Genomic DNA, 251,945 nt, shown 5'->3' on the forward strand with positions numbered 1-251,945 from the left:
TCAAAAGGCTATGAAGGAGTTACTTTCAGTGGGAGTGGGGCACCTGGCTTTGAAATTCCCCAGGTAAAAGACGAACACAATCAGCTCCGTGCAAGGAGAAGCTTCGTACAGGTTGGATTGCAGTGTTTTTTGCACTTCAGTAGTATTTCTCATTTCCTTCTAAATTCATCAGTGTTGTGTGGGGTAGATCTAGTGGCCTTGTCTGAAATCCAATATGTTGTAATTTGTATAAATTCCCTAGCTATATGACTGCTACTGGTACCCACTAGTAGCAGGTGCCCATTTTGCTCCAGGTAATTCTTTTCTTCCTGCCTGATTCTGTTCACGTAGACCATTCATTACAGGCTAATAAACTTGGTTTGATTTACTTGACAGTTTTAGCTGAACTTTTTCCTACACTGAAGAGACGACCATCTGAGAGAGAAGTTTACTACCCAGCATTTGGGGAGTTTATTTAAAACCAATGTAGAAACGATACCTAGGGGCATACTCCAACCCCAGATGAGTTACTGCTGGTGCCTCAGATGCATCTCCTAACAGAGATTCCAGTCCTTTTTCAGAATGAGAGAGTTTTAGTTCTTAGACACTTCCCGACCATGTGCAAATTATTTCTACTATCACCTAAGTCACAGTTTGTAATGAGAAACCCAAAGTACCTTTTGTTTGGAACAGGTTGCACATAAAAAATCATGTTTCTCTTCCCTATTAGCAAGTTGTTGATGGATGGTTGCTGTCTCCAGTGTACCTATAGCCATAGCTTCTGATAGGAAGCATCCTCATACTTCTCTTTTTCCATGACTTCTTCAGCTCCTTGCTTTATAGTTATTGATTACTTCTAAATGGTTATCTTCTTGTTTGCTTCGTGCTGTCACAGCTGCAGCTTTCCTTGTTTCAGTATAGTTACCATTTAAGTTAGACCTACTCAGGCCATTCTTACTTTGTTTCTTTTCCATCCAGATGATTCTTTAATTCTTTCCTACAATTTTATATTAATTATTTTTACATACAGATATAGATGAAGAGGGGGCATAGAAGCTCACAGGATGAAGCACCCAGAGAAAGCTCTGGGATGGTAGAAGTAGTCCTCTAAAGTAAAAGGGGAGGAGACTATGGACATTGGCATTGAAAATTGTTTTTCCCTTTTATTTGTAAACAAATGTACAACATTTTCATCACCTGGGCAGAAGCCTATTTTAACACCTTCATCATGGACTATGCACTGGGTCAATGCTTCCAGCAGAATGGGTAGGGTTGTATGCATTATTGTGAAGCACCTCTTCTTCCCCATTAGATTGCTATCAGTCTTAGAATTTGGCTATTATACTGTAAAGAATTATACATAAAAATCTGGGACCTGTATGGCTTGTTTAGTCCTCTTATACTGACCAGAATTCTAGCACCCTAACACTAGATGCATTAATTCATCCTGAAAGGTTGATGCATTTTTTTTCCTGAATATGTGACTTGCAGCCTGACTAACAAGGAGTTGTTGTATTTTATGCTGTAACTACAAAATTATGCAGAACTCTTTAAAGAATACAAATGCTTAATGTGTTTGCTGTGCTAAGTGTGAAGAGGGCAAAATGTTTTGCATATGCTTGTATCCTAAGGGGAAACAGAAATTTCATGTCCCAACACACAGAAAAACACATAAAATCTGTTTCTTCCAGAACAACATCATTGGATATAACATCCATTTTCAGGATGTGCCTCTAGTAAAGACAGGGAAAGTAGCCTAACACTTTTGTATCTGTACTTACTTCCTCTGGCATAATTCAAACAATTACACTTAGTCTTCTGTTCAATCAACATGATGTATTGAAAGCATATTATTTTCTACAAATTTCAGCCAACTGAAATTTATTTTCTCAGCTTCAGTTACCACAAATTAAATCGTAGAATGGCTGTGATCTTCTAAGTGTCTTATTAGTGACTTTCTTACAACATGAACAACTTTAGCAACTTGTTCATGAGTGTGGTATGTTTCACTATTTGCAAAGGCAATATTTTTGATGTGTAAAGGTAATCAGGTAGGTAGCTGTCTGTGTTTCTCTGGCTGTTTTCTTGGGGATTCATTTAGAAAACAGTCCATTGACTTTTGGACCAGGAAGCTTTAATGTCGTGCACACTTATTTACTGTTAGCACTAGAAATTTCATACAGCTCTCACGTTTACAGCATCATATTCACAAGATGATATATCTTACCAGTCTGAATCTTTTCTTCTTCCTCACAGCATATTTTTCTTACTTCCACAAACTCTGAGGAGAAATCCCAGAGAGAATTTTAGTCAAGACATCCTAAGAGCTAAAGCAACCTTGTTAGTGCATTCATACAGAAGTGGGTCCAAATCAAAACCTGTGGTCTGTGATTCCTCTTCTGGAATTGCAGGAGCATCATACTAACGGTTTCTCATTGTCTACAGTGATCTAAATCTGTGCAAACTGGAATTGAAACACCACCACCTGGTTTTGATTACATGAAATGTTCTTTCACTTTTATTTTGTTCAATTACATATCAGTCTGCAAAAAATCATTGCTCCATCTCAGATTTGTTAGGAAAGTTAATCCTTTTTGCCCAGATAAAGACTTAATCATAACAATCCATGTGCTTGCCACCTTCAGATAAACAGCTGTGATACATCATGCCCAAATTTGCTCATGATGGCTACCCACAGAAGCTGGACAATGCTGGAGAAGGGGCTGCACTGATAGGAGCCCATAGTGAGCTTTCTACAGTGTCTCATTGTATATCAATAAGGTCTGATGCATAGAATGATTGATTCTCCCATCTCCAGAAAGGTGTAATAGCAGCAGCTGCAGATTATAAAGAAAAGCAGAAAGGATGGACACAGGGAAAGAACATTTCCCATGGAGGAATGACTAAATAAACAAAATCTCTTTGGTTTCGAAGAGGATATGGCAGAGGTCTGTAAAATGGCAGCAAAAAGAAGAGGAATCTGTTCTTCATTGTCTGCTGGAGGACAAGAGCCTGTGGACCTCAAGGGGTAGTAAGAGGAGACAGGTCCCTGGCAAACAGAGGGAGACCAGTCTTTACACAAGGGAACACAGGTAAGTTGTGGATCTTCTGGTTCCCAGAAACTGAAAAGTTTTAGATTTTACATGGGTTTATGGGCTACCTTGTGATAGAGAATTCCACTGAGGGCTACAAAAATATTTAAAAACAGGCCTTCTATATTAGGAAATCGTTGGGCTAGTAAGAGCTGGAGTCTGGGACAGTACATATACTTTCCTATTTTCTCCAGGCAGCCACTTTAGTCCACTGTAGTGCTTGTCTTCACAATTCCTAGAAACATTTAATATTTGGGGGATTTTTTTCCCCTGCTAATCCCCTCATGATGGTGTATGCCTATAACCATTTCACACAGAGGTAAAGATGTTCTTGTTTACAAATCAAAGATAAAATAAATAAATTAATAAATAGAAGAGGTTAAGAATGTTTGTTTTCACATCCAACAGTGTCTTTCTTTCTTAGTCCAACTGAGGAAGTGTCCAACCCCATCTGGATTCACATCTTATTTCTATACATAAAATCCTTTTGACATTATTAGGGCAGGCTCCATATTTTGGTGCTTTTAGCAGTCGTGCCTTTGCCATAAAGAAAGAGAGTAAAATATTGCAACATGGATTGATATGTCCTGTTGCATCACAAAAAGGTACTAACCAAATATATGCAGCTCAGCATTTGAAAATATCACTGTGACCTAGTGGAAGATTTACTTTTTTTGTCTTTCGCTACTGTCTGCCCTTTCAGGTTGGAGAAACGAGACCATACCAAGCCAAAGTAATCTTCAAGTAAAAAACTGGTTTGAACTGGCAGAACTCCCTGTTCTACCCCCAGCTTGCAAACGGTTAAAAACAGAATATTAATTATAACAATAACAAACAAATCAGTGGGTAAATGCACTAATTATATTTTCATCATAGACAATCTGTGTTACATCCACTATCACTTTGTTTCAAAGAAAATATTTTGATATTTTCTGGCTAGTTTTTGTCAGGTTGAAGTAGAGGTTTTGCGATAGCCACATATAGAGCTTCTGTAGGCTTTTATATTTCTGCATTTTAAGTGCTTTCCTGTGTTTTTTAATTATTGGCTGGATAACGAAGTAGATAACAGGGGAAAGAGGGGAGATGTTTAAGGATCCACTAGGTGTTGACAGCATAAAACCTTAAAAGTACAAGTAGTTGCAGCTACAGACTTTTCCTAAAATAGCGTAATTGTTATTTCCCTTCTTCACAAAAGCATTGTGAGAATTCAGATGCTTTTTCTTTGTACAGCACATGAAAGGTAAAGAATGCCAAACAATTATACTTACTCATTTTGTAATGTATGGCAGGAGTTTTTATTGGCATATCCTTGTTAAAAATGATAGGTAATATCATTAAGTAATATCATTAACTGTCTGGTCCTACACAAATAATCTATTGTATCGATCACCCCATAGAAATAAAATGCTGTAGCAATTATCTAGTTGAATGAACCAGTAAAGGCTAATTTCCTTTGAATGCTTTAGAATTCATTTCAAACCTTGTAACTGATCATAATATCATTTCGGTATGGAGACAACTGCCAATGAAGGCATCATATTATGGTGTTCCTGTTTATAAATAGAACTGAATCCTAGTTGATTTTGCCCTTTAGACTCTATTTTCTCCCCAACCCCCATCCCCTGAACCCTGCCCCACCCTTTTGCTTTCAGCCAAGTGCCTGGGATCACTATAAATCAGATTATGAAAAAACCTTCTTCTGAGAAATGTAAAGCTGTTTTAAAGTTGAAATGCATTGAAACAGGAACAAGTAAAACTGTTGCTATTTATGATATTGTCAGGGAAATCTCAGCTACTGTCTCTGCTGCAATGAAAAGAAACAATGTCATTGGGAATATGTTTTCAAAATTCAGCTCAACATATATAAAAAAAAAAAAGTTACTATATTAAAGGTTAAACTGATCCTTAAGCTAAGCCACTAAAATAAGTGGAATTATAGTAGGGATAAATATGGCCCATTAGGTCAAATTCTGTTTTGGTTTACACTAATGGAAATTGGAACAATCTGAGTGATTGAAAAAAAAAATTTTTTTTAAATAATATATATATATATATATATACATAAAAGGTATAAAAAAAGGCAGCGTATGCCTCTGTATAGAAATATGATGTTTTATATACTGTGACAACATGTTGACAACATAATCTCATGGTAGCAAAACATTCAAACCTTATTAAAACAAAATAGTAAATCTGCAATACTTAGTAGAACCGCATGTTTTCCACACATTGAGAAAGGTTTTTCACAGTTTATCATGGAATTCATATTGGGAAAAACTCTGAAAACTCAGAAATTCAGTTGAATCAAAGCTAGAAGAAGGAAATCATGATAAGTATTTTTTGTTGTTTGTGCAAAGATGATAATTTGGATGTAATTATTTATTTACTTGTTTACTTGGTTTTGACTCAAATATTTCAGTGGAAAACACGAACTATCTCTTCATATACAATTGTATGAACTGGTAGTTCTTTGACATTAAAAAGAATTATGGTGTTATGGATTTTATCATGATTCAGAAATCTTAAAAAAAAAAAAAAAAGTATTAGAAAGGATAATTTGATAAAACTTCTTACTACTTTTCTCCAGGGTAAGGTTATTATGTCAGTTATGAAGAAGAGAGGCACAGTCTGCAGTGCATTGCTCTCCTCACATTATATAGCAATTAAAGGAAATCACATCTCAGAAGTTATTGAATATGTTCTTTACTGTTGCAGGCTGGAGTTTTTTCTTCCATTTCTCTCGTACACCCTGTTTTCACTCCACTGTATCACCAAGAACACAAATAGCTCTTTATAACTCAAGGACAGTAACCCATCCCCCTGGGGGTGCCAGCTGTGCTTGCCACTGTCAGATGTTCTGTCCCTCCATCAGACCCAGTGTCCTGTCCACTCCCATGTAAGGCAGCAGCCATCTCCTTCTTCAGGTCCCTCTGAGTTGTACTAGGCTCTCTTATCTGCTTCTGTTTTTTATCTCTAGCTAGTCTCAGTCACAGATTCAAAATCAGCTGCAATCTCTGTGACAGCAACTCAGAAAACAGTGCTTTTCTTTTTCTTGCAACAAGCATTTAGGTTTAAAAAGTATTCTCTCTTCAAATAGTTCTGTCAGTCAGTCTGGAATGAAAAAATAAGTTGTAATCTAAAAATCCCTGAAAATAGATGACCAATGCCAACTCAGTGTTTTCTTTAACCTGCCTAGAATACAGTCTGGTATCCTTGGGACTTAAAAATGTAGAACATCCAGTTCTTTAGGTTGGAGTTTTCTGCATCCTGTTTCATCCCCTCCTTTTTGCCTAGAATGATGGGTACTCTTCAGTGGGGACCACAAATAATTCAGTAAAATCTGATGCCTATTACAGCAGTGTGCAACAACACCCCTTTGTTAGAAGACTACTCAAAAGATATAAAAAACTTCAAAGAACATTAGCATGTTTAGGCACAATAACCTTTTACTAAATGCATGTTTTGCTAACATACAATTAAAATGTCATGTGCTTTTGTGCATTTCCTCTTCCATTACTTGTGATGTTCACCACTAAGATATATTAAGTTTCCTTTTGTTTAATCAGCTCATTCATCTTCATCAGCTATTTTAGGTATTCAAGAACCTGAAATTGTTCAAGATATTGTTATAAAAATATGACACATTAGAAATCTGTAATATTTCCTTGTCAAAATCTGAAAGGAACTTTGTAAACATTAATAAGTTTCAGATCATACTAACATCCCAATGATCTGGGAGAATGTATTCCAATTTAATACATGGATTTAAAAGGTTAAAGTCTTGTCCTAAAGTCAAATATTCACTTTCAGTGCCAGCAGTCAACACCAGCCTTCCTGATTTACTGCCATCTGGACTGTTTTAAGAATTTTCCAATGTAATGTTACAACTCATTGTGTATCCAGTTGAGATCAATTATGAGAGAATCTCCACATGTTCAGAAGCTCGAGGCTCCATTAAAAAGATCCATAAGGGGTCTTTTTATATCTATAGAACAATTTATACCAAGTCAGGACCTGACTCCAGTTCCTTACCCAAACTGCTGTGAATGTTCCAAATTTCCGACTGAGTTGGACTCTCTTATCCACTCCTCTAGGATGAAAGTTGGCGAAAATGTCAGAAAAATAATCAGAAATATGTTTTTGCAGAGTGGCAGCAGCTTTGGGCCTTTGGCCATTAAACTGTATGCAGAGTTTATGAAGCAACAGAAATGAACAAGAGATTGTAACTATAATACCATATCTAGGGATCCAACCCTGAAAAGAAAAAAAGGCTGCAATATTTGTCCACTGCATGACCCGCATTTGCAGGGTCATCTGAAGGCTTCCTGGAACATGAAGGGGGAATATTTTCCTAAAAAGTCATCAGGAGTTTTTAGCTGATATGGAGACATCGAAGTTGTTTAAAAATGCCATCATGGCCACATCGACAACAAAGTCAGAGCTGACTTTTCTTGAAGGAGTAACCTCTACATGAAGCTCAGTTATTTATCTATACTGATGCAGATCTACTGGTGTTGAATAGTCCAGAAATGGTACACTCATACACTATTGTATGTCTGCATAGGAAGTCCCTTACAGTCTGGATGTATAAGAACTACAGCTTCTCTGGGCATGCAGAGTTGTTCTGCATGGGCACTGCTGCCTTTGCCTGGGACTTCCAGATGCCCAACAGGGCACTGCCCCATGCAGCACAGGGTGTATGTGCCACTGGAAGCAGTAGTTTGGTTCAGTGATATAATAATCTTTATAGAGATATAACAGTGTGTCAAAAAAATGTCTTCTGTTTCATGGTATTCTGTAACTGGAGATTTAACTACCATTAGTCCAAATTCTAGATTTTGGCACCTTCCAAAAAAAACAGTGACATATTATTTTCTATCTCTTCCACTCCATCCTGTAACGTAGACTAACCAGACAACTCTGTGACCATTTAACAATTTCCTTGTCAAAATATTAATTTGCAAACAGAAGCACACACTTCTATTTATTCAGAAAAGTTTGACAGTATAATGTGCTGAGTCAAATCAAGTACTTAGCTCTGCCTAATGTGTTAGATATACAGCAGACAAATCCAGAAATTTGCAGAGGTCTTAATTGTATGTATGAAGTTATTTTACTTATTGGAAAAGTAATAAGAAATATCAGACAGCAAAATAGGCAGTCAGGGACTACAGAATGCCAAAATCCCATCCAGAACTCCAGAATCAAAGTCTTTGAAATTTCTTTTGGAAAATTGTATGGAATTTAAGTGATCTGACTTAGAAAGATAAAAGGCCTGTGCTCACTTTGCCAGCACTTGATTCTATAGTTTTAGAGGGTTCAAAGCTGTCATCACTCTACCTTACATTCCAGCATTTTATTTTCACATAAAGTTATCTTTCATATAGCAACAAATAGTTTTTTACTTCAACACAGCTTGAAAACAAAATATTTCTCCATCCCAAATTATCCCATATAGCTGTTCTGAACTATTAAAATGACCTTTAAAATGGATTATTTATTCATTCAGTTCCTTGTCTTATTTGTTCACATTTAATTTCAGTATTAATAGTGCAGTCCACTGCACAATTTCATTTTAATGGAGATTTTTTTTTTCATAAGTCATATTTAATACATAGTTTTAGCCTTAGGAGACAGCTCCCATTTTCCTTTATGGCATATGTAAAGGTCTGTTTCTGTTCAATATTGTCTAGACTTGCCTTTTTAATATCATGCTTAAAATAGATATTCATGTAAAATATTCAGTTTCTGGATGTCAGAAAATGCTGGTTTATTTTCTACATGCTGAAAGGTAACCCAAGATGGCAACCAAGGGGATCACAGCCTGATTTAAATCCTCTTGTCATGAATTTCAGCGTGCTGCAGATCATAACCTAGAGAATTAGAATATGAATGTCTGATGCTGTTTACAATTACTGTTTTTTCTGTAATGTGACTGGAATCTGGTCAGGTTGAATCAAGTGGAATCTGTTCAAAGGAAGTAAAATTACAAGCTGGTTATGGAAAACTTAGCAAAATCAACCCCCATACCTATGTGTACTGCCTTGTTTGGATTCTCCCATGTCTGACCATGAAGAAAACATAAAAAAAAAAAAAAAGTATCCTGCATATCAGCATTCCCTAAATCCCGTCAGTGGCCTGAGATGTCCTGAGAACTTCATGAAGATCCCACCTACCCCCTGGCTGCACTGGGGATCATGGATGTACCCAGTTACTCTGACACACCAGTAGCTATCCTTAGCATTAAGCTTGTGCTGCTCACCAGCTGGCTTGTGTTTGCTGGCTTTGGGTTTTGAACAGTGAAAAATGAATTTTTGAAAACAATGTTTTCATTATACTGTAGGGGAAATGCTGAGCTTATTTAGCACCACATTCTGAATGCTAACCCTGCCCAAAAAGCAGCTTTGCAGAAAAACCAGAACAGGCTTAGGTTCAAATGATTAGTTCTAACATTTCAGGGCTACAAATGCAAAAACATTCCTCAGTACGTGGCTATGAGATCACTCCTACCATTTTAAAACACTGAATGTATAGTATTTATATCTATCATCTACAGCAGTGAATTTTACAATATTGAATTTGAACATGAGGCGACTGTTCTTGGACAAGGATTTAGTCTGGATTCTGATGATACCAAACTTTCAAGTCATAATTTTCCAGGCTTGCTATCGTAGGAAAACAGCCTTTGAATTGCTTTGCAATGTACAACAGCAACAATAACAATAACAAAATTGTTGTCAGAACTAGTGAGTTAACTCTATGGCTTTTGAGCTTAACCTGGTTTTGATGGTTCTTCATAATTCCTGTCTTTGTACATACATAGCCCAATTGAATTTAAATTAAAAATAAAACATAGTCTTTTTTTTCTCTTTTTTTTTGCAACCGCATATAACTCAGACAAACACATGACATTGTCATAAAAATAATGATAAATAGTGATCATTGTGAAGGAATTTCAGTCACATATTTCTAACATTTCTAAAATTTCCAGTATCATTTTTCTGAGAATGAAAGAAAAATAATGAATGACTATCTCAGGAACAGAAATCTGTCTGAAAATTATTTCTGCCAGATTACATGGAAATAAACTGACTAGTTCATTAAGAAATCAGATGTCATCATGAAACCATACTGAATATATGACAATGCTGCTTCTAAGTGGTAGAGCTAAAATTCATGAAATTGGATGAATACTATTGTCATTGTCAATACATCAGATCAGACAGGAAAAAAAAAATAAAGAACACACTTTAAAAAAAAAAAAAAGTCATAAAAAAATAAGTTCCTTAACAACAAATTAGTTAAATACATTTATCACTTTGAACAACTCTCATCATAATACACCTATTTGTATAGCAGATCTAATTGTACAAAATATAATCTCTCCAATCCCAGCAGTATTCCTAGCAAGGCAAAAATTAAAGGTAATTGCCTCAGTAGGTAAACCTGGATCTAATCTGAAAATTGTAGTGACCAGCGGAAGTATTTAATGTGTCAAGGATGGCAGACAGGATGTAATTAACTCTCTCATAGTTTCCTCTGATCGTTGTTTCCAACTGTGACAATTCAGGGGTATAAATACACTTGGGACAGCAAAAAGATTAACTCACAATCAAGAGAAATGCTTTAACAATGTATATTGAAGCATTTAAGACTCCTTTGAAAGACTTTAGAAGATTCATTGTTTGTCTTCAACAAACAAACAAATAAATAAATCACATTGCTAAATTATCCTTTCCATAATTATACACTGATATCAGTATGTGTATTTATTATAGTCACATGTCGTTTCTGACCCTTATATAAGAAGAAATGCAATCACAGACATGCACTGACATTCAAAGGAGAAGTATTTTTGGAGGATATGCACATGCAGTAGTTTATTCAGGATGTAAAGCTCTACTGCCCTGAGCCAGCCACAAAAGCTCTGGGTTTCCATGATAGCCTGGGTTCACCTGACAGCCTGGGCTTCATGGCCCAAGGGGTACACTGTCACAAACTGAAAACAAGTTAGGAACAGTAGAATTAAATATGTGTATAAGTAAAAAAGGGTATAATTGCTCTAGGCAGTCCCAAGTGGAGGTTCAAAATGTAATATTGCTAAGAACAGAGCAGGAAAACACTCATACTATGCTGTGCTATTCGATGACTATTGAAGTGGGTTACCCTGGTGTCAAAGAGAGTTACGAAGCACTGGTACCACTGATCCCTTTTAAATTGTATGTCTCATGTTCTGCCACATTACCAAAGCATTTATGGCTAAGTTCGCAATGTAGGTGAAGAGTAAATCAGATTTACTTTGGAGAAGTACATGTAGCAGTCTGTGCCTGACCTTGCCAGAACCATATTTGCATGTTTTCACTTGATTGTTTTCATACTTCAAGTCAGGGACCTTGAGTTTCCCTCCATAAAAATCTGCACTTGAAGTCATCTCAGTATACAAATCTCTAAGAGAAGTATATATATCATTAAGAGTGGTACAGAGACAGTAGAAGATGTTGAAATCTACTCATGAACACCCCACAGTCAAAATTTACTTCCAGACAATCTATCAAATCATTTGATACATACTATTACAACTTAGCTAAAAAACTGAGGTTTTTATCCACCAAAAAAAAAATATATTTTTTTTTCTTAGTGCTTACTTTTATAACTGGCTATTCTTGCTGCCTGTGTAGCTATCTACTACCTTTTAAGCTTGCCACATCTTTGGTTTCAGTAGTGCTTCAGTTGTTGTTTAAAAATGTGGGCTTTAGAAAAGATAAAATGAACTGATGTATGTGTGTAAGTCTCATGTACTGGGGGCATGAAATGAAGTACTAACTAACAAATTTCCATAAACTGATTGTAAGTGTTAACATTCTCGTCTTGCATCTTAAGATGCCCTGTCTTCAAAATTGCTATGCCTGAGAAGCTATAATTACAGAGAGAATCCAAAGAAAATCTTACATTTAATTTTCAGTGCTCTTAACAGCCTTCCAAAAACTATGATTAGCAGGGAACAGAAGCACTGACCTAGGATAATTATTTCTCCTGTATGTCTCATTTATCCAAAAGACAATGCAAAGATGGAAGAAAGTGTTTCTTTTGTCAGATAAATGTCCATGTTTTTTTTCTGTTGTACAGTAAGATCACAGCTTAAGTGACAATAGTTAGAGGAGTACTCAGAAATGAACCACAACAGAAACTGCCTGAGAAGTTAGTAAATAATTCCTTTGCTAATACTTTCTGCTGTCTCCTCAACTGCTGCAAGCTCAATGCCATAAACATCCAGCAAGCCTCTCATTAATGCTCACTACTGGCTAGGATTTCTCATGACCTCAGCTGAAATACAGCTCAGAGAGAAATCAGCAAGGCATCAGCTCTCTCTGCAGCCCATAATGAAATGACTCCTTTAGTTTTTGACTTCAAAAGACTATCAGTAATTTTTGGTAGTAGTAACCTGATACTAAGTGAAAATTAGACAAGTATCTCTTTTGGCAAGATTATTCAGATTCTTTGATTCCTACTTTTCTTCCTCATATATATGCACATACACACATACCCTTACACATGCATGTAGGCATGCACCCAGCTCTGCTAATGCTTAAAATTTGTCAGATTCTTTTCCCTTTATAGTTAGACATTAAAAATTACCTCTCGTAAACTTCTCACAGAAGATACTCAACCCTTCAGAAGACAGGACAGTACATATATGATAATAATGGCAAGCACTGACTTATTTAATTAGTAGGTATTTTAAAAATCACATTTTTATATCTTCATTTCTGCTGTTTATGAGCTCTTTGTTTTTCTCTCTCTTTTTTTGTTTTTCTTTTTCCCTTGGTCCCTTACTCTCCCTTCACTTTAGATCATTAAAATTAAGAAAATTATTTTAACGCTGTAGTCATTTTAGGTTTCCTGCTGGCAGCTCCATAATGCTTGGTTGCAATACTGCAGAAAAGTGTTTTTTTTTTCTTCAAAGCCACATTATTCTGTAGGAATGTAGAAATACCTTTTTGTTTCTTTAACTATACATGTATATACATAAGATACTTGTGTATACAGAACATACATGTATATATATATACACATGCTTGTTTATATATATAAATACAAAACATTTAAATATACATATATATGAATGTGTGTGTCTATCTGTATGTGATTGCATGTTTTCATGTACAGAATCTCAGTGCTAAGCCTGTTTTGAATGGAGAGTGTCCACTGGTTAAAGGAATGAGCTATTTTTCCAATGGATTAGCAAGCTTATTAGAGTCCTCGGGCTCTAAGTGGTAGATCCATTTCAAACTTTAGAGTATACCACTGTGTCTATAACATGAGTCGTAGTGAGAGACAGACTGAGATGAGAAAGTGAGGTAATTCGCGTGCCATTTTGCAACATCATACCACATTTTCCTTTTTTGGCTTGTTTTTAAGGACATGCAGGCATTCCCTGTCAATCTCATGTAAATAACTCCAATGCATACATACATGAGCAATAATCTTGCTATTTTTGTCACTCGAGTAATGCCATCAATGTAACTGAGAACTGAAGTGGAGATGACACATTGCTAGAAACAACTCCCTGGCCAAAGTGTCTGATGGAAGTTCCGTGTTTGGTATCCTCATTAATAAAAATATTAAGCAACTCCATTCATTTAATGTGCAATGACAAAACACTTCCCCGTGTTAAGATCTATATAGGGAATCTATATAGGGATTAAATAAGCCATGGTGAAGCAGGACTATAGTTTCCTTAAATAACATTGGAAACATGTTTAGAAACTGCTGTGCTTCATGAGCATAAATCTTCTCTGTACAGCTACCAGGTCAAGATCGCTGCCTAAAGATCCCATTCAAAAGTGGTTTCACACATATTCTCTGCTAGTTATTGAAAGCATTTGTAAGGCCTGCAATCACAATATTAGCTGAACATACCCAGCATAAAATAAATAAATAAATAAATACATACATACATAAATACATAAATAAAATAAAATTAAAAAGTGCTAATCTTCAAAACACTGAACTAACAGCAACACCTATCTTTTCATTTTGATTGTTTTTTATATATTTTTCCCACGGCAGACTCCCACTTTTGGTAGGTCCATGAGTCAGACCTACCTTCTAAAATACAAGTACAGAATTTCACTTGTAACTTCCTTGTAATGCCACTCACAAAGCAGAAGCTGTTGTTTGATGTACAAATAGCAGTGATTTCAAGTGCTTAAGTATTATCAAGCACATACTTGGAAAGACATTTAGTCGATTATTTAGGTGCCTGAAGTGCCAGCCAGCCCTAAATACAAGAAAAACCTGTTTACGTGGTGGTGGAACCACTAACTCTTGCAGGGTGGTCTGGACAGAGTTCCTCTTACAGATTCAGAAGGCTGGAAGAGAAGCCCAGAGAAAGAGGCCAGGGGAAGGAAGTAGCAGAAGTCCAAGGCCCTCCTGACTGGATTTTTTTTCTGAGCTTTATCCAGCAATCATCTGCAGTGGAATACATGAACAGGCTACAGAAGGAGATAACCTTAATCATGAGTGCTAAATCGAGGACACAAGCCTACAATTCATCCTTGAGGCACATGCTTAACCTCATGCCAGAGACTGTTTCAGGCTTACGCCTTTCTTTGTTTTTAACTTTATGCTGTTGTATGCAGCACAATATCCAATGGCTCCTAAAAACAGCAGCTTTGCAATGTTCCTACACAATCTATATGGAAATCAGGAGTTTAGCAGTATAAAAAACATTGTCAGGGTAGGTCCATAACTGGGTACGTATGGCAGAGCTGGATGGCACAAGCCTTGCGTTTCTTTGGAAAGTGCCTGCTGCCTCGCTGGGGAAGGATGTAAGCATGTAGTGAAGTACTTTCCAGAAATCTGTGTATGATTAGATTTCAGATACTGAATAATTTATTCCTCGTCTTTGCATGTAAACATTCTTAAAAGCTTTTTGATTAGTTATTTGGGATATATTTAATAAATGGGCTAGACTGACAAATCTGGAAAATAACTGAATAACAGATAGATATAGATCTTAACAAAGTAGGCTGCTCCAACTATGGTTTCAACAAGCACAAACTGTGCTCCCATGGTCTTCAGAGACATCCAGAAAGCATCCATTGTGAAGAAGTATCTCCTTGGGGAATGGGGTACTGTTCCTTCTACCAGGCTTTGGCCTTTTTCTAATTATCACTAATTGTGCTAGTGATCTGAGTGCCTTCTCTGCTAACAGCTGGATTCCATTCTTCCTTCTGAAGCCTGAAGTTTCATAGATGAAATCAAAATATTGCTAAGCTGGCAATATTTGCAACACATTCTCCAGTAAGCAAGATCACAGACTCACAGAACTGTCTAGGTTGAAAGAGACCTCAAGATCATTGAGTCCAACCTCTGACCTAACACTAACAAGTCCTCCACTAAACCATATCCCTAAGCTCTACATCTAAACGTCTTTTAAAGACCTCCAGGGATGGTGACTCCACCACTTCCCTGGGCAGCCCATTCCAATGCCTAACAACCCTCTCAGTGAAGAAGTTCTTCCTAATATCCAACCTAAAACACCCCGGCGCAACTTTAGGCCATTCCCCCTCATCTTGTCACTAGGCACGTGGGAGAATAGACCAACCCCCACCTTGCTACAGCCTCCTTTAATGTACTTATAAAGAGCGATAAGGTGGCCCCTGAGCCTCCTCTTCTCCAGGCTGAACAAACCCAGCTCCCTCAGCCGCTCCTTGTAGGACTTGTTCTCCAGACCCTTCACCAGCTTCATCATCCTTCTCTACTCGCTCAAGCACCTCCATGTCCTTCTTGTAGTGAGGGGCCCAAAACTGAACACAGTACTCGAGGTGCGGCCTCACCAGAGCCGAGTACAGGGGGACAACCACTTCCCCTAGCCCTGCTGGCCACACTGCTTCTTATACAAGCCAGGATGCCGTTGGCCTTCTTGGCCACCTGAGCACACTGCTGGCTCATATTCAGCCGACTATCCACCAATACTCCCAGGTCCTTCTCTGCCTGGCAGCTTTCCAACCACTCATCCCCCAGCCTGTAGCTCTGCTTGGGATTGTTGTGCCCCAGGTGCAGGACCCGGCACTTGGCCTTGTTGAACTTCATACAGTTGACCTCAGCCCATTGGTCCAGATTATCCAGATCCTCCTGCAGAGCCTTCCTACCCTTGAGCAGATCGACACACGCACCTAACTTGGTGTCATCTGTGAACTTACTGAGGGTGCACTCGATCCCCTCATCCAGATCATTGATAAAGATATTAAAGAGGACCGGCCCCAGTACCAAGCCCTGGGGAACGCCACTAGTGACCAGTCTCCAACTGGATTTGACTCCATTTACCACGACTCTTTGGGCCCAGCTATCCAGCCAGTTTTTAACCCAACGAAGCGTACGCCAGTCCAAGCCATGAGCAGCCAGTTTCTTGAGGAGAATGCTTTGGGAAACGGTGTCAAATGCCTTACTGAAGTCAAGGTAGATCACATCCACAGCCTTTCCCTCATCCACCAAGCGCATCACTTTATCATAGAAGGAGATCAGGTTTGTCAAGCAGGACCTGCCTTTCATAAACCCATGCTGACTGGGCCTGATCACCTGGTTGCCCTGCAAGTGCCGCGTGATGACACTCAAGATAATCTGTTCCATGAGTTTCCCTGGCACTGAGGTCAAACTGACAGGCCTATAGTTTCCCGGGTCTGCCCTCCGTCCCTTCTTGTAGATGGGTGTCACGTTTGCTAGCTGCCAGTCAACTGGGACCTCCCCCAGTAGCCAGGACTGTTGATAAGTGATAGTAAGTGGCTTGGCCAGCTCCTCCACCAGTTCTCTCAGTATCCTTGGGTGGATCCCATTTGGCCCCATCAACTTGCGCACATCCAAGTGCCATAGCAGGTCTCCAACCATTTCCTCCTGGATAGTAAGGGCCACATACTGCTCCTCATCCCCTTCCACCAGTTCAGGGTACTGGGTATCCAGAGAGCAACTGCTTTTGCCGCTAAAGACTGAGGCAAAGAAGGTATTAAGCACCTCCGCCTTTTCCTCATCTTTTGTAACTAAGTTCCCCCCTGCATCCAGTAAAGGCTGGAGATTCTCCTTACTCCTCCATTTTGCATTAATGTATTTGTAAAAACATTTTTTGTTGTCTTTGACGGCAGTAGCCAGATTGAGCTCCAGATGAGCTTTGGCCTTTCTAATTTTGTCCCTGCACTGCCTCGCAACATCTCTATAGTCCTCCCAAGTGGCCCGTTCTCTTTTCCAAAGATTGTAAACCCTCTTTTTCCTGCTAAGCTCAAGCCACAGTTCTCTGTTCAGCCAGGCCGGTCTTCTTCCCTGCTGTCTCATCTTTGGGCACATGGGGACAGACCGCTCCTGCGCCATTAAGATTTCCTTCTTGAAGAGCGCCCAGCCTCCCTGGACTCCTCTGCCCTTCAGAACTGCCTCCCAAGGGACTCTACCAACCAGTGTCCTGAACAGTTCAAAGTCAGCCCTCCGGAAGTCCAATACAGCGGTTTTACTGGTCCCCTTCCTGACTTGTCCGAGAATGGAGAACATTTCATGGTCACTCTGCCCAAGACAGCTTCCAACCACCACATCTCCCACCAGTCCTTCTCTGTTTGTGAACAGAAGGTCTAGCGGGGCACCTCCCCTGGTAGGCTCACTAACCAGCTGTGTCAGGAAGCTATCTTCCACGCTCTCCAGAAACTTCCTAGACTACTTTCTCTGAGCTGTGTTGTGCTTCCAGGATATATATGGGAAGTTGAAGTCCCCCACGAGAACAAGTGCTGACAATTTTGCAACTTTTGCCAGCTGCCTGTAGAACTCCTCATCAGTCTCCTCATTCTGGTTCAGCAGTCTATAACAGACCCCCACCAGGATGCTTCCCTTGTTGGCCTTCCCGTTGATCATAACCCATAGGGACTCAACCTTATAATTCCCAGCCTCAAGTTCCATGACATCAAAACTCTCTCTGATATAGAGAGCCACACCACCACCCCTTCTATGCTGCCTGTCCCTTCTGAAGAGCCTATAGCCAGACATTGCAGCACTCTAGTCATGAGAGTGGTCCCACCACGTTTCCGTGATGGCAACCAAATCATAGCCTGCCTGCCACACGATGGCTTCCAGCTCCTCCTGTTTGTTATTCATGCTGAGTGCATTAGTGTAGATGCACTTCAGTTGGGCCATTGCCTTCTCTCCCAGCCTTGCCATTGTTATCCCTGGCACAGTTCTAACAAGCCTTGTTTCAGCCCTGTCCCCCTTCTTACCTAGTTTAAAGCCCTCTCAATGAGCCTTGCCAGCTCCTGGCCTAGGATCCATTTTCCCCTTAGGGACAGGGACTCGTCTGCAGCCATCAGGCTGGGTGCCAAGTAAAGTGCCCAATGGTCAAAAAAAACACAAAATTTCTGTGTTGGCACCAGCCTCTGAGCCACGTGTTTAAGTGGACTTTCCGTGTCCTCTCTGTACTCCTCCCTGCCACAGTAGGGACGGACAAAAATACCACCTGTACTCCTGCTCCATCCACTAACCGTCCCAGCCCCTTAAAGTCTCGTTTGCTGGTCTTCAGGCTTCTCTCTTCAATGTCATCACTGCCAGCCTGGACTATTAAAAAAGGGTAATAGTCAGAGGGGCAAACAAGGTTCGGAAGCTTTCTGGCAATGTCCCTGACCCTGGCCCCAGGGAGGCAACAGACTTCTCTATGAATAGGGTCAGGCCGACAAATAGGTCCCTCTGTTTCCCTGAGAAGGGAGTCACCCACAACAATCACCCTTCTTTCTGTCCTGGTGGAGGCAGTCCTGAGGCATGGAGTCGACTTCCTCGCCGTAGGTATCCTCCTGGGTAGACTTCATACCTCTTCCTCAGCTACCCATCTCTCAAGCTCCAGGGCCTCAAACCTGTTGTGTAAGGCACCTGGGAAGGGGGGGCCGGAAGGGGAGGGCCTGTGATGTCGAGCAGGGACCTGTTTCCACTCCTCCTTAATTCCTAGGTCCCCTTCCTCTGCCCAACAGCAACAGGGCAGGGAGTCCACCCCCATTTGGGGTGTCTCACCCCGGTACCTGTCCTTCAGGCCACACAGGGAGTTGCTCCACAAGTCTATCTCCCGCTCACACTCCCTGATGTTGTGGTTCCGCTCGAGTGGGCAGCCGAGCTCCACCACAGCTGCTTTCTCACTCCCCCTCCTCAAAGAGGAATGGGGAGAAAATATGTAAAAAGGGCTCAAGGGTTGACATAAGGACGAGAAAATCACACAGTAATTATTGTAATGGGCAAAACAGACTTGGCATAAGAAGATAGTAAGATTTATTGCCTATTACTAACAAGCTAGAGAAGTGAGAAACAAAGGAAAAAAAACAAAAGCACCTTTCCCCCCCATCCACCCTCTTCCACCTCCTCCCCCCGAGCGGCACAGGGGAACGGGGAATGGGGGTTATGGTCAGTCTACAGCGCTTCTTCTCTGCCGCTCCTTCTCGGTCACTCTCGTCCCCTGTGCTGTGGGGTCCCACCCACGGGATGCAGTCCTTGATGAACTGATCCGGCGTGGGCTTCCCACAGGCAGCAGCTCTTCCAGAACTGCTCCAGATATGGGTCCGTACCACGGGGTCCATCCCTCAGGAGAAAACTGCTCCAACCTGGCTCCCCTACGGGCAGCAGTTCCTGCCAGATTACCTGCTCCTGCGTGGTCTCTCCACGGGCCACAGGTCCGGCCCGGAATCTGCTCCGGCAGGGGTCTTCCACAGGCGGCAGCCTCCGTCAGTGCAGGGCCACCTGCTCCACCGTGGTCTCCTCCACAGGCTGCAGCGTGGAACCCTGCTCCACCGTGGTACTCCATGGGCTGCAGGGGGACATCCTGCTTCACCATGGTCCTCACCACAGGCCGCAGGGGACTTCTGCTCCGGTGCCTGGAGCACCTCTCCCCCTCCTTCTACACTGACCTTGGCACCTGCAACGCTGTTTCTCACTCCCTTCACTCTCCTGGCTGCTGTGTGGCACAGCGTTTTTTTTCCCTGTCTTAAATATGCTCTCACAGAGGCGCAAAACAACATCGCTTATTGGCTCAGCTCTGGAAAACAATGGGGCCCTTCCCAAACATGGGGCAGCTTCTAGATCTTTCTCACAGAAATCACCCCTATGGCCCCCTGCTACTAAAACCTTGCCACGTAAACCCACTACATTCCTCAACCTCTCGACCTCCTCGAGTTCTGCCACGAGGCAGACCAGGTCGTCCACCTGCTCGCACCTCACACACACAGTCTCTGTGCCCCCCGCAGGTGGTAGCAACAGGCTCAGGCACTCCCTGCACCTGGAGACCGGAACTGCCACAGTTTTGAGTGGGCAGTCGGTCTGGGTGTATACAGACTTCCTGGAGAGCGCACTGTGCCTGGTGTACAACATTGTAGATGAGCTAGCGGTAGACCACTGTTAGAGGAGGTGTTCGTATGGGCAGGGGGAGAACGCTCTGCCCTTCCTGCGCGAAGTGCCGCGCGAACTGCCGCACCTCTCCCTTCTGACGTGCCACGCCCTGTTTGCCCGTCCTGGTCACCACGCTCCCTAGGGGCAGCTTATGAATAGCCGGGGGGTGGAGGCGCTATTGGCTCCGCCTTCGCTGCTGGCTCTGCCTACGCCTCGTTCTCACCTCGTTCACCTCGCTCACAAGGGTTGTTGGGTCCTGGCGGCTCCCTTGAGTGGGCTCGGTGCCGGAAAAATTAGCCCTGCCTGCCCAATCCCCCGCTCCGCTGCAGAACGTGTCTGCCCTGGAGCCAATCGCCTCGGCAAGTGGCATAGATAATGTGAAATCTACCACAGAAATTGAAAAGTACTAGACTCCTCAACGCATATGAAAGCGCAAACTATGACACTTGGTACAGTCTTAAAAACTGAACTATGTGAGTCCAGAACTGCAAGTCTCTTTTGTAAAGGTATGGCAGACTGTCTGGCACTCATCAGCTTTCCTTCACCTAGGCCTTTGACACTTCTACTCCCAGCATTAGTCTAAAATGATGCAACATAAGGCAGCAGCCAAGAATAGCTTCAGAAAAACAGCCATTTTTGGAAGTTATTTTAAGATTGCTTTGCAAACCCAAACACTTCAAAAGCAGCATAAACTGTGGTTGTCCTGTATATCAGTGGGAAATAAAAAAACATACACCAATGTTTCCATAAATAGAAATATTTTCATAATGCTCCAATATTTTAGTTCCTATATTCATCCTTTTGATTTCTACTTATTTTGTAGGCTATTTTGATAATATTTTTAAAGAATTTTATAGCAAAAGTTTCTTTTTAAAAGTGCATGGTTTTCTTGTTTTCAGGTGAAAAAAAATATATATACTTTTGATACCATGATCATTACTTTAAACTTTCATTTTAGCTTTAGAACTTATATGACAGAGCTCTCAGGTTGCCTTTCCCAAAATAAAGAAATGTCTTTTTTCTTTGACATGTCAAATTTCCAGCACGTCAGGGTTGCCTATTATTTGATAAGGAAAGGCCAGGGGAAAATAAATAAATAAATAAATAAATAAGTAAGTAAGTAAGTAAGTAAATAAATAAATAAGAATAATAAGAATCTTTGAACCCTGAACGCTGAAAGAAAAGAAACTTTGATTTCTTCAAGAAATAGTCCTCTATTTTGGCCAATCAAGCAGAATGACCATTGCCCAATGCTCAGGAACCTTGTACTGTGACCAGCTTTTGCTGCAATGCTACAGCTTGCTTTTTCAAGCTTGTTTCATTGCAGAAATGTTGTACATTTTATTTCCTATGTGTGAGAACTTTTCTCCTTTATAGACAGACAACAGTGACAATTCCAGTAACTTCTGATACCAGAGAATATGAATGTTCTCTGCTTTTATAGGAGTGTATAAAAGGAAAATCCTGTTTTCCTCTCCCATGAAATGATATCAGGTCATACTGATCTTTTCTTTCAATGTGGCAAAATCCATGGTGACCATCTCTGTATCTGCTAGAAGCTGATCTGGCATATGTTCACTTGCTATTGTCACTTCCCTCTCCAACACACCATCCATTTGGTTACCAGGTAACACACATTGCTAGGCATTTGCATTAAGCATCGATGCTTGTCATGTTTTTTAAACTGGGTTTTTAAAAATAACCAAGGTTAAAATAGGATTGTGTTATGGCTGGGAATCTTCAGATTCATTCTGGTAACTTGTCAGGATATCAGCAGTATAAAATCCATCTGTTGACAAAAATATTACTGTTTAATAAGCATAGGGCCAAATCCCTGTGGATGCAGCTGATTTCAGTGTTGATAGCTAGAAACAATTTGATCTAATGCCATATCACAACATAAGGCATTATTTTCCTCTTTACTTGAAAAGAATAATGGGCCAAGTCCAAGTTTCAGCAAGTGAAAATTTGAAGTTATTGGAATGGAGCTTGTGTATTTTATAGATGTGCTATGTTCATTAACTCATAATATTAATTGCCTAACACAGTAGAAGTAGCACGCTTTATGTTCACTCATAAAACATGGTCCATGATGATGTGAATATTAGAGTTAACTAGAAATTTTAATTTACAATTTTAGGGAAAATTTTATTTACTGAACATCATCCTCCACAGTTTCAAGTGGAAGACTATGACTTTGGGACAACACTAGAAAATTTCAGAAATGAACAAAGCAATGAAGAACTGTATTTCTGTTATCACATATGCTTGTTTTGTTGGAAAGTAAGGCAACCCAGTTCCCATGCTGCACTGTGAAAACTAATTCATTTAAATTCAGTGAAATAGGTTGCAGAGATTTTGTGTGAAGTAGAGTCCATCTAGAGAGTCTTGTCACAATGCCTGAGACTGTAGACAAGAACTGCAAGTTCCATATGGTTCTACAGAAAAAATAAATAAATAAAAATAAATAGAAATAAAAATAAAAAATAAATAAAAATAAAAATAAAAATAAAAATAAGCATTTTGTGTCCATATCAAAGGACTTTGAAATGTCAAAATGTTGAAAATGTCTTTAAAAAAAAGAAAAAAAAAATAGTTGGTTGTATTTGAGTTGGTATTTATTCAACTTAAGTTCATATTTATTCAATATGCAGAAAATACCTAGTAATATATGTATTATTTCATATATTAAAATCTTATTTATTTTAAAGGGAGATAGTGATAAACTGTTTTTTGTCTTAAGTTTAGACGAGCCACAGATGAGCCTGTTTCCAGTAACACAATAGAACGTGTCTGTGTTCTGTTCAATAATCAGGAGACCGGGAATTATTTTTATTACACAATCAGTGCAGAATTTCACCTCCTAAAATCTCTGGGGTTTTTAGCCTTAAATTTTGAGAGTTGGCATTAAACAAAACACTCAGGAATATGATTCTACATAAAAGAGTTCTGTGTCTTACATACATTTCATAGGTCATAACTTCAGTTTGCTATTCAAGCATGTTTGTTCCCAATATCTTTCCATTGTTGCTTCTGCGATTTTATTGTATATCACAAAGAATTAGAAGTATTCCAAACATGTTAATTTTTCATTTATTCTTCCAGTTCCAATTGGAGAAAGTTTTGCATAACCAAGATGTGAGTTTTTTCCTTCCAAAGTAATATTTGCATCTCCCAGATGATAATTTGGAGTGTCAGTTTATTCACTCAGTGTTAATGGATATATTTGCAACAACTTCAACAGAAGCCAGATAAGGTCTAGAGAAATGTAAACTACAGTGAGTGGCTGATGATGTTTTTTTCCACCACCATGATATCTGGTGATGATGAAATTACTCGGTGAGGGTTCACTTTTGTATTTGGTCCCTGGCTGTGCCTTCAAAACACTTCAGTACATTAAAGCATCTGTGTGTTAAAATAAGAAAGCTATTTGTGGAAGTGACAATCTTGAAAAGAAGAAGCAGGTGTAAATAAATTATTACTATATCATGGTCTGCTTGAGTAACAATAGGATGGAGTCACTTGTTACTAACCACAACGTGTGCATGTGGGGTGGTGGTTGGGAGAGTGAAGAAAACATAGTTAAAATGCAGAAAGGCATTCATCTTGAGACAAACTCTACCATAGCTGTCAATGTCCTTCCATTGCATTCATATAACCTGCAGGGTCCTGTACTGAAAAATTGCTCTGAATGGGTGGTGTAATAACATTTTCATTCTGTGATTTCATTGATGGCCTTTCTTCAGCTGCTTGTGGAAAATGGAGTGGTTATTCCAGTTCACAAACAGCTCAAGGGAACAACAGAATTTGCAGGGTCTTAATTACTGTGCTGTTTCCCTATAGATTTCTCTTGTTATTGGTTCATTTAGATTGTAGTATTTCCCTTGGTGCTTCTTGTACTTCACTATTACCAAGGACCAAAGAAGTAATATCAAAGGCATGTGCTAGGAAACTGCATTTGTTTCCAGACAAATATTTCTGTGCAAACATTTGCATTTCCAGCTTGCAAGAGGAAATCCAGTATTTTGAAGAACTCTAACATCTATCTTCCTTAAGAAGGTGTTTTTCAGACTATGCTAATAAATAGCAACACTGTTGGTGAGTTTTCCAAATGAGTTGATGATAAAGTATGACAAGTTTGTGGGGAAAAAAAAAAAAAAAAAAAAAAAAAAAAAAGATATAACTTGATCAGCATCCTAGATATGGAGGACCCCTAGAAATCCCTAGAAATCATCAGTATCATGAACCTGTTATTTATAATACCATCAGACAAACTTGGGAAACATCTTGTGGTACCTCTATGAAAGTATAAAAGACAGTTCTGTTTCCATACATCTTTAGCAATATATAAATAAGGTATAAATAAGGGAATCATGTATTTCTCCCCCTGAATTTAAGGCTTATTAAATCTATCACACATTTTAATTATTGAAAGGTTTGGACCCTCTATAACATTTTGGCAGATTAAAAAAAAAAAAAAAAAAAAAAAAAGTTCCTACTTAGAACAACTTTGAATTCAGTGACAATAAGGAAGTAATTTAATGCCTTTCATGTACAAAGACTTATTATTTCCTTTGTTTTGTAATATGCTTTTCCCTGAAGGATTACAAATTCCAGAAAGAAGAAGCAGAGTTACATTTAATGGTAGTGCTTTTCCCTGAGGGAAATCAGCTTATGAAGGCTATGAGGGGGAATGGGCTTAAGTTGCGCCAGGGGAGTTTTAAGTTAGATGTTAGGAAGAACTTCTTTACTGAAAGTGTTGTTAGGCATTGGAACAGGCTGCCCAGGGAAGTGGTGGAGTCACCATCCCTGGAAGTCTTCAAAAGACGTTTAGATGTAGAGCTTAGGGATATGGTTTAGTGGGGACTGTTAGCGTTAGGTCAGAGGTTGGACTTGATGATCTTGAGGTCTCTTCCAACCTAGAAATTCTGTGATTCTCTGATTCTGTGACTAAAGCTTCAAAATAGTATTTATTTACAAAACGAAAGAACAGTTATCAAAAGGTATGTATGTACTGGTCATTTTAGGTGTACTGAATTTGCATAAAAGACTTGCAAAAACAGATATAAAAGCATTGTGAACTGAATTCAGCATTCAAATTCAGCATTTCAGCCAGAAATATATATTAGAAACACATTAAATAGTACAGAAAACTTCAGTATGATGACCACAGGAGCCATCGCAAAGTTACTTTTTTACCAGCTGTAAAACCTGGTAGGGGAGAGAGGCCTTTGAGATGGTTTGGAAGATTGTGAGAGCATTCTTAGAGGGTGGTTGTGAGTGGAACATCTGCTGTGGGTTTGCCAGTTTGCAAAAAAGTTCCCAAGATACAAGCACAGCCAGAAGATGGGTGTTGATAGCCAGATGCGGAGAAAGGCATGGCACCTATATGAAGTCTTCAAAACCCAAGTGGAATTTAAAGCTAATATTTCTTGACAAAAATGACAAGAGAGGAAAGGTGGTATCAGCAGTCAGAAAACCCCCCAAGGAACACAGCAGGGGGATTTGGGCACAACAGGCACTTGGTTGGTATTTTCATGAGCAGAATCTGACCCTGAATTTTTGTCTTCTAAATGACCCAGACAAGATTTACTAGAAGAAGAAACTTTGTGTAAAGGAGTGCTTAAACAAGGCCTGCAGGATCAGGGCCTGGACCACCATCTGAATTTAAAGATGTATTTTCATAAATGTAGGTTCAAAAAAACCCTCTTACATTATGAAAGGTACTAAATAGAAGTGTATTTATTTGTTTTTCTTGGTATAATGGTTGAATGACAAAATGGTCTGATGGTTCTTGTTTACAGTCATCACTGGCTAGGTCTCTGTGAAGCTTTTACAGGCAATAAAAGAGCCCTCAGATCAGTTTCTCTAGATACAGTAAAGTAAATACCCAGCTAATTTCAAATCTGGTGCATTTTCTTTGATAAGAAATGGAGACAAACCACCAAGAATATTGGTCTTCCGTGCCTATGTCTTCCTGGAAGGCTTTGATCACTGAGTGATATCATGAACCACTAATGTCATTATGGCATGATTTAAAGACAGTGTTTACCTTGAGCTCATTTGCTATTACAAGCAAGTTTCACAATTTCAACAGTGATTCCTAGTAGTGTCACAAGGGCGTCTGATATCTTGACCTAATGGGTAGCTTCAACAAATATTGTGCCATGTTTGATTAAAGAGTAAGCCATTCACCTGATGTACTGAATTGTATTACAGGGACAGCAGTCCAGCATTATCTTAGAATCTGAAACCACAATTTCACTGTATATTAACTCTTTCCTTTGGAAATGAACTGTAACTTGGTAAAAGTATAGCTTATGATACATCTGAAAATCACCTTCCTGTTGTCAGTGGAAAAAGGGGAAATGTCCCTGTCAAAGATACCTCCTTTTCCACAGCCTCCCTTCTAGGAATTACATGATTTTCAATGTTGCTGTTGTTGTTGCTGTTTTTATTATTTTTATCCACAGAACCTAATTTCCAGGCATGCAACAATAATTGTCCCCCATTTGCAATGTGATGGGAGTAAACACATTTTGCACTTTTATCTCCTTGTGTCTTATACTGAGATATCATCTTGACTGCTAGAAAGTGAACCTAAAAGGGACTTCTCCTAAAGTGATAAGAAAATAAGCCATGAGCACAGATGTACCCAACACCAGTCTGAAAATTCAGCTGTCTGCATTTAGACTTGAGGGTTTTAAAATGAGAAAGAGAGAGTGCAAATATGCATAATTATTCCCCCCCAAATATGCAGCAAAATGGTTAGCTGAATAAATAAATGCATAAATAAATAAACATTCACAAAAACAGTTAGGAAAGTCTTTAGTTCTGCAACAGTGGCCAAGACATTAAGAAAAGCCACAGAAATAACAAGAACAGCATGAAGAAGGGCACATGTGCAACAGGTTCAGCTTTAGTTAAAGCAGCAGTACATTCCCACCCCTCCAGTCATCCATCAGTCATAGCTAACACAGGTTCATGAGGGGAAAGTCCTGTTTAACCAATTTAATTTCCTTGTATGACAAGATTACCCATCTATTTGACCAAGAGAAGCCAGTGGATGTGATTTGGATTTAAGCAAAGCTTTCAATGCTGTTTCTCACATGATCCATCCTGACAAAATATTCACCATAAAGCAAGACAAACACATAATATGATGGCTGACAGGTCAGGCTTGAAGGGTTATAGTAAATGGCGTTACATCGGGTTGTTGGCCAGTCACTAAAGGGGTTCCCCAAGGCTCCATTTTAGGGCTAGATCTCTTCAGTGTTTTTTTTTTACAAATGACCTGGATGCAGGACTTGAATGCATACTAAATGAGTTTGCAGACAACACTTCATTAGGAGGAGCTGTTGACTTGCTCAAAGGTAGATAGGCATTGCAAAGAGATCGTGGAATTATAGAATCATACAGTAGCTTGGGTTGGAAGGGACCTTAAAGATCATGTAATTCCAACCACCCTGCTATGGGTAGGGATGCTGTTGACTAGAACAGGTTGCCCAAGTCCTGATCCAACCTGCCCTTGAACACCTCCAGGGATGGAGCTTCTCTGGGCAAATTGTGCCAGGGCTTTACCACCTGCGTGAAAAATTTCCCCCTAACTTCTCATCTAAATCTACCTTCTTTTAGTTTAAAACCATTCCTCTTTGTCCTGACATTATCAGCCCAAGTAAAAAGTTGTTTTCCTTTTTTTATTTTTTTTTAAATCCTCTTTAAGTATTGAAAAGCTGCAATGAGGTCTCCCCAAAGCCTTCTCTTCTGCAGGCTGAACATCCCCAGCTCTCTCAGCCTTTCTCCATAGGAGAGCTGCTCCATCCCTCTGATCAACTTTGTGGCTCTCCTCTGGACCCACTTGAACAGCCCCACATCCTGTGGGGGTGGATGAGAATGTTGATGGAAATGATTCGTTACTAGACTTGAACTCTTAGATTAACTGACTAATGAAGTTGATATTTTTATCAGTACCTTCCAATTTGACAGGCTGAACCTATAGGTGCATTGTACATGTAAGGGCACAGTATTGATAGTGGAATTAGTTAAATTATTCTGCTTTCAGGCTAGAAAGATTAATTCCCAAATTCAATGCCCTTTAATTAAGCTTTTTTTTCCTTGTCATGATATTCACCATCCATTCTTCAGCTACTTGAATGAGATATTAAGGACCAAGATTCTGATTCCAAGGAGGTCCAAAAATCAAAAGTGGTGACAATGTATCTCTTTCCTGAACCAAAAATAAAAGTAAAAAATAGGAGGGAGAGAGAGAGTTCTAAAGCTCTCATAAAGCTTTAGGAGATATAAAACACTTAGAATGATCACAGGCTTTATTCATTTCCTAATTGTGATCTCAACATTTCAAATATCATAAATAATTTCATATATCATACATTCATATTCATATATATCAACCATTTCACATATAATAAAAAAATTTCCAGATAACCAGTGGGCACTTTCTTCTAAATTATTGTTCAAAAACAGTTTAATATTTGTCCAGATGCCCAGCTAAACATGTCGATCTCAATCCTCAGTTATGTCCAAGGAGTATACTATATGACTCTAGTAAAGGCATACGTGAGCGTGCCAACATGACTTTAACAGCTGAAACCTCCATGCTTCCAGTGTCTGCTAAGTTAGAGTTGCTAAGAGATGCATACATTTACGTAGCTCATCAAGAACTTCAAGGCACCTGTGACTCATCATGCTACGCACACGTTCTGTGTCCTTCGATGGTGTCTCTAATGCCTGTCACTGTGTACTAAGAGGCAGCATGACAGCTTTCCTTTGCTGGAAGCTGTCCCTGTGCTGTGCCTACCTCTTTCATTCACACAGTGGCATGGCATGATGCAAATCAAGCTGAGCGTAGCCAACAGCTCAGGCCCCAACTAACAAATTTTTGCACTGATTTTATGTCACTGAATCAATATACTGGAACTGTTCATTAGACTGATAATGTAATAAGAAAGCTCAAAAGAGTCATAATGTATGTAATTTAGGAGGAAAGCCAGATTATGCAGAATTGCCTATCTAAATATAGTAAGCATAATAAGTTTTTGTACGTTAAAGTCTGGCAATGAGATTGGGCCAGCTCAGGAAGCCTACAAAATTAAGCACACCGAAAGCATATTTACTACTGTAGTACAAGGTACCTTTTTTGAGGGTGGCAGTGGTTTCTTTTATCTATTTATTTTTTCCTGTAAGAAGGCTGATGCGTATGTGTAAACATTAATCTGTAAAGAACTCAAGGAAATACATACACGTGTAATAAGGGTACATTTAATGAACATCTGCCAATACAGCATATTCAAAAAAGCATTCATGATTTAATATATGGTCATTGGGGCACTCCTGAAAGCTTAGAAAACCATTAATCATGATGGCGAACTTTTAAGTACATTTAATCAAGGCATTCTTTTGTTTCAGTTTATATGCCCTGTCCAGCTCATATAGTTCTTACTTATAGGCACATTTCTTTCTAAACATCAAACAGCTTGGTCAATAAACCATTTGTGAAACTGACATTTTCATCATGTTTAAAACATTTAATTTGCAAAGCCAGTGGTAAAAAAAGAAGCAAGGCAAGTAATACTTCTTATTTAGGAGTTCAGCCATGGTCTGATAAATGCCTTGATGCCTCCAATTTGACAAGAACTGGTGGCAGCCTCAGTTACAGTGTGACAGTATCTACAGTGAAGAAGCAGTAGAGTATTATGCCAACAGCACTGTGGCTACAGTGACCCTTGCACTTTTGCTGCATTATATAGATATGCTCCAAGTGGAAATGAAATGATCTGTGCAGTAAGAGAAGGAAAAACAATTCAGCCCCATCTCAGGAGAAGGCAGGTGCTGTGAGGTGTTGAGGGTTGTGAAGGTTTCCTCATGCTGGACCCAGCCTTTCCAACAGCCCAGTCCCAGATGTCTTGTAGCTCTCAATGCCAGCTCACTGCACACAAGCCAAATTAGATATGTAACTGCTCTTCTGCAGACAATTGGATGCATTTCTGCTTTGTGTCGGAAAGAAAAGCATGAGTGGTGTTCGACACATTTTTACTTAGAGATAATTTAGCAAACAACAATTCTTCAAACATCAGAACCAATGAAAGCCAATTTCCTGAAGATCTGTGTCTGATAGTTAGTACTGAATCTAAATTGTAATGTTCATGAGAAGTCTTTTCTGTGACTGGGATATTTATAAGGGCTTCTCTGGGGTGAATTCTCTGGTGCCTAATAGCTCACAGTGCAGCTTTTTCCATAGTTACAGATTTTTTTTTCCACTACCTGATGAAAACCACAAGATTATAAAATTGGAACCAGCTGCTGCCTTAGGGCTTTTCACTCACTACAGGATTATTCTGCTAAAAGGAGCTAAATAGAATAATGCAGATCGGCATTACTCTGAGTGAACCTGCTTAAAATATTCAGATGGTGAGAACCATTAAGCATTTTCAATAATAATAACCGAAAGAAATAAGGTATTTTCTGGGAAGCATTCTCCTTATAAAGAATTTCAAATGTTTCTCCTAGTTGTACTAAATAACCAGAAACTTAGAGGGGAAAGCGGCCATGTATTTATTCAGGAATTGAAACAGAAGTCCAGTTTTGTAGATTTTGACTTCATCTAATCCACCTCTGTTTTCAACAAGTATGAACTTTAAAATTACCTCTATTTTACAGAATTAGATACAGATCTTATCACTCTGTTTTTTAGTCTGCCTGGATTTATTCTTTAGCTCAGGGAAAGTTAGTCTCTTATGTGTGAAAAGAAAAAGACTAAAAGAACTTTCCTACCAGAGAACTGGAAAAAATTGTCAATTCATCTTCAGTTTACAGAATGGATAATATTTTATTTAAAGGATGGTGGGAATTCCTTTGAATAATTTTAAGATTCTCTAAATGAATGGTTCTTTGATAGGTAGAAATGGTCATTTGAGAGTTCACATGAAGGGCTCACCCTGGATGCCCTCACTTGATTGTACAATGACCTAATGGTTTCTTGTTTGGAGGGTTACAAGTATTCATCATTGCAAAGATGATGTATATACAGTTTGTCACATCCATAGCAAATCCTTTTCATTGACAGAATTATTTTGTTTGCTTACAAAATAAAAGATTCAAGTTGAAAAACTTGTTCTGATAGATTAGCTACACTTTAAGTAAGACATCTGACATTAACATCTGTCTTAAAGAGTAAAAGAGTGTGTATTCACTGTAACAGACAGGAAATCATGATGACAGAAAAGCAGAAAAAGAACTATATCCCTCCATGGCTTATTTCTGCCCTTCTGCAACACATCCTGTGAGCAGCTCAAGATAGAACTGTCTTGCCATACCTCTCCTCCACACCTATGCAAATAGCAAATAAGAATAATGAACATTTCAAGCAAGAACTGTGCACCAGGCAAACAATTCATAAAATGGAATATTTGTCTAAGCCATTTGCAGGTAAATTAAAATAATAAGCAAAATAAGAATAATCACTGAAATCTGTTTTGAGTGTCACTAGCAAAGTATGAAATCTGGTTTCCTGCTACTTGTATGCTGAGCTGTTATCTCAAATAGTGTAGAATGAGTATATTTTTCAATATACTTTTGATTTTATTTATTTGATTTTGTAGGATTTTCCACCTTCTTCAAAGTGACTTTGCAGTGATATAAATGATTATTCAGATAGCAGTGAGCAAGAGGGTCTTCTGAACTCTTCTGCCTGCTCAGCTCTGCATATGACAGCTCAGCTTGGCTACCTAAGGAAAAATCTATGCCTTTGCCTTTCAGGTCCATTTTCCTCCCCACAATCTCTTTCCCATCACTTCAAAATCCATTAGCCCATTTCAAACATCTTATCAAGTTTCTTGAAAAATAGTGACAGGGGAGGAGAGGGACCCACATTAGTGTTTCTGCTGAGGCTGCAATACACCTTTAATGTTATTTGCTTGTTTTAGTGGAAACACTGTCCTTTCAGTACATACAGTTCAGAGTCACCCACAGTGTGTTACCAGCAGCTAGAGTATAGGAAACAATGAATGGAGCATATCGAGTATACTTGTGCAAGAGAAGGAGTGTTTCAGGAGAGTGGAGCTTTGGGAATACATTTCAAGTACAATTGAAGGTGGTAAGAGATAAAGGTCACTAGAGCATAAAGAGCAACCCTGGAAATGACCTGCTTAATAGTAAGAACATGAAGTTCTATGACTCTGCTTCCAGTCCCAATCAGCCTCCATATTTAAGTCACCATGTAAGTTCATAGTCCTCAAAAAACTTTGTTTCACTGTGGTACCTATGCAGTATTTTTGCATTCTTCCACTGATTTGCAAATAACTTACATAAGTAATTTAAGAATAAAAGTTGGGTGGTTTTGTTGGTGGTGGTAGTTTTATTTGTTTGTTTGTTTGTGTTTTTTGTTGTGTGGTGTTTTCTATTTTGGTGGTTGTTTTTTGAGTCAGAAATACGTTCTAGCCAATTTAGGAAAATGTGAATATGTAAATTTATACCTCCAATGCAGGGTTTCTTAACCATAATGCCATTTAACCGACTCTACAAATATATTTTTTTTAATAAATAAAATAAAAAAACAGCCATGAGAACTACAATAATGTCTAATGAAATATTTGATATACTGCAGAGAAACCTGAGGACTTGGCATGTAATTTTTAAAAGTTAGACTTCATTGACTTAAATAACACACTATGATATTAATCATATCCCACAGAGCCACCATCTTCAGGTTCACAGAACGTAAAGCAGATCCAAAACACATATTTTCACCATAAGATTCTCTAAAACTCTTAGGAAAATATTTCAGAATGTTACTCCCTTACTGTTTATTATTTCTGAAGATAGTTATATATATATAGGGCTTCTAGAAATGTTCCAACAAAGCCAGTATGTTAGTATCAAAATGTTCATCTGAAATTATTTTGGTCTAGTGAATTTTTATCATCCCAAAGCCCAGCTTCAAACAAACTCCTTTTCCTGGCTGACAGCCTTGGAACTGGGAGCCATGTTGCTCTTCAAGGACCACTTCAACCAAAAATCATCTAATCTGCTTAAGAGCCTGCCTCGCCTGGTCACAAGCAATCTTCATGGCTTGTCTTTTGAGTCAAGTAGTCAAGACAGTAGAGCTGACCCCCATTATCCTGGTCTATGTTCAGATGTCCCTGCAGAATCCCTGGAAAACTGGGAACCATCCACATAATTAGGGCTTTCCTCCAGTTTTGCAGCAGTGAGGTAGAAGCCAGATAAATTCCTCATTCCCCAAGCTTTCAAGGTCACACAGCAAGGACTAGAAGCTTGAAAACCCTCATTTGGGCTCACCATGTCTGTGTCCAGGTGGGGCTCATCCCGTACCACCATTTCTGGGATTTCTCTGCAGCTTCTAAGGAAAACTGGCATTTTTTTTCAGTTGAGCTGCTGCCACTCCAGTTGGAAAGACTTCTCATGAACAGCAAACTCTGCTTTTCAGACAGCTTTTAGAAAAAGTATGTCTCTTTCCCCTCTTTCCCAAAATAGACTTTACAGATTGAAAACATTGTCTGATAGCAATTTCATTGTTGTCTGTCTTCAGTGAGGTTCCACTTGGGATAAGTGTCCCATTCACACATCACTCAGTACTCTGTTACAGGCATCACAAAGGATAAAAATGCTGTAGGGAACCACTGGGGTGAAGGCCACAGGAAAAAAAAAAAAAAAAAAAAAAAAAAAAAAGCAATTAAGTTACTTTATTACTCTATCAGATTAGTGTACAATTGTACAATCCCACTGGGAAAAAAAAATATATATATATATATGCACACACAAACCCTAAAAAATAGCTGAAAGCTTTTATCTTGTTAGTTGTGTACAGCAGGCTGGGAGCAGATCGATGTTCCAGGGAATGTGTCAGTCACAACTGAAGAAACAAGGGCTTAATTCTGGGTCTGGATTTGCCAGAGATATCAAGACATTTCATTAAGAAAGATAATGTCCTCAGATTTTCGGCATCTCAGACCTGAGATCTGATCCACAGGGAACAAGTTGAAAACAAAAATAAGGATGTGAACAAGAGCACAAAGTCCTAACACCTCCCTTGCAAATACAAGAAGTTTTAAACAAACTATCCACCTTTAATTTATCACATTTCTCAGCAGCATAAATTTATCAGATTTGTCAACCACAGCTTCAGCCTAATCTCGGGGAAGCTCACTCACCTTGCCGCTGTTTCTTCAGCTCCCATTACAATGTCAGAGGAGGGCTGTGCTATTTGTACATAGCTCAGTGCCCGATACCTACAGAACAGCCCAGGGAAAGGGTCAACCTGTGTTTGGGGAAAACTAATCTCCCTATAGTTCCCCTAAAGAGCCTGTTAGAGTGAGTGATATGGAGGGAGCTCTCCTCCCAAATGTGGGGCCCCATCTGCCAGCTCTGTGTCTCTATCCTCTTCTGCCAGGCTGCAGGGGAGGAGCATAGGGATTGCCCGTATAATTAGAAGCTTCATATCTCACAACTAATCACAGTCTGATCCTCCTCCCTCTGCAATTGGCCTCTTCCCATTGCAAAATCCTCAGCTCCTGGGTGTTTCATTCTCCCTTGCTAATAAAGAGAGAAATTTAGCCAGTAATTCTGTGTGGCTGATGAACGTGCTTCAGCCTAGCTCCTGTCCTCAGCTTCTGTTTCTTTCACCTGCAACCTCAACAGAAAGACTTCTGCTTATGACTAAACTATTGTGACAGATTACTTTTAATTAATCCATCATTAAATTGCACTTGACTCAGAGCAGAAACAATCTGAAGTGAAAAGTCTAAAAATTCCTACTCTTATTTCCTTGGACTGGGGAAAGGCAGATGAAGGGCTGTCTGTCCCGTAAACCCAGGACAGGAAACACAAGCATGCAAAGGAGCTCAGGAAGGACATCCTCCATGGTGGGTCACCTGGGAAGGGAGAACCCTGCTCTTGTGGTTCTGCCTCTGCTGGGATGGAAGAACAAGCCGGGGCTACCCCTATATAATACAATCAGGAAACACCTGGTTTTTAGAATGGCAGGATCAGGTTTTATTCAGCTGCTCTTTTGTCATAAACTTGGACCAAGACACTGCAACTTCCAGAAAGCATAGAGCAAGTCTAAAGCTGAGATATACCCTACCTGGGACTCATGATCAAAACTGAACCATTTCCCAGGTTGTGGCCTGGCATGGGGCCAAAGTAAGGGATCTCAGTTTAAATGTCTGTGAATAACACTGGATAACATTTTAATTGACAGAGAGGATTAAACTTTGGCTCATGTTAAAAAGAAGAAGAAAAAAAAAAAAGAAAAGAAAAAAAGATTACATTACAAAATATATGTTTTATGGTTTTGTTGTTGTTGTTTTTTTTTTTTTTTTTAATGTTTTTTTTTTTTTCTTTTTTTTAATCAAAACATGAGCTGTAGGAACCCACTACAGAAGGTTAAAGAAGCAAAAAAGCACTTCTGAGTCTGTGGAAACCATCACCACCTTACGTTACACAAAGGATAGCACTATATCTAAATGTTGCAGGCTGGAGCACCAGCAGCCATTCAGCAGGCTTTCTGTCTGTTTGACAAAAAATGCCAGTCAGTAAATCCTATCTACTAGACTTCTACATATGAGAAGATGCCCAGATTTGAAGTAAATCAGTTTTTACAACTCTGATTCAGCTATAATCATATTGATATGCCTTTGTTTAGTTCAAATTTGTTTTCTGTTTCTGTTGCGTTGTGTCTAAAATTGATTTTATCCCTGACAGCGATTTCTATTTTCTTGTCCAGCTTTGTCCAGAATAAAAAAAGATTAAAAAAAATTAAATTTCCACCCAGAGAAGAAAGGAACAATGAATCAATTTTTACAAACAGACAAAAGAAAAACAAGACAACAACAACAACAAAAATCACCACCACCCTAAAAAATATTCAAGTTGTGGCTAATTTGACAGTGGCATCTTGCCCGTGATTTGTCTTTCCTGGCTATGCTTTTGCTCAGCTCCACTGCTGTCTGTATGATACTCAGTCCTGTATGTTTCCACTTAATGTGCTGGTGAAGTAAAAGCTGCCACTATTGCTCCTGTGTCCAGCAGCATACCATACCTTTATTATGTGTCTAAAAAATAACCTTTAGACAGAGTGAAACTGCATCCTATGGAAGAGCTGAAGCCCCCCCAGGAGCCCCTGTAGAACCTGAGATTTGGAGAAAGCATGTTGGAGTCTGATCCAAGGGAAGAGGAACAGAGAACATATTCTTCTGAGTTTGAGAAGTCTGATAAAATGAAACCAAAAAAAAAAAAAAAAGAGAGAGAGAGAGAGAGAGAAACGAAACAAAGCAAAGCAAAACAAAACAAAACAACATTCATTAGGAAGCAAGGAAAGCTATCCCATGATTCAGGAAGTCCCCTAATCCAGACCAGACATGGTTTGAACTGTGGTGGGCTGTGCTACTGCCAGATGCTATTTCCAATGTGATTTATTTTAAGAGAATATTAGACTTGGCCAAGAGTCTGCCTTTGTTTTACTTGTTTTTATCTGTAGGTCTTGGGTGATAGAAAGTACAATGGGATGGAGTTTGCTCTACTCCTAGAACAGAACCTTTTCCTTTTTGACATTTGTTGGACTCGCCACTGTGAAATCAGGAGACATTTCCAGACCACCTGCCATTACATTTTGGCCTTGCAAGAATTATGGTGACTGCATTCAAGAAAACGATCAGCCATTTGTATGGATAGACCAATCTTCATGCTGATGACAGCAGCCCTTCTATTGCTGGTGCTTTTTATAATTCCTGCTCCTCCAAGCAGCTAACAGCCATGAAGCCAGGCCATAAGAGGACCATTCCTTTCTCCATGGAGTGAGGCGCCCTTGCTAGTTTTCCACAGTAAAGATATGGATTTTGTTTCTGAAAGCTTCTGTGTATAAGGAAGGTCTTTGCAACCATTCAGAAACGTCTGCTGTTAGGGGAAGGGTAACGGCTGACTGCTCCTGAGAGAGAGGCGAGCTGGGAAATTAAGCACCCAAGCAGAGGCAGTGTCCTCACCCATGGAGCTCCATCTCATGTTTGGCCAGCAGTACAGAGACCATTGACAGTCCAAGACAAAGCACACAAAGAAACAGCTCCAGGGTCCAACCATGGGATCCAGGCAGGAGCAGAAGAAATGGGGCCAGAGATGAGTCTGGAGAAAAGGTTGCAGCAGGAGTCCAAAGTCCACCCAGGACAGAGACAGAGACAGGACCAGAGACAAGCTACAGCATGTTTGTCGGGTCTGTCCAGGAAGCTGCCTACAGGGCAGGTTTGAGGCCCAGCAAGAGGCAGGGCTGGAAGGAGGGCTGGGGATTGGCACTCCTGCCTCTGGGGCAAGGACTGACAGTGCCAGGCAGAGCTGAAATGGGGACCTGGCCATGGGCAGGGGCTGGGGGAGACCGCAGGGGAAGTTGGGCATGGCCAGCAGGCCTGTTAGTGCCTTCATGGCCCTGGCAAATGCAAAATGATTCTTCTTTTTTCAAAAAGAAGCACATGTGTGGGTCACATGAGTTCACTAGCATGGTCAGGATGGTCAACAGTGGAGATGATGACTACCTTGTAGCAGTTAGATTGTGATTTTGAATGATCCTTCTGCTGCAATTCAACATTTGGCTATATTTTTCCAAGCCCATTTCTCCATTCACACCTTCCTCTTCCTTTAGGGAGGCTTGAATGGAGTAAAAATGCCAGGGAGGCATTTGGGAAGCTCTGCCTCACTGAGAGCTTGTAGGGTCATCTGTGCAAACCAGATGTGAAGTGAGAAGGCAGAGGTCCAGCATGTTTATGAGCCTAGTCTTTGATGAAAGATGCTCTGAAGACCATAGATGTAACGAGAGATAAAAATTCTGCAACAGAAAGCTCAGTAGGAAAGAGATTTCTCTTTCATTCAAGCTGTATCTTTCTTCCCCTTATCTGACCAATTGAAACAAAACTCTTCTGAGTAAATCTTTCACTCCTGGAAGTCACTGGTCATCAGCATGGCCATACTTTTTCTTATTTTTTCCCCTTCTAGTAAATAGGGGCATCTCTAAAGCTTCTTTTCAACTTCCAAACACACTGCTGTAAGAACAGAAGATAAACCTGTGTGTACAGAAAAAGCCCCAAAAGTAGAAAAGTAATGAGCCAAGAATGTTTAGCATATGTTTATGAAGGAAAATAGAATAATGTAGATACAGTGAAATAAACATATATTGTGGTGTGGTAACACATTTCTGTATGCAAAAATTCTTTCACAAAGAAAAGGTATTTTTACTGTGGACTCAGTAACTCGATAAATAATTTTTTGTTAGAGAATAATTCTTCCATTTTGAAAGCAGATAAGCTGCTTGTCTGGGAGCAGTGTGCACCAGCATAGCTGCAGAGCTGTGGGAACTCTCCTATCAACTGCTCTTTCTGACAGTTTTCCCTACAAGCGAGTCCTATTAGTGTCTGGGTGTATGTGTATGAGAGAGAAATAACAGAATCTCCCTTTATAAAACTACCAAAACCTCAACTATTAAAATCTTATGAAAACATTGTCTGCTTCTATAAAACACGCCCAGCCTTCAAAGCCACTCACTGCATCATGAAAAGCAGTAGTGGAGCACTGGAGCTCCTGAGAGGCTGGTATTTCATGAGCATCCGAATGAATGAACTTTTCCTACAGCTCTGCACCATGTGCTTTACTGACGGCAGTGACTAAGAAGACAGAAGCTCCAGCTGAACCTTTCTCATCAATGTGACATATACATGCAGACTTTCAGGTATGCAACACCACCTGAGCTCCGGATGACACCCTCACCACACTCCGGGCGCAAAAAGATGTGTAAAGAGCCTCTTCCCCTGACTGCCTTCTTTTTCTCAAACTCGTAGGAATTTAATTGTCTTTGAGAGTTTTACCCACCTCTCATATTCAGCTGAAGATGATCTGTGGGTTCAAATATTGGTAAAGCAATACATAGACAGAAGGGGCACATAGGAGGGGCAGAACATATGGAATATATAGACACCTACATTTTAGTTGGTGATTGACCTCATCGGTAGGCAGGGGTGGGAATGGACACTCGCAGAGCTTTGCTTGCCAGCTACCAGATCAGGAAGAGAATTTCCCCTGGGGTAGACTGCGGTGACCCTCATAAGCACAGATAGACATCTGCCTCACCAATGTCCAGATTTCAGACAAAGTGCATTTTGCTGGAGGTTTCAACACAAATCATTATCTCCATAGAAAATTAAACCTGGAATCAGCACCACTTAGGACTACCATTAATAGTCTGTCTCAAGCTGTGGTACCCATTCAGAAAACGTCAGGGGCTTGGCTGGCAAAAGGTGGTTGACCTTTTTTTGAAATCACGTAGCTTTGTTTCTAAGCTGTTGGTCGAGGAAGCCAATAAAATGAGGGGAAATTAAGACAATAAATGAGCGTTCAAAGTTTAACCCATTTTTTAGTTGGTTTTAATTGAAATTATAGTGGCAATACTGCCCCATCTGTTTCTTGGAGGGTTTTCAAAAGAATTAGGAGGTCTTTGGCTTAAAGAAAATAAAAGAAAATGGAAGCTGAGAAGCACTGTATTGGAAAGCCTTCACCCCAGCAGAGATATGTGCAATACTGAGGGCAGGACCTCAGAGCTATAGGAAGGGATGAAGCCTGAGCAATACAACGCAGAGGGCAAAGTGACATAGGAACTGTTATGAAACCCAGGGAAGACAGGAGAGCTTGAAAAGGAGAGCAGCTTTCTAATCCCATCCCTAAAATACAGAGGGGCAGCACTGAATGGGGGAGACAGACTTCCTCACATTATCGGGAATGATAAAGGACTTCCCATTAAAAAGCAATAAAGAAGAACTATTAAACCCGATGGGAAGGCGGGCGAGGCAGTGGCAGAAGCAGGAGCCTTGATGGCAGGCAGCTGCCCCATCAAAGACGCGGTGCTAAAAGCGACCCCAGGCTCTGCGAGGGGTCCTGACCGAGGGGGCTGCAGGCTGTGCCCGGGGGGCTCAGCCCCTGGCAGGACCCCCTCGCCCCAACAGCGAGGCCGGGCGGCTGGTGGCCAGCCGGGGCAGCTTCGGTGCTCCCCGTGGGGCATCCCCCGTGGGTGGGATGGCAGCGTGGGTGTACGTGCGGGGAGAGGGGGCTCAGTAACTGGGTGGGGGGGGGAGAGAGGGGGGATTCTGCTGCGGAGGGAGTAGCGTGAGCCTGTGTGCGTGTGCATCCCCTGCCTCCCCTGCCGGGGGTCTTGCAGCTTGTGTGCACAACCCGCCTGAGGCTTAACAGGGGGGTGTTGGGGCGGGCGGGGGGGCGGGGGGGGGGAGCGTGTGCGCGTCCCCCCTTCGCCACCCTGGGCCGGGCACGGGAGCTCGGCGCGGGGGTGTGCGCATCCTGCGCAGGTGGGGGCAGGCGGGGAGGGAGGGTGCGGGGGTCTCCCCGCCTGCCCCGGCCGGGATCGGCCGTGCCCCCCCGGCTCCCCCAGCCCTCCCCAGCGCCGCCGCCGCCGCGCACAGCCGCAGAACCAGGCGGCCGCGGCGGCAGCTCGCATGCAGCCGGGGATTACAGCGGGGCGAGGGCAGCGCGGGCTCGGCTTTTATCCCCCCCCCCTCCGCCTCCCCTCCGCCCCCCCAGCTCCACCAGCGCTTCCCTGCCGGCCCCCCCATCCCCGCCCGCCAGCACAGCCGCTCGCCGAGCCGCTCGGTCGGTGGCTTGTCAGCTCCGGAGGAGGGGGGGGGGGGAAGCAGGGAGATGCCTTTGCCGCGGTTTTTCCACCCCCAGCCCTCTCCGTGCCGGGGGGGGCGGTGATGTGGAGCCGGGAATGTAGAGCAAAGCCCTCCCCGGGAAGGAGCGACCGGCACAAACCTCTCGCCGGGGCTTTGGCGGCCGCGCACTGCCCGGGGAAGCCCGAGCAACCCCTGCCAGAGCCGGGGAATCCCTCCTCCAGCCCCCGGCGGTGCCCCGGGCTCCCGCGGAGCAAGGTAAGCGGCGGGGCATCTCTCCTTCCTCCCGCCGAGGGATGCGGGTTGGGTTTATTTTGATTTTTTTTTTCCCGTCATTATTATTATTATTATTATGTTTTTTTTGTTTGTTTGTTTTTTTTGGAGAGACCGAGTCATCCACGCCTCCCGCACTGATGCGAGTTGCGAGGGAGGCGAGAGCTGCCGGCTGGCCCCCGGAGGGATGCGGTGCCCGGGCCGCCGGGGAGCCCCGGGGACCCCCCGGAGCGATAGGGTGGTCCCAGCCCCGGCCCCGACCCCGACCCCGGCCCCGAGGGCTTCAGGGGGCAGGCTCGGGAGCGTGTTTTTCTCCCCGGCTGCTTGGATCAGCGCGAGGGAGAACCGTGTAGCCCTCACGCCGGAGAGCTTTGGAAACCGTGGCTTGTGTTTTTGTTCCTTCGGAGCCGCTAAAAGGGGTGGGGGGTAGGGGGGGATGACATTTCGTAGTATTCTACCTCCTGCCGTGGGTGAGCTTTAAAGATAAAGGCTCATCATTTGTTTCCGATGCTCTAATAGCGCTGGGGGAACCTGATGATATAAACCCTGAGCGGCTCGGAAGATAACTGTCATTTGAATTACCTCGTGTACCCAGCGAATGAAAAAATCCCCGCTACCAAAGCTGAAAGAACTGTATCATTGTACTAGCCTGAAATATACTGGCATAAATTCTCTCTGTAGATATGTAGCATGCTGTCATTCCCCTGGCTTTAAAAACCCAAACGTCTGTAGAAATGGGCATATTCACTGCATGGTTTGTACAAACCATTCAGTACATCCTATCTGTATTTCAGTGCCTGTGTGAGGTAGACCATTGTTTATACCTACGTACAGACCATATTTATGAAGTCTTGGACTTCATTCAAGTTACATAATGATTAAGATATAAATAAGTGGTATATTTACAGTTTCTTGGACATTTTAGTTCATCACAGAGAGGACCATCTCTAGACTTCCTGCCAAAATTGTCACTTTTCAAATGTTTGTATAAAAATGGAAGTGTCAGTAGCATCAGGTGGAAGCAACATTCCTTAGCAAATCCATAGGCAGGCAGACCTGGCTACTAAAAGGACACTTAAGAGAAAGATTTCAGCAACTCCATCCTGAAGCCCTGAAGAGCTGCCAGGGCTGGTTTAAAAGAGGAAGAGTAACAGCGAGACTGGAGAGGCTCAGGAGTGGGAAAAGCTGTGTCTAGTGAGGTTTAGCTTTAAAAACAATAAGCTTTCAAGTTTGCTCAGCTGGCAAGTTGAATCCAAGTTAGTGCAGAGCTAGCACTGAACCTGAGAGGCTGGGCAAAGTCTGAAACCTCAATGTCCTACCAAGCTTGGGGTGTGATCCTCCTGCCAGGGAGTTTGACTAGACAAAGCTTTCAGGGTAGCAGGGTCAGTCAGCACATGATGCTCATGAGATCTGTCTGCTCTGTGATCACCTAAGATGCACTGTCAAAGCTGTGGAAATCTTTGTCAGGGGGATGAAGAAAAAAAATTAAAAAAAAAATGTTTGTTGCATGTTCTTAATGCCGCTGTCTTTTTCATTCAAACAAGAGCTGATAAACAGTCTCTTAGCTCAGCTTTAAGGGGAACTTGCAGCTGCTTTTTATTTCTTATGATGCTTCCACATGCAGCTCCCACAACAGTGTTCAAATTTCTCTAGCCTCCTTCTCTCTCAGCTGGATACTGTCATTGGGGCTCAGCAGGTTGGCCTCATTCAAACATATGCAGAGAGTGAAAATGAAAACATCCACAACTGAAGATGAGGGAGAAGTGATGTTTGGAGTAGCATGCTTCATTCTTAGCATTTCCACTGGCTTCAGCATTTTGAAATGTACTGTTGCTGTAACAATGCCACATCATATGTATTTATTTATTCATGCTCAGCCTTTTTTTCTAAGTGCAAGTTAATTGGCAAATTCTGGCTTGCCATTCAAGGCAAAGCGAGGAGTCGAGATTCGCAATAGCTTTCTTGCTAGCATTTGGGATTTTGCCAAACAGCTTGCTACTGTGACTTTTAGAAGAAAATCTTGATCTTATGTGACTTCCCTGAGCTTCACGTCAGTACATGTGCAGGTACTTTCCAAGCCACCGCTATATTTAAAGCTACCTGCTGGAGGACATTTCAGTCGGTATTTTACTCCGCGTGTTGTTCTTACATAAACAGCACGCTGGAGAGGCTGTCTGGTCACCAGTCTGCATGGTTTAGGGGAAAAGGATCTTGGTGAATGAGACATGAAGGGTCTGGTAAAGTGGGCAGTGGCTGGGACCCATCTACAGACTCCTCTGGAGGTGTTTGCTGCTCAGAGCACGGACCTGCTGCTCTTCACAGGCAGAACCCAGGAGGGAAAGTTAGGAGCCAGAAAGGGAAACACTTAAAGTTGTGAGCCACTCCAATTTGGCTTCAGCTGGGTAGACATACACATTTTCTAAAAATGGTGTTTTGTTTTAATGCATTTTCTGGGGTCATTTCTATTAACTCATCACATTGTTGCATAATGCCTTCTGACCCAGCAACAGTATGCTCGCAGCCCTTAAAGTTAAATAACGACCTCCTCTACAAGGACTTTTCCCTTTTCTATATTATTATGAAGGGGGATTTTTTCATTTTTGGGAATAAGGATTTTAACCTAATAGCTGTCTGGGTAAGATGAAACTGGATGCAAAATAAAAATTATCTCTTTTTCACTTTGGGGGGATTGTGCTGTTTCTATTCTTATCAAGATATGAGCAACTTGTGAGAAAATATTTTTGATTTCCCAAAAGTAACTGACATCTTCCTCTTGTGATTATTGCTGAAATAGTAACACTGAATATTTAATTTCTTGAATTTTATAATAAATCTTTGGGACATATGGTTTTAACTCAATTTTAGCAGGTAGAAATGAGTGCCTACTTCCTAACAATAATTTTAACTGTTGATGCAAATAAATTTTATAATTTTTATTTACAGACATTTCTAAGATGTACAACAGTGTTCTGTGGGATACTGTGAAAAAAAATTCTTTGGGATGTTATAGACTGGATTCTTTCCTATCATGAATGTAGATTTTTGTGCAGTCCCATAGCATTGTATATTTCTTGGCCTATTAATTCTCTGTCTATATAGAAAGGATTTGGAAAGAATTTTGTTATTTTTAGTTTTTTTCCAGGGTATGCATTTTTGGATATTATCAGAAGCTCTGATAAATAGACAGCTTAGTGATGCTCGAATTTAATCAAAGTAAAATGTAAATATATTAAATCATATGATTAAATATGTATATAAAAAAAAAAAAAAAGTGAACAGAGAAGCTGAGGAACTATTTTTTTTTATTATTAAACAGAGTTTGGAAGTTTCTTATCTTTGGTAGCTGTAGGTATAAAGACAAGCCCAGTTAGCTTTACAATTCACTAAATTAAATATTTTACTATAATATGCACCAGTCAAGATATTTAAAATATTAAGCTTAAAGCTGTCTGTATTCTCCATTAAAGGTGGAAGGACAGCAAAAGTCTATTCTGTTTTTTCCCCTTCCTGATGCATGTTACAGTACATACAAAAACTTCAGTGCAAGTCACACATCGATATTTTACCGAAGTTAGAGTTCACTTGTTTATTGTACAGTACATCATTTCTTCCCAGGCTTGAGGGATGCAGTAAGCTGAGCAATTTCATTGCTACTTTTTCACTAGCACTGTATGAGGACGTTAGCTGCACAATCAGTAAATAATGAATACTATTTTGAATGCTTTTGTTCATGAATTATGGTGACCACATGAGCAGTATGAAAGCAGTAATGGAAAAGTCTTAGGCCACTAAAATATGTGAGGTTTTTAATTTATTTGTTTCTAATGCAGGAAATCTATATTTAGCTATAATGGCAGATCAGCTCTGACTTAAATATCTGGCTTCTATACAGCCCTATTCCTCCTCCGGATGACTATAAAGAGTAGTTAGTAGCATCACTGCTGGCAGCAGAAAGAGAGTCAGAACCAACAATCTATTAGATAATAAATAATATATGTAATACTGGCATAATGCATAATGCTCCAAGTATCTAGGAGTAGTCTGTGATAAGCAGCAATTGTCATCTTTACAAGGAACAATGGCAATCTACCAATTTACCTCTCATAATACCTCAACAGTAGGACCACAGTCTATTGAGAAATTGCACAAGGGCAGGTGTGATCCAGGTCTAGATAGAGGGGCCAAACATCCCTGTTATCATAGCACTGGTGTGTGATGCAGGAGAATCCTCTATGCTGGCCTGGGAGGTCAAGCTCGCTATTGCAGCATATTCTTCATGCTGCCGTCATATTCGGGTATTACCTAGTTAGGAAATGAACATCAGCTCTTTAGGTATAACAATGTAACGAGGAAGTGAAGGCAAAGCTGTGCTGATAATTAACTGAACAAAGCTCTCAAACATAATCTTCTTTGACACTAGAGATGAGCTTCTCTCCCTGATTGCCTAACAAGTTAAGAAAGAGAAATCAATTATGGCAGTACAGTCCAAATACAGAATACATTTACCTCAGAACATTAATAAGACATCTTGAGGCAGCTCATAAAACAGTTTTTCACAGTACCTCATCGATTGTTAACTTTTAGAAAAGTAGCTGTATTTTAAGTAAATGAAGATAAAAATAATAACCAAGCTCAACAGCTCAAAATGAGGCCACAATGCTGCTTCTTGCAGAAGTTTCAGTTGTGTCTTCTGCTCTCTTAAAGTGTGAATTTTTGGTTTACCTGCAAGGCTGATGATCTCATTTCACCTGGATGTATTCTCAGGTGACTGAATAATCCTACCATAATTTACAGCCATACTTTCAGTGTGAATTTGAATATATCAGACAGATCCTGGGACAGTTTGAGCAGAAAGTGTTGGCAGGCCGCAGCAGCTGGAAAAATCCCACTAATGTATTTAAGCAGACTCAAAACAGTGAACTGGACTAATTGGCCTTGAAATAACAAAGCTATGAATGACACTGTTGAACGTGCTCATCCAGTGGTTACTGAGATTAATAGTACACAAAGTTGATCTGCCTCGACAGTAGTGCCATCTAGAAGGTCTTGCCTTTTAGAATGTTTCCATCTCATGTTTTTTCCACTCTTATTATTGCTGACATAGAACAAGCGTCTTCATTTTGGGTAGGCCTTTTGCTTGAATTTTTATTCAGGACACATCTGTCTACCTATAGTTTGTCACTTTAGTCCCTAGTTAAGCATTTAATTAGAGAAGGTCTAGCAGCACTCAGAATCTTCTGCTCCCATTGAAGAAGGGGTGGGTGTTTGTCTTCACTGATCACCTAGCAGAAGCAAAGGTGGTCAGTGAATAGATTACTCACTCAGAAGAGGGAAGATGAGCTTTTAGGCCCTTTCTTAGATTAACATGATGCAAACAAATGTTTCACCTCTGGTAATTTGAGATTTCCTCTGGCCAGAGAGTTGTTCATAGCCCACAGATACAGAATCATGCTTGATCCCCTTCTAACCTGTTCTGCCTCAATCTGACACTGTAGGAACAGGGAAGGTGGTCTCCATCCATGCAGCCATTTTGTGTCTTAATGGTAGCAGCAGTAGTCTGTATGAACCACAGGGCTGACTCCCCAGGGACTAACATAGTCCCTGGGTAAATGTCTAACAACCAGACAATTACATGACCGGGTTGTTGCCACCATCTCCAGGAGCACTTTATAGACTGGATTTTGTTCTGGTCCTCTGAAGGGCTGGGTTTATAGGAGGATGCTTCCAGACACAGAACGTCAGGGTATGTTGTTTCACTTTTGATCCAGACTGTGCACAGAGGGTGGACAAATGTTAACAGTTTTTCCTTCTGACTATGTTAATCCTGCCCTAGAGGTTCCCACACTCTTCTTTAAATTTGGGTCTTGCGTGTTTAATATTAGAAACCTGAACTAATGGCACTTACCAAGCACATTCTTTAGGAGGATGTTGTGGCATTTAGAAAAAAAAATACATTTTTGAGAGCGGTAAATACAATAATTTATTCTGGCAGTTTTACACAGATTTTCTTCTTAGCTTGTCTTAATTTAAGAATTACAGCAATTAACATTGTTGCATCCAGTTGTGCATGATAGTGAGTGCTCACTTTTTTCCATTCTTAGGTCAATGTGGGGATCAAAATATCCATACCATCCTGGTATCTGCTGCCCTTAAGCTTCACATTCTGCTTAACAAAACTTATGTTGTTTCTACTCATGATTAAAAATTATTATGAAAATTTGTGCTGTAAGCAGAACCAAAGCCCCTTAGATAAGGTCAGGAATTAAAGTTTTCTGCTTTCCGGATAAACACCTGGCAAAATAAGATGACAGGTTGTCACAAGCCTCATGTGACAACTTTCAGTGACTAGCTTGGGTTTGTTTTGAGGCATTCCATAGGTTAAGAAATCAAAATGTTGAAGGGTTGGACTCTTCTGAATCAAGCCTATACTGACATTTATCTTAATTTTTAATGATAAAAGCTTTTTGTGAAGACTTGCTGATGCTATGACCTTGGGGACATTTCCAGCTGTGTACAAAGGCACTCATCAGAATTGAGTCACCCAGAAATCCAAGCTTTGAATCATTTTTTTCCAGCTTCAGTGCTTCCGTGAAGCACCAGAGGTAAGAATGTAGGCTGTACTCCTGTTGGGTCTGGATTGAGACAAGAATCTCTTGAGTAAATATGCCCGCCTCTAAGTGAAAACTTTGGATGTATCTCTTCCTGTCTATTGTACATGTGAGTCTAGGCCTACCACTTTGCTTGATTGAATTAGGGAACTGTCCACTTGTAAATGGCTCAACATGAAATTTTTCTAGAGGCAGAAATTGAACACGAATGTTTTCACTTCCAAAGAAGTCACATATGACCATGCTTTCCTTAATAACAGATGGGATAGGGGGGTTGCATGTTTAGTATAAAATGTAAACATTGTGGTAGAATTCTGAGTAAAGTGCCATGGCTATAGTTTTGGAAGCAGTTTAATTCAAAAAGGGTTAAAATCTGATGCTTCTCAGTTTACCTCATTGCTTCAGATATCATTCTCTGTATATATAGTGTAATATTGTCTACTGTATAATATTTTCCTGCCTAGAAACGCAGAATCATAGTTCAGTACCACACTATGCAAGCTTTTGTTGAGGAGGACAAAAAGACATCTGTGAAGTTCTTCAGTGCTTTAAGTGCTATTATTGGTAGGGAGCAATGGAAGACTGAGGGGTGGTATAAGATAACCTGCTTAGAGTAGCCTTAAAACCTGTTGTTTTAGGTCAACTGGTTGCAACAGTGCCTCCTGGAAGAACAATGGACATATTAAAAGCTCCTTCATCATTGTAGTGCACTGCAATATAATTTGAAAAAAATAAATAACTATATCAACTATTAGATAAGTTGCAATTCAAAGTTCTAATTTATTAACATTAACGTATTTACTATTATTACTATATCCTGCAAAAAGTATTTGTACATCCTTATAGAACTGTATGGGAGCAGTGATCAAAACTACGGATCCAGAGTGCTAGCCAGGATATAAATATGCAGTCTGATTTAGCCCTGAAATGAGGATCTTACATAATCACATTTCTGTAATATCTGGTTGTTTAAAATTAAAGAAAATGATCTGCCATTCGGCCTTGTACTTCCCTGTGACAGCTCATCGGCTCTGAAATTTCCAGGGAAGGCTAAATATGTAGTGAAAGACGGTACCTTTGGCAAAAGCAGCAACTCAGTACTTAGCAACCAGCTGTAAACACCAATAGTGAAGTGCAGGCACCACAGACAACCACATCCTAAACAAGATGCTTCAACCTGGGCTGTGATAGAAATGCAACCGTTTCTGTAAACTGAGCATGAACGCACTGGCATTGTTTTGCAAGGATCATATAGCCACACTTGTCAGGAGCACAAACAGCAGAGTGTTACTGATACAGAAAGACAAAGAAGCAGAGTTAGCCTGGAATAAAGGCTGGTGATGATCTTAATTCAGCACTGGGACAGTGCTGAATCAGGTGCCCCAAAACACAAGGAGAGCACTGGAATTCCTGTGCACTGCCTTCATGAGCATTTTTCATGCAGTAGGGGTATAAATGCAAAGCCAAAAGAATCCATGAAAAGGTGAGGTCTGTTAGTGCTGAATGTCTGTACATGCATTTGGTCTATGTGGTATATTGTAGTGGAGATAGCATCCTTTCATCACTGATAGTCTAAAAGCTCAGGGGATTTGAAGAGCAGCCTAAGGGGTTAGGGACATACTGAGATTGCATGCTTTGCTCATCATAACTTCTTGTCCGAGTTTGCTGGACAGGCATCTGAAGTGGGGTGATAGGTTGCCAAGTCATTCATCATCCTCTTGAGAGTTGTGCTCCAAATCCAGCTCTCAGCTTCGGCTTTTCTATGAGGTACTACTCAAGAAAGGAATACTCAAGGCCCAAATCCTGTAAGAATCTTGAGGTAAATTTACAAAGAGTGCTGTTGAGGGTGTTCAGCCTTTTGGTTTAAAGTTTTCCACATCACCCTTAGTGGAGGCTAGGGCCCACTACAACGCTTTACTGGAGGGTAATTACAGTAAGTAATTAGAAATGATATTATGGTATTTAAAATAAATAAATAAATCAGATAAACCAAAACTACCAAGCTTCTGTGACTGCTGGATTTTACAAACATTTTATCAGTTATACTTTCCCTACTTTTCCTGTCTTCTGTCTCCTTACCTATTTCTGTCTGGCTTTTCTTATCCAAGGTTCTTAAGGAATATATAAAGCCCCTGAGCATTATGCTTCTTGGTTAAGTTCAGCTCATCCATCTAAAAGACACTTCTGTGCTCAAGATGGTGAGAACAGGGAGCTAGCAGACAGACCGATTTCATTGGTTTGAAAAGTTCATCTATAAAAGGCCTCATCTTTTTTGAATGTTTCCTGTAAATCTCTCAGACTTCGTACAGCCAATATTTAATTTTTTAGATACCAGAAGCAGATCATCTGTGAGGTCTGTTATGAAATAGAAATAATCATCATCTTAGACCAGTTAGCTATAGTAACAACACAGAGCTGGTTTTGCAGGATTTATTCTCAAAGTAAAATCCTACTTTCCACAGTCCGACCTGTCCATAACAAAGCTCACAAGGCTACAGCTGCAATTTTGACTTAGTTCAGGAAACATCCCTGCTCTTTTACAGCCTCTGCCATGGCCCTGGCCATGGTCATGGTCTGAGCCAGACATTGCTTGCAGGGAAGCTCAGTCATGGGGGAGATGGGCTGAATCTGTCTTTCCCCCTTCATTTCCTTGTCTCTGAGGACTTGAATCTAAGTGTAGACACACATGTCAGTGGTAGTTTGAACAATCAAAGCTCAGCTTCCCTGCTGTGCATGCATGCATGCATTCCTGCATGTGGATGTGTGTCTTCTGAGAAATGCATACGATGCTTAGGATTACTGTCTCTTTGACATGTTTTATAGAATGACAGAATGGTCTGGGTTGGAAGGGACCTTAAAGATCATTTACTTCCAACCCCCTTGCCATGGGCAGAGACACCTCCCACTAGACCAGGTTGACACTTCTGTGCTTTCAGCTTACCAATTCTTAACTGTTTGAGATGTGACTCCTGTCAGGGTGGGAAATTAAAATATTGAGTACCTCATCTGAGTGTGTTTTGATTGTTTGTTTGTTTTTCAGAGTTTTAGCTATGATCTCACTTTTTTTTTTTTTTTAGACTGAAGTTAAGATAAAACTATTAATAAAGATCCTTCAGCTCACCATCGAGAAATTGCAGCTCTTCATATTTTGAAACAAAGAACAGAAATGTGATAGCTGTGATGTGGGAAGCTTATGGTTAAGGAACTGGACACCAGCTTTACCTGACATCTCAATTATACGAAACTTTTCAGAAGTATTAACATTTTTTTAATTTCCTTGTGCTGGGGGCCAGGCTGTGTTTCCAGAGACACTGCACTCTTCTGCCTGTATGTGAATCTCTTTGGAGCAAGGTCTTGTTCATGTGGGGTGCAGCTTGGCTAGTTGGTAGATGGGTCCCAGTGCTGCTTGGGCCAGCTGGCATGGTGACCTGTGTCCGTGTGGTTAAACTCATGCAGGCTCCAAAGCAGATGGTTGCAAGCAAACCACTTGCTGGGAGCAGACCTTGAAGCATGCTGACTCTCCAGCCATCCTTGCAAACTGTTTGGGAGAGTCCTGACTGTGTTGTGCCAGGCAGTGTCCTAGCAATGTAACAGCACAGGCAACTGAGTTCCTCTGCCGGAGGGTTTTATCTGCTCATGTGGATGTGCCCATCAAATGTGATAACAATACTAAAGACTGAAAAATAGCAACTGGCTCATTTGAGCAGCCAGAATTATTGGATACTTCATGCATCCTGCTATTCTCCCCAATAAAGTAAGGGTAATAACAGCCTGATAGTGATATTAAGATGCTAAACTCTCAAGTACCCTGGAAGCACTCAGGTAAGACAGTGAGAACTCCCTAGGGGAAATTCATCACTTTGCTTATAGTGTTAGGTTTGCATGATAAATAACATCAAAGGCCAAATTCTGAATGAGAAAGATAAAAAGAAATGGTAAATAATTACCCATTCATGTAATGCAGAACGGATTGGTGGTGGGGAAATTACACCATTAAAATCTGCATGCGTATGGTATGGAGGAAGAAACTTAACCTTCATTCTGGGTTTCTATAGGTTTTTGAGTAGTAGTCCTTGCAATTTTCACTTTTATTTAATGCAAAGAATTGACTTTGAATTGGAAGAGTTTTATTCAATATTATTGGTATTTTCCTGCAAAGTCATTTAATTTTGGCAAGAAAGGAAACTTTTTTGTTGTGTGTTGTTTTTAGTATGTATTTGTGGTTATAATTTATGTCCTTCTCTACTGATGGCTATGCAGCACTGGTAAGCAGTAGGCTGGCATCACCTGCCAAGGACTAGTAGTGTTTTTTATTTTTCCTAGGGTCGAAAAAGTGTATGGTGGATCTGTACACAACCAGAAAGTTGAGGCAATAAACTTAACCCCAAAATATTTTAAACCTTCACAGGAGAAAAATTTCAGTGTCTGAAAAATTAGTAGCAGTAGCTAAAAGCCAGAATAGCTATTTAGTGAATTGTAAAGGTAACCTTGATTACATAATTTTGTTATAATGACAGATCTGGTGTTCTTATGTGAAATTCATAAATTGGATTATAAAGTTTAATGTGTCATGTAGTTAAAGTAGAGGCTTTTGATTATATTTTCGTTAAAGACACAGTTAGAGACACTCTGTAGTCCATGTTTGGGGAAAAAAGCTGCACAGGAAGAAATTATCCGCAGTAAATAAAATATGTGAAGAAAGAGACTTAGGAAGCAGACTAAAAGGATTTTCTTAAAAGTTATGTAGCCCAAGGCTTGTATATATCTCAATGAAAGGAGCTCTGTGGAAAGGCAATAACAGCTTTTAATTTTCAAGATTTTTAATTTGAGAATTCTTTTTTATTATTATTATTATTTTTAATTTTTTCGAAGTGCTGCATGTTGTGATTGCTAGCATATACCTTAATACGTACATAGCACCTTGGATACAATCTTCTAAACACTAACTGAATGGTGTTTCACAGCTGACTTCAGTATGACCACAGTTAACCAGGACTGGTAAAGCTTTTTAGAAAAGCCACAGTTCCTCAAGTAGGGAGATGCAGCCAATAATTATACTGTCAAATCAGAAAATGTTTTATCAGCTGTAGACCAGTATCAGTGACACTATAATTTTGCATTGTTTAACAAATGTGTGTGGTAACTATACTGCATAAAAGCTAAAACAATGCTTAGTCTTGCATATCTTTAATGTTTTTAATCAGAAAAGCAAATGAGTATGGTTAACATAAGACTAATCAGATCAACTGCTTGATTTCTACTGCTTTACTCTGTATTGTTAATATTAAAGAGCATACATTAATAAGAAAAGAGAAGAAATCCCTGAGATTCAATAGTGAATAAACGAGTGAAGCTGTGCAGAAATTGCCTGAAGACTTGACTGATTTCATGGAGAATGACAGAACTTCTCTATGAATTTCTTAAATTCTTTTGTTTTGTTATGTAAGACATCTTTTAAAGGAGAAACATCATCGTGCATTAAAGTCTGAAAAGATTTTTCTTTAAAAAAAAATAAATATTTCGTTTGTGGAGAAATATCCTCTTACAATTGCTTAGTATTTATGTGATGGTCTGTATGTTAGAAGATGTATAAATGCATCACAGACCACTAGGAGATGCTAAAGTGAAGAGACTTTGCAAAGACTTGAGTCCCCCCATCTACTGGGGTGCAGAAGGGCAGTTGCTGTGCTTTGATTCTGAGTGGGAATTGGGTTGTGGTGCTAATTCATGCTGCCCAGCTGGTATTTTGGTACAATAGCAGCAGGCCCCATGGTGCACGGTTCTTGGAGTATAGAAAGCCACCTGTGCTGCATCTCAGAAGTACCCCCCACCTCCTGCATCTTCCCCTTTCATCTAAGGCAATGAAGAGAAGGGTAATATCTAAGGAAAAATGAGCCTTAGGGGAAGACAATAAAAACAAAACAAAACAACAACATAAAAAAAAAAAAAAACCACCACACAAAAGAACGGACTATATGTTATGTAAACCTACCGATGTCAGGGCTTTGGTTTTGATATGACATTTATCTTTACAAGTGAAGTTATCAGATTATCTTTTTAATGAATGAAGGTAAATGTTAAAGGCTTAAACCCTTATGTAAATAATCAGGTGCACTGGTTGATGTGGAGATAGATTTACAGTGAAGGGCTGGAGGCAGAATGGGAAGAGGCAGAATCTTTTGGCTCTTGTCTGAAGTGGGTTCAGCTTGACACTGAAACTGAGAACAGGGAGGTGTTTGGGGCTGTCCCCAGTAGCAGTGTCTGGTAGTAGATAATTTGACTTGTTAGGATGACAATTGTATGGTTTGGTGTGTAATTTTTGGTCATGAAATAATACAGTGAGTTGATATTTGGAATGGGAGGATGAGGGAAGCAGTTTGGTTTCACAGGAGATTTTTATATGTGCTAATAGTTTCATTCAATTTCAGAATGTATCTGCCAAAACACACAAGACAGTGTGTTATGTATTCGGAAGAAATAGAAATAGAAATATAAAAAAAAAAAAAAAAAAAAAAGAAATAGAAAATCTATGAATGTAAATATAACATCTGATGGGTAATTTTATAGGGAACTTTCATTTTCCCTGATGTTTTTGTACATGAAAGTCTGTTAATACCTATATCATATGGGGCTGAGCCTTACTATTAGTTTATTTGATGGTGAAGAAAACCTTTTAAAGTTTATATATAATAAGGTCTAATGTTTTTAATTTTATACTAGGAACATAGTCAACCTCATCATAAGTATGTCAGATATGACATTGAAATAATTCTTTGATTTTTGCTCTGTACTTTTGGTGGAGGATTATTCTAGATTCTCATTGCTCTAGTGAGGACCCGATCTTTGTGACCTTCTAATTCCCTTTCAGATTTCCATCTTACTTTCATGGTGAGTTTGTATCCATTTGTTCTTGTGCCATCATGGTCCTTTAGTAAAAATAGTCTTCTCCCTCCCTGGTGTTTACCCCTGATATATTTATAGGTAACAATCCCTCTCATCACAACCTTCTTGCTTACTCTGCAAAGAGGATCAAATTCTTGTTCACATCAAATGCTTTTTTAAAGCTGCAGTTTATTTCTTTTCAAAAGAAGGAACAAAGTGTCGAATTGTTGATTTGCTGAGAAGGGGAGGAGGAGACATCAACTCATGGAAATTACTGAGGACTTTCCTACTTCGTAAAAGAAGCCTATCAAAGCATTCTTAATATTATTCTTTTGGGGACATGATACTATTGATAGGTTATTACTTAAGCACTGTGTAAGATAACAAACCACAGTAGACATGGTGGGTGGGTTTTCTTCCTGTTTCATACAGATATTCCAAGTTCGGTGGTGAGCAGCTTCGCTTGAATTCATTGCAGCATTGTGCACAGTGAATGGGGATGAACTTAAATTTTACAAAAACTGAGATTGCTGATTGCTGTCATGAAGTCATGTCCCTGCAGTGGCTTAAGAGGTGGGACAAAGAGCCTTTCTGATGAGCTGGGAAATGGGATACAGTCATAGAATCATAGAATCACAGAATGGCTTGGTTTGGAAAGGACCTGAAAGACCATCTACTTCCAACCCCCCTGCCATGGGCAGGGACATCTCCCACTAGAGCAGGTCGCTCAAAGCCCCATCCAATCTGGCCTTGAATACCTCCAGTGATGGGGCAACCACAGCTTCTCTGGGTAACCTGTTCCAGTGCTTGTTTCCCCCTTGTCCTATGACACAGACTTCATGACACAGAGTCCCTCCCCAGCTTTCCTATAGGCCACCTTTAGATACTGGAAGGCCACTGTAAGGTCTCCCCAGAGATTTCTCTTTTCCAGGCTGAACAACACCAACTGTCTCAGCCTGTTTTCATAGGAGAGGTGCTCCAGCCCTCTGATCATCCTGATCATGGCCCTCCTCTGGACTTTCTATAACAAGTACATGTCCTTCTTGTGGTGGGTGCCCCAGAGTTGAATGCAGCACTCCAGGTGGGGTCTCATGAGTGCAGTGCAAAGGGGGAGAATCACCTCCCTCAGTCTGCTGGCCACACTTCTTGTGATGCAGCCCAGGATACAGTTGAACTTCCTTGCCTACATACCTCTACTACTGTTCAGTGAGTTCAAAAGAGTTAGGATTCTCTTGACTAAATTGGTCTAGAAATCAGCAGTGTCTGGTAGTAGATAATTTGACTTGTTAGGATGACAATTGTATGGTTTGGTGTGTAATTTTTGGTCATGAAATAATACAGTGAGTTGATATTTGGAATGGGAGGATGAGGGAAGCAGTTTGGTTTCACAGGAGATTTTTATATGTGCTAATAGTTTCATTCAATTTCAGAATGTAACTGCCAAATTTGACATTTTCAGTAAAGGGAAGGTAGCCCCCATTTCACTTTTTCCTTATGCATATTCCTACAATCTTTCTATTAGTTTGCCTCACAAATTAATAATTAAATAATTAGATTTAGGTGACATGGCTGTATCAGAAACTGATAAAACAAAACAAGCTCTCCTTACAAACTGTCACATTTGATTTTCATTAATGTAGAAATTCTAGTTTGTTATTGTTGTTGTTTTGTTTTGTTTTGCTTTTTTTTGTTTTTTTCTTTTGCTTAAACATAGTTCTCTTACACATACCAGTTGTTCCAGTGGTTCTTATACTACCACAAAAGATTCTCACTGCAGAAAGAGCAAATTACCATCATTATATTTTCATCTGTATATGAAACTGTGGGAGGAGAAGGAATGAGCATTTGGGGATTATATTCTGCATTGCAATATTCTATTTTTTTTGTCTTTTTCAGCTTCAGGAATGGGTCAGTCTATCTGAAAAGGACTCTATCCAAATATTTATAGTCTCCAAGCTCATCCTCCTAAAGACTCTGGCATTACAACTGCACCCTTTTTAAAATGGCTGAGAAGGCTCCACCAGGGATCAACAAAAAGTCTTCAAGGTCTACCCTTTCTCTCCCACCAGAACCAGTGGAGATCATTAGGAGCAAAGCCTGCTCGCGGAGAGTTAAAATAAATGTTGGTGGACTCAACCATGAAGTGCTGTGGAGGACTTTGGACAGACTTCCAAGGACACGATTAGGAAAGCTCAGAGACTGTAATACTCATGAATCTCTGCTGGAAGTATGTGATGACTATAACTTAAATGAAAATGAATACTTTTTTGATCGACACCCAGGGGCTTTTACTTCCATTTTGAATTTCTACAGGACAGGGAAACTACATATGATGGAAGAAATGTGTGCTCTTTCTTTCGGGCAGGAGCTTGATTACTGGGGGATTGATGAGATATATTTAGAATCTTGCTGCCAGGCAAGATACCACCAAAAGAAAGAGCAGATGAATGAAGAGCTGAGGAGAGAGGCAGAGACAATGCGAGAGAGAGAAGGGGAAGAGTTTGATAATACATGCTGCCCAGAGAAGAGGAAGAAACTCTGGGACTTGCTGGAGAAACCCAACTCATCTGTGGCAGCAAAGGTAGGATAAACAGTGTGTTTAATTCACAAGCAGGAGTTAAATGTCCAGACATGCATGAATCAATATTTTTCACTAAAATATTTAGAGAAAAGAAGAATCTAAACATCTACATATCATGAAATGAATACACCCAAATCTGTTCTAAAACCCACTGAAATCAGAAGAGGAATCCCGTTGATTTCAGTTGATTTTAGATATGTGCTACACTTTACATTTGTCGTATATAAACAGAAACGTGTGATTGTTAATGGACTTCACATTAAACTCTTTGATAAAAATGCATCTAGAGAACACTACTTACTTTTTTGTTAGAAATGCATTTGCTCATGAGAAACATGTTCTATTAAGCCCTCATTTATTTGTTACAGTTTTGATACCTGTTCTATTACAGGCATTGCACAGATGTGATATCACTGACTCATAAAGTGTGATAAGTGATAGTGAAAGAATAGTGTCAACAGCCGCTGTCTGTCATGGTTTTATATTGGACAAGGGTTGCAGTATGTTCTCTCTTATACTGTGCTTTGTGGTCAAGAATTAGTGTTCTATATGAAAGTATTAAAGTACGTATATACACAATAAAGCACATATATACACATATATATGTATGTATGCACATCTATGTGTATATACAAATATATGTATATACAAATCTATGTATATGTATACCATATGCATGTTATATATAATATAGATATTCAGATAGAGGTAAGGAAGCATTCACGTAAAAGAAACCCTGTTCTGCTGTCTTTAAACAGACGAACTGATGAAAGTCTCAGTGATATCATGGAAAAGTTTCCCTTTGCATGAGTGCACACACTTAGGGTGAGATTTTGATGCTACAATTTAAGAAAAAAAAATTGTCTTTGCTTCTTGAGGAACTTGATTGTTCTTTTTGTGACATGAGGTATTATTTAATATGAGAAAAACTATCTCCAGTTTGGACCACTCGGAGTGAAAATGTTCAGCATGTAGATGTCCATGTTAAGCTTAACTGTGGTTTAATTTTTTTCTGTCATTAATTTGTTGTTGAACACAACCCCGTTGCACTAAGGTAAGTATTAAAATATGATGGTGGAATGTACTAAACCCCGCATCCTGTCAAGAACTTTTCATTGTAATAACAACTTCTTAAAACTGAGATGCAATATATGATTTCTTATTTTAATTTTAGTTCTTCATTGTGGACTGTGTAACTGTTTAAGCAGGGGCTGACCTTTTTCAAAATCTTATTTATGGTACCAAAATATAAGGTTTGTAACTGGACTAAAAGCTGATAGGAGAAAAAAAGGAGGGTATTAGGATATTTTACGAAACAAGAAGAATACATTTTCTGCTTTGGAGATTCATATTCTGGGCCATATGTTCCTCTCCAGGAGAAGGAGCAGAGGGGAAACAGATGGGCATAAGGTGTGCCAGAAAGGGTTCAGGGAGGCCATGTTGCACTCTGTGATCCCCTGGTACAAGTTAGCCTCCATCAGCCCCCCTCCCCAGCATTTTTGTGACACAGCTGCTACATAGCTTGCAGGAGTCAGGGACCAGCTTCTCAGTCCCTCACTGTTTAAAACACTCCCAATGTGACCTGTAATAGACCTTATCTTCTCCCAGTTGTCTGCAAGCATGAAAAATGAGGCAGCAGCAGCTGGATCTGGCTTCCTGGCATGCAGTGGTGAGCAGGAGACAGGGACTAAGATCCTGTAGGAACCATGGGGGCAGGACACATTGTGCCCAAGCTGGGACATGGCCTGCCATGGACACTGCCTCAGCTACATGTCACACTATGCCTGGCAGGCAGGCTTGGGGGAAGTGGAAATGGATTGTGTGCTTGTGGAATCTTTTCTTGATTTCTTTTTGACATAGGGAAGGCTCACAGGGCTTGCGACACTTGTTTAGTTAGTGTTTTCCTAAGAATATTTAAAGTTAGGAGTCAGCACAGCAAGATGGAACAGATGAATAGGGCAAAACTAAAACAGTGATTCTACAGTTCTTTGCCTATGATTGATTAGCACTTAAACGCTCTTTGGCTTGGTAGATAAATGCAGAAACATAAGACAGTTAAACTACTAGATTTCTCTGCAGGTTTTGCAAATGAAGGTGGCTGTTTCTTTCATTTCCCAAGATGTTTAAATGGGTATTGTTTATTTTTCATTTCCCTTTTCCCTCATCTCCTGGTTTGATTGAATGTTAACATTCTACATTTCCTTGCTACAGGGAGTTTCACATTGCACTTATGTACATGTAGCAATGGATAGCTGGTTTGCATTATTTCAATCGCCTTCTGTCTAAGTTAATGCCATTTCATGTGATTCCTGTGATTCTAGCAGCTGGAAGTCACCATATTATATGCATTCAGTTTCTCTTTTTAGTGATACTCAGTCTGTAAATATATATATAAGCCAAAATTATAGTCCGTTACACCCATGGCATCCTAAGGAAGGCTGTAGAAACTTGGCTGAATGACATGGTTGCATAGCATAAAGGAGAGCAAAACCTGTCGCAGCACATTCAGACTTCTGGAACATAAGCAAACAAGCAGAGCTGCATGTAAAACAAGATATGCTGGAGTCAGTCAGATGTACTCTCAGTCTGAAGCCATCGCAGGCTGTGTGAGGCTCCATGGCAAGATTCTTATCTGAAATGTTTGGATAACGTCATTTTCAGATTTCTCATCTTTTGTTTCATTATGTGGCAAATTGCTAATTTTTCCCAAAACAGGGGGCAGAACCATCTTCTTTCCTCTGTAGGAGTAAAGCCAACCAGCCACTGTCCTAGCAATCCTGTGTCAGGCTGTGAGCCCAGGACCACAGCCCCAGGCAGGAGGAAACTGGGCATGTCACTGAGGTGCCAGCTTTTTTCCCAGGGATGAGGGGTTTATCTCCACCACTCCTGGCAGCTTTGCTGAACAGATGTGAGATCTGCTTGGCAATGAGCATCTCATCTGGAGATGATTCCTTGGAAGGGAAGTAGAGGCAAGTTGGGAACCAAAGTAGAAAATACTACCGTGAAGCTTTGAATTCAAATACTCCATCCTTTTCTAACTTCTGAAGAAGCAAATGAAAACATGGCAACGTACATAGCTATCCTACAGATACTGTTCAAGTAGTCATTCATGTACTGTGTAGCACCTAAGCAGTTGAAAGGAACAGATTGCTTTTTAATCTCTTTCACGTAAAAGATTAGGAAAGTGAGGTAAACACTCAGGTGTGGTTTTGATATGTGGGTGTGGCTTGCGGCCTCTTGATTCTGCTAAGATCCCTTCTAGGTCTGATCCAAAGCTTATTGAATCAAGGGGGAGTCCCGCTTTGGATTATGTATCACAGCACAAATCCTGCTTCTCTGGAGGTCAGTGAAGGCTTGCATTGACTTCACGTAGAGCAAGGTGAGACACAGCAAGGTCAGAGCGCATGAACAGCTGGTATTGTACAGTATCTGTGACAACAAATAGGAAAGGATGATAGATATGCATGGCAAAGAATTAAAGGTATGGTTAGATAGTAAGAAAGTAGTATTATAGATCAAATTATGTTGTGCAACACAGATACTCTTTACTATGTGGGTTTTTTATTTTGGCAAACATAGGAATGTACCTCATCTTAGTCACTGGTTTCTCCTAGGTATGTTAATTTTTGCTTAGCTCTCACTCCTGCAAAGTTCTCCATGATTTCAGTTGAGGTTTTGAATAAGGAGTGAAGGATTTGGTTCTATTTGCCTGCATTCTTGTTCAAAAACTTTTCAAGTAGGGTTAAGAGAAAGAATTTCCAGAGGTTTGGCTATTTCATGCATGCAGAGTAATATGAAATGAGAAGCAGTCCTGGGGATTAGGAAAAGCAGGAATTTTGTGTAATCTACATCCCAGAGAATTTCTAACCCTGGCCCTCAAACCCGAGAGTTTTGTGACATTCTGTCATTCTTTAATTCCAGAGTAGCACCTGAGTTTTTAGACCAGCCATTTGATTATATTTTATGTGTAACCAGTATTTTGTGAAAACTGTTTGAAGAAGTTATTTTACCAATTTATAGTGAAGAAAAACTGAAACAAAAATGTACTTTGAGTCATTATGGCACATAAATTTGAAGTGGAATCAACCTTTTCCAGAGTAGGGTCACAGTACATCCATTTTTCTCCAGAAATATCCTGTTCACCTTAGAGATTTTGTTTGGGAAATAAAATATACCATAATTTGGCTGTTTAGTTACAGTTTTTACACCTAAAACAGCTTCCTTACAGAAGCAATAACTCTGAACAAGCTATCAGTAGTCTGAAAGTCCTCAAGAGACACCAGAATGAGTATTGATTTCCATGGACGTGAATAGACTTCAGGTGGATTGCATAGGGATATTAAGGATGAACCTAGCTGAGTTGAAGCCTTTTTAATGACTTATATGTTGTACTGTTCTGTACAGAACACTTAAAATCAGAGGAGCTTTACTTTGGAACAACTGTGAATCAAGTAAATCCCTATATTTAATTTTTTTTTTTTTCCAGAGTATTAGTGCATGAGCTCTTCATGCCATTCTTGTTTATAGAATTTAAGAGCCTGATTCTTTTCTCACACTTGTTTTACATCAATGAGACTCACTTGAACTAAATCCTAAACAAATATGGAATGTTTCGAGTGCAGATGAGCTACTATAAACATAGTTAATGAGTTCAGAAATTAGTGGAATATCTAAGAGAAATACAGAGCCTATTTCTGCTTAGAGATATCTAAACTGCCTCAATCATCTTTCACTATCACTGGTATATACAAGATTATTTTAAATAACTTGCAGTAATGTTGTCAATAAATGTCAATATAATTTTCCTTTTTTGGTATTTCAGTATCTTGTATCACAGGTTGGCCCTTTGAATGTAACTGGAGAGTAATTGCTTGGGATTGACTCTACATGACTTGTACAAGTAATTCTTTCTCACATTAATATTTTCTTAAAGCTCAGTGTGAATATTAACTGATCAAATATAAAATATAATATAAATAAGTTAAGTCATTAAAAAAAATTACTAATCAGTCACATTCTATCCTTTATTTTCTCATAACCCCTGTTGATGTACATACACAGAAGGGTAAACTATTGGCCTTTGTGTCTCTGCAGCATGTGGTTTACCTTCTTTAAGGTTATGTGAAACCTGATGGGATTGAAAGTTAATTCTGTTTGTCTCACTGCATGGCTCATTTTTCCTTTTTTTATTTTGTTGATTTTTTTTTTCTTTACATTACTGGCTGTAATAAGTGTTCTTCCTTTGTGAAAAGCACAAGAATTTATCAGCTAACTAGCAGATTGTGGATTGCAGAAAGTATAATTATCCGAAGCCTGACTGGAAATCGTGAGGAGTTTGTGTCTTGCATTCAGTAACTAACCCTCTATGAAAATAAAATAACAATGAAAAAAATATTATTAAAAATAAAAGAAAGCATGATGGGGAGATTCAGGCCACTGACATTTATTTAGCTACTGAGTGCATTATGGCTCAGCTTGTCACACTGACTTGGTGAGAAAAGGCACTCCTATTATATGTTTGGGACTTTATTCTTATTTTCTATGGGTGTGTTTTACCTATAATGCACACTGACTCTTATTCCTATTCAGACTTTCTAGAGCAGCTTAAGAGTGATCATGGGATAAATATGAATTAGCAGAGTTATTATGTGTGACTTCAAAACAGAGCTGAGTGTCATATAAAACATTTCTGCATTCCTTTGCAACTCCTCATAAATTAAATCCTAGATTGTCATGCAGAGTTCATTCAGGAGCAAACCATAATTGATGGTATGCTCCTGGTTCTTTTGGGTTGACAAACACATCATAAATGCTTAGAGAACCTCAGGAAAAAATTCATGCATTGCAAAGAGTTACCACAGATAAGAAAGGATTCTGTCAACAGCTGAATGTTTACACTAAGTATTTAAGATAAACTGTTCAAGTGAAAGAAATACATTTTCTTCTGTTTGCATCCTTTGTCACATTACACGAACAAAACACTTTTCCTGCATATGTCTTTTTTTTTTTTTTTTTTTGCTTTAGGTTTAAATGTTTTTTATCATCCTGATTTTGTTATATTTCTCCCAACAAAACTTATATTTTATGTGCTTTCTAATCTAATTTTAGACTGAGTTTGAAGATGACAGAGAATTAAGTTTGTCTTTTTTTTTAAGCACGAGGAATGACTTTTGTATTACTTTAATTCCCACAAGTATTTGCATTTAGTATACTTCAGGGCATGATAGCTTTTTTTTTTTAAGATGAGTGTTATTTTCTAGCTGATATGTAGTTTGAACTTCTATTTGACCTCTGGTTTCAATTTATTTTACGGCGAAACTGTTATGAGCCTTTATCTGAATGTACTACCAGGAATGTTATAGTTTGCTTTGTCACTCCCAATACTTTAAAGACAAACAGTTGCTGAAACTAAGGTGCGGTAAAGCACAGAGAATGGTCACTGGTAATAAACATGTATCTCCATCTCACCATTATTTCTGGCCTGGATACTTCTTACCTCTCTTTGCTTTTAAGGTGAAGTAATTTTTTTGTGCCAAACAATAAAGTCAGTCAATGTGACTGTGAGGCAAAGATTACATTTGATCCTAGTCATTCATATTTAATAACTGAAGTGTTTTAATATCTTGAAAGATAACTGAATATATTGTTTTTTCAATAGATATCATATCAAGGAACACAGTAGACTGGCAGCAGATAATTGATTTTGTTTTAAGAGCTTGGGTATGCTCACTGCTGAAATGGTCATTAAAAGATTATTTACCTTCTTTACCTCTTCTGTGCAGTATCGTGTAACACATGATTCAGCATTTTTGGTCAACCTAAGTGTCATGGGAATGGAGCTCCTGTCTGATCCATCTTGCTGCAGAGGTGTTTAATGCCTCAGTTATATCAAGGTTCCCTCCGGCTGCACGATCTTATCTCTGCTGTGCTGAAAGGTCTTGCTGCAAAGTAGAACTTATTAAAAACTGCTATTAGAGTAAAATGAGTAAAATGTCTTTTGAACTGACCTGTTTATTATTGACACTTAATTCTCAGTAAATCAGCTGCTTAAATTATGGAAGCAGTGCCAGGGGCAAAGATGCAGTGAGTCATATTCAGACAGTCTACCACTGGCTTCAAACACTGGCACCAGGGAGTATCCCTGTTAATTGCATGAACAGAGGAGCACCTTTCCTACCTGCATCTATGAGAAAGCACTTCAGTCACTCTGGTTTAATGGTTACATCAAGGAAAATTAAAGAAGGTTTATGATAAGTCTTGTTAAAGGGAGAAAAAGTCAAGAATAGTTATATTAAAACTTTGGAAAATTTATTCTCTGTATTAAGATCTAGTAATGTTTTACAAAATGATGTTTTAAAGTAATGACTAGAATGTGTCTGGATTTGTGTCACCATTCACAGAATTGCACACTGGCTCTTGCACAGAAACATGTGCCAGGATTTCAAATATACAAGGTTTCAGTGAATTATTGGGAGGTACAATCTTCATGAGAACAGCCTACTCTACAAAGTATACCCTTTCCTGTAATGGGTAGAAAGCATTATTCCAATTTACCCCAGCCCTATGTGTGCTTCTTAAGTTAATAGAGCAATTTTCTTCTACAATAATTGTTTATTTTAACCATTCATCATATCCTATTTCTGATAATTGTTACTCTACATTGAGTCTAGTCCAGCATCAACATCTTTTAGAAGATGTATTGCAATATTTCTGGTTAGGATGGTCATATTTTGCGCATTATGCCATGCCCCTCTCTAAAGTCAGAAGCATCTCATGAGCTGGCTTTTCAGCTGTGACATGCCACTTAAGCTGTGTCATGTGTGAGTGGACAAACCAGACTGTTGTGTCTTTCACTTCACTGAGAGGCAGATCATATGTCCTAAAAATGTTGTATTTCCGTTCCGTGTTTTCATAAGCCTCTGGCAGTGCATTGTCTTTTGTCACGTAAGATATTTGGAAACAGACAACAGGGTGATACATACTCATAAATTAAATGACGCAAAGGTGATGTTATTTGGAGGATTATCCAGACCAAATCTCTTGGAAGCAAAGGGATGCACCTACTGACTGGATGAACAGGCTCTGTCTTCCTTTTGTAAACCTGAGAGCATAACCAATATATAAGCTATCCTGCAAACTGCCCTGTTTGTGTGAATCTCTGATTTGTTCCACGAGGCAGAAGAGCAAAAAACAGCTCCCAGGTGACCAGAAAGCCAGAGATTACTGCATGTTACTTATTTCTGAAAAGAAAAAAAACACACATGGTGTTTATCATGACATATGGCAGAATCAGAAGTCTTGTGTTTGGTGAAGATACTTGAGTCTTTGACGCTTAGTGCTGAACCCCAAGTCCTTTGAGGGAATATTGAAAACAAGCATGTATCACTGGCACAGCTGTTTCAAAGTGACTTTGAGATCAAAAAAGTATCCCAGTAGAGTCTTTTTAGGAAGACATCACAGTCTGCTCTTTATATGCATGGATAACTCTCTCTTTGGGGAGGCATACAATAAGGGCAGGTTTTCAGCAAGAATACAAACGTATATTTCTATTTAAGTTTATTTGATTTGCACCAATTGTAACCCAGACAACAGCCCTACATTTGAAGTTGTTCTGTTAAGTGTACAGTGCCTTCTCCACATGAATGTTATGGCAGTATGAGTGCGTGAATACTCATTCATACTCATACTCCATTTACTGAGACAGGCCTTCTACTGTTTTTGAGCAGCAGTGGAAGAGAAAGTTGTCTTTGAAAAACACATTTAGACACTGAAATGTTACTCTTCATATTAACGTACTAGTCCTTATTTCCAAAAAGTGTGTTGGGTGTTGCTGGAGCTTTTAGTCATGCAATTCTTATGTGTAACTCTACATCAACATTTATGTTTTGTTACCTCTCAATACTGTACAGTGAGAAAATGTGTGAGATGGTGGAGGCAAACAGGTTTTCTACCTACAAACTGTCTGAATCATACTTGCTGAATTTTCGAGTCATCTTGTAGCTACTTGCTCTAAAAAGTTATACAAGATTTCTTTTAAAACATAGAGAAAGGCAGTAGCCGGAACATGAGATGCAAACCTGAAGCCTAAGGAAATTTGACAAGGTGAACTCTTGAAGTTGGACAAGTCTTGCCTGATCTTTGAGGCTCAGATTCATTCCTCACTGAGAATATTTTATGTCTGATGCTTGTGGGAAATGGTATTGTATTTCACTAAGCTCCTGCCTAAAAACTGGCACTTCACTGGACTAATAAAAAAACCCTTCTAGGATTATCTCAGCTTTTCTGTTCTAGCCTCTAAAAGGCAAGTTAAATAAAAGCCCAACAGGACTGAAGTTCTTCACAAAACAGCTTTTGAAGGAAGATTTTTTTTTCTTCAAGGAGTAATGATCTTCACTGCAGAACAGTTACCACACATGTTACCGAGGGATCAGTGTTTTCACTCATCTTTCATTGGGTCCCTCCTGATGCAACTTTAAGGGCTAGATACTGCTTTAAATAGCTCAGGTATGGCACACACCAGAGCTGTCCCAAGGGCAGCCAAATTGCAGTGACAGTTTCAGGTGTCACCGGCCACATGCAGAATGCCCCATAGGAAGTGTTAGATGCTGGAGTACTTTGTGACAGTCAGCCCAGCTTGCCTTGAATTATGGTACTGCTAGAAGTATTTTCAGTGAACTCCTGAGATGGTCCTACTTTATGTACTTCTTCAGTCAGTCACGTTTCTGTGACAGACTGCAATGGCATCAAGTTTTGTTCTCCAGCTCACATTCACGTAGCTTATTTCCCAAGCACTGCAATCTACTTTTGAATTGCTTACTGAAGGGTCCTCCAGTGAGCTGTCTGTTCTGCTTTACTGAAGCATGTGTTTGGCTTTTGGGGAAATTTTTTTTTCTGGAGAGCAGTGGATATTGCTAAATATCCACTGCTTTTGCAGTGGATAAGAAATGCAGGGAAAAGAATATTATTCTTTTGCAGACTGCAAGAGGTCATCTCAAAAGTGCTACAGATTTGTTCTGAGAACTGTGAACTCATTTCCATTTCTATTATTTTAACAAAACCTTTATATTGTCATATGCTATCTTTTAATTATTATTATTTTTTTTTTGTATAAATTCTCCTGTGAATTTAATGTCATTTGAAAACATTGTTTCAGAAGTACTTTGGTCTATGTATGTATGCCAATACATTTTGTCACATTATAGCTCATGGAAACTTGGCCAACGCATCTGAACTCTGTCGGAACACTGGCATTGACTTCAGAGACCTTTAAATCATTCCTACCAACATTTAGCTGGCAAAATGAAGAGTGCCAAGGTATATGGCCAGTCCTGTGTGACTGGCCTGCAGCCTTTCTTAGAATTCAAGCAGGATGAACAAATGATTTAGACATAATTTAATACTGAGGCTATTTAGTAGTTTGGGATGTAGGTAAGCAGAAATATATTCTGTACTTAGGAGCCCTTTGGGCCACCATGGTCCCTCTACTGGCGACATATAAGGTAACTTCAATAATGGCAAGTATTTGCAATATTATGGCTAGAATTATAACTATCCACTTCTGGATCTCCAACTAAAAGGTTTTTTATTTTTTTATTTTATTGTGTGTGTGTGCGTGTGTGTTATGATTCAAGATTTTCTGTGTCATTTTACAGCCTGTTATATAACTGCAGTTCTTTTCAATGTAGTTTGCTGTGTCTGATTGAGCTGAGGTCAGGAGAGTGACACCAAGTCCAAGAGAAAGATGGTTCTTCTGAAGATAAACTGTGAGGTTGAAGGTCTTGTGGATGAACTCAACAAGTACCTTGGGCATTGGGAAGAATGCAAATGTTTCTTCAGATAGGATTAGAAATCTAGATTTGTGATATTTTATTTTAACAAATAATACGTGAAGGCTTAAAGACAGAAGAAAAGTATGATGTGTGTTTTTATGCCAGAGCAAAGTTCTGTATGAAACACGTTATGTGAGAAAAATACCAGTTGTTCTTGACAAGAAATAGAATGAGAAATCCCTACATTTCTACTGTTTATTCTTTCAAAGGTCAATAAATGGTAAGGGAAACAAATCTGAACAGAGTTGGCCAATCATTTTAGAAGGTATGCAAGCTAAATCCTATGAGCTGAATGCTAAGTAGTAGATTTTATTTGGGTCTTTGAAATGCTTTCTTTCTTTCTTTCTTCTGGTTTTTTTTTTTTTTTTTTTTTTTTTTTAAAGTTGACTTAAAAGAAAAAAGTGGATTTCTCAAAATAGTAAAACAGAGAAAAAAAAAATGGGAACTTGTGGAAGGCATAGAGGGGCAAAGATACTTTGCATGGAACATGACTTCTTTAGCTAAAAAATATACAGTAGCAAATTTCAACCAGACCAAAGTCTGCTCTGATGTGGTCTTGGTCAAGTCACTTACATTTGTTACGGTTCAGATGGCCATTTTAAAGTGGGAAAATTCAACTTCATACCACAGACATACAGATAGGATTAATTTCATAACTGCTAGTTGCATGTCATTTCTTATGGTAAATATTATATTTTATCAGTGTTTTAGCCAGTATTTAACCCTCAGGTCTATCCTTACACATGCTTCAGTTTATTGTAATCAGAATTTTAGGCAGTTATATTCTGCTGCCCAATGATGAAGTTGGTGTGCATGGATTAAATTTTAAGCTACATATAGGAAATTAACCCAACATTATGTTGTTGCTACAATGATAGTTGGGGTGTGAATAATTCCTCTTAGTTTTTCAGAACCTTTTTCAGTCTTTTGATTCAGGAAGAAACAATGTGTTTTTTTACATACCTGCATGTGTACTTTCAGATACATTAAGTATGTTAAAATTTTAAGTAGTGTAGCTGATTGGAGATAAGAAGTCTTGGACGGAGGAGGATTTTCTGTGTGATGACTGTGCTATACAGAAAATAGATGAGGAGTAGATGTACTCTTTAGGAAGCTTTCTCAGTATTTGCTAACACCAGCAGGGACAGAATAGTGTGACAACTTTTACTACAATATTATGTCATTGATGTTAGTAACATCTGTGTGGAGGATAAGCTCTCTGAAATGTTTCTCTGTTATTTCTGAAAGCAAATGAGCCTCCTTTGAAGAGAGTTGGCATGTCTGACTCACAGGTCTCCTTTCCTCTTGAGCTGATTTCTGTCAGTATTTAAAAATAAAAAATTTAGTTTGAAAATGTAAGCCTAATGTTGGAAGTATCCATTATTGCACTGAGTTCTTGCTAACACGTCTGATACTTACTTTCCAAAAATTCCTCATTCACAGTAATTTAACTTCAGCATTTGTAACTCCAGCATCATCTCTTTCCTTCCTGTTTTGATTTAGAAACAAAAACTAGCCTTACCTAAGGCCAGCTTCCAGAAAAGGAGGCTGTGTGTGACAGAGAAGTGGTTGGCAGAACACAGTTGCTCACAGAGTGTTTTTGCTGCCTTTCTTTCATGGAGGTGTCATCCCTCTGGGCTGCTCCAGAGAGGGACCATGCAGCTGCCCTGGGCACTGTGCGGGCACAGATGCTTTCTGCCTGTGAAGTCAAGCTGAAAGCACACGTGCAAGCTGCAGGAGAGCCCACCTCCCTCACTGCAAGCAGAAGGCAGAACTGTAATTCTCTTTCATTCCTTCTCCCTTCTCTTTTTAAAGGGGAAGATGGGAAGAAAACCTACAAAATCTCTGAACCTTTGCTCATATTCCAGTTATCCAAAGAGGGACATAGCCTGTTGAGAGATGGACTGAGCTGAAGAGCATTCTTTTTGGGAGGAGAAACCCTTCAAAGACACACAATAATGGGGAAATCCCTGTGCAGGTCAGTGCACACACACCACCATACAGGAATCGTTGCTTGGTCTAGCTGAGGCACTGCTGATGAAAGCAGAGGTTGTCTCCTTCACTGTCCTGTCATAGGCAGATAACATGGTCACATGGTCACAGAAATGACACTGAGCCTGCACAGAGGTACCTGAATAAAACTCAAAAGAAAAATAATGTTTTTTATCTGAATTTTCCCTTTTTATCCCCTATTTCTGTATAAGTACGATTTTTTTCCCTATGCTAATTAGAAAGGAGTCAAGCAAAATGCTACAGTGTTGTATTTCTGTTTTATTAAGGTCTAAGTAGAAGACTCAAAATATTTTTACCATTTTTGCTAAAATATACATTTTTAATATTACTTTAACTGCTGTTTCAAAACTTATCTAAGGTGAAACCTCCCCTCCAGAGAGATGTTCACCTAAGTCTGCTGAAGTGCTTATACTGGCTCTGGTAGGAACTGCTGTGACAGGATACAGTACTTAAAGAAAAAAAAAAAAAAAAAAGAAAATACATTTTTAAGTGGATGAAGAAGCCTGATAAATTTATACAATGATGTTAAATACTTCATTGTTTGGTGAGTTGTCACAGATAAGGTAGATTTCCTAGGCTTAGGGGTGCTATTTTGAAACACAGTTGTTGTTATAGGAGATTTACAGTACTCTGAAAAAATGGAGTGAGATAATAGATCAAAAAGAAGTAAAGCACAGAGCCAGGTTGTGCCTGAACAGTAAAGACAGTCTTTTATTCCCTTTCCACATAAAATCTGTGGTAGCAGTTGTGCCAGTGAATACTGTTTTGTTTGCACAACAGTATATAATCTCCACTCTAGTCCTATGACCATAAAAAAAATCCCCAGGCTAGTGCCCTGAGTGATGCTGAGAGCCTCAGCTCAGCCGCTGTGCAGCAGAAGGGCACTGCACAAGCTAAGGTCTTTCTTTGGAGGCAGCCTAACTGCAGCCCATTTCAGAGATGAGCTGCCCTGGGGATGGAGCAAGGGATCAGTGCAGTGGCCGGACTGTCCTATGTTACAGAGGAGACATGTATCTGCAGCAAGATGCATATTAGTTGGAATAACTCATGTAATTTGTATAGCTATGTTTGCATCCTTTTTGGTAGCTTTATTTTTGAGCTATAGGGCTGACATTATTTCATATGGTAAGGGTTCAAGAAAAATGCAATAGGTAGTCAAAGTCATTGGATAATTTCCACAAGGCTAGAAGAGATAAGAGATCAGCAGAAAAGAAGACCAAGTATAAGATAGGGAGTAAATGAGAAATAGTGACTAATGTCTAAGTATGTTGAAGAAATGAAAATACATACTTTTTTCTTTTTTTTTTTTTTTTGGTCTAAAAGCACTGGCTATATTATTTATTGCCAAAATCCCTAGCTAGATATCTTACATAACTTTCTGGTTCTGTTGTCAGGCCTTTTGGTTAGAAAACAAAGCTAATGTCCGTATGATTTAATGCAAAGTTTCTTCAGTTTGCCATGTCTTAATTCCTAGCACAAAATTCCAGCACAGAATCACTGAATGGTTTGGGTTGGAAGGTACCTTAAAGATCACCCAGTTACAACCCCCTTACCATGGGCAGGAACACCTCCCACCAGACCAGGTTGCTCAAGGCCCCATCCAACCTGGTCTTGAACACCTCCAGGGATGGGGCATCCACAGCTCCTCTGGACAGCTTGTGCCAGTGCCTCACCACCCTCATAATAAAGAATTTCCTTCTTATAACTAACCTAAACCTACCCTCTTTCAGTTTAAAGCCACCCCCCTTGTCCTATCTCTACACTGCTTGACAAAGAGTCCTCCTTCAGCTTTCCTGTAGGCCACCTTAAGACCACAGAGCATAGTGACAGCTATCTGGAGTTATTTAGAGCATAGTGAAAGCTATATGAGAGATGGTTTGACAACTAACCTGCTTGTGAGTAAGCTTATTCATTCTGTGAAAGCAAATCAGTGTTTTCTCCAACTGTGTAACACAGAATTTTAAACTAAGCAAGGGACAAGTGTTCCCTTATGTTTACTGACAGCTCATGTGTTAGGTATGGGCTTATAAAAAATACTGCTCAAAGTGAGGTGCTTTGCAGCTGTGTGAGGTTACCTAAGCATGTCACTGCTCCAGCCCAAAGGTACCCCAGTGAGGCACATACAGCTTGCTTGAGAAAAATTTAATTTGATCTTGTGAGCTCTTTTGTGCTCCTTGTCACTCCTTGTAAAGATTAAGTGTCACAAGCTCACCTCTATGGCGAAAAGGCATCTATTAAAGAAAGCATCAACATTTTAGAGTATTTGGGAGTAAAATTAATGAGCCTTGCTTACAAATTAAATATGGACATGTGGATGTATGCTCTCATCTGTCCCTGATGTCATTGTTTTAGTACAAAGTGCCTTGTGATATTGAGTGAATCAAGATTTACAGTAGTTTGGCAGAGCAGAGAAGTACAAAATGTACAAATGTGGAAGTGACGTACAGTACCATAACTTTAAGGTCATACAGCAAGTCCAGGACAAAGCAGGGAGCTGGACTCAAATCTCTAATGTCCTATGTCCTCAACAGTCCCCAACACACCTGGACAGCCTTTTTTTTTTTTTTTTTTTATTTTTCCCATGGAAATGGAAATCTGGTTGCACATATGTTAGCCTTGAGAAGACAGGCAGAGTTTATCCTCCTGTACCATTACAAATTAAATAATGTCCTTGTTTGATAATGTTGGCAGAGATTTTCAGGCATACAGGTCTAAGGGACTCAGATGTGTTGTTTCTATTTATTTTAATGGGAAATAAGATAATTTAGCCATTATGTTAGGAGTCTGTCTGTGTAATGACATACATACTGATTGATCCTAGAGTCTTTTGACATGCTCAGCCCACTGCTATTGTTTAAAAGAAAATTTATATATTACATTATACTTATGGAATTTGACTGCTGCTTATCATAGCAACCATTTGCCTTTGATCAGATTTCTACAGTGTAGCATGAAAAGTGGATTAATATTTAATTTAAAGTCAATATAAAAAGTCAATAAAAAAGACTTTGTAGGTGGGAAAAGAAAAAGGAATGTTAAGAGCAAAGATAAAAGGGCAAGAAAGATGCATCCAGATTTTGCTTTAGATCCATATCAATAACCACCATCATTCTGTTCTGGTCTGTTAACTTGAAAATTCTTTATGTCCAGCAAGCAGAAGTGAAACACCTTCTTTAAAAGGCTGCAACCTGCATACTTTTCCAGTGTACTTTGAATTAGCTGAACTTATAATGAGTGCTGTCAGGTTCTTTTGTATTCAGAAGAGCAGCAAGTCCCATCCTTCAAGCAGTCTCGGACCAGTTATATTATTAAGCTCTTGCAGCTCATCAGATGGGATCAGATGTTTGTTAAACTGAGAGAGTTATTTTACAGTCAGAAAGAGCCACTAGGAGAACATGAGTTTACTTGAAATTTGCACACCCTTACTTAGTTATCTTTTGCATTAAAGTAAGTACTTTGTTTTTAGCTAAAGTACTCTTTCATATATCATAGAATATCCCAATTTGGAAGAGACCCACAGGGACCATCAAGTCCAACGCCTGGATCCACACAGGACCACCCAAAAAAAGGGTGTCTGAGAGCATTGTCCAAACACTTTTTGAACTCCAGCAGGCTTGGTGCTGTGACCACTGCCCTGGGCAGCCTGTCCCAGTGCCTGACCACTTTCTGGGTGAAGAACCTTTCCTTAACACACAGCCTGACCCTCCTCTGTCCCAACTCCATGCCGTTCCCTCAGGTCCTGTCACTGTCCTCAGAAAGCAGAGCTCAGCCCCTGCCCCTCCGTTTCCCTCATGAGCTCCTCACTCCTTCTTTGCAAAAGGACACTAGTCTTTAGGAGTGTCTGGTGTTGGTCTGATCTCCATTCATGACAATTTGAGTTTCTTCTGTACAGAGACAGTGATTTTAATGGGCCCAGGCTGGGCTGTGGGTGTGTGTGGGGAGCCTGGATGCTCCTTTCCTGAAGGGGAGTTAGAGCCCATCATAATATCTCTCCAGGGTGTCATGAACTGTGTATTTTAAGCATGAAACTTGTCAGAGATGTAAGAATTTCCAGCAGGCAGGTCTCCCCATTGCTTTCCAGCCCCTGGACCATAATCTAACACTAATGGACCTGTAACGTGCCCAGAGTATTAAGGTTTGACTGCCTGACACTGCCTGTTTATGAGTGTAAAGACATACTTGTGTAGCAAAGCTGAAGCTGTGGAAATGTCATTGTGATGAGGGAGAGAAATAGTGAGATTATATCAGATTTTTCTTTCTTCCCTTGCTTACCAGATGTTTCCAGCAATGCTTCCCCTCAACTGTGGTTTCAAGTGGAAAATTAAGGTATAGTTATTGTCACAACGATGCATCAGAAAGGCCCAGAGCTGCCAGATTCTCCTTTCTCAGAGAGACAGATAGTGATAATAAAACATAAGCCATACAGGATGGTCTCTTGCCTACTGGTTTTGCAAGTGAAAATATGACCTGCTGTTAAGAGAGGAAGTTTCCAGGGTTTAGACAAGATCCATGATGCATTTTCTGCATTGCTGTGAATGTTTTTAGTAACCAAAAGACAGCTGTGAGTTGAGAAAATGTTGAAGCAATTTAAGATTCACTGTAGAGGATGATGTAGCTTCACTATGCACAGAAAGCAAGTCCTATGTAATGTCAGGTCAAGATGTGGTGCGGTAAAATAGCAATAACAAATTTGTCAAGCAGTGAGCTTGTGAGTTTTTTTTTTTTGTTTGTTTGTTTGTTTTGTTTTGTTTTGTTTTTTGCTGTTGTTTTGTTTTGTTTTTTCAAATTTTTAAATTTTAAAGTGGAATGGGTAAAAATTACTAAGCTAATGGATGACCATCAAGTAGATGGGAAGTAGAAAAAGCTCTCGCCTTAATTCAAAGGTCAATTGAATTTAAAGAAAAGCAAAAAGACAGTGTTGACAAAGTTGTTATTAATCCGGATATGTAAAAACAGATAAACCAACAGACGTTAGGGTGATATGCAAACTTATTATCTATATATATATATGAAGTGTGTAAAGTGAAATGCCTAACTATATTCAAGGATGTTACCCAAATTAGTTCTAGATACTTACCTAAAGGAAACTCATCAACCTGTAATGTCAGGCTACAAAGTATATATATGAATGGCAGATTAAGTCCCAGCATTGGAGGGAAGCTTGCACACATTAGGAGTAAAGAGCTCACTATATGAGGACTAACCCGGAATCCCAGATACAAACAGAATGAAAAACTACAGCTGTACAATGCATTGCTTTGTACAATGCATCTGGTTGTGAAAACTGAAGGAAACCAAGGAAGCTGCTCCATTGGGTTTATGTGGCAAAGTTTTTGTAGCAGGGGGGCTATAGGGGTGGCCTCTGAACTCTGAGCAGAGCCCAGCAGCTGCCCCATGTCAGACCAGAGCCAGCTCCAGTTGGCTCCAAAAGGGACCAACTGCTGACCAGAGCTGAGCCAGGGAGTGATGCTGGTTGGGCCTCTGGGAGAGCAGATTGAAGGAAGGGAAAAAAAAAAAAAAAAAAAAGCTGCACAACAGCAGCTGGGAGAGAGAGAGGAGTGAGAAGCAGCCCTGCAGACCCCCAGGGCAGTGCAGCAGGAGGGCAGGAGGTGCTCCAGGCACTCAGCAGCAGTTCCCCTGTGGCATGTGGAGAGGCCCCTGGTGGAGCAGGCTGTCCCCCTGCAGCCCATGGGTCCCACATGGAGCAGATCTCCATGATGCAGCCTGTGGGAGAGCCCCTGGTGGAGCAGGTGGAAGTGGCCTGGAGTAGGCTGCGGCCCATGGAGAGCCCCCGCAGGAGCAGGCCCCAGGCCAGAGCTGCAGCCTGTGGGGAACCCGTGCTGGAGCAGTTTGCTCCTGGGGAATGGACCCCATGGTATGGAGCCATATGGGAGCAGTTCTGAAGAGCTGCTGCCTGTGGGCAGCCCCCACAGGCTCAGTTTGGGAAGGATGGCATCCCATGGAAGGGACCCTGCTTGGAGCTTGGCAAACAGTGACTGTGAAGGAGTGGTGGAGACAGTGTCAGGGACTGACCACAGCTCCCATTCCCCTTTCCCCTGCGCCACTCGGGGGGAGAGGGTGGGGGAGAGGGATGGGGAGGGAGAGGGGCAGGTGTTTTTGGTTTGCTTTTAGTTTCTCACTGCTCTAGTCTGCTAGTCAAAGGAAATAAATTATATAAATCTCCCTACGCTGAGTCTGTTTTGTCCATGAGGATAATTGTTGAGTGATCTCCCCATCCTTATCTCAACCCTTGAGCCGTTTCCATTATATTTTTCCCCCTTTTCCTTTTCAATAACACATAAAAATAATATTGCAAGCTAGAATGGTAAAACAGCTAATTAAGAGTTCTTTTTTTTTTTTTTTTTTTTTTTTTAATTGAAAATAAGTAAGCCTTCAGAAAGTGAAACTCATGTCCAAGCAAGGAAAATAGAGAAGAACATAAAGGATGGATCTCTTGAATGCTGTTATGTGCAATTAGATGGATTTAACTTCCAGCTCTGGAAGTCCCTAGTCCTGGGTTTCTGGGATTGGGAGTACGTGTTGGGGGAAATCACAGAACCACAGAATGGCTGAAGTTGGAAGGGACCTCAGGAGGCCATCTGGTCCAACCCCCCTGCTCAAGCAAGGCCACCCAGAGGTGCTTGCCAACGCCTACGATGTCCAGGCAGCTTTCAAAGGTCTCCAAGGCGGGAGACTCCGCAACCTCTCTGGGCAACCTGTGTCAGTGTTCTGTTACCCGCACAATGAAGGAGTGCGTCCTGATGTGTGACAAGAAGCTCTGTGAGTGTTTGCTCTGCCCCAGTATGGACATTTTCATGCATGTTATTATGGGAATGCTCATTCACCTTTTTTGTGTCCTGGTATCTTGGTCTGCTAGGAATTTTCTGACTGAGAGGCCATTGCTGAGCATGTTTGAGATATTTCAAGGTCAAATGGCTTCTGAGATGAGTTTTGTTTGCTTGTTTCCTGTTAACAGTGCTATTTCATCTGTTCAAGTTTATTTATTGAATCCATGTCCTTGTGCTGTTCATACTCAAACAGCTGATCAAAGTGCAACTGTAGGGGCTTTTTGTCAATCCCTGGTCAGAAGGGGAAGCAGTTACTCTCCACAGCTCAGAGATGAAGTTAATTAGCAGAAACATAGTTATAAAAAGACACCCAAGGGAAATGTCAAGAAAAATATGCCGCCCCCCCCAAATCACAGTAGCTAGGTTTGTTAGGAGGCCGGTGATAAGGCACAGCTGGGGCCCATTTCTAACAATGCGGAAGACAATGCTGCTTTCCTCCCTGACAGCTGGTTAGCATCTTTGCTACATCATTGAATCTACACAAGATACCATTGCTTTTCTTTGCTAAAGCCAGGTTTTGATCTTATGAGGCTGTTGTGGTTTTGACTTTTTTTGTGCTTTGAAAACATTTAGCTACTAGGCTTTCTCGGGGTAATAAAATATTTGTAGAGAAATAGAGGAGAATGTTTTTCTTTTGAATGCTAGTGTGAATCATTGACAAATAGCAAAGAAATGATCCCTCATTAATCGTAACAGTCCTTGTGGAAAGCAAATATTGAGCAGGCGCATGTTAGGGAGTGTCTTATGTCGGACCTGCTTTCAGGAAAAGCTGATGTGGAAATCTTCCCCCTCATATCATGCAGCAGTGCTCCTTCTGTCCTACGATGCTGATTTCATTAGAGGTTAGCTAAAAAACAAGATTCATTTGGAAGGCAATTACTCCTTGCCTGCAGTTCCTCAGACAGATGTGTGACTGGATAAAATTTGACAGCCACAAAGAATAAGTTCAGACTACAGAACATGTTACAGTCCAGTGATTTCCTCCCTCACTCTGTGTTCCAAGAGGCAAAATCCACACTTTTCAAAATTCTCTTATCAATGAAACTTTTATTGTTTGTATTGGATTTAAAATAGATTAAATTCTTTAAGTACAAATATGGCAATGCTTAAAATACCATGAGTGTAGCTTGTGGTTTCTGTATATTGACTCTTGCATTTAAAACTTTCTTGCCACTGATTTCATAAAAAATTCCATTCCAGCAGTGCAGAGCTACTGAAATATGACAGGTTTTGTAGGACTTCATTATATACTCAGGTAGTGAAGCACAGGCTGTATGTGATTGGGAAATCTGCTGAAGAAAAATAATCTCTCAATTGTTTGTCCTTCAGAATCTAATGTCTTTGGAACAAATTTTAGTCTACATATAGAGATTTTTCAAAGGGTTAGTAGGGAATATTTATTACCCAGTAGACTTAAGTATTTCAGTGCAATGAAATCCAACAGAAATTGAGGTATCAATCTAAAACAGAAAAGAACAGGCTTTTTTGTATATCTTATGGCATTTAAGAAATGTCACTTGACATAATATGCGGTGGTTTGGTTTCTCTAACAATAGGAAATAAGGTGATCTGTGTGAGGGAAAATGACATGGTGTCTGGCTCTTTAGGCTAACAACTTGTGCAAATAAAAGGGAAATCAAAAGAACATTTGAAGTGTTAGCAGGTCATGTGATAGGAAGTAATTCCATTCACCAACATTTTATAATGGCACAATGCCTAAAGACATTGTACAAAGCCAAAAAGTCTGATGTATAATTTTGGTTGACAAAAGAACTGTGGAAGGCATGAAAGGTTCCCTACACAGAGCCCAGAAGCAGGGTGGCAGCACAGCCTCTGCCCTGCAGTGGTGCTGCTGAGGTAGGTGACTGGACCAGCAATCTCAGCAGCATCTCACAGGAAGCCTCCAGGTCCCCAGCCAAGGACAGAAGCCCCAGCCCTGTACCGGAACGAGATGTATGATCCCCTCAGGTCTGGCTCTGAACTCAACTACACGGAATGCATGGGCATAGCAGGTATGTACTCATCATGCCACCCTACATTCACATTGACTTTTACAGCATTGGACTGCCCTAGAGAGGTGTGAGCAGGCCCTTTCTTTAGATGACTTTTTTTTTTTTTTCTTTCTCTGAACTTCTAACTGAATCCAGAGCACTCAGGTCATAGAGCTAGGGCTTTCTGTATTTTAGAATTGATTCCCATTTGTTTCTTTGCCGTGACCTCTCCTTTTTATTTTTATGTTTGAAGAGACTTATCCTATATCCCATTGCTAGAAAAATATTCTAGAAAATTGTGTATCAGTAAGACCCTGTAAGCTTCTTCAATTATAGCTATAGTATGTCTATTCTGTTTGGAAAGATTTGGAGTGCTGTATTTTTATACATATGTGTATAAAAGTTTGTGCTTGTGTGCATAAATATGTATATATTCAGCTACAATCCTTGTCAGCAGTTTCTAGCACTTGTGGAGAAGAGAAGAAAACATAAGCAGTTCCTTAAGAAATGTTTTTGACATAAATCCCAGGGTGTCCTGTTTTGTAATATTTTTCCTTAAGTACTCAGTAGCTAAAAGTTATTCTAAACTGAACTACTGTTACTGCAGCTTCTGTTGTTGCTGAAATAACAACCTGTGGAAGGAGTGTTTCCTCCAAGGTTTGTTTTCAGACTTGCAAAAATTGTAGAGTGGAAGGGTAAAGGTGAACCATTTAAACTGGCCCCAAACTGTTTTATGTTGATTGAATTTTACTTAGGTGTCTGAATCTTGTTCTCAGCTTTAATTTTGAGATGTTTAATTTATTTCTGAAAACAGTGGCTCAGCTGGATTATTTTGCAACATTGCTGATGAAAAAATCTGCAGCAGACAGAACTCAGCCCTCCTTTATGTCAGCAGGAATCCTGTTGCTGGGAGCTGAACTGGCTCTCCAGTTCCAGCCCTGCAAAGGGAACTGCAGCAGGAGAGCTAAGGATTCATCTCATCTTCAGCACCCAAGCCAAGATGGCTGAGTCAGAAGACAGGTTTTCTCTGAGCCTATTCCACAGCCAGGCAAATAGGAGCACAGCCTTGGGTAACATGCCCCTCTCCACAGACCACAGAAAGAACTCAAGGTTCAGGTATGTGTCTTGGTTCAGCAGTATGTACCTCGTGCAGAGCACTTGCCTGGCACTGGTAAGAATTTAGGGATTTGCTAAGTTACAGTGTTGCATCACCAAATGCAGCTCACAAAAGCTTAACAGCATCAGGCCTGGCTTTAACAGATGTGTGAGAAATGGAGGACAAAGCAGTCTTTGGTGTCCTGCTCCACATTAACTGTGTTCAGGAGACCATTCTGTTTTCTTGTCCTTAGGCAACAGGGTCAATTGTCTGCATAGCTTCTCCCATCCTCTTCTGTCTGGATGAAAGCTGCAGCTTTTCCAAAATACTGATAGGAAAGAACTGGATTTGGCACAAAGCTTTGAGGATCCTTTGGAAAGAGCATCTTCGATTTGTGCTGAAATAAATGAGTTACATTTGTCTCAGTGAATATCCATCATCTAATGGGCTATGATGCCTTGCTTAAGTGCACAGCAGTAAACAAAGTGCATTCCAGAGAAACTTAGCCAGATATTGGGAGACAGCAAAAGTTATACTTATGCCTTTTTTGTTTTCTTTTCTTTTTAAACTGTCCTTAGCTTCTGAAGAACATGGTTGCAACTAGTCACACAAAGGCGTGCTCCTTCCCAAGAGCTGCTCCACTGCAGTATATCAACAAAACAGTATGTTTGGTGACATGCATACAACATACCACATTTCTCAGAAATTGTCATAGCTGGTCTCTGAATCTGTGAGAGTTAACATTAAAAATAAATAAATAAATAAATAAGTTAAGATATTTTCTACAGAAGGAAGAGGGAATATCTTATTCTTTTCATCATGTTCCTTTTGGCTTTTTGTGTGTATTTTTGTACATATTATTTGGTGTGAACTTTAGCATGTACCTAACTGCAATTCCTCTATTAAAATTCATCATCTAAGTACAAGTGATTGGTTTAGTGAGACAGAGATGTGCTGAGATAGAAGTGCTGAGATACAGCACTTTTTTGGTCTCATGATCCACCTGTGAAATGAGCAAACAGCGCTCATCAAAACCTTTTTTTTTTTTTTTTTTTTTTCTAAGTCCTTGAAACATCACTCAGGTAAGACTCAGTTCAGTTGATAGTTTCATGGAGAAGTGATTGACTTTATAATTCATCTGGCATCAAGTTTCAAATTCAGTCAACTAATTTCAAAACATGCTGAATTATTTTAAACTATTCACTGTTAAATGGAATTCCATATAGTCACAGGTACAGAAATGCAAAATACATCAAAAAATTTTACTACATTTTGGGGAAAATTAGAATGGATTCATAGAGATTGTGACAATGTGATAATGCAAGGGGGGGAAAAAAAAAAAAAAACAAACAACAAAAAACGCTGTGATGCACCCTCATTTATATGAATGATCTGGATCCTCTGTAAGACTGGTTACATTATCCTCTGGTCATTTTCCAGGTTCTTGATTTCCATCAGGGGTATAATATCCAAGCTTTATATTGTGGGATATGCTGTTAAGAAATGAATCAGCCTTACACAGAAATAACTAGTATATTTATATAGATCAAAGCATGGTCTGGCAATGGAAGTAACAAAAATACTATTTTCTTTGCCTCTTTTATTACTCAAGAGTTGCTTCTCACATACAGCATGCAAGCATCACACCTGCACAGCGCTATTTTTGATTATGACTGTTCACAAAGCTACTTGTCACACTTTAAATACTCCAAGACTACAGCCAGGTCCTCCATCCCCTCAGATGTTTGGCTTTGATTCAGTGATGCAGAATCTGAAATTAAACTTCTCCTTTTTTTTTTTTCTTTTTTTTTTTTTTTCTGGTCAGTTTTGTGTAGCCTGAGTATCACACTAGCTGTTGCCACAGCGTTGAGAAAGGAGCAGAAGCTTTTGGCATTGACCGTCTGAGAGTTTGCTGACAGGAATAATAAGGTAGCTCAGAGCCTGTTGAAATGCTGGTGGGATAGTCAGCAAATCACTTTGACTGCTTCGAGCTCGAGCCAAGTGTTTCATATTTACATCATATTCATCTGTGGAGAATTAATCTGGTACTCCAGAAGGGTGGAAACTGCTTAAGAATCTGTTACACTGGGTCCCAAACTGCCAATACTGTGGATGTCACGCTTCCAGGAATAAAAGCATATGTGCTCATTTTTAATTCAGAGTCTCTAAATATGTCTTCTGCTGTGAGAATAATTTGCTAGTCTGCATAAACTTTTCTATTACTGTTTCTGTTGAGCAACATAGAAACAGACAGTGTTCTATATTTTTCACAAATGAATCACATTGCAGTAACTTTATTTTATTAGCCATGGGATAGTTCAGATCAGATGTATTCTCAGCACTTAAAACATGCCATATATTGAACTAACAACATAAGGCATATGGAAGAAACAGTTCTACTCCAACTAGAAAGCCTTGGTCTGCTTCTCATGTTCAGACCTAACCTGAGAAAAAGTATTATTTTAAAGGAAGCAGCAAAACAATTAGCAAGATCAAAGGGCATCTGACATAAGGAAAGAATGGAAAATGGTTTAACATCAGAAGAAGCCCAGAAATTATATATTTTCTACTTATTTATTAATAAGTAGAATATATTAATATATATTTTAGTTAATATATTTATTAATGTATATTAATATATATATAATATATATATGTGTGTGTGTATTATTAAAACATATTTTTCTACTTCTACTTTTTCTACTTTTCTACTGGATAAAACTTAGAAATCACTGCATATTACAAGTTCTCTTATTCACAGCTGTTCTGACAAGATAAAGGCCACTAAACTCAAGTCCTTTGTTCTAATCTTGCACTAAGCTCACAGTCAAAGATGGGTCTGAATAAGAAAAACACTCTTCATTGTGGACTAACATTCCTATTATGGCTGAAAACAATTAAGCTAGATTTTGACTTTTGCAGAAATGGAGCACATTCGATTCCAAGCTGTTAAATGGGAGGAAATTAGAACTTTTTGCCAAGGTTTTGTGCAGTAAAAATTAATTAGGCCTGCAGGGCTTGCCCTGTTAATTTTACTGAAAAGCCATTGTCATAAGCATACACACTTGTACTCACCCATGAACAAACAAGTACACAATCTACACGCAAGATTGTAGATGTGTACAGAGAGATGCACAATTGTTGTCTTGACTATTTAGTTAATAATTTCATGGAGAAACAGAGGAACATCTGTACCTGTTCTACATATACCTGCTCTTGACTTTAAGATAATAGAGAAATGACATAGCCTTGGGAGAAACTAGGGCTTTCCTAATACAAAATTGGTCTCGTAATGGAGCTTTGCTGTATTCTGGCTTTTAGATGAATGGTTTCTGTTTATATGCTCTCTGGGTCACAGTTGCTTTTCCTTTTGTGAGATGTGATCCAGTCTGTTAGGAATTTCTGAAAACTTTCTCATATCCATTAAATCCATTTCCCCCCTATACTCTGCTCTGGTGAAGCTGCACCTCAAGTACTGTGTTCAGCTTTGGGTCCCTCATTACAGAAATGACATTGAGCATGCCCAGAGAAATGCTATGAAACTGATGAAGGGCCTGGAACAGAAGTCCTATGAGGAGCAGCTGAGGGAACTGGGATTGTTTAGGTTGGGGAAGAGGAGGCTCAGGGGAGACCTTATTGCTCTCTACAACTGCCTGAAAGGAAGCTGGGGGTCAGCCTCTTCTCACAAGAAGTGAGAAGATAGTGATAGGACAAGATAGTGATAGGACAAGCTTAAGTTCTTCCAGGGGAGGTTCATGTTGGAAATTGGGAAAAAATTCTTCTCAGAAAGAGTGGTTAGGCATTGGAACGGGTTGCCCATATAAATCACCATCCCTGGAGATGTTTAAGGAAAGGGGTGATGTGGTACTTAGGGACATAGTTTAGTTGGCGATATTGGTGGTAGGTGGACAGTTGGACTAGATGATCCTGAAGGTCTTTTCCAACCTTAAAGATTCTATGATTCTGTTCTATGATAAATACTCTCTTATGAGTTTAGTACAGAATTTGAGGCAAATCAAAAGAGCAGATAACTTTCAGTAGGCTCCTAAGAGTCATTATGACTCTTATGGCCATTCAAGGGATATCAACATCACGGATTTGTGTCGTGATTAAAAACTGCATGCCTATGATAGACCTGGAACATAGAATATCAAGTTTACAGATAGACAGACATGTCAGGTAGGTGAGGAAGCACCTTAATTTTTCAGGCTGATGGGAAATAGACATCTGAAGGAAACTGAGATATTTTTCATCACATTTTAATATTGCCTTGTACCCATTTTTATAACATGAGCTCATGGTAAGAGCTCGCTTCTGGAAAGACACAGGGCAACTGGCTGCAGTGAGGTGAGATCCAAACAAAATGACATTGACCCTGGTTTGGATTAGCTAGTTACTTCCTGCCTCTCTGAGTTTACTGTCTATCATAGGAAGGAGAGACAGCATGCAATATTCTGCAACATGTAAAGCTACCATGGAAATACTGGTCTGAGGGCTAGAAATTGAAATTGTCACTGACAGATCCACACAAACCTGTTGAGAACTGGTGTTATTTACTAGAAACAGAGCTCCTGTTTCTTCCCCCAATTAAGTTTGCCAGTGGCATACTACAAAGGCTCTGGGCTCTGAGCTCACTTTGAAGAATACTGAAGGAACACAGTGAAGCATTCAGATGTTCAGGAAAATCAGAAAATCTATCAAACCACCTAGCAGTGTTTCGTTATCTATGAAATAGCTGGCCATCTGATAGTATGACTAGCAAGAGCTAAATCAGCACTCAGCAGCAGTGTGCGATGAAAACTGGAGTGCTGGGGCTTACCAGCACAGTGTGTCTCTTAGCCCGTCAGTGACGTCTGATAACCATGTGCACGCGTCTGTTTCAGCTAATAGTATTACAAGACTCCAGAGTGGTTAAACAGCAGGTTGGCAGATACATTAAATACCCATATGGTACATACACTTGGTTACTTTTCCTTCCTCTCCCCCCAAGGCTTTTACTTTCCAGCACCTATGTTTTGAGTTCATTAAAAAAAGAGTCAAATGCTAAGACCTGAATTTCTGAAGCTGTTGCATTTATTAGGAATAGTCTTCATCCTTTCTCTGTGTATGCAGAGATTATAGGTTTAAACTCCCACACCCTTCCCAAGATAATGACATGAAGCAGAAATGTTGCCTAATTTTAGTCAGGTGCCAGTAAATTCTCCTGCAAAAATGCAGCATGTCATCTCTCTTTGAGGAGAAAACAAAACAACTAAATATATTACTTATGTTAACCTCCTTGCTAATGCAAAACACTAACAGATGCTTTAAAAAAAAAAAAAAAAAAAAAAAGTTTTCTTTTTCTTTAGCTCAGCATTTTTTCACAAGGTTTGATTGGTGGTTACAGACAATACATCCAGAGCAAAGATATGTCTAAGCAAAAGGGTCGAACAAAATTATTTTTGTGCCTGTGCTGTTCAGCACTAGTCACATACTCTGAAACAATACTTGGGCAATGGTAGAGCATTGACTTTGCTACAACAGTAATGTATATATTTATTCCTATTATTTTTTCTTCACCTGAGAAGAGGGGCAAAAACAGAGAATGGGGATGCAACAGCTCTCAGAAAATCTTCTGTAATCACCCTCTCAGTGGAGAAGAAAAAAGAAAAAAAAGTGACTGTCTAAAGCAAGACAAACACAACTGTATTAATCACAGCAAATGTCATGCATATAAACATGCAAAACCATGAAGAATTATGTCTATCAGAGAAATATGAATGCCAGTATTGCCTGGGCTTGTTTTCTGTACGTTAATAATGTCATATTGGTTTGGAGTAACTACAAATGTGTGGCCCTGAAATATATAGCTAAAAGTGCTATTCTGCCACCTGTGTTCATATCTGACTGCATTGACAGTGGTGAGTTGAATGACAGAATAGAATTAAAAAATAAAATATATCCCATTATGTAAAAACAAAAACAAAAAGTTTAAAACACCTTGTGTAATTATCTTTGAAAGTGGATCCTTTCTTAGACCAACTGAAGGATTATGATGTATTTTAGAGAGATTTTGGGGTACAGTGAATATCTGACAGATAAGGTGATTTCCTTGCTGAATTAAGCAGAGCAGAGGACTCAGAAGACATGCACACTATAAGTGGCTGTAATCTGCTTTGATGGGTTTAGAAAGTCAACAGCCAAAAATAATACAAGAGGTCATTAAACAGCAGTGTGCAAGGTTTGGTGTCATCAAGATGTCTGATGCCATGTGCTGGATGTCCTGAAGTATTCACTGTACCTAGGTCATGAAACCCAAGGGAGGATATTGACAACCAAGTAAAGCTTGTAAGATCTATGTGGAGAGGCTTAGATACACCATGAGATTATGTTTGTCAGTTGAAAGAGCAATGTCAAAGCCCTCACAAGCACAGTCAAACATTTTTGAAGCAATATAGTTATTTCACAGACTTTCAAAAATAAGATTGAATACTGGGTTTGCTTATTCAATAGAGAAGTTTTAAAACCATTCTAGAATACCTTGAAACTGGGTACTTTAAATCAATCTGGTAACTTCCGTGGTGCTCCTGCAGATCTTTATCCTATCTATGCTTTCAAATGCAGGACACAAACACAAATGGAGTATCACAAAGAACATCAAATTTTGGTGATGATTACATTTTCTCCTGTGGATAGATATCTCAAGAGAAATGGTAAATGATTTCATTCTGAATATGCCTAAGATTTCTAGGCAGGTGATTCTGACATGCATTTTGAAGAATGTACCAAAAGTATAGCCTTCCTTCACATTGGATGAAGGATGTTTAGAAAGAGACCTCCCATGAACCAGCATCTGCCTGTGGCATAGGGCAAATAACCATCCACCTGAGGATCTTCAGAAAGTTGCCATCTCAAGAGAAGTTTTACATTTATACTGCAAGGTCCTGTATTTGTTAAACAGGACATGAGTATTTATAAATTGTTGAGATCACAAGCAAATGCAGTTCTTCACTCTTTCTTGTGATACAGAAGAGTGTAAATAATGGAAAGACAAAGGACTGTTATGACGTGAAGGCCCAGGACTAAAATCAGTTCTGTCATAGATTGTCTCTCCATGTCAAGGTCAGATCCAGATGGGTGGAACTTTTCTGTAAAAGCTACTCAGCATTTACAAGGATATCAGGGTGATAGAAGCCATGTAAGTAGATAATAAGCAGATAAACCACACCATGTTACAAGGAGAATGAGAAGACAACTGAATTGTTGTGTTTTACTTCCTTGGGTCTCGATCAGAGTTAGTATTGCTTTGTGGAAAAGAACTTGTACAAAAGGTGAACATGTGATTAATCTAGGATCTGTTTGTGATCTATTAAATTTGTTCACATATCAAATACATTTTGATAGGACTGAGGCACTGCTTTTCTCTAGCAGGTGTAAACTGCTCCAGGAAAATATTTGCCTGCATATTTTTGTCTCTAAGAAATATGGAAACTGCAAATGAAAAATAGCTCCCTTCAGTGTTCCTAACTGTATGATCCAAATTTGCCATCAGGAAATAGAAGTCTGAGTACCTAAATGTTATTCTTGACATTAATACATTTCAGGTATAAATTCTGTCTGCAAAGAGATATCTGTCTTCTCTAAATTAAGCACCATTTCAGGCTTCTAGAGCTCTCGCTCACAAGTACCACAGATTTTATGCGTGTTAGTTTTTGTTTACCCGCTGTAAATGACAGATTAGCATTTAAATGCTTTTGTCGCAGTTATATCTGTTTTGGATGTCAAACCAAACAAGCCATTATGTCTCCCTCAAAATAACACTCTCTGTTGTTCACAATGATTTCCTGCCATTTTCCCCACTCTACAGGAACGGCTGAGCAGGGAACATTTCACAGTATGTATTGAAAAGTGAAGTTCTTCTCCAATCTATCATTCATGGCAAATTAAGTCTATCACGCACTGAAAAAGCAGTTGCCTTCACTGAGGAGTCACGGAGTCACTCTGAGTAACAGGGATTTGTCTTCCCCCTTTCTTTTCTTATTTCCCATCTTCGCCTGTCTCCTGATGCTTCCTTCCTTCTCTTTCTTCAGCTTGACTGTCCTTCACCAGCCTAGTCTCTTGTCTTTTCTCCAGCATTGCAAATCGCCTTCTCTTTGCCTGTCTCCAAGAGTTTCCATGACTTTTTTTTTTCCTAATCATTTGCTCAGTTGGATTTATTCTTTCCATGGTTTTGTGGGTGTTTATATCTTGTACCCTCTCTCTGTCTAGTTTCCTTTCCTCCTGTCTGCACAGCATCTCTATTGCATCAGTAAGTAAAGCCAGAGACTATCCAGTGTTTCTGTCTTTGGATTGCCATGGTGCAGGGGAAGTATTTGGCTGGATGTATGAGTATGACAGGAGTCCTTCACAGGATCCCTTTGTGACCAGTTCTCATCATACAGATATATGAGCAGCCTGACTCTGCTGGTTGTCTTTATATGCAGAGCACGATCTCTCAAATTTCAGGGAGTACTGAAATTATCCAGTGATTCTTGATAATTTTTACTTTAATATGAAGGAAGTTACTGCCTTATCATGCAGCCATTCCTCTGGCAACATCATACAATTCTGAAACAACTCCATGACATTTTTAATCAGTTGACAGCACTCCAGCAGGAATTTAAAAAATACTTGCCTAGAAAGAGTGCGTGGAGGAGAGGTGTATTTAAAATTGGGAACAGCAGCACTGCAGTGAAGTCTGCAGTACCTCCTCACAAGGACCTGTGGAAGATCTGCCTGTGGTTCTGATCTTTGAGAGTGTGTCAGCCCTCCAACATCTTCTGGGTTTGAAGGAACCATAAAAATATCAAAGTGATGTCAAAGTTGAAGCCACTTCATTTGACACCAAAAAAGGGAGTGCTGTGCATTTCTCATAGTGTTTAATTGTCTTCAGAAAGAGCTTTCAGAATCAGAAACAGAAAAAGACTTTATAAATGGGCTTATTATTATTAGATAATATTATATATTATTAGATATAAATATCAGATTTTCTTTTCACAGATTAAAGATTCAAATACCATCCAAAAGCCATTTTTTAAATGCAGTTGTCCTCACTCATTAGCATGTGATTTTTTTCAGTCTATTTTATTTCAAATCTTTCCCAAACCTGGCCCAAGTCTGATGGAACAAATGGACTTGTACAGCACAGAAGTGCACAATGGCTGATCTCTGTGTCATGTCTCATCATTGCATCCTCCAAGTGAAGGCTTTGCCCGTGCTGTGGGTTCAACCTCAGTGCTCTGACCACCTCCCCTTGACCCCAGTGCTGTTGGTCCCATACGAGTGAGCAGCTTTTGCAGTGCTCCTGTACAGGCACACAGCTGACAAGAGTGCACAGGGAGGAAGGAAGATGCCACATAAAAGAATAATGACAACACCAACCCAATTGTGGCACAACACATTAGATCCTTCAACTTGACAGCCTAAAAGTGCTTCTGATGACTGTGCCATCCCTCTGAAAGAGCGGTGCACACACGTGTCCCTCTGTTGTGGGATTTCCCCTCTCTGGCTTCCCCTTGTCTCACAGGCTAAAAGTGTATTCTTGTTGAAACCTGTGATATTTTTTCAGTGAAATGTTGGGTGGGGTGGAGATGGAGTGTCAACACATCCGTTTTAAGCATGACTCTGACCCCACCTCTTAGAACCAGGCTACCCAGGAGCTGTGAACATGCAGTAGTCCCACAAACTCCCCAAAATGAGCCCTGCTTTTAAAAAATGAAGCAACAAGACACTGAGACCTAGTTCTGCTACACCATATATGCGTCTGTAGAACCAACAAAAAGTGGTGTGTTTGGGATTCTGATCATAACCATGAAAGATTCTTATCTGAATTCAAGCCTGCAAACTGAAATGCCAACTTCTGCCTCTGTAATAAGTCACCATCGTTATCACAACAAAGTACTGTCTGTTACTATTTCAAGGATTATATACTCACAACACCTGAAACTTTTTCTGACCCTTTCTTTGACTCATTGTTTGGCCTTAGCAGATTTTTCACTCTCCCGTGACTCAGTTTTCTGGTTTGTAAGTATTTGCTGCAAAACAGCATATTTCAGTTCCAGATGCTTGGTATCTGCAATTTTCTCCCAGGCTCTCACTCTCACAATTTAGTAACAGGCTGCTCACAGTAAATGCAGAGAAGAGGTATCAGCTGTGGTTTTATTTCCAGGTGCCGAGTGGTTGATAATAATAGGAGTGCTGTAAGTGCCTGAGTCTGAGAACCTGAGATAAAAGATGCTGAAAAGGTGCAGAATATCATTTTGCTTGTTTCAGGGCCAGACAGTGTAACCCTGTTGTCACACATGAGTCCTTGATCACACCAGTAATGCTACTGAAGTCACTGCACTATTTATGCAGGTAGATGCTTGCCAGCATCAGCTGTGAGCAATCTGACCCTTAGAGCTTTCTAATGTTTCCCAGCCACTTCTGGGATGGAGATTTCCTGCTGATGAGTTCTTCCCTGACCTGCTCTGCCCTGGGTTTCCAAGCACCTCACATTCCCAAACATGCTTAATTTGTGTCTATTGGTGAAGGCAGTTGAGTTTCTGCTTTGGTTTCATCAATCATAGGGTACTCCGTTGTCTCTGTGCTTTACAAAAGGTTTTTGCCCTGTTTCAAAACAGTTCAGTCTGTTTAAGTCTGTTTAAGCATGATCAAAATTATGTAAATGCATGTTCTGAACATGACAGCTTTTGAGCTGTGACCCATGCACAGATTTCAGGAAGAAAGCTATGCTGCTTTTTGGCATTTAAGGAACAGTGATGGGTTCTTGCTCTTAAGCAGATGCGTTACTGTCTGTTTTATATGTAAATAAATGCTTGATATGACAGGTCACAATCTGAAGTAATTAGACTTGAAAATATTGTAAATTAGAAGCTTTCAGGAAAAAAAATGCTGAGGAGAAATCTTAGTCAAAATAAGAAAAATAATAGCATCATTCCTTGCATGAAGCCAGCTCTTACCCAACTTCATAATCCTTGCATTTGTGTGATGCCTAAAGCACTTCAGAGTCTTCAAAGGTTGTAGTTCAGTTAGAATACAGTAGTTCTGCCAGGAATTTATTAGAGATTAGAAAAATCCTGGCAAAATATTCAATACCTTTTCTCTTGAGAGGAAATCAGTGTGAAAAAAAAATCTATATATCCATACAAATGTGTATATATAGATGTATGTATTTAATTTATAAATCCTTATATTACATATTTTAAAATATTTATAAATTTTAAATGTTTAAATTTAAATATTTAACATAAAAATATATTTTTGGCTTTACTCAGGAAACTACATATCCAACATGCAGACATACAGAAATGCTCATCATTTCTTCTTTGGGACTCATGAAGTAATCCCTGTGGCAGACACAGCACTCTCCTTGCCAGTCTGGCTATTGGTGCCCTCGGAGCCAGAGGCAGGCTGCACATGGCTCATGGCATGGGTTTTTCATCTTTCCAGCCTGCTTCAGGGCTGGGAGGGAGAGGACCTCAGTCCAGGATATCTTTATTTCTTTGCTGTATGTAGGGCATGCTCTTCAGGGAGCAGAGCTGAGGGTTTGCACCTCCTTGAGCTTGATAGGGAGCTGAAACCCATTTTTGTCAGGAAGATGGATACCAGTACTGCTCCTGGGAGTTTTGCTTAGTTCAGCAGTTCCTTTTGTAAGATGACTTACATTATGCTATAAACCTAACAGAATAATTAATTGACCACTGCCTGCAACACCAGTGCAGATAAACATGAATGCTGTTGGCCATCTGTGGGTGCCTTCTTCTCCACCTGCCTTTTGGGGGGGTTCCCATCTCACCAGGACAGGGATTTGAACTTCTGCACTGTCAGTCCCCCTCCTGAGGCAAGAAAACTGGATTTCAGGCACCTCAGTACCCAGCTGGAGGCACTTCAGTGCACACCAAAGCCATCCAGCTCCAAAGGGCAGTAAGAAAGATTTTCCAAATAGGGGTGTAGCTCCATCTGCATCACTAGTAAAGTGACTTACAAATTAAGTTTGTAAGTTTTAAATACAATCAACATGAAAAGATGTTTCAGAATTTACAACCAGCCTAGTAAACAATGCAGTAAAAATGAAAGATGTGTTTTAGGACAGTAATTACATAATGCCCATATAAAAATAGCAATTTACAGCATTTCTAAGTACTACATACACCTTCAGTCATAACTAAAATGTCTCTTCAGTAACTATCAACTAAACTCTCTTGCTAAACTAAAGCTATATGAAATCATCATCAGTCTTCTCCATCTCTCTTAGTCTTCCTCCAACGTGTTTTAAATATGTGCTCATTTTCTCTTTATATGCAACAGAGTACTGGAATCCAATTTGGAAGGATATTTTCTGTTAGGGAAAAATAATCAAATATACATTTTAAAAGGTCTGCAACCTGAGCAGGTCTTTTTAAATCTCATTAAACCAAATATACAAATGTATTTGTTATTTCCCAACTTCCACTCAAAGTATATGTGACCACTATAAAACACCATGTAAAACTGGTTTTGCTGTAGATTCAAAAAAAACAAAACAAAACACAAACAAACAAACAAACAAACAAAAAACCCATACATTTAGAAGCCAAGTTAAAACAGAAGATATAAAGAAATGTACTGTACCACACTATTGTTTCGAAATTTATTTGCAATAAAAGTCTGAATTACAACATGCAGCTGCCATTTTGTCATTATTCTAGGTTCATAACATCAGAATCCAGAGGCACTGAGACATTAGGACATCAAATTTAAATTTATTTGGGCTCTATTTAGGCATATTTTAAGGCAGGCATGGAAGCTATTAATGTTGTAAAAGAAGCGAGTTATCAGGAACAAGTAATTTAACCAGCCAGCAAAAAGGTGGTGGTATCAAGGCTGATACTAGACAGCCCATATCAGAGGAGCAGAGAACATTTCTTCCCCCACTGCAGCCCATAATGGGGATATGAGAGACAGTCTTGCCCCAAAGATTCGAGTGATGGTCTACCCCATGTTTCCCTGTGCCTTGAGGAGGTGTGATATAGATGACATCAGCCAGAAGGACAGGTGGGTCCCTTGCCAGGTGGACTTCCCAGCACAAGGAGAAGAGCAACACTACATGCACCCACGCCACCACGTGCTGACCTTGCTGCAGTGCCAAAGCAGAGGCTTGTGGCGGTGTGCACTGAACACGTGCTCCCACTCAGACCAGGACACTGAAGACTGGTGCATGCATGTAGTGATAATTAATCCAAAGCTTCCTCAAGCCCAGGTGCAATGTTTCCCTCAGCTCTGGCAGAAGTTGAATCAAATCTATGGCCTCCTATGAGCTTATGCTAATGTTATATTTCAGTCTCTAATAACTTAGCACTAATATGACTCAATCTGCCTTGAAGCTCCGTTCTTTGTTACTACTGTGTTTCCCCAAATATATGTTAAAGGCACTCCTTCAGGTATATACAAAGAGCTTAATTATCTTCTAAATATACACTTTCATTTTTTTTTCTTGAAATTGATTGTGGCAGGCAAGAATATTTCAAGTCATTTTGCCTTGTCTTAGTGTAAACAACAGCATCAGGTGTTGTAAAAGAAAGGCACAGTCCCTAGACTGTTGTCATGAGGGGTAAACTTCTGGTTTTCACATAGTTTGCTTTGAAATACAAAACTGTAGAGCTAAGTTTTCAGCTACACCTAGAGCCAACAGCAAGGCTAGTTACTGTGATTATGTTCCAGTCATAATTACTCCAAATGCAAATGACCAGTTATACGTATAGCTGATCATTTGATAGTCCAGCTACTATTACTATGTATGAAATCGCAGCCATTATATAAAATTACCTACATGTTTCTCATAGTTGAGCTTTTAACCCTTCACATGCTCTCAGCTAATATGAGTAACATGTATGAAATATTTCCTATGAAGTTTTTGATTTGAAACATTTAACTGGATCTCTGAATGATGTACCTCAGCAAATTGGCATTGTTTTCTGAAGTTATGCTTTGAAAATACACATTGTATTGTGCGGTGCCAAGCTGGAGGTGTGGATGGATCTCTCTTCCCAATCTGTGATTGCATTGGTCTGTGCACTTAGGTGAAACTTAAAAATGAAAGTGTGCATTTTGGGAAGTGTAGGTAACTGGCTGTAGCTCACACACACAGCCAGGAGCTCCTGCATATGGTATGCTCAAGGAATTAACCGAAACATCTATAGACTCCTCGAGGGCAGCTCAAGGAAGTCCAGAAGTTGTGCTGCATGTAGAGATGCCACATCTTCACAGTTCATTGCAGACCCTGTGATACTCAATGTAAAAAGCTCAGAAACAAGTGATTGTTAGAATCTCTGATGTAATTTTTAAATGTTTTTCTGGCTGTCATGTTTGTGGGAAGAAACTCAAATGCATTGGTTCAAATGCTCAGAAGTCAGAAGGCTAATTAATTTTATTTAAACTATGATATTTACATTTAAAACCCATCTTACATTTTCTGGAAGGGTTTGAAGCTGACTTCCATGTTGATTTAATTATCTGGAGAACAGTGTCTCTTCTAATCCCAGATCTGAGCAGGAAAATGTGATACAGATGATGCCAGATGTGTTTAAATCATGGTGTGTGTCCTGCATCCCTGTATTATGAGGGGAGGATATCTGTCCCTTTAGGTAGATTCCTTTTCTACTAAAATGAGCTTGGACCTGAAATTATAACCACTAGTATATACAGTTCTTACTGTACAGTGTTTTTCAGTTTTCTTCTGAGCTACACTCAACAAATGGAAAGTCTCAGGGTGAAGAGGTGGAGCTGTTTACAATTTCCCAAACAGGACCTGAGGGACATCAGTTAAAGTTTCTTGTGGGAATAATGTGAAGTGAACACAGAAGTAAATAAACCAAATGTGATTTAAGATCCACTTAATTTCTTTGAGTCATTCTTCTCCAGTTAGTCATTTTAGAAGAAGCTTGAGGGGTTTTTCTGGATGTTGGTTTCCCCTCCAATATTAGCCTCACTTTTCACTTTTTCCAAGTTGAAGCTGCCTTTGGTGAGCTAAGATAATTGCTTACCTTCTTGTTTTCTATTTGGGAAGTGATGACAATATTTGGGTTTAAAGGTCCTAGCTCATTTATTCATTGTAAACCTTTCAGCCTAGGATCCAGTGGTAGTACAGTGGCTTATGTTTAGTGACACACAGCAAGACTGACATAAGCCTGCAGTAGAGAAAAGGAGGTGTCCTTCCCCTGCTCTTGGGTCTTGCTGAGTTGCCTGCTCTTCTGGACTGGAGAAGTACTGCCTCCTTCAGCTGTTTGGCTGAAGGACACTCCTTGGCATCGTTTGAAACTCCTTCTGAGTTTCTCACCTCTTCTTTATGTTCTGTCTTAGGTTTAAGACACTTGACTTGGGTTATATATTTTGTGTTCATATAAATGTGTATCAGTGTTAGGCATCAAATGTGAGTCCTGTGAGGTATTTTTATCAGTAGATACTGGAAGCTGACTTTTCTCAAGATGCATTCCCTCCTCCCACCATCCAAGCCTGACATATGCTCTACCAATTTTACCTCCATTTTCTTCTTTGGAACAGAAATTTTCATAAGCACCATACTAGGACATCCATTTTCTTCTTTCCTTGTCATTAAGTGGATCTTACCAGGAATTTGCAACCATGGGAAAGAGATTTGCATTTACATCCAGGCTGTTTTACCTGGCATCTGTGTGGAAAGGCTGCCTCATAGTGCCTGAGAATGCAGTTTGTAGTAATGCTAAGGAATTCATAATGCTAGCATAGTGGCAAAAAGTGATGAGAATTAGATCCATTTTGTGCAGATTGTGATCTTGTTGAACTGAAGTTTTTCTGTGAATTTTTTCTCTTTTCAGTGGTTACCAGGCTTGGAAAATCCATTTCTGATATAAACCACTTAAAGCTTATTACTGTTTTGGAAAGTACTTGCAGTCTTTCGTGAATAAATTTATATAATATTCGTTCAGAGTGATTTGCATGACAAAAAATACGTTTACTGAATAAATTGTTTGTAGAAAAGCCACAGTGAAAAAAGCTGATTGGTGCCCTTAAATTAAATAGCAGTAACCTACTCTTCCTTCCCTGTTTTTCTCCAATAATAAGCTCCATCTTATTGGCATATTTATTAATTAAAATGTAAATATTCTCTCACTCCTCCTATTAAGAGTATTTTGGATATAAGATACAGCAAGCATAAAACTGCTAACATAATGGGAAACAAAATCATGGATTCAGTATAATGCTAACATTTTACTTTTTAAAACTATTAGTCTTATGATCAAGGGTATACATATAGTTGAAAGAACCACTGCTTCACAGATATGCAATATGAATATATATGATTCTTCTCACACATAATATTATCTAAGACTTTTTGGCTGTGCCTGGCTAATAGCAAAACATCTCCAGTTGAAAGGTAACTTTGGGGGAAACTGTTATCTACAATACTGCACTCAAGTACCATAAATATCAGAAAAAGTTTTTTTTTTTGATCTTGCTTGCTGCATAAGGGAACCATAAAAGGTAGATTACTTTATGGAGCTTAAACCAGCATAGTATTAAAATGTGTTAATTGCAAGCCTTGACTAACTTGGAATTAACTAGTTCAGGAACTGTAAGGAGTGAAGATGCAGTAAGTCAGTGATCATATTCTCAGTACCCAAGTTTTATCCACATTCTTGAATAAGTTTTGCCCATTTTGTGCCCAGTGCCAGGACAATAAGCAATGCACACAACCTGGAACAGAGGAAGCTCCCTCTGAACATCAGGAAGCTCTTCTTCACTGTGTGGGTGATGGAGCACTGGCACAGGTTGCCCAGAGAGGTTGTGGAGTCTCCCTCCTTGGGGATCTTCAAAAGCTGTCTGGACAAGGTCCTGGACCTTGACCATGGTCCACAGACAGGTCCCATGGACCTGGATCATGGTCTTGGACCACCCCAGCTGTAGGTGGTTCTGCCTGATCTAGACCAGACCAAGTGATCTCCAGAGGTCCCTTCCAGCTTCAGACAGTCTGTGATCCTGTGATCTGAAGGACTAAAGGGGACTATGTGTTTCCTCAGTCACAGAGCAAGAGGAAAGAGAGGAAAGAGAATGGTGGGCTCGTTGGTTTTGGTACTCCTTTTCTGATAGTTTATAAGGTCAGAAAGGATTTTTCCTGAGGGGAAAAAAAAAAAAAAAAAAAAAAAAAAAAAAAAAAAAAAAAGGATCATCAGGGTCTAGAAACTGTTGAATGTTTTTAAAATGGCTATGGATCCAGCTGATAGAACAGGAAAGGCAAATGCGTCTTTAGGGTTGAGACAGCATTTTCAACACTCAGGGTGGAGAAAGGGGCAGAAGAGATGGAATTATCATCTGCTTTTACTGTTGTTTTTCCCTTTTAATGAACAATCTCTCTCCATTTCTTTCTTTTGGTATTTCTTTTGTAGGTATCCTTTTGCAGTTCCCCATCCACCAGACAACCAGTTAGAGCCTGCTGACCAGGCTTTCACCCACACAGTCCACATTTCAAAGGAATCTTTTTTTTTTTTTTTTTTTTTTTTTTTTTCTCATTTTTGTCATAGTTTCAGAGAAAAGAAAGATTCTGAGACTTCTTACAGTTATCATCATTCACTTTTGCTGAGTGGGTTTTTATTTTATTTTTCTCTTTCTGTAATGCTGTGAGTAGTCTCACAGTCAGAGACAAGCTGGAATGGTTGCCAATAGTGTAAGAGAAACTCCTCCAGAGATAATGAGGCACCAGAAATATGAAAGGCCTGTAATGAAAGTTCCCAAACACCATCCAGATGGGAATTCTGAATTATCTGACCTAGGATTTAGTGGAATATAACAATTAATAATATATTTTGTTGTTGTTAAAGATGAGTTAACACATGCTCTGAAGGAAGAAAGGACACTTTGACCTATCTTTCATATTTTGATCCCTGTACAATAGGGACAATTTGTGGATCAATTTGGTTTGGTTCCATACTTGTGCCAAATGATTTTTACTCCCCTCATTTTGTCCAGACGGGCAGTTGTTCAGGACATAATCATACATGATAGAAGTAGAGCTGCATGTAGGAACCTGTTGCAGTACAAAGTCTGCTGGTACTGCATTTATTGCTCTAGCCAGCTGTGTTGCTGCCAGTCATTTTGCACCAAAACCTTCTGTGTTCAAAGCCAAGTGGCTTTTCAATGGTCTTTCCTTGCATAAAGACTGGCACTATAGTTAGGGATGATCTACTTAGCATTTTTTTGATTTTTTTTCCATGCTTGAGTATGCAGACAGTTAAAATAAGTAACAACTCCAGCAACTTAGGAAGATATGTGAATTATATGCTATTATTTCAGGAGTTTGCACTTTAAATCATTCATTTGACTGTTAAATATATTCACTTTTTGGTTAATTTTGTCAGATTATGAGTGCTGTACTTGTATTTGTCAGGGACTGCTTCTTGGGACCAGCCTCCCTCAACTGCTTTTTAAATGTGTAGCAATCGGTAGCTAGAGCTCAGTAAAAGCGAGTTCCATTCTTGCAGTAAAACTAAAAATAAAACCTTGGAGTTATTTATCATTTTCTTTCAGACATATCTCATGTAATCTGTCTGTCTAGTTGTTTCTTAAAGAGTGAATTCTGTTTTGCCTAAGATTCTCTAAATACAAACTGGCAGAATCTTACATCAAATACTATTTTCTATTATTATTCAAATCAGTGTTCACAAAGTAGAAAACCTCACTTTAAAGTAAATGACATTTTTCAAGCATGATATGGCCTTTATTTCCATTTTCAGTCCAGCTATTTAAATCACTTTTTGTCTGACTGGTGATAAATATGTCTGGCTTGATCCCGTAGAAAGGCAGAGGTGTTCTGCAATGGTGCTGCTTGGGAAGCGTAGAAATCAGCCACACTGCACAGGAGTCTCAGTGTAAACCATTTTAACACCCCACCCTTTCAGGGCTTTTTCTACAACACCCACGCATTTTGCACAGATGGAGGGATGTGACAGAGCATAGAATTAAGAAACCCAAAGCTTTTTTGTTAAATTTTTAATCCACTCCTCCCACACTTCCATAGTTCCTTGATTTACAGTTTAATTCAACATGAATGAACTACCAGTCTTTACTAGCAAGCATCTGTTCATAGCATGTGTTAGCTTCCAGCCACATGTTGGACCCTCTAATATTTCTTTTATTATTCCTAAAACAAACAGGCCTACAGCAAGCAGCATTTATCACCAGATCATCACATCTTCTGGGCATTACTGCGGAGGCAGGCTTTGTCCAATGATACTCATCTTTCTTTAAATCACTAATAGCACCATTTTTACTTGTAATAATCACTGTTTCCTAATAAACAAGGAATGCTTCCTGTGAGAATGCCTTTTCTCATTTTGTGAAATGCCTGGAATAATAAACACAACAATAATAAATAGGATAAAGCAGATAATAAATAGAAAAATATGCTCAGACATTTATAAGTGGTAGACGATTATAAACAGTATGGAATTCTCGCAGTCTTCATCTCCTCTTTGCCTATATCTGCCTTTCCCTACACAGAAAAGGTGTAGAAACATCCCTAGCTACTTATCTCACACTAAAACAAGTTTAATTTGATCACTTCTGACAGAAAGTAGCATTCTGACTACACAGAAAATTTCCATCAAATAAAGTAGGGGAGCATGAGGGATTCAGAGGAAAAACAAGTAAAAGGGTTCATGTAGTGCTTAAAAAAAAAAAAAAAAAAAAAAAAAAAAAATCTTTCCTGCCAGTTTTGTCACCTCTCCTTAACGTTTTGCAGAATTCTCTTTGGGCTTTTAGTTTTTCCTGCTGTGGAGGAGCTGTGGAGCTGGGGCAGGATAAGCCTAACGATGCTGCTTTGATGGTCTCTCAAAAGCATCATTAGCTGTGGGGTTTTGTTTTTCTTTTGTCATGGTGTATTTTTTCTTTTGTTTTGTTTTCAGGGAAGAACCCTTATAGTTGATTTCTGGACACTGAATTCTAACCAATGTAACTTGCATATTAATGCATTTTTCAGTATAGATACCTGATTTCTAGAATTTGCCAACTTATCATTTAAAAGCATACAAGATGCATTCGTTTTGCAAAACAAACCAAAATTATCTTATTGTTTGGGTTTTCTTTTCTTGTTTACGTTTCTCAGTGGTAGGGATTTGAAACACATACTTGAACTATTGAGATAATACTTCTGTTTTGGGGATGCTGTTTTCTGAAATACAAAATGCAATTTAACACTTACTGAGTCTCTCTGTCTCATACACCTTTCATTTCACTTAAAACTGTTTACTACTTGGTTCTGAGCCCAGTTTCAGCTGTGTAGATTCAGAATAACAGCTTTGAAGTAAAAATATTACTACTTCACCTTTATATGGGTATATTGTGAGATTATAAACTAGTAAGGAAATATTTGAGTTTTGCAGGATTTAAACCTAAAGACAAGATGATTCTTCTTTGTAGAAGTGCCTGTAAAGATATTCTGTGAGAATTTCAAAAGATGCACCTTTCTGATCTCTGCCCCAAGAGTAGGGACTTCAGTCGTATAAGAATACAGATCTACTGAAAGGGCCATATAAAGCTTTAGTTCTCTGCTTTTCTGTTTTTTTTTTTTTTTTTTTTTTTTTTTTTTTTTTTTTTTTTTTTTCTGGGAATTTTCCTAGTGGTCCCCATTGCATAACTTCTGGTAACACAACAGCTAGTTCCTTTGGAAGGCTGGTTTCTAGGCTTTTCCTTCCTTCACAGTGCCACAAATCCTTATCTTTCACTGTATTTTCCTCCTTTTTCTTGGGAGGGAACTGAACTATGATGTGGCACAGCAATTTAACAAACATGAGATGAATGCTGACAGGCAGGGCAGGATGTGCCTGCGACAGCTAGAGGAATAAGGATTTGGAGGTGCCAGCCTGGAAGAGCAGTTCTAATGTGTGTCTAATCCAAGCAGACTGCTCCTTTATTGGTAATTCCCTGAATTTCTGCAGGACAGCTGGTATCTCCTCATCCAACTCATTGTAGTGAATGTGACGGCACAGCTAAGAGGTATTAGATAAATTATCAGCAAGTAAAGTAGCTTGGTTGCATTTAATCTCTCCAGAAATTAGAAACCTATTTTGAGAACAGTTTCCGTGCTGCAGTGTAGAATATTAGCCAGACAAATTGAGCGAAGTGCCACCTTATCATCCAGGTGGGTGTAATCCCCTAGTTTTGCGTCTGTCATAGCCAAGGGCTGCCCTCCCCACCCCCCATGTGTCTGTCATATGTTAAGGCTGAGGAGCAGCAGAAGGATTTTGTGCTCACAGTTTATCTCGTGGCAGTGGTAATGCTGTCTCAAGGGTCAGCAGGGCTTTTCAGTTAAGAAATAGCAGCTAGTGCCAAAACTTTGATAATTTTCAATTGAAGCATTATAGAATTGCTCTAGGTATTAAACATTAAATAGGCATTCATATGATGGTCGTGTGATGGTGCTTTTTCCCAGGACAGTTCCCTCAGGGCTCCCTGTGCTAGGTGACTGCCAGATAAGTATGGCCCTTCTGGGGAAGCAATTCTTCAGGCTGTGTCTGCATTGCCCTCTGAGGCTAAAGGTAAAGGATTAAAACCTTAGCTTTCCTTTTTGCTTTCTGTGGATACATAACCAATTATGTAAATACTTTCCTCTAATTTGGGCACTTCCTAGTTTTGCCATCTTTCAATACCTCTCTTCTGTTTTCTCTGCTCCATTTTCTGTTGAGAGCCATTTTATGGCTCACCTTCTTGACCTCTTCATAGTAAGAGTCAAATATTATGTGCTTCTGCTTTCCACTTGGTGTGACTCCTGCTGTGAATTCACCTTTCCTTCAAGCCAGGAAAATCAGATTACATGGTCTCCCACATATTAAGTGAGTTTTCATCCCTTCCTCTTCCCTTTGGGGTTGCCAAGGCTAATGTTGTTCCTTGTCAGGAAGTTTTATCTGGCTCTTACTCTAAATGTTTCCTTTCTTAGCTGCGTGCTATGATTTCTAGTGTCACTCCAAGAAAATTCATCTCCAGAGTCATGTATTTATAAAGTACTACAGGGTTCCCCACTCAGCCTGCTTTTAGCCAGCTCCATGTTTAACTCTTCAGGCCTCTCCTCGTGAGTCAGCTATTTCTACTGCTTCTTTTCAAATGACCCTCTGGTGCACTGAGTGTTTCTGGCAGCAAACAAAGCTCGGTGCCTCCTTCCTGGGACAGCCACATAAGGGGGCTGCATAAAAGGACCACCATGGGGAGCACCAGGCCACCTCCCTTGCACCCATCCTGATTCCCCTGTACCCCCAACACAATTTTGAATCATAAAATCATGTCTGACCTACCACCGAGAGAGTTTGCAGGCCCCTCAGCATTCCTGAATTTCTCTCTGGCTGGGTTTTAGGGGCTTTCCAAACAGAGGTGCTCTGCCACAGCAGAGCTGTTGTCTCACCTGCTCACCGGCTCCAGCACACATCAGATCTGCATCCAGTTACTCTGGCATAATTTCCCTTGGGAACATGCTTTTCTGGAATAAAAGTGGAACGGCTGCACAGGGGATATATCCTGGTAGTCTTACTAATGTGATTATTCTGTACAGCTGCACGGCTAACTTTTTATATGTAGACAAGCCTTAAAATACATTCCTTTTCATGTAAGACTCTGCATTTTACCAGAGCAAATCATTCTTCACTATTATTTTGTTAGTGTTTCTAATTTGAAGACCCCTTTTTTTTTTTTTTTTTTTTTTTTTACTTTATCATCAACACTTGGATATTCCTCACTATTCTGCATTATGTACAAATTTCATTTCTATAACTATTTCCTTCCTCTAATGGAGATACTCGGCAATAACCATGCCTTGCTCTGACTTCTGTGATCTTCAGTAAGCACATTCTCACGGCTTGAAGAGTTGTCATTCATCATCTTTTGTTTATGTTTTCAGCCAGTTTTCAATCCTCCTGATAGTGTTTATTTCCAGGGTAATTTGTATCAATTAGGAAAGTAAAACTTGTTTTGAGAGACTCTAGAATGCATCACTAAAATTGAAATGGCATCTTCCTTCATACATTACTTTTATTAATCTACCTGATAAAGTAATAAGGTCTGTAAAAGACTTTTTCTTCATAATCACATACTACGTCTTTCTTAAGGTTCTATCAACCTCTAAATAAAGACTTTTTTTTCCTTCTTCTCCTAATGTACAATCAGTTGATCTAGACTTAAGTAGCATAAGGAGTCATTTCTCAGGTAACGCTTGCTTCAACCAGCGTAATCATCCAGTATAATCCCAGATGACAGCCAACATGCCTTAAAGGAGTCTGCTATAGCATAACGAGTCCAAATTCCATTTCAGTCTCAGGTGCTTTTAGTGTTTAAGATGGAAAGGAGTGTCTTAAATCTGCACCTCCTCCAAACAGGGCTGCCTTTGCCATCATGTTTCCTATAGACTCTCAGTTGCATGCCCCCATTAAGTGGAATGAATGCTGTGAAGATGAATTGAATAGAGTTCTTATCTGTGTGAAGATAATTAGGAATGCAAGTCATTTAAGAGAGATTGTTAATGGAATTTGTGTATCTAATTAATTCTTCGGGGTGCACACTATACAAAATTGACTAAATTGTGTCATGGATTGCCATGTCGGTCAGGTGTTTGGCACTGTGGGTAATGCTGTTTTTTAATGTATCGGTCTGTCATCAGAACTGGTTATTGAACATAAATTTACAGGGGCAATAACTGCCTTTGCAGAGGACCCTGCTTGGAAAGAGACATTTTGCAGCCACAGGCACTATAAAACAGAACATCCACAATCAAGTCTGGCTCCAGGTGCCTTCTGACTCCATCGTACCCTGCAGGAGTGAGGACATTGTTTGTCTTGAAGGACAGATAGAAGCAATTCATTGTATTGTAGTTGATGTTGTATCTCCTCTCATTTTTACATTCAGTGCTTGAAATAAGCTGCTGAACATCACTCTGTTAATGAAAACAGAGCAGCAGAGGCTGAATAGGTTATTTTCTTTATTGAAGTCTCCCAGCTCTCATTTCACTTTCCAAAATGCCAGTAGTTTACCACAGCATGAAATTATTGATAGATGCATGATAAGAAAAGTCTCATAGGAATGTCATTAACACTCTCCAGGACAAGACATAGCTTCCACGCTCTGGTGTATGGGATATCTTACTGTCCTCCTGCTAGTGACGACCACTCTCTTAAGTTCATAGGGCACTGGTCCATGGCCTGTTATGTCCTTGGGTGCCTTTTAGTTGTGTTGGGTAGCAGTTGCCAAAGTGTCCCAGAGAGCATCTCCTGACATCCATTTCCAGGCCACAGGTAATGACTACATGCTCCATAACATTTTTTTTTATTTTTTTATTTTCCAAAAGCCCTTACTTTATACTCACACTATTCCCACATTAGACAGAGTGGGGCCAGCTTTCAGGAGTTCTGGAAGCAGCTCAGGTCTGTTTTGTAGGTGGGTTCCTCCTAACCCTAGCTGCATATATCTGATCTATGAAAGAGCAGATTTGAACAATGCTCTGTCAGATTTAAACTGATGTTTTCATCCTGATATGTATTTAATATTGATAATGTATTTCCTTTATTTCAAGTTGGGCACGTGATTCCTCCGAGAGTAGTCTTCTTAATACTCTATAATACAGAGGTTCCTACCTGTCTGTAGTTACATGAGGGGCAGAGTGGTAACAAAAGCAGTGTTTTATTGCCCCCAAAAGAATAGCAACACATAAGGTTTTTTGTCTGGTTTGTGTGTGAAGTTAAAATTTTAGAGTCAAATATTCCACCACCTCTGAGTTAGACATGCATCCCTAGCAATCTTATGGTGCCTGGAAATCACAGCAAAGGGGATTCAGTGTAAGACCTACCTTGACATCATCACTGACAAAGAAATTAAGTGTGTTGCCATTTTTGCAGTTCCTAGAAATTCACCAAATCTAATACCTACCTGATTGATACACTGTGGTCTACACAGGTTATTAGCAGAAGGATTCTCTTCACCCTTCCCAGAGGTTAAAAGAGGCTTCCCAAAATCTGGTATCAAACAAGATTTATACTGGAATACACACACACGCACACGTGCGCACACACACACACACACAAAAAAAGCCAAAACAAAGCAGCATGAGAGATCCAGGTTTTCTCCAGGATGCTGTTTCACAAGGGTATTTATTTACCTACCAGATAATCCCATGAAAAAAGATTTTCAGTATGTAACAGTGGATGCACGGGCCAAGCACCATTACTTCCAGCCACTGACACTGCTGTTATCACTGCAGATCACAGGCAGTGGTTCTGGTGGGCTCAAGTGTAGTCAGCACGTGCTACTGGCATCATTGTCAGAAGGATACCCCAACCTAGGTAGCAATGGGAAGTATTGTTATTGATGGATTGTGCAGGCCATGGAGTTGGGTAACAGGCACAAGAATGAACTCAACAGTAAACGTAGGCCTGCTCATCTTTGTTGGGAAGGCTTTCTGATTATGCTAATGACTTACTCAGACAAGCAAAAGCACATTTTTTTTGTGTGTGTGTGTGAATTTTGTTAACCTCATTACATAATTAAATACACTAAAGAAATGCATTCATTTTCCCTTTCTCTGAAGGAAAAAAAAATTGTGTCAGTATTTTCAACTGTGAGAATCTTCATTAAAGAGTTACTCTGCATGTACACGTCTTAGTTTAATTGCATCCGATACAACTCTAACTCAGATACTGAAACAGATAAATACTTCACAGAGGGAAGATGAAATGGTACAAGTTACTGAATCATCTGAAGTGCAATAGATCACATTTTACAGTATAAAAGGACATTTTTTTGTGTATGGTACTGACAAAAATTGAATTTTTAAAACATTCTAATTCTCGTTACATCTTCCTCAAGGATTTATGGGCATGGTACATGCTCTTGTAGGTTATTTTTTGACTGTTTCCATTATATGTGCACAAGAAAGCAGTGAAAAATCAGAGAGATCAAATGCAATGTTTAAAGTTAATTTGATTCTTTTAAACAGTTCTGCTGTGGGAAGGAAATGATCTTAAATTAATCAAAGAACACAAAAGCTATCATGAAATCTTGTTTTTCCATTTTCTTTCTCTTTGTCCTTGTTTTTTTTGTTGTTGTTGTTTTGTTTCGTTTTTGTTGTTTTGTTTTGTTGTTATTGTTCTTTTGTTTGTTTTTTCTTAGTTTTGTTTTCTTTTGCTTTGTTTGGTTGGGTGCGTTTGTTTGTTTATGTTTTTTTTTTGTTTGTTTGTTTGTTAACAAACCTCCCATTCCCATCCAACATGAAGTTTTCAATACCTGGATTAGAATGCATGTAGGCTTTTTCCTAGCTGTAAGACAAGAGCCAGTGGCCACCTTGCCTAGTAGGTGTGTGCCTGCGTCAGCAAGGGCATCACATGCTGGGGCTGTTTCACAAATGACTTAGGCACAGAAATAGCAGGCAGGTCACCGAAGGACTTCACCAACAGCGGATCACTTAATCAGACTTTATGAGTCGGCTGTCGAACCAATCCCTTCTTCCTCTGCAGCCCCAGCAGTGCCTCTGCAGGCGGCAGTCCTGGGCTCACTCTTGGGGCTGACTGATCCAAGGATTGAGCAACTCAGCCAGCACATAACAAAGATTACTGACGGGGAGGAGAATCCATCTAGATTATGAGGCTTTGGGGTTTGCACAGCTGTGATGTGTATGTCTTTCCGTCATCCCTGTCTCCTCTTAGTGTTCTTTTTTTTTTTTTTTCTTTTTTTTCCCCTATGCAATCCAGAAATGCTCCAAGATTACTCCTCCGAAATGCCTATGCAGAAAGAAACGTGTTTCTTGTTTACTACATTGGGGAAGCTTATTACAGCAGGAAAATGGACTGGATGCTTGAATTCAAGGTTAACCATATCAAGGTTAACCATAGTTTGATTGTGACCTTCTGTATTGACCCCACCAGAGGCTTAAGGAGTCTTGTTCTCATAAAATACAGTTGAGAATAAGACAGACTGAGTCTGTTTACTGAGATTTTGCACTTCAAAATGCAACGTGGAAATGTACAGTTGTAGGAGCTGGTGGTGTGATGTTTTGTTCAGTTAAGTGGACACATGGATTTCTGCAGCAGTGTGTTGGAAAATATTCACGTGGATTTGAAGATGCTCTGCATATAATAAAACCAATAAAATTGGCAGTGCTCCTATCTCAGTCGGGCCAATAAAACATAGTAAGTACAGGAGAAGGAACAATTGGATTCACATGGATTCACATGTTTATTTGCAGTGCATTATTATTTTATGCAATAAAGTTCTATTATCTGCATTACCTTTCTCATGCATAATTCATATTTTTGCACAGTGAATGCATTTCATTCCTGGATGAGCTCCCACTTTCCTGATGTCTGCTATCCTTGCTAACAGTCGGACTCAAGACTCCAGAGCTATTAGTCTTAGTCTTTACAGCCACCCACAAAAGAGACAGCCTTTGTGTCTGAGGCTCAATATGTGCATTTCCAGGGCTACAGCAAACTCAAATCCACAGTGTGTCAGAGCACAGAAGGATTGCATGCTCCTGGTGAAGGCTGGTGATGAATGGGCCACATATAGAACTCCTGCTGCATGTGGAGCAGTTCCGCAGCCAGATATTTTCATCAAGTCTCTTAAAAGTCCAAGCTTGGTTCTCCACTTGGTAAATTGGAAATAATTCCACTGCCCATACAGCCAGCTGAGACAATCAGATGAACCAAGTGTAATTTCTCAAGTTCTGAACCAGAATGAAAGGCCAACAGAAATATTTTCTTTCTGAACAAAACTTTAAAACAATGAAATGTGTGAAAACAGCAATATAAAATGACTTTATGATAGTCCCAAAGCAAAATAATACTGATGATTTATCATTACCAAAATGTATTCAGTACTAAATTTCTATAATTGTATATGTTACAATTTATCCATCATTTATCATTGATACATTATTTGTTTATATTTTTGGTAGAATTAGAAAATCCTCATAAAATAATTGGAATTTCCTTTATTTGGAATGAAATAGTTTTAACACATCTGTATTTTTTGAATCCTCTTAAGGATGAAAAATAGGAATGAGGCACAATGACCCACATTTTGAGGTAAACATGCAAATTCATTAGGAAAGGTGAATTTTATTATAAGAACTGTGTCTATTTGGACATGTCCTTGTATTCCCTATCAATCAATAAATAATGTTACCATTTATTTTGCAAATGATGACAACTAGGCATGTAGAATATTGAAAACACACTTTCAAAATTCCTTCAGAAAATAAATAAATAAATAAATAAAAATTAAAAGCAGGCAACCACCTTGTTTTCTTCAGTAGCATTAATAGTCTCTTTATTTACTTTTTTACTAGAGATGTTTACTTGTCAAAGAATGCTCATGGAATAATACTTAAAAAATGTGGATATATTGGTATTTTAAATGTAATTTGCTAAATTTGCCTTCATCTTGCACAGATATGTTTAATTGCTCGATTCAGGAGGAGAAGCAGTCTCTCATGACAGATGACTGACTATATCTTAGCCCCTGCCAAGAGTCCCTTTGATGTTCAAGGGTGTTTGTCCTCGAACATTGTGGACACACAAGTAAAGAACACAAGAACACCTAACAGATAATGGACAAACTAGTAAGAAAAACAAAACAAAACAAAACAAAACAAAACAAAAAAAACAACAACAACAACCAACCAACCAAACAAAAAAAACAGCTAGGAGATAAGGAGCTAAAGTCTCCAAAAACATCCTTCCACCATTGTAAATTGACAAAAACATCCTTCCACCAGTGTAAATTGACTCTATATTATAAATGCAACTAATGTTATGACACTGAAGCACTTCTGTGGATAGGAGCAGTCATACTGGCTGAACAGCTAACATCAGCTACAAAATATTTGGACCACATACTTTGCAAGCTATCCCTCATCCAGCTCCATAATATTAATCTGAGCAGTTTGCTGGGTAATCTCAAGAGTCTTTAACTTAGCAGCCATTTTCAAATGCCAGCTTCTTCCAAAATACCAAAGGGAGGCATATCACGGTAGGAATGGTACACTAAATTCTCATTAATAAGGGCATCCGTCAGCCATTTGTTGTCCCTCATTAAGCTGTCCTGATTTGAAGCAGCCATAAAAGAAGTAGTCTGAAGGATGTTAAGTCATATAAATATTATGTTAGCTAGCATGAAAAGCTCCATTACGGTTTCCTTGAGATCACGGTTTATGAGGCAGAGCGTTGCATCAGTACCCCATACCACAGCATTCATTGCTTTTTTCCAACTTTCTCCCCATTCTGCGGATGACCTGGCTTAAAGGCATGCTCAGGAACTGGCTTTATATGAGGGCAATGATAACCAGCACCCAGGCATGATGAGAACTGAAGGAGCCACAAGTCCTTGTTCTGCAGGGCATGCAGGGAGGGGGGAAGGCATGCACTAGATCTGCTCTCCCTGCTATTGAGCTTAAACATTACCTTGGTCATGAGCTAGCAATGACCCCTCAGCTATCAGAAGCAGTTTCCTGTGAAATGCCACTGAACTGTAAAATACAATGCCTCTTGCCTGCCAGTGCAGCTTTGCTTATTTCTTGTCATGAAATTTTTTGGCAAATGGATTAGCTGAAGAACATTCACTGAACTTTAAATTTTAAGCCAATCTTGGAAAGCATCATCAGACAATGAATTCTAAATTCAGGTCTTGGCTTTCCTCATTGTTAACCCCAGTCTACACTATGTCTGTCCATCCTAAGACCAGCAACTTACCACATGGTCTCTTTATCTAGGTAAAACAGTTCACATGGGGAAGAGATAACCTTTGCAACAAGCTGCCTCAGGTTAACCTCAGCTAAAAAGTTATTTTGAAAAATTGTTTATCAATTGCTTCAAATAATGAGAGCAGCTGGACAATAGCAGTCTGTTCAGGAAGAAAAAAAGTTGTTTTTCTGAAGTGCATTTTTTGTGGACCTGGCGCTAGCACTCTATTGCTGTCTGTAAAGAGAAGGCTACAAATTTTATTCATTACAGTTCATTTAATTTTTTTTTTTCTTTTAATTATTGTGCATCAATTTATTTATTAAAGGACGTGGTCTTGGAATTTCACACTTAGTTAAAAACCACTTAACCCCTCTGACACAATTTGCATGTATCCCATTAAGTGAAATTTTTGCTAATACTATCCTGGTAAAGCAGTTGTCATTACCATTCACTATCATTAAGCTAAACAGGTTCTCGGGGATGTATCCTAATAAGGCACCATCCTGATTACGCACATCCTGATTAAGAGAAGCATGTTCTATTACACTTATTTGTCTCTCCTGGGAGGAAAGGATCTTATGTTTCAGAGTATGTTTATACTTAATGCTACATTTGAGGCATTCATGGATTTGGTGAAACTTTGCTTTGTGGCAGCCCTTTTTTTTTTTTTTTTTTTTTTTTTTTTTTTGTGTGTGTGTGTGTGTTTCATTATGTGAACTTGTTTCTGGATTTATCTTTCCCTAAAAAAAAAAAAAATTTGCTTCTTTTTGAGTTTGGACCCCAGCTGTACTACTAGAATTATCCTCTTGGTGAAAATCACGCTTTCATGCTTTAAAATGTCACCCACATCTTTAACCAATTAATTTTGATCTAAATATTGTTACTCGGTTGTAGCTAATTGAAGTGATTAATCCCCTCATTGTTAATGGACAAATCAATGGGAATTACCCTGTTCAATGGATGTTGTATCAGGCCTCTGTTAGATCTTTCCAGTCCAAAATATGTGTCCGTATTTATGCCTAATAGTGTTTGCGATATGTAGCAAAGTATTCACTTCTTGATTGCACCTTTCAAATTAAACTGTGAAATGAAAAACAGTGGAGTTATCTTTTCAAATTGAGTATCTGTTCTTTTCCTAATATGAGATGATAAAATGGATTCCTTTGTAAACTAAGGATTATACTCAATTAGTCTCAGCGCAGACCTTATTTGACAAAATGTCAGTTATGAACACTCCATCCTGAACACCTCACAGTGCAAAAAAATGGATGTATCTGGCATCCTAATAAAAAGTGCAAGGGTCCTGAGAAATAATGAAAGTCAATGGCATTTGTTTCACTACCTGAAGGCAGGTAGATGACACAGGTTATTCCTCTAAATGGCAGGTTCTTCCAAAGCTCTGTTTTTTCATCCATCTCTGGCATAAACCTCTGACATAGCTCATACAGTTTCCCTGGCCCCATAAAGCAAATGAATGAATCGGTTGTGCTTCAAGTCATTTTTACAACGCTTTATCACTGTGTGCATGGCTTGGCTGTGAATTGCTTATTTCAAACAAGTCATGAAATAAAAAGTGGCTGTACTGACAGAGTTGAGTGCCAGAGCTTAGTTTGCCTCTTTGCCTCAGAGACATATGTGTTTGAGTGAGCAATATACAGCACATTTCCCAAACTTGAACCTCTTTTGGTGCATATGTGCTGGTTGATATTCAAGGATCACCTCCTCCAAACTCAGGAATGATGCATCCCAACAAAGAGGAAGTCAGGAAAAATGCCAGGATGACAGCATGGATGAACAAGGAGCTCCTAGATAAACACAAACAGGAAAAGAAGGTCTATAGAGGGTGGAAGCAAGGACAGGTGGCCTGGGAGCAAAAACAGAAATTGTCAGAGCAGCCAGAGATCAGGTTAGGAAAGGCAAAGCCCTGATAGAACTGAATTTGTCAAGGGCAACCAGAAAAGGTTCTGTAAGTACATCAGTGATAAAAGGAAGACCAGGAAAACTGTGGGTCCTCCCTGGAAGGAAACAGGAGACTTGGTTACCCAGAGTATGAAGAAGGCTGAAGTATTCAGTGACTTTTATGTCTCAGTCTTCACTCGTAAGAGCTCCAAACACATAGCCGGGCCCCAGAAGGCAAAGGTGGGGACTGGAAGAATGAAAAACTGCACACTGTAGGAGAAGGTCAGGTTCAAGACCATCAAAGGAACCTGGAGGTGCATAAGTCCATGGGACCTGCTGTAATGCATCCACAGGTCCCAAGGGAATTCATAGATAAAGCTTCTAAATCACTTTCCCTTATATCTGAGAAGTTGCAGCAGTCCAGTGAAGTTCCCACTGACTGGAACTACTTGTTTGAAATAAGCAATTCACAGCCAAGTTATGCCCCATTTCTGGAGGTGTTCAAGGCCAGGTTGCATGGGGCTTTGAACAGCCTGGTCTGGTGGGAGGTGTCCCTGCCCATGGCAGGGGGGCTGGAAATAGATAGTCTTTCAGGTCCCTTCCAACCCAAACCAATCTATGATTCTATGTGTAACCACCTGAGACAGCAGTGTTTTAAACCCCACCAGAATGGGGCCGTGAATGCCACCTGCAACTACTGTCTCAAATATTTGCATGCAGTCCCATGTCCCGGAATTACTGGTACTTGAACTACTGCCAGCAATTAGAGATAGTTAGCAGTCCCCTGGCCAGTGTGAATACTTGAAGCCAGTAATTGCTGCAGGTTTTTAGTGTTGCTGCACTGCAGGAACAGAGCTGTTGGCTGCAGAGAAGCTGAATGTGTAGTTAGATGCTTGTTTGTGCCAGACCTGCTGGCTCACTGCTACTGAAAGGGGCAATCTCATTTCTCTGACCCTCATCCCCTGCTTTTCCTATCCCTACTCTCAGCCACACTGTCCTGCTCTTTCTGTTCTGTCCCTCATCAGTTCTTAGAGAGAGCTGTTTCAAACATCTAGCTTGGAGGAAAACTATTAATTTTCTTTTGCCCCATTACTTTAGTTTCCTCTAAAAATAATGAATGAAATCAGCATGCAGTGAGGTCTGGTATAAGAGCAGTAGTAGGAGCTTGCAATCAGGAGCAGAAGAGGTGGGAAAAGAGTGCACTGGGACTCCACTTTGGTGACAGAAAGTTCTTAGATCAGCTTATCTGGCACATCTCTGAATGGAGAAAAAAATACAAAATTAAAAAGAACAAAAACATACAGATTGACAGTATCTATCTCCTTGTCTTGGGTAGTATCATATTCAATATGAAAAAGAATATTTTGCTATCCCCTGCTGCAAAGATAGGTTGAATATAATGCTTTGCAAGAATAATCAGTTGTTTTGGAAAAGAGTGAGTAGAAACAATATTCCATCTTTTGTCACTGGTGAACTGTTTACTCCTGCTTTGCAGAAACTTGTGAATTAACTATCACTTTCAGAAACAACTAGGTCATCTTTGGTCACTCTCCCCCAAAAATTCATGTTGCCTGGTTATAAGCTTGCTTTTGGTGGCTAATTTTCTTCAGCTTCTAATTGGAACAGTCACTTAATTGGTGGGATTTTGTCCTCATCAACACACACTAATTGAAATGGGTCTGTTCCTGTACAGTAGTCAGATGGATTTGTGTTAATTAAACTCCCATAATGATATGGTTTACTAAGTATTTCACGAGACTGGCTACTGTAGTTTCTAATTTATGCACAGTACAGTGAGACATATTTAGCTCTGCAACTTACTGTCAATGGATTTTCTTCTGAAAATCTGGCTTTATCTGTAGGAAGAATCCATATATGTAAAAAGTGAAAATGGTGAAATGAGTATTTCAAGCTGGCTGGATATTCTGCATGTGTTTTCAGATATATATCAGAAGGGGGTAAACCTGCATGAGTTCCCTTGGAAGAGGTGAGTGAAGAGGAGACACAGAGGACATGAGGTGGAGATACCCATGCATTTGTAGCAGATGCTGTGACTCCATTTTTAGGAGGCAGGACTTCCCAATGTCCCAGTGTCATGCATCAGGGAACAAGTCAGAGGAGCTGGTGCTGCTGAACATGGAGCCCCTGTACAATGGGCAGGTGTCCTGGTGGTGGTGCAAGAATCTCTTCCCCCAGACCAGTATTTCAGTTGGGCCGGTCAGCTCTGCTTGCCTGTGAGATGCCTCCAGGAGAAGGGAGATATTGATGATCCACTGCAAACATGACAGTTGCAGATGTTGCAATGTTGCTTAATCTGGGACCAAATGAGTGTTTCTCACCCATGCAACTTGACCAGTGTGTTAAAAATCCTCCTGATGGTGTTACATACAGCCTCCTTTCCTGTAGCACTGATTTCTTGCTCCAGCCATTTCATCCTACCCTCAGGCTGCAACAACATCCCGAATTTTCAAGTGCTCCGCATCCTAATGCTGTGTGGCAAACTGATACATTTCCATTCCTGAACTTAATAAAAACAGCAGTTGTCATGGTTTACTAGCAAAACTTTAGTGCTAACTCAGAATCATGGCAAAGCGCCCAAATAGCCTACGCTCTGCATTCTGTACAGTCTCAGAGTAGTTATCAGTAATTGCATCTCCACCCCCTCCCTATTACATATACTCCATGTACCATCCAATTCTTCACATTTATTATTCAGGACTCTTTTTGTTTGAGCTTATTGCAGCTAACTTACCAAGAAAAAGGGACAGTCAATGGTTTTAAAATACAGTGTTCTCTCTTGGTTATGTTACCTTTATGCAAGCATACTTTGCATTTCCTGAAATTCATTTCAATTTCCCCATTCTATGGAGGCCTCCAAAAGGTGAGCTGGTGTGAGCTGATGTCATATAGTGACTTCAACAGTCTGATCCCATTCCCAAATATGTCTTGGACAGAGAACATTCAACTTCATATGTACCTGAGCTTTTGTTATGTGACAGGGAAAAAAAAAAAAAAAAAAAAAAAAAGCAATTCTGTTTATATAAAAATCAGATTATTTTGTCTTGCAGTCAGGAACTATATGGGAAACTACACATGACCTCTAATACTGTCTGTGCAAGCAGGAACATCTGCTTCTATCAGCTTAAAACATTTATGACATGAAACTAACAGAAGCAGTGGGGAAGCAGGATGTCACGGTTCACAGTGGTAATTACGAAGTTCAAAGCAAAAATTATAGACCAGTCTTTACCTCAGAGTCAAGATATTCCTCTCTCTGATTTAAAATGTTTCTTTTCATTCTCCTATAATTCATGTCTGAGATAGTTTAGGACTAGATCTTTTGTTTAATTCTCATTCAGTCTCTGAGAGGATCGTAACTGCAATAACTAGAAAACATTCCTACTTAGGTGCAACGTAGTGAAAGAAGGGGAAAGTATTTTCCTTTTGGGAAGTCCTCCAAAATTTACATTTAACTTCCTGGGAAGTCAAAACTCTAAATCTGTAATGTGATGTAAAATTATGGATTGAGATATTTGCCATCCGATGCTAAAATTTCTCATTTATCCCCCACTGTTACAGATTACTTAACATTACAATCAGTAGCACCTTTGTGCCTGCTGAATTTGATGAAGACAGCTCTGAGCTACACAAGCCAATGGTATAAAAACTGCAGCTGCTTAGTGATTTGACAGTTGTATTAAAACTGCAACTGTATAGTGATTTGGCAGAAGGCCCAAATCTTATAAACATATAAATTTGACAGGATACTCTCATCTTCAGCTTGAAATACCTGTTAGAGTGCATCCAGTCAACCAAAGATCTGCATCTCCGCAGAACTGCTCTGTTAATCTAATCCAACGAACTAAATTAATAAAATGACCCTATAGAAAGTGACTTTGAGTATCGTCTGTTCCTGCTAAACTATCAAGTGCTGGTCACATACATAGATGGGGCATAAATAGAGTGACTGGGGTAACAAACACAAAGGGTTTGTTAGTGTTTTGACAAGAGGAACTGAACTTGTTAAAATCAGGTGTTTATTTTGTTAAATACCATTGAAACACATAAGAACAGACTCACTCAGTTCAGAGAGCTGGTAGACTGTAAGTAACCCTTCATCACATTGATGAGGAGTTTGATTGGGAGTTTCTGTACAGTCAGTGGTAACCAAAGTACCGCAATTCACTCCTCTGGACAAAAGTGTAACAGTGTGGCACAAAATTGATGAAACAGACAACAAGAAGGAGAAAAATAATTCCGACCTCTTACCAAAGGTGAGAAAATGAGACACAGAACAATTGCACAATTTCTGACACTGACCCACAAACTCCAAAGCCTCTTGAATCCTCCAAGGAGATGGCCTCCGTAGCAAATACTGTGACTCTTCATTTTTAGGAGATCCGATTTTTAGCTTAGTCCAATAAGTAGTAGTACAGTAGTCCAATGATCATAAATCTTTGTTTCATTCTAAAGCTCCTAAATTCCAAAAGAATTTAGATCTCAATGTCCATACAAAGCTGGTGGAGGGAGAGAGATATCTGAATCCAAAATCTGGAGCACAGCAGTAGTAAATCTTGGACACTGGCATCATTGTGGTCCTCTCCAGAGCTTCAGTGTCAGAGACAGGGATGCTTCTCTGTAGATAGGCTGGGCTCCAAGGTCTGGCTCCTCTCCTGGCCTGAGGAGAGGGGTCTGTGCCTGCTCTTCGAAGAAAATAAAAATAAAAATAAAAATAAATAAACATAAATAAAAATAAAAATAAAAATAAAAATAAAAATAAAAATAAAAATAAAAATAAAAATAAAAATAAAAATAAAAATAAAAATAAAAATAAAAATAAAAATAAAAATGGAATTTTTTCCTTACAATAAAAATAAAAATAAAAAAAACACCTTAAGAGATGGATCTTTGAACTGTAGCCCAGCCTAGTCAACAGTCATGTAGTCAGAGACATGTCTCATTTTCTCTTTTGAAAGAGCAAAGAGCAATACACCCACAACAGCCCTTCAGCAGGATGTCAAACCCAGAGTTGGGTTGTTCTGTGGTGTAGGACACACAGATCTGAGCACTTTTCACATGAGAAAGGTGTCAAACTCAGTTCTTCCCCTTGCTGGGCAAGTTTTCTACCTGTGATTCATCAGTACAGGAGGGAGAGCAACCTACCCTTCTGGTTGTACTTCAGCACAAGCCAGCCACACCTGGGCTGAGGAAAACCAAGTGCTATCAGTGATGGGTGATCTGCTTTCCTCAGGGAAGCCCAGAGGTGCTGGTTTGTTGTTTCTGTGTCACCTTGTGTCTGCATCACTCCAGCCATTGCTCAGAATGACGGAGTACTGGACATGTGTGAGAATGGAAGGTGCCCAGAAAGTGCCATTACTTGTAACATCCATGAAATGGAAGTTCTTGAATTGCAGTTTTGGATTTTGATAACTGAAACCTGTACAAATCCTACTTAAGGCACTTGCATTCTTCTCAAGACCTGGCTCCTGAGTTTCTAGGGCTATGACAGCTATACAGGATGTGAGTTGGCACTAAATTGAATCCTTCCTCTGATAAATGCCAATATGAACTTCCACAAAAAATGGGCCAATGATCCACGTTTCAAATTTTCCTTTATTTTAATTTTCCATGTAACATTGGAAAAATAAAATAAGATAAATATTAATTTTATTCTGTACTATATTTCTGTGGAAAGAATAAGTGACTGGCAAGATGCAAACAATATGTCTCTGGATTTTCTTTCCTTTCATTGCATTTGCCATTAGCTTTATAACCATGTCTTTACTGTGGTGACATTTTATATTAAAGGAAGCTTTTGGATTATAAATTAGATTTAGCTAGTAAAAGCCATGTCATGTCTTTTATTGCATTTTTCATTTGTTGTTATTATTTTATGAGAACTCAGTCTGTGTACAAGCTTCCAGCAACTGTAGATCTCTCCCTCACACTCACACACCCAGTGTTGTTAGGAAAACGAGTAAGAATAGAACTGAATTATCATCTGTGGAAGCTACAGAAAAGTTCATCAGGTCTTAGATCTTATAATTAAATTAAAAACCCTGGACAGAAAATCAGGCTGGGGCTGCTTTTTATGCTAATTCCAAAACAAAATTGCAGTCACAGAAGTGAGATTATCCCACTTTTTGCAAATTATTTCATATACTTTCTGTTAAAAGCAACCACTGAATTGAATAAACACAAAACAGTTGCTTCTGCCTCTATGGTGGCTCTTTACCTCTCAGACAGAGAGCCCCAAACTTAAACCCCTGTTGGAAGCAATCTTCTAATTTGAATTTGAGAGGATCCAGAATCTAAGCTCATCATCACTTCTTCCTGCAACCCATTTGTTTCAGATAGGCAGGTACATAATAACACACAGTAACAATAGATACTGAACTCATTAATTTGTAATTCTAATTTTCTTGGTGCAGAGTAAACCCTATCAAAAACAAATGCAAAATAGTAGAGAAAAACATTTCTGTAACAGCCCCTCCAAGTGTTAGGGTACAACAAGCAGGGCTTTTATCATAAAGGACTTCATGACACTTCCAAACAGCCATACCTGTTGCATAAAGGAGCAGACTCTTCTAAGACACTGTCACACTCTTCTAAGCTCCTGCATAAACTCTGGAAGGGTTTCTAACTGAGAGGGAGGGAAAAAAAAAAAAAAAAAAAAAAAAACTTACAACGGCAGAGTAGATAAATATGTGTAGAGAACTTCAGCCAAGCAACTACTAAGAAATCCAGAATTAAACGATACATTCAGTGCACAATTGTAGAACAAAGTTGCACATAAGTATGCATTGTGTATGAATTACTAACATATATTTATTTGTTCCAGTCTGATACTCACACTTCTTAGGGCAAATAGCATGAGTTTATCATGTCTCTATAGTATATAGAGAACCAGGATAACTGTTGTGCTGTGATCCTTAGAATAAATGTGCTCTGTGCAGTATAGCAGCTTGAGGAAGGTCCATTTATGGCAGAAAATTGGCAGAATTATTCTTCTGAGTCTTCCTCCACCCAATAAAGCTATACACTGAGAACAGGGAGGTGATGTCAAGGCAGAATGCATGTGGCTGTATACGTTAGCTTTGATCATACCTAAATGGCAGATGTGAGTGTGAAAGAAGACAAACAAGACTTCTCTAATTTCTACTTGGGTGAGCAAATACTGCAGAGCGACCTATACAGCAGAAATGTCCAAAGATAGTGTGAGCACAGACATCAATACCTGAGGTATTTTAAAATAGAATTTTCCTTTTATTCTATTTCCTGTAGATACAATCCAGAGTAGCACTTACTTCTAATGGATGACTCCAAATATCTTTCTCTTTTTAATTTGATTTTCTTGCTAAAATGGCTTGAGGCCAGATTATTTATTTTTGTGAACTATTTCTGATCAACAGCAATTAAATAGAAAACAAGACACTATTGCATGTACTGCCAGAGCTTGATAGATCATGGCTATATTGCCAATATATTAAGACAGTGTCTGTTGTGCCGTTTTGTTGGCCAGAAGTCTGTAGGCCTTACACAGTTTAATCTTGAAAGTTTTTTCATGCCTAAAAATGTAGCAAGGGGTAGCAAAAGAGCAAGCACCAAATGTCACTGTCACCTTGCTGAGGTCTATCTTCACCATTTCTAGACTTGGTTCTTTCTGTATATATTAGAAATAAATAGCTCTGAAGCTCAAAGTGCAGAAGGAAAGATAAAAGACACAAGTTTACACTTGAGATTGTAGTGGAGATTCTTTGTCTCTTTCAAGCAATTATAAATGGCAGATGTCATCTTGGCATAAAATATAAAGCTTCCAAGCTACCAGGGAGAACCTGATTGTTAATGCTGCAATAATTCAAGCTGACAGTTTTCCTTAATAATGCTCACAGTAACCCTTTGGAGAGTAAGTATGTAGCATAGATGTCAACATGTATTTTCCAAAGCAGTGATTTTGCTGGCACCCTGAGAGTTCCTGTGCTCAAAGGGTTAAATAACCTTTTAATTAGTTTTTATTTTCCTTGAGATAACCATTTCATAAATTAATGATTGTTTTTAACCTCTTCAGAATCAAAAATTTCAAAGGCCACATCAGTTTCTCTCAGACAGTACAAGTGCACCAGCCTACCACTGTCCATAATAGAACAGTCATAGTATTATTGTTTATGTTCCTGTAAGAAGAAAGCTTTTGCAAGGCTATTTTTAGGACTTAATGAAGTCAACACTGATGCAGGAATAGGCTTTATGAATAAAGCTTTATGTATGTATGTAGGTGCTATTTACATACATACAGACTATTTCTGTACATGCATTAGAAACTCTCAGTTTAGCCTGCTCGGTTGGTATATTCTGCCTCCGTTGGGATCATAATTTTCTGCAGTCAAAAATAGGAGGTCAAACAAAAGGCATTATGTAGGCTTCAAAACTTCCATATACATTGTTCTGGCATGAACAGAATTTAGCTTTTGTTCTTTTTTTGTTTTTTCCACTTTAGGCAAAAGTATTACCATTTATTATTAAGTAGACATTAGAAGAAGAAGAGTAACAAAAGCTTATTGCTTAAAAACTGCTTTCTTTTCAAAAAGAGTTTGTTCATGGCAGAATTATGCTATTTCAGTCTCTAAACATAGAGGTTCACATAGCATCAGTCAAATGTCATAGATGCTCATATTTTTTTCAACATAAATATTTTAAGCAGTTCCTTGGTATTAACCCTCAGATTCTACAATCTAAAATAAATTCTCATTCATTTCATCAAGTTGGGCTTCTTTGAACTTCATGCAATTTGTAAAAACAGTCATCTTTATTCTTATATTGCCATTAAAATTCCAGTCTTACTGACTGACATAGCACTGAATTGTTACATTGCTTTTAAAGGCACAAACAGCAGAAGAAAACCTCATGGCTGTTGGTAAAATTGATGTGCTATATAATTTAGAATCATGTAAGGGAAATGAGCACACTGCTCCCCTTAATTTTGGTGAAACTTCATCCCAACTTACATGTTTGTTTGTTCTATTGCATAGAAAATATGATTCACGGTCTGTAGTCATGAGCTCTTAAAATCCTCTTCCACACTGTTGTTCACAAAGCCATCAGTATTTGTTTGCTGTTATCAATTTTCCCCCTAAGGAATACATTTGTGAAGACTCACGACTCACGTACCAGGAAGTAGTTCTACTGATTATATTGTGAATACTTGTTTAAAAATCTGAAGGATCAGATCCTGACATCCAAACCTGCAAGCATATGCGCACATACATCACAAAATCATGAAAGCAGACCCATTAAATATTTTTCTCCTATGAAAGTGGTTGCAAGTGGAAATAACTGAGTCTGTATAAGGCCAAGTGAGCCCTATTTACTCTTTTAAAATTTATTGTTATAAACAATACCTACAGTTCTTTGAATTGTTTTGTAATTTAAATTCACAATAATTTTGTAAAGGCCTTCAGAGGGGACTATATTGAGAAATGGTTTTGCTTTATAGCTGTGGCTAGATTTATTCTCTAATTTAACAAGAATCAAAGGAGTTGTTCAAGTAATATTTGTGGTGCAGAAAATACTTATTCAGAGATAGAAACCAGTGTAACAATACGTGAAGAACTCTTTTGATTCACTAGTTCCCAAATCGATAGAATCCAAATAAAAGATGTCCGAGGACTTCAGGGACTTTTTGGTCAGATCAATACATGTGTTTTAATGTCAGTGTAGTCACTAGATGTGATTTCTCTCTCTCTCTTTCTCTCTCTTTTTTTTTTTTTTCTTTTTTTTTTTTTTTTTTAAATACATAAAATTAAGTTGTTTGTGGGCATTCTGTACCCAGCTGAAATATTTCTTCTTAAATACCAGATGAATAAGACTACCTGGTGCCTAAATACAGACAGTAAAAGTTAACTTCACCCTTGAATATTTTGATTCATTGAGAAATTTGATCCAAATTTCCATTTGAAATCTTGTCTTTAATATAGAAATGTTATGTCTAAACTGTAAAGTATATACTCAAGTCTATGATTAAATAAGAGGAATTTAAGAAGAAGATGACTCCTTAGGGTAGTTTGGGGGATGGATTGTAGAGCTCTGCAAGTTAAGCACGCAACAATAAAAGTGCTTATATAACAACTCAGTCTAACAAGCCCATATTTCAAAATCATGAGAATGTATCTGTTTGTCATGCCACTAGCTCCCTTGCTGAAGCACTCAGAGATCTCAGGGTCAGAATCTCAGCCACCCAGTCTTCTCTGGACCTCCCCTGACAAATCTAGTTCTCAGGGAGCTGATACATGCGTGTCACTAGATATCAAATAAGGAAATTAAAAACAAACAAACAACAACAAGTCACCAGAAAGCTAAAGAATTATAGGTAGGAAGGCTAAAAATAACAGTTGCAAAAGAGTTGTTATAGACCAGAGATATTCAAAACCCAAATGGACATGATCCAAGCTACCTGATGTAGCTTACCCTGCTTTGAGCAGGACAAAAAGATCTCAGGAAGCCCCTTCCAACCTCAGTGGTTTTGTGATTCTGTGGAAAGAAATAAAATACGTGTTCAACCCATCTAAACTTTGGATATATTTCTAAGGCAAATATAAAAGGCTGTAGTCTAATTCTAGAAACTTCTAGATTTTTGAAACTCATAAGAGTATATTAATTGTAAGAAAAAGTAAGGGGGCTTAAAATGAGAATCATGTAAGGATTAGTCAAGAAGACCTAGATTTGTCTTCTTCACATAGTATATTCAATCCTTTCTGCTTAAAAGTATTACTTCTTAGGAGACACAATGGTATATTTGAATTTCCCTAATGTTGTAAGAAAACTAGACCATACTTCAGTTTTAGAAAGACAGTTAACTCTGATATCTGGTATTTTCTGGGCATGTCACAGTAGCCTGATTTTTATTTACCTTTGTGCTGCTCTTGCTGGCATTGGCTGTATAAAATAAACAGTATGGAATATTGAAAAATACAAAATTGAACCTGGAATTCAAATTCCAGCTGAACTTAACTGATTCTGACACTACACAATCATTTGTTTGGGAAAATAAATAAATAAATAAATAAAACAAAATATAGTGGATCTCAATATCTCACACCTACTGTAAGCTAGAAAAAGCTACAACTTTTCTCAGCCTTCCCTTAACACTGAGGTTTGGTGTTCAGTTGTTTCTAATTAGGAAGCTTTTTTAATGTTGCAGCTGTTGTTTTTGTACATCTTTATTTGCTTATTAGCTCTTTTGTTCCCTGTGGTCAAAGCAGCACAACTCATCAACCTTACCAACGCCCTCTACTCTTCATTCCTATTCTGCTCTCTGTTTTTTGATTTTCACCTTCTCAGCACTTGATCTGAAACACCCTTTAACAGTTTTTCTATGGATAATGTTAATCCAATCTTTATATTTTCTAGGCTGTACATAATGACAGCAAGCTCAAAGCCATTATCTTCCAGTTAGTACTCCTGCCTCAGATCTAAACATTCAACATTTTAATGAAGTAGTCAATAGATGAGGTTATTCCATGCAGCTAGGTCTTCTGATGTTGTTGTTTTACAATGACATCTTCATCTTCCAGAGGAACTCATGTGGGTCTGCTGATGTGGAGAAGAGTTAACCGCAGGGAGCAGATCAGTGCCCTGCAGCCAGCCTGGCTGGGTCCCCTCTGGCCAGCTGGAGCTCAGGCACGGAAGCCAAGTGCATAATTGTGCCCAGATGTGATGCATTTCAGGACCAAAATTACCCTCTTTATTGTGGCCTTCCTTCAAGTGACCAGCTCCCATTTTTAATGCCAAAGTAAACCACTATAACGACATACTTAAACGCTAGCTTTTAAGTAAAATGAGTGGTGAAAAAACTTCACTTAAGCACAAGTATGCAAAGTATGTTCATAAGCCATAACAAATGAATTAACATCAAGATGGTATTAACAGTGTTTGAAGAAATTTGTTTCATGTAACCCAATTGTATCAGATGCATTAGTGCCAAACCAGCTGTCTTCTTGTTCTGTCTAGTTTTCACAAAGAAGAATCTGAACTGCTTATTTTATCTACCCTGTAAAATTGTCACTTGAACATTTCCAGTTTTCACTCATCCAAGGTGCTGTGTCAGAGATGATGGACAGACAGAAAAAAGAAAACGAGGACATCTGAAGGAAAGCTCTCCCCTGTAAATATGTATTGGCTATTATGGAGATGAGATGAACCACTTTTCATCCCAGTTTGCACTGGTGGTTGGCAGACTTAGCCACCCTTCTTCCACATCTTTTCTTATAATTACAAAAGAGGGCTGGGGCAGAAGAAATAATAATGACACCAGGAGGCTGGTTATTATCTGGAGAATATTAGATGAGACAGGGAGACGTGGCTGAGCCACAAGAGGAGGTAGAGGAAGACAAACTCCATACTAGGTCTGTGATCAGAGAACTTCTGGTGAGAGGGGCAATGCCAGAGGGTCCTGGCCACCTCCCTGCCACCAGCAAGCATCTCAGTGACTGCAGGAGCCTACTGCATTGCTAAAGGAATGTGGCGTCCTCTGGCATGCACACAGAAAAGGCAGCTGAGGGATGATTTATTTCCCTGTATCCGTGTATCCCACCTGGCAGCCTTCACTGGAGCTTTGTCAAGCAAAAAAAGCCTTGGTTGTTCCTGAAACCCAACATAGGAGTCCTGGAGCTATTAGTGTTGTAAGAATGTCATTAAAGATCATTACTTGTCAGTGGTTCATTTTGTTTTGTCTATATCAATATGAAAAATGTCCTAAAGTGTCAGTGTCCAGCATATTCTCAGTGGTAAAATACTTTCAGTGAATTATAATATTTTTTCCCTTTGACTCCATTTTTGGTGCAGTATTTTGGTTACATGTTTGAAAACTAAAATACATTTTTTTTTAGAAACAGGCAGAAATTCCAGGGAGACATAACATCTTGCATCAGACTAGATGATGGTAGTTGGAAAAACTGGACAGACTTGAGGGTACAGAAGTCCTTCACTGATCCAGCACTATTACTACTGTGTTTTCAAGGGGAAAATAAAATAAATAAATAAATAAATAAAGAGATAAATATAAAACACGTAATTACTCTTTCCTGAACTTCCCCCAGATGTCTCATAGAGAAAAAAAAAATAGCCCAGCAACAGAATTTGAACACAGACATCATGTTAAGTCTGTATTTTTTTCTCTAATGTGTCATTCCGAGACTACAAAAAATGTCTTTCCTGCCATGATTCATGCCTGCCTGCAGGACAGCAAGCATTCTGAGAGCATTTGAGGGGTGGGTTGGAACTGATTTACTGCTTCCACATACACTGTAAATTCTAACTTTGACTGGCTTCAAGGTGAATTACCATCCCATTCATGGATGTCTTTCTTGAATGCTCTTTGTACTGTAGCGTGTAGGCCTGGGAATATATACTTATTAATGTGGTCAGAATAGTCAGTGAACTAACAAGAGAAAGACGATCCTATTGCTATGGGTTAATATGCCTGAATGGATAGAAGTGAGCATAACTTATCTGGGATAATTTTATTCAATGTAATAAGCACTAGGACTTTTTTTTTTTTTTTCCTTGATTATGATGAATGAGGTTTGTATAGTGAGATTTCAAGAAGCACAATGAAGTTACTTAGCAGGTGTTTATCTTTGAGCCATATTGTAATAAAGCAGAAGAGACACAAAGAGTGCTTAGCACATCCCCTGGGCCTAGAATCAAATACACCTGCTTTGCTTCTGACAGACTTCTGATCTTTTCTTAAACACCTTCAGTGATGGCACCTTCACAGACCTCCTGGACAATCTGTTCTGATTTTCCTCTGAGCTTCTTGCTAAAATGGAAGGCTGCTAAATCTTGTCATCTCAACAGTAGATGTCGAGAGCTGATGGCAGCAGTCCTTTTTCATTTATCTGACATAAATTGTATTGTGTCATCCTTATCTCAAATCAAGCAACTAATACTTATTTCCTCATAGATCATGTTTTTGGACACTTGATCATATGCTTTGCTGTCTCCTGGGTTCTCTCAAATTGTTTGTGGTGGAATCCAGAACTGGGTGTCATAAGAGCACTGACCAAGGGTGCAGGAAATTGTAGCCTCTGCAGAACTGAGTGTAATGGAAAGATTTTGAAAAGTTCACAACAAAGATGCAACATTAAGGTGCCTCTTTGAAAACAGACTAAATGTGTCAGGTATCACTGGCTCTTCATACATTAACTTTTGTATCATATATAGGAAAAGATCAGTAGCGGATGGGGAAGGGCCACAAAACTGAACAAGTTATGTTTCATGTGTTGGAGAATGCAGAGTGAGGAAATGGCTGTTAAAATCAGATTAGTCATACTCCAAGTGTTAAGAAAAGCATGTGTTTTTTTTCCAGTAGAGTTTGTGATGTCTACCAGGAAAGGAAAGATTTGCAAGGTCAAAAAAGCCAAACAAATATATGTACTACAGATACATAAGCTGATGAAAACATAAAGGAGAGATTTCTTCATTTTGATGAAGTATCAAAGAATGCAGAGCTAAAGTAAAGACTAGCTTGGAAAATTTTAATCATATACTTTTTGTATGTGTTGTCTAAACAAGGCTCAGTTAGCCTATTTGTCTTTCTCTGCATCTTTCCCTCTGTCAGTCCAATTATCCTCCCTCTCACTGTAAAGAAATTCTGAACAAATACACCAGGGAAATAGGAGCTCATAGAACTTCATAAGAATCAATGTCTAGATAAAGGAGATCAAGATACTGGCCACAGGGTGATGTACCTCAATGTCAGACTTTGTTGTTTATAGCAGCTGGGTAGCTGTGGAACAGGAGGGTGGTAGAACTGTAACTGTTGCGGGTGGGAGTTGCCTTCAATATGAGAGTTGGAATAGATCCATCTTTTAGGATGGAATGTCCCATGCTCTGGAAATGCCTGTTTCCCACATTGCTTGCAGAGAATGTGTGAAGGACTTGCTTGGGTCAGATGCCTATCTCTCAGCAGAGGCCAGGTGAGATGAAGCAGCTGGGGCTCCCACAAAGATGAGAGAGCAGAGCAGGAGCAGGGGGAGCAGACGGTGATAAGGCAGACAGGTATCCTTGTGGTGGAAAAAGGGATCAAAAAGGCTGGAACTGGAGGAAAGCAGGGAATAAAAACAGGGAGAGAAAGTGAAGAAAGAATGGAGGACAGCTGAAAAAAAACCTGTTAATTCTGGCAAACTGGAAATCATCGGGGGGTTGGTGCAAGAGCAAGAGGAGTTGCAGGTTGAAAGGGAAAGCACATTCGCAGAGAAGAAGCCCTCAGAAAGTTGGGATTTTATCTCCCCAGGCCTTCTCACTGGTGACCAATTTCCCAGAGCAATCTCCTCAGGCTTGCTGGAGCAGTCAGTCCAGTGGCACACACCCAGTCCAAACTTTCTACCTGTTGAGGCTTGTTTACAAACAACTTGGCACAGTATTTACAGTGCCTCTGAATTACATTTAACTGATGTTTCTTCCATACCACTGCATGTTAGTAGCAGCACTGCCAAGTTCTGTAAAAGACTTGCTAGTTAGCACAATCGAGCTGCCACCCACACTGGAAAGCCTCCAAGCATTTCAGTAAACATGGGAAGGTGTTGGCAGTCCCCTTTTAAAAGAAGCCTCAAAATGATCTCCTGCTTCTCTAAGGAGACCATGTACCCAGTATGTACACAAGTATATATTTTATATGAAAGAAGTCCAAGCAGGGTGACCATTTTTGACTGTTGGACTTAGAATGACATTTCTGATTTCAGAAAAAGGATCTTTTCATTCTTTAACTAAACTGTTGGGAGCTCTGAGCAGAAAGGCTTCATACTAGGATTTGGAAGACGAGCGTGGAAGAAGTAAGGGTTAGACTGGATGGAAGCTAATTTTGAACTCTGCTCTGTATTTATAAGGGCCTGCTTCCCATTTCCTGACTACTTATTAATGTTTTGCCTGTATTGACATCCATCAAATGGCAATGTGTTGGACCGCTGTTGGAACTAACACAAGCTCCAAGGTATGCGAGCAGGAGTATATGTGAGCTAAAGGATCTAGGGCAAGTCTTTCACACAGACCTCATGATACAGAACTTTCTAGGGATGAAGGTATAAGGAAAGTTTGAAGCCCCATTAGACACTGTCAGGGGTCAAAAATAGAAACAGAAATCCACAGCACCAAAGAATCAGTAGTTGGAGCCTTGTTGTAAATTAGCACTTTGACAATAACAAGTGAATTATGTGAATTATTTTATGTTTCAAATGTACAGACCTACAGCCTCAGTAAGCCAAAACCACCTCATAGATATGTTGGAAGGCAAAATATGAGAAGGTCCAATGGAGACAGGGAGTGCTGGATGCTGTCACAGATTTTCTGAGCATTGCAGTCCAGGTTCTGATCTAACATTCACTTTGCCATGTTAGTTACTTTCATATCAATGGAATCCCTCCTAAACAGCAAAAAGATCAGAATCTGGCCCTGCACATTTTGTTCCTGTGCTTCTAATCCTCCATCTTCAATAATTTTTAAATAAATCACATTAAAATAAATAAATAAATAAATAAATAAATAAATAAATAAATAAAGAGAGAGAGACTTCAGAGATTTCCTGATTTTTTATTTATTTTTTTTTTAACTGGGCTAAGGACAAGTCAGAACCTACAGGAAATGATTAAGTAATGTTAAGTCACTATAGAACCCTGGTGGAATAATTGTGGCATTAAGCTTTGAGAGACTTAGAATATATATTCTTTGAAAACAGCAGGATCTTTGCATTTTAAAGAAGAAAATGTCTGCATTTATAAAATTCAGTTCATGTTTAGAGAAGGAAATTGTTCTCGAAAAGCAGCCACCCTGGAATTGTTAGCATAATGTGTTATTACTTGTAACATCTTTTAATGTTTTTCTAGGAGAGGATGACAAATCTCTCAAAGTACTAGGTTAATAACTCATAAACAGAAGGAATGTTGCAGAATGCAGTATGCACAAATAATCGGTCTATTCCTCAAACATCTAGCTTGCTCCTCATAGAAGAACTTAATCTGTTATTGTGATAATTTATTTGCATAGCCAATAGAAGTTGTTTAACAAAAAAAAAAACAAACAACTCCAAACTGCAAACCCACCTCAGATTCAGATTGTGCTTATTTAACAAGCTCCCCATCTGGATTTCTCTCAATTTGTGGAAGTTGAGCTTATTTCAGAATTCTCAGCTTCATGTGGGAGGTTAGCTGAAACCCTCTGTAAAAGCCCTTTAATTTTACTTGAAGTGCATGAGGAACATTCCTGTGCCTGACAGCATCAGTCACACACGAGGCAGTAAAAGGCACACAGAGGAAGCTGCCCTGCTGCATTGCTCATCAGGGCAAATGAGTACTGTTCAGCTGAGTTGGAAGAGTCGTGGCTATTTCAGCTGCCTAAAGATCATGTGGGCTATCAAAACATTATGATGAAGAGGCTAAAAATAGGTTTGAAAGGCTTTATAACCCTTGGTGGAAATTAATTATCAATGTCTGTTTCAAATTGGATGAGTGCAACGATGCAGATCTGAGCATCTCTGGTGACAATTCAGAACAGCGTAGGAAGGTTCAACCATGAAGGCTGGTTGAAAGGAAACCTTCCCTTACACATCCCTCAGCATTTTGGTGGCAGGTTGTCATGACAGTACCAGAGCCACAGAGTGCAGGAGGGTTTCTTCCAAGGTAGATCACTGGGGACCACTTAATGCTCTAATGCTGGTACTAACCCTGCAAAAAATGTAATAGAAAGCAGACCATCCCAACATACATTTTTATTCCCCCTCTTTTTTTTTTTTTCTTTTTTTTTTTTTTCTGTACTGCTATATTTAGAACAGTTTCAAGCTTGACCTGCCATTTCCTCCAAGGAAGCATTGAAAAAGCTGTCAGAAGAAAGTTGTTGTTTGTCACTGTGAAATAAAGCCCATCTGCACCTTTGGGATACAGGTGGCATATCTGCTTATATAAACTGTTACAGGACAGCAGCCCAGCAGTTGTCACTTGGGTTCTACTTCTGGTCAGACCATGCTGTTGGTTTTTAAAGTATTGACAATTCACTGAAATTTAACCTTACAAAATGTACAATTAAGTGATTCCATGCTCTATTTTTCAGTTGCCCATCAACATTTCAGGACTGGTCTACATTAAATTTTGTACCTGATTTTGCTAAATCATGTCATCTAATGTTGACAAAGTTATTACTTATGTTTTATGTCACTAGCAGTCTGGTCATTGAGTTGGATCTGCATCTTAAATTTTGATCTGTATGGACAACATGAAATTACTGCAGTATATGTCATTACCTGAAACCCATGCTTATTATGTGGGTAATCACCAAAACTAGTGTACAGTTTTAGAAACTATGCAACTTTATAAGAACTCCTTTACCTCTCCCTTTCCTTCCTACATCGATTTTCTCTACTGCTCTGATGGGGTGTAACTATTTTGATTTCTTTAATATAAACTTACACAGAGATAATAATGCAAACATGATGTCTGAAACCTCTCTAAGCTCCCCCTAAGCTCCCTACTGTGTTCCATTTTCTTTCTTTTTGTTGAAAAAGCTCTCTGTATGCAGGGAACAAATTTGTTCTCTGCAAGTACATTGTCTCTACTTGTCAGCAAACAATGGCCCTGCACCAACACATCCCAACTCAGACAATTTGTAATCAGCTCAAAACTCCCAGAGCTCAGACTTCCCCAATTGTGTTATTTTAAGTCCTTTTCCATTTTGTTCATTTCTAAGCATTTTACTGTGCATATGCATGGAAGGTGCCTGATACACAGTCTTACGCTGTTGAGTCCTGTATGCATGGCACATTTTCATCAGGGCTGTCAGCCCTAGTAATAGCCTCAACACCATGCAGTGTGGCTTAGGGGTAAGAAACAGTGGTCTTCAGAGGTCATTTTGTATATGGAAGCTGACCAAATTGGGGTGGATTCGGGGAAGGAAACATCCATCCAGGAAGAAACAGGTTCCTCTTTCTTGATGCTCATCTTATATTGGGTGTTTTCCAGATGAGCCATGCGGTGCTGAGAGAGGTCTGAGGTGGAAGCCTGACTTTTGTTGGCAGTCCTGCTGACTGTCCCATATGTGCCACTTAGCTGTTAATGTTAGTGATAAAGAAGCACCCTGAGTGAAATCTAAGCTCCCCACACAAAGCATGCAGGATAGCTTTTTAGAAAGCAAAATTGAATGAGAGGGTTTTGTCTCGAAACACTTGTCATTTGCCTTGGCAAACAGTGATGCAGCTGCATCTGACTTCTGACCATCACCATCTAAGTCCAAAGCAGCACCTCACATTGGGGTTTGTATGCAAAACTCAACAGTACCTCAGTGCATGATGCACAGCAAGTTCTGCCTGTGCCGCCCCTGAACGGCACCACTGCCAGCTGGAGTAGTCATAGACTTGGCAGGGCTTTCCTGCCCTGATACAACAGTAGGTACGCCTCCAAATCCCATGATTAATTATGGTGGTTGTTCAGAAATAACTCCAGTTATTGTCCCTAGCTGATAACCTGGTACTTGTTTTTCAAAGCAGCAGGCAGTGCTGTATATGGAAGCAACGTGAACTCCTTAGGCACGCTCTAGGATGTAAGAAATGAATTTTTGGCTGTGAAACCTTCTCCTGGCATTGTTAGAAATAAAAGCTTAGATTGCTCTTAATGTATCTTTTCTAGAGCTTGGAAAAAAAAAAAAAAAAAAAAGCTGTCTTGCTGGAAAACATCACATTAATCCTCTTTTCAGCTCCTAGCTTGCACTGTGGCCAGTAATCTCTTTTGTTATTTACTCACAACCAGACAGAAGTTGCCCATCCCCTATTTTATTTGTAGCTGAATAACAAGGCCTTTTTTGCAGCTGCCCACATTATTAACTAGTCTCTGACTGCTGTGAATCTGCCTTAGCATGAAAAAGCCTCTCTTTCAAGTCTGTTTAAAAGAACATCTATTTTTTTCTGGAAAGAGAGAAGTGTGTTTAATTCCGTATAACTTGTAGTCATGCTTTTCTGTGTGTTGACAAAAGTCAACCTACAGCACAGATATACTCACATAAGCCTATGCCTTTCCTGAATCAGATCACTACACATACTGCATCACTGGGAAAAATGGGCTTTTCAACATGAAATAGGTGTCTCTCATACTTTTCATTGGGATGCTGGCCCATATCATCCCATCATGATCCCATATTTTCTCTTCTCACTCAAAAAACAAGTTCTGGTCTTGGATTCAAACTGAGGAGTTCTGACTCAGGCAAAATTTCTTGTTGTTGTTATTATTTATTAATGATAATTAAATAATAATGCATCATTATTTATGTGTTGGCAGATTTGTATTTAGAGCATGACTGTGAATTTGCAAGTTTCTTAAATGCAAAATAAGAAAAGGTGTAGATTTTGCTAAGTTTTGGAATGTGAATTAAATGTGTCTAGTTCATTAGTTCATTCCAAAAGAATATAGGATTCAATTTTATCTTAGTATTGAAAGTCCCTAAAGCTTGCTAATTTGAGAAATGCTAAAAAATAATCCAATTAAAAGTTTCCTTTATTTCATAATAATAAAAAAAAAAAAAAAAAAAAAAAAAAGAGAGAGAGAGAGAGAAAGAGAGAGGAATAAAAGAATAACAACTTGGTTTTGTTATAATATAAATTTGAGGAAAAGGTTGTTTTGTCTTATACCTCTGTCAGTAATTTATGCAAGGTTAGAGGGCAAGAAGGCTAATTAACAGTACCAGATTCAGGGTCACCTGGATCATCTTACTGACATTTGTCTAGTATTTCTGTGTTTACATTGGGATGGTCCATATCTGCCATCCTCAGAGGATATAAATAATAGTGATAGTGTATAATTTATTTGATCTTCTCTGTTGAATGTTTTTCATACATTTTTCATTTAGAGAAAGTTGCATTCTTTGATCCACACCTCTTCATATTTTTCCTGTTTACTGCCATTAGTGACAGCCTGGTCTACACCCTTGGTTTCAAGCAAGCTCCAAAAAGATTGCAGCCCTCTTTGTGAACATCTGTTTGCAGATAAAAATTAAACTTCAATCTCTATCTCTTGGTAGACACCCCAGTAAAGGGGGCCTTTTAGAATTTCATCTGATTCACTGTGTGTCTTGCAATAGCTATTTGTGAGTCTTCAGAAAGAAGATGAAAACTTTAGTTGCCGTATTTCCCTATTTGAAATTTTTCCATCATCATGCACTGTTATTAGCTCAACTTTTATTAGCTCTTTTTTCTGAACCTGCAGAATCGCTTATCTTAATGTTTTTAAGAAAACACTAACTTTCAGTAAATAGCTTCTTCAGAATAAAGCATTTGAGCAATCAGCTGCATGATGTGTTACACAAATCTCATATGAACTTTGTCTAGACCTCACTGACCTGAAAAGTAACTGTCCCAGTGAAGACTGAGACTGAACATGAGTTTCTGTCTCATCGATATTGTTTGTCTTCCATTCTCTGGACGGCTTGGTATTTCTGGTTACTTCTTTCTAGCAACCATGTACCAGATGTCCTCTTTCTGCCATGACATTAAGCAACTGACGTGCTCTCCTTCATACCTGTGCAGTAGATCCCATCAATACCAAGTACAGGTTTCTTAACCTTTATGCTCTACTTTTCTGGATTATTAAAATAAAAACATGTTTTTATTTGAAAAAAAATAACATGGTCAAATGTAGAAAACTAGCCTCATTCTGGGTATTCACCCAATGGGATTAGTAGAAGTATACTAGCCAAAAATTTATTGCAGTGAGTCATGTATGTTTTCCTAAAGTCACCACTTAAATCTGCTACCAGCAAGTGACAACCTAGAAAACTATCTTCAGTGCTGGACTTAATGCCAAAGATGCTCTTCTTTGGGAGGAGCCAGGTTATGCTTTTCGTGATCTCTTCAGTCTATAAGGTTAAGGGCAAGGCTGAGTAGAGTCCCGCCGGCAAATCCTGAGTATCATTGCTCATTTATCTCATTTGAGGAGAGGAACTTTAGAGCTCTGCACTGCCACCCACATATGTCATCCCTTTGAGAGGAAAATAATTATGCGGAGAAATTAGACCAAAATAAGATTCCTTTAAGTATAATTTAACCCCAAGTTTTTGCCAGCAATGTGACAAGGAAATGGTACATACTTTTAATTCTGTTTAGGATTTCTTCTAATCATATGAAGAAAATGACTATTCGTTGTTTGCTCCTGCTTTCTGATACTCAGGGATTAGTCTTCAATCATAGCACCCTTTCTTTGCAGTAGCAGCACTCTCTAATCAAGGTGCAGTTGCCAGGACTGATGCATCTACATGTAGCCTCCCTATCTCACCTCTCCAGCTTGCGGTGAACTCCAGCTCCCAAAAACATCAATGCACAAGCATGAGCCCAGTCTCTGTTAGCATGTGGCCTTATTGTGGATTTATTATCTTTAAGCATGGGTTTAAACTCCTTTGAAACCAACAAGATGCAAACACATTCTGAAATGCTTTGCTAAATCAGAACAGCCTGCTGAACTGGGTCCTGTTTACAGGCTGTTGGAACAGACTGTGTCTGGCTATTGAGCATCACAGAAGAGGATACGCACAGACGTAAATCCATCTGCAAAATTTGGAGGATGATTAAACATTGTCTCCCCATAATGAGCCAGCTTTGTACTTAATGATGATGGTGGTGAAAACAAACCTAACGGACCATTTCATCTGTTAATTTTGTATGGCTCATTGGAATTGATTTTATGACCCTGTCATGTCTCACAAGAAATGATGTCCAAAATGCAAATTTACAAGTAAAAGTGTGTGATTATGACTGATGCAAAGCAGTCATGGGTGTAAAAAAAGCTTTAAGAGGATATGGGTTCAACAATGGATTCAGAGAGGAAAGATAGCAATGACACCTGAAATATATTTTATATCACAGCTTGCTCAAAGGCACATATGTTTACTCTTTGTGGAGAGGAAGCTGGCTGGTGTCTCTTCTGAAATTCAAGGCTTTTATTATTATTCTTAATTATGCTATTTTTCTGATGACCTAATCAAAGAGAAAAAGTAAATCATACCTCTGACTTTTAGCAAAGTCATAAAATGCCTTACTGTGTCCTTGAATGTAATTTTTCCTAATTGCTAGTTGTTCCCCCAAATAATTATACTGCAGATTTATTTTTATAGCCTGAAGTTCTGTTCTAGGTCAATTTCACCTCTTGAATTTGTTGTAGGTGCTTTAGGGAAAAATTTAAGAAGGATGGTAACCATTGAATTATAGAAGATTTCATTGATTACAGTGGACCATTTCATTCTCTGATGAAACACCAAGAGGTCAGTGAAGTTACAGAACAGACTAATTTTATTTAGAATATTTGAATACTAACATACTGGAATTTCTAGGTTTACTTTATTTCTGTGAATAATGACTAAAAAATAAAAATTGTTAAAAATAACATTAACAACATGTAATGAATAGCTGCCCTTCTTCAACAATAAAGTAACTTTTATTGTTGGTGGTGGTGGTGGTTTTTGTTGTTGTTGTTTGATTTTTTTGTTGTTTGTTTGTTTTTATTTTGTTTGTTTGATTTTTCTGTTTTGTTTTGTTTTGTTGTGTTATGTGAGACCTGTTGATCTGTCTTCAGGTAGTAAAATGTTTTCTCTGCTCAACTCAGAAGAAACAGTTGCCTCCTTTTCCCAAGCCTGGGGCTTGGATAATAATTAATAACTCATAAAATTATATGACTTAAAAACTTTAATCAACTATGTAGGTTAGATTTGTGTAGTGAAGCACCACCTCATACAACAGACTAGCATAAGCATTGGCTGGAGAGGACATATTCCTGCTGAGTATGAATAGCCTTTTCCTTGAGTTTTCCAGTTCTTCTAATGTGGCCTGTGTAGTTTTATGTGTGACAGAGTTTTATCCAAAAGATGTGCCAAAAGCAACACAGCAAATGTTGCATGGTCTCATGTGTCAGCAAGGCACCATCCCAAAATTATAACAGCACAGCAAAAGGCAGTTAGGGTACTCATGTGGTTATCACCTTCCAACAGCATATAACACATTTTGGGAAAATTTTCATGAAAAATGAACTTTTTTACTCATTTTAACAGTAAGTGCACCAAAACCAAAAAACTATGCTCTTACTTGTGATGCTTCAAAAGAGTCTCAGCTGGCAATTCTACCTCCAAAAGAGTCTAAGAAAGTGACTGTCCCCACCTCCATGCAATGATTAAGCAGACCAGGATATGTTGCTCTCACTCAGAAGAGAACAAGGTGACATTACCTCAGGGTATCTACTTGCACAGAAGGAAACTGGATTTATTTTTCTGATAGTCCTTTGGGGCACACCAGGACAATTTCTAAGGGAAATTGCTGAGACTAGCTTTGACCACTGTGGCCAGTAACATTATATAATATTCAAATAAAACAACAACAAAACAAACAAACAAAAGGCAAGCAAAAGCCCTCTGCAACTGACAGTGCGAAATGATCACTGCTGAATTATTTAACATGGTGCATTTACTACTGTACTACACAACAAATGAGCAACTGTAGGAGATGCCCAGATCTTGACTGGAAAAACATTAAGTCCAAGATAATAAAATATAACAGGGCACCCCTTTAAAGCAATAGCAAGTACCATGTACTGCTGATATATCAAGTCTTAATAATATTTATACCATTAATCTCAAATGACCTCTGCCAATTTGCTTAGGTTTATAGTGATCTAAACTGCAGCTGTTTCATGTATAATTAAATGCAAGAATAATGGTAACTTCGAGACTGTATAAAAAATATTGAATACACTGCTTAATTTGGGGTATTTCTGTATTCTTACAGAGTCCATCTGCATCTTTCCTTCTATCTACCTAAGCAAATATTGCTTACTGATCACACTGATTTCTTTTTAGATAATGTTGGAAAGAGTTTATGGGTTATCTATAACAAAGACAGCACTAATCTGAGGCATAGAATCTGCAACAAAACTGTATGCCCCTAGCATCACTAGTGTACATAGTCAGGATCCAGGTCTGTAGTACTTTACAAGAAAATATAAATGCAAACCCAAGAGGTGGAAAAAAAAAAAAAAAAGTGCTACGTGCAGGATTGCTATGTATAATTGTTTAACTGTGTAATTCAAAAAAGCACAGACACAAAGGCACATATAACATGAATAAGAGTAAGAATAAATTTGTATAACTCTTACATTCAGATTTGACTTGGAATTTTTCAGAAGTGCAGTTCAAGTGTCATGTTTCTTAGTTCTGGCTAATTACTGCTCTTGAAGTCTCCTTTTAATTTCAAAGTGGAAAACAAAAGGATTTAGGATTCAAGTTTGAACAAAAGACCTGTGATACATATGTTTCTGCAAAGATCTAGTAACTTAGGGTGGAATTGTTCGGGTATATTGAGACTTTAAGACTTCACCCAAAGTTACCTATTATTTCTTGGTTTTCTTTCAGATATTTTTGTTCCTTAATTTCTGTTCCAATGTTTGAGAAAATGTTGACAGTCTTCATCTTGCAGCTGATATCAGTGGTACCCTTGATTAGCTCCTGCATCCATAGCTGTTCTGGGTATTCTGACATATCCTTATTCAGAAATAAATGTGAGCAACTGGTAATCTGCTAGAATAGTCTGTGTGTACTGCAAGATAGACATTCATTTCATTCTCACACCGAAGTACCTGCTACGCAACCCTGTGGCCAGGTGATCCCAAGAATTTCATTTATTTTTCAGCACATATAAACATATATTCATTTATTTTTCAGCACATATATCCCTGCATATTAAATTATAGGATGACAAGAACAGCAGCATGCAGCAGGATGTAATGGCAGTCACTATTAACATAATGTCACAAGTGGAGGAGACGCAGTAAAGCCCTGGCATGAGGTCTAGACTCCCACATGGATTGGATCAGGCCATTCAGTATGCCATTCTGTCTCTTTATCATCTCAATATTTTTCAGTTAATGGTACAAAAACAAAGCAGTGCTACTATTCCTTGTTGTCCTTATGAATAGCTGGTGTATGGATGTAGGCAGACTATGAAGCTAAAAGAAAAACCAGAGATATTACAGGTGTATTCAGCAGTAATTTATATTGTGAAAGACTTCTTGTATTCAGCAGTCCTGTTTTCTTATGATACGGTCATACCTGGTGTCTCAAGATGTAATTTGGTATTGCACTTTGCTGCATAGTAAACACCTATGGTGAACTGAGACAAAAATGATACACTGGGACTTACCTCATGATAGAGGTTCATCCCACGACAAGACTGTGGCTGAAATTTGACTCATTTCTATCTTAATCTTGGACTGAGACTGCATCTTGGACTGAGACTGAAGTGACCTTCATTGAAGTTCTGATTTGTCACGGCCCACCTGAAGTGACTTTCAGCAAATCTTTTCATTTTCTGGTCCCACATATGCTCTTTGAAACATGAGCCGTGATGTTGACATGCTTTGTAAAACAGTTGAAAATCCACTGGCAAGAGTTCTCTAAATTGTATAACACCACTTCTACAATTGAAGTGTTTCTACAGCACAAAGCTGCTTCTCAAGTGCAGAAGACAGGTAGGTTACACCTGTCTTTCCTTTTTTTTATATCCTTTAAAAAAAAAAAAACAACTCAAACCAGATTTTTTGGTTTTAAAATCAAATATCTTATTAGGGTCTCTCATCAGTGCATATTCATGTTCATATAGTATGTTAATTCTAATCCTTAATGTTATATAAGAATAAATGGCATTCCTTCCACGTTAGTTCCAACCATCTGTTTTCTGTTCCCTGTCTTCTTTTCAAGACTCGGATGCTGTTTTGCATGGAATTCATTTTAGAGCTCCACATACTCCCTTGGTCCCTTCCACACACACCAAATAGATGAGAGCAGTGTTGATAACTACTGAGAGAGATCATTTCCTCAATGTGGTCTCATCAGAGATCTCTTCCTTAGGTTTACAGCTCAGAGCTCTAAAATGTCAGAATGATGGCAGGAGAAAGGAAAGGCCCTTGAAGTTGGGATCTGAACAGACAAAGGCTCATTTAGCCTTAGAATTGGGCTGGAGACTGTTCCCAATAGGATTTCAAAATTTGGGTTCCTTCTTGCTGAAGAATACACAACGTGGGATTCTAAGGTCCCTTCCTCATTTAATTTTAATTGAAATATGTCTAGAGGCAGATGCTGAAATAACAGCTTAGCTAAGACACACAGAGAGCAGTGAAGGGACCTGGTCAGTAAAGCCTGACCAGCTTACTCTCCACCTGATCATGCTCCCAGGATAAACAGAGTTTTCCATAATGTCCTCCTTTATTAGAAGCTAACATGGGCCCAACCATGTGCAGGCAGAGAAGAGTGGGCATAAGAATGCATGACTGTACCAGGACCACTAGAGTCCACCTGATTTTATGCAGACAGAACATTAAAGTCAAACCTTCCGCACAGAAATCCAAGGGTTTGGTTATCATATTATTTTAGTCTCTGCAATGTGAAAGAGCAAATAAAAAAGCAACTAAGGGGATTACAAATAAATCACACTGGCCTCTTTACTCTAAAGCCGGTTTGGCTGGCTACGTATTAGTATCCAAAATTGCAGTAACAATTCCTGTATTTATCTGGCAAACTATTTCACTTGACTAGAACAGTGAATAAAGTTGATTAATTGCCAGAACTGCTAAGTTTAGCACAAGTCACATCTTACTTCCTCTTTTTTGAGTATATCCTATGGCTAAAAGCAGATTTTGTAAATCCTACATAGAGATTAATCATGTGTTGTGTTCAAGACAAAACAGAGCCCCAAAATTACAGATTTGGGAAAAAAAAAAAAATGTATCCTGGTATCTTATGGTACCATGCATGCAAAATAATCCACAACTGAATAAGGCCTACTTTCATCAAAATAAGGCTTGCTTTTATAAATTTTTTTTTTTTTTTTTTTTTTTTTTTTTTATGAAAAGTTTACACCCAGTATTTATATCTCCAGGAAGATGTGCCTGAATCAAAAACAAGCTCCATCTAATAAACCATGTTGACTGAGCTTTCAGGGATCTGAACAGAAAAGTGTACCAAGCCTAGAGATGAAATCCCTCATGAAAACTCAAATAATCTTGGACAAATAGTACACATATGATATTTACACATAGAACTGTTTAGGGTGGCTATTTTAGAGCGACAGCTTTTTTTGTTATTTTCTGCCAAGGCCTTTTTCATCTTATTTTCTTTTCTCTTTATTCTCCGGGAGCTATCTCTGATTTCAGTGAACTCTTCTTCTTACAGAGAAACACAAAAGATCCTGAGAAAGAGAGATTCTTTTTCTGTTCATGTTATCCTCCCCTCAGTCTTTCCTGTTTCATATTCTAACTGTTCTATCCATATGGTCCTTCTCTCAGTCGTTCCATGCCTCCACAGCAGTATTAGATACTTTTTCAGATTAAAATAACTGTAAAGTAAATGCAATTTTTCCACCCTGTGTCATGACCATTCTTCACTGCTCAATAAGCAGTTATAAAACACAATGGAAATGATCGGTGAAAGACAAGATTTGGTGCAAGTACTGTCTTTTTGAAATAGTTCTATCTTTCATTTCTATTTGTGAACACATTATATACTGTGTAACATTCAAATATAAATATGTTCAATTGTATGCATAGTTGCACATATACCTATTTATCTCTTTATATAGAATGATTAGAGATCACTTCTGTATATAAACCTACATGGATATACAGAGCTACAAATACATATATGCAAAATCAATTTCAATCTTCATAAGGCTGTAAATAGTACGAGCAAAATGATTTTCCAATACAGTGCCAGATATGTTCAAGCAAACAATATTACCAGTGTTATCGTGTAGTTTTGGAATGCAGTACAACACAAGAACAAAAACATTCATGTCATTGAATGCAGTATAAAGAGACTTGGCCTGGTTTTGATGTGTGCCCCTCAGAGGACACAAAGTTAGCACCTTCAAGAATACCCAGCTTTCTGTACCCCAGACTACACTGCAACATGGCTGCCCCTCCTCAGGACATGCCAGCCACACCAGCAGCCCAGAGAAGCTGGTAGACAAGAGTCTAAATCCTCTTCTCCCTTCAGCACATCCTTAGATCGATGCTACCCTGGTGTTCTCCCAGACACAGGTTGTCTTGGTTATTGAGATCCTTCTCAGGGGTAAACAACAGAAGAGATGATTAGAGCAGGGAGCTGAGGCTCTCATTGTTATTCTCTCTTCTCTCCACCAGGAACAAGTTATATGAAAAATCCAGCCAATAGTTTCTGTCCCATCATCCACTTTTGATACGAAAGTTCTAATTAAACATAACTGTTGGTATGACAGCTGCAGAGAGCCCATCAGAACGAAGCTAACATATAGAAGAAGAAATATATTTCTGTCCTTAACATTTGCAAAATCTAAAAAGGTGGCAAATAAGTAGTAAAATAAAAGGATTAAAAGCAATGAGATTAATGGCATTTGGTGTGCTTATTCCTGGTGCCTGTTATTTATTGATGGAGAAAACCACACATGATAGGCTAACTAAATTAATTGTCCTATTTTTTTTTGTAGTCTTAGAACCATAAAACAGAGCAAAGCAAAACTAAACTAAAATATTTCCAAAGCAAGGAACAAGAATTATTTGCATTTAAAAGCCGTTAGCCAAAACAGTCCTTTTAGGAAAGGTTGATACATCTCAAAACTAGAAATATTATTGTCTCTTTCTGAGCAGAAATAAAAACAACAAGAGCAACTCATTTTGTCTGTAATAGCTCTCCTTGGTGCATAAATTCCTGAAAAACTATGTTGCTTTTCCTCGCATCCTGTTCCTTATATATGAGTATAATTATCCTTCAAGAGCATGTTGGGCTTGTTTATTTTCCTTTTTCCTCCTTTTGCTTCAGCTTTATATTACAAACCTGTCTTGGCATGATGGTAAGATTACAAACTTTCAGGTGAAGATCTTTGCAAGTTTTGTTTTAATTTCATATAAATAGTTAAATTAAATAGGGGGACAAGAAAAAGGGTTAAAACTCAATCTCCAAGTATATTAATGACTCTGTAGGAGTTACACAAAGCTCGTACTGAAGCCTACAGAAGATTTGTCTCAGAAAAGACTTTAAGATTGAATATTTGTTTAATATATGGTAGCTCATGGCTGGAGATAAATAACAGAAAATATAGCCTTTGTTTGAAATGTTTGAAGGTGCCTGAACAGGGCCGGCGCCCTTTCCCTAATAGCTCCCGGTGCCCATGGGGGCCTATGGAGACCCCAGGTGCCCTTCCCTGGGATGAGCCATGTGTCCCTGAAGACTGACACCAGGCAGCCCAACAGAGGAGCCAAGCTGGGATGCTTGCTCCTCTTGTTGTTGGAGCCATATAGTTTGCTTTGTTAGCCTTGCAGCAATTAGTATCTTCTGCTTGACAACACTGCAGTCCTGCTCATGTTTTAAATTCTTCAGGGCAGATTTTCCTTGGGGTGTGGAGGTGTCAGGTGAGAATTCCTGCCTGTTGCCCACTGTGTGGCACTCCTCAGCATCCCACCTGATGAAGGGTGGGGAGTTCAAGTCACCCAGCAGAGGAACCATCCCATGGCACCACGCTGCCATTTGAACGCACAAGAGATGTAAGTCCATGCGTGGGAAGCCTGCCTGGGCTGGGTGTTATATGCATCCTGCAGCACACTTTTGTGCTAACTGGCAGCAGCTTTGACAACAGCAAAATGGAAATGCTCTCCACAGAACACATTCAATATTTGTGCGAAATTGACCCTGGCCTTTTGTTCTGGGTTTCTTTCATGGAATTCAAAACAATAGAATAAAAGAGAAAGAGCAAGTGCTGTACACCAAAAGCCAATGCACATATAAGCAAGTTCAGTATGAAATATGCTTGATAGAAATTTGGAGGTGTTATATGTCTCAATGACACATCACTACAAAACCACTCTTTGGTGCAGAGAGATGGTTCATATCATTAAAATTTGCAGACTTATTACAGAAGATCCTTATTCCTGTGCCACTCTGCATCATAGATGTTGGTATAGGAGATGTTTGCTTGCTTCATAATTAAAGCAAACAACAAGTTTTGCATTCATAGCCTGTTGCATAATCTTTTTATGTATATGTCTTTATAAGTGTAGATAGATGCATGCCTACTGACATATAATATATGACATAAGTAATACTTTGTAAAGTAGATGAAATATTTACATTCTAATACTGTTATATACATTTATAGGCATGTTGTTTATGTATTAACAATTCTTCCCAATTACAGCAAAGTGAAACACTGCAATGCTAAAAACATGTACAAAATATAATCGGGTTGGTTGCGCAGCCCAGTGACCAGGTGTTATTTGTACAGAGCTGTACAGGAGAGCCATTTCGAGGAACAATAGTAGTAAATGTGGTTCAGAAAGGTGAATAAAAACTGTCATTGTAAGAGCAACTGGCAGTCAGTGGTGAGAAGAAAGCTTTATGGTCACCTGGCTGGGCACCCTCGTGCTGTCTGAGGCAGAAGATGACCAAGAGCAGAAAAACAAGAGAGGTTTTGCTGGGTCCTTGTAGACACCAGGCTGCAAGCACACAGTGGGCACTGGCCACCAGCTGCTGAGCTGAGATCTGTGCTCTGGCTGCAGAAGGAGCTCACCACCACCAGGGTCCTGCATCTCCCACCTTTGATCCAATTTGAAAGTAGATTCACCAGCTGGAGAAGACATTGGCTCCCCCTCCTTTTAGCACTGCAGAGCACCATGTAGCTATACCCTGCAGCTCTGCTGAGCATCCTCTTTCCCTTCCCTCTGTGCTGTAGCTCATCCCGGGGAATGTGCAGCAAATAGTCTGTGGAGATGGAAAAAAAACATAAGCCATGGGGCTAGATTCTTTCCCCATGTAGTGACACTTAAACACAAAGAGAGAATTTCTATATTAAATGTTCGTCTTTGACATAGTGCCACGGGAGTCAGGGGGAAGATATCTTTAAACTCATCTATGCCTGCTGGAGCTAGCTGAAATTGCCCCCCTTTTGGAGAGGCCAAGAATTACCATGGAAACTCTTGCAGCAAACTCTTGTGTCAAAGCAAATATCTCCATGTTAGTTAACAGAGATTTAATAAGATGCTGATTGAAAGAGCAGCACACTTTGTTCCCTTTCTGAGGTCACTTAGCTAATCTGCCCACTAAATCTGTGTGCTGCACGTGTTGCTCTTTGCTGACCTTAAAAGTTCTTGAAAAAGATGGATCAGAGAGGAATTTAGAAATGACACAAAATATTCTCAATGGTGGCCCCTGCCTGCGTGATAGGTATGAAGAACAGGTGACCCCAGCAATGCTTTCGCTCTTGAAGTTAATGAAAATACACATCTGAGAGCAGTTCCTGAACAGGAAGCTCCTGACTATATCATGCCATCTACAAGAGTCTGTTTGCTCTGTAATAGCAGTGTGAGCTGAGCACCAGAAAAGGCTCTTCTGAACAGGGTCTGTCTCTGTGCATTTGTCTAGATCATGCCCAGAAGCGTTGGGCTCCATTTACAACACAAACAAAAAGCCAGGGTATTTCAGACCGAGGTGTTACAACTGACAGATAATTTAGGTTGTGTTGCTTATCACACACAAAACCACAGAAACTTTGTGTTTTGCTGAGGGGTGGGAGGAAGTCACTCTGTAAAGTGATTGTTTTGTGGCTGCCTGGCTCACTGCCTCCAGTACGGCCCATACCCACAAGCTCCTTCTGAGACAAATTCAGAGAGGAATTAAGCATTGTGGATTGAGTAAGTAGCTGTCATTTGGCTTTAAGCCCAGATCCATGTACCTGCCCCTTTTTTATTTGGCAGTACAAACAACCAGTATACACAACCCTTCTCTTTACCATTTTGCTTTGTCCCTGTTTTTATAACTATACTCGTTTCTTTGTTCCTGTGTGATGTTTTGGTCCTTACCCAGTGGACATCACGTCCTATTTTGGTGCAATCATCAGCTTTCATTAGCACGCTACTATGTCTTGTGCAGAATTTATTAATGACAATTTTACAAGCTTTTTTTTTTTTTTTTTTTAAATTTGGGGATCATCCTTCTCTCATCCCTTGTTATTTTTCTTTCCAGACATATTGCTTATAAACACTTTGGCAGTGTTAGTGCAACATATGTTTTTGCATGAATAATTTAGTAGTTGTACTAAATCACTATCATCCTGTATATGTCAGCCTGAATATGCTGAATATAGCGGGTACTGATTAGTATGGAGAAACTTGGGTAGAAAACACTGTGAGAATGTGTTTAACACAGGAAATATTTCACATGCAAAATGTGCTCAGTTTTCGCATTCAAAAGTATGAATAAATATACTGTTTATTTTTGAATGACTCCATGTTAGTTATTGCACAACAGTAGAGCAGAAGAGGATTTAAATTTACAAGTAGTATAGAAGGGAAAATTTGCCAAAACATAGTTTCAATGCAGCTCAATGCAGCTCAAAATATACATGGACTTGAATCAAATTTGCCAAGTAGCTTCAGCTGCAAACATGTTTAGGCTGTCGAGGAGCAAACATATCTAGACAGAGGGACAGATAATGTCCTTTCTGCTGTTTAAGAGTCCCATGATTAATGTAGTCAAGGAAGATGTGGGAAAGCTGCATTCAGATTCTTTTGCTGCCTGTGCTGATTTAGACTATAATTCACCTCAGCAGAGTGCCTTAACCATCAGGGTAAAATAAAAATCCTAGTGTGTGCTTCCCTCAATATTTACAGCTCTGAAACTGATTTTTATAAATACTGAAACACCAGCTGTCAAGTGAGAGAATGGCATTGTGCAGTGGCTAGCTCATTTTGCAGGAGATGCAAATTCAAAGCCCTTCAGGCAGAGCTGGGACCTGAACTTGGAGTTCGGCTCCCAGGAGCGTCCTGGTCAGTGGCTCTTCTGCAAAAAGGATGCATAGATAGAGGTGCAGCTATTTCTTCATTCCCTCTTGTTTCTTGTAAGCCTGACACAAAACAAAATGTTTTGTGGCAGATTAAAGAGATGTTCTGACACAAAAATAGTCTGATAAGCAAATCTTCTTGTTTTACTTTGGCAGAACAAAGTGGGGGGGGGGGGGGGAAGGGAAAGAAAAAAATAAAAAAAAAAAAAAAGATATTTTTCAGTTTGTTCTAACTGGAAGAAAGCAAAAACATACTTTTTTTCTCAGCACTCATATCATCACTTTTAATAGGACCACTGAGCCTGCCTCTGTGCTGCTGCTGCTTAGCATGGAGCAGAGCATCTCTTCTTTCAGTCACTGAATATCCTGAGAAGGAAAACAATAGAAAGACTGCCACCACCAACAAGCTGATGCTGTCTCCAGAAATGGAGCCAAACCATGCGTATAAGAGGTAAAGAACAGACTGAGCACCTGGAGGAACAGCTCGTGAGAGGTCAGGGCTGACTGAGGCCACTTGTTCCCATGCAAAGCAGGGCTGGGACACCATGACGCTGTGTGGGACACCATGTCTGTGCTGCTCAAAGCCACTATCCCTGGCTCCAGCACTGCATGGTGTGACACGAGTTACAGCTTTTGACTTCGCATGGCTTCCTAAAGACTGGTTTACCAGACAGATCGACAGGCAGGACTTGAGCTATTCATCCGACTGTCACTGTGTGGCATTTATTAAGAGGCCAAGTTGACAAGAGGTTTACTTGTGTGATCAATCTTTTCAGCTCCGGTGGAACTACCTATCCAGCACGTACACTTTCCTAACAGTACGAGCAGATCGACCTTGGCCCTAGAGACTACACAAAGAAAAATATGCTAATTAAAGGTATACTGGAGGCCACATTTTATGTAAATGTTGAAGGGAATGTATTTATTATAAGGGTACTGTTTTGATTGCCTTGTTATAAAATGCCAACAGTCTAGCATTGTTTGGCCTAGAAAAATTATCTTTTCTTTTTCTGTGCAGTCTGTCTGGAATTAAAATTATGCCTACTTCTGTTTAATAATAGTGGTTTGCTGAGAAGAAATCAAAAGAGATATTGTGCCTTTCATGAAAACTGAAACAAGTAAAATGAGAAAAACTGCACAGACTCATCAAAAGTGAATTGCTAGAGTGATGGAAGAGGATATTTCTGTCCCATCTTATGCTTTTAATTGCAGTTCTTATGAATGGTCTGAATCCCTCATACCTGATTTGCAGCACAGAGGAAGTTATTTTTAGCATCTGTAGCCCAAAGCTACTGTTGCTTCTCTACAGTGGCATATCCACAGATACAATTTCTGTCCTGTGGCTTCAGGCTCAGTAGGTAAATTAAATACATTACCTGATACAGCACCTTTAGCAGTAATTAACAAATGTTAGATAAATATTAACTGAAAAGAGACAGAAGGAAGATTAATGTGGTGAAAGAAAATGCAGTCTTTGAACTGTTGTTCAAAGTCTCTGTAGATACATAAAACCCCAAAAGAAGAGATTCCTTTTATAGATGGTGTAGAGGAAAGTTCTTCAAGATTTATCTTTCTGCTAAATAAGCACAAAATGAACACCATTATTATTTAATTGTTATTAAAAAAAAAAAAAAGAGAGAGAGAAGTTTGTGCCATTGGCAAATGAAAGTTAAGTTTTGTTTAGAAAAAAAAAGATATGTTGTCACTTGCTTTGGAGATTTTTATGGTTTTCAGTACAAAGCAGTTGGGTAAAAAAAAAAATCATCTCTGCTGTAATAAATTAGACAGCTTCTCCATTACAGAGTGCATTTTCATTAGGGTGAACAATGAAGGCTGCTGGGTGGATTGTGATGAGGAGCTTTATGTTGAAGGACAAGCTGCATTTATCTAAAGGCAATTCAAGGGTTTATAATGGACAGTAGGGCCTTTGTCTTTGGTGAGAGCCTTCCTGTGAATAGCTCTGTGATTCACAGCCAAATTATAGTTGCTTCCTACTATCATGGCTATTTTAATAGCAATGTTCACGAAAGGCTCTCTTCAAATGTTAAGTAGCGTTAGTGCACTTGCACACATTTTACTAGAATCAAATTAAATGAATAAGAAAAGACCACATTTTTGATCCTTCTAAGAATTCCTTGTGAAAAAATAAGTTCAAAGCACTAGGATAATGCCCAGCATAATTTTTTTTTTTCATTTAGGACTGATAGATACACTAGAAAATCCATCAAATCAATGATAAAGATCTTACAGATGCGCAGTTGCAGAAAAAGAGTTAAAAACTTTTAAAGTTTTATGATGAATATATTTCAAGTATTTTGAGATCTTTTGATGCAAAGTACCATCTACTCTCTACATGATAACATCACAATGGTGCTAATAGTTCATTACCCAAACTCCAGCCTACATAACAAAAATATCTTTGAGATGAGTCAAAATAAATAGGTATAAAATGATATCAATAGTAGTAGTAAATGTTTACCTCTTAGCAGCATGAAAGGTCACAATAGGATTGAGATTCTTTTGTGTTATGTATCCACAGCCATAGAAAAAAAATGTTCTGCTTGAGTTTCTATAGCTTCTGTTTAATTAATGTACAATTTCTGGGTTACTTTTTGTAGTTTCTGGGGTTTCTGGGGGCAGCCTAACACTTGACTAATAACTGGCTCAGTCAGATATTTGTCCAAATTGTGCTTTATTTAAAAGTGCACTCTATTTGCTTTGGAATATTCAGAGGACACGTATGATGCTAAAGCCTGGTTGCTCAGTAGATTGGCAGAAGCTTTAATCTTCCAGTTTGCTTAGAGGTAAATGGGATTACTACTATTATATGCCATTAAATACATATATATATATTCCAGGACTGTATGAGTTTAAAGTCCAGAGATTTAAACCTATTCTAACTCTGCTTATGCTTCAAAAAGTAAGATAAAATTTCTCAAACCTGCCTTTTTTTTTTTTTTTTTATACTATGAGCTATCCTGAAAAACATGGACTCCAGGCTCTTTATTCTTTCTCTGGACTTGGACACCACTGAGGGTTTTGGAGATGAGAAGAATAGCATTTAATTCTGATTTCAGTCAAATGAACGCTGTGAGAATTCATTTGCTCCTTTCTAAACTGCTTGCTGATAACCAAGGGCATTCCTATAGTGCAAGGACAAGATGAGAAAACCCAACACCCCTAGAGAGCTGCTGAATTGCTTCTTATGGAGAATTTATTTCAGGCACTGATTCAGCCTGGCACTTGAGCACGTAGTTTTGCAGCAGCTTCAGACAGAACTGTAATCTGAAGCTCTGGTCCAAACAGTCTCCTGCAGAATATTCACATGGTAGTTTCCACCTTGCTTTTGTCCCCTTTACTGGAATGGAGTGTCCATCTGAGCTGCTTCAGTGGGTGAGCACAGATGGACAAAAAAGTCCACAGTATTCTACATATCTCGCACTGCCTGAAGGAGGCACACCTGTCATGGATGTCAGTTACTAGTAGAATGCCTGCTCTAGAGGGTATGCCGGACAGAAAACATTGAACTCTTGTAGAAGAGGGAGGAAAAAAGTCTTGATGTCTTCTGGTAGAACAATATTAAAATTTCACATTAAATTTTCATGTTTTGTAGAAAAAAACATGGGGCAGCTTAGGAGGATCTCAAACAAAGTTCAGGTATTCTACAAATTATGTTCTGGTCTCTGTTAAAGAGCATTTTCTCTCTTCTGACCCTTTAATGGAGACATTTTGGTTTGTTATTGATTCTGTCCATATTCTGAAAACTGTTGAAGTGATGGTGACTTCTGCTGTCCAAAGGGTTATAGTTCTGTATGATGATAAATGATGGGTGAATATCACTGGTGATAAACAGCTAAAAGGTTTAAAAAAAAAAAAAAAAGTTTATAATGTGATGAAGTTGGCACCAATTCAGAATTAATAGGGACATAAGATTACATTTTCTTGGCAAGTAGGCTTTTTAACTAGATTTGCTTACTAAGATACAGATGTAGAAAAGATAAGTTCTACTTTGTTTAAAGTTTTACTTTTTTTGTTTGCTCTTTGATACTATCTTAGTAACATTAGACTGGAAAGCAAACATAACATTAGTCATGGAAAGCAAAAATAAATGTTTTTTTTTCCCCAGTGTTGTGCTTAGGAGAAAAATAATTAAGATATTTCTGAAGACTTACAGCACAAAAAGATGAAGAAGATATAGGGTCAGAAAGAAAAGGCATGCAGTTTTTCTCAAGAATATGTGGTGAATATAGAAAGACTCATAAGCAAGAAACACTGAATGAGAGATGAGCAAGAAAGCAAATACAGATGGTTAGGGTAAAGTAGGGTCACAGGTTAGTGTGGAAATATCTCGCTGGCAGGTTGTACCTGACAAGTTAAGATAAGAAAGTAGGAGCTCACTTTTACCCTTGGAGCCCCAGACACAGGAGTGTGGGAATACTTGCAATGCCAGAAAAAAAAAGAAGGAACCTAACATAGATAGATTCCCAGCTAAATTTGATACCCAAAGCTCATTCTTCATCAGTGGGAAGTACAGTCCCAGTCTTTGAGGCCTCTTGACAGCCCTGCCTTTGTCCCTTGTCTATGCAAGATGACTACTCAACACAAGCTGGTCTGAAAGTGTTAAGTGCTATTTTCTCTGTATTTGAACCCACTTTGATACATCCAAGACTAGTCTTATTGCAGTTGATCCATATATCTGCATCAGCAATCTGTCTGCCATGTCCAACAGTCAGTATCACCAAAAACAGTGACCTCCCCTTTGTAGAGGAAGGGTTGGCAGCCATGGTGTTGGACCAGATTCAGGTTCCTGTTGCTAGGCATCATAAATACTCCCCAACGCACAGTATCAAGGCACTACCATTAAACTGAAGTGGTCCTGATGTTGAAATGACACAAGTGTTCTCTTTGTTCATTGGAGATGAGATAATTGCAAATGGTCCCTTCTTACCCTTAAACATATTCCACCATCAGAAGTGACGGCATTCACAGGCAAGCTGGGAATTGCTGGGGCTAGATCTGGAGCCAGCATGCATCAGCAGCAATTAATGCCATTTGAAGCTGTTTAGGATTAAGCCCCCTTTCATTACTAAGGCTCATTCTGTGGCATTTGTGGAAGTGCAACTCAATCTGCATATCATCTGCTTGCCACTAACTGTATGCTTGTATTAAGGCACCTCTTTGAGAAGTGAAAGCTGTCATCCCTGTAAATGACTCCATGGACAGATTTCATACAGAATTATGCCCTTAATAATGCACACTAGACTACGCTGCAGCCACGGGAGGTTGGACATAATTTCATCTTTCTAGTTATACAGGGTTCTATTCAAAAGCCAGAAGTTAGAATTTTATAGCCATTGACTTTGGTGAGTTTTGGAGCCTGTCCATCATAAATTCTGTTCTCTGGGAGGAGGCTCAGGATCACAGTGACTATGCATGGATTCTAATACCACCTACTGGGAGCCCAGACATCAGAATCTGGTCTCCTGCTTCAGTCATTTTTATGTAGGGGAAAATCATCCCATCTTTTAAAATGTCCTATCAAAAGGTACTTGTAATGAAACTGAATGATACATGGAAACTGAAATAGGGTTGAAATAAGCAATTTTGTCAACAACATTTAGAATGTAACTTTTTGCACTCTTAATACAATTCCCATAGCTCTCTGGAAATGCCTTGCTTGACTGAAATGATTATTCTTCAGAGATAATGGAATCTTTGATTTCAGGCACCATTTGAATTATACAGCAGGCTATATATATTTTTTTTAATCTGGTAAAAAAAAAAAAAAGTGACTACATTTTTTTTTTTTGGGGGGGGGAACAATCTGGTACTATCTTCAAAGCAGTTATTTACATATCAACAGCTTTGTTCAGTTCCTCTGTTCTTTGGCCAAGTGTGAGATTACAATGAATACCAGAGAAAGGGGTGGCAACTCAATTGAGTCTGATCAAAAGAGGCAGGAAAGGAGTAAACAGGACTATTAGGAGGAATAAACAATGGTGGTATAAATAACACAGTTATGTATTTTTTATATTATTTTGTTTAATTTAACTTCCCATTTCTCTGTTAAATGAAAAAGCTTCTCAGAAGTTTGAAAATAATTTTTTCCCTGCTAACCAACTTGGTTCATTTCCATTTGGCAAGTACAACACTGAGTTTATTTTTCCCTCCCATATGTTGACTGGTAATAAAATAAATATATCTGTTAATGCTTTTTGTGTAGGAAAAACTTCCCCTGTATACTATCTTCATAAAACGCCTTTGTTGCTCCATGATGCTGTCATGGTTAATGATAGCTTGCCTAATAAACTCCTAATGTAACAAAAATTGAGTATGTCATGATTTACTAGCAGCCACTTACATACTGGAACAGCATTTGGCTCTGTGTTGGTATCATTTCAAAGATGTTGAACCACATTCAGATATGAATTAAGATGATAGGAAAAAAGAAAAAAAAAAAAAAGAGAGAGGGAAAAAAAAAAAAGAGAGAAAGGAAACACTGAAAAGTGGGAGACACTGATTTAAAGAAGAGGAAGGAAAGAGGTAGGATGGTCTTAGATGGCACTGCATCAGATACCAGGTTGCCGAGCTACTACTTCCATAGAGAAACAAAGAGTCTTTTTCCATGCCTTATAGATAAACATTTTAAGACATTAAATAGATTTAGAAGCAAGCCTCCCTTGGTAGTGAAACCTAATTAAGAAATGATAACGCTGTGACAGAAAGCCCTAGCTGAGGAAAGGAAAAGGGGAGGGCAATTGGCAAATCAAAGAGGAAGATTGAAAAAAAGAGAATAGTGATGAATGGTAAGGTCCTTTCTTTACCAAACACTTGTCTTGTCCTTTGACTTTCAGTCAAAGGTACGGCTGCTGCATGTACTCACACATTAGTTAGTACTTCGTCCTGACACAGTTTGCCTAATGCAGAGTCATAAGGATGCTCCCTAGCATCCCACTTGAGGTGGGATACTGGACATGAAAAAAGACAGAGGGAAATTTTCTTCCTTTGGGAAAAACAATATATTTGAATGTTCTGTGCAGATGTGAGCTGTTCTCTACTTTTTGAGGTGAGCTTACAAAGGGATATATTCTATGTCTGTGAACACAGAACCTGCCATTATGATCTTGAGCTCTTTTCCTCCCCATTGTTTTCTCACTCCTTACACAGTCATGGCAGCACTAGATATCATCCAGGTGACTCACTTCTTCTGTGAGCAAAGCTTTTTGCAAAAGAGGGTAAGCACCTTTACACAAGACATGCAATATTGAAGTCTGTTCTGTGAAACAGGGCAGTCTGAAAGAGAATACAAACTACGAGTACAAGGATTGTTTCAGCTATCACTGTACTGCAGCTGTCTCTGAGGCTGGGCACAGCTTTGAAATAAGCACCACCACAGTACAATGTGTCAGGATGAAGAGGGAATACTCTGAAAAGAGAACTTTGTATGAGCTAAATTATTCAAATGGATGTCAGCCAGTGCACCTGGGCTTGCTTACTGGTAGCAAAACTTAGTTCCTAAACAAAAATTCAGGAGAAATGTTCCGTGGCACTATATAAATTCTCAGAACTGTTTGCATAGTTTGTATTTCATCTTCAAAATGCTCTTATCTCTCTCACCTAATGATCATAGAAAAGTTTCTCTATAACTTTGTGAGAACTCCGCAGCACATTGCTGAAACACCAAGACAGTAAACACTGTAATTATTTTAGTTCAGACATTCCAATGATGCAAAATACAATGGATTTGTTAGTAAAATTTGAACAAAAAATATGAGCTGGCTAATGTTGATTTTTGCCAGCTGGGGATCAAGCTCAGTAATCTGAAACATGTCACATTGCTGATAAAATCCTGGTTTCTTCTTCTCACAGCTTGGACAGAGGATCCAGGAGTTGGACATGATGATCCGTGTAGGTCCCTTCCAACTCAGAATATTCTATGATTCTGTGATCTTTGTTCCTGCTGAGACTGAGCTGGCTACTCACATTGAAGCAGATGGACCAAAACATTGCAGGTCATACTCCATGCTGTCTAGAAAGAAGTCAGCAGTAGGCCTGAAATCAGTTTAGAACAATGTTGTGCCTGAGAGAACTTTGCTGGGAAGATAATAAACTTCCCTGGGAAGGGTCTGACTGGCATCTCCCCTGTTGGACATATTCTACCACAAAAATGCTGAGTCTTCACCTTCTGGACAAACAATGGCACCTAATTCTTTACTCTTGGCTACTTGCCTTCAGTGCTAGATGGACCTTCCAGATGGACAGGGTATTCTCAGCTGCAAAAAGGAAGAGTGTTCTTGACTGATAGCTGATTCTGGAGGTGTGTGAAAGCACTGTGCCAGCTGAGGAATAAAGTCAGGACACAGCTCTGAAGCAGTCCTTCCGTCACATAAAGTTACGGTACACGTGTACTGAAAGCCACTCATCTGAGGCCTAATTTTCAGAGCCAGTTATCATCATCCATTACCAATAACTTTAGTTAGATGGTTAAGGGTTTAAATTCAGGGGTTTAAAATCAAGCAGAAGAAATTGCTTGCTCCAGATATGGCCTTAAATATGACTGCAGTTCAGGCTGTTCATGCCAAAGGAAGATTGAAAAGTAGACAAATTTGTGAAATTCTACTGTGATAGTCATGAAACTTAAGGTGGCTGCTTATTAGAGGAAGTAGAAGATTTTATCCAATACAATGATTTGTGAGGTAAAGCACAGTACATCAACTAGTGTAAAAAATCTCACAGCCCTGAAAGTCAATTGAATGCCTTTTTGAGGAAGAAGGGGCTGTATTAGCCAGGGCAGCATTATCTCTAATGCACTCATTTCCTCCATAATTGAAGTCATTAAAGTACAGATATTTGGACGTGTACTGGAGCGTCAGATTGGATTTTTAGCCTTTTAAAGTTTTCCTTTTATGTTCTTTCTTAGGATCAATCTGCACCAATTGGCTTAGAGTAAAATACCCTGCTGTGGCTTGTCCCCTTCACCGCCCCCGTAAGCAGTGTTCCAGCAGTATTATAGTTCCATTGTATTTGCAATTGCTGGCCTGAGACTGGATATCTAAATGGGAAGAAAATTAAAACAATCTGAGAGGAAGATCTATCCCATGTAGACAGGGCTTCAATAACTTTTTCAAAAAGATCTCTAACTTCTGACTATGTCTAATGAAATTTATCTTTACTGTATTTCATCAGCAGGTATCTAGGACAATGTTTTGTAGTTAAATTATATTAAATTCCTGATATTGATATGTGTAAAAGCAGTTGTGTGTATGCTCACTGTATTAAAAGCAGGTGTTTCATTTTTAGTAGGATAACAATATTAGATTACACTAGTCTTTGTATAGCTATGTGATATTTGGATTCAATTTTCTGGCATATTATAATGAAGTGAGACTACTACGTAGCCCAGAAAACTAAGGAAGATCAATGAATCTGATTCAAACTAATTCATTAAATTGGATGAGTTAATGTGTTTCTTGTGGATGATGACAGTAAATCAATTCCCATATAGCCTGTCATGTTTTCAGTTCAGTGGTGTTTTGCACACAGGTGGACTTCATAGAACCAAACTGAATGTGACTGCCGGAATATGTTGTCAGTCACACCAACAGCCAAACTGCATTAATGATTTCTAGAGTTATTCCACCTTTAAACCTGAATATCTGAAATACAATGGTATTTGTTCTTCAAATTAGTTCATCTTTATCCATCTTTGAACCACTTCTGGCCTCACAGCAGTTATTCATTCTATTTTACACTGCTTATATATAGATTAACTTCATTTGCAGGAAAGGAAAAGGGAAAATATAAGAAGATATATATTTGTGGAAATTACTTGACTAACATCAAGGTTCATCTCTGTAATTTTACTGAAGCTGGTCAGTATAATTCTTTTTTTATTATTATTTTTTAGTGAAAAGTATGCATGTACTCTTATTTTAATACATAAGGTTTTCTATTTGGTAATAATAAAACCTGATCTCAGTATATTTATCTTAATCAGTGTTACAGGACATAACCTTATGTTTTTGTTAAGGTATTAATGAAGATTTAACAGTTCAGGTTAGTGATGTAACATTATGGACCCTGCACTGCTTTCCATCTTAACCACGGCATCTCTGAGCACTATTGATTTTTTTGTGTTTTAAAGAAGCTTTCAACCTGCTTGTTTCAAGGGCACAGCAAAGTTCAAGTGTGAGACTGTTTAAGGAAGTGCAGATAAGAATGTGTTTTCAACAAGTTCTTGTGGAAAATCATATCTAATGTTCAAATTAAACATCTTTTTCATGTTCTTATCTAAGCATTTCTTCATTATCTCTGCTGACTGAGATATCCAGCATGATCTAGGCAACTATCTCAACACCTTCATATTATTATTATTTCAGTCTATTCAAATTCAGAATTGTGCTACAAAGCATCACATGAAGTATTCATATTCATAATGCCTCATATTTATCATTCATACTCATGCTGAAAATAAGGAAAATCTGTTATTTGCATTGTTCTCGTGTCACATTTTGTACATACTAACTATTGCAACAGCAATGTCACCAATTGTGTTGTTCTCTTGTGTCTTCAGCTGCCTTAAGGGTCGAGCAGTCATATTAGGTGGGTGTTTTATGTCTCATGGGGACATTTCCTTTAGTTTATCCTGACTGAGCTCAGTATCAGTCTAAACACCTGTGAGATCTTCTTTCTGTAATAGATTGGGGAAAAATAAATAAATAAATAAATAAATAAATAAATAAATAAATAAAAGGCATTGCATTTGGGGAAAAACTTAGGCTTCAGAATTGAATTTTAAACTCTTGGTTCACCTCTGACAATGTTCTGTGAAAGAAATATGGGATTCTACCCACCTCGCTTCAGCAAGCTAAAAACAATGTCTAAGCCAGATGTCTATGGTCTTTTGATAGTCTGCAGCAAAAAGGTGGCACGCTCCAGAGGGTCACTGATTCCAACCAAACATATGTAAAAGAGATATCCCTCTCCTCTGACTGTAAGCATAGCCTTGAGGACTAGCTGGTACCATCTGCCTAACTTCAGACAGCTGACATTTGGTAGGATGAATCCCTCCCTTCTTGACTAAGATGTCTCTTACATAGCTTGATAAAAGATGGGTAAATTAGATCTGGTAAAGACAGTTGCCTGGTGGCAGCTGGTACAATAATTTGTGAGTCCCAGACCTATATGCAGAGGACAAGACTGTGCTCCCTGCCATTGCATTAGGAAGCTTTATTTTTCTAATGGATTTACTCCCTGCAGAAAATCACTATACACTGGAAAGACTATTTTGCATTTCTTATCTATGAAAATTAAGTTACATGGGACTTTTCAAGATTTGCCATATAGAGTTTATGCCTCTTAATATGCTCATCTCAATAAAATATATGGCAGTCAAAGACAACTCATGTAAGATACAGGGTAATTAGTCATTTATATAATTCATCATTGTACAAACCAAATCAGCTTCTATATAAATGTCTAGACAGCACATTAGTGCTATGCCCAGCCAGCCCAAGGATACATAAATGAGAAAGATGAAAGGATTCTGGCTTCCTAAACTCCTTGTTAGCACTTGCCATTCTTCTCACTGTCACTTGTATTTTGGCAGATAAACCTCAACTGTTCAGATCCCAAATATTCCAGCCTGTTAGAAGGGCTCACATGAGGTTATATTTCCGTAATTCACATTGAAATCATTATTTGTTTGTGTAACACATTGACTTTGGAGAGATTTCAGCTGTGCCTCAGCCTGTGTAAAATTAAAGCCTACTTTATTTTCAGCATCATTATTTCAAATACATTACCAACTAGCTCATGATATACTTCATAGAAGACTGGTCAATGGGTAAGATAATAGACTTACATAACATTTTATTATGTAAATGGACAGAGTCATATATATTGTGCCAAAAGTCTTTGTTCCAAACAACAAATTATTGCTTTAGGCAGACATCTCATGAAAGGCTGGCATGCACAGGCTTGGCACACGTTGGGGAGTAACTTCTGAAGTTTGTTATAGAGAAATCAAGGTAGCTAAGAAAGCCCACCTGAAGGGTATGTGCACTTGAGTGTCAGAATCCAGCTTGTAGCACTTGTCTTAGTGGAGCTTCACTCAGGGCCTGGGATCAGCCACCTGTACTAACATGGCTCTTTTCCCCTGCATCTTAACATTGTTTATTTGCATGAGAATGCTGACTGGTCGGGGTTAGCATTGATTAGGGTTTCTTACCCTAATTCTTCAATACCACCATGGATATTGTTACATTAAATGACCTAAAAATTTCCTGCTAGGTCTAATTCTGTTTCACTAAAGGGATGTAATGATAGATTTTTTTTCTTGTTGTTGTTCAGAGTCCACTTCAAAACCAAATATTAGTCAGATCAATATGGCAGATAGACATTTTAGATTTTCTTACTCAGATGGAATTCTTAATTCCATTCACTCCCAGCTGAAGAAAGTAATTATTTCAACAGAAAACAGAGTATGAGCTTTCTTGTGCTTGTCATAAAAGCCTATGGGAAACGAGCTGGAGACACAGGAGTCTCAAGACAAAAGTACTGATTTTACCCAAGAGCTCAGTAATTATGTTCCTTGCAAAGGATGTAGAAGACTACAGTTCTGTCCCCTGCTCTGTCTCAAGCCCCAATTTATGTCACTTTTGATTGTCCATCTAATAAGCAGCATTTACACTAATTTATTCTCCTCAAGAACATGTCTTCAGGATTAATAAACAGTTTCACTGCATACATTATTTCTTTTTCTGCAGCAAAACAAAGTGAACAACACCCAGAAAAGCAATCTGGTAAACGATAAATATTAACATAATGTGATTATAACTCAGAGAAGACTTAGCTGCACATCTGGAATTTTCTTTTACAAACTCCACACAGGCCTGTCCTTTGCAGAACAGGAATCTATCTTCATGTGTCCTGCTGTGAATAATTAAAATTAATATCAAATACTTTTTAAAATGCTTCTAAACTCAGAGGAAATAATGGTAGCTTTCTCTTGGTATCTATACGTAATGTGCATGTCTGGTTTTTTGGGGTACATAGGTCAGAAATAAATTTTATATCTGAATGCCATCATTTTACTGGTAGTTTAAAACATGAATATGGATCCAAATTCTGTTCTTCAGTCCTATCTCTATTCCTGCTCTGCAGATAACTGGGGGGGTGGAGGGGGGAGGGGAAGTTGGCTATTTATTGCACTCTCACTACCCACACATCCTATTCCTATTTTGGAAGCCTTTCTAAATTCATTACACAGGCAAAACTCCCACTTAAATTCTTTATTTGCCTGTGCAGAGACTAAAAAATACTTCAGAGAGAACTGTCCATTGCTGTAAATATGTCAGCGATTGCTTTGCTGAAACTATGTTCTTTTGCTCGCTCATTCAGGAGAATCCAGAGAGATCTGAAAATCTGGAGAGAAGTTACAAGTCAAAGCCCTCTTGCATATTTAGTGGCTACAGAAAAATAGCCAGTGCTGCCAAGGACCATTGGTTTTCTAAATTTGATGAATCTTCAGGGAAAAAATAAAGTGTTTATGGTGAAAGGAAACTGGATTAAACAGAACTTTAACCTTCAGCTTTCAGCACCAGAATACAATATCAGCTGAAACATGAGCTACCTTCGACAAGCCTCACCTGATGAGAGGTCCTTTCATCAGCCCTCTCTGGAGTGACTTAAGCACAGATCTTTGCAGCAACAGAGCAGTACTCACCAGCACAGCCCACTAGCTAGGAAAGCTGTTGCACTGATTTCAGAATAAAATGCTCTTTCTCTGCTTTTTCTGCAGCAGAAAAAGAGCGATCATCTAATGTCTTTGCTGTTGACTATACAAGGCTCTGTATTGATTTACTTCCACAGCAATATTGATGTCGTAGGGTAATAGAACCTCATTTACCTTATAGGTCTAATAAGCTACCAGTGTATTTAGGAAAACACAATGTTCTCAGAAAGATATTGCAGAAAAGTAGCTAGGCTGCAGTACCAAGACTGGGATTGTGATTCCTGAGTTTATAATTTGATTTATGCTGTTAAGACTAGGGAAGGGTGACACTAAGGTAATAATTCTATTAATGCTTTCTGAGACTCAGGGAACCAGGTTGGCAGCAGTCCCCAACTGCTCTAAGTTATTTAAAAATGAAAGAAATAGCTATTATTATAATGAGTTTATATTAGAAAGTTAAAATATTTTCCATTTGAAATAATGAAATTTCTAGGAGTAAGTGGCAAAATGCAACTGGTTCCTGTCATCATAAATGTGGGGGTGGATATGGCAGTCCAGATTCTCTGAACTAATGAATCCATTCAGATGAGGCTTGCTTCTGCATATATTGGAGATTATATTGGGAAGTTACAGATACATGTCAAAATAGATAAATAAACCACACATCCCTTGCTCATTCCTGATGACTGCCACTTCGTTCCCCTTCTCTGTAGACTGTGAACTAAATAATACAATCAGGTCCTGTATTAATTGTATTTATTACAAGAATTAGAATAGTTTGTTCAAATTATTTTTATTTTATATTTTTAATTAAAAACATTTCTGTAATTTTTGTCAAGCTAGTCCTGACAATTTCATTATCTTTGGAAGGGGATCCTCTTGCACTGTCATAAGGGAGTGCTACTTTATGTTGCCAGTTACTCAGTCAAAGCATTAAGTATCATTAAGAAGAGTGCTGTTCTGTCACTGTGAAAGTTGAGGTGTGTAATGCATGAGACAGGGGACTACCAGAGGAGATTGTATATTTTCATATTTAAGGTTATTTTGGTCCACAGAAATAAACTTCTTTCCTTAGTTCCTGCTGCTTCCTTTGCCTTAGTGGGCAAGTCACATAAACCAGACTTTGTGCAGTCACTCTGTATATTTCTTGGTATATTACTGCCTTGTTTCTTGGTATATTTGTGCCTATCCAGAGAGCAATATGGTTTTTAATTGGTGGGGCATGGGCAATGCCAGCCATAGGTGAACTTGCAAGCTGTTCTCAGGATATGTTAACCACTGTATAAACTGTGCCAAAAAGTCCATCCTACAGCATCTCAAAATGACAGCTTAAATCTAGTAGATACTTTTAATTTTAATTTTGCTTCGGTTCCCCTCATTTTACAGGTAAAGAAAATAAATATATTTAATTTGCAAAATATATGGTGGTTATGTGCATACCGCAGAACAGCCCAGGAGGATATCTATTATATTCAGGAGATAACTTCTCTGCTGAAGTGTACACAATGTGTTGAGCAAGAAGAAAACAGAACATGATGCGCTATTTAATGCAGGCACTGAATGAGATAGGAGACATATGGAAAAAATCATATGTGCTCAACACATTAAAAACTATTATAATACTTGAGGGGGAAGGGTAAATTAAGGACAAATGTTGAGTAGAAACTGTTCTAGTATTTCTTAATTCTAGCATTTCCTAAACTCCCCGTGCTTAATATCTTTACATTTATGAAATTCTTTAATTGAAATGGGGTCTTTGAATGTGAAGACATCCCCAGCTTCTACATTTCATATTTTCTATCCTGCCCCATATTCCTTGCTTTTGGTTCATGCTGAGACCCTACTAGTTCTCTCACATTAAGGTAGTCGTACTGCAGCTTGGATACAGGTTACCAGTAATTAACCACAGACAGTATTTCTGTTCATTCACTAGACCATGTTCCTGCACCTAATTAACCTTCTCCAAAGAGTCCAGAAAACACAATGGAAGCTGTATTATAATTCTTGAGTCATTAAAAAATCCCATGACATTTTTTATAAGACTAAGTTTGCTAGTCCCTTTGTCCTGGACAAATCCCAATTTTGGTTAATTGTTTGAATTATATGAGAAATGGGCAAATGTATTCATTGTACATTTTTCTTAAAATGTCATGGAACACGTCAAAGAACATATTCAAAAATGTATTTGTGAGTGATTCAGCCAGATCTCTAAACTGGGTATATAACAGTATTTTATTTTTTTTTTTCAAAAATATTGTAGAATTTGTCGAAAACACTATCTGATATTAATTAACTGGTTTTCATGCATTCTATCTAAGAAATTCCCTCTGGAGTTTATCTAAAAGAAAAAATATTTTTCTTTCCTCCTCTCTAACCATTTCTGCAGTATTGGTCATTTTGTTCAAACTAGGTGTCCTTATCTACATTAGACCTGGAAATATTTCAATTCCGGGGAAAGTGATGCTCATGTGGGAGTACTATCAAATAATATACATATATATTAGAGAGAGAGAGAGAAATATGCATATTTCTGAGTCTTGCCTTCATCCTCCTTTATTCTATAAGCAACCTTAAAAATAATATTTACACATTAATTATTAATTAATTAATAAAGATTTCCTGGCTTTAAGTCACAAATCAATTAGAAATTGAGCTAATAATTTTTTAAGACGCCATAGAAGGCATTTATTTTCTAAGTGTGATCATGGGTGAGTTGGACAAGCCGTTCATTTCTATACAGAACATGAGATACGTTCCAGACTGAGGACTACAAAAAAGAACCCATTTACAGTATGCAATCAAGAGTTTTATTGACTTTACAAAATCCAAAAAAATCCACTTCTATTCTTACTGTTTTCTTATTCTTTCTGTATTCTTATTGTCATTAGTTAACTACTTGGAGATACATATACACTTATAGATTCTTTTAATTAATTAATTTTAATTAATGCAGCATTTGCCAATGTCGTAGTGAATGCACAACATTGTGCCTTTTTTATGTTTTTACAGATGACAAGCAGACCCATTTTTTAAATGAGGAAATTAAAATAAAATAAAATAAAATAAAATAAAATAAAATAAAATAAAATAAAATAAAATAAAATAAAATAAAATAAAATAAAATAAAATTAAATATTGATCCAGGCCATTACTTCTTATACTCTTGTATCTTCTTTCAGCTAGCAATAAAACAAATGAGTTCTTCATCTCATTTGCTTATGGTGATGTAAGGCATAAATTACTAGAATTGATGAGTCTAAGATAAGTTTTGTGGAAGTCACTGTTCTGTGTAATTGCAGTGTTCCATGTAACGATGTATTTACTAGTGGTGCTTGACTTAGAGTAATAGCATGTTTCTTCACCAAGTGTCTATGTAGTAGCATAATAAAAAACAGAGGCATTTTTTCATCCTTTTTTGTTTGTTTGTTTTTGTTTTTTTGGAAAATGATAGTTTTTATCCTAAACAATACTGCTACTTTAGATTAATGTGTTATCCTTACAGATATTTTACCTCTATGTCCTCCTCACTGCATTGTTATGTTTTTGGTTTTGGTTGTTTTTTTCAAAGGACTATCTGAGGTGTAGGCATCCTACTATCATTTCCAGTGATAACGCAAAATCATTTGCAATTTGATAAGGATTGTTATGTGGAAATTGAAACATTTTTCATGAAGTGTCATTGTTCTTTCTCGTGACTGGAACCAAAAATAAAATAAAATAAAAATTAAATGTTGTTCTCTCTGAGGATAAATTATTTTTATTTATTTTTATTAGGTGCTCTTTCTTCAAACCAGGATTAAATTTTATTTCCTTTTACTTAGGAAAAAAAAATGGCACTGTAGTTTGGTTGGATGCGTGTGAAATACAGGCATGAGTTTAAATAGAAAACTACAACTACTGTCATAAAAGTACATCAACAGGGTGTGTTGTTCAGGAGAGTTCCCCCAAATTCCTATGATTTCTTTCCTTTGTATCTGAGTATTAGAACTCAATAGAAGTTATATTTGACCAGAAACAAGACTTAGACATTAAAATTTCCATATGAAATCTGTGGAAAGTGAGGTATGGAGGGTCATGGACCACAACTTCTCTATGACTGTGAAGCAGCTGTTTCACAAGAAATGTGTATACAGGGGTAGTGGATTGCCCTCAATTGCCATGCAGTTTGTAAAGAAATTTATCATCTCTGTGAGTAGGGTTTTTTTTAAGGTTTTCCTTTCTGTCAGCATTTAAATGCTTCTGGATTTCTGGATTTAATCCAACCGCGGGTGCCTACTAGCTTCATTTGTTGTTGTTTCTCATCATTATTTCATACAGCCTGTTCAGTGGGGAACTCTTCTGACCAGCTGGCATAGATTATTCAGCCTCAGAGTTCATCTGGTTTCAGAGACTAATCTGAAAAAAGGCCTAGGCCACAATGACAGGTCACAGAGTAAAAAGGTTTGTGGCTAAGATCTGTTTCTCTTATCTCCACTTTTGCCTTTGACCTTTCCCTTATCTACATGACAGAAATCCAGCCACCTTTATAACCCAGTGCATGCTGTCCTGGTGATAGCTGCCCTAGTGTTGACATTCAGGAGCTGATTTTTATATCACTTTGGGAATGTAGTCACTGAGTCAGTGACATTAGTGGTTTCAGGAAAGATGTAGAAAAACAGGTTTCCAGTTACTGAAATGAAACCTTCCTCTTCAAGCCAAAAATGAGACTCTGGAAACCTTAATTCAAAGTGCCTCAAACTCAAATTGCATTTTCCTGACAAATTGCCAAGACACATTTGACCTGTGTAAGAGCCTCTTCCAAGAGCTAAATGAAAAATGCATTCTTGTAAATATCATTGAAATTGTTCTCAGGTTCTTCTCATGCTTTCAGCCATTAGTCCCTTCCAGAAAACGGTTTTCAGATTCTCTTTCCTTCCCTCCTACTGACATAACGGGTTTTCAGCCTCTGAAGATGTTATGAGCTGTCTTTATAAATCTCTTTAAAATAACTTGGCAGGAGTCATAACATGAAACTTCATATAGTTGAATAAAAATATGCCAGACCATTCTGTATAAAAAGAATATGAAACTAAGTGTGAAATATGAAGGCTACACTGCACCTGAGGTGATTGTTCTTTCACATATAGTATACACAAGGTCAAATATCTAAAATTAAAAAATAAAAATTATTTAAAAAAAAAAAAAACTTAGGACTTGCTACTTACCAAGAACAAATTCTCAGTCTCTAAAATGGAACATATTAGCAAATCAAGCCATTAATGTGACATTCAAAAGAAGCCGAGAAATCTTCATTGCTGATCCAAAGAACTTCCTTCACATTACAGAACAGACCTTTGGAAGACTTGTTTGTAGAAGAATGTTTTGCCCACAGACTGGCACGTTGTCCCTTATATTGTGATTGTCATGTGCGAAGGAAAAATAAGAGCTATTGAAGTGGAAGGGCATAAGGGTATCTCCCACTGGGGAGCAAATAATGTAGCTGTGAAATGTCATTTGAATTTTGGTACTAGTTAAGATATGCAGAAGGCTAGGTTTAGAATCGAGAAGTTTCAAAAGTATATGAAAGATAGTTTTTCTTTGGTTTCCTGCTCACATCTCTGAGGTTTCAAATCCTGAACAATTTTGGAATGTCTGCTAGGCTTATCATTTCTGGGAACCCACATATCTTGTTATTCACCTGAAAAGAAGTAAGTCAAGTAGAAGTTTAGGAGGACGAGTATTCCTTCCAAACCAGGATTCAAAGAAACGCTGTGCTCAGATGTAGGCAAGACAAAGAATTACATATGCTTCTTTATTCTGGTTTTATTAACATAACTATGAATAATGAGACAAGATTGGCATATTCACATTGTTTGAACTAAGACCATGATGTGTGTGTATGTCTATTTATATGTGCACACATACATTAACACTCAAAAGCCCATTTCTATATAAATTACTGCAGCTCGGAATAGTTAAACAAAAGTCTTGTATTAAAAAAAAAAAAAAAAAAAAAAAAAAGCCTAACCATCTTTACCAAATGTTCAATTTGTAACCTCTTCTACTTTTCTACTTTGTACACATCTATCTTATGACTGTACTCACAGAATGGTCTTGATGCTGACTTTGCTGCTGCTGCAAATGAAAAAGTCAGCATCCACGTCACCATGGACTAGACTGAAGATGTTGCAGAAAGCATGAACTTTTTCTAGAAAAAATATTTCTTTATAGTCAGTGGAAGCATGTTTTCTTTAAAAACTGACAGGAAAATGAATTAAAACTTTCTAGTTTTAATTTGAAGAGTAGTAACCACTCATTATTAGCGCAGTAGCTACAGGCTCAGCATCATTCTCTCCATAACTGAGACTCTAACTTCATTTGCAGTAGTTCAGCCAAAATAAGGAACTGAAGGAGACTCCTCATTGTCTACACCATACATACAGTCTGATGGCTACAGTTCTGTGTTTAGAGTAGAGAGATAAGTTTGTATTGGGTTTATGTAGCAAGGTTTTGGTAGTGAGGGGGCTGCAGTGTTGGCCTGTGTGAGCAGAGCCCAGCAGCTGCCCCATGAGACAGAGACATGTCAGAGACAGCTCCGGCCCCAAAAGGGACCTGCTGCTGGCCAGAGCCGAGCCAGGGAGCAATGCTGGTTGGGCCTCTGGGAGAGCAGATTGAAGAAAGGAAAACCAACCAAACAAACAAATAAACAGCTGGGAGAAAGAGGAGTGAGAAATGTGAGAGAACCAGCCCTGCATTCCCCAAGGTCAGTGCAGAAGGAGGGCAGGAGGTGCTCCAGGCAGGCAGCAGCAGTTCCCCTGTGGCCTGTGGAGAGGCCCCTGGTGGAGCAGGCTGTCCCCCTGCAGCCCATGGGTCCCACATGGAGCAGCTCTCCACACTGAAGCCCATGGAGCAGCCCCCAGTGGAGTAGGCCCCAGGCTGGAGCTGCAGCCCATGGAGAGGAGCCCACGCAGGAGCAGGGAGTCTGTGGGGAGCTGCTGCCCATGGGGGACCCCGTGCTGGAGCAGTTTGCTCCTAGGGGATGGACCCTGTGGTATGGAGCCATGTGGGAGCAGTTCTTGAAGAGCTGCTGCCTGTGGGCAGCCCTCGCAGGCTCAGTTTGGGAAGGACGACATCCCATGGGAAGTACCCCACGTGTAGCAGGGGCAGAGAGTGCTCGTGAAGGGGCTGAGGAGATGAAGTGTCAGAGACTGACCACAGCCCCCTTTCCCCTGTGCCCCTTTCTTGGAGGAGGTAGAAGAGGGTAGATGGGGGAAAGGTATTTGTTGTTTGCTTTTTGTTTCTTACTCTTCTAGTCTGCTAGTGATAGGCAATAAATTATTTACATCTCCCTTATGCTGAGTCTATTTTGCCCATAATGGTAGTTAGTGAATGGTTCTGGTGTCCTTATCCCAATACACAAGTTTTTTCCCATCGTATTTTCTCCCCCTGTTCTTCTGAGGGGGAGTGAGAGAGCAACATGGTGATGCCTAGCTCTCACACTGGTGTTAAACCACCACAAAGTTCCAGTTACTGCACTGAATCAGTCAGACTATTTGAGCAGGAGGTTCTCGTGCCAGGGAAATGCCTTGCTCATTGTTGGCTAACTTGAGTTACAGAATATAATAGTATCTGCACAGGTTGCATAGCTACATCTTCCTTGGTGTTTGAAAGGTAATTGAATCTTGTTATGCAAGGAGTTCACAATTTCCTTACTCTCCTTAGTTTCATTGTAAATGGTCTCAAATTATTACAGTTTTCAGATATTCTTTTCTATTTAGTGAAGAAAACACATTGAAATATGATTGTCTGCATCAACTCAAATGAAAATTTTCAGTTGTGTTTATTTTTATTCAGCTGTATGCTTTTGACTCACACAAGGCCTAGTTTCCATGGGTACCTAAGGATACTTGATGCCAAGAGCTCCTAAATATGAGATACCATTTTAGCCCTGAAGAAGTTGTGTAAGTTTCTGCTTTTCATTCTTTCATGCCCTGCTGTTTTGTTTTTTTTTTTGTTTGTTTGTTTGTTTATTCCCCTCAGGCAGCAAAACTTTCCAGCAGTGGTCATAATTCTGGTGCTGTAGGTCTTTGCCTTACAAACTGATTCATGGCTTTTGCTCTCCCCTTCACCTAGCTTACCTGAGGAAGACGACATGCGACATGACACCCGCACAACTGCTTATTCAGCCTACCAGCTGACAGGGTGCTAACTAGAACTGTCTAGCTGCCAAAATGAGAGTTAATCCTCCAGAGAACTTTAGAGAAGACACACAGTGATGTAATTTGATATTTTTTTTCTTGCAACACTTTGGTTGTATTATGAATTATCCCTCTTAAACACAGGGAAGATTTTAGGCAGAATCAGTCAGATGAGATATGGAGGGTAAGGAAATCGTTGCCCTTATTCTGTTACTTTAGATGAATGCTTAGCAGGGCTTTGTTGGTTTTCAGAAAATTCCCTTATCATCTCTGTATAATATGTTCCGGTTTAGTTAGCAAAACAATTTTGAATTTTAAATTTATTTTGGAAGAAGCTAAGTTGGACAAACCCTATCAGGTGGTCATTAATGCATGAGAGCAGAGTCCAAAACAACTGGCCTTTGAGCAGCTTTGAGTTGGAACAAGGTGGGGATCTTCAGCCTCAGGAACCAGGCAAACTCTACTTCAAAGTAAAATCCTTTAACTATATCTGAAATTATGTAGAAGCCTCAGCACTGAGTCTTTTGATCCACTGGTCATATCCTGTCATGCCAAATTATTTGCTAATGAGTTATAAACACCATGTTTGTTTGGAGTTGAGGTATTGACAAGCTGTAGAATTAGCATTTTAAGCAAACTATAGGTCACTAAGTATTAACTGAATGCAGGTTTTAATCAAAGGTACATGAGCTCTCTGCTGTTCAAGAGCCCTAGTGAGTTCCAGAGATCACACAGAATCACAGAATCACAGAATTTCTAGGTTGGAAGAGACCTCAAGATCACCTAGTCCAACCTCTGACCTAATGCTAGCAGTCCCCACTAAACCATATCCCTAAGCTCTACATCTAAACGTCTTTTGAAGACTTCCAGGGATGGTGACTCCACCACTTCCCTGGGCAGCCTGTTCCAATGCCTAACAACCCTTTCAGTAAAGAAGTTCTTCCTAACATCTAACCTAAAACTCCCCTGGCGCAACTTAAGCCCATTCCCCCTCGTCCTGTCACCAGGCACGTGGGAGAACAGACCAACCCCCACCTCGCTACAGCCTCCCTTGAGGTACCTATAGGGAGCGATAAGGTCACCCCTGAGCCTCCTCTTCTCCAGGCTGAACAAGCCCATCTCCCTCAGCCGCTCCTTGTAGGACTTGTTCTCCAGGCCCCTCACCAGCTTCGTCGCCCTTCTCTGCACCCGCTCAAGCACCTTGATGTCCTTCTTGTAGCGAGGGGCCCAAAACTGAACACAGTACTCGAGGTGCGGCCTCACCAGAGCTGAGTACAGGGGGACGATCACCTCCCTAGCCCTGCTGGTCACACTGTTCCTGATACAAGCCAGGATGCCGTTGGCCTTCTTGGCCACCTGAGCACACTGCTGGCTCATATTCAGCCGACTATCCACCATCACTCCCAGGTCCTTCTCTGCCTGGCAGCTCTCCAACCATTCCTCTCCCAGCCTGTAGCTCTGCTTGGGGTTATTGCGCCCCAGGTGCAGGACCCGGCACTTGGCCTTGATATAAGGATCTATTGCAAACCTGTCCTCAGGAAAGTGTTTCATAACTTGGTTGCATTGTTCAGTGATGCCTAATACAAAGATTCAAATAATTTCATTATCCTTGTGATTGTTCTGCTTTCCTACAGCTGAACGATGTATTTCCTGTCTCCTATATATGAAGTGAATTAAGTCTTTCTGCACTGAAGAACTATTTCTTACACCATTTCATCTACTAGTTGCTACTTACTATGACAGTGTGCTTCAGTATTCATCCAGTCATGTGCTCAATTTGTCTGGTACACAGCCATGATGACTAACTGGAATTATACCCTATCTTTTAATTCCACGTCAGTTGATGTCCATATTATTTTTTCCAACAACCTGTGTTGTTGTTCAGAAGATCCACTGCCTTTTTAGAATGAATACCAGCATAACATTTAGTCTTTTTCCAGTCATTGGCTATCTTTAAAATTGCAACAGTTAGGCTTATATCTCTCAAACATTTCTACAAGGACTACTTGATGCAAGTATTTCAGGACTGCATCTTGAAAATTACTTATTCCCTGCACATGCAGTTTGAAAGTGCGATACATCCTTTGTAAAAGTGACCTTAAGTACTTAACCTTTCTCTTACAATACTTCATTCTGCTGTTTTGTGAAAACTTCTGTCTTTGCCACATCGTTATACATTATCTATGTCCAACTGAGTCTATTACAGTCCTAAATTTATTCTGTTCCTCTTTTTTTTATAATTTTTTATTACTTACATATAGATTTTATATATATATTATAACAAACTCTTCCATCAAGTCCCTGCTATTTGTGGTGTACTGATTATTTTTGTTTTCCTTTCTGCCTTGTTTATTGTTTTTAAAAGTTCTATTCCAAGTGTTACCTACAGTTTGACACTGAATTTCTGCATCCTTTCAGCCAAAATTATCCTTTTCTAAACCTTAAGGTTTCAGTTAAGCCACATCCTAGTGCTCAACATTAGAATGACAAAGTTCTTGTTGCCCTCAAGTACATCAGCAAACTATCTTACTGAAAGCATAAGGATTAATATTGTGCACTTTGCATTGTGATATCCTGCTAAACACCATGCGGTCTGTACTTGATGAAAGTTAATTTCTGAAAAATCAGAACTGAGGAGTGATACATTTGTTTTGCTTTCTTATTGAACTCCTGTGTTTATCAATACACAGACAGAAAAAGTGGATGTGTCATGTAAGTCCCTTTTTTCTGTTTGTAGGTTTTTTTCTCTGTTGAAAAATCAGTTGAAAAGTTTGAATAATCCACATCTTGGCCTTTTATATGAATGTCCATGTTCAGATGGTCCTTCCCTACTGCTGGAAAAGGTAGTGAAAAGAAAAAAAGAAAAAAAGAAAAAAAAAAAAAAAAGAAAAGAAAAGAAAAGAAAAGAAAAGAAAAGAAAAGAAAAGAAAAGAAAAGAAAAGAAAAGAAAAGAAAAGAAAAGAAAAGAAAAGAAAAGAAAAGAAAAGAAAAGAAAAGAAAAGAAAAGAAAAGAAAAGAAAAGAAAAGAAAAGAAAAGAAAAGAAAAGAAAACTAACAAAGGTTCATAAATTCTAAAGTTTCTTCTACTAAAAAAGTCACTGTCCTGAAATGAATATTCTCAATACCACTTAATGCTGCAAAACAGGTCCTACTTGCACAGACACAAGTAGTACTTGGCCTTGTCCCTGTACATCTGATTCATTAGGCAGCGTAGAAGGCAACCAAAATTATCACCAATAAAAAATGCATGAACTTTGAAGTAGAGGAGAGCATGCAATTGGCAAGGACAGGCTGGCAGAGACTGCTGCACTGACGTGATAACTGGTAGCTGTCTGAGTAGTGTCCCCTATCGCATCACAAGACAATTCACCCAAGTTTTCCCTGAGCTTCTCTAGTAGCTATCCCTAGCTGCCTTCAACATGTAGGAAGTGCTCAATGAAAGCTGCCTTTGCATTAGCCTTCACAGTTTTACAGCAAGCTCAATGAATCAAATGAGAACAGATGTGCAAGCTCATTAATATCTGTTAGCCAAAGCAGATGTCATGCACTTCACGCAAGGGCAACATATTCTCTTGCAGTCTAGCATATGCAATAGAAAATACACAAAGAACATCAGTATTTTTTTAGGAACCATGTACCATGCTTCATTTTCGTTACCTCTGCCATATGTATCGGTAGTCAAAGGTACAAACTTAGCTAGTGTTTCTTAAGTTGGTTGTGTGTTAACAAAACAGAGAAGCAACCATATTCACTTGAATAATAAGAACATAATCACTGAAATTCACAGCTGTGTAGTAGATAAACTCAAATCAGAGGCAGAAAAAGACAAAACGTCTATTATAGTTGATAATCTCCAGAAATATATCCTCAGTAATTGTCTAATCATTCAAAATACAGCAACTGGCTTCCTAAATCAAAGTTAGATGTAATTAATGTAAAGAACCACCAAATACCTTAATTGATTAAAAGCTAGATGCTTCACTTAATACCTGAGAAAACTTAAATGTAGTTTTGAAAAGCCTTGATGACCCCAGTTCAAGGGCTGTTCTTGACCAAGTTTATTGCTCCCAGTTAGAGCAGTTAGCTCCAGTTGTGCTGGAGAATAACATAGCTATGTATTTAGATCATTAAAAATGTCAAACTGACAAAACTAAGCCCAAAGATAGTACTTAAGCTTTGGAACTAGAAAACTGAATAACATTAAGTATAAAGGAGTAAGTATAATAAATGCATATATTTTTTAATGTTCACCTGCCACTCACTGATTTTTGTATTTTTTTTAGCCTAGCATAAAGAAAGTTATTGAAATGATAAATAAGATGAAATGGAGCAGGAAATGCAGACTTTAACACAATTTCTTCTAATTGAAGTAGGTTTTCCCTGAGGGAGGACAGCACCATTTAATCAGATTTTTCCTGACATTACATTTTACAAGACTGGGGTTTTATGGAGATTCATGTCATGAATAACAAATGTGCTGTTTCGTACTGTGTTTCCATGAAATGTGAAAAATCTTATACTAGAGCTTATATAATTCAGCCATTTTCAGCTACATTAATATCTTACCTAACGACCATTTCAAGTGTACTGCTTTATGCAGTATTTCTGTAATGAACTTTAGAAGGAACCTTTTCTTTCCTGTGCTCCTCCTGCAAGAGAATATTATTTATGAGACCACAAATGAGGGCTTAAAGGAGTCTGGAAACTTTGTTAAATATCAAGAGGCAAAAAATGTCTGTGAGTCTGCTCTGCACACCAGTACATTTTTCTGAAAGTTTGTTGCATTGTGGCCTCCTTTAAGACCCTGTAGCAATGTTTAGGACTGGTGGAGCTAACCATGCTGTGGAGCAAGGAGGACCAGAGCAGGAGGTCATGGTGGCATGGGCTGTCCTGCTCCAGCCACCTCCAGCCAGCCCTGCCTGTTTACAGAACACTGCGGCCATTTGTGCTTGTCCTTTCAGCCTCCTTCCAGTTTTTTCACCATGTTCCTAAGATCAGAAGGCAATTACTCTTTGTGAAAAGATTCTTTAGCATTCATAAATAAATAAATAAATAGATCTAATCCATTTTTCTGCCAAAACATTTCTAGTTCCAGCTATCCACAAGCACAGGTAGGTTTAGCAAGGAGAAATAAGTTATTCAAGCTGCTTTCCTCCTCCATCAGCACCTCCTCGGCCCTCTGCTAATGCAGCATGTGCTCTGGGTTGGGCTTTGTCAGGCTCTGCTCAAGCTAGTAGCCTGGCAGCCCAACTCTTCAGCTAAGATAATCTGCTAAAATGAGGTAAAATGTGTGCCCTGCTTGTTTGGTAGAGGAGAATCCCATGACTGGCACTGCCTGTTCACCACCTCTCTCAGCTATAGTTGTGCACCCCTCTTGTTACTGAGCCTTTGTTCCTCATCCTTCCCCTAGCACACCCATTTCTGCTCCTTGATCCTTGCCCTGGCTCCTCCTGGGGACAGGAGTACTGAGCCTTGCCTCCTTCTTCCCACCTTTCTGGTCTGTGGACCGGTGCATCCTTCAGCCCCTTAGATTCATGTCTCTGGCTCACACTGAGTTTGCCACCTGCTTCCCATTTCTGGCCCATGGGCTAGGAGAGACCCACTAGACAGTGGCATGGCTCAATGAGCAAACTCACTCGTGGTGCCGATGGGCTCAGCTGGCGGGCAGGACTAGCATGGTGCTGCTACACCACTGGGGTTGGGAACACTAATCCTCACCCTGCCTCCCTGCCAGCATGCAGCACAAGGTGGATTCAGAGGTCTCACGTACTGCCATTTTACAACGTATTTCTTTGGGAAATCTCTGGCATGGTTCTCTTATGCTCACTGAAGCACTTTTGTTCATTCTGGCAGTCAGTGGTTTAACAGTGAGGCAGTGCCATCCACTCCATCTGCAGCAAGCAGGGTAAGTTACAGGCACATGTGCAGCAGCAGAACAGGGGCAGCCGCTAACTTATAAAACACCAACAGAGAGCAGGCAGCATTACACCAAGGGAAGACTTCAGTTCTTTACTGTAAAACGTTCCTAATGCATGCTTTCCAAATGATGCTCACTGTTCATGCTGGATTTTGTTCTAGAAATGCAAGAGAACTGAAATAAACACCAGTTAGAAGCTTGCTCTTTTCCCCCCTCAATGTGAAATAGAGCACTTCTGGCAGAAACAAATACCAGCACATGTGCTGCAGCATTAACTCTAACCCTCAGTGTCAAGAGATGAGACCTGAAGGTTGCACTTTAGCACTAATTAAAGGCAGTTCAATAGGCTGTGGCAGCTCCTAACCTCACAACGCATTCTCCATTACAAGTAGAACCAAATAGAAGCAGCACCTGAGAAGCAGCACCCCCCTGCAGATTTGGGGGACAGGGAGGAGGTGGGGTGTGCTCTGATGGGGCCTTTTTGAGGGTACTGCTGAGCAGCTACAGCACCTGCTGCCTCTCATGGCTCTGCCGGATTCCCAGCCCACTCCTCTGAGTCCACGTGCTTCTGTAGACTGGATGTGCTCCAAAACCTGGGGATTAAGTCAGTTTCCACACATGACAGGTTATCCAAAGGACATCAGCTTATATTCATCTTGATTTGTTTGATTTACGTATTTCTTAGAACTGAAGTCTTACTTTGGAAGATTCACTTAGTGAAGAAGTGAGGGAAATCCATGGCTGCAAAAATAATCCCAGAAAAGATAAATTAGTGGGGGAAGGGCAGGAGGGAGGGATTTATTTTCCAATGTATAGAAGTCTTGTAATTTGCATCTTGTCAAAATCATTTCCATTTTTTCTCGTGACACCCCATTACCTTCCAGTGATATTTTGGAGAGCCGTAAGGAGACCTCCAGGTGCTTTCCTGAACATCGTTGGCAGCAGCAGCAGTGACTGAGAAGCTGCTGCAAGGTGGCCTTTAGGACCTGGCTCCACTCCTGCTCTGCCTGGAAGCAAATGGCAAGGGGAAAGCATCCCACCTTGTCAGACACACTCATGCTGCCTTTGAGCATCACATTTAGTTCTTGATGTGTAACTCTGTGTAACGCAGCAGGTGCTGAGATCATCACGAAACCCAGGCTTGTTCACTAAATAGATATTGTGGTATGTTTCTTTTATCCTTAAAGGTCTCACTTCTAGCCTCCTCTTTCTCAGTACTGGGAACTCCATCTGTAGGTCTCATGCACAAAGTTTCATCATAATTATGTTAATGGTAAGAGGAAAGGAATAGGCATGTGGAGCTGAATTGTGTTTTTAAACCATGTGGATTATGTTGCTGTATACAAAGATACAGTAACTGAATCTACTAAAAAGAGAAGGATATTCATTATAGATGAATCAGAAAAGAAAAGGCAGTGATGAAAGGTAAATATGTTTTGGGAGTGCCTGAGTTGGCCGGTCTCGACTGTCACCTACACTGTTTTTGTTTGCTTTTAAGAAATCAGGCAAGCTGCCAGGGATGCATCTGAAAAGTGTGTTAAATTTTGTCTGTTTTATGAGAGACGCCAGTGGGCACAAACGTAAAATTGATATACAGTGCAAATATGTAATTTACAGTCTTTATATAAATTATTGCAGGATATCACTTTGAACAAAGACATTATCATAACAGGAGTCAGAGAATTATTCATAGCATAAAACCATTGAGTTTCAGAAACAAGAAATCAAGACCGTTTGCTGTGAATCGTTGCTTTTCTTACAGGTTAATCCAGTGCTTTCCACCCCCCATACCGATTTCAGAAACCCCAGACATGGTGCAGCCTGGTTGTGCCAGGGCAGTCAGGGCTGAACCAATGGATGGCAGCTCCTGAATGCTGCATAGGACCCTTTGCCCTTTGCTTTAATACCATATCATTTCAAGAAAACTTCTGTACTTCCACAAAATAGCTTTTTTAAATACCCCATAGTTACCAGAGCATCTGCAACACTGCCAATTAGACCTTTGCTCTATGGAATTGAGAGGTTTTCTGTTGCTTCTAAGGATGCAGTCACACAAGATGCAACAGCTCACTTCTTCCAAAATTCAATAGATGAATTATTTTCCCAATAACACAAGACAGAGTTAATTCCATGCTAGGAGAGGATATAGCCCAGAACAAGCATTTGAACTTATGTTCCCCAATATATCCTGACCTAGTGATATTGTTGTTCTCCTAGCATAAATTTAATTCTTTGTATGAAGATTTTAAAATTCTGTAGTATAAGGACTTGACCCTTGATTTCCAGTGTCCCACATGAATGCTCTGATGGCTCTGTCGTGAAGTATGTTTCTTGTAATAGCATCTGTTGGAGCTATTCCATGTTTAAATTATTGAGTAGTTACCAGGGCACAGCAAGAGATATCGAGTCTGTAACCTAGTAGTCAGGAATCCCAACTGAGCTGCTAAAATAGAAATGTCTGGCAGAAATTGGGAGCTGAAGGAAATTCAGATGGGATTATCTTCCACTGTAGAAGAGAATCCTAACCTCTTATTTTATCCTGAGATCTGGACTTTTGTTGGAGAGGTCTTATTTTCAACCTAGATGGGATGGGAAATATGTAAATCGGAAACATTTGGAGGACTGAAAAATTATTTTCCACCATGCTTTTGGAATAATCATAATGAAATTACAAGGAAAGAGAGAATTCTTATGTCAATGCTGCATGTGTTTTAGTTGAAAGAGATATTTGCTCACTGCTCCAGTGTTTCACAAAGTCCTTTGTTAACTGCTAACAAAGATTATGTATCACACACTCTTTTGACCTAACTTGGCTGATGGAGTATTGCCAGTGGCAGGATCAGGCCAAAAGTTTGTGGATTGCTGCCAGTTTTCTCTTTCAAACTGGCCTTTTGGGGTGCACAATGCAGACAACCTAAGCAAGAAGTGAGATCTAGTCCCTAAAACAAGTGCCTTAGCTGTGGTAATGCTCCCGTAATCTGCTTTATGTGGAGACTTTGGCACTCAGCTCTCATTCAGGTCCCCTCCTAGAAGATGCACAACAGAATGAGGCCCAGGGACTGTCAGCTCAATGATGGAGTCTTCTTTAATAGAGCCGGTTCAATAACTGAATCAAAATATCATTCCTTTTCTTAATTTAGTGCTGTCTCCTAATAATTTCCCCATTAACTAGGAATGCAGAGTAATAGGCAATGTGCTGCTCTGCATGTTAATAAGATTTCCAACTTTACAAGCTGTTTTCCACTACTGCTTCAAAGCTTAGCAGCCAAGTTTTCTTGCAGTACCTACCATTATACAAGGTTGTTCCCCTCTTAAAATTGTGAGAGACACTCTTGAACACACACTGGTTGGGAACTGGCAGGATCTACTTCCAGAAGTAACCTTGATAGGCAAAATTAAAATTAGTAGTTACACAAAATTAATAAAATTTCAGACTGTCTTTGGATCAGAAATGGTCACAAGCACCTGTGAAGAAGAAAACTTCTTCAAACAATATAGAAAAAGGTCAGGTTTCTGGCCAGGTTTCATCATTTATACACACATAAAGCATAGTCATCTGAGGCTAAAGTGAAGTGACTATGGGGTATAACAGCTGAGAGAAGAAATTCTTGGAAGAAATCAACAGCAAAACAGGAATTCAGATGCAATTCACAGCCTGAAAGCACAATGTCAAACAAGTCAAAGGTTTGGTGCCGGGAGGTTTAGCTTTTGCTTTTACTAGATAAAATCCCAGAAGCAGTGATGGGGATTAGAGGGTTCTGGTATTGACTTCATGTTTTTCAGAACTTGCCCTCACCCTGACTCATGTTTAAAATAATTATTTCTCTAGAAAACCTTAGATTTTAAGTTGTGTTTTTTTTTTTCTTTTTCTGTTTTCAAAAACAATCAAATTCCCATCTGTGGGGAGCTTGCCATTTTCAGTTGAAAAAGAAGAAAACAAAACTTTATAGAAAGTTGAAAAAAAAAAATACAAGCTATTTGAGCAGCTACAGTATTTCAAGTGCTGTTGGAAAGAAAAAAAAAATAATAATAAAAATCTCTGTCAGTGCCTTCCATATGACCTCTGGCACATCAGTATGATCCAGTTGTGATTGCTCCTGCAGCCAGAAACGAGCACGAGGAATAGCCAGAGCCCGGGCTCCCTGCTCCATAGAGAACATATGGAGTGAGATGCTGACATAGCCCTGGGCACTAACACACACCAGCTGGGTGGTCAGTGCTGTGAGGCTGTACTTCACAGCTTATCGGAGCTACAGCTGAAGTTACAAGTACATTGCTACCAGCATTCTGGGCACACAGCCTTCATCCAGACAAGCTGGTGCTACTACAGGTCCTTCTTACCCACAGCTCCCTGGTTAGCCAGACCTTAAAACTGTCTATTACAATTGTCAGAAGCAGCGATAGTGGAAGTTGTATGTCTCATTCAATCATGTAAGCTAGATAGGATTTGACAACTTTGGGAAAGATTAAATTTAGATATATCAAGTTAAAATAGAAGAACAAAAAAGACAATAAAATCAAGTAATTTTCAAACATTTTGCTTCTTCAGGTCCTCTGAAAAAAAACCCTGTGGAGAGGGGTTATTCATCTGGTCTCGGTTATTTCAGATATTTGCTGATCTTTTTTAAAAAAATTGCATGCCGTGCTATTTAAACAGCAACCTTTAAGCTGTTTAAAGGAGGAGAGTGCAAAGCACTGGATTAATCTGCTTACAGCCCATATGGCCAGATGTTCCAAGGACTGTAGAGGAGCACAGGTCACAGTTAACCCGTGCTCAAATGGCTTTCTCAGCAAGAAGTCTTTATTCCACTTGATGAATCAAACTGGATGGCATTTTTATCTTTGGAATTGATTTCAATATTCTACTCTGTCAGGAAGAAAAATCAAGATGCAGTGTGCTACGCATGAGCACATTCTTGGATGACCCACCAAGAGACCTGTGGAGTTGTCCAGTAAATTACTCCTGACCAGTAAAAGTCAGGAGGATCTTGGCAAGAATGCATGTTGTAGTCAAAAGTTGAACAGGAAAGCAAATTTCTGCTCCTCTGTGGAAGAAGAGGGTGTGCAATACTGAATTTTCTAATCTAATGAAAAGAGGCAGAAGGGTGATGACTGAGGAGGAGTGTTATTATAAATTAAAATGAGAGCCTTTGCAAGCTGATAAATAGAGCATAATAAGTAATATTTTAAGCATCAGCTCATTTATGAATGCTGCTAAGCATTCACCCCAGCCAATTCTTGATACTTCTTTTTCTTCCTAACAGGTTTGACCCATTGTGTATTGTTTTACAAAATCACCTTTTTAATAAGTGACATCTTTGTGTTTTTTTTTTTTTCGTATAACCTTATTTGTGCTATTCTTCACAGGCCCAGTCAAAATATTGACTACAGTCTCTTCTGTAATGTAGAACAAATTGTCTTGCTATTTCTATGGTCTTGTTCTCTATGGTGGCAATAGAAACAAGCTATAAAAACTAGTATGTCATTAACTTAAAGATGGTATAATCCTAATACTTCTGGCACAGTCTTTTAAAAGGAATAGCAAATCAATACAAAGTTATTATTTCTCAACCTACTAGGCTTTATAGCATCCAGTAAAAAATAGATCAACATTTCAGTCTGCTGTTACGGGAATGTGGTGATTTCCAAGTCAGCCAGAGGTGCAGAGATGACATTCATGCCACAGCTGTGTTTCTCCACACAAGTGAGGTGATACAGACATTTTGTGTGCAAAATTGCTTTTGTGGCTCAGATTGTCTGCAGCCAAATAGCGACATCGCAATTGTGGGGTAAAACTGCTGTCTATATTACTCATCACTGTGAAGTCCATAATAAACAGCAGTACCTCATTGTTACAAAGTCAGTGGGGTTTATGAACACTGCTGATAATTACTGTGGTGGCTGATTGGGTTCAAAGGGTTGATGAGTAAGCAACCAGCCATGGCCAACAGGATGGAGTAGAGGTGAAAGGACAGCTAGCAAACATTTAATCAACAAATTAGAGATCAATAAAGAGTTAATTCTCAGTTTTGTGTATGTAGCCAGGGTAGGCACCATAGTGCTCATTTTAAGCTACCCGAGAAACATTCATACAAAATTTTAGAATCTCTGGATTTCTTTTTAGTGCTTGAATGGGCATTTGCAGATTTCTGACAAAGTGACAATGAACACTGGTGAAGTGTTGTCAAAGGGTAAGCATGTTTGGCAAGGAAATGGAGAAAACTCACAGCAAAGGCAATCTGTGATCACTGGATAACAAGGTTATGTGAAAATAAACTAACAGCAAATTTTGGAAACCAGGATCAGAAAAGGCAAGACATTGGAAATAATTTTAACTATTTATACAAGATGGAGGTTGTGATAATGAACCAAAACAAATAAATTTGTAAATTCTCAGGTAATTTACTGGGAGAAATAGAAATATGAGTAAATGTTTGATCTGCTTTATTTCTACATACTAGGAACTGCAAAGTAGCCATGCCATGCAGAATTTCCTGAGATAAAGAGTACTAATTGCCACACAGCTTTTATGTACTGCATCTACCACTGAAGCTAATTAGGAAATTTCAGACAGAATATTTTTCCATTGAAAAATATAGATTTAACAAAAAAGAACAGAACCAAAATTAACTGTTTTTAACCTTTTGGAACATTTTCTATTCATAGTGAATGTGTTCAATTTTTAAATTTTACACAATAAATTGTAAAGCTAAGTAGAAATGAAAACAAAATGGTTTAATTCTACCCAAATCAAACATTTCCAATGATACTGCTATATTTATCAACATGCAATTATAAAGCCACTTTACAATAGTCAAGGGTATAATTAGAACTTTGACCCTGCTGTTGCTGAAATTACTAGATTTTTACATTCAAATTAATTCCTCAGCAGCTACTCTGGAAACAACATATTCAAGTTATACAAAGCACAGCATATTCAGGATGCACATAGCATTTTCAGGGTGGAAGATATCATGAATACACTTGAAGTCATATTAAAATGCTCCTGATATCCAAAGGAAGCAGGTGTGTACTCTGGGAAGCCAGGGTGTCATAACTTTTGTAATTAACTGAACCATTACTAGCTAAAAGGTACTATAATAGTGAGGAGGTTCGAAATTTGTCTTTTATTCATTATTTTTCTCTCTTAACAAAATGCATATGTCTGCATACATGTTCCTTTCTCCTTAATGAAAAGCTACAGTGTTCACGAATAGCTCTATAATAGCAAATCGAAGGTCAAGTGAAATAGAAGATTTTGGGTTTTGTATAGTTACAATTCTAGATTTAACCTGGAATTAAATTATAGCCGATTATATTCAAGTGTAGGACAAAATACTTATGAAATTCTAGGCCCCTTTGTGGTACTTTAACTTTATATTGTTACTAAAATATCCCTTTTCACTGGCTGTTGATATAAGTCTTCTCTTTCATGTGAAGTAATTGCAGCAGAATTTGAATCTCTTCACATTTCTTTTCTAATGGTGCTCCAGTAAGTGCAGTGAGTACAGAGTGGTAAACTGTACTGTACTTAATGTGCACTTTTCATGATGTAAACAACATTTACTGGAACATTTCTAAGACTGCACCAAGTGACTTGGCCATTAAAAACTCGTTATCTACACAATCTACAGTATTTTGAACTCACTGGAACAATATTTATTATTTGTATTATGTTGCTAAGTAAGATATACATGACATCAGTTGTTGTGACAGCTGACCCAAATAATTGACTCCTTTTCCAAAAAGAAAAAAGATAATCTTCCCACTTTTTTTCTTTTATTCTCTTCACGATCCTTCAATCATGAGCCACAGTCTGAGATAAGAAAATAATGAAACATTGAAAAAATCCTTTGGAAGTAATAAGAACAGTGGAAAACTGGATCAGGCTTTGGAAATAGCAGAATAAATGGCAAAATTCCCCTTGATATTTAATGTTTCATCCAAAGGTTGTTCTTATCATTGTCATTATAACATGATGAATTGCTAAATAGACTGTAGAAATAACTATCATATGACCACAGGACAGGATAATCAAATATCAAGAAATGGTGATCATCCTTAGTCAAATAGTTGCCAATTATAGCAGCTCTTAGATATTGAAAAGAAAAAAAAAAAAAAAAAAAAAGGATTTTTTTCACTCAATAGCTTATCCTTTCTTTCACACTGTGCTGGTTAATCTAGTAAAATATATCAATCTCCATGCAAATCTTGTGCCATGTGTCTTTAAACCATTACAGCTAAAACAGTACCACTGCTCCATCATATAATACATTAATGATTTCATACCTGTAATACCCCAGGATAAACTGTCCCAAGATTTAGCAGTGTGGAATTGGAGACAGGAGGTCCTTTTTTTTCACCAGGAATATAGTAGCAATAATATTCAATTCACAAATCATTTACTGGGTAGAGGACCACCTGGATTTAATGGGTGGAGGGACTTACTGCTCCCTGAATTTGCTCTGCTCAGCAGGCAGTGCTGCTCCTGCCACAGCTCATTAGCTGAAACTTCCATTTTGTTTGCCTTAAATGAAATGTGAGAAAGTTATTGTTGTTAGAACCAAAGGGGTCACTGGATTGGGGTGTTTTGTCTTTTGATCTTTGGAGGAAGCAGGTGTTAAGTTTCTAATAGAAGCCTAAAGCCCCCTTTCAAAAGCTGTGAGTGCTGGGATGCATGCAAAATGCACTGCCATCCTGCCCAAAGATGCCTCATCTTCCCAAGCTTGCCTTTTACTTTGCAGGGCTGTGACTTGTTAACTCGTTTCTTGTAGTGGCAGCACTCAAGGAGATTCTGTAGGAATAATCTGTCTTTTCTGAAAACATCACAGACTTTTTGACCTAGCCAAAACTCATTTAACCAACATTCCTGTGCATTTCAGCTCATGCATTGGTAGCAGAGTGCTTTCTTAAAAAAAAAAATAAATAAATAAATAAATAAATAAATTGAGCAGGTGTATTAACAAATGTATGAATTGCATTCCCATATTTCACGCTCCCCAAAATATTTTCAGAGAATGTAGCTTTCACAGCAACTATGTGGACTAAACTCTTGTGCTCCTATGGGTATTTATGAGGCAAACTAAAAAAAGTACCTGCAATTTTCTGATTTTTCATTGGACCTAAGATGGTCAGAGCCCATTCTTAATCACACACATGACTTGAAATAAAGGAGACTGATCAGTGTTCCATACTGGCATTGGCTAATGGCACGCACTGAGCAGTCAGATGGCTCTGATATAGAGACATGTTGAAAAATCAGTTAAAATAAGAAAACACACTGTAAGAACTATTATTTTTTCACCATGCAAGAAATAAAAGCCCATTTGCTCAAAAAAAGTGATTAATGTGATTGAAATAGCATAGATACATAGATACTCTGTAGGAAGGATTGTTTACTCTTTTTCTTCTTTAATCACTGTTTACTCATCATTTACTCTTCTCACTGAATTAAGTTATAACTTAATACCAACATTGGAAAAGTCAAGGGTGACATATTCAAAAATGTGTTATGTCACAGTGTAGACGTGTACTCTTATTGCAATAATATTGGCTCCATTTGATCAATTTAGATCCCCACAGCTGCTCGGAAGACTTTGTCAAGGATTCTCATAAACCAGAGCAATGAATACAGTAAAGTTCAATCCATTCAGAAAGCTGCATTTGGACACTGACTTCAAGCTGAACATTTGTACTTTGAGGTTCATTCCTGAATTAGGAAGTCACCTGTTTTGTTGTCCCAAACCTCCTACCTTCTGCACCTTGCTTTGTTTCTCCAGAATACATTCTCAGGCACTTACTCAGGCTTCTCACATATTTTGTGCCTATACACAAAGGTTCTCTGTTTCTGAACATGTGCTACTTCTTCCTCATCTATGGACAGATTTTAATACAAAGCTGGAAATCCTCTGGATTTATAGACTCTTCACTAGATCTTGACTTTATTCCACAGCTATATCCATCAAAACCCATCACAAAAGTACTTCAGAGACTACTTTCTATTCCATTTATCAAGTACTTCAGCCCAGCACTGACAAAAGAAGAGAATATAAAAGGGTTTGTTATTGAACCATAAAGAACATATATTCCTGGTGTAGCTCACATGCCACTGGCTATGTTACTAGAGCAGAAAATTTAGACCAAACTGAGTTCCTATATTTGTGTTGAAATTATGACTGATGTAGCACTATTACATCCTGCAAACATCCCATAACATTACTTAGAAGGATACAAAGCACTATTTTTTATGGGGAGGATAATGATTATGATAAAAAAAAGTTTCATATGCTAATATAGTTCCACCTAAAAAGTTCCTGTAATTTCTGGTAAATATGTGGGAAACAAAGAATAAAAGTACTTCATGACAATTCTTTCTTTCCCTCTCTCAAGAAAATAACTTTATAAAAGAAGGGGACATTTGTAATTTACTTATGGTGGTAAGAAATAGAAAATTCTAGAAATTGGCTCATAACTAAAAAAAAGACAAGGCTCTAGACAAGGATTTTTGATAGATCATACTTCTTCTGGTTTGATCATTTTCAAAAATACAGCTCTAGATTTAGTTTCTGATCAGACTAAAATAATGTTTCAACTTTTTAGTTGGCCCACCCCTATTCAGAAGTAAAAATGATTTTGAATTTCATTGCTAAGGTCATCTTACTTTCAGAGAACTAAAGGAGCAGGTACACATGTGCAGTATACGTGCTTATCCAGGAAAGCTAAACTATGGATGAGAGAAAACTATATCAGATGAATAAAAAAATAAAACAGATGAAGTTTTCCTGACAATAAAAATACCCTATTATATTATTTCAAGTATCAAATGAGTTAAAATACTGAAAACTAATAGATTAAGTAGGGCAGTAGGTAAATATGGAAAAAGCAATAGTAGAAAAAAAAATGTTTTTGATGTTGATTTTTTTCCTACTCTTTGTACCAGTAAATTGGTGGTATAAGATAAGATATTATGCATGATTTCACATATAGTATATATAAAACATAAAGAAATATTAATATACCTATGCAACAGAATAATTTACAGGACCTGTAGTTAGGGTCACACTGCTGTGGGTACTGTAATCTCCCCCACAGACCCTGGGAGTCTTGGAAACCAGCTGGAACACTGGGATACAGTCATGTATACGCATACAGTAATAAAGTTATTCTTGGTATTAATTGTCTATCCTTCCCCTGTAAATAAGGGACCATTGTCTAGATTTTACCCATACATTCACGAGAGCGACATTCTCCCCTCTCTTCTGTCCTAATGCCTCATGCAGGGGGTACCAATATACCACTACTTGACCAGGCTGTGGGGCCTGTGATTTGAAAGAATCTCAGTGAGCATTAGAACTATGAGCAGGACAGTTGAGCCTTTGCTCTCTCCAGACTACTGTGAACAAAATTCCCTTAGGTAAGATGAAAAAGCCTGCCAGCAGGAGTCCCATACTTTGTTTCTTATTCAGAGAGAATCCAGGCAAAGCTTCTCAGGGCCTGTTATTATTACTACCATAAATACTCTGTGAAGATGGGTCAAGTTATTGAAAAAAAGGATATAGCAGGATGGAAACCTTCTTCTCTACTTGGAAGAAAGGAGAAAGAGACCATGAGTTCAAGAGCTGATGGCCATGATTTTTTCATTGGGAACCTGAAACCAGTCAATGTTCACTGCACGCAATGGATCTCAGAGGTGCCTCTGAGTGATTTCGGTGGCAGCAGGTAGACTGCACCCTGATGGCACATGCACCTGTTCCCAGGACCACAGGGTGAGAAGCCCCCTGCTTGCCTCAATTAGTTAGTCAGCAGGTTCAACAGGAGATGAGATTTGTTGGATTCATCTCCATGTTACGGAAGCCAGCAGCCAAGTGTGAATGTTGCCTGTGTAGAATGCATTTGAGGTCAGGCAGTGGTCACAAACTCAGTACTTGAGTGGTTCATGTTCTTTCATAAGACTGCTGCCTCACCACCCAGCTGCTGGATTGCATGGAAGGACACCTAATCTTGTCCAAAATTGATTAAATTCCCCAGTCAAGTTAAATTTACATCTGACTTCTTAGCTCTAGACTTTTTCCCTAAGACTAAGAAGTAAAAGGGATTATTGTTTTCCACAGACATGCTATATGTTCTGCAAACATGTTCCCATCACCTCCTTGGGAACAGCATATTGTAGCTGTAACAAAAGCAGTCTGTTCTTGTTTGGATAGGCAATATCCTTAACATAAGGCAGAGCATTGAACATCTTCTTTTTCCCATTTCTCACTGTGGCAGAAACAGCATGTAGGTCTTCTCAAAATGTGTCTTCTTTACAAAGTGAGAGTTTCTTGGGAATGGAATTTTTAAGCTAATAAGTGAAGTAATTCTGTTTATTTAAATTACTATTTTAAATTATTTCTGATTTTAAGACCTGCTGATCACTGCTGTCTAATCACTTAAAATGCATCAACAAGATTTCTTTGTTATGCTTTGCCTATTAAAAGATGTTTATTGCTTATTGTACTAGAAAGCTAATGACTCAGAAATTTAAAACACTAGTGCTGTAGAGATTGCATTTTTTTTTTCATTCTCATTAATATTGTACTACAAGGAGAAATTTGTAACTTCTACCTTTCCCCTGTAACATGTAACTACTCTTTTCCTTTATGGTATGCCACCATAAAAAAATATTGCATAACTCCTTCTTATAGTGACATCAAATGTGGACTATGAGTCTAAGCAGCCTGGTTGTAAACCATGGAAAGATTTTACACTAAAGAATTTACATACATTAAATCCATGATTCATACTGCTCCCAGCAGAGAGTCCCATTCAGTATACCAGTCAGGAAAGACTAATACCTCACATTGTAAGAGCCTCAATAAATTGCTATATTTAGATCCCTAAATTATAGAATGCTGCTATTAGCATGAACTTTATTATAATTAACATTATGATTAATACTAAAAGTTAAACTGCTAAAGAATTTAACTTACTCATCAAGAAGAGTTTTCCCAGTTTCAGCAACTGGATATATGAGAGAGCTTGCCTACATAACATCCTGTGTCATGACATGGCATTTATAATATAACTGTAATACTAGAGCCTACACCAAAATGAGGTAAGTTATTCCCCTCTTACCTTACCTGAGGCATTTTATAGGCCTAACTTCAAGACCTGGAACAGCAATTATATTGTGCTTTGTGCTGCAAACTCCTTTTCTGACTGCAAAATCTTCAAGATTCTGCAATGATACTACTACATGCTTATTGCACCTAGCACCACAGGACCTGGTTCCTTCAGAGGCCCTCAGGCATTATCAGAAAACAAAATGTCTCATCTGTTGTGCCATTTATAAGGGTTTATATATATATTCTGTATTTCAGCTCACGGATTTGTGTGTGTTTCTGGTACCTTTTTCAAAATCAAACAAAATTTTTTTCAGGGTCATGGAGGAGTTATGAAGAAATTAACTTTATACTTGTGGGATTTGATTCTGGGCCAAAAATTAGTGATTTGTTCTATTGTTATCTTGCCGTTTGAAAAAATATATATATATATTTGAAAATCTGCAGGGTCTGGCAGAGATTTGTCCACATCATTATTTAATAGCCAGGAGCACAACAAAAATGTCTTTTCATTTAAGCAACATTTATCAGCTGGTGCTTGGTGACTGCCCTAGGCTCAAAAAAATTTGAGCAGTTCATGTTTAATCAAGAGCATTATACAGTATGAAAACAGATTGTATTTTTACAACTAACTTTATCCTGCTCTGAGGAGAGGTCAGGTTTTGCAGTTTTCACCAAAGTTTTTGTGTCGTCCTGACACACGCGGGATTTTTTGAGAAGGTGAACTTTATTTCCTGATCTCTGTTTAACTGGTGTGGAGGCATGGTACAAGAGCTTGGTATTCCAGTAATATGATTGCAGTGGTTATCTGCTGGGTCAATTAAGTGTTAAACCACTTCCTGGGTAAGGACTTCCCAAATAACTACCAAAGGCATTGATCCACTCTGGTATGGTTTTATAGAATCATAGAATCATAAAATCATAGAACTATAGTATCATAGAATGGCCTGGGTTGGAAGGGACCTAAAGGATTATTGTTGCAAGCCCCCACCCATCTAGTGGATGCCATCCACCAGATCAGGCTGCCCAGGGCCTCGTCCAACCTGGCCTTGAACACCTCCACGAATGGGGTATCCACAGTTTCTCTGAGCAACCTGTGCCCGTGTCTCAACCACCCTATGAGTGAAGAATTTCCTCCTAACATCTCGTCTAAATCTCCCCTCTTTTCATTTACAACCATTCCCCCTTGTTCTATCACTATCTGCCCATATAATAGCCATGTTTATTAATGGAAATGTTGAGTTATTTATAAAAATTGAGAGGCTTTTGTCAGGGCATGGTGAGGGCCAGAGGCTCCTGGAGGTCCCCCAGGCAGCAGGGTTGGGCCAGGCAGCCCACTGCCCCAAACCAGGAACTGGGCAGTTGGGGGGCACCAGGGCAGCCCCAGCTTGGGACTAGTCCAGGACATGGCACACAGACAGGCCCAGCTAGGTGGGGCACATGGCAGGATGAGCCAGGACAGGGATGGGCTGCGGGGAGCTGAAGACCAACCCTGCCATGGCCTTGCTTAGGCCTTTCTGATGGGGTCCTGGGCAGGGTTGGAGGAGCCCCAGGATGGGCAGGGCTCGGGGTGCCCTTGGGTCCCTGACAGACTTATTCAACTTCTTTGAAAAGAAAGAAAGCATGAAAACAGCAGAATCTGAAGTAAGCAGAAAAGTTTTGCTGTGAAACTTCTAAAGTAAATAGCCAAAAGCAATGCATTTCTTTAGCAATCCTAGATGGCAGTTATTTATTTTTTTTATCAAAATGCACTTCCTGCAGCCATTAATCTTGAGCAGACATAACTTCCTGATTTGCCTAAAGACTATCTATTTACTGCTGGTTCAGTAGCAGGCGGTTTGGATTTTTCCATAAATAAGACGCCCACTGAAATTATAACAAGCAAGAATAGACATTTGGGGAACACACTGAAAATAATGATGTGAGCCTCAGCTGGCTTGAACACTGTGATGGCGTTTATACCTGAGGATGAGGAATGTAAGCTAATGTTTTTACAACTAGAGTTTCAGAGACAAATTGTACTCTTTGCCAAGGTAGACTAGATATACGGTCAGTTGTACTTTCAGGCCATATTTGTTTTGGCTAATATGAAATTAGACACCTCTGCTGTAACCCAGTCTTAAAACAAAGAGCTGGAGAGCAAGAGCTTTCTTTTCCTATACAAGTGCACCTGAATGCATGTGCTTGTTGAGAAGAAACAAAATGATAACAGTTTTTGGAGAATTCCCAGCAGAAAATTCCAAAGAGGGCTACTGTTGAAATCCATTTCATGAGAATGCACTGGGCTTGTCAAAATATTTGATGGCAATGTATCTCAATGTTTTGGTTCAGTTTTATTTTTATCCTTTTTTACTATTATTATTATTCAAATCACACCTGCCTCTTTTCATTTATCATACCTGTCTCTTAAGCAACCCATAGTGTTAGTAACATCTAAGTGCTTTGCAAAGGACACCATTGTCATTATCATTTTACGTATGTGGTACTCAGAAAGGGAAGACATAGCTTTCTGAGTTTAAAGTTTTGAAACAAAACCCTTGAATGTTTCATTTCAAAAGTCAGATCAGTCACTTTGATTCAGATTCTGGATAATATGTAGTGCCAGTATATCAAAAAAAAAAAAAAAAAAAAAAAAAAAGATGCAAATCAACCCTCTCACAATATCTGTCTTCAAGAGAAGGCCAGAAAAGCATAATCCAGCAATTTCTTGTCTCCTTACAGTTGCTAGCTCTCACTGTGTCTGTGAAAGGCTTGCAGTGATAAATATCTTACGCTAAAAAAAGTCCTGAACCTGGGCGTCTTTGTCTCTATCAAATAGTAGAGCTGCCAAGCTTCCAGCCTGGGTTTATTTTATCAACATTTCCAATTTCCCTTTCAGTCAAAATAAGACTGTGGGGACCATCTGAGCAGATAATTATGTAACTGTGAAAGTTCAGAGCATGCTGAACAAAACAAAATATGTTTTCCCTCATTTATGCAGACTAAACATATTGTCAAGGTTTTGAAGCAGTCAGTCCAAATTTTTCACAAAACACTGCAGTTTCACAAGCAGCCTGTTAGTGGAAGAATTGCACCAAAATACTATCCTCTCTGTAAATGCTCATCAGAGAGAAGATTTTGCTGAATACTTCCAGTGCCTAATTAATTGCAGACATCTGAAAAAATTACTTTGCATACTCCAGTATTGCCAGCTGAAGCATTCTGAAATCACTGGTGAACTTTCCATAATTATAATAATTTTAAAATAATTATGTATCTGAGGAATCTCTTTTGGATCCTACTGCTTGCATTCTTTTCACACAGAGGACTACATTCAGTTGCCTAAATATAGACATCTATTATCATTTGAGATGCCCTGGGCCTTATACTGGGCATCTGCATGACTCTCGCAGATGTGACACTGGAGCAGCAGACCTGTGCCCTTCTGGAGCAGTAGCTGGAGGCTAGTCAGGGTCCTGTAGGGCATCCAAAATGACACCAGATGCCTATGTTTAGGTCACTGAATCATACTCCGACTGTCACATTTCCAAGCTGTTCTTCACAGTTGTGAAGGTTAAAAGCCAGTGAAAGCTGAGCTGCAGCTTTACATCAAATATTTTGAGATGTTTGATAGTCCCTGCTGTTCAAAGTAACAGTTTTAAGACTGCCATGACCAAAAGCTGACCTCTCTGGAAAGCTTTCTGTATTTATTCCCATGATATCTACATCATACAGTTGATTCTAAATCCTTGTTTTTAATGACAGAACAGTTTTACAGATGTGCTTCTGAATTAGGTTTTAAAATGGGCAGATTTCAAATCCAGACCTGCTAAGATTTTTTCCTGAGCATGCATTTCAAATGTTCACTTCTGGTATGTTTCAGCTTCTGAATGCCCAGGACAAAGTCCCCTCTTCTGTGTTTCAGAACTGCTTAGGTCTCTTAAGATCAAGGGCAAGATGGAAGTGTTTTGTACCTCTGAAAATCAGAGGATTATATGGAGGACTGCGAACATGCTTTTATACTTTCAGGTTCTAAAATGCTATACACCTGCCATCAAAATGCCAGCCTTTCAGATTATAGAATCATTAAGGTTTGAAAAGATATCAAAGATCATCTGGTCCAATTTCAACCTTTATAAAAGACAGAAGAAAATCCACAGTGGGCTTGCCAACTCATTCACTTCCATGTTCCATTACCCTCTGGCATTCGGATGAAATGAGTCTTACAGGGGTGGAGATTTTTCCATTATATTTTGATGATCATTCATATGGGGGAGAAAAAATAGAGTTCTTGTTTTGTAACTTTTGCTTATGGCTGACCCTCAGTCCCAGAACATTTTGGGGAATGCAGGAAGTGGTTAAGAGGCATTGAGATCTTGTTTTTTTTTTTTTTTTTGACCATTATATTATAAACATTCTCATGCTTAAACCAAAACTGAAATTAACACTTTGTTAATGATTTGGTGCCTTACGTCTTTTCCTTGCTGATTTCTGTAATATTCTTGATATTAAGCCCTGCTACACAACAAAATATAGGTCATATTTACTAGTTAAGAGGCCACTGAACAACCTTGAACTTCACAGTTGAAGTGCATCTTTTGGTTGAGTCTGTTACACAGTTCCTATTGGCTTCAGTGCAACCCCTTTATGACACATACATCACGCTAAAAATTTTTCTTCCAAATTCCAGTCACTCAGCCAGCCCCTGGCTCATAAGATTAAAAAAGTGGGAATTTTAAATCAAATTATATTGACAAATTTAGAAGGAAGAAGAGGAAGCCTTGTTAATTAAGTTAATTCTATTATTCCTTCTTGAGTAGCTAATATAAGGCAGCATAGTCCTGTCCTCAATATAGCTGATAATCGTTATTCTTAATGTAGCAAAATTGGCCTCATTTTAAATACTCTTGGGCTTTGATTTCAATAAAGAGATAAGATAATAGTGATAGAAGGAATATTCCTTAAAGGATGTTTAGAAAATTCTATTAATATGGGGGGAATCTTTTCAAGAGTAAAATACGCCACATATTCAGCTTACAGCCCTCAATCACAAGACTCTAATGAACTAATATTAGCACTTCTCTAATATTCTCTTTTATCTCTGGAGAACTTAGAAAGAGGATATAGATTTTCCATGAAGCCAAGCAACATAGAAATCAAAATATCAATACAGTCTCTGGGACTTTGTAAATATATATATCTAGATAAGATTGATAGATATACATTTAGTAGCTGTAGATTTTTCAGTTTCGTGTTTGAAAATATCACAGCAAAGTGAAAAAAAAAATCATCTCTAATTAAAGTGATATTTTGCTTGACCTAAAAAGATTCTCTTTTTTGTGTATTTGTTATTATTTTAAAATGTAACCTCAAATTTAAAGCATTTTCTTTAAAAATGTCAGAAAGGAAAGTTTTCCAGAACTTTTTTTACAAAAATATTAACAAAATTAGTACAACTTATCTGAATATTTAAAGAATCACGTTGCTGCATTTTCTGGCAAATAAGAAACTAGACAAAGGTATTTAGGCACAGAAGGGTGTAAATAAATGCCTTGTGGTGTGTACAAAAATGTGTGAACAAGTTATGTTTCCAAATCACAGCTGTACCTGTAGTAGATACCTTTGAAAATTTCCTTTGTGATTCTTCTGCTATTTTCTACTTCTTTCGGCATCTACACTAGGATCACTTCGTCTACCCCAACCATAAGATTAAGAAGCTTAAATATATCGATATATATTTCTTTTCACAATGCATTGGAGAAAATCTCAGTATGCATCCCACAGGCTCTGAAGAGATCAAATGAAACAGGTCTTTTTTAATTAATTAATTTATTTATTTATTTATTTATATGCTATGTTAACTAGTGCATTATTCTCTTGTGGAGTAATTACTGAGATACAGAAATAAGCATTTACCTTGAAATTTTAGCAAATCATATTAGCTGAGAAAAATATACTTGAGATCTATCTTTGAGAACTTGGGGCAAGTCTTTCTCTTGGCCTTCACAAGATGCTTCACACTGGGTGTTTTGTGTGTGTGGTGTGGGGGTTTTTTGTTTGTTTGTTTGTTTGCTTGCTTGCTTGTTTTTAATGTTGGCATTTGATTAGTGCAGGCCTCTTAATCTCACAGTATTTTATAAGAGAAAGAGCAGATTTAAAGCTTAAGGGTTTCAGTGGTTACCAAATGTAAGAAATGCTGGACATAAAACAGTATGCAGACCTCCATCTGCCTGCCCTTTCTATTGATCTGTTTTCCAAAAAGAACTTACAGATTTATTATAATAAACATTGTGAATTATACCTCAGAACTAATGCCAAGCCATGATAATTCCTTTTAAATAAATAGTGACAAAAATGCTGAGTGAATCACTTATTAGTTTTTTTCTAGAAATAGTCTTGGTAGCTGAAAAACATCAGACAAAAATGTTTCTTTCTCCTAGTGTTCCCTCTCCAGAAGAATTTTAATTTAATGTCTCACCACGAGTACTAATTGCCTTTCACCCTTGTGCTTTTAAAAGAATCATATCTCTGGTAATAAAGCAGATTGCCTGAATATATTCAGTTCCCCAGCAGCTGGTTCTGGCAAGAACAGTTGGGGAATTTCTTGGGGAGACTCCAGTGTTGGTGAGGAGGCTCAGAATGAGCAGAGATGGAACCAGAACACCTCCAGAGCAGAAATGTGCCCAGGCAATTTGGCTGAGGGCATCTGCACTGCAGCTGCTCCCTGGTGTTCCTGTGGCTTGTTGGCTCTTCTGGTCCTGAAGGAAAAAAAAAAAAAAAAAAAAAAAAAAAAAAGCAGAACATGCCCTGATGAATACCACTCTGAAATGATAAGTTCAGCTATCTGAGGACAAGTCCTTGGTTTTGCTGACATTAATCAAAACAAGGAACTGGCTACTCTATTAGAGGGCATGTATGTGCTAAAATTGCAGGGGGCAATATAAGACATTTGGTTGTCAGAAAGAATAACTTTCAATATATACTACAGTCCTTTCTTTCACATGCCAGAAATAGCTTCCATGTATCTCCAGCATCTCATGCAAGAAAAAAAAAATACTCAGAAGTGATGCTAGTGAAGTATTTCTCCTGCCTGTTTACCCTCAGTTGTACTGCTACTTTCTGGAAAGCCTTGGATGGAAATGTTTCGGAAACCTGACTAAAGTTAGCTAGCATGGATTTAAATCTGCCACAGCAATATCTGACACAACTAGACCCTTGTCTCATGCAACCTAAAAGTATAATGTAAGCTTATTGAAGTCTGGGAAATAAGCATTTTTCTGTCATGTATAATGTTGAACTTGAATTTAAAATGTGAGATCATCAGATGAGAGGCTGTTCTATTAAGGCCATCCTGGAAAGCTCTTACTATCATATTTTTATCACAATTTGGTGAGAATAAGCACTTGGAATATAGATATTACAGGATCTGTTATTTGACTGATCTAAACCTTTGAAGAACCACAAGTTCCTCCAAAGAAGTTGCTTCATGATTCAGTAGAATTTCCTCTCTTTCTTCATTCATACTTCAGTAACTATTGCTCTAACATGATAAATTCTTGTTGTGGAATATTAATCACTTTAGATATCATCTGCCCAATCTTCAGAGATGCAGCCTAATCCCATAGATCTCCCCAGCTGGGGAGATACTGGTCTTTTCCTAGAAAACATTAAGTACCTTTCTACACAGTCATATATAAGCGAATTAGTGACATGCAATAAATCTTACATGCATTTGCTATCATTTCTCTATTGATAATAATAGAATCAGTTTCTAACTCTGCAGTGGCTAAAGCCTGAGATCACCTCACATGCCCTCATTGCAAAAGGTGCCAAAGCACGAGATTATGATCTGCTAAAAGCTCAGTTCCACAGAAGGTCTCAGCCCCAGGGCATGCTGTTGGATGGCCATGCAGAAGACAGGGTTTATGAAGGAATTTGTCTCTGTCAAAATTCTGCCAGTAGCTCTATGGGGGAATAGTTGCCATCTCCTTAATTATCAACGCTGGTTCCCTTGCAAGTGCCATGGAAATGAGGTTGTACAGTCATTGTGACTTCTTTTGTCAAACAAAGGTGCGTTTGCCTGTAATGCTAGACTAGCAATCTGTCTCTCTCTGGTAACAAAATACTGTCAAGAATTAGATGGAATCACTGTTCAGAGCCATCTGGTTCTTTCTTATAGAAAGTGGACTGTACAGTAGGAAAGGAATAAGACCTTTTTAATAGGAGAAATTGAAAAAAAATAATAATAATAAAATAAAATGCCTGCTTGTTCTTGGATATTAATACCGAAAAACAGAAGAAAAACATAGGTGATTTCTGCAGCTGAGTATGTTTCAAGGGCACTTCCCTTTATTCCTCCCATTCCAAAAGTCAAATGCTTCTTGCATCAATTAAAAGAAAGGCTAATGAATGGAGAAAGCATAAAGTCAGAGCAGGACAGGGAAGCTATTTAAAAGTGCTTGTCTTAATCCCTTCCTTCACTCTTTTCCTCTGTCCCTGCCCTCTTCCTCCTACACTCTAACAACTCTGTATATTATTTTCTTCCAAGAGTTTTACATCTTAACCCCCTCTCTGTTGGCTCTCTGTATTGTATGAAATACCTTTGAAATTGTATTGAAATACCTTACTATCTTGCATTAAGTGCTGTATAAAATACCTCACAAGCAGTGTTTGTTCTCCTATCCTTTTGACAGAGATAGAAATGAGTACTTGAGAGTTTTGTTTTGAAAACTCACATACACATTAACCACGAGATGTTAATACCCATGTAAGAAGACAAGGTGAAAGAAATGTGCTTTCTGTTTGTACCTGAAGGTTTCTGATGCTCTTTTAGCTCAGCATTCGAACGTGCCAGCCCCATTTTCTGTAGAGATAAGCTTTAGCCTCATCATCTCTTTCCACCAGATGAGAAGAGTTGTCATTTGTCTACATCCTTTTGTTTCAGTCAGTATTACAAATACTCCATTTCAGCCAGGAGATGCCTTGAAAATGAAGACTATGACCTTCACTTGTGTCTGCATTGTACAGAGAACAGTGTAAAGCACAGCGGCCAGGCTTGTCAAGTTTGCAGTGCTGAGGAAAACAGGTCTCCTCTGTTCAAGCTGGCATCCTTCAGTACTAAAGCTTGTTGTGGAGGTATCAGGTGTTAGGCCTGTTCTGTTCAAATACTTGCATTGATTCAATTTATCAGCTTGCTGGATTGAGCCTGAAATACATCAAAGTACACTTTTACTCACACATTTTCACTGTTTAAGTAAACCAATTTTAAAATACACTCTTACATTTAAACAGTGAAAGTTTGTTTCTACACGGGTCTGAATTTGTCGTTCTTCTAACATATTCATTGTTTTTTAAATTGCCTTTGCTTTTGCCTCAAGCCTTTGATTTCCACGTTGCATTTAGTATTTCCTTCCCTTGCCGTATTCCTATGCTGCATCATTACCAGACTGAATCTCAAGTATTCATTAGTTCCCAGAAAACTATTACCTAGCCAAAGACATACATGTTTCCTCATCTAATGGATTGCAAAGCAATTACTTTGTTCTGTTTTTCTTTATTTTTACTGTTTTTCAGTTAAATAAAGGGGATCAGATTGTAAAAGAGAAAACTAAATGAAAGTCTCATCCATCTCAGTTCAATGTAATTGCCATACTAAAAACATAATGCAGCATCCCAATGTTATGACAAGACTATAGCCCCTCAACAAACTGCTGTTTCATTTCTTTATCGTGGGCAGTTATGTCAAATTACCCATGTAGATCCATAAGGACAATTTGTTGGAGGAACAAAGGAGCACTGAGGTAATTTCCCCAGTATTTTTATTATTTTATTGTGTCCATCATACCCTTTGGTTATATTTGTTCAAAATTAAGTGCTTTTTATTCTTATTACTCTAGGCATAAGGCTCTAACCTTATTCATAGCTTACAACTGTATGTCCTCTCATTTTCATGTTCTTTAATTGTATATGAAGATTTTGGATTAGTTCTATCAATCCTCTTTGTAATGTTAAGTACTTAAATTAGGTACTATAAAACATTCAGTGAATATAAACTATCCTTCTCAATCTGTTGGTTGAAACTTAAATATTTGAAGCCAGTTACTATTCTGATCATACTATAACTTACCTGATTAAAATATATTATTGCACTTTTCATGGGTATTGAATACCGTACAGTGTTACTTTATATGGCTCTCCTTTTCCATGGGAATGTGTTCTTTAACAAACTAAAAATGCATCTTGCTCACTCCCTTCTTCTTATCTGCAGGGTGGGTTAGTGGGTGTTTTTCACAAGAAATTTCTTAAGTTTAGCTTAAGATAAGCTAGTGCTTTAATATACAAGAAAAATATCTGTGAATGTCAAACTTTATTTCAATTTGGTGGTTTTCTTCAAAATAAAAACCAGACAAACAAAATAAATAGGAAATAGAAAGTGGAAAAGTTCCCAAATGGTGCTAGAACTGAGTGTGACAATTCTCTTTGTCCCCGCTAGCGTGTATTGGCCAATGCATTTAGGTACATAGGGATGAACTGCATTTATCTTCCCAGCAGCAGGGCAAGAGGAGGGAGTAATTAGAGGTGCTGCAAGCCACATGGACTTTGCTCTTTCCCTCAATTTCCAACTCTGTTGCTGTTAGTCTCAGGAAGTGGTGAGGAGGAGGAAGAATGTTTCACAAGTACCCCAGATTTCAAAGCTGCAAACAAGAATTATTTTGCTTATTTTTAAATACTGTCTACTCATATTTTGCAACATAAGCTGATCAGACAACTAAAACGCATGTCTAGTTTTGAGGGTGAATAAGGGTCCCTTGTTCTTTTCACCTTAAAAATATTTGATTGGTAAACAGCTTTATTAACTAGCCCTCTCATCATCTCTGTGGTATAGGTAAAGGAATGTATTTTTGTGCTTTACAGGTTGGGGAACAGAGAGGCTATGTGGTTTACCAAAATTCAGAGAGCTAAAGCCAGGGGGGATCAGAAGAATACTTAAGCACTTTGCTTGGTGACAGCTCCTGTAAAAGATGAGCATACTTTCTTTCTCATGCTGAGACCGCACCACAAGAAAACATTTTTCTTTCTTTCTGTGATAATGGGTAACTTCACTCCATAGCCTGACAGGCTTCGCTTCTTGTAGAAAGAGAAAGAAATTTGGTTGTGGTGGTGAGGGGTGTATAACTCATCTCAGGGTTGGAAAGAGGCTGCTGAGCTGTTTCTCAGCATGCAGCCCAAGGGTACTCAGGCTCTTTACATAATAACATGTTGTCCAGTCACCTGAGTGCCTGGGCTAGAGTATATGAGCTGCAAGAGGGAGTATATCTTTATAAATAAAATCAATTATATCTTATTTTAGAATTGAACAATGAAGCAAGCTGGGATGAAAAACCTTCATCTTCAGTTTCTCTAGCCTTTGGTCTGTCAGTGTCTCCTATATGACCCCAGACAAGTCTTTTCTGCTGCAGCATCCTGCATTTTAGCAGCATTAGGAAAGCATCAGTCTTACAGCTTTGCCCAGGCTTGTGCAGTATGTCTGTAAACAAAGGGCTTTGAACACAAATGCCAAAGTCCCCTTTATATGTCTTGACTTCTGGGAGCCTTTGAGCTCTCAGTAAGCATCTCCTTTACTGCTAGGCAATAGGCTATAATGCAGCAATGTACTTTAGATCATTTTTATTTTATTAATTTTTATTACCGCATTAAGGTTATATGAAGAACTTCTCTTCAGTCCAGCACTTGTTGCGGTTTTAGCACATTTGACTTTATCTTTTTTAATCCCTTTTATAAGTCATATTAAAGCATTTATTAAGGTGCTTTAAAGATAATGAGTAACTAACTTTAGACAGGAAATCAGAGGTAATGTCTTCTGAAAAATCTGAAAGGGATTAAAATGGTCATCGTAATGAATAACTAAATAGAAAGAGGACAAGAACCTTAAAAAAAAAAAAAAAAAATTGGGGGGAGGAGGAGGGTATAGAGCATAGAGTGGGGAGCTGGGGTGGAACAAGCTTTTCCAGTATTTGAAAGATTAACAATTCTGGAGCAAATGTTTTTCCCTATGGGAAATGTTTTCCCTATGTTTTTCCCTGTGGGAAAAACACTGTCAGATTTACTTCAGCTCAGTTATTGCTGCAGGAATTAAGTTATTTGTAATGCAGAAAGTGCTCTTGCTGCAATAATTAGCTTTTCGGAGAACATAGCTTACACCTTTTTGGAGCCCATGTAATTAGAACTGAGGAAATAGGTTCATCACTGCTGCTGCTATTTCATTACTGAGTAATCATTTCTCTCTAAACATACCACTCTTAGAAGAATGACTGTTTGTGGTCAGATGTGCTAATTTGTCCTCTCTTCGCATTATAGTGTGTTTAATAGCATGCTTTTTAAGATGGGCAAATAAATGCAGCTGAATTTTGCTTTCCTTGGGTTACTAAGAGGTTGGTTGAGTTTAGAAAATCAGAGCTATGAAAAGCTACCCCAGCGCATTTCACCAGCTTGTAAATGGGAGACCATTAAAAGAGAGATCTCAACAGGGGACACACATTTGCTGCTTTATATGGCTTGTGTATCAGAGATGACTCTTGTTAGACAAAAGAAAAGCTGCCTGGCAGTTCTGGACCTCAGACCACAGCTCAGCTGTGGAGTGCAAAAGCACTGTCCTGCTCTCAGGCTTGGCTGTGCATCCCAGCTACATCCTGAGTATTTATCAGGTTGGGACTGAGGTGCCCACAGCCTTCCCACTCCCTGTGTCACAGGTCCCCTGTGCTTTGGCTTCCATAAGAAAAATTACAGTCGGTCTCTCAGTCATCGCTGGCAGAGACACAGGACTGCAGGGCACATTGCAACACTCTTATCCTGAAGTTCAAACCTGGCTTTGCTGTTCATAAGCTTTGGTCTGCCTAGTTTCTTTAGAGACAGCTTAGGGTTGCAGTTCACATGGGGTCATTCTGCCCACGTGCAGCCTCTCCAAGGAGACTTTCAAGTGGAAAGACACCAAGAGAGTTTATAGACCTCCAAGTATTTTTTTAAGCAGTGTATTTTTAAAATTATTTTAGACTTCCATGACTAATGTCTATCTAAATCCAGTTGCAGATGCTTTTTTTTGGCTCTGGCCATGTGCTCTAAAGCACCATTATTATCCACTGTCACACACAGTACAACTGAGTAAAGTTCTTGAATGCATTTCACTTCAGAAAAATGCTTTCAATCCATCAATTCCAGAGAAGCTTATGCAGCTTCATGCTCAAGTGTATTACTGCATTGGTGCCTCATTAACAGTGAAGCACAATAGCAAAGGTTAGCTTAGATATCGGAGACATCAGAGATAGCTTTAAGAGATAGCTACAAACCTGAGGCTTATGGTCTTTGCTACAACTTTGTAGGGTTTGAGTAGCTTAAAAAGGTTGAGAGGGGAACTTGCACTATGTCTGGAACTTTTATTCATACATTGAGGTCTATTTACCTAAAGGATCCTCCCCTCTTTGCTTGTAATATTGAATGTCTACTGTGGCACCAGTATTATAAAAAATATAATTTAGTATTCCTTATCCTTAGAGCCCTTAAACTTGTGCAAGATGGTCAGTTTCACAGAACAGAAAAGTTTTAACTTTGCTGTGTACTGAAAAATACAGCAGGGACATGGCAGCAAACCGCGAGTAGGAAACTCGTTTCCAGTACTAGATACATAATTCTGGAGAGGTTTGCTGTTCTTCGGTATGGTGTAAAGACTTCAGGTATCTTCTTCACACAATTGTTGATTCTCTCTTGGGAAGTCAGAGGCTAATCACACTATTTTTAATAACTGCCTGCTCAGCTATCTGTCCTATGGCAAATTCTGGGGTCAACTTTCACCAGAACTTCTGCTGTATGTGACTCTGGGTCTGTCATCCAACTGCAAGTTTCTCATTTCTGCAGTGTTCCTCCTATAGTGCTTTGTCACTTTGAAGAATATCTACCTGCCATGGAGCAAAAGGGCACTTGATAATGGGGGTCAAAAAAAAAAAAAAAAAAAAAAAAAAAATGCCAGTTACAAACACTTCTTTCAAAGAAAATGGCACAAGAGTTGTTTCCCTATCCTGAAAAGAAAATGGCAAGCGTGTAACGTTTTCTAGCAGATGAGAAAAAGACTGAAAACTGCTGGGGTTAAAAGCAAGGTTTCACATACTTTTTAAAGCTAAGATGATACCATGATTTAGCTAAAGAAGCAAATCTGATTACAAAAAGTAGCTGAGAGTCTGTTATACCCACTAAGCAAATGAAAGCTGTGCTTTCTTATAATAACACATTTCTCGCCAACTTCACTGAATAATATTCAGGAATAAAAAAGTATGTGCAAAACCAACCCAGAGCATTGAATTTCCCTTTGGATTTGAAGAGGAAACTCACTAATGAACCAGCTCACGTAATCTTGCATTATTTGTCTTGTCTTTCTTTCAGGCAGTTAGGTCTGTTCTTTCTCCACTCTGTTGCGTAGTAGTACCTGCCAATAGAAAACTGTGGAGGTGGATAATAAGGCTGTTAAGGACCTTATTAAACAAGCAGATTAAAACTCTGAATTTCTTTTTAGGCTCCAGATACATGAATAGCAAAAAACTTCTAGATGAAAATGTTGGACACTGAAGTTCTGACTCCTTGCTCAAGCAAGGATAATTGAAGCAAGGGCAAGAAAGGGTCACTATTATAATCAGAGCAGTAGAGAGCCTGTTCTACTGCAAGAGACTTAAGGACTTATCTAGCTTCAAAAAGGCTTGCTTAGCCTTCCAAACTGAAGACTTTCTGTAGGTAAATAAGAGAAGCAAATACCAGGGCAGAAGACAGCTACCTTAACTATATTGGCACAAGAACAAACCAGTACACACTAGTTAACAATTAATGTAAACTGAAAAATAGAAGAATGTTTCTATCAGAGCTGTAATGACCAGGAATATCCTGCCAGTAGGAATAGTGGGGGCAAAGAATGTGACCTGGTACAGTGGAGCCTGATTGTCTCATGAAGCATAGCCCTATTTGAGTAGTAGGTGATCACAATCCATAACTTAAAAATGTTTGAATTCTGTAATGGAGGTTCTTTCATCCTTGTGAAAGCTCACTCAAATAATTCAGACACTTCGCAATGACTTAAATGCTGTCTGGATCAGGCTTTGAAGTTGTTCTCCTCCTACCTTTGTTTTTGCCTCACTAACTTCTATTTTAAGAGAGAAATAAAAAGATTAGTGTTACAGTCCTTTACAGAAACATATGAATGCCTACTTCTTTACCCATTATCATAACAAGCTGTATGTATTCCACACACGTTCTTCACAGTATTCACAGTATTCTACTTCTGACAGGAAAAGTTGTGTTCAAAACCATTTTTGAGGCTTCAGGTCAAACAAGTCTAGAGAGATTCATCAGTAAGTATACATCTACTTGTGCAGGTGGAGAATATGGTTCTGCCAGCATGGTCGTCCTCAGCAGTGACTGGGTCTTCTCACTTTGCCTTTTGGTAGGTTATGCAAAACAGAATTAATAGGGTCCCTGAGACAGCATGGGGTTTGATTACAGAGAGCTGAAGGAAGGCCCTTCAGACATCCTGCAGTGACTGATTAGGTGACAGGCAATGTGGGCATTCATGAAGCACATGGGAGAGTAGAGAAAACAGGGCAGTGTGGAGGCCAAAAGTAAGAATTAAGAAGGTTTATGTGTCAGGTGGAATAGAATTTCCCAAGTTCCAGCAGAAAAAGCAGGATCCCAGAAGAGGAAAAAAAAAAAAAAAAAAAAAAATAGATTCCCATCAGAGAGAGAGCAAATATCAGGGTATGCCTGGCATGATGGGAAGAGCAGAGCATCTCAGATGGCAGGAAAAGGGAGGAGGCAACAAAAGAAGCCACACACTTCAGCAGGAGCAGTTTAACAGTGTGCTGTGCCAGCTCACCAACACTTTCAGAACCTGGTTTCTAATGTGAACCAAGGACAAGTTGTGCTTCTGAACCCCTGACCTTCACCTGCAGCGACTGCCCACACTCAACCGTGGAAGCAATGGCTGGGAGGAAGAGGTGTGGGAGGTTGTAGGCCCCACCACCCAGGGGGATCAACCCCATAAAAGAAGCCAGAGCCTTACAGCTTTCAGAGCTAGCCACAAAACTGTACTCTGCCACATGAAATCTCATTTATTTTAACAAACATGCCTACAAATTGAATGGTTGATTTCTGTCACATCCTGTAAAGACATAATAAGAGCTTTTTACTGTTAATGATTGGGAGGTACTTGAGCACTACTAGGATGGAAGACAAAAGGCTAAATAGGAAGGACTTTCTCTGATGCAGTTTTCACCCTTTGAGCAGCAGTGTTTAGTTTCATGAAATTGTTCTGACATATGTCTAGCACACTAGGAAATAGTAGCAGTTCTTTTTCTGGACTCAAAACCCAGTCCCAAGTCCTGATCCCTGTTAATGGCCAAATGATGTCTGTCAATTTTGTCAGCTCTGTCTTGAGATAAAAAATAACAGAGACCAGATCTGGGAAGAGAGAGAAGAGTGGATATTTTATTCAAGGGATGATGTATTTAAGCCAGAACTTTTAAAATATATATGCATTCTGAGGAATTTGCTGTTGGCTAATCCTCTTCTGAGAAAAGTAATGATTCACTAGAAGTTCAGATGTTATCACTTAGTACAGAATTTGGCCCATTGTCAGTTGGAAAACCAATGTAATTTGCTGATTTACAGCTAATGTCTTAGAAGTAAGCTTGGCCAGGCATGTATTTCAGCAACATATCTTGATTTTTGAAAAATTTATTAAATACCCCCAAATACCTAAATGGAATAACTGGATTCAGATTGAAGATTGAAAATATATATATATATATATATGCAATTTATTAGTAAAGATCATGTGACATTTTCTTAGCCATTAGAATAGAATGAGAACAGACTGGATGCCTGCCAGTCCTAGAAGTGTAGAAAATTAGATGCCATTTTGCACACAAATCAATACAGTAAGTGGGCAATCTCAGTTCTCCCAAACTCTCTGTAAATCTAGCTGCTAATTGACTGAATTAATCTCTGATCCTGTTTCCACGAAATTATATGCTTAGAATAAGGAGAGACTGGCAATGTTGTGGATGATTAGAGAATATTGCTTTAATGAGCATTGCTCAGCCATGAACAGTTTACTGACCATTAATCTTTGGAAACAAAGGAACAGGCTATGCACTTACAGCAAGGGGAAGAAAAAAATTGGCAGCAAAGAAGGCTTTTAAAGAACTGCTAAGAATGTGATTAGATACACTGATGGTCATTACAACTGTTATCCATCTGTGGCATGTGCTAATATTCCCTCAACAAAATCCACTTTCTTTTCTTATACAGACCATGAATTCTTCACGGACTTGCTTTCTGACAATATTAATGTTTTCTGACTCTGATTCCTTTGTACTCCAAATAAGAGATCTGTCAGTGGAAATTACTCTGAAGAATACTTCAGTTGACAAAATGTAGAAATAGATACGGCATAAAGAACAGTTACTGTGTAACAAAGGTGAGGATAATGATGAGGATAGTTCATGTTTGCTTGGAAATTATCTATACACTAAAAATGGATTGGGATTTCCTCTGCTTTCTATACACACAAGTTAGCCTTGTCATCTTACAGTATTTACCTATGCACATACAGAGGACACAGAGAGGAAACTACTACAGAAAGGCAAAGGACAGTTAAGGGTAATTGTAATAGGATTTCTATATATAGTAAGGATGTGAAGCCACTTTTAGCACTTACTCATTCTTTCTTAGTACAGGGTGACAAACTGTCTGATATTTCTTCAAGAAGAGAACCATTTTTAGGCATTATTAGATTATTACTTAATTGAATGCCATGCATGAGATACTAGGCCATTAAAACAAACACAGACCACAGATAGGAGGATGAATTAAAGAAGTTCAAGAAATGAAGTCTAAAAGAATAGAGGCAGAACTAGAGCTAGAGCTAGAGCTGTAAAGCAAGATTTCTGTATGTATTATTTTTTCTATTAACCAAACTTGGAAACTGAGTTATTTATGTATTTCCTCTCAACTGCTTAAAATACATCATTCTAAAAAGCTTTTCTAGGCCATGGCCTAATCATTAGCTGTTAACAATAATGAACCCCTAGGGGCAGATTGTGATTTTGGAAAATTTAGCATGGAGGGTTTCTGCTGTGCATCAGCTAAGGACGAGGTGTTTTTAATTTAACATTTGTGTAGCTCCAGGAATATGTATGGAGTTTTATACAACAAATGAAAAGGTCAACTGCTGATCTGAAATGGCTAAAACTGTAATGAAATGTAGCACCTGAAAGCCATCAATCACATGAGAGTAGAGGAGAGGACAAGAGTTTCACTGATGTCAGTGCACAGGATATACATGTATAGCTTACTTACTGGCTGTTTTTTTAATACAAACACATGCAAAACTGAATCAACTAACACACTTGCAAATAATACTCAGAATTGGAGGGAATCATCAAAAAGAGGACTCAAAAAAGGTTAGGGGTGGGAGTTTTTCATTGTATTGTATTATACAGGATGATATTTCCAGAACTGAAACACCTTCCTTGACTTACTATCTACTAAATCATGAATACCCAATGTGTTATGCCAGTATTTGCAGAATGCAGTCCACAGTACACATGGAGTCCTCTCTCTATTTTAGACAATTGTCCCTTTGGCATCTAAGAAACTGGCCCTGATCCTGCTGAAATGAGATTCCCAGCTGAAGAGATGGTGGCCAAAAATCAATAAGAATTTTGTCAGTGACCTGTGTTTCATGAACTGATTCCCAAGGGAATTGACCGTGACTTTATTCTGTAAGTTAAAAACATAGCTTATGAACTCATCAACTAATTTCTTGCTGCAGTTGTGCTTGGTGCAAGCCTGGAGGAAACAAAGTCTGATCTCCACAAATGTACATTCCATTTAGGGGCAAAATATTCTGTGAAACTAAGAGTCTTATATTGACTGTACATGTCTATCCTTTCGGTAACACTACTTCGGTATTGTTAATATTACATTATTCACATCTGCTTTTGAATCACATACTATATGACATAAGAAGATACACTTGATTTGCCTGGCCTGCCATAATAGAATATGCTTCTATCGGTTACATGCAAATCACAAAATGCCTCTGTTGGTGTCTGTAGCAATATGCTATTCCAGTTTCTCTGTTATGTGTTGTCATGCTTTAGTTCCAGACTTTCACAGGAGTGAGGTGTGGCATTATGTGCCACCTGCCGCTCTGCACAGGTCTCCTTGCAGAACAGCTAGCTGCCATTGCAGGGATGCAAGCTGCGCGTGCACAGTGCTGATGCACAGAGACTCAATCATCAGGCATAAGCTTAAGGATAAATTCTCAATCAGGACTGCTCATTTTGTCTCGTAATCACAACTGGCAACAAAATTAAAGAATAAATAAATAAAAAGCAATTAACTTTAGTTTGTTAACCTTCCAACATAAATAAAATTTCAAGTATTTGTGGCCTCCAGCTGATGGACATATATTATGAACGTATATTTTTCATAGGTGTTGAGCTGTGTACAGTTCTCATTCAACCAAAGCTACAAATTATTGTATATATTATTATGAGAGACCAAGTTTTGCTTCTGGTAATACCAATAAATTCTGCGCTGCAGCCTCCAGAGAGCAGAACCTTTGTCTGCGTGTCTGTCATAACATCCTTGTGCAGCTGTATTCAAAATTTTAATGCTAGCAATAAGGATTTTCTAAACATCTCTTTTGCCAAATGTTAACAGTGTGGTTCAAGTATCAGTCCAAATGGCCACCAAGCCTATGAGGAAGCTTTCTGTTTCATTAGTGTCTGCTGTTCAGCTTAGGGAGGGAAGAAAAATCTCACAGGATTCATGAGACACTTCCCTCAGCTTAGACTTGTCTTTCTTGAGGACAATCTCTTGGGAAAAAGTAAAAATAAAAAATAAATATAAAATAAAAGTTTTACATATATACACATATATATATCCTTTCTATTTTTTTTGTTACTCCCTTCCCATGGGAACTGAACTCTGCAGTGCATTATCTCATGGCATATCTGCATTTCATGTCTAAGATTCATTTACTATAGGGAATGAAGGTGTGAGATATCTCCTGGTTGTGAAAGACACAACCAAAAGGGGAAGGGTGAGGGTGTTTTCTCTGGGGCATGTCAGAACCAGGAAGTATGAATGACAACTGTAACAAACCTATCTTCAGAAGTTCTGATTGATTCAATGAGTTTTCCCTACCACACTCCTTAAAAAAGTCTGGAAATGGATTTGAGCATAATGACATAGAATTCAAAGTGAGCTCAACATTATACCTTGTGAAGATATTTTTTTAATGTTTTTAACTACCAAATTGTATCAAATTTTAAGATTTGCTCTTAAATCATCAATTCAAACATACATGTACAATGATGACAGATTAAATCTGAAAATGAAGGTGTAAGGTTTTCCTTTTGAAAATGCATTTATTGTTTTGGGAAGGCATCAGATTGAAGGATCTTGAAGTGCTCTATTTATCTATAGAAAAAAGTGACAAGCTTCCCTTCACTGCAACTTTCTTCATATTCACAAAAATAGCAGTCCCACAAATCTACTTACAGAAATGATAAATATTTAAGGTACAAGGTCAGAAATATACTGTAATTTGTCTGGTGACAATATTCTATTCAAGTAACTTTATATCTTTCATATTAGATGATTAATGATCTCAAGGCTTTAGGTATGTGCTATAGAATGACAGTCCTACAATGTAAATATATTAAATAAATTCTAAGGTTCAGAAAATGAAGTGCATGCTCCGGCCAGAGGCAAGAAAGCTCATATATATGTCCGTGGGGAAATACAATAACCCACCAATGACAGTTCAGAAATGTCATTTAATTATTTTTCAAGCCAGAGGTTTCAAAAAGGAGCTGTTTTGTGACTACAGTGGTAAGCAAGTAAGTAGCTTTTAGTTCCACTTCACACCCAGGGTACTTTAATTAAGCCCCAAACTACATGTACTCTAACAGGTTATCTATGCCTGAATCTCAAAGAAAAATGGCGAAATGGCATATTTTTTGAGATACGCCATGTCTCTGCCCCAGCATCTCATACTCATCTACACCCTTCAGCAGATACAGTCAATCCCCCTGCACATCCCAGGCTATGCAAATGACTCTTATCTGCAGGCATTAAGTAGTGTTGCTGGACAGCGGGACTAAAAGTGTGACTGTGAACCCAATTCCTTCCCCTAATGCCTACCCACTCAGACAACCCACTGCACAGGCACTTTGAGCACTGTCCCCAAGATCCTTGCCACATGTCTCATCTCCATGTACTGGAGAATTTTGCATTCAGTTGGTCTCCACGTAGGTGGTGACCTTCTAAGTGTCCTTTTGACTATGGCCTCTAAATCTTTTTGAAGTTTGCCTATTACTGATTTATTTGCACCATATCAGCAAAACTAATGAAAAGATGAGCATGCAAAAATTTTTTTTATTATCATAGGCCTTTTTTTTTTTTTTTTCTCTCCTGTTTGAACTTAGAAAGAATCAGAAATATTTGGAAAATATTTCTTTTGTAAAGACACTTTTCATTACCTGGTATAATATATCCTTCTTATCACTTTTCAGAGGTGAGAGCAAGGTATCAGTAAGACAAAGAAACAACTTGTTAGAAATCAGCCTATTACAGCATAAGAGAAGCTGGAAGAGAGTCTCAGGAAATTTCAAACAGTAGATAGTTCATGAGCAGTCATCTTTATTATAATTATGTTTCATTCTTATTTTCACTTTGGCCTTTCTCAGTTCCAGGAAATCCTTTCCATAGTTATTCATCTTATCTGTTAAATTCTTTCATTCAAAAGTGCATTTGAATTTATAATGTGTTATATATAATCACCTGACAAAAAAAAAAAAAAAAAAGGTGGTCTTCAGCTATAGTTTATAGTTATGATCATTTTGTTGTGGCTTTGTACTTTCTGTGCTAAAATCAATTTCTGCCGTATCTAACAAGTCATAAGATGTGACTTTCAGTACTTCATAGTAACAAAATGTTCTTCTACATGGAACATAAAACTGCTCTTTAGAGTGGAAAATTTTCAGCACTAATATAAACAAAAATTATGGTAACTGTTTTCCATGTGTTCCATTACTTATTTATGACCTACTCTTCTCCTTTTATCTGCTTATTGGGGGAACTTTGAAAAGTAGAAGATATTTGGAGTTAAATCTGGCAAAGGGTGTCAAGGACAACAAGAAGGGCTTTTTCAAATATATCAATAGCAGATGGCAAACTAAGGAAAATGTGAGCCCACTACTTAATGAGGTGGGTGCCCTGGTGACAAAGGATACAGAGAAGGCAGAATTAGTGAATGCTTTCTTTGCTTCATTCTTCACTGCTAAGAGTAACCCTCAGGAATCTCTGACCCTAGAAACAAGGGAAGTCCTAAACAATACAGGAAATTTCTGGAGCACATTCATGACAACTTCCTGACACAGATGATTAAGATGTCAACAATGGCATGTGCTCTCATGGACCTCAAGCTCACGAACAAGTAATAAGTGGTCAGGGATATGAAGATCAGGTGCAGCCTTGGCACAGTAACTTGGGAATATTTCAGGCTCCTGAGAAGAAGGAACAATGTAAATAATGGGACCACAACACTGGATATCATGATAGACATTTTATAAATATATAAACAGACCCAGCCCTGTTCATATATCTGTTAGGATAAATATGATGGATGGAAGACAGTCCTGAAGAGAAAAGTTGTCCAGGAAAGCTGGTTGATTATTTAAGTTAGTAAAAATAAAAATAAATAAATCAACAGGAATTTCCATTTTATCTAAATATCCATTTATATAAAAGAAAAAATCTTTTTTACTATGACAGTGGTCAAGCAGTAGAGATGTTGTATAGTCTCTGTCCCTGAAGATAGGCAAAATCTGACTAAAAATCTGACTGTACACAGCCCAGAGAAATTTGCTCTAGTTGACAATGGCCAGCTTTGAGTGAACAGTTGGACTAGGTGATATCCAGAGGTCCCTTCTAGCCTTAGTGATTCTGTAAAATCCCATTTATGACATTGCTTGGTGAACTGTGCTTTCTACTTTGTTTTGTGAAGGATATGGTGGAAGTGATTGAACATACCTTCCATGAGGATACCCCACTGAATAATATCAAAAACCCTTGCAATTAGATAAATGAATTTTACTCTTCCCATATATATCATCTACAAGCTAAGAGAAGGTTAATACACTGTAATTATTCAATCTTACCTTTAGAGAGCGAGAGCGAGAGAGAGAGAGAGAGAGAGATTATATGCAAAGTAATGATTATATGAACTATCGGGAAATGTCATGGATATCAGAATTCAGATTCATTCCACTTAAACTTAACACCCTTAATTTTTATGGACTCAAAAGAGTTGTCACAACGGTATCCTCTTAAATTCAGTATAGAGGGAAGACAGATACTCTTCCATTGTGCCTGTGGTGGTATCTCCAGAGCTACACATGTACAAGTGACAGGAACATGATCTCGTACAGGACATACTGAGCTACCTTTGCTTTCAAAGATTATTTCGCTGTTCAATGAAACACATCACCTTGTGATGGACATGTTAAACATTTGTGCTGAGATTCATCCACCTGAATATAGGCAAAGTGGTAGCTAAATTGGGAAAATAGAATTTGACCATTCCAACTGGTGATGCAGATTGCCAGAATCAATGAAGTAATGCAGTAACACCAAGAGTATATTATTGTTTTGTGCGTGTACTCAGAGCTCAATTCTCATTTTCTAGTTGAGTTAGAAATTTACTGTTTGAAATTCATTTTAAAAAGCTTTTCCCTCTAAATAAAAATCTTAACATCTTAACATTTGCAATGGCTGAGAAGGTTTCTAAAAATATTTCTCTATTACCATTCAAACAGAAGAAAATATATAGAGAAAATATTTATTTAATTTCATCCAAAATTTTCCTCAATAATTGCTTACTCATGTGTTCTAGTTATCAATGGTTATGATACATATGAATAGCAAAGCACTAATTAAGTACCTCCAGGCTTCATTCAGTATTCTGTAGATACTCCTAATTTTAACTTATCAATATTACCTGGATAACTATTGTAGTGGGCAGCAGTCAGTCTTGAGACCCCTTTATTTTGCTTTTCCTGTAAAAGAATGTGGTGAGACCTAGTAATAATTTTCATTCTTTTTTTTTTTTTTTTTTTTTTTCTCTTGATTTGATTACTGCTTGTCCTTTCTAAATGGGCATAAATCAAAGTATGATATTACATTAAAAACATTTCTGTATAACTGAATTTAGAGTTGAACTGACTGTCAGAAGATGTCTATTCCATCTTCCTCACAAAGAGAACTGCTGAAATGAAATCAGGTTGGTGAACCAAATCAGGAAATATTGTGACTGGATTTTTTTTGGAAAAACATAACAGAACTTCAGGAAGAGGTATTCTAGGTGTTTTATCATACCGAATGAACAAAAAATCATATTGCATGTATTTATTATATGAAATCCTTAGAGTCTGTGGATGTTTGACATGGAACATATGCATTTTTATTGTTATTTTTGAGCTATTCTTTCTTGCTGTTCTCCCATAGGTGAGATTCTTGCAGAAATCAGTGGGGGATGAGAACATTGATGTAACTGGAAGTGCAAGTCTGAGCAGTACTAGCATATACTTTGGCAAATCAGTATACAGTAAAAAAGAAAGGAAACCAACATAACACAATGAAGAAAAAAAAAAAAAAAAAAAAAAAAAAAAAACATAACAAAACTGTATTTTCCAACAGTATTTCCAGCCTAGTTTGAATGTCTGCTAAGTTTCTGCTCTTAATTACTTTAGAAAGCACTAACAATCTGAATTAAGCTCCAGGAATATGTTTGACTCAGGCTTTTAGAGCTGACATAAATTCATTAAATCTTCCAAACCAATCTGCTTTGTTACTTTTGGCACATCTGCAATTTTTTTTGTATAATAAAACATTGCATAAAGGGCTTAGTAAATTGCATTTAGCACCATGCCAGCAATGTAGCCCAAAACTCTGTTCCTAAATTAATCCTTTGTCGTTTAGATTTGAAAATCTTTAACAAGGCTTTCTCTCTGTAGAAGTATACGTACACGTATATATCCATGTGTATGTGTGTTTACATGTATTTTTTAATATGTACATGAATGCTGACAGGTATTTCCTTTCCTTAAATGGAGGAAAAAAAAACAACCTCATAACCAGTTTCGACTTTTAAGATAAATTAGAATTATACTGGAAGGATACTTATGAGGAGAGCAAAAAGAATTCATCCCACTGCATAGCAGAGAAATGTATTTTCACCATCTGCTCCTCTCATGAAATCTAGGGATTTGTAAATGGCAGTTTTGTGTAAGAGTAAATCTGAGATTTGGTGACTGCTGCAGAATTTGTAATCTTGAGACAATGTTGACAATGTTCTGATGTTTTAGATTTACATTTTGTACATTTTAGATTACTCTAAGTATCTAAAAGACAGCAAGAGGTAAGTAGTCTGAGCGGATATCTTTGTCCCCCTCATCTGTACAATATATGAATATATGAACAGCTGTGGAGATCTGGAGTGTAATCTTTGTAAGAGAGAGTTGAAATGGTAATTCAGATAGTCTCAACCTCTTGCTTGTGATTCAAATGCTCCCTACTGCTGCAAAATATTAATACACTATTAAGAAGATGTCTTAAAATTAAGCTCACTCTGAGGGAATGTATTTTACTGTTACTAGAGGCTACTACAAAGCATGGTATGAGAAGTGGCTCATTCTATTTAAAGTTCCTGCTTCTATACTGCTTAGCCTTTTTCATGTATCCTGAAAAGATGCTGCCCTTTGTTCTGAACTGCATTGTTTTGTGTGTTACAAAACACAAAGGTTTTCAGAAGTCCCCAACTTTATTTTTTTTCATGTGTCATTTCTATGGTAATGCTAGGAGCAACAGGAGCAGTTCCTGGTCATATATCTATTCAAAAGAAAGTTGTGGGCTTCCCAGGCACTATTTATTCATCATAACATTCATGGAAATTAAACATTCTGAGTTTTAAGAACCCTTGGATCATTTTAAGCAAAAGTTATTTTACATACTTCTAATCATAAACTACACATAACATTTTTATTGTTGTTTTATTCATAACCATGCAGCATGTCTTTGCATCCAAGAACATTTTTAAAGTAGAATAATCATCCCTAAAAGTATGTAAAGAGAAACTAGTCCCAATAATGCATGAACTCAAACTTCTGATCTAGCTGGTACCTCTAATGATCTGGAGCAGGTTTTATGTTGAACATGAAGTCTTGATTCTTACAACCAATACTTCCTGTTCCACAGCTACTTGTGAGTCTTCCTGCTCCAAGTGATAGGTTCACTTCCACAGCTGTGGAGATTTAGAAAGAAGAAGGTTCTTCATGTAAGGGCCTTAGCCATGACCTTGAAGTAGTATAGGCATATTTCATGAACCGCAGTGCATCCCAGATCACTTGGGATTTGATGAATTTTCCACAGGGAAAAAAAAAAAAAAAAAAAAAAAAGCAGAGGAAATCCGCTTAAGTGGCCATTAATATTTAATAAAGTTTATTCAAATGGCATCTGTCAACCAGACAAGCTTCATGAACATCTGTTTCGCATTCAGTTTTCTTTATGTATCTGAGATATGGATCAATACCAATACCCTTTTTTCACTGTTCAACACTATAAGTAATCATGCATGCAAGAAATTGCTTAAGCTTTCAGCAGTAATATACATGTATGTGCCCCTATAGATATTTCACTTCTTGTCTATCAGCATAAAATCAGTGATTCTCACATGTTTCTGCAAATCAACTGTAGAAGCCATTAATAAGGCATTTGTATTGAAAGGATTCAAAAGTTGCTTTCCTGATTACATTAAGGTCATTAAAGTTTCCGATTTTGTAGATGCTGTAGTTAAGATAGATACCCCCACACAAGTGCATGCTATAAATATTGTCTTTTCATACAGATTTCTGAAGGGAAAGCTTATACAATTTTAAAGTGGAGCTTTAAAGACCTAACAAAATGTAGTGAAAAGATGGTTCAGTGAGAATAACTATTACTGTAAGTCTTCCAGCTTGGCAGGCTACTGGGGAGCAGAGGAGAATGATGATTTACAGTTTGTTAAGAGGCTTTTCTTCAGATGGGATACTTACAGCTCCCTTCTCCCATGAAAGATACCTAAAATAAATACATTATTCATGTTTTCATGTTTTCGGCAAACTTCTGCGAACAAGTGCCTTTCAAAAGGGAAGGAATGAACAGTCAAACAGTAGTTGGAAATGTTATCTGCTATTTGTCAGAGGTGTGGGAGAAAGTGAAGAGAATTAACATAACACACCCTCACTGGCTGATCTTAGGAAACTCTGGATCAGTGTTTACCCATCTAAAGCCTTTTCCTTGTATTTGAGGACTCTAATTCATTGTGACAAAGAGAAAATTCTTATTAATGTAATAACCTCATTTAATCTAAGAGCACTTTTACCTTTCTTATGATTACAAACAGGCCTTGCATATATAAATCATATGTAAATATAATGATCACAGAAAATAATTGTATTTTTTAACCATGAGTGCTTAACATTACGTAGTGCTCAGAACTCATAAAGGAACTCATTCCATCTAAAGGCACTCATACAAAAACCATACAAAGTATATAATATGTGTTATTAAGCTTTGACCAGTAAGGGTAGTGTTCCCGTCTTTCTATCTTTCTTTATTTTTTTAATTTTGTTCATTTTGTATCAGGCTTAATTTAGACCCAGACAAGAGTCTGCCAATTGTCTGTAAAGAGTCCAATTTAAAGTGAATTACATTCTCCCTGCAATGCAATGTGAATAGTAGTAAATAATAAGTTATAAAGAAAAGAGATTATCCAATGCTACAAAATCATGTCATGTGAACCACTACTTTAGAGAGATGGTGGAGTTGTGGCTAATGATAATAGTTGATAATGATAATGGTCCAGTGTGGTATCATTCCCCAAACCACTCAAAAACTGATAGCAACAATGCAGAGACTTAGACTGTGGCCTACACACATTTGAGTGCTTGCATGGTAGGACATTAACAGTAACACCCCATCTTTTATTCTTTTGTACGAAAGAGAGTGGATAAGGTTCTAAATGGTGTGTAGGTTCTTTGATTTAAATGGGAATTGATCTCTGAAAGTTTACTGAATGCCAAACAGAATTAATTGATCCTCATAAGACCAATGCAAAGTTGGGAGCTATTATACATGAGGTTTTAAGTAGAAGTTTTATATTTGGAAATTTAGAGCTAGGAAAAATGATGCAGTAGACGTGATATTCCATGGCCCTCCACCAGGAGCACTTTGCATTTGATTCTCTCAAAAATTAAACAGCTTGTACCTAGAAAGGCTAACTCTTGACATCTAGTTTTCAATTTCAGAACCTAACTGTAAATTCTGGTAACCCATGGGCCATCAAAGCTTAAGGCAATAATTATGCAGAACAAATTATTTTCATGAATTTATTCCCATGATACTCCTGACATGTTACCTTTAAAAGGAAGGAAGGAAGGAAGGAAGGAAGGAAGGAAGGAAGGAAGGAAGGAAGGAAGGAAGGAAGGAAGGAAGGAAGGAAGGAAGGAAGGAAGGAAAAGTCAGTATTTTCTATAAGCTGTCTATGCTTATATACTTGCTGCTTCTTTTCTACCTTGCAATGTCTAACTACTAGTTCAATTAAAAATAAATAAATAAATAAAAAGATAGCAATTTAAACCAGACAGAAACTGTTTCAGTCAATGAATTTAAAATTGAACTACTTGCCACCATAATTCTACCAAGCCATTTTTTAAACCTTTCTAGAAGATTTTAGCTTAAAGCAATGAGACTATTACAGCTGGGGTTACTGCGGTGATCAGATTTCAAAGCTTATATTGGTGCATAAATTATGGATCAAAAAATATACATATTATAGTGATAATGTTTCAGCTACAAAAATATATTCTTGTTTTAGATATATTGTCAATTCCAGCATTGTTGGACAGCAAAAGGCAAATTAATTTCTGTGATGTTATCAGAGCATTAATCTCCATGTCTTAATAGGTCTTATCTATCTCTAATTTCTATGCTTTAACAAATCAAAAGAACTTGAAATTTACCACCTCATACAAAAATATAGTAATTATTGTAGAGAGTGCACAAATAGAAAACTTAAGAAACAGCTGAAAGTTCAGCCTTTTGAGCTGGTTTAAGATACAGAAAACTGCAGTAGTGTTTTGGATCCCTGACACCTTGTTTACATGGGCCTTTGGCTCATGATGTTAGCAAGCGAATGCCAGCTCTGTTCTGTGGATCTGGATAAGGATTTGTGCACTACTTAAAATATACAAGACCAGATGCAGTAGATTCATTCACAGGTGGCACAGCATTCTACAGGTTAATCTCTTGTCACCAATGGACCATGTTGCTTAAGTAATAATATGTTAATCCCAACTTCTAGTACAAGGAGGTTAATATGATGCCACTGCTTTAGTAATTACTACCAAGACTGACTTACACTAATGGAAAATTGATGAAACAGTTTATCAAAAGTAACACCATCTGGAAAAAATATGCAATTCATTCTTAAACTAAATCTGATAAGCAAATAATTTAACTCATTTGTCAAGTTCAAAAGCAATTGGAAACTCCAAAATAAATATTGCTTTTCTTTTCAGCCTCAGAGTTAGAAACTATATAAATTTTAATAAAAGAACAATGTTTTCTGTTGGGGAGGGAACTGTGTCTTTTTCTGGCTGATAGGGTATTTTAGATGAGCCATGCTTTCCTTTGATGTGATGGTTGACTTAATCTCTTTCAACTCAGCTTTCAGATTCAGTGTGCAGCTAGCAACCCTACTGATGTTGTTTATGCTTAACATTTTTAATGTGATTTATTTTGCATGTTTTCATGTTAACATTGATGTTCATCATATTGCAAGACTAACTGTAAGTAGAAGGATGAGGAAATGGAAGTGCATCTGTTACTCGCTTTCTCTGCTTGGCACCATTTTACTGTTTGGATCTCTGATTTCCATGGAGAGAGATTTGGAAACTGCATTCCTGTTTTACGATTTCTCATGCCTTTAGGGGAATTTCTTACCCAAATCATGCTGCTCTGAAACAAGCCTCCTGCTGATAAAAATCCATAGAAATTGCTTTTTATCTTGTTGAGTTACATATAGTATGCTTCCCCCAACAGATGCATTAAATATGCACAGTAACATCACACAGTTACTATATGAGTACTTTCTCTTATAAATCAGATACAGTGCCAGATTCTAGCTATAACATGTACATTTGAAAATGTGTTTTTGACAGTGATGAAAATGTCTGTCTTGGCTCAGCATGAGCATATAGACAACCTCATCCCCTGAAAGAATACGTCATTTTTAGTGGTGCCAGTAGGGGCATCTACAGCAAAAGAGCTCTGTGCAGGGATGGATGTCATGAGCAAATTTAGTCTAAAGGTCCATGTTCCTGCTTTTAGACTTCAGTGTTTTGTTCATATTGCTCTTTTTGAGTATATTATCAAGAAAATTGGATTCATTTCAGAGGGAAGTGATTACCTGCCTCCAGAAAGAATCTGGAAGTGAACTAAGACCTCTAAACAAAACAGAGAGGTAGTTATTTGAACGTATACATGTATGTATCCTCAGGCTGTGACATTGGGGCTAATGGAGGAAGTTATATTTCCCCAAATCACTGTAAATTAATAAAAACCCATATTCCCATATTGTTTTTGAAAAGAGATTGCTTTTGAAATATTACCATTAAGATAGAAGTTGAGATATTGTAGGATCTGTTAGAGGTGAGATAAGCAAGAGCTCAAAGATGAGGAATGTTTTCTTAGATGTTGAAAAATTAATTTCACAACTCAAGATCCCAGATTTTGAGGAGCACCTCATTATTCCTATGCTTTGAGTTTGTAATCTCCCCATCACATGAATTTCTGCATCTTATATGACAGCAAAGGCAGTATTGGCACTTACTTGCTTTCAGACTAACATCAACTTTTCTGTCATGTCAAACATTGTACTGAAGGCAACAAATCACCTCCTTCCCAATTCTAAACCTTCAGAGAAGCATGGGACAATTATAGGAGCATGTACTTCCATGACTACAAGATAAATCATTTTGCAAAAAGCAAACCACAGCCATGGTGCCGTTGCCACATTTCTATTAATAGCAGTGAAATATATCAATGTCTGTTTGCTTACAGGTATAGTAAAAAAGGTATTTTCCTGTTAAAAAAAATATGTTTCTCATTACACTTTTTATAAAAAATAGTTGGACATGAAGGACACAGAGTAAAGCAGAAGCAATTTCAATCTGCAAGATCGATAGTAAATAATCCTTTTGAAAGAACATAGGTGTATGTTTGCATCTAAGAGATATCATATGTAACACCACGTACAGTGTATTACATATATTCTTTATACACAGTGGATCCTGTTTATTCCAGGTGTAATTTACTGCTACCTGAATTATACTGTCCTTTTCAAGTACTGACAGTACTGACTTTATAAAGTACTAGAAGTCAATAAATAAATAAGTAAATAAATAAATAAGAAAATATTTACTCTGTTTTAATTAGAACTTCTGATGAAATAATAGCACAATTTTTTGTCTTTATAACTTCCTCATGCAATGCTACCCCTTATCATAAAGACATGCAAAATGTAGAGTATCATTGCCCTTACAGTAAATTCTTGATTTTTTGTTGGTGGTAGTCTTTGTTATATGGCTTTCAGGAAGTGGAAATAGGCCTCTGCATAATTTCTGTGTAGATACAAGCAGTTGTAAATACTCCAAAGCCTCCATTCCAAGTCTTTATCATAAATTGGCAGGTGCTGGCAGTTAAAAGAAAAAATATGTGTGTATTATGAAATTGTCACCTAGGAAAGTTATTTCCTTGGGAACACCTAGAGTATTATGTATTTGTGCCCTGCTCAAGGGTTCTTTGAGGATGACTTTTATTGTCCATAGTCATGCTGCAAGTAGCTGTATTGTAACAGTTAATACCTGACAAATTTATTTTCAGGTTTATTTCTTAAGTTTGAGTGAACTGTAGAAACTCTGCTGTATACATGCAGCCATGGAAACCGCTGGGGTTTCTGTGGCCTGGCAGTCAGTTTGACAATCAGGAAGATTCGGCAGACATTTGGGACCTCTTTTTGCTGCTATTCAACACTTATTTCCCCTTCTGCAATCAGCTCCTTATTGTCCATACATCTGGGGAACTCTGGTTTCTAACAGTAACTCATTTCAGGTTAAGACCTTATATTTCTGTCTACCACTTCATATTCTGCTTGGCTCCCAGAAATGGTCACATTGTGAGGAGGCCGAACCAGTAGCACAGGACTAATGGCATTTAGAGATTGGCTTTCCACAGCTCTCATCACAGTGCATTCAGAGTATAAATGTAGACTGAAAACTAGCTCTCCTTTGGCTCCACTTAACAGGTGAAGAAACAGCCACAGGGTGTGAAAGTGTGAACATGTGGGAGAACTCTGTAATGCATTGTATTTCCTTGATGCAGTGCTCCCTCCAGCTGGAGAGAACGTCTTGATTCATGAGGGCACATCTACCACCTAAACTAAGCAATGTTTTTTCTCCTCCAGGGTAATATACTTATGCAATATAATTAGTATGTGGCACAATCACAAATCCCAACAGCTTGCTGAAATTCATGAAATTCAAGAAGTAATACTTTCTGAAATTATATCTAATTTTTATATATGCTTAAAATTAAATTAAATATAATTTTAAAACTAGTGATCCCTTCTGTAAAGACTTTAAAATGACTATATATGTATATCTTAATTGTTTCTCAATGATGAGGAAAGCATAAATGTCTGAACAGAATTGCATCCCTGATATTCAATTTGTGTGTGAATGTTTCAAATCATCTACATTATTATTCTTGATAGTTACAGATACTGAAATAATATTATCTTACACATTCATGAAGCAGAGAAGATAATTCATCTATCACATCTTGGAATTTTCCTGAGGCATTGAGTAGAAATAGAATACTCTATACTGTTCTATACGCTGCTTGAGAGAGCCTTCCCATGTGATAAAGAATGCTGTAATAAAGTTATTAATTTTTTAGATGAATGTCCATATAATCCCTTCAATTCATCTTTTGTCCTTTTAAAATCCTATGGGACATTTCCATAAGGATGATTTTCAAAGTTGCTTAGCAGACAGAGCTCTTGCCTAAGCTTCCAGGGGCTTTGGTCGGTCAGAAAATTAGCAGGCTATGCCAAGAGCACTAAATAAGTATTTTTACATTCGTCTATATTCATTCCATAGGAAAAAAAAAAAATGTTTTTTACTAAATATATGTTGTGACAACAGGAATACTGTGTCCTTGTCAATAGCTGCATGATAAAACAGAGACATCTACTGGCTAAAACACAAAATAGGAAAAACACCAAAATACCTTTTGTGGAATGCTAGATTAAGGCTTGTCAGACTTCCTTTGCCTCCTCGCTCCACTACTGATGTCCAAAATATGTTTTCCTTTAAATAGGCAGCCTTCTTCCCTTGGGGATCAACACATTCCAAATAACTCTTATCAAGGTATCCAAATTCCATTTGAGTACTCTGGTTGAAGGCAATAGCAAAATTTCCTTTGATTTCCTGAGAACAAAACCAGGCTTCATGGCACAGGTAGAATATGAGTGTTTGAAGAGAGATTATATATGAGTGTTTGAATAGAGATTTATACAAAACTAGACAAAACTTGCCGTCTCTGCAGAACAGTGAATATTCAGCCAGTTTCTGGCCTACCTCATAGGAAAAAATGGACATTCCTAGAACACCCTATTCAGCACCTGCCCAGATTATGCCTGCTAAAATCTGAGTCTAAATTATGGCCCTAAACTTGTTCATGTAACTTGTAGGCATTTTTCTATCTAGTATGTAGCTAGTCTGAGCTCACAGCAGCATGAGCAGTACCTTATAATAATAATTTAATAATAGATAATATATTTTGTGAATCAGATCTTCATAACATTACCACTTCACCTTTCAAAACGTGATGTGAGGACTTCTATATATTTGTTTAAAGAGCATTGGTACACTGTGAACGTGCTACAGGATACATCAGAATACATAAGGCTTGAAATAAATAAATAAATAAATAATAAAGGCTTGAAAATGGTTTAAAAAGGCTTGAAATGGTAGAACCAACATTTGCATTTTATACCTCCTCTAGGTCATTTTATCTGGGGAATGTTTATTATGCATTTTCAAAATACCATATTCCAAATGGCTTAAATAAATTTTCTAATTTAAAACATGATCATACAATGAACAAAATCAGAATGTTGGCTTATGTAGGAATAGAGCATGATTATCCAATAAAGATTGTACATACCCTACAAAAGAATCACAAATGCATAGTTATGACTTCATACTAACTTTCTGCAGCTTCAGTTAAATTCTGACTATATAGAGAAAGAATCTGAACAGTTTAGGGCATAATTCAGTCCCTCTTGTGCTATCAGATGTCACTTGGGGTGTCGGTCTCTACCATGCCTATCTGTCATCCTGTTTGCTGTAATGGCTATCTTGGCATGGCTTTGTAAATCTTTCCTGAGGCTGGAATACTTAGCCCTTTGCTTAATGTCTAACTCAGCCAAAGAACTGTTCTTAATCTATGCCTATCCTTGCACATCTTGTCTGCGTAGCCACAGTGGGAGATGAAACTCCTGGCAGCACAGCTTTAACATTCTTAACCACATCAATGACAAACTTGAAAAAGAAGGCAAGGAATTCTACTCAAAATACCTAGCACTGTTCCCAGATTCATCCCATGAGTCTTTTCATGATAGCTCTACCAGGACTGTTTCTCCATGGTTAAAAAGAAGACCAAAGCAGCACAACAATGTCAAGCTCCTCATTTGGAATAAAGGTTGGCTAAACTCTGCATGAATTTATAAAGATTCTGACTGTATCTTTTCCTAAATGTTTGGAATTCCATAGCTGCTGAAGTTGAATGATTAGAAGACGATAAACACTAAATTCACTACCAGTTATCAGCAATTAGATCTGAATATACCTCATTTACATCATTTGATAGGGTACTCAAATATTTACTACACCTTCAGAGGCTCTCTGAATCTATGGCTGGCTTAGGCCTTATTTTAAGTATCCTGTTTCCACTAAGGTGCTTAAAGCTTCAGAGTGCAATTTTACTTAATAGTGGTAAAACCCATGCTTCCTGAGTTACATCCTTTCAAACAGCAACAAGAATAATGCAAACAGTTACAAAAGATCCAACATTCAGGTTCCTTAAATGATTTGTGGTAGGGAATATCAGAGATTGAGTTCCATGAATGTATTCAGCAGACTGCTGTGTGTTGTAATGTTACTCCAACAGCACTTACTCAAGTTTGCCATCTGATTTTTGATGATGCTGATACTTAAGCTGCTTAATATTTTATGCAAGAAACACAGATTCTGTTCTGTGACAACTTCATTGTTTTTGCTGTCCTTGATGGTTTGTTTAGAACTAGTCTAAACAGGCTTATGTTTAGACCTTATGTTTATGCCTCAGTGTGCAATGTAGAATGCTCTGAATGCTACCTTTTGTTTTATGTTTACATAATACTTTGGCTTTACTAACTGCTTGGTTTATTCTCGTTTCCCAAGTGGTCAATTTTGCTTCGCAGTAATTTATTTTTCTGGTGCTGAATGTGGTAGGAAATTTTCACAGTACATCTACGTCTGACTAAATCAATTTTGTTTCTTTAATGGTTGGATTAAGACTAGAATCTTATTTAAGCTGATGCATATTTTCTCATCTCTTAGAATTAATTTTCCTTAATAGTGTATTTAACTTTTAGGGTTTTATTTAAGAAAAGAGATTCTAGGCTTTAAAACTTAATGAAAATCATAATGCAGTGAACCAGAGACAGGAGGAAAAAAAATCTTTAAAATGTCAGCATGAGATTGAATGGTTAAGAAGTTCCTTCTATCATAGGGAAGTTAGAAAGGAATTATCAAGTAACCGCGTTATTTGATGACTGTGCTATCAGTATGCTTTGGTAAGATTGTTGTATACTTAGAAACATACTGTAAAACAAATTAAATCATACTAAATATATTTTAATAAAATATACTGAAAAGATATCAATTACCTGCAGTATAATATTCTTTAAAGATTTGTAAAAAGATAGACATAAAACAAAAATATTATATATCAGGACTTGACTCTTAAGTTAAATCAAAGTTCCTTTTAGATATATTTGTATTTGCAAATTTGTATTTACAATTTGCAAATTGTATTAATTCAGAGAGCTGAAAACCCCACAGTGAATTAAGTCCTTTAGGTTGTGAGTGGAAAATATATATATGGCAATTTCTCTCTGTAGGATAGAATTTATTCTTTCCAGGAAATACAAAAATGAAAGGCTAATAAACAGATCTATTTATTAACATCCACTTTATTTATTTATTTGTTTGTTTGTTTAATTATTATAAGTCCATAGTCCCCATTGTTATGGGCAAAGTCTTAGAGGCATGAAATATATGTAACTAATAAAGCAACATGTGCTAGAATGTGATGGCATCCTCAAACATATGATATTATATGAAAGATTAATATATTTCTGTTGAAGCTATAGCTAATATTTTTAATATCATAAAAATGAGCTTAGCCCTGAAGAGGTCAGGCAGTTGGACTAGATGATCTTTGAAGGTCTCTTCCAACTGAACTATTCTGTTCTGTTCTGTTCTGTTCTGTTCTGTTCTGTTCTGTTCTATTCTATTCTATTCTATTCTAATGAGAAGATGTATCATATAGTGTATATTTCATGTAGAAGTCTGAAATGTTCGTATGGAAAAGAGAGAAAGAAAGGAGAGGCACCTTACAGTTAGGAGAAAAAAAAAAAAAAAAAAAAAAAGTAGAAGAAGATAGATAAAATTTGTAGGCCTTTAACTACACATGACTATATCGCAAAGGAGACAGCAACACACTATATTCATTTCCCTAACAATTTCTCTGATAACACAAGCGTGGGGAAATATTGGCATACTCTTTATATAAAACTATAGATTGATGTAGACATTTTATATAGAGCTGCAGTTCTGACATATATATAGAAGTTGACATGAAGCCAAGATAGAAAAACTATTTTAAAAGTGTGAGTAAAGATTACGTCTGGCTTCTGTGCCTGTCATAATTTCAAATACGGCTGACTAGCAAATCTCTTTGATAGATAACAGCAGTCTTCAGGTGGGAGGTCATCCCTGCTCACTGTATTAAATTGCTAAAAGACAGTTTCAGACAATGGTAGAAAGATAATAGAAGGAGGATATTTTAGCAATAATCATAACATGGTTGTCAGCAAATTAGATTTGAGCGTACACTCCAGGTTAATAATATGAGGTCTCAACTGGAGACAAATTTCATTAAAACTAAATGATAAATACAAACAGTGACAACCAAGAAAGTGAATTTTCAGTTTTCATAGTATCTCTTTTTGAAAACAGTTACATACAACTTTATGTTTTAAGGTATATGTTAACATCAAAATTAATAATATCAAAATAAGCAGATCTGAGTACACCAGATCTGAGGATTCCTCCCAATATGGAGATTGAACCAAAAGTTCTTAGAGCTAAGCTATTCATTTTGTTTTATTTTTCATTGCTCATGTTTGTTTAGCTCCACCACATTTGGAGCAAAACAATTACAGTTTTGCCAGCTTATTAATAGCCTATTTATTAACACATAGTAAAAAGACATCTCTTACCCCTGGAGACATTTCACAACCTACTTCAACGGTATTTTGTCTGAGAAATATTGTGCCAGCATTATCTGTTTGTTTTTTATTTTGTTTTGTTGTTGTTGTTGTTTTGGTTTGGTTTGTTTTATTCCAGTATCATCTTTGTAAATGTTTTATTTTCCATACTTTCCTCTATTTGAGGTGATAGCATAAAATGGTTCTGCAGTGTAAGTGGGTGCATCACAATAGCTCACTCTTGGAATTCTTCACTCAGAAGATGGTGAGGCACTGGAACAGGTTGCCCAGAGAAGCTGTGGATGTCCCATCCTTGGAGGTGTTCAAGGCCAGGTTGGATGGGGCTTTGGGCAACCTGATCTAGTGGTTCGGGTCCCTGTCTATGGGGTTGGAGTTAGATGACCTTTAAGGTCCCTTCCAACCTGAGCCATTCGATGATTCTTGCCTCTGCCCGCATTCAGCACTGCGGCAGGGGACAGCTCCCCGCCCCTGCCCGCGCCCCGCGGCTCCTCTTCCAACCTCCCCTCGCTTCCCTGGAGCTGACCGTCAGCCCAGCTGCTGGATGGAGAGCAGAGTCGCGGAGCATCCTGCCTCTTCAGTTTGTTAGGGGAGGGAGGGGGGAGGTTTGGCTTGGTTTGGTTTGCTTTGCTTTTGAAAAAGTTTTGAAACCCTAAACGAAATTTAGGGAGGTCAAATGAAACTGGCAAAAAGCTCTGCAGACATGAAATTATTTTATAAAGCCTTTAGCATGACTCCTGAAGTTATTTTTTGTGTGTTTATCTGTAATGTGGAATTAATCCCTCCCACTCTTATAGAGCAAATAAAACTTTTGCTAGATATACTTTATATTTTCACCTATACAAAATCAACGAATTGATTAAAATAGTTGCATAATAATTATGAGCAAGTACTAGCTCCACTGCTTTCAATAATGACTGAAAAATTCATGGATTTATGCAAATCCTACAAAAAAAAAATAAAAAAAGAAAAAAAGAAAAGCAGTAGCAGCAATTCCCATTAACTTTCACCAGCTCTGGATCTGCTAGCTCTTCTACATTAAGAAATAGTGGGAAAAATGCTATTTATCGTGACATAATTGATTTCAAGCATCCAGCTGAGATGGCCTTTTGCTATTCTACAAAAAATATTAGAACTGACTCAATATGGCTCTTAATCTTTGTTAGCAAATCCAAGAAATTCTGAGTGGCATTGTGTTAAATAAACAGTACTCAGGGTTGTCTCCATTCACGCTGAACTGAATAAATACGCTTCTTCCCAGGCTGTGTAGAGAGCCTTCATCTGTGACTACTTAAGGTCTCTGATATTTGCCAAACAGGTCCCTCAAGTATCATCCTCATGTCATGCTCATAATCACTTACAGCAGGTTTCTTCAGGCCTGTGTTGCCACTGATTGTGGTGGAGCTTGGCTGTCCAGCTGAGTAAAACCAGCACATAAATATATTCAGTAAATTTTAGGGATATGTACTTGATTTTCTACTATGTACCTAATACGCCACTAGTGTTCTAGTGAACTTTAATGGTCTCCATATTCAGATGCATACAGGCTCAGTTCATACTCCCTGGGCCCTCATTTTCCCATGTTATCCATGGGAAGATTGGCTTATACCAAACGACCTCTGTATTCAGCCACAATCAAGTGGACAAAGCCACATTTTACTAAATCTTGATGCTGAAATTCTAGGTGGTGCAAACCCTAAAGTCTTTCTTCCTTAAAAGAATAATTAAGTCTGTAAGTAAATTCAGTTTGGCCACCACAGAGTGCAGGAAAGACATATTCTGTTACTGTTATCTGAATAGCATTAATGCAAAAAGCAGTAATTTACCTGTGACAGAATGCAGGAGAAATGCATTTTTGTTACTGTTAGTTTAAACCAGAAGTACACCAGGCTATGTAAAATGGGAACGTTCCCTAAGCAGATTTATCCTCTCTGAGGATCTAGGTCTTCTAAGGCAAATACTAGTCTATGGAATGGAAAGTTCAACACAACGTGGAAGACCAGTAGACATGGTAAGACTTTGTGGAAAGAAAAATGAGTTCATGCAGGGCTCTCAAGCAGGAAAGGATATCAGTTACACAGAAAGGCTTCATGATTGAAATTCTGAAGGAAAAATTATGCCAAGGCAGTAGTATTCTTCCAGCTCAGGTAGACCTGAGCTAGTAGTATAAGCTGGTTTTAAAATACCTAGCTCAAATATAACTGTGCTAAGAGGTTTCAATGACCTAATGGTAAAATCTCACCTAAAACTGATTACTCTTTCTTCTGCTAGACTTATTATCATCATTGAGATCATGATTGTTTTATCATCATTAGTCTCCCATACATACTGAAATTAGTATGCAGCAAACAGCTACTCCTCAGACCTGCGGGACCTGAAGGTCAGGTCATTTTGCAGAAGTGGCTGTCCTGTTGACTACCTGCCCTCATCTTCATTACGACAGGTGTTGGTTCCTAGTCTGTGCAGTACAGCCCATCCCTGAACACATGCCACTTAAGAAGTGACTACTCAGGTGGAGCCACCATTGAACTTCATCGAACCATGAATAAGCGTCTAGAAGTACTTGAATTCACTAGCTTATTGAGAACTTGCTTCTGTCAGGCTGAGCTGAAGACAGATGAGTGGCGGCTCATCTACTGGTGAAATAGTAGTCACTTCTCATAGCTGAGGATATGATAGGGAGTATACACGGAGCTAGACAAGAAATCTTCAGTGAAAATCTCCCAGATGAGCATTTCTACCCTAAGCTTTTAAGGTGACATTCATCCCAGTGCAAAGAGACAAAAGAAAAGACTGCGCATCACTTAGTCCCCAGATGAGTACAACAAGAAGAGCTAATGTCAGGCTTAATGAATATCCCCGAAAGATCAATGCAGATCATTCAGATGGAGTCCTTAAAAATATTAATAATAATGATCCATGGAAAAGAGGAAATGAAAGGTCAGAATTCTAAATAATGTCATCAAGGAAAGAGATCAAGAGTAGCAGAGAGAAGCTGTTCAGTGATTACACATGTTGTCAGAGCCATTATCTGATATGTTCTTGAAAGGGCAATTGTGATTGAGCTGTAAGATGAATTAAATTCATGTTGTTCTGTTAAATTATTCCCCTCTCCTCCATCATATTTTTCAAAAATTAAACACTGTAGTCTATGTGGACTGTTAGACCTGTTCCTGGCATCTGAAACCAGAGGTTATGCTATAGAAGTAGAAAGAGATGAAAGGTGTACTCCGAAAGGGTAGATATGCATAAATAGTGGAAATTTTCCATTTGTAGTGATGGTTTGCATAACTACAAACATAATTGTAATATAACTGTAACACAACTGCAAAGGAAGCTGGGAGCCCTGTGACTGGCTAAGGACAATTTTGTACAAGATACAGCATGGTTTTCTGGCTACGGGTTTCTCTGAAGAACCTAAACCAGCTTCATCTATCTATCTGCCCAAATTGAGATCTAAACACACTTATCCCAAGAGCAAACACTTCTGAGAATATATAGGCAACTATAGCTAAGTGCCCAGGAAACTTGATTAGTTCTCCAAAAATAACAGTTTGCTTATAAGTCTTTAAGGAGCTGAACAATGACTCTTTGTCTTTTCTGCTTTTCTAAAGCCAGAGCTAAAGATACTGCCAGAATGCTTTAAAAGAAGATAATGTCATAAATTTAGATGCAGAAGGAGAAGAATATGTAATGGCTTGATAAACTTCAGTGCCTATGCAAACTCGGATCTGAAAAGTAATGAAACTTTATTGTCATCTGTTACTTAAATGGTCTAGATCCTACCCTGGAATAAAAATTTAGGAAACATTGCTAATGCTGTTTTAACTTAATTACAGTTTGAAACCTGTATTAATCAAATATACTGCCTTGGCTGTTAGATATGGCTCAAGTGAATTTTCCCCAAGTGTGAACTTAATGTATACTTTTTCTCTGCTTTATATAACAATTGCACTGGTGTCTTGATTATGTCAGAAGCCTTTTCATAGTGTTAGTTGTTGCGGAACTGCAAGGAGCAATTTGAAGCCTGTTCTATTATTATCTTTATCTTCTGCCTCAGTTTGTATGCTCTTTCTATGCAGAAGTCCTCACAGTGCTTGCAATACTGAGTGATGAGATGAGAAAGTATATTGCTTGGATGCACACGAAAAAAAGCTGAGTTTTAGTCACAATTTAATATTGGAAAACCACTCAGTTTTCAGAAGACTGCTAGCACTCCCTGACACCCAAAAAAGAGAAACAACATTATCTGGAGAAGCCTGTTAAGGGATGTTTTACTCATTTAATCAGCAGTAGATTCAAATGCCTTATACTCAGCTCATAAGGAAGGACTTTCAGCATGTCCATTCTTCTGGAAACTTTTTGCAATTTATAAGGAAATATTTTTAAAGTTTAATAAGAGTTGAATTTTTAATGTGTTTTTGTAGAACCATGGCTAAATGACATAAGATGCCAGAATAACTTACTTAAGCAGAATATTGTTTATTTTCTGAAGTGCAAATTAGAAATAACATGTCAAGAATTGCTAAGCTGTTATCATGGATTGATTACCTGAAATGCACAAAATTTTCAAGGCATTTCAGTCCAGAATACAGTTCCAGAAACATGTCCTAGCAGACAGGAAGTTTTGCTAACAAAGATCTAATCAGAGGATTGTTTTTATTAATATTATTATTATTATTATTATATTATTATTCTGTATCAGCATAGCTAGCCTAGCAGATTGCTACAGACCTTTCTTATAAACTCAGTGCTTCTGTTGGTATAAACTACATCTGTTCAATGGGGATTTACCAGGAAAATGCGATCTGCAGTGTAGACTCAGAAAAGAGAACCACTTCCTCTTCTTCTCATAGTTGCTATTGTTCTTTGTACTGATTCTCTGTCACTCTTTGTCTAATGACTTAGAAAATTTAATCAATTGCAATAATTAAAACATGCTGTGTGTGATTCATGCAGAACTTTAATTACAGAACAAAGTCTCAGACAAATAAAAGTTTGAGATTCTAGAAGCAGAATAAACCAAAGCACTTTCCTTTGCTGTATGTTTTCCCCAATGGTACTTACATCATACTTACAGATAATATCAAGGGACTGATTCTCTCCCTCTACTCCACTCTTGTAAGACCTCATGCTGTAGTCACCTTGTGTTCAGGTTTGGGCACTCCAAGTATAAAGACTTCAACATCTTTTGAGAAAGTCCAGAGGAGGATCACAAGGATGATCAGAGGGCTGGAGCACCTCTCTTACGAAGACAGGCTGAGGGAGTTAGGTTTGTTCAGCCTGGAGAAGGCTCTGGAGAAGGCTCACCTTACAGTGGTCTTCCAGTACCTAAAGGGGGCCTGCAGGAAAGCTGGGGAGGGAGTCTGAATCAGGGAATGTAGTGATAGGACAAAGTGGAATGACTTTAAACTAAATGAGGGGTGATTTAGATTAGATGTTAGGAGGAAATTCATCACTCAGAGGGTGGTGAGGCACTGGAACAGATTGCCCAGAGAAGCTGTGGATACCCCATCCCTGGAGGTGTTCAAGGCCAGGCTGGATGGGGCTTGGAGAAGCCTGGTCTGGTGGGAGGTGTCTCTGCCCATGGCAGGGAGTTGGAACTAGATGATTTTTAAGGTCCATTCCAACCCAAACCATTCTGGGCTTCTATATATATAAAACACTAAAAATCTCAGGCTTGTTATTGTGTATATTTTATTAGAAGAGCTGGCAGAGTTCAGATTTGCATGTTGCCACCATCTGAATGCATGGCTTGAACAAATAGCTAGTTATTGTCAATGAAATACTCTGGGTAGCAACTCTGGACATGCAAATTATATATTCAAGACCTATGCAATAACCTGTCTTGTATGCAATTTTAACACTGTCACACAGTGAAAGAAGGGGTGCTATAAAGTGACTCACCTCTTTCCTAGGATCTTTTGTATGCTGGTGAATATTTAGGCATAAAATAAATTCCATATGAGAGACTTTGAAAGACCAGTGTTTCCTAATTAAAATCAATGTGATGACAATCAGATTGCTGTGTTCTCATGATTTTATTTTCTAAGAACAATGCATGTCAAATAATTGTCCTTGTATTCTACAACTTTTTTTTTCCATACTATTATTAACATGCTGATGCAGGCCAAAATGAGGAAGCCATCAGTTTGACTGACAGAAACTGCAAGCTCAACAATTCAGATCTGTGCCATGCTTAGTATGTGTTTATTTGTTCTTTGAATTTTGAAAGCATAATTATATTATTGAGTAGGTTAGAGAACTCAAGCATGCACTATTTATTTCACAGTAATTTCATTGAAGTGGAGAACCTACTATACTTTATTTAAGCATCAAACCTTTTCACAGTGAAATGTGATACAGCCAACTTTCACAGTCTGGATGGCAGTTGTTGCTCCACAATAGTGTTTCCTTTTGTCTGCCTCTGCCCTGGCTACAGGCCATCACAAATTCCATTATTCAGCCTTGCCTATGTGTTCAGTGTTATTGCCCACATTTTATTTATCATGTTAACAAAATCTTTACTAAGATTGGCCTCTTTTTCTGTTGTGGGTAGCAGAAGCTTTAAAAGGATGTATGACCCCCTAAACAGCACAGATGAACCAGAATATGTCTTCTGGATGGGCTGTTTGAAGAACGAAGACAGTTTGTTCACACCTCACCTGACAGGAGGAATAAATGAATCTTATTCCCCTAATAAATACGACTCAAAAGAAAAATGGCAGAAGCAGCACTGGAAGGGAGGAATGCAAAACTTTCTGAAACACTTCAAAATATAAAAGGTGTTACCTGTTCTGTACTATTTTTAGCTGAAGAGGGATAAATACAGCACATAAGTACATGACGCTAAATATGAACCCTCATGAGTAATTTTGGTTTGTGCTTAGAAAGCCAACTTTGTGTTTATTAACCCACATCTGAAACAGGCTTACTGCTATTTTTCTCACAGATACAATGAGGTGGCATTTCCATCTCTAGAACTGTTATCACTGCTGTGGCCAATCGCTTCCCTTATGCTAATGACACCTGCAGTCTGCCCAGCTGCATCTCATTCTGGTTGGGTATCACAGCAATTTTATCAGACCTAGTGTGTCCTTGGAAGTACATAAAACATCACCAAATGGATTTAACAGCATCATTTCTGAGAAATGAAAGCAAATGCTTTTAAGAATGAGCTTAAACTGAGCTTTAAAACAGAAAATATTTCATTATTTCTAATGAAAACCTGGATTTACTTAGGACTCCTAACCAAAGCAATAATGTATTTTTATCCAAGTAAAATGTTATAATAGTTTTCTCGTCACTTTAACACTTTGCACACCATCTCAAAGTTGTCTATATGTATATTACCTTGAATATGAATAAGCAAACTTTGTGATAAAAACATTATGTTCTCTGATAAATCTATTTGTTTTCATAATATTGGTTCTGTAAATGAGGGTGACCAGCAATTCTGGGCAACATGACAGGGCATCAGGCATGAGGTGCCTGAAACTCACCAAAATGAATGATAACATATTTCATAGAACCCATCTCCTGAGACTGAAATCAAAGCATTATTAATATAAAATATTCATCTACTTCCATATTTTAATGATTATGAGAAACTGGGTTTACTCTCTTCCTACTGTGTACTTTCTAATGTGTTAATCCTCTCTACCTAATTCAGAGTCAATATCTTCAGTTCTTGTAACACCTAAAATTTGTCCAGATATTGCAATTAGACAGGCCTAGTCCCCTGAAAAATACCTCTTGTTTTCTTAGTTTTGGCTTTTGACTCATAAATTAATGCATGACTAGGAAGGTATGCACATACTAAACTGACAGCTTACACACTGTATTACCCAATCATTTCTCTGCATTGGATACAGTTTTACATAATTACACTTCATGCAGAAAACTAATAGATTAATGTTCTGCACATTGATAGGAACTTTATATTCTTCACTTGATAATTCGCAACACTACATATTACTTTCATTTGTAATTTAAGAAATAGTAAGAGGAGGTATGGCTTGCCTTTCTGAAATGAACTGGCTTACCACAGACAGTAAAACAGTAGGATTTTGACCATGTCTAGATGATTTTAATGTTTTCTCTCTGTGGAAAAATCAAAACGTTAAAACCAAATAATGAATGCAAGAGTCAAAACAGCTTCCATCATTCTGAGTTTATTTGACACAAACAGACCCTGACAAATACACTTGCATCAGTCTAACCAAAACATTGTTTATTTTGTTTTACAGATTTTGGCCATTGTGTCCATTCTGTTCATCGTACTGTCCACTATTGCTTTGTCTCTTAACACACTGCCAGAGCTTCAAGAAATAGATGAATTTGGGCAGCCAAATGACAACCCTCAGCTAGCACACGTTGAAGCTGTGTGTATTGCTTGGTTTACCATGGAGTACCTTTTGCGTTTTCTGTCCTCACCAAATAAGTGGAAATTCTTCAAAGGCCCATTAAATGTCATTGACTTACTGGCTATCTTGCCATACTATGTCACTATTTTCCTCACAGAGTCCAATAAAAGTGTACTGCAGTTCCAAAACGTCAGACGTGTGGTTCAGATATTTCGTATTATGAGGATCTTAAGGATTCTTAAACTTGCCAGACATTCAACAGGCCTTCAGTCTTTAGGTTTTACTCTCAGGCGGAGTTACAATGAATTGGGCTTGTTGATATTGTTTTTAGCCATGGGAATAATGATATTTTCAAGTCTTGTATTCTTTGCTGAAAAGGATGAGGATGCTACAAAATTTACCAGTATTCCTGCATCATTCTGGTGGGCAACAATTACTATGACTACTGTAGGATACGGCGACATTTATCCTAAGACTTTGTTAGGTAAAATAGTTGGAGGACTTTGCTGTATTGCTGGAGTGCTGGTCATAGCCCTGCCCATACCAATTATTGTGAACAATTTCTCAGAGTTTTACAAGGAGCAGAAAAGACAAGAGAAGGCAATTAAGAGGAGAGAAGCACTTGAGCGAGCTAAAAGAAATGGCAGCATTGTCTCCATGAACCTGAAAGATGCCTTTGCTCGCAGTATGGAAATGATAGATGTAGCAGTAGATCCAAGTAAGCCTGGAGAAGCAGCTAACCCGAAGGAGACAGTCGATGACAACCACCTCTCCCCAAGCCGGTGGAAATGGGCCAGAAGGACAATGTCTGAAACAAGCTCAAACAAGTCTTATGACAACAAATACCAAGAAGTTAGTCAACAAGACTCCCACGAGCAATTAAACAATGCTGCAGCGTCCTCCAGCCCACAGCACCTCAGTGCCCAGAAATTGGAAATGCTATATAATGAAATTACTAAAACTCAGTCTCAGCCTAATCTGAATGCCAGTTACCAAGACCAGTCAGCAAAGCCACCCATGTATGAAGAAGAAATAGAGATGGAAGAAGTTACAGGCCAGAGAGATCCGTTGCCACCCGGACCTACAGACATCATAACGGATATGAGAAGCACATCCAGTATTGACAGCTTTGCCAGCTGTGCCACTGACTTCACAGAAACGGAGAGGTCTCCCCTTTCTTTGTTTCCTAGCTCTCACTTGCAGATGAGATTCCCAACCGATTCTGTTAACCCAGAAGACAACCAAAGAGTAAGGAGTTCTCAGTTTATACCATTCACAAAAGACAGAATGTTTTCTCCAACAGATATCACCTTTGACTATAATCCAATTGACAGAGCTCTTAGTGATGGCAGTGGATCCCAAGCTGTTTTGCATGGTCACTTACATTTTGACACTGCCATGGAAAGCCCCAAAAGTTCTCTGAAAGGTAGCAATCCATTAAAATCCAGATCCCTTAAGGTTAATTTTAAAGACAATAGAGGTGGTGCTCCACAAACGCCACCTAGCACTGCAAGGCCACTGCCAGTGACAGCAGGAGCAGACTTTACCCAGGCTACCCCTCAGCACATCAGCACCATTCTCCTGGAAGAAAATTCACCCCAAGGTGAACGACCTTTACTTGGTGCTGACGCACCAGGACTTTGTCAGGGATCTTCCAAAAAATCATCCCCTCTGTTTCCCAAACAAAAAATTTTCACTTTCCCTTCAAAAGAAAGGAGAAGCTTCACCGAAATAGACACTGGAGAAGAAGAAGAGTTTATGGAGTTACACGGTATAAAACATGAGAAACAACAGGATATCAAGACAAATTGCTGTGGGGATAAACACGGTGATGGCAACCATTTAAGAGAGGAGCCACAGGTCAGCTCTTCACCCAAAAGCGTGAGTCACAACTGTACTCAAGACATTTACCATGCTGTGGGTGAGGTAAAGAAAGACAGTAACCAAGAAGGTCACAAAATGGAAAACCATTTATTTGCTCCAGAAATTCATTCAAGTCCAGGAGAAACTGGTTACTGTCCCACACGTGAAACTAGCATGTGACTAGTTACAAGAGCAATAAAAATACTGTTTCTTAAGCCACAGTTAGTAATGCCTATGAACTAAAACATGGAAAGCCTCAAAAAGTGCATAAAATGTTATTTTTGCATGGCATGAAGAATTGTTTAGTTTAAATACTGTTTAATTAAAAAAATAAGACTGCTTTTTGTAACAAATTGAAAAAAAAAAAAAAAAAAAAAAAAAAAAAAAAGGAAAAAAATTGACTCAAGAACAGTGAATAAAATAAAGAGAGCTCTGTTAGGAGCCAGTGTTCTGCAACATCTGACATTTTTGATCCTTTCACTTATGATTGTAGACAGGTTTTGAACTCTTTTAACTTTTTTGTTTTCTTGGTTACAACGAATTTTAGAATTTGCACATGAAAGGATGAAATGTCAATGCATGCATTCATAATGATGTGAAACAAGGTGCTTCGAGCTTGCAAAATGCATATATATGTAAATAGTTTGGGGTTGGGGGGAAAGCTACTGTTAACAAGGATTTATGGAAAAAGAATTTCCTGGGACACAGGTACTTCCTTCACAGCGTGCTGCCTGGAGGTTTTGTACAGACTTATGTTGCAAAATTGCAACTTCTACTTAAAGCATCTCACATATCTTGCTTTCTGTTAAAAAGCTCATGATATATCTGTTAATTAAGGGACTACAGTATTTTAGTTTACCTGTGCTGTAAATTGTAGCTGTTTTTTGTTGTGTTGTTTTTTTTTTTTTTTTAATTTGCATAATTTTTGTTATTGCATTTGTCATTTTAATTAATGATCCTGCGAGGAAAAGCAAAGATTTAATGACCAGAACTTGAAGCATTTGATACTTTTATAGAATACTGCCAACATTTCATAACTAAGAAAAAAAAAATGTTCCATTTTAAAATTAATAAAATAAAAAACAAACAACATAGAATTATTTCTGTGGCAATAAATTGTGCCAAAGGCTATATAGACATATTCAAAAGTTCTCAATCATAGTATATTTGATCTTAACAGAAATATAACCCATGTTCTTTTTTTTCCTTTGATTTAAAAATATTTGCTTCTATGTGATCTTTGAGAACTCTTGACAGCTCTACCTTCCCTTCTAGCTCCAAATCAGCGCCCACACTTCAGTAATGGCAGTGCTACTAAAGTCATTACGGGGTAAGGTCGTAAGAGACAAGCTTAAACTGACAGGAGGTATCACCTGACTCACCAGCTTTGCCTCAACCCATACTCCAATGGCTGTTGCAAAAGCTGAGCATAGGTTTTTCCTTACAAAGGGAAATGTCAGTAGTTCCATAGACACCTGCCAAAGCATCTTTGTTTTCCCTGATATTCTTCAGCTATGTATCCATTCTGTAAAAGATGTTGAACCAAAGCCTTCATTACAAAGTATGAACTTAACCACTGTCTGAAAAAAGCTATTAATTTATCCAGCACCAGTACCTTCCTGTGCTATAATAATAATAATAAAATAACTATAGATTGCTTGAATTTCCTAAATCAAAAAATCCTAATCATAAGCAAAACTATGCAGCTACACATACATGCCCTATGAAATGTCCTTTTTTATTTATTTATTTATTTTTATTTTTTTGAAAACAGAATATGTCTTTTTTTTTTTTCTGTCCTCTGATTTCTGCTGAATTTGGATGCTTCCTCAACCAATTTCTTACAAAGCTGTAAGTTTTGTAAGAGCAGTAAGTCCAGTCTCACAGTCAGAGGGTCCAGCAGTTAAGTCTGATGAGCATGAGTTCCCTCCATGGGCCTGTTGCCTGAGACTGAGCCTCTCACTTCCGTAAGCACAAAAGGGAGATAATCCAGGGCAGGAGTCTAACAATAAACATGAAAAGACTGAGACAAGAATGGGAGCCTTAAAAGCACTTTAGACTAACCAAGATGTGGTTGAAAACAACAGGCTTCTATTTCCCATAGTGGAACTTGATTACTTTTTACTCATGTGTCATTTTCTGTCATTTAAATGTGTAAAAAATAGCACCTAGTACATTTAATGTAAAAGAACAAGCATTTTATTGCAACATTGCCCTCTTCTTGAGACAACTGGGCTGATGCCACAGACATCACTCAAGCCTGCCACATGGAAAAGAGGCAAGTTTGAAAAGTTCTGAAACACGGACTCTGGTGGCTGGACCAAATAATGAGCACAGAACAGTCCCTTTATTTAAAATATATATATATATATATATATATATATATATATATATATATGTAAGGGTAGATTTCCACAACAAGGTAAACATCAAGGTATATCTTCAGTCATTCAAAACACTGGGAATATAATATTATTTCTTCAGAACAATATCTGGTCATTAATTCTCAAAATTAAAAACATAATAATAATAATAACTGGTTTTTGTCCTTAGTTGCAGTTCATTGCAACTTTTTGCTGCATTCAATTTTACCTATTTATATGGCATCCTGCTTAACATTTTGATCATATTGTCTCACTGTTCCAAAACTTAGCTCTTGAGTACTTTATAGTCATTAATCTTTTTTTTTTTTTCTTGCTAGATATTTTCAGTGACAAACACTAAATGCCGGTCAATTTTTATATGCCTAAAGTGTTGGTTTGTATTTTCTATGTGCAGTTTTAATGAAATCACACAGGCCTGTTCTATCTGCCTTTACATCCTAGTGGACTAATGAAGACCAAATTAAGTCCAAACAGGACTTGATCCCATGCTCTGGATCCACAGAAAAATCCCATTCAATATAATGGTGTTGTTCTGGCAAGACTGAGGTCTGTGTCCTGTTCCTACTGTGTGCTTTTTCTCTCAGCTGACCCTTACACTTTCAGAAAGCCCCCTCAGATCTGTGCCACTTTTTGGAAAGGAAGAAGTCCAGCCATAGGGAACTTTTTTGCAGGAGCAGAAATTTGAGCGCTAAGCTCTCCTGAGCTAAAACAGTACTTGATGCAAACCCGATTCTGCCCTATGAAAATCACTAAAAATTCAATAGTGGTAAAATTAAAACCTCAATCCTTGTGCATATGAATTCCCCCTGAAACCAATGTAAGTCTGCCAGAAAAAGGGAATGACTGAAAGTAAATGAGGACAGCAAGACTCTTGAGTAAAATCAACAGGAGCTTTAACTGTATAAGCCAGATGAAAAGACCAGGCCTTTATTCACTGTCATATTTCAAATGTTTTCAGAGAAGCACAGTTATTTTGAAATTGTACAAGCAAAAGAAATGCAATTCTCTTTATTAACAGATGTGGTTTGTTGTTTTTCTTTTTTAATTTTGAAGGGAAAAAGGTCAAGCTTTAGAAGTGCTTTTGTTAAAATTTCATTGATTCGTTATATGCTTTTGACTATGCTGAATATTATTTCCAGAATCACAGGTTTAGACATTTGGTATTTCCAGTCTTGGCCGCATGCATGTGATCCACTCCTAAATACCTAGCTCATGGCTAACTTCTGATCCAAGTATTTACTTGAGTAGTTGCAGGGCTGGACCTAGCTTTTATTTTAGCACAGCATGTATAAGAAATGCAGTCCAGGATCTCTTCATTCATCGTGAATTTGAATTGCCATGTAGCGAATTATGCAAAACTACCTGAGTATATATTCTGCTGTTCTAAAATTTCAAAGCCATTTCAGACCTATTGCCCATCCACCACAGTAAGGGGAGTTCTGTAGTCAGTCTCCAAAAGTTGTGGAATTTCAAAACAGCTTAAGGAGTCTTGAGATTAAGTTCCTCCCCTGTGCACCTGAAAGGAGTCTGAATCTTTGTATTGCTGGAAAATGAAGATTGTTCAGGGAGATAGCTTTGCAATCAACCTATTTTTTATATTTTGTACTAACTGCAAAATCCTTATTCAAAGTTTTAATTAATTTTCAATGATGAAACCAAATGTACACATTTAAAGGACGCTCACAGAGTAATCAGAACAATTTGGGGGTAAATAGTCACATTAATCCAAATCCAGGGTGGGGGGAATAATATATCGCACAAACTGCAAAGTAAGTTCATGCAGGAAAGTTGTTTACAGGGGAAGCAAATAAGAATGTAACATGGTGTAGGAAGTTATTGCACTAGAGAATTTCTATAAAATACACTTTTTTAAACAAAAACACAAAAGGCCTTTTAATGCTTCATTGTATAGAATATAGGAGCTTCTGTTCTAATGCAGAAATCTTATGCACTGTGTCCTCACTTCAAAATTGGTCTCAAAATTCAACCATTAGCGATGTAAAAGAGGTGATATCTGATCCAAATACTAGAGCAACTGACTTAAAGAGCCATTTCTTTTTAGCACAAGATTATGTAACCAAACGTGCATGCAGAAAACTGTATTTTTGCCTATAACACATACATAAATCAAAATGGCAATTGACTTCTTGAGTCTTATACTCATCTCTAAGTGAAAAACAACTTGTTCACTTAAAACTAGATCTCTTCCCCTACATGTAGCCTGAGCTTGTTTCTGTTTCCTTACATCTGTTTGAAACAAGTTTTGTCTTCAATTTGTTTAATTAACTACTTCAACCTCATTTCTGAGGCACAGTTCAGTACAAATACCACTTGTCTTTTTCAACTCCTGTTGCAAATGGACAAGGCAGAAAACCGTAAGTAGACAAGGCATGTTTTAATATACTATATAAACTAGAGATATAATAAAACATATATTACATAGCCCTTGGTCACACTTAATGAGGCAAAAATGTCAGTAACAAAAGATTAATTACAGTCCTAGCCCATCTTAATTTTTATCCAAGAACCAACAGATCTCTACTGAGATTTTCAGTAATGTTGTTAGATAATACTTATCTAATATGGACATCTGATCTGTAACTGTTTTCCAAAAGACTTTCCTGAAAAAGAAGATAGTCTGCATTCTCATCATTGTTGATCTTTTCCCTCCAAACACCAACATTCTCCTCTGCTTGGGATTAGTCAGAAGATAACCCAACAAATAAGATGTGTCTTATTTATCAGAAAAATATTTTTGTAGTCAGGTGCAAATGGCCAGATAGATATTAACTCTGGGGCTCTATTGCATTTGAACTGAGGAACAAGTACTGAGTGACCTTTCTTTCTGTTATTGTTGCAGCCATGCCATCACACAACTTCACAAGTTTTCTGGCTTTAAAATGCTCTGTCTCCTCTGGTATCTTCCTCATCCTGCAAGATGTTTCAATGCATTTGTTCAGTGCTTTTGCAAGAGCTTTGCAGTTTCTAACTCACTGCTACATGCTAATAAGATAGCCATCAGTACCAATATGAAAATTTGTCTGTTGTCCAGCATAATGGTACTCAGTTTAAACTCCGTATGAAATGTTTTCATATTGTAAAGCAGATCAAGTGTTCTGGGAGTAAAATCCTTCACAGCCACCATATCAGTTCCATCAGCAAAGAAAGGTTAGATGACTGGCAGACATATGCAAAATTGTTTGAACCATGCAATGGTTTCTTGTTCGGAAATCATACAGCATGTGACATTACAGATGGAGTAACATACTTGTCCTTGTATTTCTTCCATTGCAGGGTTAAATAATATATTTTGGAAACATTGTGTTATAATATTTAAGAAGTATTACCTTTTAGCCATAATGGAGATTTCTTTCAAAACAGCAGTGGTATCATAGTCCTATATTACTACTAATTGCCATTTAATTTTCTTTTATGACACCTAACACAAGCCCATACGGATCCCATCATAGAAGAAGGAAGTAGCACACAAATATTATTGGTGCCTCTAATGAGGAGGAGGTGAAGAATATTCTATTAGCTAATATTTAATTCAAAAGATATTATTACCCTATATGATTATCCTAATTATACCCATGAACCAAACAGAATGGTGACATGTCATTACATTAGACATTGATTGTAGTCCTGTGTTTAATGCAAATCCTGAATGTAAGAGCAGTCTGGGTGATTAATTTCATTTTATTATTTTCATTAGTAATTTTTTATCTCAAATATATAAATTCATTCTTAACTTCAGCAGGAGTAACAGAGTACACTTACCAAAAGAAAAATTTTGGTACATAAGAAAGACCTAAAGGCTGTGTCTTGCATTACATTATCTTAGAAATTTATTGTACCAAAATGACGTTGAAGTACTGTTTTTTAAGTATTTTCTATTGAGGGGCTATGACTTGTGCAGCAAAAGTAATTCATTAATTAAGGGGCTGGATTCTTCAGGCATATGTATCTGCGTGTTTCTAAATCTAGAATTATGTGGTTATGTTTACACTGACATTTTTGCAGAAATCAGGCTAAATCTCTTACTCAAGCAAATTTTGCTATTGTCATCCATGGTGATGTATGAAAAGAGTAATATACAGCCAAAGATTAAATTGTTCCCAGTCTATTCTCCCACTTATCCCAGGTGGAAATATTCAACCAACCAGTCTGATATTCTTCAGAACATTGGAATAGTTGTGGTTTGCAATTTGGGCTGCACACTTGAATATTGCATATTTCTACAGTCAATTTACTCCAAAGTTGGTGTTATGTTTGACTAAAGCAGTACTGACAGCCCTAGTTTGACTCTCACTCCAAAACTGTTAAATCAGCAGAATGATAAAACTGACTGCAAGTAATTCTAACTTAATAGTAATTCTTTATACTGGTATGAATAAAAGTGAATGTCTGTGCAAATGGCTAAGCAGTGATGGAAGATCAGAACTATTTTGTGCCCAACTACTATGCCTAGGTATCTTTCCATGTGGGTCATCAGTTGGAATTGATTTATGTTGCATGGTTAGGGGGGTTTGATGGTGTGCTTAGTTGCTCTGATCTCTAGGGCATATCTTGTAAAAGGGAATGCAAGAAACAAAAAGCCTATTCTTTTTTTTATTATTATTATTTTTACTTTTTTAATGATTGCAAGGTTAAGGACATATGTTCTATATTGATGTTTTGGCTCTAAGTTTTGCTCAGATAGCATCTCTCCGTGGAGATACAAATACAAAACATTTATGCCTGTTCTTGAAGTCCTTAAGCAGAAAGCCGATGGGAATTCTGCCTATATAAAACTGAAGGATGGAGCAATATATTATAGCTTTAGTCAAAAGGAAAAGTTTCTAACACACATTGCAAAAATAAGAAAAAAAAAAAAAAAAGAAAGAAAAAAAAAAAAGAAAAAACACAGTTGGGGACAATCATGGGTACTTCTGCTAGGATGCAGAGTTCTGGATTTATACCTCTAAATTTTCAAAGAGTTATGCAGAGTTTTACCTATGTAACTCTCAAATGTCAAAGGAGCCATGCTGATAAGCTGAAACATGGAGGGATTAGAGTACAAAGAACCTGAGAGTTGAATACATAGCCTATTGCTTTAAGATCACTGTAAATATCAACTAAGAATATGTACTGATTCATGTTTATAAGTTATTACTGTGTTAGTTTCATAGGTACAGTAGCATGACTACTATTAGTTCTATTGATTTAATGAACTTTACTTTGTATTCCTCTGTGAATGCTCTGAATGCTGCAAACAAAAAAGCACAACAGTATTTTTCAAGTTCTCTTGGCGCGATAGCAGTGTCTTCACCATTGGTCAATTTTACAGAATTAGCAACATTTCATCATAAACTGCTCTATTAACAACATATCTTTCTTTCAAAGAACTGTCACTAGGAGATAAAAGCTTATGTGATAAGTCTTGTCTAATCTCATTCATCTGCCTTTACAAAATGCCCCAGACATTTTGTGGGAGAATATGCTGCTTTTGCTTCGCATTTGGGGGTGGGGCAGGGAAATAATAGGGCATTTTGCAATGGTAATTGCATCAAACATGCTTTTTTCATTATTGTTGTATTTGTTAGAAACATTTTGATTTAATTTCTTTTTGTAGCTAAGACTGTTTGACAATAGCGTTATTTTTCCAGCTAACCATCTGATTCCATTAGAATAATAACTTCTCACATTTAGTGGTTTTCGTATCAATGTCTTCATATCAGCTGCATTTTAACTTCATAAAAAAGGAAATGTGGTTATTATTTTTGTCATACTAGGTTTTGGTGATCAACTAAATATTTCTGCACCAATCTACATATTAATATGCATGTTGTAGTCTGTACAATTGTTCAACATCAAAATATCTGTTTAATTTATGTCAAATGTCTGTAAAATAAATGCATTGTTCTCCATTTCAGTCTGATAGTATAAGCAGGATAGTAAATAAATGTGTAAATGAATCATCTGTGTCTCATTTCAGTTCTCTGCATGAAACCACTTTACATTGAGCATTGCATATATACCAAAACAATAATCCATAGTGTCCTTAGATTTCATTACTTGACTTTATTATACAGGGATCTCTGGCAGACAATGTGTACAGAAATAACTCATTTGGCTATGCAAATAAAGTCAGAATCCATTGTTTATTAAAAAAATACAGTGCTTCTAAGCCTTTTTTTCCTCTCTCTTCAGCATTACTGCTAATTACTACTTGCACTGTCAGAGATATAAGACCTCAAATTGCTTTACAAGGGTGAGTAAACATTACTGCAGAAGTGTGGAAATACCTAGTAGCTTGTTCTGGATATTCAAACCAAGGTACCTCAGCCTAACATTTGGAAGTGGTGGATAAACCACTATCTTGTTCACCTTGCTAGTAAGCAACAAAGTAAGTTAGTAAGCCTAACTTGGACCTGCAAGTGGACCACCTTTTTATAGCCCCAAAACTGTGAGAAAGTATAATTTGTATTGGGAATAAAGCATTTTTTGTTTTGTTTTGTTTATTTCATTTTTCCTTCAAAATGAATCATGGAAATAAGTAATCTTTTTTACAGGCAAAGTTTTGCTGCAAATGCAACTTTTTTAGAGTATCTGTATGGTTCAAAAAGTAAGGATTATAATTTTTATTTACAAATATTCTTTCTCTGGTTCTTTTTCCAAATGTGTAGTACTGCCCATAAATCTAAATTTGTTCCATCTTCCTGTTCTACCTTAAACACATTCCTAGCTTCCTCTTTCCTTTAAAAACAAAACCCACATCCTTCTAATTGCTTTTCCCAGTCTCTCCTTCTTACCATTGATCAGAATAATTGCATTTTAAGGAGAGGACTTTGATTTTTGTATATTATTCAATATATTATTCAATATACAAGCTCTCTGCAGCCCACACCCCTATCCATAGTACATGAAGTTATCACCAAAAAAACTGATAAAAGTTCACATTCCAGCTCCATTATAATCCCACACCACAGCACATCTTCAGGGTTGCGCAAGTCTTCCTCTCCAAATTTTGACTGCATGGAAAGGAAACCGAGCCATACAGGAGTAATGGAGTGGGTGCATTTTCCCATAGTCACTGAGTCTGGGCAGTCAAGGGAGCAGGATACACCACGGTAGTTTAGACACAGCTAAAAATCTCATCGGTCATGCTGTGAGATTATGCGATCTTTCACATTCTAGGTTATTTACCTTTTCCTGTTTCCTCCTCTCTCTCATTTCTTGTTTATGGAGCTCATGTAAACATGTATAATAATATATAAGTTTATATCTAGCACCCTAGCATCTCATTCCAACTCCATAGCAAGAAAAAGACAAGTACAGAAAATGCACCATTCTACTGGTGCAGTCTGACCTGTGGCTGAACACAAGCACAGAGAGAAAGCAGTCAAACCATTTTATGCTAAGATGCAAAGGCAGCATGCAGTAGGACTTAGGTCCTAAAGGAAGAAGTACTAGCAGACTTGTAATTGAGCAGGTGGTGGAGATCTCATTCACAATGTGCTAAGATGCCAGCAGGCTAGGGTAAAAGTACACCACTCTGATGTATTCAGGACACAAATTTCAAGCTATTCTAATATAAATATTAGGAAAGAAATCAACCTACTCAGGATATCATTACATTAAACCTTAATTTACTGTAGAGGCTTATACCGTGTTTCTGCTGACTCCATTAATGCAAATTTTCATTGAATGTAGAAAAAAAAAGAAAAGAAAAAAAAAAAAAGAATCAAAAACTGAGTAACGTCTGTTCAGGCCTTCTGTTTTTAGTCTCTACAAACCCATGTCCATTCTTCTATCTTTATGAATGATAGAAATGGAAAAACAAACAAAAGGCTATATTGTATTATGTAGTAGGTTGGACGTTTTTAAAGGTTTCACAGCACCTCATGAATCACAAGTCTCAATTACCTCCATAAGCAAATGGAGAAAGAGTCTACAAAGATCTTCATTACCTGTCTGTGGTGACAGCAAGACATTTTCCAGGCCACACACACACACAAAAAAATGTTTTGTTTCATTTTGTTTTTCTGAAAAGATATAGGATTCTTAACTGCCTAAATTGTAGCTTTCTCTAAATGAAAAACCTACTTCTAATGGATGTATCCAAGACAGGTTGTTAACAGAGCTGACTCGTTTTTAGACTGTCAGACAATAAACTCCCCCAGTAAAATAACTTAAATTACTTCTCAAATAGCATTTGTCACTATTTACAGGTTTTCATCCAAAAACTGAAATACAAGCAGACATCTATGGGCACCACAGATTCCATGCCTGAAGTTATTATTTTCATAAACAGCTATTAAATTTCTAAATCAATTTAAAATAAGTAAGCAGCTAGCTTTCAGTATTTCAGCATTATTTTCTCCTCAGTCACACAGTGTAATGATACCAGCATTACAAAACATAACTTTGCTTTTTTTTCATTAGTTCATAATGAAAACACAAATTAGAATCATAACTGCATCTTGCAAGAAACACAGGGGTTTTGACTCAAATTTTTGTTCTCTGCTAGAATGAAAATGGGAACTTAGACATGGCATTACCTTCACTGCCCATAGATCAGGAATCAAAGGCTTCCGTCAATTAATGCCCCTCATTCCAGGGCTAAACTGATGGTCAGCTGGGGTTGGAAGTGACTGAACTTATTCCATGTCCTCAGCCGCAAGGAGTACGTAGGGGATGTGCGACTCTGGGTCCTATTAACTAAATATCTGCAGCATGGGGCCTCAGCCAGAGGGAAGCAAAGCCTGACCTCCAGCATATAAAGCACAGACATTTGTGCAGCTTCTAATGTTTGCTTTTAAAACCAGACTGAATTTTACTCACTTCTCCCAAATCCGTCATCTATAGATACTCAGCATTGTACAGGACTGACCTGAAATCCAACCAAAACAAGTCAACATCTACGAAAACTATCGCTGCCTTACCACCCTAGGATTCTTCATATTTTGTTGTTTTGTGTTAACAAAACCCTACCGCTGAACAAGGGCCCTGCTGAACACTATGAGTCCAATGAAGCCTGAGAACCTGCTTCAATGGAGGTTTTTTTTTTTTATAAAAGTACCTAAATGATTCAGTGTTGAATCATTTACAAAATTCTTTCTTTTTAGCTTGGTTTGAAAAAGTACTGCTCAAACAAGAAGATCACATAATCCCCACCATAAATAAATAAATAAATGCATTAGTGACTCATAGTGACTAATTCATCAGAGGACTTTCACTGTTTAGACACCCAAAGTTACTGATACTTGACAGAGTGAAATTAAGCAGATGGAGAGGAAAATGGTCTGTGGTTTTGTTAGACAACATAACAGGGCCCCAAAAGAAGAAGAGTTTACTGAAAGCTGTTAACATGGTTTAAAACTACTGACTGACTTTGTCTTAATGAGGATTTTAGCAGGTATTAGTTGCCACAGGTAAATCAAGATGTAGTTAAACACATACTTTTTTTTCTCCTTAATGAAGTCAAGACCACCAGAAGCAGGGTCAGAGAGACAAAAATATTTGTTAATCACCAATGTGCCTTCAAATGCATTAATCTGTATCCTAAAAAGTATTTAATCATTTAGAACTATTACAACTCTAAAATGCATCTTACTTGCAGAAAGTAAAGATAAGCCAAACATGAATACTGCCAAAAGGAACAATTTTTAAAATTATAATAAAAAGCATGATTTCTTTAATATTTCTCACTCTTCATCCTCATATTTTCTACAGATTTTCATCCGTCCCATGCTGGAAATCAGCACAGCAACAATTCATTGCTAACCACTATTAAACTACCATTTAAGTATTCCTACTGAAAAGAAAAAAATAAAAAATACATATATTAAAAAGTTGGGTAATGTTAATGTTTGCAGCTATTTAAACTAGCAATGAAATTATTGGGTTTGTTCACAAAAGAAATCTACTTATTTTTATAATTTGCTCTCTTACGTTATGTTTTTTCAGATGACATAAAAAGTGAAGTTATTCTTCATATTCTCTTTTCATGTCCATTTGTTTCTACTCAGTGGCATGATGTGAGCTGTAGACTGTGAAGTATCAGTACAATATCTATGTCCCCACTATTAAAGTTAAAAAGCCTCTTAAGAGATTGTTCCAACTTAGTGCATTCATTAAGGAAAAGGGCTCAAAGTGAACTTCACTCCGATTAGACTCCAGAAGATCCACAATGAATGAAGCCATCCTGAATGCCCCAACTGAAGGAGATGTTTCAGCGTTTGCAGCTTATTAAACACGAAGGAATCCAAGCACAAACCACAGACCCATAAAGAAGTAGGATTCATTAGCTCAGCTACTCAAGGAACTACTTGCATTTACCACCTTTTCCTTTTTAATGTTTTAATGCTGTCGGTTTAATGATTTATTAAAGCCAAGTGAAAAGCAAGCATAATCGTACCATTCTTAGGTACATTGTCTCCAGTTCTTCGGTCCCTCAGCAGGAAGCTGCATGATAGAAACATCTTATATTTGTGACTCATCTTCCAGCAGCAAGTCTGATGACAACTGGAGCAAGTGCCTCCATATCCTCCCATGTATGTATACCCATACCCACACAGGGCACATACACAGCCTGGCACAGTATCAGCACAGCGGTCTGCAAGCCAGAGCTGTTCAGTACCTCTCTCCTGTGGTACACTGTGGCCACAACGTACAGGCATTTTGCATGCCCCAAGGCACAGCAGATAAGAGGATCTCACACTTCTCACAGCTCTAATTCATAAATGAACTGAAAGAAGCTGTATGACAGAAGCTCTGAGGCTTATGTGTAGGGTAGTAAATGAAAGCACACATGGAATATTTTCATTCGGGCATGAAACGTTACACCTCCTAAGTCAGAAGTTCCTTATTGCAGCAGCAGTGGAGCTACTGCCTTAATTCTTCCCTGCTCTTGCTTACCTGAACCCTCTTCTCATCAGGACCACGTGAGCAAGCCCTGTGTGATCACTTCAGACACATTCCACCAGTATGTTTACCTTAGCATGGACTGGTGAAAGCGTTCTACAGAATAAGATACCCGATAATCAGAACAAATAAAGAACATAGTAAATACAAACATGAATTCTACAGAGCTAAAAAGTACCAGAAGAGAGTAACTACATACGGACTTTTTTTCATATCTCTGAACCTTCATTCTCACACAGGAGGAAAAAAAAGAAAAAAAGGAAAAGAAAAAGAGGCACCATCACATGCACATGCAGCTACTTCTGCCTCCTTTCACTTCAGTACATACCCACAGTTCACGCTGATCTTTGAATAATCAGTGTGTCTTGTTTTCCTTAGTTTCTAATCATGACTTCTGCAGAACTGAATCACAGAAATTGTCGGGAATGTATCCAGAGCCCTGAATGAATAAAATTGTCGTTTCAGGAGTGCATTGTTACAAACTACTTTGTTATCATGTACATGTTCAGAAGCATTGCCCGTCACAATAGCCATTTAGCTACAAACTGTTAAAAATCAGAACAAGTCTGCAACCTCACACTTTTACATTTTAAACAACAGTAAATGTTGTTTACTTATTTGGAAATGTAAATGTTCCATTTGATTTGGAACCTTAGGTTGATGACAGCACCAGATTCAGTTTCATTCAGCTGAATCTCAGATTTTCTGTTTTTCTGGTATTATCTATAACTCATCTCTGTCAGTTTTACAGATACATGTTATGTCTCTTTTTCATATTTTCTCAATATCATGATGTTGTAACTCCATCCTCTGTTCTCCAAGTCTGCTAAACACTTAACAATGTTCAACTAATCAGCAGAGCCAGAGAATCACATTTCCAAGACCTTTTTCTCACAGTGGGAACAGTTTCAAAGCTATTAGTTCCTACTGGTTGGCATGGTAAGCAAAATAAATAAACACATAAATAAATTATTACTTCTAAATAAGCAGTTTCCAAAAGGTTCCTAACAATCACTCCATGGAAATGTAGTTTCCTAAGCTCAAATTGTGCAGCCCAGAGATAATGTTTTCTGTGAAGAAAACAGTGCAGAATGTCAGCCACTACTCAGTACATCACAGAGATCAGTACTTGACCAGTAACACAGGGCCTCATTCTGCATATCTTTACCAGGCAGTCTTCATTTAGAGAAAATATAATCTATAAAGATCACTTAAATTCATTAAAGCATTTAAGCACCATGAATTTGTTTAATTGATTTAAGTGCCTGGCCCTGAATCTCAGTCAAGGAGAATTCCATACAACTTTATCAGGAGTTTGGCATATGGGCTGTGAAAACATGCCCCTGCTTAAAACAAATGACAGATAGCAAAGCCAAAATGTAGCAAGTATTTGCTTCTTGTAGCAAGACGGATTGGTCAGTGCCCTGCAGCATGAAAAGGTTGTGTTTTTTTTTTATTGTTGTTGTTTTGTTTTGATACTCAGTGAGGCAAATGTGCTAGTGGACATGGTTGGTGGTGACAGTGTAGTCAGCTTCCTTGCCTTTAACCCATTTGACCATCTAACATCGATGTTCAGCTGGGGCAGAATAAATATGTAGAGATGCCTTCTCTGCTTTTACATGGATCTCAGCAAAGGGGAGGAGACCCTGCTGAGTTCATTATATTGAATAGTTTAATACATTTGTCTCTAAAATTGCATCATAATAACTGAGAAGAATACATTAACTGAGAAGAATGCAGCCTTTTTTATTTCATACATATATTAGCTTAATGAGCCATTAAGATGTTTAGTATTTAAAGCATACTGTGAGATCTATAGCTTAAGCTTCAGAAATCAAATGTGTTAGCATGTGTTAATAGTACTCACAACACAGGAAATCTAGTCGCTCATTTACTTTTATTTCCCCTTTCATTCCATCCATAGAATACATCTATTTACAAATAAAGCAGGAGAAATCTGTAATTTGGAATGAAGTAACCTAAGTTAGGAAAGGCAAAATGTGAACCTGTATACTGGATAACAATACTCTTGTCCTGATCAGGTCCCGGAAGATTCCACTCATTTTCTCTTACACTTCTTCTGTTTTATTAACCAGAAAGCTCTTCCCTCCCTCCGATTAGAGTCACACAAGGAATCTGTTCCCCTGGAAGCAACAATATCGAGCCACAAAGCTGCTTTTGTAGTGATTTCCAGATCTTCCAAATAGGTACTCATACAGGAATCTTGCTTTTAGATGGCACCCCAGGAATTTCCCAGTACTCAGTCTATGACTCTAGACAAGCTAGTCATTGGTTCAGCCTTGTCACTTTTCACAGAATCACAGAATTATCTAGGTTGGAAGAGACCTCAAGATCGTCAAGTCCAACCTCTGACCTAACACTAACAAGTCCTCCACTAAACCATATTTGTCTGCAAAGCCCAAGGCATTTGCAGCCACTGTGGACATGTAACCAGAGGACCAAGGAAAGACAGAATACATTTGCAGAGCTGTAACTATTTTGTATCGCAGACCTCACCCATCGTATTTTTCTCCTCTGAGAAATTCACTGCATCTCCTTCCTTCTTGAATTGCCTGAACAACGATATCAATTCATCTGCGAAATTTCTGTGACATTATCCTTTCATAGTCTTAGCATAATCATAAAGTCCTTCACTGAATGGAAAGTTACTGCCAGTAATTTCTAGGCAGAGGTGATTTTCCAGCCTCTGTTATTTTTGACAGCATTACATCAGAACTCTGGTCTGATCCTTTTTTTCTATATATAGTGAATAACTTTCAGTAATATTCTTTTAAGTGAACTTTTGAGGCTCTGTTACTTTGATTTTTTCATTGCTCTATATTGAATAACTACTGCCTTTGAACTAATTCAATGAGGTATATTACAATAGAGCAGCATTTGGGTTGATTAAATGTCTATCAAGTATAAAAACCTTCTCTTTCACCTTTGTTCCAAAATAACAGCATTTAATACTATATAAACACTATTATAACTAAAGGTATGGTACATGGTCGTGAGGATTTATATGTGCATTATTCTAAAGTCTACTGGCCCAATTCCTCTCATGGTTCAGCACAACTGGTGAGACAAAACAAGAAACCGTGAGGTAACATTCAGGAGAAATTATGGTGCGTGAACCAAGAAGCAGCTTTGTCACACCATCAAACCTTGTAGTACAACACTCCTGAAAAAGCTCAGCACCTTTGAAAGTGCACCTTTTAGGAAGAAAAGACAGCTAAGGGGATAAACTGGATTAACACTACAAAGACTTCTGTAGGCAAAGGGGACCTTGGAGTTTTCAGCACGCAACCTATTTTTTGTTCACCTCACTAGCTTGTCTGCTATTTTTGATTAGGGCTCTTGAGTCTGCTTGAGGTAAGGTAAAATATATGTAAGATCAATTTATACAGAGATCTACAAAAGGAAGGCCTTCAGAACATGGAAACCACTATTTTTTATTTTATTTTATTTTTTTTTTTGGGGGGGGGGGAGGGGAAAGAATATTTTTCAGGGACTCTAAAACGTCAGAAGTGTCAGAATATATTACTGATTAGCAATGAAAACAATAGTTTGCCGCTGGATCTCAAGGTATTTTCCAAGAAACAAACAAATACACAACAACAAAACAGAACAACAACAACAAAAAATAAGCTTAATCTAACACTCTTGAAACTTATAAACTTTATAAACTTGGACCAACTGGTGACATCTGCATTCTGTCAGAGAAGTCTGTCAGGCCCACTTTAAAAAAAAAAAAAATAATAATAATAATAATAATAAAAGAAAGTCAAGTTCAGGCTACCTATATCCTATACCCTTTCTGCATATTTATTTCCTCCTAAGATCCAGGAAATAATGGCAAAAATGCCTTAAAACAATAAAAGTGCTCTTAAAGACATAAATGCACTCTCACACA

The 251,945-nt window shown here is 38.4% G+C and overlaps 1 protein-coding gene across 1 annotated transcript; it reads left to right on the top strand.

Moving 5' to 3' along the window:
- Window positions 1-41,168: 41,168 nt before the first annotated feature.
- KCNB2 (potassium voltage-gated channel subfamily B member 2) lies at window positions 41,169-235,095 on the top strand. The gene is made up of 3 exons (XM_032181892.1): window positions 41,169-41,410; window positions 56,812-57,496; window positions 232,758-235,095. Exons 2-3 carry the CDS (start codon window positions 56,918-56,920, stop codon window positions 234,915-234,917), a joined length of 2,739 nt encoding a protein of 912 aa, XP_032037783.1. The 5' UTR covers window positions 41,169-41,410; window positions 56,812-56,917; the 3' UTR covers window positions 234,918-235,095.
- The last annotated feature ends 16,850 nt before the right edge of the window (window positions 235,096-251,945 follow it).

Source organism: Aythya fuligula, chromosome 2, assembly GCF_009819795.1.
Source record: "Aythya fuligula isolate bAytFul2 chromosome 2, bAytFul2.pri, whole genome shotgun sequence".
NCBI lineage: Eukaryota > Metazoa > Chordata > Aves > Anseriformes > Anatidae > Aythya > Aythya fuligula.

Coding starts and splice junctions, on each gene's coding strand:
- KCNB2 (XM_032181892.1), top strand. CDS start 56,918: ATGGCTGAGAAGGCTCCACCAGGGATCAACAAAAAGTCTTCAAGGTCT. Junction 57,497..232,757: donor ACTCATCTGTGGCAGCAAAG/GTAGGATAAACA, acceptor TTTGTTTTACAG/ATTTTGGCCATTGTGTCCAT.